Raw genomic sequence first — 229,932 nt, forward strand, 5'->3', positions numbered from 1 at the left:
TCAAATCATTTATTTAAAATATTATTTTTAATAAAATTAAAATAAATAAATAATTATTTATTTTTTTTAAAAATTAAGATTTACGACTTAATTTTAATATATATTATGAAATAGATGGTTATATATATATATATATAATTGTATCGAAACTATAATTTTTTTTAAATTAACTATAAATTTGGTATGGTTGGATTCAATTTTAAATCAAGTTGATAACTAAGTTTAAACGAAATAATTGATTATTTAAAAAATTAGTTGTAAAATACTTTGAACAATTATTTTATTTATAATAATCAGTTGTGAAATTTATTGATCAATCTAATATAATATCAATTATGATCAAGTCAAAAGGAGTGGCGTGGTCTTGTGGTGGGCCCCACGTCGAGGTTTGAAAAGCGACGCCGTTTTAAGCCGGCTAGATAATTTAATGTTGCTTTGCCGCTTTGCTTCGCGTTAATTTTTATTATTAATCAATTAAAGGGGTAATTTTGAGAATTAAATCCCATTCTATATTTTTAAATATTTTATTTTGCCCATCAAACTTAATATATATTATATATATAACTGTCTTAAAATTTTAAAATATCTCTTTTAATATTTAAATTTTAAAAATAAGTATTTGATGGTCTATTTTTTATTTAATCCTATTAAGAACAAATTACATAAATTATAACCATCCCGATCCTACTTAACCAACCTCACTTGTTTTCTTTATTGCATAAGGACATAAACGAAGTTAATGAATTTCCTTCGAATTAGTGGCCGAAAGTAAACAAACCATCTTCATTCACAGATGTGTGGTGGAGTCATTAACATACTTTGGTTCTCAATGAAACCCGTGACCGTACTTCTTGTTTCAAGGAACATTGATTCGAAACTCGAGTATAATTTGTGCACTGAAATGCTGAGTTACGTGTACGCCTTCATTACCAACCTTTTCAAATCTTAACTTATCATATTAGGTATTTAAGAAACTTTTCCTTGCAAAGGCCAAGAACACTAGTTCCTGAGAAAACACGAGCCATCTTTATAAGGGAGAGATTAAGAGGAGTCCACCATTTTTAACCTTAACCATTAGTTGATAACTTCAATTTTGGCATGACCTCGAGGCAAGACATCGAAAAGCCTCAACTTTTAAGTACTCATTTTTGTTTATTATTAAAATTCAATCAGTGTTCTCATTGCGCTAATAATGTCATACTCGTATTACCTTAATCTTTCAAATAAGATATGTTTGTTGGTACAAATATCTTTCGATGTCAATAAAGATCTCGAGAGGTCGATTGAACAGAAAGGTCGAGGTTGGTTTTGATTTTTAGACAAAAAAAAAAGAGGCTTTTAACTTCAAGCCTCAACATGTCCAAAACATTTTAGAGACAGAATTCTGGAGTTCTTGGTCGGGCCACCATCCTCGGAGCACAAGTTCGTTCATGTAGCGTTGTCGGCTGCAGTTTCTGACCACCTACGACAGGCCAACGGCGGCGGAAGATGATCGGAAGGGCTTAGTTATTGGCTTAGGCCACCCGCCGCCATGGTCAAAACAGTGTCCTTGGAGGCTCTACAAACTATAGGTCATTAATAAATTCTTCTAATACTTAATTAAGTGGATAAATTTATTAATTTTGATACTCATTTAACTTTGTTAATTACTTCTAATAATAATTTTTAAGCGCAATTAAGGGTATGTTTGGAGGAATTTAAAGTGATTACGTGGAATTTTAATTTACACACTATTTGTTTGGATAAATAAATTATTAATATAATAATTACTTGGATTTAGTCTTTAAATTTTGTAACAATTTTGTCACGGATTTTTATAAATATAGTTCTTGGATTTTATAATTATTATTTAATGAAATTTTTTAAAAGTTGTTATAAAATTTAAAAAATATATAAACTAAATTGATATATAGGTACTCAATTACCATATATATATATATAATAATAATAATTATTATTATTATTATAAATGTTACATATATATATATATAGACTAAATTGCTACACACTAAAGTAGGAAATGACCGTATATAATACTAAATTATTACAAAAAAAAAAAAAAAAAAAAAAAAAAAAAAATATATATATATATATATATATATATATATATATAAATATAAAACTGCGGGCGAAAGAACTTTGCCTCTCTGTACATACCTTTTGGATTGGGCGTTACAATAGGAAGGCGAAATGGATGCTTTGGCCGTATTTGGAACAGGTGCTCCGCCGCTTCTCCGGCCGCGGACGAGAACCTTCTGCAGCTTAACCTACTCTCGGACGACTGCACTGCGCCGCTGCGACCATCTTTCAGCATTCCCTTCGAATTCTCATCTCTTCTACAAATTTACTAGTCGTTCTCGTGCTGCTTCGGTTGCCAATGAATCCTTTATCTTTTTGCCTCATTTGGTTGCCTCACTGGTGTGTTCAATTTTCTTTCTCTTTTTCGTATTGAACTGGCTTTCAATTATTGGCCTGTTTTGAGATTAATCGATTTTGTCTTTTGAGGTGCAGGAGCGAGTCGACCAGACTTACATTATGGTGAAACCTGACGGCGTTCAACGTGGCCTAGTGAGTTTCCTTTTACGACCTGATAATTTAGCCCTTAATTTGTGCTTTTTCCTGCTTTTTCTCTGTGGTTACTGTCGAACTTTGCAATTCAGTGTACTGGAATGTTCATTGTTCATCTCCTGTGCTATTAAGGTCTTAATTCTTGGATATGAGTTCAATTTCGTTGAATAATGTCTAATTAAACAGGAAAAATCTGAAGTAGAAATGAAGGAATCCACAATTTCCTCCGTAATTATAGTGGAGAACTGCTTAACGTGCATTCTGAAGTTTTCTTGCTTTAACTGAGTTGTTTTAGGTTGGAGAGATAATTTCGCGATTTGAGAAGAAAGGATTTAAGCTTACTGGTTTGAAGCTCACGCAATGCTCAAAGGATTTGGCTGAGGTTTGTCCTTGAACGACGTTCATTCTCCATGATGTTTCTGAAGTTCCTTGGAGAATCTGATTTTTGTTCTAATTGTTCAAGCTCAAAAGATCGAAAGTATTTAGAGTCCTACTTTTTAAATTCATTGAAAGATTACTTCATAAGCTAATTGGTCGTTTGAGACTTTCATTAAGCATTCTTGATTAAGATCTTTCTCAGCCATGTTTTTGTTCTCTCTCTCTCTCTATTAAACTGATCTTATATTATTACAGGAACACTATAAAGAACTTAAGGGGAAGTCCTTTTTTCCTGGTTTAATTGAATACATAACATCAGGCCCTGTTGTGTGTATGGTATGTTTCTCATCTCTATTTCTGCTGTAATTCGAATTCGGCCCATTATAAAAACTAACTATCCCACAACTTTGCGGTCGATGTTGATTGTGTTTATTTAGGCATGGGAGGGTGTTGGCGTTGTGGCCTCAGCACGCAAGTTAATCGGAGTTACGAATCCTCTTGAAGCCGAGCCAGGATCGATAAGAGGGGATCTTGCAATTCAAAAAGGAAGGTCAGACCTTATGAAATTTGATTCATGGTATAATTGTTAAAATGCAATCGTGCGATAAAAAGAACTTATTTGAACATCTTGGCAGGAATGTGATTCATGGGAGTGATAGTCCTGAGAGTGGCAAGCGTGAAGTAGGTAAGAGACACTGTGCTTTTAAAATGGCTTAACTTGTGTACATTCTCGATAATATTGCTATAATCAGTGGATTTGCTATTTTTGTGGTAATTTGTTCTTATTTCTGAGAAAAGAAACTATATGAAACAAATCATTCGTCTTGCACTCATTGAATTGTAGCTGGTAGTCTTTAACTGAACATGGTGGACCTCGGATTTAGGAGCATAAGGGTTATTTCTGCTAATTATCAGTTTCTTTTAGAAGCAGGAAAAAAAAAGAGAAAAAAAAAGAAAGAGGATGGAGTAAGGTTGATGGAAACGAGTCGGAATCAGAAGTTTGTGTAAAATGAAAAGTACTATCTGTGTTTCAGGATTAAGCTCCACTTGAAACTGAAACAGTTTTTCATGTTTTAGCGAAATCTAATTGTCTTCATGTAATAGCTCAAGCTTACCGCTAGTAGATATTGTACATTTTGGCCTGTTACGTATCGTCGTAAGCCTCACGGTTTTAAAATGCGTATGTTAGGGAGAGATTTCCACACCCTTATAAATTGCTTCGTTCCCCTCTCTAGTCAATGTAGGATCTTACAATCCACCCTCTTTGGGTGCCCAGTGTCCTCGCTAACACACCACCCTGTATCTGGCTTTGATACCATTTGTAATAGCCCAAACCTACCGCTAGCAGATATTGTCCGCTTTGTCCCGTTACGTATCGCCGTCAGTCTCATGGTTTTAAAACACGTATGTTAAGGAGAAGTTTCCACACCCTTATAAAGAATGCTTTGTTCCTCTCTCTAACCGATGCGTGATCTCACACTGAACTAGTTTTGTAGCTTAGGGATGCTGCAGTGATTAAGTTTTGAGGTTCATCAGATGACTAACTCTACACCATTAGCTTATTAGCAATTTCTTTAAATGGACTGAGAATTCTTGAGAGTTCATTAGATTTTGCATTATTTTCATGTTGTTCTAAGTCTTCGACTTTCTGTGTATGCAGCCCTCTGGTTCAAAGAAGGTGAATTGGTGGACTGGGAGCCAGCTCTTGCATCATGGCTGATAGAGTGATGTTGCCTATGAAGCCTTCTTGTCCTCGGTGAGAATTGTTGATTATTAATCTTGTTTGTAATCTTGAATTATAGAATAAGATTCCAGTCTAGAGTCCTGTAATAATCTTCCTTACAGACCCGTTTATGCAAAAAGGAGTAAATCCATTTTGAATATCAAGACTCTACAGAAATTTTCATAATGAACAAATAACAGTGGTGGATTAGAAACATCAGTCGTCTCATAATTTAGCTCTATGTTCAGATACACATTGAAAGAGGCAACCGACTCTGGAATGGCTAATGTTTGATCATGCCACCAAGTTAGTTATAGAACTCGATTCCGATGATATAGTCGAAGAACCAATGGATTCTTGCTCTGAATGTAGCTTGATATTATCACTAGACTGAGATGCATTAGAACTTGGTAACATAACCATACAACAAATATCCTCAGTCATCGTCGTCGCCTCCTCCATGATTGTTGAAATTCCTTGAGAATTCTTGTACTTTGAGAATAGGTACTCAACAGAGTTCTTCATCCTACACTGCTGCGTTGAATGTTCTGTTGATTGACAATCCCTGGAAGCTTCATGTGTAGAAGTAGTACTTGTCGAATAATCTGAATCTACAGTTATCAAATCTTTTTTAGTTGGGTTGGCTAACTCATGAGAACCCTTTGGAAAACATGCTGGACTGTTGCATGCTTCTGTTTTCATTGCCTCGGTGCGCGACGAACACGAGCAAGAATTGGTTTCTCCATCCTCTAAGGCATCATCCTTGGCCGTGGGTAGGATTGAGTCGAGTTGCGAACCGAGTTTAAGCTTCCTTAGGGTAGTCTCTGCAAGAAGGAACTAAATGATATGTTCAAAAAATTCTATACGATTGTGGTTGTTAATCTGAAATCCATAACTACAACATTATTTCATCCCCCACATCAGATTTTGGCCTGCAGTCTAATTTCAAGAGAGAGTGAAGAATATCATTCATTTCTAGGATAAATAAAAACTTACCGAAGTAAACAGAGAGACCTTTGTTGGTTCCAAAAAACGCAGAAAAAGTTTACATAACTTAGAACTTAACCTCCTTAACAATTCCAAACTGTTATCGAATATGGGCAATGGTTCCTAATTTTATTAAAGACACTGTTAGACGAACACGACTCTTCACAATGGTATGATATTGTCCACTTTGAGCATAAGCTCTCATGGCTTTGCTTTGGGCTTCCCAAAAGGCCTCATACCAATGGAGTTAGTATTCCTCACTTATAAACCCATGATCATTCCCTAAATTAGTCGATGTGGGACTTCCATCATCCAACACCTCCCCTCGAACAAAGTGCGCCTCCCCTTAATCGAGGCTCGACTCCTTGGAGTACACCTCCCCTCGAACAAAGTGCGCCTCCCCTTAATCGAGGCTCGACTCCTTGGAGTCTTAGTCATTTTTGACTGCCTTCGAGGAGGGGCTTGGCTCCTTATCTTTAGGAGTTCTTTGTTCGATATTTGAGGATTTACCAATCTATTGGCACGACTAAGTTTAGGGCATGACTCTGATACCATGTTAGACGAACACGACTCTTCACAATGGTATGATATTGTCCACTTTGAGCATAAGCTCTCATGGCTTTGCTTTGGGCTTCCCCAAAAGGCCTCATACCAATGGAGTTAGTATTCTTCACTTATAAACCCATGATCATTCCCTAAATTAGTCGATGTGGGACTTCCATCATCCAACAGACACAATATGAAAAATGAGAGGAGCATAATTCAAAAAATGTAAATTATGAAAAATATTCTTTTAACTATGGGTTAGATTCAATTACACCTCTAAACTTGAAATTTGTTTCAAAACAACCTTCAGATTTTTACCGTTGAATTCATAGATAGCAGATTTTATATCTGTTTATGTGAACAAATCTAAACAAAAACATGAAAATAAATAAAAATTATCTATGAGGCACGCATATTATCGCCGTCCTCATTTCAAATGCACAGTCCTAATTTTTTTTTTTTTTTTTTTTTTTTTTTTTTTTTTTTTTTTTGCTAACACTAACCTCAAATCTACATCCCATATATGTTTAGATTTGTTCACCGTATTAACTTCTTTTGGAAGATGTATAGGCAATCTGGTTAGAGTTCGAGGAATCTAAGCTGGCCTAGCCCATAATTGGAAAATCTAATGTATACCTCACATCTTGATGATGATAAAGTTCCAAAAACATAAGTTCCTGATGTAGCTAGTATGTAAATTTACAAATTGAACAAGTTGATCTTCAGTCAGAAAAGATTTCAAAATTTATTATAATTTAATCAATGAACAAGTTGGATTTCAAATCATTTGTCCAAGATAAACCAAACTAAGAATCGAAGCCATACTAAGAATCTATCCTGGAACTCTGACGCTATAACCTGAATGAACGCTCCAGCGCAAATGAGCAATGAACCGGAAAATAGTAGCAAAACCATTCATATTATCACATTTTAATTGAAGTATGAGTTCAAAGGGGGAAAAAAAAAAGAAAGAAAAGAATAAGGGAGACACCGGCAGATTATAAATGTGAATCCATAATTAGATCAAAAAGAAAGATTAAGATAGAGAACGAACCGTAGATGGAGAGACGGTCATCTTTAGGAACCTTGGAAGGCGGCCGCTCCAAGGAATCCACTGAAGAAGACGATCTGACTCTCCCGAACATCGTTTCAATCCGTAAACAACTGACCGCGGAGAGACGAACGCCTCAATGGCTTCCTTCGGAAGAAAAAAAGCAACACGGATTTCAGACTTCACTGGCGCGCTAATGAATCAAGAAAGGGCGGGAAGCTTACTCCACACTCTTTATTTGGTTCATTTGGGCCTACTTGGGCTTATGTAATATGGGCCGTTTCTTTTTTGGGCTTTTAACCACAGATATGTATATATAACAATGATTTTAAATTTCATAATATTAGCATTAGCTAGATAATTGTGGCTTAGGGATCAAATTTTGATTAAGGTTAAAATTCATTTTTGGTTTATGATTAATGAATTTTATATTGTAACGAAGAAGTAATAATTTAGTTAAAATTTAGTCATTTAATATATACCGTGGAAGATATTGATATTATTGAAATTTCGGTATATAGGTAGATCAATAAACTAACTAGAGACCAATTTGCTTATGAACAATCAAAATTAACTCGTTACGTAAACAAAATCAAAATAAATTGTTATCAAAAGAGATGCTTGTTCCTTTCTTTCTTTGATACGAAACATCACCCGATGAAAAAGAATAAGGGAGAGGTGAACGAGCTCTGGCTCTGGGAGCTTATTGGCTTTGATAATTAAAAAAAAAAACTAGTTCAAAGTTTGTTTGTTCAAGCAACATGATCTCAATCGATCTTATGATAGGAATTCTGGTGGTAGCGGAATTTCATTTTCCGAAATGCTAAGAAGCAACCCGCTTTCCCTCATTCCACTTATACAACCCTCGCCTGTTTGAGTCGTTCGTTCCAAGCAGGTTACAAATTTGGAAGTACAAGGATTCACTTGTTTCAGACAAACGTGTAGAGACTAAATTGTTACTTTTAGGGACTAAAAGTGTTTCCGAACATTAGGTGGCCACGAGTGTCTCTGGGTGTAGGAGATCGAGCTCCTCGATTGTAGAAAAAAGGGCACTTTTTAAAAAATTTATTTTCGAAGTTTTCATTATGATAATATCTTCAAGAAAGAAAAATGTCTTAAGAAAGTAATGGAGTCTTAATTATAGATGTATCAGTCTAATCTAGACAAGAGGCAAGATCATGACCATGAGTTGCCATGGAACACTGAATTAAGAGCAACAGCTAACACAATTGAGCCCAACTTGAAGTAATCAGACAAAAGAACAGCTTCATATGATAAATTGAATGTGTACCTCTCAATTTCATAAACAAGGAGTTCAAGCCATTGTCCTACTAACACCAAACAGATGCTGCAGCTCGGAAAAGCCTATTATGGAGGAGCTCGTACCGGTTAAAGAATGACGACCACGACGATGAATTTGAGTATTTATTTCCATAAGCGGATAAAAAACTGTCAGCATCTCTCACCAATTAGACGCATCCAGATTTGTTCATATCGCTCATCTCGTCAAGAACGAATCAGCTAGATCTCGAAAACAATCTCTTTAAGAATCCACGTTTACGGGTCGTATTCATCTTCCTACCTGAAAGCAAATGAATAACAGACCTAATGAAGTGAAGTGAAATGAAGTTCATTCAACAATCCTTCCAGAAAACAAACAGATGAGTCAGTTTTGTTTTAGACTAAAGAGTTCAAAAGGGTCACCTTCTAGCCTACCAGAAAGCAACAATGCTTCTTCTGCAATGGGTCGCCATTGTTCAGCGCACGAGTAATTGATCCCGAGACCGACACTTAATCCTCTAAGGATTTGGATTGTTCGAAGTATGGAAAAGAGTTCCTCGGGAAACGACTACAGTAGCGAAAGGGAAAAGAAGAACAGTCTTTTCAGTTGATACAAATATACAAATACATATGCCTCTACAGACAAGCACTATCAATTTGCTGTAACAGTTTAAATCCACCGCTAGCAGATATTGTCTTCTTTGGGCTTTCCCTTCGGGCTTTCCTTCAAGGTTTTTTAAATGCGTATGGTAGGAGAGGTTTCCACACCCTTATAAAGAATGTTTCGTTCTCCTCCCCAACCGATGTGGGATCTCATATTTGTAAAGCCTGAACTATACCTTTACACCGACTTTCTTTATTGAAGAGTCCTCTGCAAATGGTTGCATCAACACCTTTCCGGGGGGTAGCCTAGTATCGAACATTACCAGAGCCAACTTAAACAGTTCTTCTTGTACATTTTCACAATTGCTTACGGTATCTATCCCAAGCTCCCTGAAGAACCATTAAGAAATAAAAGGAATTAGTATAAAGATGTTATAGAAGGGGCGAAAACCAGAATTAGCCAAGCGACAAGCTGTTCGTGTGCCGTGGGTAGTTGTTTTGTAAGCCTGTGTCGTAGCAGGGGCTATATTAGTATGTTGTCTGAAATGTTGATGTGAGATCTCACATCGGTTGGGGAGGAGAACGAAGAATTCTTTATAAGGGTATGAAAATCTCTTCCTAGCAGACACATTTTAAAAACTTTGAGGGGAAGCCCGGAAAGAAAAGCCCAAAGAAAACATCTGCGAGCGGAGGGCTTGTAGGCTGTTACAATTAATTTCATGCTTTGGTATTTTGGAATATAACAGGAGTTCTTAGGAGGCGAGGTTTCGAGGACGCTCGAAATAGCTAGTTGGGTTGTTCTTGATCGCGAGATGGGTTGTTCTTGTTATCTTTGTGATCGTTGAGTCAATATTATCACGAGTAAGACATAGTTCTTACACAAGACAGGCCAAGCAGACTATAATAATTACCTGAAGGTTTCAGCTGTTCCTGTGGCATCACCGTCAGCAATATCGAGAACAAGTTTAGCATAACCGAGCCTCAACTGGTCAGGAAGATCTTTCACTTGCCCGTAATCAAGCAACGCTACCTGATAAAACGGAGAAACAAACTACGGTTACAGCTCGATTCATGATCGAAACAGGGAAATTGAAAGTCAAGACATTAAGCTAGCCGATCTAAACGTCACCGAGGTATCAACTCCTGAAATCTCGATCATCTTCCACATACCACATTTATAGTAGTGCGAGAAAGATGCGAGCACGACATGCCACGAAAACGAAAAATTACTATGAGTTTAGAACATGTATAGAAAATTCGAGTAGCGGACTTGCCTCTGAGCCTTTACAGATCAATATATTTCCTGGATGAGGATCTGCATGGAAGAAACCACTCTTCAGAATCATTTGTCCATATGCCAGTGTCAAACTACTAAGAATTTTCCTGCAATATTAAAATTTTCCCTACGTGTTTCAGTAATCTCAGGAGAGATAGAAAATATACTGCTCGATAACTGAAGTGCGTCCCTCAAGGCACGTCTATAAGCTTAATTTCAAAAACCAAAAACGAAACAGTTATCGAACGAGGCCAAAAATTATGTAAAACCTGGAAAATATTAATTTGAGTTCATGAAGAAGTGCACGTTTCTCGAGGTTATAAGACAGAACATAGAGAAGTAGTCTCAAACACTAACGTCGGATATTAAGTCGACGGGTTTTCATTTCAAAACTAAATTTGTAATCCATACAATTGTTCTCAGTTTGCACGTCAGACCCGAAATTAGGCAATAACTGCAAGGGAAACGTTCGACCGAAAAGAAACTTCGTGGACAAGACGTACAGCCATGTCAATAAAGAAAAAATTCCATTAAAATAAAGAGAAGTTCTCAGTATAAATGCTTACTGCTTTGAAGCTAAAGCTATCCTGCCATTAGCATCTATGCCTCTCTTTGCTATTTCATCGCCGAGATTGAGGATCGGGATTCCATCAATATATTCCATTACCAACACCCTCCTAACCAAACAAAAAAGAGACTCAATCACTAAGATCTCGACCAAGATTGAGCAAAGATAGTTCCCGAACCACCTAAGAAGTACGTTACGCTAGTTTGCTTGAATGGCAACGAAGTTCGACATCAAACTATGATATAGTTGGAAAGTAGCATTTCAACGTTCTACAAATTCATACAATTCTAAGATGAATTTGTAATTCTATTTTGTTGGAAAACTTGAATAAATTCCTATCCAGACGAAACTTTCCAAGACAAATTATCTGTCCCCAGGATGTATGAAAAGCAACAGAAAAAGTGATGGTCTATGTCTGCTGACCATATTTATGATAGGTCCCGGAGTACAAAGGTGCATGAATGGAAGAATGAGCGGGGTACGGGGGCGGGCGTGTGAAAGGTAGCTTTGTTGTTGTGTCTGGGGCCCAATACGATTCGTTAGAGGGAACCGTGGTATGAGAGGAGTTATAGGCCAGTGTTATTGCTTTCTAGACATTCTCTACTGAGAATTTGGGAGAGGTGGGGAGCTCTTAAACTTCCCTTGTTGCTCTTGTTCATAAACAAAATTGTGGCTATTCTTACATAATCATTAATTGCACGTACCTGGTAACAATGTTCTTAATCACTCGTGGCACCAATACCGGACTCTTTTTGTTGTTGCTACACAGGAAATGATGGATTCTTTCGATAGCATTGGCCTCCCTCTCGAAGTCAAATTCATAACCAATCTTGAAAAGATAAGAAGGAAGAGATTCCAAGATGAGAATCAACATCATGAGAAAGAGGACATGAAAAAGTATGATATTATGAAATGAAGCAATCAAGAGCCTGAAACAAATGCATTGAAGTTTCAAGAATGAAAACTGCAAGATAGATGCTGCAGCTCTATAGAAGTATATTCACATGAAAGAACCAAAAGAACAACCTAAAAGCTGGGATTAGAGAGAACCCTCACCCAAAAGTCGACCAAAGAAAAGCCTTCCAAGAGAGGTGAAAACTACAAACGTTGTGATTCGAGTACCACTATACTTAACACGAAAAGAATCAAAAGAAAAAAGCTATGTTCAGAACTCCGAAGATTTCGATCTCCAAGAGTTCCACAAAAGGGCACGCATAGTGTCACAACCTAACACTGGTTGTGCCCCCAAGTAAGTCATCAGGACAATGACTAGTTTAAGTGGGAGAGAATGTCACAACCTAACTATAAAGAGAGTAGGTTGTTAGGTTGTGACCCTCACGTTGCAATAAGAGAAGCGGCGACCCTCAAGTGACGCCCATTTGGCCATGCGAGGACCTAGACGATCATTATAACCATGGTGGGTTGATTAAGTGGTCAACAAGGGCAACATAATGAAACAACTTAGAGATCAACGGTCAGTTACCGGTTTAAGATACTAAATATTCTATGAACTTTCGTCGGCATGCTTAAAAAGAGAATAGTCTAAAAGCATCATACAAGTGGCAAAAGGAATAACACCATTTTCTGTAATCACAATAAAAAGAGAAGGAATTGCACCTGTTTCTCTATTTCCTTAGTTACAGAATATAGATCAAACTTGATATCTGTCTTTTGCATGTACAAGGCAAAGGCTTGCAAATTACGAATATCGGTCATCATTAGATCTTCGGTTCCCGGATGTTGCACCTACGACGTATGAATAAGGACGGAGTACGAGATTAAGAGACCATAAATTATGAGAATATGATAGGTCTTAAAATTTCCTTACCTTGACCACAACATCATTCTTGTCACCCCTTAGCCTAGCTCTATGAACCTAAATTGAGCACAAAAGATATGTCAGGGATGAACTTTACTAGTTCTTTACAAACACCAAGTACACCTTATCAAATAACCTTTCAAGTACATGGAAGCTATTAACCTCTATGAGGTTTTTGAACAAGTGATTGTCTGATAATGAGCAAGAAATATCCATCTTTATGCCAAACAGTGTACTGAACTCATGATTCATTAGATGTCAACTAAGTATAGTAAGTAAATTACTCCTAGTTCTTCGATCATTTAATAACCCGAGTCATTCTTTGATAAATAGTTACTATCTGTCAAGATACCTGAGCAATTGAAGCCGAACCAAGAGGTTCAGGGTCGAATGTTTCGAAGACTTCACCGAGACTTCTATGCAATTCTTTCTCCACAACATGTTGAACAACATCAAAAGGTGTTGCTGGAGCATGATCACAAAGTGTAACAAGCCTCTTCACCCAAGCAGCTGGGGCCAAATCCGGCTTCCCAATAACTTGAGCAACCTCATTCATAAAATTCAGCTCCAATAAGTCAATTGTTCTAATACTAAAACCGTATGATCTGATAAAGGGTCTGTAAACAGCATACCTTAAGGAAGAAACCACCCATATCAGAGCACATAGCATAAATCTTCTCGGCTGCATGTTCATGTTGATTCTCCCACATTGCCTCCTGTTTCTGCACATCCTTCTCGAATTTCACTCGTAGCTGAAGCACCTACAATACCCACAAAGCAAATTAAACAGCCAATTAACTAAAACAATTGAACATTACACGCATAAACACAGACCTTGTAGCCAGTGTAGATGTCTGCAACACGGACCCAGAATTGGAAAGAACGCTCCCAAGGTCTGAACTGCGTGGAGAGCTTCTGTTGAACATCGCTGAAATCAAAGCGAGGGAACATGGTGGATTCCTAGCTCCTATCTGAAAATGGACCTCTCATTTTAGTGCTTACCAACCCTTTGATGATACTCTACACACGCGTGACTATGGACGACGGCTTGGAAGGAAACAAAAGAGTGCCCCTGTTCGAAAACCAAGTGGGTCGATGGCCCATTAATGGGTTGTATAGAACTTCAGAAATTGTGGCGGAGAAAGCGTGGCAAATCCTCGCATAGGGCGCGATGTTGCTTCAGTTGCGTTTTGGAGTTCATTCAAGGAGAAATTCCCAATTCGTGATCCAAACCCAATCCTCCTCCCGTCACTTCAACCTTTTACGTCACTAGTTTCGTCACCAGCTGAAATAATTTGTTAGGTTCTGTCACGCCCAAAATGTTAACATAAAATTTATAACCCACACCAAACCTTTAGAATTCTACACCCTTTTCAAACCTTTTTTAATACACACGTTTCTTCCTCTCATTACCTTTCTCTAGGTTCACTGATAACTTAGCACATATTTTCGCTTATTCCATTTAAAATCTGTCACAAATCACATAAAAAAAATTATTGTTGTTCAAAAACTAGTTTATTAGGTTTTAAAAACGCATCTATTGTAGGTTCCACTCTTCAACCAATGTGAGATCTCACAATCCACCTTCTTTGGAGTCCAGTATCATTGTTAGCACACCACCCAACACCACCCAATGTCTGTTTGTAATAATCCACCGCTAGCAAAATGTTGTCTGCTTTGACCCGAGGTAGAAATGTTATTTATCCCAAACTAATAAAGAGTAGCAGTAAATAATTCCCCATTTAAGAGTTCAATAAATATCCAAAGTACATTTGCATTTGCAAGCACTTTTAAGTTCAATGAATATCCAAAGCACATATGCATAACATTACAAGCTATTTGCCACAATTTCTGGCTCTTGGAGATTGAACCTACAGCTGAAAGGTATGGGCATTGCATTTACAGCATCATCGTCAAGCAAGGAGCTTGGTAATCCTGGATCAAAAATAGCATTCCTACCACTAGTTTGAAATAAGCAAAGAGTTTAATCACCGTGGATTCATTTACTCCACTCAGTACACGAGGAAATATAAATAGAAACAAAAACAAGCAAGCACCTGGAACAAGAAGAGAGCATGAAAAGAGTAGGTGTAGAGCATTCATAGAATTTCTAGTAAGGTACTTTGTTAATAAAACAAAATCAAGCAACAGTGATAACAGCAAGCCAGAGGTGTCGATATGTTCGAAACAATATTACAACGCCATTTTCACGAAGTTCTAATGCTCAAACTTCATTCGTGCATTGAGGCTTTTTGGCTCGAACAAATTTCAAATGAACTAAAGGCCTAGTTACAGATCAATTACACGAGACAACTTCTGGATACGGTTCAGTAAGACATCTCCTTGCTTGATGGTAGCTTGGTACAGAGCATTCTTTGAATCAGGACGATTAGTTTCAAGAACACCTGCTACTTTATCGATCTTGCAATGAAGTTTTCCCGCGGCAATAAAGCGAGATAACTCCCTGAAACCATAAAGAGAATTTATGAGAGGGAAAACGGTCCTTTATACATCATGCAGATAACAAAAGCTTCTTCTATTCACAAATATTTAAAAAAGTACGACAATGCATGACCACTTACAGATCAATAAATTCCACAGATACTCCAAATGCCTTGGCCATGGCTTCAATAGTGACACTCTTATAGGACTCCAAAAACTGGGAATAAACAACAGTTCTGACCTCTCTCATGTAATACCTGAAGTGCGGATGCAAATAACGGTCTAATTTTATTTGCTCGGTCAGACCAGCTGCATTTGTTGAAGGAACTATATGAGACACGAAACTAGCAGACCATCAATCATAGTTTTAGACATTGAGTAACATTTCCACTTACCAAAGGCGGAAAAAAATGATTTATATTGACAGTCATACAAAGAGTTCAAAAAGTCGGAAAGATATGGGACTTTTCCGATCACTGTCAATATCTCGGGAGCATCAACTACCTACAGGAAATAAATTAAAATTGATAATGGAATTGCAAAACATTCAAATTATCCACGTAACAAAAATAAAAATTTAAAGACAAGCTGAATGCAAATCCGTGGATATACCTTTTGCTTTAGAGACACTCTATCCAATGATATAATGCTTGTGAGAACAGTATAAAATATGAATGTGTCGTAAGGAAAAAGCTCATATGTGGTGAAAGTTGAGATGGAATCCAAAAACAAGTTGGCTGCCTTCTTAAAGTTTCGAGTGGACAGGCAGTACAAGCCTTCGTACACCTTCAGACGATTTTTTCTTTCCCAATCACCACCTTCTTCAAACAAGCTGGCATAGGGAGCAAGTAATTACAAACAAGAACACACAAATATTTGTTTTAAAAAGATAAGATACCACATGTGATAAATAAATTCATATTGTGGTGTACCTTTTCGCTTTGTCAATACTTTTGGAGATGAGATCGAAATCCATATAGAAAAATCCAAGCTGCAGTGTATGGAAAACCAAATCCATCTTAAGTCCAACTGCAACTGTTTTGCTCTCAGTTACCTTGAGTTGCTCCAGAGCTCTGTCCTGAGTTCAAAATGTAGAAAGTTATGTGGAAGTCATGGACCAGTGCTATAAGAAATTGGGAAGTAAATGGATAACCAACCTTATCACCAATACGAATGAAGAAAAGTGATTTGGCCAAATGAGCTTCTCGAACTTCACTTTCACCTAAGTTTTCTTCTGCATCAGCAATCCTAAGTAAAAGAATGACTAAATCTATAAGCATCGCTGTTAAGTAAATAAAGAACAATCAAAATAACACACAACAACTAAGAAGCGCATACACCTAAATTAGGCTAGCATGTACGAGTCTTACACGTGTCGGACTCTGGCACTTTGACACTTGTTAGACATGTATCAAACAGTTGTTAACACAATAGTCATGTATAAGACACCAAATGCACAAAGCCAATTTTGGAAGAGCTTCTTTTACGTTCATTGGACCAGGACAATACATTGCTCCCATCTTCCAAGAAACTAATTGGATACCCAAATCCAACGTGGGTAAATAATGGTCGTAAATAAAGGAAGAGGACAAAAAGGGTTTCAAACGGAGCCTGGCTTGAAGGGAGGCTTCTAGGTTCCTCAAATTACCTAGAACGCTATTTTTATTCTTGTATTGTTGGTTATTTAATACATTTTAGTGAATTAGAAATATAGTTCCCATCAGTACGCATCCAAAAGGCATTGTGCACGCTGCAAGGACTCTTTAACACATATACTGAAAAGGGGAGGGGGAGCACGCACATACCCAAGTGTCCAGCTCATTGCATTCAACTGCTATGAATCAAAAAATACCAAAGAAGGACACCATTCAAAATCAAAATATTCACAGCAGCATAAGCTTCCATCGATTAGGAATTCGGCAATGTAAGGTCACGTGGTAGAATAAGATCCAAAAGGGATATAGAACTACGCCTCTAGTATAAGAGATTTACACCTCCATATGAATTCACTGAACTTTAAAGTGTATATGTTCAAATGGATTGAACAATAACTCCTCCCATTAAAGAGGCTAAGTGGGTGTGAAACTGTTAATCGATACCCAATTCAACGATGATAAAATATAATTAACATTTACGTATACTCAAAGAACTTCATTTCTATTCTCCCACATAATCCTCATACTAAGACACACTAAAGAAAACAGATCCATGACGATATAGAAACTCACTTCTCGTCCAGCTTCTTCAACTCCTCCTCGTTCTTCGCGCGCATCGAGTCCAACACACTCCGATCCAAATCCAACAGCGAACTTCCAGTTAGGGTTTCGTATAACGGAGCCATATCTACACGGTATAAATTACAAAAAATGAGGAGAAAAAAACAACCCATTTCATGAGACAGAAATTGCAGTACTAGTTCAATGAAACTCATTAAGAATATGAAGCAATCGGCAAATTACCATCAGCTTTAACGGAAGCCAATACTTCCTCCGTGAGACGGACCTTCTCGATATCTTGAACATCAGGATGAGTTAGAAGGAAAAGCTTGTGAGCAAGCACGAGATGAGGCTGCTGAGTTCCCTCTTGGCCTTCCATTGCGACTGAGAAATGAGATGACTCGCTGAGTGAGGAAATTGAGCTTCGTTTCTATGATGCCTTTCTTGCAGGAGGAGGCACCAAGATTGCAGACCAACCAGTTAACGAAGGAACTGGAGTTCTTTATATATTCACAGTGCGTATATTTATATTATATATCGTTTTTTTTTTCTTTTTTAGTAATTTTTTATTTACGGGCTGGCCCAAATATTTTAGAGATCGGGCCGGCCCAATACTTTTTGAGAGAGAGAGAGCTGGCCCAATATAAAAGCCCGTGGATTGTCAAAGTTTACGTTGGTTTGCCTTTTAATGTTTTTTAAAGTAAAATACCATTTATACCCCTACATTTGTAAATTAAATAATTAATTTAATTGCTGTAATTAATGCCTCATCTATGCTATTCATAATAAAACTAAAAGCAAAGTCAAAACTACGTAATAACATAACTACATAATAACATACACGTGAGTGAAGACAAAACATGCTATAAAGAATTGTATTGGTCTACCAAAGTAGTTCACATGAGAGCCTGGTGGCTGTTAGACAAATAAGACTCTCTACAATGGTATGATATTGTTCACTTTGAGCATAAGCTCTCATGGCTGAAAGTATTCCTTGATTATAAATCCACGATCATTCCCTTTCATCATCCAATACCTCCCTTCGAACAAAGTGCGGCGTGCCTCCCCTTAATCGAGGCTCGATTCCTTTAGTGTCTTAGTCATTTTTTACTGCCTTCGAGGAGGCTTGACTCATTTTTTTTTGGAGTTCTTTGTTCGATATTTGAGGATTTACCAATCTATTGGCACGACTAAGTTTAGGGCATGGCTCTGATATCATGTTAGACGAACACGACTCTCCACAATAGTATGATATTGTCCACTTTGAGCATAAGCTCTTAGGCCTCAGGCCTTTGCTTTGATATCATGTTAGACAAACACGAATCTCCACAATGGTATGATATTGTCCACCTTGAGCATAAGTTCTCAGGCCTTTCTTTGGAGAGAGTATTATAAACCATGATCATTCCCTAAATTAGCTAACTTTCATCATCCAACCGTGGCAACCAACTGAGCCAATTTAGATTTAGGAAGAGACTGAAAGTTTATAGAGACGGAGTTATGGTGTATTTGTGATGATTTCGAGATGGAAAGGAAGGAGAAGACCTTCGTCAGAGCGGTGGCCATGGCGACTCACCGGTGGCCGGGTCTGAGACGCGCAGGTGAAAATGAAACTAGGTTCTGAGTTTTGGACCTTGTGCTAATGGGCTGGATTGGGTCAGATATGGGCCGATCGAATGAAGCCCATCAATTGGGATAATTGCAAAGTTCTCTTATTTTCCTCCGAGAAACAGTGTTTCGCACAAAGATTGCAGGGCGATGAAGCTTTAACCATGGCGGACAGTGGAAACAAGAGGGAGCTTGAGGCCAAGGTCCTGCAGAAGGTGGCGGAGGTTATCTCGGCGATAAAGAATGCGAAGCATGTCGACCAAGTCATATCTGCCCTTCATTCCCTAGCTGTTCTTCTCTTCCCTGTAGATGCGTCTATAATCGCCGGTCAGTCTCGACTCTCTAGCCTGCACTTTTTTTTTTCTCATTTTCAAAGTTTTCGAATGAGTTGATTATGATAGTTAGGAAACGAGTAAAGAGAAATTTAGTGATCATTCATATCTGTGAACTATGAGCTATAAATAAGCCTTCTTGTACACCTTTTTTCCCCATAGACTCGAGTAGTTTGGTTTTGTAAACTTTTTGGACTTGAATTTAGCAGTGTTTATAAGCTTAATTGAACAAAATAGCAAATGGTTATCAAATAAAGTTGTTTTTTCTAAATTACTCTTAATATCCTCGAGTGGTCTGGTGAGCTTGTGCAACTTCACTATTCTCATAGGACAAGGACAACGGACTCCAGTGCTACTACGTTTGATAAGAAAACCTTGATAGATGATTGCCCTGTTCATTGCTACGGTGGTTTATGGGCACCTTCCACTCGGTACATTTGGTTATGAAAAATTTGTAGTATGAATAACATTTATGTTAGAATATGTAACAGCCCAGCCAAGCCCACTCCCACTGCTAGCAGATATTGTCCTCTTTGGACTTTCTCTCAAGGTTTTTGAAACGCGTCTGCTAGGGAGAGGTTTCCACATCTTTATAAATGGTGTTTCGTTCTCCTCTCCAACCGATGTGGGATCTCACAATCCATCCCTTTCGGGGTCTAGCGTCCTCGCTGACATTCGTTCTCTTCTCCAATCGATGTGGGACCCCCCAATCCTTCCCCTTTGGGGCTCAGCCTCCTCGCTGGCACATATGGTGCCTGACTCTGATACCATTTGTAACAGCCTAAGCCCACCGCTAGCAGATATTGTCCTCTTTGGGCTTTTCCTTTCGAGTTTTTTCTTAAGGTTTTTAAAATGTGTCTGCTAGAGAAAGGTTTCCACACCCTTATAAAGAATGTTTCGTTCTCCTCCACAACCAATGTGGGATCTTACAGGATAATTCTTTGGTAGTTGTCCATATGGTGGTTAGCTTTTACTCTTGTTTATTTTTTTGGCAAATTGTTAAGATTTCCTTCCTTTTTAACATAAATGGACGTTTTAACCTCAACTATTTGGTGGCAAAGACCTTGTATGAACAATATAATGTTCTTATTTCCCCCTAAAATCGAAGTTAGATGAATTCTTTGAACTGATCATCTTGTAATTCTGCTTAATTCTCTTTCCATTTTGAGTCTGCCACATTCTAACGTACTTTTTATTTCACTGCAAAATTTCAAAATTTTGTGTAAAATCTCATTAGAAATCCATTTATGAGTTATTTGTTTGTTTTATGCGTTAAAAAATTGCAGAGTGTGTTGGTCAGAGCTACAGGGGCCAGGTTAATATAGTTTATGAAATCAAACCTTCACAATCAAGCCAGCATTTCTTTTGGGAATCCCTATCTTCCATATATCAGGTAGTAAGGTTTCTGCTTGTGGTGCATACAGATCCTCAGTTTGGGGCTTCCTTCCAAAAGTGAGAGGCTGGAATGTTGGAATGCATTTTATAATGGAGCTGCTTTCTCAGCATTGTCCAAGGCTTTATTACTTGGTAATGTTACATCTTTCTTCTCCGTACTATAGTATTAGATTCATGCTTTCATATATTGCAAGAATCGAAATTAAAAAATAATGACGCGTTTAGCAAAGGACGTTTGCAAATTGATCAACAAAATAATTTCATGCATAGCTTATGAATGGTGTAGAAGTGTTGCTTGCCATAATTGTAAGTAAGTGTTGATTAGTTCATTTGTACTAAGATACTCAGAACTCATTTGATAGTTAAACCTTCTGAGTCAAATTATTTAGTTTAGCTTCTGTAATGGCTTGTTAGACATAGCATTTTGATCTATAATCCAAATGGTCTTGTAATATTATAAAGAGCTGTATTTGTGTTATGCATTGCCAATCTGTACAGAGCTTGCATCAAGTTGGTTGGCGTGTTTCCCTTTTTTGGCAAAGAAGCACTTATATGACATTTTCTTTGTTGACGGACCTGCCATCGAGGTTGCTCAGAACCTCGTTCCTTGTCTACAGCCAAATGCAAGTGATGGAGTTGATGTTCGAGCTGTACGCTCGAATACTGAAAGGTGCGGGATGGTCATTGATTTTATGCAGTGTTTGTGAATGTTTTAGTCCTTTGCTCTTTGCCCCAAGGAATTGACCATTCACATCATCTAATCTTGAAAAGCATTAGCGCCTCGATGATTTTGTTCTTCCGAATGTTCAGGTCGTTGTTATCAATAGTTATGAGAGTTTCGTTCGATTTACAGATTGATTGTACTTTGCTTGCTTGATAAGGATGGGGTGCTTCAAATGGCAAAGGAATTTGGGGAATCCTGCAAATATGAGAATTTTGTAACCATACCAGCCATTTCCAAGGTTGCACAAATTGTTACATCAATTCCTGACAAAGCACAATCTAAGGCATCCAACTCATTGTCATCACAGTATCCTTATGTCTCTATACTTTAACAAGTTTCATATGGGGATAAGTACTTTCATATTTTAATATTTTAATATTTTAAGTACTCACCGGACATGAAATTGTATTATGCATTTTGCACTGAGAAGAGTTGTGAAAATTTTCCATCAAACTACTGTTTTTCTTCACAAGAGATCTTTAGCTCGTTCTTCAAGCAGATTACCAATCAACTCCTTTCTCTAGCAGAAGCAGAAGATTTTAAGTATATTGACCTTGATGGCACCATGATGTTTGTGGGGGAGACATTTTCTCGCATTTGTCGACGTGGATCTGCAGGTCAGCAAGATTTATATGTAGTAGAATTGATTTTTTTTATATGCCTCTTATTATATATAAAATTAAAATTTAGGAAGAGTCGATCTCGGTTAGAAAGCAGTTCAACCATTTTTTTTTCCATGATAATTGGCACAACCAAGTTTTGGTTCTCTTTTCCAGTTGTCATGTTCTTCACAAATGAAATAGGAATTTTATACATGTGATAATGTGGCATGGCATTTTCAGTCTTGTTTCACTAAGGTTGTATGAAGCTACTAATCTTGTCTGAGCTGATATCCAAGCAATAGGATAACGTTCATTTATGACTATTAACGTGCGTGTTTATGGTAGACAATCGAGGACCCTCATGTGTCATGACATAATTAAAAAGCTGCTAAAATCCATTGTTTTTAGGATTATCTCTGTTAAATGTAGCTAAGAATCATTGAGTTTGTTTCATCACACAGGAGACGTATAATAATAAAATTATTTGGCTTTTCTGTTTTGGCAGACTTGTTACTAAATGAATTAATTCCACGTGTTATGAAGCATGTCCACGACGTTCTAATGTCAAATGCTCATTCAGCTGTCTCTGACGTATTTGAATCAAGCCCCAATTCTCAGTTCTGGTTGAAGACAATGGAAACAATTAAAGATAATTATGCTGTTGAAAAAATTTCTGAGCAGCTTTTACATCAGCTAGCTGCTAAATGTGAGAGTGATGTTGATGCTTACTGGGTGCTTTGGCTACTTTTTCATCGTAGTCTAAGATCACGAATGTCGGTCAGGTCAGTGATCAAGAACTGCAGGTCTAATACATGTGTTTCCCACCCTCCTTCACCTAGAGAAAGGGAGAAAAGAATCAAATTAGATACAAATCATGCATTTGACGATACGTTTTACAAGTTAACAGTATGTACCGTATCAGGCATCAATTCATATCATTTTAGATGTGTATAAGTAGTAGAGTGTAACTATAACAGCCCAAATTCACTGCTAGCAGATATTGTCCTTTTTGGGGTTTTCTTTCAGTTGGGGAGGAGAACGAAGCATCCTTTATAAGGGTGTGGAGACCTCTCCCTAGCAGACGTGTTTTAAAAACCTTGAGGAGAAACCCAGAAGGGAAAGCCCAAAAAGCACAATATCTGCTAGTAGTGGGCTTGGGCTGTTACAATAATGCTTCCTATTTCCTGCAACGTGGGAGGTCGAATTTATAAGCGTTGGTTTTTTAACTTTTTTGCCTAGAACTCTTTTTTCACCTCTGGGTGTTTTGTTGATTTTGGTCTAACTGGACACTGAGATTATATTTTATGTGCTTTTGTAGGTCCATTTTAGTTGACAAATTTTTGTTCTGGAAGGTATTCCCCATTCATTGCCTGCGCTGGCTTCTACAGTTTGCAATTCTTGAATGCCCACCTGATGCCAATTGTCTCAAGAAAGGTCATAGTAATAGCAGCCTCTTAATGACAGTGCAGCGCCTGGTTGAAGTATGGTCTAAAAAGGAGTTTGTCCAATCAGCCACGCTTGAGCAGCAAGCTTGTATCCTCATTGTTTAGGCCTTGTTTGATAATCACTTGGTTTTCGGTTTTCGAAAATTAAACTTGTTTTTTTCATCATTTCTTAAACCTGGTTTTCATTTGAATTCTTAGCCAAATTCAAAAAATAAAAACAAGTTTTAAAAAACTACGTTTTAGGCTTGGTTTTCAAAAACTAAAAAACTGAATAATTATCAAACGGGATCTTAGTTACTAGTATTTTGTTGCACTTGTTTGAATTTATTTGCGTTAACCAACTATCAGATATATCTGCAGCTGTTGGTCTTTCTCTTGAATTAATGTCTAAAGAAGAACTCGATGAAACTAAGACCGTTATGCCCTCGATTCTTCAAGGGGTTAGCTGTAAGTCCAGTTTTAGTTGTATTGATAGAGTTTCCTTTTTGGAAGTGTAATTTTTCCAGTAATGTTTTTGTTCGATTTTAGGTAGGCTGGAGAATCCGAATCAATGGATTCGGAAAATGGCTAGCAATGTTGCTCTAGTGTTCTCTAAAGTCATTGACCCTAAGAATCCTCTGTATCTTGATGATAGTTGCGTGGGAGACATCATCGATTGGGAGTTCGGGTCGACTACTAGTAAAAAAGAGAATATAGATTGCATGATCGGAGCACAAACTACTAGTTTGGTTCAGAAAAAAGAAGCTACTGATGCTGCCAAAGTGGGGACTGGGCATAATATAAGAAGTAAAAATAAGAACATTTGGGAGTTTAAGCTGGCTGATCCAGATGAGATTGTGGATCCAGCTAGCTTAAATTGTGGATCTATTTCTGAGGACGATAATGAAAGTGATATATCTGATTCGAGCAGTGACTCATCGTTACAGCCATATGATTTGTCAGATGATGACACGGATCTTAAGAAAAAATTATCACATTTGGTCGATGTAGTCGGGTCACTCCGTAAATCTGATGATGTTGAAGGGGTGAGTTGTTCAATTTCTTGTTGGTTAATGTCCTGGAGTTGGATCATAATTAGCTTAAGGTGTTTGTGAGCTCGTAATATTCTGCATTTTGTGCAGGTAGAGAGAGCTCTTGATGTTTCTGAGAAGCTCATCCGAGCATCACCCGATGAACTTAGACACGTAGCGTCAGATCTCGTGAGAACGCTTATTCAAATCCGATGCTCCGACATAGCTGTTGAAGGAGAGGAAGATTCAACTGAAGACAAGAGACAAAGAGCGATAGTTGCCTTGGTTGTTATGTGCCCGGTTGAATCTCTTAATATTCTCAATAAGCTACTGTATTCGCCTAATGTGGATACCAGTCAGCGGATAATGATACTCGATATCATGACGGATGCAGCTCAGGAGCTTTCCAATACGAAAACTATGAAACCGAAACATCGGTCAAGGACTCTCATAGCTACAACCGCCGAGACTCAACCATGGTTCTTGCCAAGTAGTAAAGGGCCTCCTGGAGCTGGTTCTTGGAAAGAGATATCAGGAACAGGAACTTTACCAAACTGGTCGAATAGTTACGAGCGAGAACTACCCTTAAAACCAAGTCATGTCAAAAGAGGTAAGACGAGACGCTGGAGCCTGAGATCAGCTAACATGCAAGATAATGAAATGGAGTTATCTCATAATAAGTTCCCCGGGCATGCAGCTGCCTTTATGCTTCCTGCTATGCAAGGCTTTGATAAGAAACGACATGGGGTCGACTTGTTGAATCGGGATTTCGTTGTCTTGGGAAAACTCATATATATGCTTGGTGTGTGCATGAAATGTGCAGCCATGCATCCTGAAGCGTCTGTGCTGGCTCCTCCTCTTTTAGATATGTTAAGATCCAGGTATAACATAACGTTATGTTGAAGTATTGATATCGTTAAGCTAAAGCTTTTGGGTTAACCAATGTTCGATGTGATACAGTGAGGTATCCCATCACAAGGAAGCATATGTCAGGCGAGCTGTTCTATTTGCAGCTTCATGCATTCTGATAGCAATACATCCATCTTACGTAGTATCCAGCTTGCTCGAAGGAAATGTTGAAATATCCGAAGGACTTGAATGGGTTCGCACGTGGTCTCTTCATGTGGTCGACTCGGACCCAGATAGAGAATGCTATATGGTAAGGACTTTTAAAGGTTAAAGTAGTGAAATCATGCTTTAGGTTTTCATGTTGTACTTTCATGTGCTTTATGGTTGATAGGAGTATCATCTGTGGATTTAGAGTTCGAATAGTCAAACATCTAGGCGTCTAAATTACCAAAAAAAAAAAAAAAACATTTGTTTAAAAAATGTTCGAGTTCTTTCAAAAGTTGCAGTATTACCCTCGACCTTTTATAAATGTTTCAAAACTACCACTAGAGTAGAAATACATTATAAGGTTATATGAACCATTTGTGGATTTAGAGTTGCATAGTCGAACAACAAGGCAAATTACCAAGAAAATTGCATTTGTTTAAAAAAATTTCGAGTTCTTTCAAAAGTTGCAATATTACCATTGACCTTTTAGGAAGTTTCAAAACTACTATAAAATTAGAAATTCATTAAAAGATTATATGAAAATTGGGACTCCGAATACTGTCATACAAGTGTTTTGGAGCTTAATCACTCATTTTATTACCTTCATCGATGAAATTTGAGACGAAAAACGTATCAAATTGCTTCCACTCTTTCATAAAAAACTCCTACATTTTCTTCATCCTACATAATTCATTTGAGACAAATTTACTGATTCACTATGCCCACTTTCACTAATTTTGCTTATTTGGTTCGTAGATGGCTATGACCTGCCTGCAACTTCATTCTGAGATGGCTCTCCAAACCACTCGAGCACTAGAATCTGCAAACAGCCCATTCAAGGCCAAAAACATTGCTCTCTCTTCAGATTTGTCAAAGGGTACGATCAAAATCCCCTTCTCCGACGTGAAATATTAGAGAAAACAAGCAGAAAATGAAACAAAAGTATCCTCATATCCACTCTTCTGAGCTCTGGTATAGTTTATTTTCCGATGTGAAATGCTCACTGGAGTTTAAACTTGAGCTATTTTCCCTCTCAGTTTGGGGTTTTGTTTTGTAAATCCGGGTTTAAATTGATCTCTTTCGTAGTAAAAATGTTTGGAATAACTTTCTAAGTGATTTATAAAAAAACGACCGCACAAGTAACGAGCCATTATGTAAAAGAAAATAAGACTTCAATGCCTACAAAGCCTTCATTCTGGGAAAACATTGCTTTGCATATGCTGTGCCGTTTGTACTAACAAAAAACGCTCAAGGAGAAAGAAAATGTGTAGCAAATATGGTAATCAATATGATTTTCACCAAACTTTTTGAGACCTGTGCTCTTTTTTTCCAAGAGATTTGAGCAGGAAACCTAAAAGTAAGAGTTCTAGAATTATGTAATCAGCTAGTTTTTACATTTCCTAATGCTAACGTTGTATTCACGTTCGAGCTCGTCCTTGACATGAAACAAACACTCATCCCCAGATTCGATTCTATTTGCACAGCAAAAAGCTTCCCACCCACTTGTTAGAACTTGAACATTAGGCATCTCATGGTAAAGAATTGGCCACAATCTCTTACTGGGATCCCGCAGAAACACTACCTTCTTATTCTCTGGATTTTTTCGACCTCTCGAACATGGTAGGTGAAAAGTCATCGGCAGCTCCTTTATGGGTAGCAGGAACAAAGTGAGAAATGGTGAAGATTCAACAAGTAATTAGCTCATATCATGTAGGAAACGCCCGAGTAGTCAGAAATGAATCAAGATCATCTGTGAATCTCTGAGCTTCTTTGAGTACATACATGAAGAATGGAATGTGAAGATGCATCCATGCATCGTTTGTATGCAACTAGTTTTTCTCAGTCATACAATATCACACATAAATATGTCCATATATGAGTGTATGTAAGCATCTATGTCTTGGGACTAACACGAGATTTGCTAAAGGACCTCTACCAATCGGTTTAGGTAAATATCTAATGTGCTCGCTCATGAGCGGTTTTTGAGTAGAGGTCCAACATCAAGACCAATTTTGTCAAATCTAAACTAGAGCATATTATATAACCATTAAACTTACATGAATAAATTTTACACGCTTAACGAAATAAGAGTTGGCATTAGCGTACCAGAAAGGATAGAGTATCTTTAGCCACTACACAGGAGATACGGGCTGGAGTTCCAATCGGGTCTGCATTATCAGTTGTATCATTAATTTCTCTACCACTTTGGTTAGACGTTTCAAGGAACTCCTCCTTAATGACTTTTGGCTCCACTGTAAGCAAAAGAAATCTCAATTTAGACTTGCCAAAACCACAAATTGCAAGGGAATGATGTGATAAATTGAGTTGGATTACATATTTGTTCAATGAAGTCTCCGCAGTTGTTCACTTCTGTTTTGATTTCCAATGGTTCCATTTTAATGATCTTTTTCTCGTCCCCTGTTTGAATACAGCATTCACAATGAGCTAACGTTACAACAATGTCAGATTCTGGAGGGCAACAAATGAAGCCTTATTTTTCTACAGAGAAGAACGAATCGACAATTATAAAGCATAAGGAGCAACCCGAATAGAGAGCAAACCGTGCAGACATTTTTTAACCTTCAAGGAATTTGGAGGGTACTCCTGTTTCACACTAGACCCCTGATCATGTCTTGTAATTGCTGAAATATATATTAACAGATAATTAGTTGTGAAAGTCGTCCCGAATATTAGAAATGTATTGTATCACTTCAGTACTCACTCGATACTGTGTTGCACATTGCTGGTACATTCTGGTAGTCTCTTATGATTTTTAATGGCATGTCACAAAAAGGCTCCCCGTTTCGATCGGAATTTGTTGCAGATGAAATAAAAGGAACCTCTATAGTCCTGTCGTGGCAAGGATCTTTATCAGAGACACTCATCTTTATGTCAGCCTCCTCAAAACACTGTCTTTTATCATTTATCTTGTTAGCAGATACATTTGAAGGCAATACTTCCATGTCTCCTCTTATATCTACTGGAACACTGTTAACTGGGCCGACACTGATTATAGTATTCTGCGATGAGGAAGCACAGTTCGGGTTTATCTCATCCTGAGCAGCTTTATTTGTGGAATTCTCATTGATGCAGGAATTGACCATCTGCATTTCCATGGAAAACAAGTTAAATAAGGGGCTTCTGTTTTCCTCCGGTCCTACATCCTTGTTCCTGTCGATTAAACAATACAAATCATCAACAATGTCTAAAGGTCCATGCCATTCATCGTTGCTCTGGTACTTTTGCCTTTTACCCTGGTATACATTCATGTTTCGATAACCAGCCACGTGAAATTTATCTTGAGATAGTGTCACATTGGATCCAGAACCCACAGAGGGGCTTGAAGCTTGTGGATTTGACAAACCTTCATTAGTTATCTCAAGTACAGGACAGGTACTTCTAATTCTTTTCCTCGTATAGCTTTTTTCAGCAAACCATACTTTTTCACAACCAGTTTTAGTGTAGATACTAACATTGAAGTGCAAGTCCATGATGTGATTGAAGATCACAAAATCTCCAATTTCTAGGCTATGCTCTGATGAAAAAGCACTCCACCCTTCTTGAAAAGCAAGAGATCCTTCGCAATTGGATACTGTTACCTTCCATTGTTGTCCAAGAGAATCCTCAAGAACAACCTTTTTATTAACCAACTTTGACACGGTAGATGCAAAAATAGGTGGGAAGAACTGCAAAAGATAATGTAATTATAAAACAATAAAATTACAGAATGCAGCATCAATGGCAAAAAATGTTAGCTCGGAAAAAATATTTCGCTTGTAGCACATAACTACTCAAGGGAACTGGATGAACTCATAGACACTGTCAAAATAGAATAAGTTGCAGGGGCAGAGATAGGGAGATTTTTCAAAAGGAAAGATCTCAGGGGTTGCCATTCATTATCTAATAGTTATAAGAATTTCAACACCTTAAACGAGGCACTGTCCTCGAACACCACAAGCAATTAGCAATTTACCATTTTGTATAAAACAGACATGAGGATTGTAAAGAGCTAACATGAACAAATATAAAAAATTAGAAAGTTGGAGACAATTTTGGAAATAATATCATACCACAACTTCAGAAAAGCGATCCCCAAACATAACTTTGAAGAACGACGTAACAGATGATGAATTCCCTGTCTTTCTATGAAAACGTAAGCATCTTTGGGTGCATTCTGGACAGGCTTCTACCTTGCTGCTCATCTCTTGCTTCCCTATACTGAAATGCAACAGAGAATGATTGTTAGCACAGAGATAAAGAAGAGTAAAGAAAACCCATGTGGATGTTATCCAAAACAAAGAGGTTCAAAATTAAATTTCAGAGAAGCAAACAATTATGATAAAAATGATGCTCTCATCGGTGAATACTTCCTGGATTCAAAGAGGCATTCATAATTAGATCAATTTTTAAAAGCACATCATCTAAATCAATCCCTTTCCAGAGCAATTTATACGACTTCAAATCCACCATGTAAGCACAAGGGAAGTCAAAACCACTGCAGTTCAAGTTCAAGGATGAGTAAACAGGACAGTTTCGAGATAAAGCTGATCATTCCAACAAAAGGCACAGAATAGAAAAACTAGAACCCGATCATGCTAGTTGACAAAAATAAATAGAGAGATTAGTAAGTTCTAATAGGAAAATCGAAGCGGCTGCAACTCCCAAGGGTTAACCAAGTTCAGCCTCGTAAACCAACTATAATGCACTTCTCATTCAGATGCCGACGAGACAGAAAGCTTCCTACAGCTTTCATGTGAAGCCTCCATCGGCATTTTGAAGGATCCTTCAACGCATTAATAAAGCTAAGAATGTTCTTGAACAAACAATGAACTTGAAGCAACAGTCGAAATAAAGGGAAAAGAAGAAGGAAAAAGATCAAGGGGGACTTTTAAGAAAGGCGATAACTCTTTATGAAGAATGATCAAGTCCTAGAATCACGAGCCACTGTTCTTGCTCTAGACCAGTCTGGCAATGCCTTTGTCGAAGCCGCAGAGCCACCGTGGGAGCTCCGGTTTAACTCGCCGAGTTCAGTGACGAGCTGCTTTGCAAAATGCATGCCTGCAAGCGCCAAGTCTTACTCGAGGAAGAAGAAAAACTTGGGCCTTTTGTCGAGCCCAAGGCCCAATAAACCTTTTGGGCCTCGACAATTGGGGCTGATAGTCCTCTTATTTATTTATTTATTTATTTTTATTTTTTTTATCTCCAACATGAAAAATGTCCCAAAATTGAAAAAAAAATATGACTAAATTGACCTTATGTCTTTAAAGTGGTTAATAGATTCACTAATTTTGTATTTTGTATTTAATCACACGAAATTATTATTCCATTAAAAATAAAATTTAATTCTATAATAATTAATCATTTATTTTACTTAATAATTTAAACTATGTTTTTGACCTATTAAACACAAAATTAAATTTTATAGGTCTTATTTCATAATTTTTTAATTTTAGAAATTTCTTGACCATAAAAATAAAAATTTAGATATTTATTAGACAACTCCTAAATTTTAGAGATTAAATAAATATAAATTTGAAAATTAAAGGCAAAAAAAAAAAAAAAAAAAAAAGTTATTTACGTTATTTACCCTTCCCATGACAATTTACCGTTACATTTATGTATAACATGTTTTGACATGATAGTCGCATGATGTCTGATGAAGCAGTTATTTTGATCCTTTCAAAATACTAAAATGTGAACAAAAATTTAGCCTTACCTACTCATTAAATAAATGACAATTATGGGTGGTTATCTGTTCAGTAGTTGGTCCTCAAACCATCTGCTTTCCTCTAATTAATTTCAAACAATTTGATCCTTATCTTATACTGTCGGCTGAAATAATATCAGTAATATCGACAATTAAGCCCAATAATATCGACAATTAAGCTCTTCATATCGACTATTTTCCTTGTTGGTCTAAACACACCGCTGACAGATATTGTCCTATTTGAACTTTTCTTTCAATAGCTTCCTCTTAAAGTTTTAAAACAGGTAATTAGAGAGAGGTTTCGACACCCTTTTAAAATATGTTTTGTTTCCCTCTCCAACCAATATGGGATCTTACAATCCACTTTCCTTGCTAGCACACTGCTCGGTGTTTGGTTATGATACTATTTATTAAGCTCAAGTTCACCGCTAGCAGAGTTTGAAAGAAGCCATGAGATGGACGTTCTGGATAGACAGGTCTGATTTCTCAAGGTTTTTTCAGTTAACATCTTTCGTGGATGGTCCGAAATAATGGTTCATTTCATAAGTTTCAACTAGTACTTCTCACATTAGTTTCATAGCTAAATCTTAGAGATCTCAAAGATAAACGCTAACAAAACCAGCTGAATCACTGTCAGCACCTTATCCCTAGTGATGTTTCATGTCCAACAGGTTACTCAAAGCTGGATGGGTAAGTCCACCTTTAATGAACATGTCATGAACTGCTTTATACATGGCTTCCGTGAGATGAACTCCATCCCAGTTGATGTATTCAGGTGGGCTTTTGCAGGAACTGACAGAAGGCATTCCACAGACAGTAAACATGTCGAAGTTGTAGGGCTCACCGACACCGCAGCAGGCTTTGAAACGCTCCCTGAAACCGTACTTGCTGGGATTCTTCATAACCATACGATAGGCGTTCCAGTAATCGGCATATATGATGACAGCTTGAGGAAACTGCTCTCTTAAAGATTGCAATGAAGCTTGGAGAGCAATATTGTGAACGTAGGTTTGGTTGTTTAGGCTCTTCACGCAGCCGATATCGTCTCTGTCGGTGACGGGAGCTAGAGACATTGCTAATGCCAGACATCCACTTGGTGGTAAACCTTGAACAACCACGTACTTTGCACCCTTCTTCAGCAGAGACTGGAAAAACAAACCAAAAGCAAAGAATGGCATTGTCAAACAAAAGTTCTCAGTTCATTCAACATAAGTAAGTTTCTAACATTTTACAGCCTAAAAAACTCCATAGAGGTCAAGTCATTTACCTGTAAAACTCCGGTGACGCTGGCGACACCGAGCTTCCGAATGGTATCATCAGTGATAGAAGATCCAACGGCATAAGCATAATCATTGACTCCAATTTCACCAACCCAGAACAAAGCATCATCAAATGCAGCTTTGCACTGTGTCTTTGTCTCTGCCCCTCTACATCCTTGAGTTTCCAAGAACTTGTTGAACCAAAGGAGCTGAGTTTGGATAGACTGAGGAGTAATGTCAAGGCTAAGGTTGTTTCTGACAAAGAAACCATGGTTTATAGCTGTGGAGCCAGCAACAGCAAAGTTCACCCCATGAAACGAGTCATTTCCCTTCAAATATTTGTAAGGCGGCAAGAAAGGTAAGGACAGTGACTGAGCTACAAAGTCGATCACCAGTCGTCCATCCGAATATCGGTTGGTCGAGTGGTGAAAAAAGGTACTACCATAAGGAGAATTAGAGACATGGCCAAATCCGGCTGGCCCTGATACCGACCTTGTATTGCCAGTGTCTGTGAAAGAGTCGCCAAAGGCGTAGATCTTATTGAAGAGACGTGGATGCGTCTCGGTTGCAGTCGGAGAAGCCAAAACAAAACCACACAATAGAATGAAGATGGCAGTGCAGGATGTTAAAGCCACCATCATTTCAAGTTTCTTTTGCTTGATGAGAAGCTCTTACTTTGTGGATGTTCTCTGTGGTTTATATAGTAAATTGTTTGGCCAATGCTTTTAAGGTTTTCATCTCACTCCTTTCCAGTTCCCTTTTGTCATTAATGTAAAGATACTGTTAAAACTATAAAGGCCACAGAGAAAGAGTTTTACCACTCAGGTAAGAGCTTTAACCTTTGAGTCTAGATAGGAAGTAGGAGAAAAATTTAGTTGAGCATTCAATAAGGACGATTATCACCAACTTTTTGCCTTTATGTTCCTACTTAAAAGAACTTTCTCGCAACTTTAGAGAAAGGCAATGCACAAAAAGCCTATTGACAATGAAATTATGGGCTACGCCGTTTGGTACACATCCTTTAAATGTTTTAACTACCAGCATCACATTCTGGGTGGCGATTTTAATGCACGCCGCTCTCTCTCTTCATGGATCGTTTTCTTTTGTGAATTCATTTCAAACAAAAAAGCATGAGGTTCTACAAAGAAATTAACAACACTCACCTGATTTATCTACACCCATTTATTGATCCACCTCAATACAGAACAACACTAAGCTCAACCAGTATCCACCAACAATATTGGAGGAATCACAAATGACAGAAAGCTGGAGTAATTATTGAGAAATAAATACGTACAAGTTTTCGACAGTCGGTGAGATTACGGGTATCTGACCGTCCTGTTGCCAAGTTCGACTACAAGAAAGATTGTAGGTACCAATTTGGTTCATGTCAAACACTGCATAGCTAGAAGGTAGGTTTTGTTGTTCAGAAGGATAGAGACCAAATATGAAGCTGATCAATTCATAAGCTAAGAAATGTCATAAACATAAGGTTCCAAGGCTTCACAGCACAAAGGGGTAAACAAGAAGGAATTTTATACAATATTTTAGAGCAACAGCTACAACTTTTAATAGTGAACAAAGCGGAAATGTATTACCCTTTCCATCTCCTCCTCATGGCAAAGTCTTCATGTTCTAACTACTCACCATTTTTGGCACTTTGTTGCATTCGTGACTCGTAGAAGAGTCTCACAGTTGAGAAGATTAAGGACGGTTCAGCCATTGCACCATTGCCGTAGTCCCCACAGGCTAGCCTCTTGGTAACAGGTGGGATGAGAGTTATTCCAAGCTCATCAATTGCAATGAGATGTCGCTCGGTGAAAGGGTTGGTCCACATAAAGGTATTCATGGCAGGCGCAACAAAGAGTGGCTTGTTATAGTCCCATGCTCGCACGACACAAGTCAATAGATTGTCACATAATCCGCCTGCAATCTGGGAAAAAAAAGAGAGCAAGTGATAGCATCAAGTTCAAGAAGAATTTTTTAAGGTAGCATGCCATAAGTCATAATATTTACAAATACAGACAGAGGCTACAGTGAAAAGATGCAGGGTACGACAAGGAAAAAATATTCCTCTGACTCATCAAGTATAATGTATAAAATGCAGACAAGGGAAAGAACTTAAAACATTGGGCAAGCTACAAATGATGGGAGTACACTGCATTAAACAAAATATCTAAAAGGACACTATGTAACAATCCAAGCCCACCGCTAGCAGATATTGTCCTCTTTAGATTTTCCCTTTCGGGCTTCCCCTCAAAGTTTTTAAAACGCGTAGGGGAGGTTTCCACAATGTTATAAGAAATGTTTCGTTCTCCTCTCCAATCAATGCGAGATCTCACGACCCATCCCCTTGGGGCGTAGCGTCCTTGCTGGCACACCGTCCGGTGTCTGGCTCTTATACCATTTGTAACAGCCCAAGCCCACCACTAGCAGATATTGTCCTCTTTGGGCTGTTACACTATTTTCTTCGGTGATTTTAGGGCTTGAGCTAATGAAGCTTTAGGAAAAGCAGCAAAATAATTCTGAGACACACGGTACCAGTCACAATGGATCATGTGAGCCAAATCCAATATAGATGGATCCGTAACTATACACATAATAACAGTTTAAACTAAGCAGCATTCAAAAGTGTACACAAACAGGCTGGACATCAAGACACCTCTTTAACCAAAATGGAACCAATAAAACAAATAAACCAACTAGAAACCAAATCAGATATTCACAGAGATGATAGATTTCCGGACCAACCCAATTTTGAGGAGGAGCCAGAATCCATATATTGGGTGCCAAGTGTGAGTAACATTCAGCCCCGTACTCGGCATATTTTGAAGAATGAGGTCAGAAATAAGCATTTAAATCGTGGTTAAACTACTGTACCTTGCCGAGCGTGTTTGCAGACAGAGGGGCAATAACCATGATATCAGCCCAGCGGCGAAGCTCAATATGAAGAACACTATCTCCAATTTTGTTCCAACCATTCCACTCATCCTCATCGGTGTAAAGTACGTAATCCTTAGGAAGAGATGCTCGATCGATGAAGTGTAAAGAGGCCTTAGTAGCCACTGCTCTTACGTCTGCCCATTCGGAGAAAGAATGGTAAAGATTCCCAAACTTAATCGAAGCTACACTTCCACTGGCAGCAAGTAAAATCCTGGGTTTCCTCTGAGCATTGTTAACTTGAATCACCTCCCGTTCAGCATTAGCAGGTTCCGAATATGCCATGCCCTATGGATCACTAAACAAACGATCAAATTCAAGCTCTTACAACCGCGAAAATGTGTATTCAAATTCAAATTGAAACGATAACAATGGACTGGACAAGAGAAAATAGAAGAAGCCCCCAAAAATCATCACCAAAATGATGTACTGAACATACAAATCGCGAAAAAGAACAGTATAAATTAGGAATTTCACTACCTTCAAACTTGCCCCTCCGAGGTTCCAATGCAACTCCTGCCAAGGGCTAAAAGACCTGGAACAAGAGAGACAAAGACACAGATGCTTGCGATTTGTGAGAGCGGGAACCGATGGGCGAAGGACAGGACCCGAAAGAAATGCGAGAATGGAGATCCCGGTTCACTGAAATTGGACTTTGGGCGCCATTTTAATGGATTGTATTAATTTTAACCAAAAATCTCCAATTTTATCAATTTCAACCTCAAATTTATTCACATGAATATATACCAAGTTAATTTTCGGGGTTCTCACACGTATCGAAAGCGACTTCTTCCGTTACGATAGACAATTATTTAATTAAAATACCAAAAAAGTAATTAAATCATTAGAGATAAAATCGAGTGACCATCGTCATGAAAACAAAGAACTCAGACTCTCAAAGTAGAACCAGAACGAAACAAAGCAGTTTTTTGTTCTTCGTATTTAGTGTTGTTTACCAATGATGACAAGTGTGAGAAAGATCCAGACAATGACGTAACTGAAAATGACGAAAACTATTGCAATTTTCACCATTTCAATGGTGAGGAGTTTGAGCTCGGCTAAAATGCACATGAAAATAGGAAAAGACGTTAATAGGCATAGTAACGCCCATGGTACAATGAACTAGTCATAACAAACTTTGTTGGCTCTATCGAGAGTCTTACGAACGGACGAAGGCAAATGCTGGAGAGAAAGGGGCAAAGATTTTAAAGATTTTGACAAGGGTCCTGATACAATGGATGGAGGAAGAATCAAAGTCAAGGCAAATGACAGTGAGCTAAAGCTTCACCAACCGACGTGAGATCTCACAATCCACCGTTTCCTACTAAACGCGTTTTAAAGCCTTGAGGGGAAACCGAAAGAAAAAGTCAACAAATAATAATATCTACTGGCGGTGGACTTGGACCGTTAAAAATCCACTCTTATAAAGAATGTTTCGTTCTCCTCCCCAATCGAGGTGGAAGCTTGGGCCGTTACATCATCAAAGACATTTGAAAGGACGAAAAGCGAGCACAGTCTTGTAAACCTATACAACCAATGAAACAGTTCCTGTTCAAGTAAAGTCATCAATGAAAAGGGAGGCTTTGAGGAAGTAATCAGTAATTCTTCTTATCAAACAACTTGAAGCAAAAGGCCATTGTTCCTTCTGTGCTCTGTTTAGCCAGGCGATATGACTGTCACAATCTCCAAATCTCACCAGTTAAGATTACAAGATTATAGCCAGTGTGTATATAATTTACATTTTTCCTTTGTTCAACGTAAATTATAGAAGAAAAAAAACCTCATGGTAGCTCAACCGACGAGACCGAGTCGGATATATCCTTGTCCGAAACAAATGCTCCATGAAAAATCCTATATCTAGCAGACCTCACCACAAACTACTTATGCAGACTGCTCAACTGTGGGGCTGTTTCTGCTCCCTCCCCCAGCCATTTCAGCCCCTTCTGCAGCACTGAAGTTACCGTAGCGAGGTTGCTGCTCAAGCTCGCCCACGCCCACGCCCACGGTTGAAGAAGCTGGAAGCATAGGATGGTCGAACTTGCAAGATGGCCCGAACTTGCAGATGCCGTAACGACTATAATATGTGCATATGTTCTGATCCTGAAACCATATAAAGATTCGAAAAGTCCAGTAAATGAATAAAGTCAATAAATAATAAGAACTACCCTTCAGTTTGAGGGCTTACAGGTCTCAAAGGCAGGCCTTTATCATTGAGAGTGCAAGCCGGTAACTTCGGGTTCCGATTCTTTGGATGGTGATATTTGCAAAGAGTTTTAAATTTACAGTCCCCCGTCTTTAGAAAGTAGCTGCATTCGGGTTGACCAGGTCGTTCGGGATACTCTTCCGCCTGCTGATGAGAAGGATAGATATCCGTCTCAGATGCTATATTGTTCACGACGTATGTCGGAGGTGGAAGCACGCTGATTTCTGATGGATATACGGGAGCCTTAACATTGTACATACCATGGAGGAAGTCAGTCAAGGAGTTCTAGAAACTAAACCAAATTACTCTAAGAAACACATCTACGCACGAGTCCAACAAGAAAGATATCGAAACACTTTCAACTCGGCAATCTGAGATAAAGGCGATAGTACCTGGTAACCGTTCCATTCTGAATCTGGAGATGGTGAAATCACAGCAGGTACAAATGCTGTAGCTTCATTCAGTACTCTTGGTGAATTCCAGGATGGGATATGTGATTGTGATCCACCTTGTAGGGGCACTCCATTGTTATATCCTGATGGAGATTCGGGTACAGCAACAGTTGTGGGATCAGGATGGTTAAACTTGCAGTTAGCTCCGTATTTGCAGGACCCGGTGCGCATGTAAAAGGGACATTCTTTTTCATCCTGTCAAAAAAAAAAAACATTAATTTCTTCAAGACATGTGAGATAAGAGATCAAGTCTACGAAGCTGTTGATGAAAGATTTGGAAAAGGTTCACCATCAAACGATGATAAAGAACAAACTTAACTGGTCGGATTGGCAGACCAAGGAAGTTAAGCTCTAGAATTGAGCTTGCCAACGCTTTTGGTCTCGTGTGGTTATATCTACAAGCGTCCCCGAATTTACAACCCCCCGTCCTCAAGTAAAACTGCAAATGGCTCATGAGGTGTAACGGTTAACTGATATCAGTAAATCAGTAAATCGTGCATGTCACAAAGGAAAATGAATATTTCACTATCTTGTACAGTAAAAGAGTATTCAAGAATAAGCAAACTGGGTAATGCATCAAACCATATAATTGTAGTAAAAGACTTGAAACAACTTTCATGAAATCATAACCACAATGGAAACCTTGCATTCCGTCTTGCCCGCCAGCCTAGCCGAATCGTCTTCGTACTTTAATTTCTCAGAAACAACCTTTCAAATTAAACAAAACAAAACCCATCACGAAGAATGTCGTCCAACGATAAATAGCTAGATTAACAATGGAAAAACAGAATCCAGATGTCTAAAACAAGAAATAAAACTGAGAAATCACTGAATGAAGTGAGAAATAGTACAAAAGAAGAAGTCGAGAAGAATAAAATTAAAAACTATTCGACTATACACAAAAATCCAAAGCACTCGAGATATTTCTTCAGCCTTTCAGACTGGATTGACAATTTTGGCCTTCTTCATTGAATCTTTCATTGAAAACAGAAAAAAGTTAAAAGATACCTAGACATAGCTAAGAATCTCAGTCGTCTGCAAATTCAAATTTTGTTCTTATCTAGTACAGTACTCCAAAAAGTTCCCTCAAACCCCAAATATCAATTCTTCACTTCACACAAGTGAGTACACCACAAATATCATAAGATACAAGATCCAATCCATCCTTTTATTAATAAAACAAGCGATGAACGGACACCAGTCCTGCGATCCCACATTAGTTGGGGAGGAGAATGAAGCATTCTTTATAAGTGTGTGGAAACCTCCCCTAGTAGAAACGTTTTAAAAACCTCGAGGGGAAGCCCAAAGAGGACAATATTTGCTAGCGGTGGACTTGGGCTGTTAGAGGCTGAGCCCCAAAGGGGGGTGGACACGAAAAACAGAAAGGTCTCAGCTCGAACAAAACTAAGCAAGCTGATATACGTTACTAGCAGTTACAATGATGACTGAGTGAAGACTACTTCCTCAAATTGAAGAGAAAAAGACAAATATTATGATCTTTCCAGCTAATTTTATCAGTTGAATGCGGCATAAGTCTTTAAAACAAGGCCAATTGGAGCAGTCTTTGTGGCCCTCCTCATTTGCAGTTCTAATTCTATTGATGATTTTTATTTGTTTCTAATCAAAACAAATACACGAAAGTTCATACAGAAATGTACTGTAAACTATGCATGCAAATTATCAGCTGAAGATCATACTGGAAAAAGAGATTTAAAGAAACAAACAAATATAAACAGAGATCGCCAAGAACAAACCTGGTTTTTCTTTCGCAGAGGGTGATTGAATTTGCAAAATGATCCGAACTTGCAGGTCCCAGTTTTGAGGTAAAAGGCACAATCCTCCGCCTCCGGTCGTACTGGATACTGGTTGTTTTTGCCTCTCCAATCCCCTATATTCTCCACCTCACCGCCGTCGCCGTCGGCTGCATCAACTTCCTCATCGTCATCGTCATCGCCGTCGTCATTCCTAACGCTTCTATCTCGATCACTCTCACCGATCTTCTTCGCATCATTTCCTTCACCTTCATCGGGATTCTTCTCAACTTCCCATTCTCCACCGTCATCAAAATCCTTCACGGTCTCCTCTTTCTCATCCTTCAAATCCAATTCCTGAAGCTCTGCATGGATGCGATCATCAGTAGCCACAGGATCAAGAACAGAACTACGAAACTGCGAAGAAGATTGAAACTCAGAAGCCGATTCTTCACAGTGATTAGGGACTGAAACGGCTTCAGAAGGTTCCATTATGCTCACATTTGAACACCCAGAAACCCTAGCTACAGAGAATAATAATATACATGGAGAGCTATGAACTTTTTGTAGCAAAAAGCAATTGGGTTTGACACTAATCGATAGTGAGAACTAAAAACAAGAAAAGTTCGCACAAAAAAAAAAAGGGTTTTACTCAAATTCCTTCTCTTTCTTCTCTTCTAGACGATTCGTGGGGTGCTTTCAGGATTGGATTTCATTTATTGACCTAAAATTGTGTAGAAAATTTGCAAAAACCATTTCAAGATTCCATGAATCTCAGTAAAATGGCATAAATATGTGTAAAGGGAAGGCTTTTGGAAAAGGTCCCTTTAAGAAGAGAACAAAGAATATTAAACTTTAAGCTTTTTTTTTTATCATACTTCTCCACTTGTGGTTTTTATTTATTATGGATTGACTTGGTAGAACAAAAAGGGTTTCCAGTTCTATAAGAAATGGTGTGTGAATCACAGTGCATTTAAGCTGACATTGGTAACATAATTAAAGCTATGTGTTTAATTGCTAAAAACAACCTCAAAATAAGGCATGGAAGGGTAGAGAGAACGTCTAGATTCATACGCACAAGTTGTGTCCAAATGGCAGATTCTAGCATTCAATTTTCCTGCTACCTCGACTTTGAGATTAGAAGTTTTGGTGTTGAAAAGGCGGTCAAGATTTACAACTTCACTTTTGTGTGTCATTTATGGAAGTTAGGAGTTCAAATCTATGTACTTTACCTTTGTGTTCATTTATGGAAGTTACAAGTTTAAATCTATGTAATTGTGAGATTCCACCGGTTGTATAGGAGAACTGGTTGTTCTTTATAAAGGTGCTTTATTAGGGTGTGAAAATCTCTCTTAAATAGACGCGTTTTAAAACTTTCGAAGCCTAGAAGGAGAAACTATGAAAGTCTCTCTCACCAATGATGCATTTTTAAATCTTAGAAACTCGGAAGGGGGAACTGTGAAAATCTCTCCCTAAAAGACGCGTTTTAAAACCTTGGAAACATGAAAGGGGATCTGTGAAAATCTCTCACCAACGCGTTTTAAAACCCTGGAAGCCTAGATGGAGAACTGTGAAAATCTCTCAACAAATACGGTTTAAAACTCTAAAATGGGGAACGGTGAAAATCTCTCTCCCACACACTCGTTTTAAAACTCTAGGAGGAGAAACTGTGAAAATCTCACCCCAACAGATACGTTAAAACTTTGGAAAGAAGAACGGTGAAAATCTCACCCCAACAGACAACGTTGTAAAACCCAGAAGGAAAAATTCAAAAAAAATAATATCCAGTATCCAGTAGCTGCAGGCTTGACCAAAACCGTCAAAGAAATAAAATAGATAGCACCAAGATGAGGATTAGCATCTGACTTCATTGGCCAAGAATGTTTGAAGAACCAAGCAATTGCTCAGTTTACATAAAATATATAGCACCAACGAAAACAGACAGCACAATAGAGTTAATTGTTACACTGAATCATAATATATAATTACAGGGATGTTCTAAATCTATCCCTATATCTAATCATATCCTAAATCTGTCAATTAAACACATTCATCTACCTTTCTTTGTTGAATGTCCAGTCTTCCGCTTGTGACGACTGAAATCCGAAACGAATCTGAATGTCTGACCACATCCTGGTTCAGCGCAAACGTAAGGTCGGGCACCTGTATGAACACGAATATGTTCTGTTCGTGCCCATGCCCATTTGAATGTCATCTTGCAGCCCTTCCATGGACATTTAAGGGGACGGTCGTCCATGTGGACTCGACGATGCTGCACGAGGTACTTGTGTGAGAAGAACTTCTTCCCACACCCTTTGACAGGACAAACATTTCGTTTGTGCACGACGAGTTCTTGTTTTGAACCGAAACTCATATTGCAACCCTCGATGTCGCAAAGATATTCTGATTCCTCATCCCCTGCTGCTTTTGAATCTCTACGGCCTGCTGGAGTCTTCAAAGATGAACTATTCTTCACCTTTTTCTTGCTAATTGGTTTTTTATCTTTCAGTTTCGCTTCTGAAAGTTTAGTAGGCTTTAGAGTTCTTTTTCGAAGACGTGTGCTAGGTCCACCTGGTTGCTCGTTTTCTGATTCCAAATCGGTCGATTTACAAGTCCTCTTAGCTTGCTTACCGTGCCGATTAGTGGCATGTTGTATTCTTGGCTGAGGGGTCTCTAAGTTTGAGGTATGGCGGCCTCCACATTTTAAGGATTGAGCAAATTCTTCTTTCAAAGTCTGCGAGGCTCCTCGCTTCGCAGATCGCAGGATCTCTTGTTTCATTTGAGAAATTGTCTCGGCCTTGACTGGCTTACTTCGGAGTACTCTCCTCCGGTATTGATTAATACTATCATCAAGTTGGTTATCTGATGTATTGAATTGCATGTTTCTTCTATGCTGCAGAAGAGGATTATCATCTTCGTCAGGATCGTCTGAGAATACGTCTTCCCTCGCCGTGGGTTTGGCTGGTTTCCGTTGAGGTCTACTTCTATTCTGATGAGAATCATTTTCAACGGAGTCCTCTGAAACGACATCTTCACTCTCGATTGATTTCGCCTTCTTGCTTCTGGAAGTCCTTTGATGATGCCAAAGAAAACTATCGTCCCGTATATCATGTGAAACGACGTTCTTCTTAAGAACATTGGTTTGCTTGCTTCTTGGAATCCTTATATGTTGCTCACGATGCCGAGAAGAATCGTGCTCTAAGGAATCATCAGAAACTGCAGGTTCTATCTCACCCCATTTCGGCAGCTTGAATCCAGAGAACCCTCTGTGCTGCTGATTACGACGATCTCTGAGAGAGTCCTCTGAACCGGTGTCATACGTTCGACAATATGTCACTCCCTTGCTAATGGAAACTCCTCCATGTTTTCCACAAGAATCATCCTCAACAGAATCATCCGACATAGCATCATTGATCTCAACAAATTTGTATCGCTTGTTCCGATGAATCTTATGATGCTGATCGACACAATCTTCGACTGAATCATCTGAAACCATGTCCTCTGACTCTCGAGGTTTCACTTTTTTAGCTGTTCCGCTCCCACGAGTCATTTTTCTCTTGCCAGCGGATTTTCTATTCACCATAACAGTCTCAGTTTTACGGACATTTTCCGATTTCCAGTCAAACTTCTCATCCGGCATTGTCCAAGAATGGAAGACGTCTACATCTTCTTGTTGAGGATCTCGCTTTGCTAGCAAAGAATGAACTTGATTCGACATCCAGACTTTCCCACACCATTTCCCTGCAACTATTCGTTTCAACTTGCCAGCAGTCCTTCTTTGATAGACTTTCGGCTTACCAGAAGCGTTGGGAGTAGCACTACGGCCAAATGCATTATAAATAACAGAATTGTATGGCATCTGCTTACTATAAAGAGGAGAGTGACTAAGGTTGGCACTGTAAAACAGATTTATTCCCAACTTTACAGCCCAATCTCCATTACCTGGAATGGCTTCCTCACTATCTAAAGCTAACTGAATTCTCCTTTCTTCATCTTCGGTGGCACCTCTGAACGTCGTATCGGTCCACACATGGTCCATACTTAATTCTTGTGCCACCAATTTTGCTTCTGCCTCCATCTTCGGGTAGTCTGTAACAATTTTTCTTTGAAGTTCAGCATAATAGTAAAAAAAACTGACAAAATGCAATGACCATTATAAAAGAAATCCAAAACAGATTACTTTACGAATAGTAATCACGAGTAGTTACTAAGGCATGTGTATTTAAATAAGAACGAAATAATATTATATCGAAAGTAGAGGCATAAATGAAAATAATGAGGGTGCATGGTTCAAAGTTGTAGCATTAGCAAATGTGACTAATACCCCTAGATGGCCCTGCGACAAGTACAACTTGGAGACTCATCAACGTCCAGAAACATTAAACGAAAGGTAGAAGGCTTGAAGAATTCTAAAAGAAAAACGAAGAACTTAACATAGAGCTCCATATAACAAGAAAAACTAACATCGAAGTTACCAAGATCTTTACATAGAAGCCTCCACATACACCAGTCATACTATAACCGCTCAAGCCCAAGCCCACCGCTAGCATATATTGTCCTCTTTGGGCTTTCCCTTCTGGGCTTTCCCTTCTGGGCTTCCCCTCAAAGTTTTTAAAACACATCTGCTAGGGAGAGGTTTCCGAATCCTTATAAAGAATGCTTCGTTCTCCTCCCTAACCGATGTGGGATCTCACACAAACTGACACTAATCAGTGGTTCGACATTGTTCTCCATGTAAGTACAAAACTTAACACCAGTCCAAACTAACCCAAGATTTTTGAATCTGCTTAAAAAAATTCCCTCAACTTTCCCTAAATCTTGAAATTAGTCCCCACACGAAAATTATTACTAAATTTAAGATTTATTTGAAGTCCAACGGCTACGGGGACTAAAATTGGACAATTGAAAGTACATAAACTAAATAAAATGAAACCAAAGTCGAGGGCCAAAATGATATTTTAACCTAATAACTATAATTACTATTATTTTGTGGAGAAGGTGGAACAGTTCCAGGGTTCAATCCGTCTATCCTATATCACAACAAGAACAAGTAGATGAGTAAGTATTGCACCTGGATGACAGAGTAAAAGAATGTGCGCTCCTCCAATTGGTCGAAGTTGTTGTTCCACTTCTTTTGCGTGCTCTAGGCAGAATACATGCAACCTAGAGGAGTCTTCATCAATATCTGGAGCAAATGGCATATTCTCAATCTCCACCGGTTCCGTGGATTCGCCAAATGTTGGTTTTTCAGTATCAGCGTCTAAGGAAGATCTGTCGTTCACATGCAAATCTTGATATCTAGGCGACAAGCCATTTTTCTTAGTTGAACCTATGCCATCCATTTCAGACTCTGAAGAACATCTAGCTTGTCCAAATTCTTCATAGTCATTAATTTGGAAGTGCATTTGATCTGTAGCATTAACGCCAAATGACGAGGCATTGTGATCCAAAGTTGCAGTATTTTTGCAATTTTCACTAGAAGTAAGACCAGAATTGTCATACTGATATTGGTTTCCTGAAGAACAAACCGTTAGTTTAGCATCGCCGGGATTTAAAGCAGCATCTGCTTCAGCATTGTCCTCCTCAGAATCGGAAGAAAGTCCATATGCCAATGCGAGCATGCCAAGGGCAGAAGTCTCATTCCGTTTTTCAGTACTTAGATTAGCTTTGTAACTTTCATCTGCAATTGGAAGCTGGCGATTGACAGCCTGGACTGGGACGTCGTACAAACCATCAGAAACACACGTATCTCTTTTTCCTGCATTGGTAAACAAGCGTTCTAAGAGAGAATGATTTAAGAATGCCAGCAGCTATAATTTAATTAGTTATAAAACCTACCACTATTACTAATCTGCTGAGAGCTAACTGCATGCCCATCTCTAATAGCAATCCCAGAACCAACAGCCCAATCATTAAAGAAGCTACAGTCAGCTGACATAAGGTACCTAGCAGCTTGTTCTCTCGGTTGGACGATGGCTACACAGGCAAAGCTTAAAATGCCACATGTGACACAAGAAAACAGCCTTTGATCTGATAATCCATCACTAAGAACATTACCACCTCGTTCGTTGCTGCCATTCGAAGTCTTCGACCTTGAATCACATAAATTCTCCGTGTTTCTTTCAGAGAGAGTAGAATACAGCCTGTTAGCTGAATAGAAACCTTTAACTTGATTCATTCCCTGGCTATTTTCTAGTGTGAGATTATCATAATCAAAACTTTGATAAGATTTGGTTTCTTCCTTAGAACTGCAAAAACCAACAGGAAATCTAGATTTTGCTCTCAGGTGGGATCCAATGCGCAGTCTCGAATAAATAGAATCTGAAGAACCTGGGGGAAGAAGTACAACCGACGCTCCTCTTCCAAGAATGTCCAGCAGGCTGTTATTCTCTATAATATTCTGTACAAATAACTCTTTTATAACTGCTTCCCCTTCACTCTTTCTTTTATTTTTTAGTCGTGAACTTCTTGGTTCAGCACCCGTGCACAGAGGTGATCTGAATGTTAAAACACAAGATGTGTTAAATCGAGTGAAAAAACGATATTGATAATGATATAAGAATTTCCAACAATCTCTGTCACTCTAGTAAATGGAAATTATTTTCTTACAATAGATTTCCAAATGACCTGAGTTTGAACCTTTGAAATAGCATATGGGCATAGATTTGATACAGGAATCATAATTTCTTTAAGAACAGAACGTATTTAGATATCATCGGATTTGAAATTAATTCCAAGAAGATAAAGAACAAAGAAAGCTATTGAAAAAGAGAGGAACCATCAGGCTCAAATGGATGTTACAAATAGAAGGAAAGACAAACCTGGAACTTAAAGCAAGATCGTATAGCAACTGAAAATGAGAGACCATCGGAGGATAATTGATCGAAGCTCTACGAATTGCAGCATCTTTAGCAAGCCTTACCCATTCTGGAGTTGCAATATTGGCTGCCTCCCCACAGTTAAACCCTAGAGGAAAGTAGCAAAATACACACAATACATGAAAACGGATACAATTGCAGTTTAGAGTAAAAACAACGATAAACATACGCTATTTTTATTCAACAAAAAATAAAATAAAATGAACGAAGAAGATCAATCACATGTGCACCATGAAACTATGGTGTCAAAAGCTTCTAGAGACCTCACCATGACTGAAACCTGTATGATAAGCCCGAGGAAAAGTGACAACAAATTCACCAGCATTTTGCACTAACCTGGTGCAAATCAATGAAAGCGGTGAGTATACAAATTCGACTACTCGTGGGATCAAATGATGATGCAAGAAACTTCTGGAGGGAACAGTAGAAATGGTAATATTTGAGCCAATATCATCATCAACGAGTAAGAGTATGACGATTTGCAATGACTGACGTTTTAAGTCTCAGGTACCTACCCTAGAGAAACAGTACCTAAATCAAGGAAGTAGGAAGTTTAATATAATGCAGGTTTACCTGCAACATGGAACTCCAGCGCTAACTAGAACTTCAGGTGACATCACAGTGATCTTCTCACCAAGAACAGCAAAAGTGACTGGATGAGGAAAAGAAAAAGAATTGATTATGAATGAAATCCAAAACTGACATGATAAGCAAATATTGATTGTGGAAAGAGAAAAGGGGAGGACAGGGGACGATTGTACTACTTATATATAACACACATACGAAAGAAGTGGAAAAAGCTAAGAAAGATCCACTTCCTGAAGCACTCTTATTATCAAAACTTAACTACAGGTTGCACATGGAGCAACCATCGCTATCACAAATTATAGATAAGAACAGAATTTTGAACAACGAAAAAACACCCATGTAAACGAAAAACAAAATGCACGGTAAGCATCAATGGACAGGGACAAGGAATTGAGCAGGCAGTCAATTTGTAACAGAGCTAACCTAAAGAACTCAAGTGAACTATAGAACCTATCACAATTTTCCCTTGAACAGTCAAATGGCAATAGCATATACAGATATACACCTTGTTGTGCAATGGATTATGATCAGAGGAATATCCCGTTCAATGGATATACAGTTATACACCTTATTATGCGCAACGGATAATGATCAGAGAAGAGTATCACATTCAATAGCATGTTTATAAAAATGCTATCCGCTTAAAAACACATATTAAGTTACACCAATCCAACCTAACAAATGCAGCTATAATATTTCTGCCAAGAACATAACTGAATTGTGTAGTAACCATAGAAACTATAAGATAAGGTAATTGCGAGTAGTGGCTTGCCACTTCAATGAAGCCATCAACTCACCAAGGGGATTGATTTCTCCTCCGTATCCCTGAACCCTTACAACCTCCTCAAACGCCACAGCAGCATCTCTAGGTACGCCATACCATGTCTTTCCCGCCCCCATATGCAGATAATTTAAGCTATGCAAGTCATGGTCTTCTACATGCCAAGCGAACCAGCTAAACATCATAGCTACGTACACCATTGGCGAAGTAACTCCTGGAATCTCTTCCTTCATAAACTTCAATAGAGACCCCTTCGCCCTAGACACCCCCCTCATGTTCCATGCCGTCTCCCCAAGCGTTGTTCCTTCCCCTGCCTCCCGAAGCATTTTTGCATTTACCGGCACAAAAGCTGAACCAGGCATGTCGTTCGCATATTCCACTGAAAACGGCTTGTCCAAAGTGGCTCTCCAATAGAGCGTCTCGATTTCTAAAGGCGAAAGCCCCCCTTTCTTCGCACATTTCTTCAAATAGCTCTTCTCAAAGCTCTTCGCCTTAGCTTCAAATTGCTGAAATGTGTAGTACTCGCCGCTCTGCCACACTGATTTCTGAACCGGCCGAGTTTTACGCGGGCAAAACCCGATCTGTTGTTGTCGAGTAGTGAATGTAGGCGGAGACTTGGAATCGCTCGTGTCAGAACAGGGGGCACGAGCTGCAAGCGACCTATTGAAATTGACAATTACAGTTTTCTTCGGTGATGGAGATACAGGGGGCACAATTTTGCAGATACCAAACTTGGAAGCCTCTTTTTCGATCTTGAAAATGTATGAAATTGGATCTTGAAACTCTGCCAAAGTCGGGTGGTATTCAGGAGCCAGAGGTAGGGTTTTGAGCCAGGAAAATACCTCTTGCGGCGGCTCCGCCGCCAGAGCCGTGGCTGCCATTAATACGAAGTTGAAGGTGAACTGCAGCAAGGTTTCTCATGCAAGACCCATTTTCAACCAAGCCACAGAATCACAACAGAACAACCTCCTCACATCCCCTGCTGCTTCAAATTCTCTGCCTCTTCCTTCTAGAAATCTTCACAAATCCAATTTCCCCTGTTTCTCCAATCATACAGAGGAAAGGAAAGAGAAGAACAAAAACCCAGAGGTGAAAAGAAAAAGAAAAAAAAAAAAAAAAAAAAAAAAAACTTAATATTTTGGGGGCAGAGGAGAGTGAGAGGTTGGAGTGGAGTAGAAACCCATGTGAGTGGGGGGATTTATTCTGGGTTTGCAAACGGCTCTCAAAATCGCGCTTATTTCCCCATTAATTTACGCTTTTGCCATCCATACTTTCTATTTCGCAAAAATGACTCTACAAATTCATAATTGCAATTTTGTCTCATTTTCCTAATCCTAGTTGTCATTTTATTTGTTTGTTTTTTCTCATGTTATGATAAGAAACCGAAAAATATAATTAATTTAACCCAATTAATTTATTTGGTTTTTATATTTGTATTAATTTTAATAATTTTTATTTTTCTTCCCGACTATGCTATATTATCAAATTATTTTAATTATATAAAAGAAATAACAATATTCTTTAGTGAAGCTTTGAAACCAAACTTCTCCTCATGAGAATAGATGGGTTGATTCAGGTGAGATCCAATGTAGATCCAACTTTCTATTCACTCGTGGGATCCGAACGGTCTAGGGGGACCACTTCGGCTCCTCTCTTCTCGAGAATCCATACACCCCTTATCAGTATATAGACAGTTATCTCTCAAGCACAGGTTTAGGTTGGCCTCAATGGAAAAATAAAACGGAGCACCTAACAACGTATCTTCACAGACTAAGAACTACGAGATCGCCCCTTCCATTCTGGGTGACGAAGGGATCGTACCATTGGAGCCTAAGAGTAAATAGTTTGACTAAAGAAGTAATTTTAAAATTAACTAAAGAGACTAAATAGTCATTAGTGAGTAAGTTAATAACATAAGTGGGATAGTAGCATACCACTTTACAACTTTTTTTTAATATAAAAAAGTAATTATTAATTTAATGTATAGTGCTAAAGGAAGTTCCTCTAATAATAATTATAATATAATTTGTAAATAGTGGCAAAAGAAATTGAGTTGGTGTGCTAGATAATATTCTTTTCTTCAAAATATTATTTAAATACCATTTGAGTTTTATTTAAAAAAATATATATAATGAGTATATTAATAATATTTATTATCATCTCAAATATCATAATTTAACTTTATAATAAATTCTAAAAATATGATAAAAATAATGTTAAAAAATTAGTTCAGTCATACCAAAACACTCTCAAATTATAAATAAATAAAATTTGTAACGTCTTTTTTTTTAAAAAAATATTTTTAATAATATATTTTCAGAATTGACATGAAGGGCTACAAGTCTGCATTAATTAAATTGCTATAAATATTCTCATTTTGTTTCATTCAACCCTAATTAATATATATTTAAACTTTCAAGAAAGCTTTTTGAGTGAATTCTTAATTTATTTGGTTGTGTTAATATATATTATATATATTATATATATTATATATATTATTATTTTTACATGGTGTCTAATAAGCTACCGACTTTACTAGACATAATAATAAAAGTTCAAAAATCCATTAGACAGTCATGGGAGCAACAACGCCCATGAAAAACGACTCCAAATCGCCTTCGTAGAAATGTGATTATCCCAAGAAATCCCATCCGAGAACAAAACTCGAGAGAGCGCCATTTTGTGGCCTAAAAACAGAAGCGAACTTCAAGAGCTAGAGAAATTTGGGGAAGAAAGAGTCCAATGGAACAACATTCCCAGCAGCATTACAGTATCAGATCTGAAGTATTCATACACATACTGCAGGTAGGGTTGCTATCCAAAAAGAGAGTCAACTATGCCAACCATACAATAAAAGGAAGCTCCTAATAACTTACTTAATGAAGTAATTAACTTTTTTGAGACTCAGGGCAAGAACTGGCTTCCGACAGCTCAAGCGAAACCGGGCAATGATCACTTCCGTAGAAACCTACATGAAATCAAGACTACTGTCAAAGGTGGTCGTATTGAGAGATATAAGAGTAGGCATATTGTTCGTCTTCCCGGACGACGACGTTGGTTGGTTCATGAGTTTGGAGCTTCAGAATGAGTAGTATAACTTACCAAATTATACAATGAACTATATGAAGGAATGAGTTTCAAAAAAACCTTAATTTTTATTGTTTGGTTTGCATATTTGGAAGTAAAATTGTATTAAATCAAGGCCAGGCTTGCTTAACTTGAATAGACAAGTCTTGAGCCTGAAAACCCCACCCCAGAAGTGAATGAAAGTATAACTAAAGTTACATGAGTCAGATTTCTAAGAATAATGGACAGCATGTAAAGCTAGCTTTAGATAAATATAGACTTTGTCAAAACATCTAACCATCAGTATTGTTTTGAAAATTGTAGGTCCGGTCATGAGATTTCGAATTTGGCGCTAATTCTATTAAGCTCAAGAATTATATGAAGAAACATTATAATGGAGAAGAAAGAGAGGGCACCTTGTAATTCAATCCCTTGCCCATGCATCTCACACGAAACAATCCTATCTGCCAGACTCTCGGAAGCTAAGAAATAGTCGATTCTCATCCTTTTGCCTCGATACCTGAAAAGATATGTAATCATGTCGTTAGCAAGCAACAGAAGTTTCATATAAGTGAAAACAAAACAGCTTGGAAGCACGATTTCAAATTTTGGCGTAGATCTCAAAAGACTGGGAATTTACTGCATTTTTTTGATAAAAATAGGAAACAATGGGAGTGCGATTTTCATTTCCTCGTTTTTACAAGATGTTATTCAATCTAATACGTGCAAAAGTCTTTTAGCAGGGGAAGACTGTTTACTATGTTGCAGATCAGAATGTTAGACGAACACGACTCTCCACAATTGTATGATATTGTCCACTTTGAGCATAAGCTCTCATGGCTTTGCTTTAGGCTTCCCCAAAAGGCCTCATACCAATGGAGTTAGTATTCCTCACTTATAAATCCATGATCATTCCCTAAATTAGCCAATGTGGGACTTTCATCATCCAACACAGAATACTAATCAAGAAGCAACAGCAATGCCTAAGAAGGTTAAATGCCCTCCCGGATAATACGTGCAAAAGTCTATTAGCCGCGGTTTATTAAAATTCTAATCAAACACTAGCGAGCAAGGCGGGCACGAACACCCTCTAGCTCATATGGAAATCCATTGCTCACCAGTGAGCGAGGAGGTTAGTTGCTAACCCACGAACTAATTTCTAAGCCTCAAGAGCTAACTAAAGTGTTAGTTGTAGAAACTAAAACCCAAATCTCTAGAACCAAACACAAGTCATTTAGAAAATATGTACTTCAGTCACTTTAAAAGGTATGTCAAACACCCTCTAACAGCTCTTAACAGTAGAGCAACCGCTACATGGTAACTGGTAAGCCAAAGAATACGGAGTACAAAAATAGCAGATAGGTATTTATAGTTAAATTAGTAGTAATCCATGCAGTATCTTTCTTACTTTCCAATAGGGTTCCCAGACCAAGAGAAGCCACGCTCCATGTCTTTCTCCTTGTGCAGGAATCTATATGCATCTATCAGCTTTCCCCTGGAACATAATACACGCATGAGGCAAAAGATACAAACAATTCACCAACATACACATGAATGACATATTTTTCTTCCTTGGATCAAATAAAAAATTTATAAAACTTGTTGGGTTTATTAGAAATCAAAAGGTCAAGAGAAGAGATAGAAATAGGTGAAGTGAGAGTTGCAAAGGATAACTAAAGACGCAAGTTATAACAACTTGACATAGCTCACTTTTGAAATGGACTTCCCCTACCAGCAGCAACAAAATAATAAAAGGAGCAGAATAAAGTGATGCTACGAGAATGCTAGCAAGAATAAATAATAATAATAAAAAGAACTTTTATTATGAAATTGCATACTCTTTCAATATGGCACTGAAACGCTTCCTTTCAGCCAAGGTAAAACCAGGCTGTCCACAATCCTGCACCATGAAGAAGATACTTGTCAGTTTTTTTTTTTTTTTTCTTTTTTTAAAAAAAAAAAATTCTGGGAATACAGCACCGCGGGGATAGATGATATTCAGATCTTGTTCTAATTACAATTTTTTAAAATATATATTAGGAAACAATACTAATATACCAAAAAAATTGAAATGAATCTTTAATATAAATCAACACAATTTAGGACTCTTAGACTTATTCTCGGTCATGTTCTGATTCTCTATCTCATCATGAAATATAGCATCCCTTAGTCAACGACTTCAACAATAGAGGGAGCATCATACAACTTTTATCGTCTCATAGGTGCCTATCATTTCAATACTCTATATTACAGCCAAACAAATGATTAGCAAAATAACATTAAATACTTTTAAATGAATGCAAGTCCAAATAGAAATAGATAAGTGTATCCGGCTCTTTTGAAAAAAAAGTTCGCTGGTATTAATAGAGAAACAGAGAACCATTTATGGAAATTCTACGGGAAAAGAATATGGCAGAGCTCTACATGACAAGCTTGTACCTCCTTATTTGGGGGTATGTACCCATTAAGTTTTGCTGCGCTGAAAAACTCTGGATGGCTCACATCAATATCTTCATGACTGCACAATAAATTTAATGCAACAAAATCAGCGAATCTAAATACCATCCATTGGGAATATTCCACTATTTTATATTAACAACAGTTGGAGTGGTATACTCTAGTAGATAAGTATTAATTTTAACAGGGTAAGCAATTTCCTTCAGATGCTTGATCCTTTTGGCTACTTTGTTAGCACGTAACTCTTTGAACTTTTATTTCTTCGTGAAATTTATTAAAGAATTTTGCATAATATAAGTTTTTAAACGGTTTTCTTTCTTTTCGAGACAAATTTGGATCTACAGGCATTGCTCATTGTTACTGATGAATTACTAAGCAAGATTATAAGCCAACTTAAGAAGTGAGTTAAGCTTGATTCATGAAGGTAGAACAATATCCTGTGACTGAAAACTGGTAGCAATAACCAAGATAGAAGCACATAAATAGCTTGGCCTTGAATGATGGATAGAACATAGTCTACATAGATGTCAATATATATGAAAGAAATTGAAAGTTCATGACATGGACCATCCTTCAACTTAACCAAGAACTCTTACCTAACATTTAAGTCGCCGCACCATATAAGAGGCTTATCAGAAGATTGGATAACAAATTCCAACATTCTCTTATCCCATTTTCTTCTCCTCTTAAAAGAGTTCTCCTCTTCCTTCCATCCATTATTTGGTGAATATGTATTCAATAAACGAAATTCCTCGAATTCAGCTAAAATTACACGACCGTCCACTTCATGCTTTGAAGCTACAAAAAGGAACACCTGTATGATTTAATTGCTATTCCTTGTACAGATGTGAAATAACAGATTAAATATCCCACAAACTAGTTCTTTGTCATACACATTGTATGAGTCAATAAATCATTAAGAGAACAGGACATTGAATACATCGATCCATCAATAAGAGAACAGGACATTGAATGCATCAATGCAACTCCTCAAATAAAAAATGAATGCATTAATGCATCAATAGAAAAACACTACATAAAATGTTACAATACATCACGGAGAGAAGATACCTATTCTGTCCAGATTGAAGAAAACCTTTTTTGGTTGAAAACACTTCTTTATAAACAATGCAGTTCCAGCATACTTGGAATCTGAAAGAGACCACCAAACACGATAATTTGCAAATGGTGGACTGGAAAGAGCACGCATCAGCATCTGCATGATTTTAGGGTTGCTTTATAAGTAATAATCATAATTTTCCACCAAGAACACTGATTTATCAGCCAAATTGAAAACAACTATAACTCACCTACAAATCCCCCAAGATATGAAATAAAATTTCAGTTAGATCAGAATTTCAAGGCACCCAATAGGCTTCCAGCTCATCTAGATAATTAAAGAATTACTGTAACTCTATGCCTTAAAATTACAAAAGTAATAAAAATAAATCATTTTTTCTCTTCTTTTCATCAATTGGATTATTATTAGTTCATAAACTTGATCAATTAAGTTTTGTAACCAATCTTCACATGCTTTACTTGACAAGCTTATTCATGTAAGAACTTGATAAATGCACAAAACAAGACTAAATTCAATGTGTTCGACACTCATTCGTCTTTCTTTTCTGCTTGATATATCAAACTTTCTCACTCATTCAGAAGCCTCAATTAATAAAAAGTAACATGAGCAAAATGTTACCTGCTTCTCTTCCCGTGATGTACTTGTGTCATCTTTCAATTCTCCTTGGTTTTTAGATGCACCTTTTGAACCTGCTGCAGGAATCCTTACTTCCTAGCGTGTAAACATAGTCGATGATAAGGTTACAGCCCATGTAAGTGGATAATTTGAGTCTTATGTAGTTCTACAAGATAATACGTCAGATGGAGCACTAGAATAAAGAACTCAGTATCAGATGGATTCATCAAATAAATAACTGATCTGCTTAACTGCAGTCCATACAGGTCCATATGGTTGTTAAATCCTAGACGGTGGGAAATGAAATTAAGACAGTCCCCTATAAACTTATCTAATGATTCAATTGATGCCACCTACTTAAAAACTAAAATCTCTACGACCCTCCCTACGCTTCAATCCTCAAAGATATTTCTTGCATAATCATTCACTTTTCTTTCACCTATGAAGTGGGGATGACCTATATAGGTCATGAGGACTATTTTGGCTATTTAAAGGAGATTTTGGGGGAGAAAAATAGGATAATTATCCTATACCATTCAGAAAGATAATCTAGAACACAAATTTGGAATTGAATGATGGTTTCACATTTTGAATCGGTTGCAAATTACCAGGGAGTTCTATAGCTATTCCTCCTAATTTCAGCTCAAAGGAAAGCATTTTTCAGTCTTCATTTTATCTTATGCTTAAGGTCTCCCGAAATTTCTGTTCTCTTTCTTCTACATTTCTTTTAGAGTCAATGTAGTTCATCTTCTGTGTGCATGTGGTACAGGGTCCTGAAACTAGAACTACAGCTGACCTTCAAACGTACCTTGTGAAAAAACTCAAGTAACAATCCTACTGTAATAAAACATCAAAATGTCATCACCAAGTGCAGATGACCCACACCCATCTTATAAGAAAATCATTAACAGGATTTTCAATGTCATAACTTTTTTGAGAGCTAATGCATGAACTTCCTTAAAGAAGAGAGAGGGACAGAGAGAGAAGATATAAAACATGCCAAGCTAAGCAACTACACCAACACATTCAGTAACTTGAATTACTAATTTCTTGCAGTCAAAAGAATAAAAGAAATGTAAATCATGCGAGACCTAAGCAAGTGAACCAGCACATTCCAGGAATTATCATTTTCTCACAGCCCATTAAGAATTATAAGAACTCGCATTTACTATTCAAATATCTTGCATGATCCCAACTAGTGTACAGCCTAACATCCTGAAACACACATTCATGAAAATTCACAGAACAGCCAAAGCCAAGAGAAAAGAGATCAAACATCAGCGTCTACAAACTTCGCACAAGGTAAAGCAGAGAGGGCATTGACGCAAAACTCACTTGTATGGCAATAACATCCGGATCAAAATTGGTAACAAACTTGGTGAATTCCGGCCAGTCGTTTTTAACTCTGAGAAGTAAACTATTTGCATTCCAAGTTATAAACTTAAGAGGCTCTTTCTTGTCCGACACTGATGCTTCCGAATCATCACCATCTTTCAGTGAAGGTGTGAGAGCCGCCTTCTTCGAAGACCCTTCCTTCTCTATTGGTTTAAAGAAGCGCTTCATCCTTCGCTGACCTCCAATGGCGGTATATACTTCGCGGGAGCTTCTGGTCTTTCTAAAGCCTTTCACTCACAGTCACAGCCCACCACTGGTAACATTGACGTCGTTCAACTCCAGGGCCTTGATGACAAATTATTTATATATTGTTTTTCTTTTTGCAAAATCTACAAATTTGTTTTTGATTTCTAAAATTTTCGATTTGGTTCTTAATTTTTGTTAGGTTAATATTAAAATTATTTATTTATGTTTAGTCTAAATTTTAATCTCTTAGGGTTTTTTTTTTATTTTTTATTATTGGGTTAAATCTTTAATGGATTATTATAATTGGGCAGAAATTATTTCGAATTACATCCCACAATTCAAATATTTTATTTTTTATGAAACAATATTTTTATTGAAAATAATGAATATCCATATATTTGAATTGAATTTAAAATAATCTAGTCGGTTGCCACAAACTTCAATCTAAAACAACCGGACCAAACTAATAGTTAAAAACATATTATAAACAATAGCTTACGACAAGGTATGAAATATAGTGATATCGTACATTGTTCAAATATTTTAACACGACAATAACTTGATCGCACGTTATATTCTTGTTGATAAATATGAAAAAAAAATTAATGAAATGATCTAATTAAAAGAATTTAATTTCGAGAAGGTATAAAAATTAAAATTACCTCATAGCTATTAGGTAACTCCAAAAAAATTTACTTATTTCTTATTTTGGTGTTTGAATTTTTAAATTCAAAATTTATGATAAAATTTTGAACCAGTAATTTTGAAATTTAAACATTAGATATACGCAAACTTCAAAATTCAGGAATTCATCCTAACCACAATCAGGTACAGAAGAGATCCTAACCACAATCAGGTACAGAAGAGAACCTAAGTTTTATGAACTATAGAACCGAAGAGACGAGAACCTAAGTTTTATGAACTATAGAACCGAAGAGTTTGCGAGTGAGAATCAAATATATTAGAAACTAACCTAACTGAACCAATGGTCCTGATTAACACATTGGTTCCCATCAAGGAAGTACAGCCTGGGGAGATATATCCAGGAAGCATCTTCATTCAGTAAATGCTGCTTTTAAGGTTCCCATCAAGGAAGTACAGCCTGGGGAGATATATCCAGGAAGCATCTTCATTCAGTAAATGCTGCTTTTACATTTCCTTGTAAGAAATATCATGTATATTCTACATCCTAATCTAATGAGGATGAAGCCAATGGCAAAGGTTTCAATCTTTAACACGACACGATGATAAGCTATTACATAATCGAGATACCGCTACTGTTTTAATCAAATTCGACTTCGCTGAATCGAGCAATGGATCAGCCTCAAGAGCTTTCTCAAAACAATACTTAGCCTCCTCCCATCGACCCTCTGCAATAAACACTAATCCTAGATTGTTAAATGCAGGAGCATAACCAGGTTGCAGTTCCAGAGACTTTGAGAACATAGCTTTGGCACGTTCATACTGTTTTTGCTGTCGATACAGATTTCCGAGGTTGCAAAATACGGAATGTGCTTGTTCTGTGGCCACCAATGACAAAGCTTTCTTGTATACTTCTTCGGCCTGTGTCGGGTTGTCTGAGAGTTGCAACGAGATACCTAACGATACAAAAATACGGAACACGATTGACTAATGAGAGACGGAGATCCAAGAGATTTACTAAAATCGACGTTAAATTGTATTGACATACCTAGGTTTGACCATGCATAGCTACAGTTCTTAAAGCGAGCAATTGCAGCTTTGAGGTATCTTTGTGATGTTTTAAATTCTCGTGTACAGAGACTGTGGAGGCCGAATTGATGCCACTGAACAGCATCATCTGGGTCCTCAGCTATTCCCTATAGGTTAAGAGTAACGCAATACCCACCATCAATCTAACAAGAACATCAATAATAGAAGATGGAAATATATTATTGTAGACTTTCAAAATTAAAACAATGTATAAAGATTTGCCACAAAAATGTAATTTTCCTATCAGTAGGCTGCTTTGCTCCTTGTATTATTCCAAAAAACTAGATTCATAGAGCTGGAAATAACAAAAGTTGTGATCCAAGTACTCGGCAGTTGATGTAACAGCCTAAGCCCACCGCTAGTAAATATTGTCTACTTTGGCCCATTACGTACTGCCGTCAGCCTCACAGTTTTAAAACGCATCTGCTATGGAGAGGTTTCCACACCCTTATAAAAAATGTTTCGTTCCTCTCTCCAACCGATGTGAGATCTCACAATCCACCCCCCTTAGAGGCCCGGCGTCGTCGCTGGCACACCGCCTGGTGTCTGGCTTTAAAATCATTTGTAACGGCTCAAGCTCACCGCTAGTTGATATTATTCGCTTTGGTTTGTTACGTATCGCTGTCAGCCTCACAGTTTTAAAACACGTCTGATAATGAGAGGTTTCCACACCTTTATAAGAAATGTTTCGTTCCCCTCTCCAATCGATGTGGGATCTCATAGTTGAACAACATGAAACCACATTGAAATGAATGGATACGAAGTCCTTGGTTTTCATTCCTTCAAAAGCCTTTTGCTAAGACGAAAAGCTATACGTTATAAAAAGAATAAAAATTCGATAGCCGACTAAGAGCTTATAAAAAAAATTGTGTTTCTAAAACACTTGTATGGGTCAAGGTGGACGATTGGGGACCAACAACAAAGCTAAGGCTGTATCTTTCATTAAAGAATAGTCAAGGCTATCAAAATGGGGATTTCCAAATGATAATTAGCATACAAGAGATCTTCAAAAGTCCAATCACCATCAATATCGTACCGAATAAATATTGTCAGCTTCCGTTCCAACATAGACCAAATGATAATTTAGGGCCAAGCATGATTATAAGCATACTTTCTAGTAGCTTGGTTAGACAAAAGATACGTTCAGAACCAGAGATTGATACCTGATATAAACTGTAGACGGCGTGTTCTTCCACTTCTCTCAGTTCACTTTGATCTGTACGAAATCCAGAAGCAATCTCATGCTGAGCCTTGTGAACCATGGAAAGCCCAGCCCATGCTACAGGATGATCGATTGTCAAGCCATCTCCATCTCTAATAATTGAGGCCATTTCATTTCCAGCCCAGGAGAGCTGCTCACTACGATCTTGAGACCTTTCTGCATCCTTAAGCCGGTGCATAGCAACAGAATATCTCATAGCCATGCAATTTGGCTCCAGTTTTGCTACCTGTTGGGTATTTACAAGAGGAGAGAGAATTAGCTAATTTGAGGCCAAAACATCAAGACCCTTCTATTAATGAATTCATACAGCCATGCATACACAAGGTAAAGTTCTACAAAGGTTTCCGATAAAGACTGAATATCCCATCTTTTCCACAAAACTAGACGACATGAGAAGAAAACCTTATCCCAAAGAATAGAGATCCATGAGCACCTTCTCCAAGCACTTGGCAGAACTTCTGTGGTCCCCAGTCGCAAAATACACATTAGCAAGATTTGCCCAGGCATGTGCTGCTTTTGGATCTACCTTTAGAGTCGCTAGCAAACATTCCTTTGCAACATTCATACCTACAACCTTCTCATCAACACCACCTTCACCAGCATTTGCTCCAGCACCTTAAAATTTAGAAGAATGAGTACTTTTTGTGTATGGGGAAACACAAACTAATTAAGGTTCTAATAAGTAGGCCAAAAAAGGGGAAAGAAAAAGGTGATGACCGAACCCATTCAAAATATTTACAAAATAAGAGGGAAAACGACAACAATGTCCTTTTCATAAGTAAATTCTCTAACAAACAAACAAACCACCTCAAGCACATACCTACAACAGTAGAACCATACTTGCACAAGAGAAAAGCAGCATAGTTGATGAGAGCAGCAGGATGATTTTGATCTTTCAGGATCAATTCTTGAAAACATTTTTCTGATAGTTCCATGTTTCCACTACAACATATATCCAACAGTAGCATGTACTTAGTATGATAGCATTAATCCAATTGGCACATTCTCAAGGCCTGAACTTCTTGTACTAACTATCGACAATGACAGGACATGCAAAAAGGCATACAAGTGATTATACATGCACAGCATCGAAAGTACTCAAAATTATCCAATTAACAAATAGCCATAGGATAATTGTTATGTGCAAAGCCAGTAAGGATACTGTATTTCTTAGGGAAAAAATTGGAAGTAAGAAGCATGCCTGACTATAAAGAAAGCTTAGGACCTTCTGCGTAATTCGAGAATTGTCAATTGAACATGCATATATTAACTTTAACGAAGCAATGGGTTTTAGCATTAATTCCATGATTATCTCATTTGCATCATCACTAATGTTTATTGGTGTACAAATCAATTTTGTCGAGTATACTGCCTTCAGTTGCTTATTTTTTCAAGTTCTAGTATTGGTTCCCTAACTCCTCAACATTTACTGGAACTGAAGTTAGAAAAACCTGAAGAGACGCATGAAAGTTAGATTTCAGACAAGCATGGACGATTGTTGATATACCTTTGAAGATAAGCAATTCCAAGGTTTCCAAGGCAATCATAGTTGTTAGGGACAATGGCCAACAGGGATGATAACACTGAAAGGGCACTCTGGACATATTAACATGAGTCCACATTAGTTTCTAAAAGGAGAGCAACCACGGAAGTGAATAGTAATAAACATGCACCTTCACTCGACCAGTAGAAAGAAGTATCAAGCCTAGGGTATTCCACATAGCTGCCTGTCTAACATCAGATTGAATTGAATGCTTAAGTTTAGAAAGAATCTCGTCAAGCTCCTCTTGATCAAGTTCTTTGTCTGAACTATTATCCCCTGCTGCACTTTCTAGAAGGAGACACTAGACAGTTCATAGAACAGGTGAGCATAATCAGGTTGGTAATATCTATTATTTACAAATAGAGACGAAGTATACCGTAAGAGGAGAGAGGTAAGGTTGAACATGGATATAAAATGTAACCTGTGCATGATGAGTTTGGACCAATGAGAGCAACTCTGGCCTGTGAATCTCAACATCACTTTGGAGTAAGATTTCCTCTGCCTTCTCATATGCTGAAACAGCCTGAAAGAGTACCACAGTTTTAATTAATAATAGAACAAGAAAATTAACCAAAACAAGTATGGTGTGCAAGCCAAGCTACCTTTTGTGGCTGGCCCAACCTCTGATACATTAGGCCAAGAATGAAATGAGCGTGAGCATTTTTTGGCATCTTTCTTGCTACATGAACTAACCCCTACAGGCAGGCATTCCAATAATCAAGGTAAATAAGAAGTCACATCCTGAGTACTTGGTTGTGGGGTGAGGGGAGTGAGATGTGGCCGTGGATGTATGTATTGAATACAGAATAAGCTTCAACATTTAAGCGAAGCTTTGAAAACAAATGGATAACATAGAAGACTATAAATACACAATTTGATTGAATTTCTGCAAGAGAAAAGGATACCCAAGTGCAACAATACATTTTTATTTGGAACAATTTCATCAACAAAATCAGACAGAGAAAGATTTACCTAAAAGAAGCTACAAGGGCATACTTAAACAAAATCTATTATGAAGTTAAGAATAAATATTCCCCATGTTCACTGAGAAAGGAAAAAACAAGATTTGTAAGAACCTACCTGAATGACCAGCCAGAGAAAGAGTCAAGGATTCAAATAATACATGTATCCAAATTGCAGGGCAAAGAAGAGAGACCAAGAGTTTTCCATCATTTAAGTTAATCAAAAAAAGTTAACACTCCGTACACTGATCCTTCAGGAGATCAAACTGCATAAGCAATCGTCTTTTAAAAATAAAATAAAATAAAAAAAGATACTAAAATTCAAAAGATACAAACTCCACGTAGAAGAAAGAAAAAACATTCCAAAATAAACAAATATCCTGCAGAAGAAACTTGCAAGATTCGCAAACAAAGCTCCAAAAAAAACTCCCAAAGATGCAAAAATCCACCAGCTTAAGACAATAAGCCCCTAAAATAGCTTCTACCAAAAATGCTTGCCAAAAAAAATCAGACTGCAAACTTAACAGTTTCAAGGCGATCCAACCAAAGGAGAAAATTTCTTGCAAAGATGCTTTAAATCCAAACAAAAACGAACTCCAGAATTTGCAACAAGCTAAAACCACCAATATGAGACAGAAAAGTCCCATAACATGCTGCGCCCACCACACCAAACACGCCAACCAAAAAGGAAAAAGGAAGATCCATGAAAAGCCAGAGAAAACCCAGTAACCAGACCAACAAGACCAAAACCAAACCTTGAAACGATAAGGCATCTTCTTGAGAAATAAAAAGATATGAAGGAAATATAACAAAACCTGCCACAAAAAAACCCTGGACAAAACCCAGATCAAACAAACTGCTGAAAGAACAAAGGGATCAAACTACATGGTGACTGTTATTATTGGTATTTCAATCTCTTTGACCTTTGGCAGCAGTGGCCTGTGTCTTTACCTTTATCCTGTGATACGTCTTAAAGAAAACTACTTACCATCCAAAAGGACAAGTCTGAAATATGGGAAAGAAAAAGGGCGCCCCCATTAACCATCCAAAAATCTGATTTTCCCCAGCTCACAAACCAAAACATAATTTTAGTCGTACAATTCGAAAGAAGCAGCCCATGAGCCAAAAAAATTATATACATGCAAAAATTAGACGTAAACTTGTCTGATAGAGGTCTTAAGTTAAGAAATAGTTGGCCGTTCTTACAAGGTTTACATGCACACAAGATTTTTGAAACCACCTTTTCACATGGCAAGCAATAGAATGCATCATATCGAAGATGCAGGAAATACAACAGCAAAGGAAGCAGGTGATATACAGAAAACAAAGGTTAAAATGAGAAGAAAACCAAATGTTGACAAAACTCACAGTTTTGAGGCTGCTGACTTTTTCTTCGCGTGAAGTTGAAACACCTTGACCATGTTGATCACCATCTGCATCAGCTGCAGAATCAAGAGAGTACTCTACCTTATTGTTTCTTGAACGGCACTTCCCTATTTTGCTTACATGTCTACCTTCAACTTCCATTGTATTAGTATCCTTGCAAATTGCCACAGTTTTGTCTTGATTGCTCTCATCCACAGATAACCTAAAATCACACGCTTATTTTTAACAAGAAGCCACAAAAATTTATTACAATAATTTTGAGTAGGTACTAACCTATAGGAAAACCTCAAACCCTAAAATGGACCTTTTTCTGGGACAAAGAAAGTAAAAAACCTTGATTATATTTCAGTTCCCAAATTTGGTATTTTGCCTTACCTTGGAGGGCCCCTAATGATACAGCTGAACCTCACGAAGAGGCTTAAGATCATATGCCGTCACACTGTCTTTAACCTTTTTGTTTGGGGTTTAATGGAGGGGAAGATTTTAGGACGTTTCACTGAAAGGAATTTTGATGAGGTTTGCAAGAAAATTTTAAACAATGAGAGCCTTTTGAGCTTCTTGATTACAGTGACTTCTGCAATTATCTTAATCTTTTGTCATGTCTAGTAAGATAACTCGTTATCCAGCTGATCTCATGTTTGGGTTTGAACTCCTAGTAACTAGTGCTCCCTCCAATTTTACATGTTTTTGGGTGGAATGCATGTTCCATCCAAAATAACAGTACTAATGAGTTCATGCGGTACCTTGCTGATCAAAACAAAGACAGTCGATGAAGCATTATTTTGACACATTTTCTTCGTTTCATAAGCCTTGATTCACAATTCACAGCATCCATTACAGAAATCCAACTTTAAAAGATAATTTGATTAGCAGGTAAGGACGAATACACTTTCTCAAAGTACCTCCGAATCATTAGCAAGAAGGTCAGCAACTTATTTTGTACTATGTTTTTCTAGTTTTAATTAGACTGTTAACAGAACCTTAACTACTCTCGATCGAAAAACAAGAAACAAACCGCTCAACAGTTTGCCGGTACAATTTTGGTTCTTCAAGAGTAAATAGACCACAATTAAAACCAGGACTCCCTAGCAAGGAAATTTTATGTACCAAAAGGGGTAAACGCTACCAAAAATTTCCAAATTCGATTAAAAAAGTAGACAGAGTATAAAAAAAGAAAGTAACCTAGAGATAGTCGAAGCTGAAACGTGAACGGAACTGTCGTCGTCCATTTCTGGAGGATCAACATTGAGGTCAGCAAGAACAACGACTTTAGAAGAATGGGCCGCCTTCGAGTGCTCGTCGAGGGAGCTGTCCGATGCTCCATGTTCTGTCTTGAGAGGCATTTTGGGAGCAGCTGGAGCTTTTCGGCGCTTAAAGACTTTGTGGCGCGACCGTCGACGCGAAAGAAGTAAAGAATGAAAGAAGAAGACCCTTGTTTGGTTGCGCGGATTGCTTAGCCGCTGTTTGGATGCGGAAACAACCTGCACCGACTTACGCTTGCTGACATTTTTGGTGTAATTTTAACCCAGGATTAAAGAAAAAATTAAGGTGACGTGGTTAAGAATTTCTTTATTATTATTTTTTCCCCTTTTGTCGAGTAACCGGAGTGTTCATACAATTCAAACATATGATCATTCAACCCAAACTATAAAAATTGTTCGTAGCTAGAGTTGGTTGTTTAGACACATGTTCATAGAACACGAACCATCTGATCATTCAATCCAAACAAGGGTTGTTTGGTTGTTTGTAGCTAGGATCGAGTTAATTTTTTTGAAATCGAAAAATGTCGATCAAGTTGTCCAAATAAACATTGTTAGGTCAACCTGATGACTGAAATAAGGTTCACAGCTCAATTTATTTATATTTTCTCATACCATCTAAGTATTAAATACCAAAAACTTAAATAAATTACATCACAAATCATGACCTTAAGACATATGACTCTCCACAATAGTATGATATTATCCATTTTGAGCATGAGCTCTCATGACTTTGCTTTGAGCTTTCCCAAAAAATCTCGTACCAATAGAGAGTTTTCCTTCACCTCCCTTCGAACAAAATGCGTCAACATCTCATGATTTTGCTTTGGGCTTCCCCCAAAAGGTCTCGTACCAATGGAGAGAGTATTCCTTGATTATAAACTCATGATCATTCCCTATATTAGCCGAGGTAGGACTTTCATCATCTAACACCTCCCCTCGAACAAAATGCGCCTCCCCTTAATCGAATCTCGACTCCTAATTTACAATTTTAGAATGTAGAAGTTCATTAAAAATGTAACTTAGTCGATGATCTAATGAATTGATCTAATGAATTAAGAATAAAGATGAAACCCGAAGAAAAGTAGATTAAATCTCCATAACTCTGTGAACTCAATCTCGAGGACCAAACAAAAAAGGGCATTTACATGGAAGAAAAAGCATGCCCGTAATTGAAAGGCCTAATACAAAAATAAACAAAAGAGAAGAAAAAAAGCACGAGAAGAAAATTAGTAATGATTTAGTGAAAAGTACTGTCCACCACCATCAACCCTTTGTTTCCATGTTGTGCGAAGCAGCAGCAGCAGCAGCAGAAGAGCATATTATGGATATAAAAGATCCTGTCTAAACAACATCATATCACAACACTTACCCCTAAAGTTCTGAAGAACGGTGAAGAAAAAAGGAGAAAAAAAAGAAGCAGAAGCCGAGATTTTTATACAATGGCAAAGGATCATCATATTTATTATCTCCTTATCAGGCCTCTGCTAAAGTAAGACCATCATCACGAGGAGGAAGAAGTAAGGAAGGAAAAGATCCCATCATCATTATCTGATCTACTATTCTACCTTAAGATGAGTCAAAGCAGGCAGCAGAGGAGAGCTCGTGGCGCTTCGAAACAGTGTAGAAGAGATTTAACAATCTAAAACTCTGTTCTTTTCCCTCAGGAAGCTGCAGCCAAGAGCACTGAAGAATCTGCTGCATCACCAGATGATCCGAAGGAGGAGGATGGTAAAAGCCATCCTTTCTTTTGGGCGTGCTCCACATAGGAAGTGAATTTCTTGCTTGCATTTGGAATGTCGAGTGCGAGATCGTCGAGGCTGTCTTTGATCCTAGAGAAGCCTTTGGTCATCTGGTTGATGGTGATCAGACCAACATTGAAGCATTCCTGTAGAAGATCTAGAATCCTGTCGTTCTTCTTCTCCATGGCCATAACCAATGCCTTCTTCACAACCTCATGGTTGAAGAAAGGCATCCCTAGATCACGGATGCACTGAAGAGCTTCACTCACAACTCCTCCACTTTCGTACTCCTCTAAGAGCTTCTGAATCTTGTCCTTTGCATCCTCTACTGCCCAGCCAGTTCCACCACCCCAGCATCGTAAAAGCCGCTCACCAGCGTGCCGAGCTGCAATTAATGACCGGGCCATTCGAACAGTTTCACTACCTGTACAATTTGGGATCAACCTACAAGCGATATCCTCGAGATTTAGAGGAGCCAAGACGTCGTCAATCACAGCTCTGGCTAGAAAGAGAGCAAGCTCATTTGATGCATCCAAAATGTCCAGGGCTGTATCTTCTGCAGACTCAAGTAGCATTACAAAACCATTGACTATATCCTCTGTAGAAAATATCTCAATGTGAAGAACTGAAAGGAGCACTGAAGCCATTTCTTTTTCTCTGTTTTTCCTATCCATTGCAAGTGTAATCAGCCTCTTCAAAAAGATTGGATTATACTCGGGTGCACCAAGATCTTCTAGGCTTCTTATTAATTCAGGAATGTCATCTGAAAGAAAATATTCATGAATTATAGTTACAACCTCTTCCTTATAGCGCCTCAACTTTTCATCTGTAGATCCAACATCTATATCTTCATCCGAAGATTTCATGAAGGAAGCATCGAGCCACCCTTCAGATATGGCCCTCGGGACCAACGATTCAAACAACGATTTTGCCAATGGTATATCAAGAGCAAGGTCGTCAAGGCTCTCCGCCAGCCTAGAAAACCCCTTAATCATTTGACTTGAGCTTATCAGACCTTCTTCAGCAGCTTCATTCAGAAGCTTCAGAATCAGGGGTTCTGCTTTTCGGATCTCCATGGCAAGAATCAAAGCCCTCTTCACAACCTCATGATGAAAGAATGAAACGCTTAACTGCCTTATGCATCTGCAAGCCTCGATGGTATCTCCATTCTCAACATATTCCCTTAAGAGATATGCTATCTTTTTCTTCACTTCCTCAACTGTAAAATGTGTGCTGCCTCCCCATTTTTTCTCCACAAGTTCGGCATGATGTGGAGCAGAGAGATAGCTCTTCTCGGCAGTTTGGATAGCCTGAGTTCCTTTGGATGGTTCCAACAATGCCTTCCTTGCCCTGGCTAGAAATGCTAAGGGAAGTATGTCATCAACTACAGCACGAGCTAAGAACAAAGCAAGGATATCAGCTGCATCTGGTATATCGACAGCAAGATCATCAGCAGATTCAAGTAACATAAAAAATCCATCTCTTATATGGGCAGGACAGATAACATCGGCATACAAAGCTGATAGCAGAACTGAAGCCATTTCCTTCTCCTTATCATGTCTGTCCATTGCCATAGATACTAGCCGTTTAATAAAGTAAGGATGATAGTTACTTGAGCCTAGATCTCCAAGATCAAATGCAGCCAATTCCACGTCACCAGTGCTAAAGTATTCCTCTATAATAGATACAACAGATTTCTTATAATTATCTAAGGGATCTGATGCAGTCGACCCAACAAGTTGATATCGTTCCTATTAAAGAGGAAATGTCAATACAAACATTTAGGTTTGGAAAGAATAATAAATTAAAATCTTCTCCATCAATCTCAATCCACCAAATACAATTCCACTAGCGTGTGTACTATTACCAGTCCATATGTTAGGCAGTACATGGGCAATCGTGCAAGTACCATTAGCATCACAAGTTGCGACCATCGTACCTCAAACCTTAATAATTGGGTATGCTATTTTCTCTGGGACTTAGGTTCATCATAGGACAGACGTGCATATGCGTTATATTGGGCAATCATACACAATATCAGAAAATGAAGTCCAACTCAATATTGTTATTACCTCGCCACTGTCATAGTTAGGATCATTTCTGTCAGTATGAGAATCATCATCAGTGTCAAGCAATTTACCCCAGGTGCCCTTTCCACCAGCCCCATCTGCTAACAACAGTATATACACTAGTGGTTAAAACAGTAAGAACAGGTTAAGCTGCTTAAATTACATCTCAAAATATAAATAGTCTCGTGTATATAATTTAACAAGGTAAGATTTCAAAACCATTGGATTGTTCACTACAGAACCAGAAATGAAAATGAAGATGGCTAAGGAGAAAGGCGAAGGGAAATGTTTCACAGGCAAGGCTGAAAAAAGATTTAAATTCTATGGGTGGGAAAGCAGACTTGGAAGCAATCTGCATTATATTTCTTTTATGTTTTCTTTTTTGTATTAATGAAATCATGCACACAAAAGCATTAATCGTCAAGTTCTAATAATCATGATTTTAACTGTAAACTGCAGAAATATACTAACAATGTGTAAGGATAAAAAGAAACTGATACAGTTAAAAATCATATCAAATAATTATATAAAACATTCAGAACAGCAAAAATATGTACTTCGACATTCAGTATCAATTCAAATACATAAATCAAGACTACAATAATGTCAGATGAACTCACCCTTTTTCACCCTAATATACTTCCCAGAGTTAGATCTACACACGTGCTTCACATTAGCTCCAGGTGCCGGGACGTTCCCACCAGAAGGGGCTTTTATACGATATTCAGGAAGTGAGCTTTTGGGAGAATTTGGAGAGGATGATAAAATATCCACATTCTGAGTTGCTATTTTCAGCACTTCCCGCTGCTCTTCAGTCAGAAATCCTTCATTCGAGGCCATTTATGCTGGAGATGCGGGTACCTACATGTTAATTAAAATTCAGAGGGGAAAAAATGCACATACATACAGCAAAAATTGAAAAATAAAGTCGATGATTAAAATATGCATTTATATAAACGGCTTCACCTCTACATCCGTCTCATGCTAAAAAATAAAAATGCATCCTACCCAGATGGTACGATATAGTAACCAAAAGCACACCACAAACTGAGTAGAAATCTATTAAATAAAAATTCGATTAGAAAAAAGGGAAAAAAAAAAAAAAAAGGAAGATTCCAGAATATGCGCCCCCAAGACCGCGTCCACACACACAAATATGGATTCACACACAACAGATTGAAATTAAACCTTGGACAACTGAGAAACGGAGGATGAACGAAGTTCAAAATAAAATACATAAACTAAACCTATGAAGCAACGGCCACTTCACTTCCACAAGATTCATAATTACAAAGTTCCAACTAAGGGAAAAAGAAAAAAACAATCACTCCATCCTCCATTCTTCCAGTTCCTCCCAAACAAATAAACAAAAGAAACAGTCAACATCAAACACACAAAAGCGCACACGCGTAAGAGAGAGAGAGAGAGAGAGAGAGAGAGAGAGAACCTATCGGCGAGCACTGGGAGACGCAATGAACCGAAAGAAAACACTTGTAGGAGTGGTATTCTTCTGTGCTTGGCCCGGATCTCGAGCCAAGACAGGAGACACGAATCGGAACTCCAAATCACAGCAACGGAGAGTGAATATCAAGAACAAATTGGAATGTGAAAGGAAAGGGAAAACCCTAGATCAGAAAGACGCCGGATTATCGGACCCCGATCCGAATTTGTCTGCTTGTTCTTGCCGGTTGAGAGTCTGAGAAAGAGAGCGAAAAAGAAAACCGGAAAAAGGAAAAAAAAAAAAAAAAACAAATGAGGGCAAATACTGCAGTGGGGCGAAAGGGGTATTTATACGAAGTTTTCAGTTAAAAGTACACGTCATCAAGGAAGGAATTTTGGGTTTATCCTTGGGTGAGGGTGTCCACGTGGCAGCTTTGCTTTACCCAATTACCGGTTGTACAGTTATGTGCGCTAACCGGTCCAGACTCCTTTTTTATAATTCTTTTTTTCTTTTTTCATCCAATTTCTCTATATATGGCTAAGCTTTTTTCAACTCCCATAAAAAATCTCTTTTAATTTCTTTTTTTTTTTTTTTTTTAATTACCGAATATTAAATCTTATTTTAGTTGGGATGAAAATATATATATTTTTAGGGTAAATTTAGTTAGTGATAAAACAAAATACATATAAAGCATTTTATTGGTTAGCCAATTTTTAATACAAAATATAAAATCAAGAGATTATTAAAAACGTCTAAAATTTTATTAATATAATCAATTAATCTACCTAGTCAGAAATTAATCAAAATTATAATTTAAATACATAATATTAAACTATATATGTCCATGATGTTTTAAAAATTTTAATTTTTGAGTAACATAATTCAAATAAAATACGAATAAATCAACTAAATATGTGAGGTCCCACGTTAGTGGGAGAGGAGAACAAATCAATGTGTGGAAACCTTCCCTCTAGAGGACGCGTTTTAAAGTCTTGAGGGGAAGCCCAAAGAAAAAGCCCAAAGAGGATAATATCTACTACTACAAATGGTATTAGAGCCAGACACTGACGACGTGCTAGCCTTCTCACTATTCCCCGAATGGGGGTAGACACAAGGCGGTGTGCCAGACGATGTGGGGTAGCCACAAGGTGGTGTGTCAATAAGGACGCTGGGCCCCAAAGGGGGTGGATTTGGGGGCGACCCCACATCGATTAGAGAAAGGAAAGACGATTAGAGAAAGGAAAGAATGTCAGCGAAGACGCTGGGCCCTGAAGGGGGATGGATTGTGATGTTCCACATTGGTTGAGGAGGAGAACAAACCACCATTTACAAGGGTGTGAAAACCTTCCCCGTTTTAAAGCCTTGAGAGGAAGCCCAAAAGGAAAAGCCCAAAGAACAATATCTACTCCCAGTGAATCTCGGTATTTACAAAATAAAATTTTAATTCTCAAAGAAAATAAGATATTTGGAAGAAAGAAATATGGCCATAATTTAGAGATCATTTTTCAGTTGAAATTTACACCCTTTTTCCTAATGTACAATATTCGACTTTATCCTCTTTTTCTCTATTGGGCCTGTGTTTTGCTCTAGGCCCATACGAAGCATATCAAAATCTGGGCCTCCTAAGCCCATATCATGATGGAACATAAATGGGCCATCCAAGCAAGAAAAGCCCAAATGGGTGAGTCGATTCATCAACTCCCAGTCTCCACTTTCGTTTGTTCATTAGGAGAAACTCTCAAGAGTTTTCACATACTTTCTCTTGTTCTTCCAAAACTCATCTTTCTTGCCCTTCTTCTTAGCTTTCACCATACCCAATTTGCTGTTCATTATACCCAAAATGGCACTCTTATCCTTCCTGTTCTTCGTATCGAGTTTCGCATCCAAAATTGATCGAAGTTTCTGATACGACTTCACATCAGGCACTTGCCCACTTTTTACCATCTTCTTGTGATAGAAGAACGCTCGTTTGAAATCCCGAACACGTACGAACGCGTAAATCATGGTCGAGTAAGTAACAGAGTCAGGTTTTAGCTCCCGAGAAGCCATCTCTTGCAGAAGCTGCGGCATCTTTAGATGTTGACCGCCCCTTGCATATGCGTTCATCAGCATGTTGTATGTCATAACGGTTGGCTGCAGCCCAATCTTGCTAAACTCAGATATCACATCTCTTGCTTCAATATAATGACCTTGTTTTGCAAACCCATCTAGCAGTATGTTGAATGTTACTCTCGTTCCTGCTACTTTTTCTCTAATCATTAACTTCCAGATTTTCATCAATGCCTCGGTATCACCTGCACGCCTAAACGCGTCGAGTAGCGTCGTGTAAGTTTCAATGGAAGGCTTTAAACCTTCTTGCAGCATGTTCTCGAACGTCGAGTAAGCTTTCTCGTGCCAACCACTAACTGAATAAGCATGAATCAGAGCTGTATATGAATGAGAATTTGGCCTTATACCATTCTTTTTCATCCTCAAGAATGCATCTGCAGCCATGTCGCTCATTGTCTTCTTCCTCCCGTAAGCACTAATCAAGCAAGTGTATGACTTCACATTCGGCTCGAATCCCGTGTCCTTCATTTCGATCAGAAGCTTCTCGACAATCTCGGGTTGCATCCTCCTGCTGTATGCATCCATTAAGATGTTAAAAGTTGCACTCGTTGGTTTCACTCCTTTGGCTTTCATTTCGGCAAAGAGACCTTCAGCTTCCTCGATTTGGTTTGATTTACTAAATGCATCCATGATCGTGTTATACATGATTGCGTTCGAAGTAACCCCTTTCTTCTCCATCTCCAATTGGATGATGAGGGCTTGACTCTTCAGCCCCTCGTCACAGAACGCTTTAATCAGAGCACCCAAAACTTCTGGACTCCATTTTACTCCTTTTTCGTTCATTTTCTCGAAGTAATCCCAAGAATCCTTCGCACTGCGACCGATCTTTCTCATGACTGTAATCATTATAGAACATGTCACATGATCGGGATTAACATTGTTTGTTTCCATGGCCTCGTACACCTCGCAAGCGTCATTATACCTGAAAATCATAATATGATCATCAAAGGATAATCTAAGTGAAGCTTCTACAACCACTTTGAAAGACATAAAGAAACAGTGCTAATTTTCCCTCAAAACACTACGACTCTAACCAGTTTGAAGTTTACTGTTCCCATATACTCAATTCCAGTAAGAATAGCAAAGAAGTAGCCATTAAAACATGCTATGACATGCTAAAACTTCATATTGCCTCTAGAAGCTGTCAATGGGTGGGTGAAGCCACCAAAGGTTTGAGGGGGCGGGCCATGGGTATTATACGAGCACTGTTTTAACAGCCCCAAGTTCACCGCTAGTAGATATTGCATGCTTTGGCCTATTACGTATCATCGTCAACCTCACGGTTTTATGATGCATCTGTTAGGGAGAGGTTTCCACACCCTTATAAGGAATGTTTCGTTCTCCTCTCCAACCAATGTGGGATCTCACAATCCACCCCGCTTGGGGGCCCAGCATCCTCACTGGCACATTGCTCGGTGTCTGACTCTAATACCATTTGTAACCATCCAAGTCCACCACTAGTAGATATTGTCTGTTTTGACCTGTTACGTATCGTCGTCAGTCTCACGATTTTAAAACGTGTTTGTTAGGTAGAGGTTTCCACACCCTTATAAGAAATGTTTCGTTCTCCTCTCCAATTGATGCGATATCTCACAAGTATAGCCTTGACACCATTACAGAAAAACATAACACAATGTTGTGATCCCTAACAAGCAAACCATCAGAAACTTACAAACTTACGCCCCTTCTCATAACCATTTGATTTTTTTACTTTTGGTTCCAAAAATTAAACTTATAAACATTACTTCCACCTATGAGTTTCATTGTTTCCCATCTTTTAGGAATGTTTTCAAAATTCAAGGCATTTTTTGAAAACTGTATCACTCAAAAATGGTGAGAACATAAGTCATTCAACAGCTCTCAATTCAATAATGTTTTCTTCAATAAAGGAAGATAAATGACAAAGAACTAAACTAAACAGCAAGAAAATTAATAACCATAAAAGAAAGAGGACAATGTCCATACCTCTTACAGACCATAAGCCCAGACATTGCAGAATTATACACATGAACATCCTGAAGCTCCTTCTTGAGTGGAATGTTCTTGAACAACACCATAATTTTATCTCCCATTCCAGCTCTTCCCAACAATGGAAAGAGAATAGAATAAGCACGAGGTGTAACAAGCGAAGGCTCCTGCAACCCCATCCATTCAAAGAAATACAAGCAACATACCACAAGATTCTCCTCACCCAACAAGCGCAGCACCTCCAGACATTCTTTCTCATCAATTTTTCCTTCAAAATCACCCAAAGCCTCTCCTAGAGTGGTATTTAGCGGCAAATTCCTCGCAGTTCGCACAATGTCTCCGACGACACCATCCGGTAATGCCCTAGAATTCCTACTCACCAAACCGGATTGTTTCTTGTCTTCATCGGGTGCAATTTCAGCTTCAACGGAACATTCAACGTCGGAGGCAAGATGCCAAGACGAACGGCGGTTCTTCTGAAGGGATAATTTGCTTTCGGGTAATGGATCTTGCGTTGTTGAAGTCCGGGATTTGAAAAATCTGACTAATGGATCGTTCCAATCTTCCGTCGTGTTTCCTCCAATAACTTCTTTAGGTTCTTCTTCTTCTTCCTCCTCCTCTTCTTCTCCTTCTTCTTCTTCTTCGAGAAATTGGAGGAAAATCGGAGAAGGAGACTGACTGATGGGATTTGGAGATGTCGCACATAAGCAGCCGGAAAGCTTCCGAGTACTGAATTGAAAAAATAAACAAGAATTAGAAGTGGATTGTTTGAGATTGGCCTTGCGAATGGACTGAAATGACTGTGGGAGGTGGTGTTGGTGTACAAGAGCCATGGGAGCTTGTTCTTCGGATAGCTTGCTGCTCGGTGATGAGCTTATAGGGCGGGAACGCTATCTATTCCGTATGTAGCCAAGCCCAAGCCATGAAAGCTTCTAAATTTCACACAATTTTACATTTTAATTTTCATTTAATTTTTAATACTAATTTTGAATTATTTGTAACAATTCAAATGTAATATTGTAATTTTTATCTCACAATATTGTACTCATTCTCGGTGGATCTCACAATATTGTACTCGGGATCTCACAATATTGTACTCATTCCCCGTGGATCTCACAATACACGATCCTTTAGGATACACGATCCTTTAGGGCCTAATGTCCGCATTGACACTATGTTGATAGTGGGATCTCACAATACACGATCCTTTAGGGCCTAATGTCCGCACTGACACTATGTTGATAGTGGGATCTCACAATACACGATACTTTAGGGCCTAATGTCTGCACTGACACTATGTTGACAATGAGATCTCGTAATACGCAATCATTTAGGGCCTAATGTCTGCACTGACACTATGTCGACACTATGTTCCTCTCTCCAATTGATGTATCAAAATCCCTACACTTTATTAAAATAAAATAAAAGTTAAAATCCTTGCAAAAAAATTTAAATTACTAACTTTTTTTTTTTCTCTCTTGGTGCCATGTAGTTTGATATCAATATATCCTGAGATTCTTAGGAAATGGAAAGCATAATGTACTGTGAATACAACAGATGAACTAAACCATGTTTGGCCTCTGAGGCAGCAGAAGATTATAGAACTTATCGTGTAAGAAGAAGTTCTTCCCTTTGCTATCAACGGCTTTCTTCCATCCACACCAACCCCCACTCACAATTTTCTTGATGTCATCACTCCCCGTGTAATGAGGATCAAGGATTAAGAACCCACAATCTCCACTTGCTTCGTTGTAATCAACTCCCAAGAGCGTGTATGCAAGAACACCGCCTCCTGTATTCATATAGTACCCAATAGAAAAGATCATCAAGAGAATTTTAAGGTAAGATTCCAGTTTTACCTAATCAATTACAAAGATAATTACTCACCAATCATAATTGGAGTTCCTTGATTCTCGAAGTGTGCAGCTAATTCTCTACATTTTTCGGGAAGTTCAGCCCCGGATCTGACATTTATGATTTTGCAACTCACCTATAAACACCACAGATTTTTTTTTTTTTTTTACTTTAAACAGTTGTTGTGCAAGATGATCTATTATCTTTTTGCTATACTTGGATGGCACGGCGGGGGGGGGGGGGGGTATATGACTACGACTACTACTACTACTACTAAAATTCCTGCTTTCACAAAAGTCATTATATAGAAGTTATGCAGGACAATGTTTCATAAAATAAGAACTTACACCGAGCAATTTGTCTAAAACAAAGCTCAATTCGATAGCGCCGATCCATTCGCGTGACCCAATAAATGAATCATCCTTGTCACCAATCTCCACTAGTGCTTCTTGTATTTCCCTAAAAGAGGTAGAACTGGTCATGCATGAATCTCAAATATTCTTATACTCAAACTGCAGATAATAGCTATACAAAGTACTTGCCATTTCAACCACTATCATTGATTATGCTGATTTTGTTCTTTATTTGGTAAATATCATTGATATCTTTTCTTATTTACTTGGTAATCAGCATAATCAACTTCGCTAAGTGTCTCGTACTTGGTAATCAAATAATGCTACACGAAGTAATAGCTATACAAAGATACGTTACTCAAATATTTTTTTTCTCGTACTTGATCGTAATCTTTTTCCCTTGGTATTGTCTCTCAATTTTGTCTTGTAAACTCACTCCTTTGTAATAAACACTGATTTTAGTGGTTTTTTGTACGCTCTGAAGTGAGTTACACATTTTTCCTATTTTACATTAATTTCGCTATATCAATGAAAAAGTCTATTTTCAAAATATCAAAGAAAGAAAAACATAGCACAATCAGACCTACAAAGCACAAATAATAAACACATGGTGGTGGTGGTTTTTTTTTTTTTTTTTTTTTGGGGGGGGGGGGGGGGGGGTGAGCATTAATGAGGATCAAATTCAAGCTATAATTCATACCTATGAGAAGGAACATCTATGGATGTATAATGTTGGAGTCTGAACCACGAAATGATGGTCTGCAAAGAGCGGTAAGCACAACCCCAGCCCTACAACACAAGTAGTTGTCATAATAATCGGAGTATTAGTAATTTTTTATCTTATCCCACCTGAGAAGGGGGTATATTTTCCAGCACATCATAGATCATCACTGAAGCATATCAGTAGAGAGTAAAAAATTCCTTCAAAAACAAACAAATTTTCCACAGCTTACTATCTATCCTAAGCAGAGGAATGATTTTATATTGACTTCAACGTTCCTTTTCAGAAGAGAGCAAGTCAATTGGCTATTGAATTGTCTATTCTACAAAATACATATATTTACGTGAACAAATTTACATGGTTCTTGTGCTCACGAGGAACTCCAACGCTTCCAAATTAAAAATATCATTGACCATCTATAGAAAGGATGACAAATTTAACGGATAAGTTTTCAAATTTGGAGAAACCCTAAAGGATAATATTATCAGTATAGGACATTCACAACACAGATAAAAACATTTTAAGTTTATTATTTCTTTTCCCTAAAGGATTTAAAGTAGTCTATTATTATAACTTTGTAATATTCAGGTGAAAGTCCGTCTCTAATAAGTTCATTGTGTCTTTGATAATTTAATAAATTACAACTTCTAGGTAAATGGAAAGTTCGAATACCGAGTCATTGAAACCTTCTTGAAGATAATGATGGTACTCATACGACCCTTGAACAATAGACGTTTGGCCACCAGAAACTGCATTATTTAAATTTGATTACTAAGAGAAGAATAACAGAAAAGACAATATTTGAGATCCATTATTAGCAACCTACCACCGCTACTAGGAATTCCAATATGAACATCTTTGAGCAAAAAGGAACCTGTTAAGATCATTAAACAAAATGACATTTAGCGTAGAAAATCCACCAAAAGAGAAAGGGAGAACAAAGTTTGGCATTGTTATGTACTGCATCTGAATAATTCTTACCCTTTCGTGGCAAATTGTCCTTCCTACTAGAGAAATCCAAGGCACTGGCAATTCTTAGTACAGGACGATCAAAAGGTAACCCCAGTCTTAGGTGTAGGGCTTTCCTTAATTCAACTGATTGGGAAAATGGTTAGAAGTACATAATGACAAGTTAAGCACATGACAACAATAATACAATAGTAATAATCACAGTTCCTCAATAATTATGCAAAGATTCACAAACCTGAAAAGAGAGTGGATACTTACAAATTAAAGGTGCCTGTACAATTAGTTGAAACACAATTTGACAATTTACCATAACTCTAACGACCCTTATATTTTCAAGTTCAACCATATGGTGTCAATAAGCAAGAGTTGGCATATCAGAGGTCATACACTTTGAATTATACCTTGCTTCATTTCAGTCTCCCCATAAGTGAGTTCATAGGTAGCAGTTATTGGATGCAAAAATCCGGGAGGACAAAAATGATATGGCACTAGCTGCAGAAGCAAACATCGATGGATAAGATTTTGTATTTTCGGGGGGGGGGGGAGAAACATCAGATGTAGGAAAACAGAACAATAGACCGTTTAAATAAAATATCAAAAGGATGAAAGTAGAACTTGCTGTGTACCTGAGGAAGTTGCTTTAAAAGGTTGGGTAATATTGCATTCTTCATCGAGTTTAAGTGATCAACTACACCCGGAATGACCAACATTGAAACAGCATAAGTCAATGGAAGATACTTGGCAGCATAACAGAGAACTTCTACCTTCAAGTCGACAACCAAAAGCCTGGCCTTGTCCATAGCTGAAAGTACATAAATTTAACTTCCATTAGGAGTGGTAAGAACACCTATACCATGACAAACATCTGCTCGTTACCACTTTAAGGCTGGAGAGGTGAAGTTATGAAGTAAATACTGACATCAATAACTACCTGGCAAGTATTCTACAACTGGTGCATTAGATTTTTGAGACTTTTCCGAGCTATTTAGAAGAACACTTACTTGGACTATATCTGCATTCTAAGAAAAAAAGCTCTTGAAATACTAGGGCTAAGATCGCATTCTAGTTTCTTAAGGTGAAACTAAGCAAAACACTCATAGAATCACCAAAAAAATCTTATAAGTCACAGAAAGCCGCACATGCCAAAAAAACATCTGGAAAAAAAATCAATACCTGTGAACAAAACGTTGTGGACTCAGTTTTACTTTTTAAACAGAAGTGTTCACATGGAAAAGACATCCCATCAGCATTTTGGCTGCCTTCATTCAAATGCCTAATCTTTGAGAGATTAATTTGGAAATCCATTTGTGAACCACGTAGAATGACTGGACAAGGATCTTCTGTGGAGTTTTTATATAACGATTCCACTGCATATACCACCTGTGGGTCACTCAACTTGGAAACAACTGATTCTATGGCATTTGTGTACGTCTTTTCAACATCTGAAAGATATGGGAGATCAAATGATATTAACACACATCTCACTTATTTAATAAAAGCAACAAAAGTGATGGAAAGAAACAATTTCAAGACAGCAAAGCAGGTATCTGGTAGAAATATATGCCGCATAGTATGCACACAAAACACTGCACGCTGAGTACTTTTTAGTTTTCATCAAGGAAAGTTAATTGACAAACCATTTGATCAATTGGTCCCCCTGGTAGAGATACAAACAATCTTAAATAAACTCCCACTGTCATAATATCTTTTTGTATATGTAATGTTCCTGAATCCTAGATTATCAGCTAGACTACTAGAACTCCAGAGTGTAAAGTGCTAAAATTCAGCAAGACCACAGTCCTGTGTATGCTCCAGTGCCTTAGTTGAAGCAAACGTTATGTAGCCAAATCAACACGTACAAACTGGCATCTCTAACGTGAAAGTGTAAAGCATTGTATCCCTCGAACATGCAAAAAGTTATGATAACTAAACAAAAAGCCACCCGTTTTAACTTCACCTGATGGACTATCGAGAGGAATATAGAGCGGTACACTAATCGGTAGTTCACACCGGAGCAGACAACCTCTCTCCCAAATATATTTTTCGGGATTATTTTCGTACATAACAGAAGAAACAGAATCCAAGCTCGTGCCATTTCCAGACTCGGAGATAAAAAAATGAATATCTGTGGAATTGAAATCAGCAACCGCTCCAATCAACAACTGTTTCTCCGACTTTTCTCCATGAGATAAAAACTGATTCAGTCTCCTCGCCGCATCAATTGCCTTTCTCGCATGTTCTTCGACGTTGAAATTTCCAACAACCAATGCTCCAATAATATAAAAACCCTTCAATAATAACGTCCGCAGGTCTTCTGCTCAAAAAATCAGATTAAGTTCCTTAATTCTAATACAAGAGGCTAGAAATCCAGTTCACTCGAGACTAAATAGTTCAATGCAGTCTATCATAAATTGATCGACTATAGAATTCTTCTAATTCAGGATGTCTTTGAATGAAACTCGCATAAAGGTACTAACCTGCTTCCTTGGTGAAATCAGGCGAGACAGATTCCTGTGGAGACAAATGATGGATGCATCTGAGAGTGGAGACGATAGTCAAAGGCGACAGAAACGGCGATCCGATGAGCCATTGAAGAGCCGGCTCTTTTTTCTGGAGAACGAGTTTTGGCGGCAGAATTTGGATACATCGTTTCTCATCGACTTCCTCCATGGATGCTTGAAGCTAGCTCGCAGCTCCGAATCGCAAGTCGTTCGCCGGAACTTGCAAAACCATACGCATTAAGCCGCACAATTTGGGCTAGGCCGGAAAGGCACAAATACCACCATAGAGCCCAATTAGTTATGGGCTAACTTTGAGTATTTGAAAACTGAATTTACACAAATACCCTTGAATTTATTTTATTCTTAATTTAATTAATTTAAATTCAGAAATTAAGAAAACGATAATAATAATAATAATAATGGAGACTTGTCATGATCCTTTGTTGAATTTATTGTGTTATTTTGTAATTAATGTAAAATAAAAGATACATAAATAAATTGAGATCTTCAATAATTATAGTATTGTTTATGTTATTTTGTAATTAATGTAGATTTAAAATTTAAAAAATAAAAATAAAAACAATGAGAGATTTTCCATAAAGTGGGTTTATATATCCTAACGTGTTCTTCGAACCATTTGCTTAGACGTAGATTTGAATAAAAAAATTCATTTTATTCAGTTCGAATGTAAAGAAATTCCTCATTTAGATAGAGAAGGGAGAGGAAGCGTGTAAAGAAATTCCTCATTTAGATAGAGAAGGGAGAGGAAGCGTGTCATATCCCATGTTGCTCGGGGAGGAGAACCAAACACATTTATAAAGTTTTGCTATTTGTAATGAACTGGGCCTCGTTCATTGAGCTACAAGCGGCCCACTGCAGAACACAGGCCGCACAAATTGCAGTAATGGGCTACGTTGAAAAGGCCCAAATATCAGTCAAGCCCAATTACTTACATCCGGCCCAATATTTAAATCTCGTGGTCGATAGTTGAACTGGGCCTTTATTGAGCTACAAGCGGCCCACTGTAGAACAATGGCCGCACAAATTGCAGTAATGGGCTACGTTGAAAAGGCCCAGATCTCAAGTTTGTTGATTGGTAATATAAATCATTTAAAATTCTAACTTCCATGATCAAACAAATCAAAAATCCAATAAAATTTTATTTTTAAATATTAATATATAATTTTTAAATCAATAGATACTTTTCTAATAATTATATAATAAAAAATGTTATAATAGTCACATAAAAATATGTTTTCTTGTATAATTTAACAAAGGATCGGGTTTTTAATGTAAAACCAAGATCTAAGGAGGTCTAAGATTATCTCGTAACCCGACACAATCAATTAAAGTAAATTTAGCAATGTCGCACCTCCCGGTACTAGGTACCTTTAAGAATTTTAATTTTCAATTAAGCAAATCATTAAGTCTAACTAAAATTAACATGGTGATATAATTACCCCGCCAACTAAAACCCATCACCACGTGGCTCTAAATCATTGCACCATTTTGTATAATTTCTAAACCCAAATAATTAAAAGGACCTTCTTATAATATTTCTAAAAATCAACCTTTTAGTATTTATGTTGGTGACTTATATATTTAATTTCAAAAAATAAATATATCATTTTTTAAATTTTAAAGAACTCTCAGTTGGATATCGTTTCCCTTTTTTTTTTTTTTTTAAATATATTTTTTATTTTTTTAACAAAAAGTAAATAAATAAATAAATAAATAAATAAAGATAAGAGGAGAGGGACCATTTTAACCCCACTATGCACCATGTGGTCGAGATTTTGAGACAGTGGGAGCCCTTTTTTGTAATCAACCTTTTTATTTATTTATTTATTTTGGTTTTAAATCACAAAAATCCCACCTTTTATTTATTTTATTATTTTTTATTTTAACCGAGTAAAAAATAAAAATATATACTGTCGGTGGAAAATAGTTGTACAAATTTAGCGTTGAATTTTGTAATTAAAAAAATAATCATAATTAGAAGAAAATTTAGTTTTAAGGGTTTAGGTTGACAAAATTATGATTAAAAATAGGAACAATAATATACAAAAATCCACCGACAAAACATTTTCCACTTAATTATTTTTATTTATTACTATTTTTGATGTGGAAATTTGGGGTTCTCCATGTGCTTGCTTGTTGAAGTGGATTGTCCACCCAATAAATAAAAATTGGTGAAAAAAATAACGATTGGCTGAGTGGGATTGCCATGTGGAGTGCTGACGACATAACACGTGTGTAATGTAACTGAACGTGCATGAGAATTGATGGAGGTGAGGGCTATTCGATCCTATCCTATCTTCAACACTTCATGCCTGCCTTTGAATCTCTTAAATCATTTCATTTTTATTTTTTTGAATTATTCAATTTCCATAAAATAAATAAATAAATAAAACTAAATAATTACCAAATAAATGGTAAATATATATTTTTTTAAATCGAAATAAATTTATTATTGTGTTTTCAATGGTAAAATTGATGAACTGTTTAATGATAAATAGTACGTAATATAAATTATTATTTTAAATAAAATACATTTTGACGTTATATTTTTAAAACTTGCAAAAAAAAAAAAATTAATTTATGAACCTTACAAGGCAGTTTTTAATTTTTAATTTGTTTTATAAATAATTTCATTGTTAATTAAAAAGAAAAAAGAAAAAAGAAAAAGTGGAGACATTCTCAAATCCCCCGGTTGTACGTTTGAGTTCATGACGGACGACGGCGATTCGTCCGGAAAAAGGGTTAAGAGACAGATCCCCACCACGTGACGGACCGAAAATGATTTTCTTGGCCTCCACACCGTGCCACGTGTAATGGAAACTCACACGACGATGCCATGTCAGCAACGCATGCGGAATTTCGGCGAGGTTTGCGGAACTCTAGTAATTTTAAAAAAAAAAAAAAAAAAAAAAAAAAGGGCCCTACTTTAGCTTTATTAGAAGTTTGATTTTGGAGTGCAAAGCATGTGCGGTTGTCACGAGGATTTGTGGCGCAATTAATTGTCCATAAATTTCAATATTTTGTCTTTAAATTAAGCCAAATTTAGATAAACTTCTTTTAATAAATTTTATTTAATGTTTTTTTTCAACAACATGGTCGTGTTACCTATTTTTATGATTAAATCACCGAACATAAATGTGCACCTTGTCAATATAAGTAATGACGTCTAATTATTTTTAACATTTTTTAATTATCATATTTTCGTAACCGCTCTTATTAGATGTGGTCTTAATTTATTTATATACCTCTCATTTACACGAGTATCATAGTTTTGTTTTAAAAAATTAACCCCAAATTAATATCTTTTCTTTTTTCTTACCTAAGATTTTCCTCTCAACCAGGTTACCTATATTTCATTAAATTTGGCTAAATAATAAATTTATTCTTCATTTATTTAATTTATATAAATGTTAAATACTTTCATTAGAGTGAGGAAGCATCTCGATGAAATATGTTTTTAGTAGACCAATTAGTGACTTGGTTTTTTACACGAAAAAAACAAAATGTCAAAAAAATTTAGAGGAAGAATTAACAAATTGTTCACCGCTATGTTCGATCTAATATGTTATAAACTTTTAAATTTTTCTCTGTTTAGTTACTAGACTTTAAAAACTGTCTAATATATCATTAAAATTTTAATTTTACGTCTTATTTTATATTATTGAAAATATTATAAAACTACACGACACTTAATTTAAAGATTTATTAGATATAAAATTAAATAATAAAATATTTATTTAAAATTTTACCCAATTTTTTTTAAATATTATTAGACTTTTTTTATTATTATTATAAATTTATAAATATTTTTGGTTGGGTTACTAAATTTCGTTTGAAAATTTCAAAAGAAATCGGTGGAAAAAGGGGCCAAAATTTATGGGTATTTATTGGTTGGGTTGGAAACAGTGGGGTCCACTGGATGCTGGTGGACGTGTACAAATTGTTTATTGTAAAGCAATTATATGCCCTATTATTTTGGGATTTATGGGGAATCAATATGAATATTTAATGCTTTTTTAAATTATATTGCACTATAAAAAAAATTGAATAAAAATATAAAATCAACTCCTAAAAACAATAATCAAATATGTACGAAATTCTTGATTTATTAAGATGTATAACTTGTTTTTTTGCATCACTAATATTTTAAACATTATATATTTATATTATTTAGTCAAATCAAAACACGAGTTTCAACAAAATACCAAATTAATAAAATCGAAGCTTCATTTAATAAATTATTAATTAAAAATTTAATGTAATACGTTAAAAACGCCCTCCAACATTAGAAAAAATGGGCGTTCACGAGATCATTACTATTTTGTTTAAAAAAATATCATATATATATATATATATATATATTTTTGAAGATTTTATTAAAAATCTAATAGTATTTTGAAAGTAAACTAATAATGTTTGCTTTAAAAATTAATGGATATTATTGAAAATTTTGAACAAATTATAAATATATTATTATGATTATTATTAATATTATTATTATTATTGTAGCGTCAGGGTCGACTTAGAGCGCCTACCATTATTTAGGGCTTATTTAACGGCCGAAACTACCCGGTTGGAATCCCGTAAAACCAGAAATCAACCTCCAGCAGCACTTGTGGGCCCAACATGTTTAGTTTAGTTTAGTTTAATCACACAATTAATCACCTCCTCAACCCTCTTAATCTCTTTATATACTTCTCCTTCTTCCTCTGTTTTTTCTCACCTCTCACTCCTTCCATTTCCACTTTCAAATGGCACTGCCAACAGTCGTTCTCTCTCTCCTCTCCCTCTTTTTCCTCTCCGTCTCTCTCTCCGCCGCTCTCTCCGCCTCCCCTGCCGCCGTACCTAACCCGGAAATTGTTGTAGAAGAAGTACACAGGTAAAACGACATTCCCATCTTAACCTCTGTTTTTGTTTGTTTTTTTTTTTTGTTCTCTGTTTTGAAATGTGCGTTCCACTCTGTGTTACAGATCCATAATCAATGCGACGAAGAGGAGAAATTTGGGGTATCTCTCATGTGGGACCGGAAATCCCATCGACGATTGCTGGCGGTGCGACCCGAATTGGGAGAAAAATCGTCAGAGACTAGCTGACTGTGGAATCGGCTTCGGCAAAAACGCCATCGGCGGTCGTGACGGCCAAATCTACGTCGTCACCGACGCCGGCGACGATGACCCTGTTAACCCCAAACCAGGAACTCTCCGTTACGCCGTCATCCAAGACGAACCTCTCTGGATCATCTTCGCTCGCGACATGGTCATTCGATTAAAAGAGGAACTAATCATGAACTCCTTCAAAACCATCGACGGCCGTGGTGCGAGCGTCCACATCGCCGGCGGCCCCTGCATTACGATTCAATACGTAACAAACATCATAATCCACGGTCTCAACATTCACGACTGTAAACCAGGAGGAAACACCGACGTTCGAGATTCCCCTCGGCATTTCGGATTCAGAACCATATCGGACGGCGACGGCGTTTCAATTTTCGGTGGTAGCCATGTTTGGGTCGATCATTGCTCTTTATCAAACTGTAACGATGGTTTAATCGACGCGATTCATGGGTCCACAGCCATCACGATTTCAAACAATTACATGACGCATCACGATAAAGTGATGCTATTAGGCCACAGCGATTCGTACACACAAGACAAGAATATGCAAGTCACCATAGCTTTCAATCACTTCGGCGAAGGGCTTGTTCAAAGAATGCCCAGATGCCGACATGGGTACTTCCATGTAGTGAACAATGACTACACGCATTGGGAAATGTACGCCATCGGAGGTAGCGCCGCGCCGACCATCAACAGTCAGGGGAACAGATTCGTTGCACCAAATGACAGATTCAGCAAAGAAGTGACGAAATACGAGGATGCACCGGAGAGTGAATGGAAGAATTGGAACTGGCGGTCGGTTGGGGATCTGATGGTAAACGGTGCGTTTTTCACAGCCTCCGGCGCCGAATCGTCGTCCAGCTACGCCAGAGCGTCGAGCTTAGGGGCGCGGCCGTCGTCTCTGGTCGGAACAATCACGACGAATGCGGGTGCACTGAGCTGCAGAAAGGGCTCCCGCTGCTGATTATTGCACTGAGCGAATTGTTGTATCTTTTTTTCTTTTTTTTTTTTAAATTTTATTTTGGGGTGTTTTTATAATTATTACAATTTACAACCTCTGTATGTAATTCTTGGAACTATTGGGGGCTTCCTTTTAAGAACCTGAATGGTCTCCGGTCAAATCAAATGCAGAAGAGTTGATATTTGATATAGTAATTTCTCTCTCTTTAATTTTTATTATTATTTTTAATATTAAAACTTTACTAAAGAAGATTTATCTTTTCGTTTTTATAAATCTTTTATTAATTTTTAAGAACCACAATTACTTGAATATCTTCATTTAATTTTATTATTAATTAATACAATATTGGCGCCATAAATATTATTAATTTTTCATTGTCCTTTAAAGTCTATTAAATTTTTAAGTTTTAAATTTCATCAAACTATTTATTTATTTTTTTTAATTTAAATTTATCATACACAAAATTAAATTATTTTTATATTTAATAAACTTGTTAATTCTTTTAAAAAATTATTATTAAAATAAATTGAAAAGAAACCCGAGATTGGTAAAGTAAAAATTTTCCACTACAACCTACTTTCGAATCGTTCGATTTGACTTCAAATCTTTGGACTCAGAAATTTACGCCACTAATTTCAATATACATATACATATATATTTTAATTTACAAAATTTCATGGGCAAAAGATTACAACCAAGTTCGATAAAAAAAAAGTCAATATATATATATATATAAAATCTTTACAAATATATGGTCGATAATTCAAACCTAGGAATGATACAATTAGACGATGAATGGTGATGGTTAGGTATGTTCAAATGTAACGATATTTTGACTACTAGACGGTTGTTCGAGATAGGTGAATTCTAACCCATATTGAAATTTTTTAAGAAAGGTTAAAAGATGTTTTAACCAACGAACAATTATCGTTAGATACGTTCAAACGCGTCGACGTTTTTAATAGAGATAACAAATGTCGTAAACTACCAAACGGTTGTTCGAAACAATGGTTGTCGGTAGGTTGAAGTTCGTAAGTCGAATAAGTTGTTAAGTTTTGTATTTATGGTACCGACCAACTAAAAAGTTAAGAGTAGAAATTAAAAAAAGAGGAGGAAGAAGAGAGCACATGGGTAAGTATAAGTACATGGTTGAATGATGGGTTTGTTTGTTAACATTAATTGAGAGTTTCAAAAAACAGGTCATGTTTATTGCCATACCACATGCCACCATTTAAGTCTTCTTCTTCAACTCCCTTTCACATATGCATTTCCCCTTTATTATTCTTTTCCCCCTTTACTGCCCTTTTGACTATGCCTATCTCCACCCGTTTTAATACTATGCGTTTGTCGTATCGTGACAACGTAATTGTAACACCTCAAACTCACTGTTGTTAGATATTATTCATTTAGGATTCAGGATTTAGGGTTTAGTTGTATCGTGACAACGTCATTGTAACAGCCCGAACTCACTCGGTTAGATATTATTCGTTCAGGGTTTAGGGTTTAGGGTTTAGTTGTATCGTGACAACGTCATTGTAACAACCCGAACTCACTCTGTTAGATATTATTCGTTTAGGGTTCAGGGTTTAGGGTTTAGTTGTATCGTGACAACGTAATTATAATAGTCCGAACTCACTGTTGTTAGATATTATTCATTTAGGGTTTAGGGTTTAGGGTTTAGTCGTACCGTGACAGCGTAATTGTAACAGCCCGAACTCACTCTATTAGATATTATTCGTTTAGGGTTCAGGGTTTAGGGTTTAGGGTTTAGTTGTATTGTGACAACGTAATTATAATAGCCCGAACTCACTGCTGTTATATATTATTCATTTAGGGTTCAGGGTTTAGGGTTTAGTTGTACCGTGACAATGTAATTGTAACAGCCCGAACTTACTGCTGTTAGATATTATTCGTTTAGGGTTCAAGGTTTAGGGTTTAGTCGTATCGTGACAACGTAATTGTAACAGCCCCAACACACTGATGTTAGATATTATTCGTTTTGACCTATTACATATTTTTTCTTTAACTTCTTCCATCATCTAAGAAGTTCATTCTCTTTGTAACATGTCATTTTCATTTTTACGCTTCAGCTCAAAGTTTATAGTATCACATTTGAATTGAGAAAAAACTAAGCTTATAGGAACTGTTCGTTGAGTGGAATAAGTGGTAATGTCACACCCTACTCGATTATTTATACTGTTTCTAATTTATAATAAAGTTATTTTTCTTTCAATGTTGGATAAAAGAACGCTAGAAACTAAAGCAAATTTGTTGAGAGAGTACGACACTCGTAGGGAATGGAGATTGAATTGCTGGTTGAGTCATTACAACGGTTGTTTGGATTAGTGCTTTAGTGATTGAGAATTATCTCAATCCGAGTCCGTAAAATATGAGTCATAAAAGCTAATTGAGTATTGATAAAAGTCAAATTATACTTTTAACGATAATTTCCGAGTCAGAAAACGAAATGGAATTGAATTTGTGGGTTGCAAAATGGAAACACACATGTGCTATGCATTGAGTGGAGAAAGAGGATTAAGACAATTTAGATTAGACCTTCACTTAACTTCACTTCATGTGCATTTTTGCTTCTTCCCCACTCTTGACATTAACCCTTCATCTAATCCTATAATTCCTTCCCTTTTCCATTCCTCTCTTGTTCTTTTCTCGAGACCTCTCGAGTAAAAATTACATTAAACAGATAAACAATATGTTTCTAAAATATCATTAATTGGGTGCTGAAGTCTAACATTTTAGTCGTTTACGTACAATTTTCAGCTACTTCCGCTATCAGTTACGAGGTTGATTTTTTTTTTGTTGCTAAACTTAAACCCGATTCGTATTCGAGTCGTTCGAGGTAATAAATGTTCAAAATTTTGAAACATGAACTAATATCAAAGTAGCTAGAGCCCTCCTCCACATGGAGTCCCATAAATTTTGGGTAACTTTTGTAATTTCCAGAAGTTGTGGGGCCAACTTGTAAGCGGTGATTCTAATTGAAGAAATATCGCAGTAAATGATGGCTTTTTTTTGGTCATCGCTATTTATCCAAATTATTATTTTAATGATTTCTCACGTTTCTAACTATAAAACCAATCTTAATGATGTTTATAAGTAGTAATTATGATTAGAAACATACTTAATCTATAATTAAATTAATTAAATACTTCCCCGAAGCATAAAGTTTAATTAACATAATTTGGTTTAAATATTTGTTTTTTTCTATTTTTTAAATATAAAAAATGTAAGATATAAATATTTAAGCCTTTGATTTTAATATAACTTTATTAAAATAAATTGAATGAAGCCCAATAAAGCGAAGTTGTCAATCCCAATGATATGGGCCTGGATGAAAATGCGGTTTTATGGGCCTAAATGGATCTTTCATTTAGGCCCATTGGGCTTGTGTAAAAGGATGCCCAATAATTGAATATCTAAAGCCCTTAGGTAGAGGTGTACATTCAACCCGACAACCTGGACCAGGGTTGGTTTGGATTAGCATTTTGGATGGGGTTGAGTTCATTTTTTTTTAACATTGTAACGGCCCATGCCTACCGCTAGCAGATATTGTCTTCTTTGAGCTTTTCCATTCGGGCTTCCCCTTTAAATGGTGGTTTGTTCTCCTCCCCAACCAATGTGGGACATTACAATCCATCCCCTTCGGGGCTCAGCGACCTCGCTGGCACTCTTTCCTAACTCCTATCGATGTGGGACCGCCCCCAAATCTACCCCCATTTGGGGCTCAGCGTCCTTCCTGACACACCGCCTCGTGTCTACCCCCCTTCGAGGAACAGCGAGAAGGCTGACACATCGTTCGGTGTCTAGCTCTGATACCATTTGTAACGGCCCGAGCCCACCGCTAGCAGATATTGTTCTCTTTGGGCTTTCTCATTCGGGCTTCCCCTCAAGGCGCGTCTAATGGAGAAAGGTTTTCACACCCTTATAAATGGTGGTTTGGTCTCCTCCCCAACCAGTGTGACATCTCAATCCAGAAATTATACAATAATAATAATAATAAATAAATAAATAATTGCTATAAATAAATCCATATTAAAATAAATTAAAAATCATAGGCAAATATATTTCATTATCCAATACACCGCTCCACTTAATTAATTGTTTGAATTAAAAAATAAATAAATCAAATCAACAAAAATAATTAAAAGATTTGCCGGATTAAATCCCTAATTATTTTTTTATAAATAATATATTTTTCTCCCGCCCTTCGCCGATTTTTCACATTTCTCGTCATTCCTTGACCGTGGATAACCGTCACTTAATAATAAATTAATAATCGTGGAGCACGCATTTAAAAATTAAATTTTATTTATTTATGTACGAATAAAATAATATTAAATTTAACTGTTACTCTGTGACTGGGTGTTCGTACTTTTCCCATTATTTTTAATAAATATCCGTGCATGTCACGTGCCTCAAATGCATTTCTGGCCTCACATATTCAAATGTTTTTTTAATTAATAATTTAAACTATTTATCGGTGATTATATTAATTATTAAACCTAAAATTTTTAATTTTATACCTAATAAATTTGATGGGTTGGTTTGTTCGTTCACTCTAGAGTTGAAATAGGTTAGGAATCCAAAATGACGATATAGTACAAGCCACTAAACGGCACCGCTTTGCCACAGATCCACTTTGGTTTCGTCTCGAACATTGCTTTGCCGCATATCAATATACTTGATGTAGACTAGAAAGAAGAGACTTGCTCGTGGGTTGGGCTAGAAGGGTTGTGGTCTCGTCACTCTCCTTCTGATACGGAATTGCATCTTTTGAAGAGAGGTTCTTAACGGACACGAACTTCAAGCTTTTATGAAATTCAAGTTGTTGATGATCTTATTTGAAATAGACAACGACACATGTATAGTTGTGGGTGATTTTGAAATGAGATGTGAAACAAGATGATATGCTTTATGTGACCAAATTATTAATGTACATATTTGTGTGGTTATTATTTGCATCCTATTTTCTTTCCACTTGAATTATGTCTCTATGTACGGTTTTCAATAATTACGTTAGTATCTTTCGCTATCTTGCTCCAGTGTTGTTATAAAAAAAAGTTAGGTTCACTTGGACACATGTGAAAAATGTGAATGATTTTATGTTTTAATATAATTAATGAGGACGACTTTTTTGTTTTGATATAATTAATGTATTAGTGTTCATAGTATTATGAACTGATTTATACATAATAATATTAATGGTTAATTGACGAATTTTCAACCGTCGTTAATAAGACGCCAATTATCATTTTAAATGTAATGGGTTGATCCCGACCCATTATTTTTAATAAGTACGGGTGAGAAACTTAGCTGGCATTTATTATTAGATTAGGAATGTTATGTTCTCTTTGACCTGTTACATATCACTCACTCAAAATGTCTCACAATCCACCTCTTTAGGAGCCTAGTGTCTTGATCCACTGCTCAGTATCTGACTCTGATATCATTTGTAACCGCAGATATGACTCGTTGTGTATGGTAATCAGTATAATAATTTTAAAAATAATGTTGGGTGGACGGTGCATATCACGGCAGATGAGGACAGGAACAGCAAATGCGGTGGAAAGGAAGGTGGGCAGATTTACAACTGTAAAAGCTCCATATAATTCCGCAATTTTCTTGTGGAGCGCTGTATATATATAATGGATTTGATCGTTTCTGTTAGGGGCCGAGAAACGTGCACATCGCTCCCCATTACGAAATGGAATCTACTCTTGCCGCCTCCGTCCCTCCCACCGCCCTTACCGACGACCTCTACTGCAATTTCCCGGCCACCGTTGTCTCCCAGATCGTTACGTCTTCCATATTCAGGGAGCTTCCTGAACCTGACGTCCAAATCCTTGCCTCCGGTGGACTTCGAATCCCGGCCCATTCCGGCATCCTGGTAACTCATCGAGTCTCTCTGGTCATGATTTTGATAACAATGAGATTTCTGATATTTGATTTTATTGAAGGCTTCGATTTCGCCGGTCCTCGAACAATTGATAGATCGGCCGAGGAAGAAGCGGAGCGCTATGAAAGTGATTTCGATCGTTGGAGTTCCCTCAGACGCCGTCGTTTCGTTCGTTCGGTTCCTCTACAGTTCTAGGTTTAGATCTGCATCTCTTACAAATTCCGGTTTCGATTTGATTTCAATTTCTGACGGAAAGGATGGAAAATTTCCTTGCAGATGCACGGTGGAGCATCTTGAGAAGCACGGAATTCATCTACTGGCTCTGTCGCACGTTTACATGGTGCCGCAATTGAAAGCGATGTGTACTAAAGATTTGGCTCAGCGGCTTACGATCGAAAGCGTTGTGGACGTTCTGCAACTCGCCAGGCTCTGCAACGCATCGGATCTTTACCTCAAATGCATGAAATTCGTGGCTGATCATTTTAAATTCGTTGAGAAAACTGAGGGATGGCAGTTTATTCAAGATCATGATCCTTGGCTTGAGCTTGATATTCTTAAGTTCATCGACGATACCGAATCGGTAAACGCCATTTCCCTTTCCATTACTTATTTTATTTTCTCTGTTTAGTTCTTGAGAAATTTCTTCTTCAACACATCGATGAAATAATGGCAAATTTTTTGCAGTTTTGAGTTCAAATTTTAGAATATACAATGATTAGAGGAAAAATTTATTCTATGAACCTAAACCAAAAGGCTAATCTGTTTTCATCGCTAAGATTTATTTATTTCTTATTCAGTTTTGATTCTTATAGTTCTTACCTTCTGTGTTGGTTTCCTTACATTTTGCTTGATTTTGAATCAAATTATTTCTTGATTTGCTTGACTTCAGAAATTATTTCTGGATTTGCTTGAGTTCAACGCATCGATGATTTTGCTCGACTTTGATATTCTTAATTCACAAAAAATGTTAACGCTACAATCATTGGATTTTGCAGCATTTTTATAAAATGATTAATGTAACGTGGTCGTACTGATAAACGTAACGTGATCATACTAACTTTTCTTTGTTAATTAATAAATAAAATTAAAACAAGTAAAGTTCCTGATAAATTTGTGTATGCAGAGGAAACAGAGGAACAGGAGGATAAGAAAAGAGAGGAAGTTATACCTAGAGCTACACGAAGCGATGGAGTGTTTAGAACACATATGTTCAGAAGGGTGCACCATAGTGGGGCCCTACAACGTGGAGCCAAAGAAGGAGAGAGAACCCTGCAGCCATTACTCCACGTGTCACGGCCTCCAACTTCTGATCAAACACTTCGCCACGTGTAAGAAGCGGACCAACGGCGTAGGATGTGGGCGGTGCAAGCGCATGTGGCAGCTCCTGAAGCTCCACTCCTCCATCTGCGACCATTCCGAGTGCTGCAAAGTCCCTCTCTGCCGGAAATTCAAACAGCAGTCGTCGCCAGACGACGGCAACAAGCGCAAGGACGACGCGCAGTGGAAGATGCTTGTCAGGAAAGTGGTTTCCGCAAAAGCCATGTCTTCCCTGTCTTTGAGCAATGTGAAGATGCCGGATGTGGAGGAGGAGAGGGCCATCAGACAGCGTAGGATCGGGAGCTTTAGGTTGCAGTCGGGTCGACGGCAGAGATGACGACGCAGGTACTCAACGGGGGAGGGGCTGGGATTGGGGTGGTCAAAACTGGAAACAGGGGAATGTGATTTGTAAATTATTTTTTGTTTGGGAGTAGATGAAAGCCATTGGAATAATGCATGAAAGCATTATTAAAATTAAAAAACAAAAAAACAGAAAAAGAAAAAGAAAAAAAAAAAGTAAGTACTGTTAGAAAAAAGGATGTGAAATCCGTGTACCTCCCTCCTCCTCCCATATATGCAAATGGATATTTATGTTTGTTATCGTGTGGGATTTTTTTTCTTTAAATTTTTTTTTATTATTTTGCCTTTTAATTTCCTTCGTAAATAAATAAATTATTCTACCCAAATTACCTGTTTAAAATAAAATAAAATATATAGATAAGAAATTAGTTATATTTTTCTTTTTCTTTTTTTTTTTTGTAAACTCTATTTAAATTGTATACTAGGTAGTTCAATTTATTTTTATTTAAAATTTAAAAGGAAATTGTCGGTTTATTTTACTTTTTTAGTTATCTTCCAATATTTAAAAAAATATATCACAAATTGGTATCATTTTTCTTGAAAATTTTATATTTTAATAATGTAAAAATATATTTATGCTTAGGATGAATCATAAAAGTATAATTTAATTAACGTATAAATTAATGTTAATGAACGCAAATTATTTTTATTTAATTATTAAATATCAATATTATTAATACATTTCGATATTTTTGCTGTCTTCCAATGATCAATGTTGGCAAATAAGAATGGGAAGGAAAGACAGCCGTAGAAATGGCACTCTCCCAAATTATTTTAAGGTAAAATATCTTTGTTCCCAAATTATTTTAAGGTAAAATATCTTTGTCCCCTCCAAACTTGAGCCTACTATCATTTAAGAGCGTTCATAAATTAGAGTTATATTTTTTTTCAATTAAATAATGACTAAATTAGAGTTATATTTTTTTTCAATTAAATAATGACTGAATCAGATGGTTCAAATCATTTATTTATTTGTAAAATATTTATTTATTTTTAAATATTTAATTTAAATTTGTAATTCAATTTCTTGAAAAATTACCTATCATATGATTAAAAATTATTTTTTAGATGGTTATGAAATTAAATAAAAAATATATAAATAATTATTAAGAATAATTTTTAAATTAGTAATAAATTTGAATGAGATGTTACCCAATTTAGTGGCAAATCTACTAAATTAAATTTACATTTATTCAAGTTTAACCAACTAAAACCGTATGAATTAAATTAAGTTGATCGAGTTTTTCATGTAATTAGGTTTTTATTTATTTATTTATTTATTTATTATTATTATTATTTAACAATTTGAAAAAGACAGGCGTAGGAGAGGTGGAGGCTTAGGTTTTCTCAGAATTTGGGTTCGTTCAACAACCATTTTCTTCCATCTAATCATTAATACAGTGCCAAGAACAATTAAAATATCTACCATAGTCAACAACCAAACGGCGTCGTCTTACGTTGATAACATCTTTGGCTTGTTTTAGCTATAATCAAAATCAAACTTCGAATAAAATGTTAATATAAATTAAAGTATTATAATATTGATTAAAAAAATTTAATTTAGCTCAATTGTTATAACCTAAACTAAGAAAAATACAACACATTCACAATATTGAATAAATAAAAATACAAAAATAATTAAAAAAAATATTAGTTGATTTAGTCCATTTGAACATTTTCACGCTTTCAACAGTTCATGAGCACAAGCCCAGACCATAAACTGACGGCTAAAGTTGGTAAGAATTAGATTCGGTCAGTCAATTTAATTTGTCTAATTAAATTCAATCCTAATGTTTAGTATTAAAAGAATCAACGATGCATATAAACTTCAAAATATCTTTGGATACATAAAATAAGTCGAACCTAATTCATTAATTAAGTTCTACCAATTTAGCGGTGGAATTATTAATTGAGAGAGATTTAAATCTTTATTTAGATAAGAAAATCAGCATATTAATTAAAAGAATCACAAAAAAGAGGTTAAATGAAGAAAGTTTAGATACTTAGTGGAAAAATGGAAATTATGTGTGACATTAGGTTATTAGCATTTGGCTATAAATGAGTAACATATCTTTCCTTATTTGCCAGCTGTCATTTATTATGCTGATTTTCTTCTTTATTCGGTAAATATCATTAATATTTTTTTAAAATTTTTTATTTATAGATAATATCATATCCTCAGAGCATTATTTATATTAACTATTATAAATACTGCTTCCATTGCCTTACAACCTTTATATCCCTTCTTTTATCTTTACACTTTCTACCATTTTTTTCTCTGTTCTTGTTGTTGAAGATGTTACGTAAGGCACGGATGAGCGTTCTTGTTGTCAAATGATTTTGAGATGACGGATTAGCGTTTTTATCTAATATTCGTCTTTGCATGGTTTTTAATGTTATTGGGACGGAAGTGGAGATTTCATAAGTATATAACAACTGCATCAATTAACGATTTTGCATTTATGTGAAACTTGATGTATGTAAAGAGCATGTTGAAGTTCGACACGTTGCTAAAGGCTTTCAATTGCATTAATAGACGATGATGCAACTACTACCGTCATTGTTGACAATAGGAGCTGTAGCACTGGTTTTGGGCCTGTGAATTTGACGACTTTTGGTAAGCTACAACTTCATCCTTGTTTTTTTCTAGTACGTGTTTAACGTTTGTATTGATGCTATATTCTTTCTGTGGGAGGTAAGAAACATAAACGAATGATGCTGGTAAGATTTTCGAATTTTAAATTTTTTAATATTTAAAAATTTATTAAAAAAATGATTTAATATATTATTTAATTTTTTATTTTTACTAATTTTCTTATTTTTAATTGGTGTAGAGGTAAGAGATCTGAAGTAAGAGGTCATAGATGACAATTTTATGGCCCTAGAGAATTTTGCCAAGGTCAAAGGTGACAATTTTATGGCCCGACATTTGAGCTTGGAGAATCTGCTTGATCTCAAAAGTGGACAATATCATACCATTGTGAAGAGTCGTGATTCTTGAGAAGAACAACCATTGTCCCAAAGCGGCTTCTCCTTTCAGAACTATGTTGCTACTCTAAGTTGGCCATGGAGACAATATTCAACCGTTGTGTTTACGGAGTCATTTCTAAATGACTAACCTAGACCCAACAATTTTTATGCTGAGTTCAATAATCGAGGTCCGGGTGTAGATGTGACATGCAAAGTAATAGGCATCAAAAGAGAGGCTTTTCATTTCAGAATTGCAGCATAATGGCCGATCAAGAAATAAACATAATTTCAAAGTTTTATCTTGACCATCATTGGAGAGACATTTCAACGCCCACCATTTTCAAATTTTTAGTCGCTCGTGCAAAATAGTCAACCTAGTGAACTGAGTCAGCTCTAAACTTAATATCGCATGATTACCGGAAACTGGTATACCCTTTAGACCTGTGAATTGGTCTTATAAGAGGGATTAAGAGACAATGTAAGTATCGTTTATTGAAAATTCAAACGGATAAGTTTATTGATATTGTATTAATCAATGGGTACATGGGAATGAACTATTACATTTAATGAGATTAGTCATTGCTAAAATAAGATTCAATAAATCCCATGAAGTGTAGTAACGAGACCGCCATTCACGAGGGATAGGGATATCTTCGTAATTTTCCACACACTGACTTACGTATTTTTCCATATTGGTTGTCGGCAATTGATACACGTCAATCCCCGTTTGTGTTAGCAGTATCTGCATCGACTTTTGCAAATCATTAGTTCCTCTTTCAAAGTTATCCAAACATGTTTCAAACATGTCTCTTTTTTCACCAACAAACCCTCCGGAATTGATCTCTCTTTTAAGAAACACGATATTGTCGTTGAAATTACGAATACTGTGATTCACGAAGATGGTTAGAAGACCTATCATACTTGACTTCAAATCTTCACGATGATCCGAATCAACCTCGAAAATGCACAGCTTTGAGACTCCGTTAAATTGAAGCTTGTTGCAAATATTATGGGCAAAGCTCTCGTTTGCTCTGACTAACATTGAGAGGCTGAAAAGAGACAACAAACCAAGAGTAAAAGTCATCAGAATTGGAGTGGAAGAAGACATGTTCTTCATGTTTGACAAAAATCATAGGTACATAGCGGGAATTTATAGGGTAAAACTAATGAATTCCCTAACCTTTGTTTGGAAATGTCATTAAACTCAGAAATCGATCGTTATTATTCCCATTATTAGGTTAGCAACATTTGGAAAGAATCGAGTAACATATCTTCCTCATATGACAAAGTTCATTCATATAATTAATATCATTATTTTGTTACCGTATTGTGTATCAGCTGTGGTGGATATGTTCATTTAACCTACTGGACAAGAGCCCGATAAGAATCTGCCCCGAATTTTCGGTGGAATTGTATTTAAATGTTCCTAAATGAAGAAATATTTATTTTATATATATATATTTTAAGTATTATTAAAATTTAACTTTTTAGAAATTTTATTTCATATTATTTTTTTACTTATTAAATATTATTAGATTTAGGAGAGTGAAAAGTCTTTTACGTCCTCACCCGTGGACAGCCAGCTGGCTAGCAAGAATCCTACTTTTTCTGAAAAAGGCCCATGCTTGGAACCAAACAAAGCCCATTATAGAGAAATTAGGCCCAATAATATTCCCAGTCAAAGGCCCAGAACTAGGCCCACGTAAGTAATTGAAGATTTTATTTTTTAAAATTTAATTTGTATATTTTTTTCTAGAAAATTGGTATCTTATCCTATTCCGTGAAGCATATACTTTTGAACACAAAAAAGAAAAGCTAACTGAACCATGGTTAGGATTAACCCTGGATTGGTTATTAAAATCATTGACCGAGTTTGGGAAAAGAGATTCTCTCAAAATCTACGGTTTCTTCTCCGCAACGTGGACGGTTGGATTTCCTCTCATCCTCCATATGCTTCGTTGTTAGGTTAAAATTAGGGTTGCGTTTCGATTCCATTCCACAAATTTCTTTCTGCGGAAGAATATTTCTTCTCATCTCCCTCTTCAAAGCCCCCGGAAATCTGGTTCTTCAATTCTCTTCTTCTTTTCAAGGCTCTGCTTCGTTGTGCGAGATCATGGAGATGGAGCGCATGATCGAGTTTCCTCACACACATCTCGATCGCAGGCCCCGAAAGAGGGCTCGCTTGGGCTGGGACGTTGTCCCCGAGGCCGCTAAGGTATAATCTCCGATCCTCTCTTTCAGATCTGATTTTTATGTTGATTTTGGTTTTGTAGAGCTACATCTGCTGGGTTTTTCTTTGATTAGGTATGTTTTAGTGTCGCGCACCGAGGTATAATCTTTTTGTTATTAGATTTACCTTGGTTGATTTACGTTTTTTTTAAAATTTTTTTTTCATTCAGTATTCTTGATAGGTTCTATGAGTCGAGGTTATTTTCTTGAAGTTTATTTACTGATCTGTTGTGTTAACGTATTTTTATTTTATTTGTAAGCTCAAAAGAAGATCAGGTAAGTATTGTTCTTTATTCAGATGGATGGTTAATTCCGAATTGCCTCTTCTTATTGATTATCTGTTGTTGATCCATTCCACGATTTGTTTTACTTAGGTGTCTCCCTTTATTTTCTACCTCATCCGTGTCTGTCTACCATGCATCTGGCTTATATGTATTTCTTTTTTCATTGTTCCAACAAAATCTTATAATTTCTTTTGTGTTGTACAAAATGAAGACTTTGGGTGAGGATATTAGGTTTAGGAAGGGCAAACTTTTACATGAATGGGTGACTGTGTGTAGGCTCAGGTAGGAATTTGTTGTGGACAAGAGATTGCGAATATGCCAAGCTTTGCATCTTCAAGAGCACCTTCAGATCATTCTTCTAATCCACTATTTGTTAAGGGAGTGGCACGAAATGGTTCTCCCCCCTGGCGAGAAGATGACAAAGATGGACATTACATGTTTGCGCTTGGAGAAAATTTAACTTCTCGCTGTAATTACACTTGACTATGATTAAACAAATTTTTATGCGCTATCAAAATTGATCACTGTAGAAATTTTCTCTTATAATTTAGTTCCTCATCTCATTTTTAATGTTGGATATTTCCTCAATTTTTTCTTACTCCCATAAATTGTATTTAAAATAATATCCATCATGATCACCCATGTTTATTTATTTTTGAACTGAACATTCAGACATAAGTTATGTTTTTATTTTCATAATCATTACTTGTTTAGGATGGTTAAAGGTTGGTTAGATTTTGGGAAATATCTATTTTCTTACTCTGTCAATTCTTTTTCTTCTGTGGCAGATAAAATACACAGTAAAATGGGAGAAGGTACTTTTGGACAGGTGTTGGAATGCTGGGACAGAGAAAGAAAGGAAATGGTTGCAATAAAAATTGTGCGCGGAATCAGGAAATATCGTGATGCAGCTATGATAGAAATTGAAGTGTTGCAACAGCTTGGAAAGCATGATAAAGGTGGCAACCGGTGAGTCTGTCTCTCCTTTATGCCATTGTTGTCACTCTGTGGCTTTTGTCATCTTTGTGGCTATGGTTAAATTGCTCTATTCCTTGCAGTTGTGTTCAAATACGGAACTGGTTTGACTATCGTAACCATATTTGTATTGTAAGTATAAGGCTGTTTTATCATGGATTAATTTCCCCGATTCACCAAATATGGGGAGTTAAAATTTGTGGGTGAACTTAAATGGTGTCAACAGGTGTTTGAGAAGCTTGGGCCAAGCTTATACGATTTTCTACGGAAAAACAATTATCGCTCCTTTCCCATTGACCTAGTTCGTGACATTGGCAGACAACTGTTGGAATGTGTAGCATGTGTGTAGTATTTTATTGAACCAAGTCCTTTCTTTTCCCATTCTTATTGTCCTTTTGTGTGTCACAAAACATTAACTCCACAGATTTCTTTAAGCTAAAATGATTATTTGCATCCGCTTCATGTTCCATTTTTGTAATTTCATTTAAATGGTATGATGAGTCGGTCTCCTTTTATTTTGTGTCTTGTATCCTAATAATTTCTTTGACCCTTGAACTGCAGTCATGCATGATCTACGAATGATACATACTGACTTGAAGCCAGAGAACATACTGTTGGTCTCTGCAGATTATATGAAAGTACATGACTACAAGGTACTTATAGCTTGTTCTGGATCTTGTTTGTAATCTGTATTTCTGGTGGTTCTTATTGTGAAAGACCAATTACTAGCTAAATGATGTTCTTGTTACTCATTATTTATACTTGTGTCAGAATTTTTCTCGATCACCAAGGGATAGTTCCAACTTCAAAAGAGTGCCCAAGTCAAGTTCTATTAAGGTGATTGATTTTGGCAGCACCACTTATGATCGTCAAGATCAGAATTACATTGTATCAACCCGGCATTATAGAGCTCCAGAGGTTATTCTTGGTAAGGAATTTTGATCATGTTTCATAGTTCACTTTTCGATTGTTCTGATTTGTGTTGCGTGGCATGACTTAACCACGTTTATCGTTTAGGTATTGGATGGAGTTTTCCTTGTGATATATGGAGTGTTGGTTGTATCCTTGTCGAACTGTGCTCGGTATGTGCTTCTTTTGTCTTGTAATTTGTCTATTTCAATATATTCTTCTTTTGTTTATTCATCCAAGTGTTGTATTGTGTAATTGAATTTTCAATACGAAATAATTTTTAGGGTGAAGCACTGTTTCAAACTCATGAGAACTTGGAGCACTTGGCTATGATGGAGCGGGTGCTTGGTCCATTGCCGCAAGAGATGCTGAAACGAGTAGAGTGAGTTATTTCTTATCTTTTATTTTCTTGGTTTTAAGTAGTGAAGAAGCAAAATTCTGATTATTTTGTTTGTTTGAATGTGTCCATAGTCGGCATGCTGAAAAATACGTAAGAAGAGGTAGATTAGATTGGCCGGAAGGTGCTACTTCGAGGGATAGTATCAAGGCCGTTCAAAAGCTGCTTCGTTTACCGGTTTGTATTTTTAGTAGTGGCTTATCGGTTTGATTGGACTGAGCCTTCTTGTCGCAACTTTAGACTAATTATCTTGTGAAATCGAATGCAGAACTTGATAATGCAGCATGTGGACCATTCTGCTGGGGAATTGATTCATCTCGTGCAAGGGTTGCTTCGATATGATCCCACGCATAGACTAACGGCTCGTGAAGCCCTAAGGCACCCCTTCTTTACAAGGGATCCCTTGAGGAGATAGTAGCTGTGCTGTGTTTAATTAACCAACTGGTATTTGGGTTTCTTTTTAAACACTCACAACGTCTTCATGCAACTGTACAGCTGCGTATCTGTTGATCGATGATCGTGATGTGCCTTTGTATGGCTCTAAGAGACCGAGTATTTTGCCGTGATGTTGTAAATAGATACGCTTACTCCTATCAGAGGCTTGCAATGCAAGCACTATTTGTGCTTAATTGCAGTTCAGTTGATTACTAATGTTTTAACTTGTTTAGAAGAATATACACTAACATTTTATGACATTTGCTGTCCATTTCTTCAAGATTATCATAAAAAACTATTGGAATTGTGATACATAATATTATAGGGTGATGATGTTATTAATTTTTATGAGTTACTATCGTGAAAATGTATCCTAGAAACGTTAATAGAAACTTATACGCATGAAATTGTTAATTTTGTATAGAAAGTACTGTTCATAAAGGCTTGCTCATATTTGCAATTTTGTCTATTTAGAGGTTTTTATGTTCTTAACCATGCGACTTGGTAACCAATTAGCTCCCTTGGTGAGAAGATATTAAATATTTCACTTCAAAGCAACATTCTTGTTTTTATTTGACCTACTTGGATCTCCACTGATATACAACATTACCATCAATTCTACTATCTTTTATAAGTTCTACTAACATGGGTCTCTAACTGAATATAATTTCTACTGAATTTCTATACTGATTTAGTGAAAGGGCGTGAATGCAAATATCTAAAGGGCAAACACAAATAATTTAGCGATTCTTTCCAAAGGGCTGCAAATGCAAATAAAAGACATCTCTCGGAAGCGATTCTTTCCAAAGGGCGTGAATGCAAATATCTAAAGGGCGAATGCAAATAATTTAGCGATTCTTTCCAAAGGGCGGCGAATGCAAATAAAAGACATCTCTCGGATTCCAAAGGGCGGCGAATGCAAATAAAAGACATCTCTCGGATTCCAAAGGGCGGCGAATGCAAATAAAAGACATCTCTCGGATTCCAAAACTTGATTTAGCGATTCTTTCCAAAGGGTGTGAATGCAAATATCCAAAGGGCGAATGCAAATAAAAGACATCTCCAAGGGTGTGAATGCAAATATCCAAAGGGCGAATGCAAATAAAAGACATCTCCCGGATAAGCTTTGTGAGTAAAAGAAGAGACATTTGTCGATAAGGATCGGTATAAATTGAATACAAATTAACTTTAGCTTGTTTGACTCACTTAGTGTTTGGAAGTAAATGTGGATCCAACTATAGAGCTAGCTTGTTTGACTCACTTAGTGTTTGGAAGTAAATGTGGATCCAACTATAGAGCGGTTTGGAAGTAAATGTGGATCCAACTATAGAGCTTTATAGCACCGACAAAATCTTTTTAAAAAAATTTAAAGAATTCTTATTTTATTGTTAGAATATCAGAGTAATTGAGAAATTTGAGTGTTAATGATAGTGTTTTCCTGGTAAGGTGTGAATTATTTGGTGTCTTTTAGCATTTAAAGAACATTACATGAAATTGAAATTGTGGAAAGATTATCCATTTTTTGAATGAAGTATACGCCTCGAAAGCATCAGTTGGGTTCTCTAATAAGTTACCTTCCAAAACAATGAATTTGATCGCTTTCATTCAACAAATTAAAACCCATTCTCTTTGTCTTATCTTCCATAACCAGCAAATCATTCCCTCGTAAATCTATATATTTATGGCCATTCTTAACAAATAAAGTATAGGTTTGGTGAAATAATTAAGACGTTATAATCTCCATCTAAACATGAGAGGTGAGGATTACATGAGAGGTTTCAATCGAGTCGTGAATAAAAACAAAATGCTTTAAAATTTTAGCACCAAACTCTACTATCTTAAAACAAATGTCATATATTTGCAACAAAAAAAGTTAGATGTTCGAATTTCTACCGTTTAAAATGTTTATTTAGTTGGAATATAGTTTCACATTGAAAAGCTTAACCTAAACATAAGATATGTGATACTCGAGTAAAGAAGAGGTACATGAATGAACTAGGACCATATTCCAATGAGAGGAATTATGAAGATAGGACAGTTAAGAAAAACTTAAAAGAATCGAAAGTCACAACCTATATCAATAAGATGCATCTTCTTTTCGATAACCCAATCACATGAACTCCATGATTAAACGTGCTTTACTTTAAACAATTCTATGTTGGGTGACACCATATAAATTTTTCTTGAATACATGTGAGCGACGAGAAAACATACAAAAAAAAAAAAAAAAAAAAAAAGCTTGTATTAGTGAGTAGAGATAGTCTTCACCCTTAGAAGCTAAGAGAAAGTAATGCGATCATGTCACAAGAAAAATAGGAGAATGTCGGGACAATCAAGTTCCAAATTTAAAATTTGAATCTTGAACCTGAGACGTTATAGTTTTGCTCATAAATATTTACTTCACGTTATTAACTAAAATGAAAAAAAAAAAAAAAAAAAAAAATTTACCCATCAATCCATTTTTACCCCAAACTTAGTAGATTTATTGGTTCCAAAGTTACCATATAAATTAGAAAATGACACACTTATCGCGATGTATGGGTAAAAATTTGGATTATTTAGCATGCGGTGGCGCCGCCGGAGTTGGGAAATGAATCGGCCTAATCTCTCTGCTGTCCTCGCCGCCTCATCTCCACCGATGCCCCCATTATCATATATAAATACAATTCATTTTTCCCCCTTTTGAACAATCATGCAATGAACTAAGATCATGATTTATCTTTCTCATTTAGATAACTTACAACATCCATATCTTTTTTTTTCTCAAAATAAAATTTATAAAGTGAGGCCGATGATGATACGTAACGAGTCAAAACGAACAATATCTACTCGTGGTTTGCTTGGACCATTACAAATTGTATCAAAAGCCAAACACCAAGCGGGGTGCTAACGAGGACATTTACCCTTCAAGGAGTGGACTGTGAGATCCCACCTAAGCTAGAGTGGAAAACAAAGCACTCCTTCTAATAGACACGTTTTAAAACTGTGAGGCTGATGATGATATGTAACAAGCCAAAAAGATCGTTTACCAACAAGATGTGATGGTATCAAAAGCCAAACACTAGACGATGTGCCAACAAGAACGCTGGCTCCCAATAGGTGAATTGTGAGATCTCCCATTGGTTGGAGGAGGAAATGAAACATTCCTTATAAGGGTGTGGAACCTAGTAGACACATTTTAAAACCGTGAGGCTGATAACGATATGCAACAGGTCAGGTTTTGAATCTAATAGATCCTAAAGGTTTATGTTTAATAGGTCAATGAACTTTAAAGGTACCGGAATGTCCTTAAACATACGCATCAGATAGAGTTGAAAGTTGAGAGATCAAACAGATATAAAACTACACGATCGAGATAACGTTTTTGTCTCCCTCCCGCCATTATAAATATAGCATAGGGGTAGTACCATACCCTATAGAGAATCAATGGATCCAATATCCCACAAAAATGTTCATCAACTTCTGCAACAAATCACTCAAGCTCCTCTTCCTCTCTTCCTCTTCCTCTTCCTCTTCCTCTTCCTACTTTCACTCAAACTCTTCTCCACCAAAAGCACCAAAGCCTTACCACCATCACCACCACAGCTTCCAATAATTGGCAACCTCCACCAGCTAGGCAGCCTCCCACACCGCTCAGTGGCATCTCTGTCAGACAAATATGGCCCTCTCATGCTCCTCAAGCTCGGCCAAACCCCAACCCTCGTCGTCTCATCCGCAAAGCTAGCTAGAGAAGTCATGAAGTCCCATGACACCATCTTCTCAAACAGATACCAAAACAGAGCTGCACAATCCTTAATCTATGGATGCCGTGATGTGGCCTTTGCTTCCTATGGAGAGCAATGGAGACAAGCTAGAAAGCTCTGTGTTTTGGAGCTTTTGAGTGCCAAAAGAGTCGAGTCTTTTCAATATGTGAGAGATGAGGAAGTTGGTGAGCTTGTGAAGAAGATTCGTAAAGGTTGTGGCTTTGGAGATTCAGGGGTGAATCTTAATCAGCTTTTGATGTCAACTTCGAATAATATTGTGTCGAGATGCGTTTTGGGAGAGAAATTTGAGAATGGGAGTGGGTTTGGAGATGTGACGAGGAAGGTTATGGTGTTGTTGTCGGCGTTTTGTGTTGGTGATGCGTTGCCTTGGCTTGGATGGGTTGATGCGGTGAGGGGGTTCAATCGGGAACTCAAGAACACTTTTGAAGCGTTGGATGGGCTGTTTGATAGAGTTATTGATGAACATAGAGAGAAGATGAAGAACAGTGATCGATCTGGGGAGATGGATTTTGTTGATATCATTCTGCAATTGCAACAACGGGATACTCTTGATTATCGTTTCTCTATGAACGATTACAAAGCAATTTTACTGGTTTTGTTCCTCTCCTCTCCCTCTCTTACATCTCCTATCCCTCTCCCTCTCTTGCATAGCCATTGTCGTAACAATTCAAGCTCACGATTAAGGTTTTTCCTCAAAATTTTAAAACGTGTCTCCAAAGAAAGGATTCCACATCATTATAAGAATGTTTCGTCCATCTCTCCCATTAATATGAGATCTCATGATAAGGGATGTGAACGAAACATTTCTTATAAGGGTGTGGTAACTATTCTCTAGTATGACGCGTTTTAAAACATCGAGGGGAGTCAAAAGAGGACAATACTGGTTCCTCTCTCTTTCTCTCTATTACATAGCCACACACTCTTAGAGACACCGAATTCTAGAGGTGTTGAGGTGTTCTGTAATAACTCAAGCCCACAATTAGCTGATATTGTTTTTTTTGGGCTTTTTCTTTTGAGCTTCCCCTCAAAGTTTTAAAACGTGTCCGCTAGGAAAGGGTTTCCACACTCTTATAAGAAATGTTTCGTTTCTCTCTCCAACTGATGTGGGATCTCATAGTAGTGGAACGAAACATTTCTTATAAGGATGTGAAATTTTTTTCTTAGTAGACGCGTTTTAAAATCTTAAGGGGAAGTTTGAAAGGAAAAGTTTAAAGAGGACAATATTTGCTAGCGGTGAGTTTGAGGGGTTGTAGTTTATGATTTTCGTAATAATTTGTCAAGTGGTGTCAAATTGCAGGATATGTTTGTTGGAGGAACCGACACGACAGCAACAGGTTTGGAATGGGCAATGGCTGAGCTGATGAGAAACCCAACAGCCATGAAAAAGGTTCAAGAAGAGGTCAGGACAGTAACGGGAAAAAAACCAAAGATTGAAGCGGAAGACATTCAAAAGATGAAGTACATGCAGTGTGTTATAAAAGAGTCTCTAAGACTCCACCCACCAGTTCCTCTGTTGGTGCCCCGACAGACAATGGGAACTGTGAACCTTGAAGGCTACGAAATTCCACCAAAAACTAGCGTTTGGGTCAATGCTTGGGCAATTCAAAGAGACCCCAAAAGCTGGGAAAACCCAAATGAGTTCATCCCAGAGAGATTCATGGAACCAAACTCTGTTGATTTCAAAGGCCAAGACTTTGAGTTCGTTCCATTTGGGAGTGGAAGAAGGAAGTGCATTGGAATGTCGTTTGGGTTGGCTGCTTTTGAATCTGTGTTGGCTAATCTTCTTTATTGGTTTGATTGGAAGCTGCCGGCCGGGGAGCCATTGGATATGACTGAAGAACATGGGCTCTCAGTGTTCATGAAACATCCTCTCAGTCTTGTCCCAATTCCACGCACTGTGTAATATTTGACTATTTCGTTAATGGTTATGAGTGAGTGAGTGAGTGAGTATCATTAATAATGTGTATATGAAGTTCTGTAAGAACTACCATATGGTTTGCTTATGAAGTTGCGGTGTAAAATAGTTTTAGGAAAGATGATGTCTTCCATATTTTTACTTGATGTTTAAAATATCATTTACACATCGTCGTCACGCTCACGATTTTAAAATGCATCTATTAGGGAGAAGTTTTCACTCCTTTCCCTTTCTAATAAATGTGGGATCTCATCATCCACCTCCTTAAGGGCCAGTGTCCTCGCTGAAACACCGTCCAAAGTTTCCACACCCTTATAAGGAGTGTTTCGTTCTCCTCTCCAACCGATGTGAGACCTCATAATCTACCCAAGCCAGCGTCCTCGCTGGCATACTACCCAGTATCTGGCTCTGATACCACTTGTAACAGCCTAAGGCCATTGCGAGTAGATATTGTTCTCTTTGAGCTTTCCGTTTTGGACTTCTTTCAAGATTTTTAAAACGTGTCTACTGTGGGAGGATCTAAATTCTTACAAATGATGTAAATTCTTACAAATGATGCTTTGTATTCCCCCCGAATCGGGGTGGGATCTCACAAGTGCATGTAGCAATAATTCATAGAACAACACATGCATACAAACATTAAGAACGGTAGTTATCCAATATGAAAGTGCCTTACCTTAAATCAAGAAGAAACAATATGCTACACTGTTCCAAACCTTATCACACCAGCAATTAGTTGAAAATTCCTAGCAAAATACCATAAATTAGCCACATCGAATGTAATTTACGCTTAAAACAAGAAAAATCAGGTAAACTGACCTTAAAAATCAAGCTAGGAGAAAAATCTAGAAGGGACATCAAATGGAAGCACAACCGACAAACTAGAAGGAGACAACAAACTTATCACTGGTCGGTTCTTGATGCTGAAGTCAAGTCGAAGCTGGATTAAAGGATCTTAAACTTAGGATAAACATTAGTTGCAGGAAGACGAAGCTGGAAGATTACCATAATAAAGAACAAAAGAATGGATCGAACCTCAAATTTTCAACATTGGAAGAGGCAACAATTTCAATATGGAGAAGCCATTCACTTCAATCCCATCTCTATTTCTTTTTGCCTTTTCTTCTTCTTCCTCCTCCTTTTGCTTAAGCTGTTCAGAGGCAAAAAACAAAGCATCAATTTCCCTCCTTCACCACCCAAACTGCCAATCATCGGAAACCTTCACCAATTAGGAACCTTGCCGCACCAATCTTTGGCGTCTCTTTCGAAGAAATATGGGCCTCTCATGCTCCTAAAGTTAGGCCAGACCCCAACTCTGGTGGTTTCATCAGCAAAAATGGCTAGAGAAGTAATGAAGACCCATGACCTCAAATTCTCCAACAGACCCAAAACTACAGCCACTAATCTCTTGTTCTACGGATGCCAAGACATGGGTTTTGCCCCATATGGAGCGTACTGGAGACAAGCCAGAAAAATGTGCGTTCTTGAGCTTTTTAGCTTCAAAAGAGTGGAGTCCTTTCAGTATATCAGAGGTGAAGAAGTCGGTGTTCTTATCAGTAGGATTCATAAGGCTTGTGCTGGCGGTGAGGTTGTGAATCTCAGCAAGTTATTCCTTCAAATCTCAAACAATATAGTGTCCAGATGCGTTATGGGAAAGAAGTTTGAGGATGAAAATGGGAACAATAGATTTCGAGACGTATCAAGAAGGGTAATCGAGCTACTCTCAGCGTTTTGTGTGGCAGATTTCTTCCCTGCTTTCGGATGGGTTGATGTAGTTAGAGGGTTCATTGGGGAACTGAAAACAATTTCTAGAACAATGGATGAATTCTTGGATAGGGTAATTGAAGAGCACAAGACAGAGTTAAGAACCGGTAAACCTGATGATAAAAGGGATTTCTTGGATATTATGCTGCAGCTCAACCAAGATATCATGCTCGACTATCATTTCACTCCGGACAACCTCAAAGCCATATTACAGGTTTCTCTGTCTCTGTTTCTCTCTTAGTTACTTTTACTCCTTCGACTAGCAATTGAAAATAGGATGAACATACCGAAATTCAATATGGCTGTCGGAATTGTAGGACATGTTCGCCGGTGGGAGTGACACATCTGCAACAGCATTGGAATGGGCAATGGCAGAGCTGATTAGAAACCCGAACACCTTGAAGAAAGTTCAAGAAGAGATCAGAACAATAGTTGGAAAGAAGCCAAAAATTGAAATGAATGACATTAGCAAAATGGAGTACATGAAATGTGTGATAAAAGAATCTCTAAGACTACACCCACCAATTCCTCTGCTTGTGCCACGAGAAACATCAGACGTCGTCGACATCGAAGGCTACCATGTGGCATCAGGAACCAGTGTCTTCGTGAATGCTTGGGCAATCCAAAGAGACCCCACAATCTGGGAAAGGCCAAACGAGTTCATCCCAGAGAGATTCATGGAGAAAAATTGTGCTGACTTCAAAGGCTTAGATTTTGAGTTCATACCATTTGGAAGTGGAAGAAGGAAGTGCCCTGGATTGTCGTTTGCGCTTGCTTCTTTTGAATGTGTGTTGGCCAACCTTCTCTATTGGTTTGATTGGAAGTTGCCTGAGGACATGGCGGGAGAATTGTTGGACATGAGTGAACTCCATGGAATCACTGTTCGCAAGAAGATTCCTCTCCATCTCACCCCATTACCATTGTAGTCTAATGGAATATCATTTGCAATTGCTTCCTTTCAACAAATCTTCTCTACTGGTTCGCTTGGAAGCTTCCTGTGTTGGACGTTGAAGAAGAAAATGGATTCCCTGTTTGCAAGAAAATCCCCCTGCATCTCAAGTCAGTACCATGTAACTAGTAAAATAAAGTAAATTCTAACGAGGGATCGAAATATCAAGTCGAATACATTATATATATATTCTATAATTCTTTTAATGTTGGTAGAATAAATTTAGATATTTTAGGAATAGATTGACTCTTGTTGACTCTGACAATTCCGAAGATAGTGTCGACGAAAAAATTGGACCGAAAAATTAACGGAAGTAAAAGGAGAGAGAGTGAGAGATTGGCTGATATGGGTGAAGACTAGATGTTTTTATTTTACTTTAGTTGAACGGTTTAAATAACAAATCTAATTACAAAAATACAAAAACCAATTATACAAAACAGAGGAAGTGGACGAAGACTTCGCCCAGCCAAAACAATGGCTCCTAGAATCACGCTTCTCCATTCACGTGAATTCAGATGTAACTAAATAAGGAATGACTTTTATTTAACAATCTCTCCCTAAAAGCTGTACCTTATTATTTGAACTCCGATCTTTGAGCGTAGTTCTTCGAATTTTACCCGCGCCAGGGACTTGGTGAAAATGTCTCCAAGTTGTTCCTCTGTTCGGATGAAATCAATCTTGATGAGCCCTCGATCTGCACATTCTCGAATGTAGTGGAATCTGATTTCTATGTGCTTGCTCCGGTCGTGCAAAACTGGATTTTTGATCAGGGAGATCGTAGCTTTGTTGTCTACGTATAATATTGGTGGATCGCTTTCTCTCCCGATGAGTTCTTCCATGAGTCGTGCAAGCCAGATCCCTTGTGTTGCTGCCATCGAAGCGGCGATGTATTCTGCTTCGCAGGAAGACAAAGCAACCACCTTCTGTTTTGTTGATTGCCAGCAGATCGCGCCGCCTGAGAGAAAGTAGATCATTCCGCTGGTGCTCTTACGATCATCAACGTCACCGGCCATGTCACTATCACTGTAGCCGACCAGCTTGAGTTTCTCCTTTCCGCTCCCTGCATAATATCTCACACCCCAGCCTCTGGTTCCGGCTACATAGCGCAGGATGCGCTTGACAGCCACTAGATGCTCCTCCCTAGGTGCTTCCATAAACCTGCTCACATAGCTAACAGAATAAGCAAGATCAGGACGAGAGTTTACCAGATAGCGCAGACTCCCGACAATGCTGCGGTAATTGGTGGAGTCGACTGTCGTCTTAGTGCCGGCCTTCCTTAGTCGAAGTCGGGCCTCCATTGGCGTCCTGGTAGGATTACTGTCCACAAGCCCAGTTGTGTCCAGCAGCTTCCTCGCGTATGCACTTTGGCAGATGGAGATACCGGAAGAGTTCTGTTGCACTTCAATGCCGAGGTAGTAGCTGAGCACACCGAGATCGCTCATCTCAAAGTTTTTCGACATCTCCTTCTTGAACCTTCCGAGGACTCCCACGTCGCCTCCAGTGATTATGAGGTCGTCGACGTACACTCCCACGATCAGTCGCTTTTTGCCATGGCCGTACGTGTACATGCCATGCTCAGAGGCACAACGTTTGAAATTCAGTGACAGTAGGGTACTGTCGAGCTTCGCGTTCCAGGCTCGTGGGGCTTGTCGAAGCCCGTAGAGTGCTTTGTGCAGACGCAGTACCTTATTGGGGTTGTCGTTATCCAGGAAGCCAGGTGGTTGTCGAACATAGACGGTCTCCTTCAACTCTCCGTTAAGGAAAGCAGACTTTACGTCCATATGGTGAACCTCCCAAGAGTGATGTGCTGCAATTGCCAGCAAGAAACGAACGGATTCTAACCTTGCTACTGGCGCAAATACCTCTTCGAAGTCCACTCCTTGCTTCTGGACGTAGCCCTTCGCCACCAGACGAGCCTTGTGCTTCACAACTTCTCCTTTTTCGTTGCGCTTCAGTTTGAAGACCCATTTGAGCCCTATGGCTCGGTGTCCCGGTGGCATATCCTCTAGACTCCACGTCTGGTTCTGAGTGATGGATGTCATCTCATCCTGCATTGCCTTCCGCCAGCACGGGTTCTTTTCTGCTTCGGCGAAGGTGTTTGGTTCATCTGCACTGACGGCATGTAGTTCGGCCACTTCTTCGAGCTCGCGCGCTGCTAGTCCAGGTGGTTCACCTCCTCCCACTAGGTCATCCATCCTCCGGTACCTAGCCTCCAGATCAGTATCGTGATCTGCATCCAGCGTCGAATCTGCAGTCCGTGGTGTTGCGAATTCCACTGGTTCAGATGGTGCACATGCTGGCGGCGGTGACGTCTCCTGATGCTGGGCTCCTCCTTCTTCAGGCTCGGTGACGAGGTACTCCACCGTGAATTGATTTGGATTACGGTCTGCCTCGATCACGTCATTACACTGCCAGAAGGTGTTTTCGTCGAAGACGACGTCACGAGACACGTTAGCTCGCCCCCCTACAGGATCATAGAGTCTGTACGCCTTGCTCCCGGGTTCGTAGCCGATGAAGACGACCTTCAGCCCCCTGGGATCGAGCTTGGCGAGATGGGGACGTGTTACCTTCATGTATGCGACGCAGCCGAACACGCGAAAATGATGTACTGTTGGTTTTTTGTTGTACCAGGCCTCATATGGCGTCTTCCCGTCGAGGCTTCGGGTTGGTGACCGATTGAAGAGATAGACAGCCGTCATTACTGTCTCTCCCCAGAATCTCCCAGGCATCCCGGCCGTCACCAACAATGACCTCGCTGTCCCGACAATGGTCTGATTTCGGCGCTCTACCACTCTGTTCTGTTGGGGGGAGTAGGGCGCCGTTAGGTGCCGTTGTATGCCGATCTCGTCGCAGTACTTACTGAAACTTGCCGAGGTGAATTCTCCGCCTCGGTCTGTGCGCAGCACTCGCATCTTCTTCTCACATTCGGCCTCCGCTCGCACTTTAATGTGCTTAACCGCCTCACTTTTCGCTTGCAGCAGAGTCAGCCACATGAAGCGGCTTTTGTCATCGACTAACAGGAGGAAGAGACTCTTACCGCCTGGGGTCGCCGGCTTGATGGGCCCGCAGATATCGCCGTGTACAAGCTCCAACGGCTCATCGGCTCGGTAGGCTGTTCGAGACGGAAAGGGTGTGCGCCTCTGTTTGCCGATGAGGCACCCGTCGCACAGCTTGTTCACGCCTTTGATTTCTGGCAAGCCGGGCACCAACTCCTTCTGTAGCTTTTCTAGGGCAGGAAAGTTTAAGTGTCCGTACCTTGCGTGCCACCTCCAAGATACCTCTTCGGTCTTGGCCGAGAGGCTAACGGGTTGGTCTATCTCTAACTCCAGGATGTAAAGGCGGTTTGTCCTGCGCCTTGCCTGCGTGAGCAGCCGTCGTTGATTATCGCAGATTTTGAGTAGTCCGCGCTCGATGGAAATGAAGCACAACCTGTCTCATCGAGTTGACCCAGGCTCACAAGGTTAGCCTTGAGCCTCGGGATGAAGTAGACGTCGGTCAGCTTGCGATGCTTGCCTCCCTTACTGACGAACAGAATGGTGCCGAGCCCTTCGATTTCGACGACGGAGCCGTCGCCGAATTTCACCGTCCCACGAATCCCCGAGTCGAGCTTGGAGAATGCAGATCTAGCCCCGGTCATATGGTTTGTTGCCCCTGTGTCAAGGATCCATTGCCGGTGCTCGTGTTGCTCGTCCCTCGCGCCGATCTGAGCGAACACTCGCTCCTCCTCCAGTTGAATTGGCTCCCCAGCTGGTGCCATCTTTGCTACGCCCAACTGGAGCTCTTTCTTGGGTTCAACATCGTCGTCGGATTTGGAATCGAAGGGGACGCATGCAGTTACCATGAAGAGAGCTGGCAATTTCTGCTCAGGTGTCCTCTCTTCCCACAGTTCGAGCATTGGATCGGCCTGCCATTGGTCGACTCCTTTTTTTGATTCCCATCTTTCCCGCGCGTGCGCCCGTGGGACATCCATGGCTTCTTACCGCCTTTGCGGCTAGAGGAGGACCCGTTGCTCTCACCGGTGTTGTCGCGGAGCTTTAGGCGTGCAAGCCATTCCTCCTCCGTGAGGAGTAGACGGCCCTCCTTGTCAACAGCTGAAGTGGTATTCTTCTTCCGCTGCTCGACGTTACGTAGTCTTCCGGTCACCTCTTCCACTGTTAGGTCGTTCACGTCAAGCAATGTCTCGATTGAAATCGCAACTTGCTCGAGGTGATCGGGGACGACCTGCAACATCTTCTTCATTCTTCCGCTGCTCGACGTTACGTAGTCTTCCGGTCACCTCTTCCACTGTTAGGTCGTTCACGTCAAGCAATGTCTCGATTGAAATCGCAACTTGCTCGAGGTGATCGGGGACGACCTGCAACATCTTCTTCATTCTTCCGCTGCTCGACGTTACGTAGTCTTCCGGTCACCTCTTCCACTGTTAGGTCGTTCACGTCAAGCAATGTCTCGATTGAAATCGCAACTTGCTCGAGGTGATCGGGGACGACCTGCAACATCTTCTTCATTCTTCCGCTGCTCGACGTTACGTAGTCTTCCGGTCACCTCTTCCACTGTTAGGTCGTTCACGTCAAGCAATGTCTCGATTGAAATCGCAACTTGCTCGAGGTGATCGGGGACGACCTGCAACATCTTCTTCACGATTTCTGTCTCGCTGATGCCACCACCCGATCGGGGACGACCTGCAACATCTTCTTCACGATTTCTGTCTCGCTGATGCCACCACCGAGGGTGGTGATGCTGTTGGCGAGCCCCGTGATCCGCATTGAAAAATAATCGACGGATTCGCCGTCCTTAAAGCGCCGATTCTGCGGTGCGCTTGGTGGAAAGAGAAGCCAGCATCTCTGGGGGCACAGATCATAATATGGCGGCAAACGCCAGCCGATCCTCCCGGTACTCGATTGTTTCTCCTTCCTCTGGCTCGACAGCGTGCCCATAACCCGTCAACATCGGGTACTGAACGACTCCTCTGGCTCGACAGCGTGCCATAACCCGTCAACATCGGGTACTGAACGACGGCAGTCGTTGTCTCCTTGATCACTCGCTCAACGACAACTCGACGCCGGCACTTGACGGCGGCGTGGAGGAGTGAGCGAGTCTGCTCGAGATGGACCCCACGATGTGCTTATTTTCGACCTTTGCATTTTCTTCTACTCGAACCTGAGACCTGTGTGTTGTTAGGTCGACACTTGGCTCTTCTGTGATGGTATACTACCGATCGCTTCAACGAGGCTCTGATACCACTTGTTGACTGGAAGACAGTGTCGACGAAAAAATTGGCCGAAGGTTTCTAACGAAAAATTAACGGAAGTAAAAGGAGAGAGAGTGAGAGATTCGCTGATATTGCCGAAGACTCGATGTTTTTATTTTACTTCAGTAACGGTTTAAATAACAAATCTAATTAAAAAAATAGAAAAACCAATTATAGGAAGTGGATGAAGACTTCGCCCAAATTGACAAAACAATGGCTCCTAGAATCCCGTGAATTCAGATGTAACTAAATAAGGAATGACTTTTATTTAACAACTCTCACTTACTCTACATATCTATCTACCTTACTAAGTTTCATCATAAGAAATATCAATCAGTCTCGCAAGTGTTTCTCATAAAAAGTTGTGTTCAACAATCTCGTACCATAGCGAAACATTAAGCTGTGTGTCAGCGAGGATACTGGACCCTCAAGGGGGTGGATTGTGAGATTCCACATTGGTTGGAAAGGAGAATGAAACATTCCTTACAAGAGTGCAAAGACCTCTTCTTAATCGACGCGTTTTAAAAACTTAAGGCTAACAGGGCTAACAACAACACGTAACGAACTAAAATGGACAATATCTACTAGCGGTGGACTTGCTTACCTAACACAAATATAAGATTTTGTGTTTCCACCGCCTTGCTTAGTTGTTATTCTCAATAGATTACACTACAAGGAACAGCTAGCACTCGGCAAGTCCAAACCGACACTGACTGATTATTTAAATCGAGGGGTGTGACACATTTTGTAATATTTAAATCGTAGAATGAAGATTTAATAATATAAATGACCCACAACGCAGATTCCAATAATGGGTAATTATTTTATTCTTCTGGGTTTGTAGGGTTGAACTTGCTAAATGTTTCTGGAAACATGGGCAGGATAATATATGCTTAACTAATCCATAAAAGAAGATGGATCTAAGATCACAATTAGAGCAGCAGAGGCAGAGTCAACAACTTGACAATCATATGGATCAGTTCAATCTTTTGAATTGCTCTCTATTTTTCCTACTGTTCTTCATTTTTCTCAAGTTGTTTAGAGTAAAAAAAGTGAACTTACCTCCATCACCACCGAAGCTACCAATACTTGGAAACCTTCATCAGCTGGGCAGGTATCCCCATCGATCGCTGCAAGAACTCTCCAAAAAGTATGGTTCTCTCATGTTTCTGCGACTGGGATTGATTCCAACTCTTGTGGTTTCCTCAGCTGATATTGTCAGAGAGATCTTTAAGAATCATGATATCAGTTTTTCTAACAGGCCCAAATCAACCGCTGCCAATTTGTTCTTCTATGGATACAAAGATGTGGGGTTTTCTCCATATGGGGAATACTGGAGAGGATTAAAAAAGATTTGCACTCTTGAACTTCTAAGTCAGAGAAGAGTGCATGAATTTCAGTATGTGAGGGAAGAAGAAGTTGAAATCTTGGTGAATAAGGTACATAAAGCAAGTTCTTCAGGTTTATCTGTAAATCTTAGTGAGTTGATTACCTCAACCTCAAACAACATAGTTTCAAGATGCATATTTGGAGAGAAATTTGAAGATGAAAATGGAAAGAGCAGATTTGGTGAACTAACAAGAAGGATGGCTAAGTTAGTTGTGGCTTTTAGTGTGGGAGATTTTTACCCTGCTTTTGGATGGATTGACAATATCACAGGCTTAATTGGGCAATTGAAAGAAACATCTCAAGCTCTAGATACTTTTCTTGAACAGTTGATTGAAGAACACAAGACAAAGAAGAATGGCGATTTTCAAGGCGACAGTGAAGAAGATTTTGTGGATATTCTTCTTCAAGTTCAGCAGAAGGATGATCTCGGTTTCGAATTCACTCAAGAAAGTTTAAAATCAGTGTTAGAGGTCTTTTTCTTTCCTACACGCACACAAACAACTCACACAGACATTTTATCAAACAGTTAGTGTTCATTCTAGCTCTATTATTGTTTCAGGATATGTTCATAGCTGGAACGGATACGACGGCATCAGTATTGGAATGGGCGATTGCAGAGCTAGCAAGAAATCCAACAATAATGAAGAAAGCACAACAAGAAATCAGAGAAGTGGTGGGCAAAAAATCAAAGATAGATAGCGATGATATCGTTAAAATGGAATACCTTAAAAGTGTTATCAAAGAATCACTTAGGGTTCATCCACCTGCTCCTCTGTTATTACCTCGAGAAACATCTGAAATGGTGAAGCTGGGAGGATACTGTATTCCATCAAAGACCAGAGTGTTCTTCAATGTTTGGGCGATTCAAAGGGACCCAAAAATCTGGGAGAATCCAGAGGAGTTCATCCCGGAGAGATTTATGAACAACCCAGTTGATTTCAAAGGACAAGAGTGCCATTTCCTCCCATTTGGTGGCGGGAGAAGAATCTGTCCAGGGATGAATTTCGCTTTTGCATCGATCGAATATGTGTTGGCTAACCTTCTACACTCCTTTGATTGGAAGCTGCCTGATGACAGTATGATGGCTCAAGACGTGGACATGAGTGAAGATATGGGGCTCGCTCTCATCAAGAAGCATCCCCTTGTTCTTAAGCCAGTAACATGTTCAACTTAATCTACAATTTGTGACTGTGATGTTGCACGCTAATCACTGTAATCTGGTCTCTGATTGTGTTTTATTTTGTTAATCCTGTTCCTTTGTAGGCTACCAGCTCAAGATCATCGAACAAACTGTTCCTGTTTGTATCCAATCTCCTTCCTTTGTCACAAAAATTAATAACAAATCATCATAGTATGATGATACATTTGATTCTCATAGAGCATATGAACTCGTGATCCAAGCAACGAGTTTACCAATTCAATCAAATTTTTATGATTAAAAAAGATTTTAATTAATTTTTTAGAAAGGACTTTCCTTCCCGAGGCCTACCAGACATGGGAAGGCCACGACAGAATCGTGACAGAAGGCGACGGAAAGCCAGAGGGCGGCTGATGCCAATGGCGGTGGGCCAATGTTCCATTTATGATAGCAATTCGTTTCGCATTTTTCAGCCATCGCTTTCATTCTCCATTTTCATGGCGGCTGTTTCTCTTCTCTATTGAGCCGTTTTTCTAGATTCCGTCCTCTCCTCAACTTCGCAGCCGTTCCCTGTTAATCCATACACTTTCTCGTTCTCTATATCTCTGTTCATCATTCGCACGATTAGCTTCAAATAACAAGTTCAATTCTGAATATTACAGATTAAATCGGCTAAGAAAACCAGTGGAGCAGCCATTATCATCATCTACGTATCGCGATTTCTACCTTGCATTTAATTGATTGGCTCTGCTCGCTTCGCCTCTCCCTCTCTTTCCTTGTCAGATTTTGCCTGCGCTGCGCTCGAGGATCACGCTTTAATGCCCACTACTAATTGACCGCTTGCTCTTTGTTCCTCTCTCATTCTACCTTCTTTGCATTTCGCGACCGTCTTGTTAGTTCCCTTCTTGCAATGGAGTTCTCTGCGATTATGGCAAGTGGAGCTACCTCTTCTTCTGTTGTCTCTCTTTGCTGGAAACCTAATTCTAAGTGTACCGATTTCAAGTTTCTAGCTCAGAAGGCTCCCATATCGTTATTCGAGACCTTTAAATCTGTTCAATCGCCTCAACTTGATACCAATCCACTGAAATCCAGTACCCGAAGCATCAACTCTGGATTCTCATGCTCTGCTGCGACCCTATCTCCCTCGTCTACCACCGAGCTCGTCCCTTTTAAGCTACAGCGCCTGATTGAGGAATTCGAGTCCATATCCGAGCCGATTGATAGAGTGAAGCGGTTGTTACGGTATGCGACTCTTCTCCCTCCTTTAGATGCCGCAGCGAAACATGACTCGCATCGGGTCATGGGGTGTACGGCGCAGGTGTGGTTGGAGGTGCGGATTGATCAAGAGGGCAAGATGAGGTTCGCTGCAGATAGTGATTCAGAGATCTCTAAAGGGTTTTGCTCATGTTTAGTTTCGGTGCTTGATGGTGCGATGCCTGAGGATGTTCTGAGATTGAAGACGGACGATTTGGCTGCTCTGAATGTGGGATTGCCGGGTGGAGAGCGTTCGAGAGTAAATACTTGGTACAATGTTTTGATTAGTATGCAAAAGAGGACTAAGGCTTTGCTTGCAGAGCTTGAAGGGAAGTCGCCATTTGAGCCGTTTCCATCTCTGGTTGTGACTGCTGATAGAGTTCATGCAAAAGGAAGCTATGCCGAAGCTCAGGTAACTGATGACACATTTAATTATTGATTATGTATTAAGGATTAACTATTGAAGATATACACTGTTCATGTACAAAAGCTTGAAATTGGTTTCTGGTAGCAGTACATTTATTCAGTTCCTTTTACAGGCTAGATATCTGTTCCCAAATGATTCTACAGTGAAAGAACTTGTCAAAGTGCTAAGGGAGAAAAAGATTGGCGTTGTTGCACACTTTTACATGGATCCTGAAGTCCAAGGGGTGTTAACTGCTGCCCAGAAGGAATGGCCTCACATTTATATATCTGATTCATTGGTAATGGCAGATATGGCTGTCAAGATGGCTAAAGATGGATGCCAATTTGTAACAGTACTTGGTGTAGATTTCATGTCGGAAAATGTTCGTGCGATTCTTGATCAAGCTGGCTTTGGAGAGGTGCGTCTTCCTTCTCTCAAATTTCGTATTAACTTTTCATTGTTATCTATAGATACAAGATGAACTGATAGTGAAAGTAGGTTAGAATGTAACAGCTCAAGCGCTTTTCAAAATGCGTATGCTAAGGAGAGTTTCACACTCTTTTACAGAATGTTTAGTTCTCCTCCCCAATCGATAGTCCACCCTTCTTCGGGCTATAACAGCCCAAGCCCACCGCTAGCAGATATTGTCCTCTTCGGGCTTCCCCTTTTGGGTTTCCCCTCAAGGTTTTCAAAACGTGTTTGCTAGAGAGAGTTTTCCACACCCTTATAAAGAATGCTTCGTTCTCCTCCCCAACCGATGTAAGGTCTCACAATCCACTCCCCATAGCCAAAGCCTAACACTAGCAAATATTGTCCTATTTGGGCCTTCCCTTTCGGGCTTCCCCTCAAGGTTTTCAAAATGCGTCTGCTAGGGAGAGGTTTCCACACCCTTATAAAGAATGCTTTGTTCTCCTCCCTAATCGATGTAGGATCTCACAATCTACTCCCTTCGAGCTATAACAGCCCAAGTCCACCGCTAGCAGATATTGTCCTCTTTGGGCTTTCTTTTTCGGGATTTCCTTCAAGGTCTTTAAAACGCGTCTGTTAGGGAGAAGTTTCCATACCCTTAGAAAGAATACTTCGACTCTCCTCCCCAACCGACGTGGGATCTCACCGTAACTCTTTCAAAAGCCGACATCCTTCCCATGCTCTATGATTTGTTTTTATGAACTATTAAAGCCTTTGTAATAGTCTAGTGTCATCTCTAATTCAAGAATTTTCTCTGTAAGAAGTTGGGTTCTAACCTTCCAGCGTATGGATGAAACTTGTTCACTCTACATCATGATACATTTTTTGGTCTTCTCTAGATTAATTTAGATGTTGCTGCCCAGCATTTAATGGTGGTGGAACAATTGAGGTATCGATAATGGTTCCATATATGCAGGTAGGTGTGTACAGGATGTCTGATGAACGAATCGGTTGTTCTTTGGCCGAAGCTGCAGCTACTCCTTCTTATATGAATTATCTTGAAATGGCTTCAAAGGACTCTCCCTCCCTGCATGTTATCTACATAAATACATCATTAGAAACGAAAGCCTATGCTCATGAGCTTGTGCCAACAATTACCTGTACATCTTCTAATGTTGTGCAAACAATTTTGCAGGTAGAACATATTCTCTCATTTGCATCCGTTCTGATACTTATTAATCTTTTCGGTGCTAGTAGGAATCAACTTCAAAATACACTCGGAGTCTGCCTTACTGCTTAATGTTCATCCTTTCTTTGCTTTGTTCAGGCTTTTGCTCAAGTACCTGAGTTAAATGTTTGGTATGGGCCTGATTCCTACATGGGTGCAAATATTGTAGAACTGTTGCAGCAGATGACCCAGATGACAGATGAAGAAATTGCAATGGTTCATCCAAAACATAATAGGAACTCAATTAGATCATTGCTCCCTCGTCTGCACTATTACCAGGTTTTTTGGAACTCTGTTTTTTTTTCTCTTTTCGCCCTCTCTTAATTATAGGCTATGGTTGAGCATGTATTGATAAAGCTTGTGCCTCTGAGTGTTATGTTAGTTTTGATATGTTCGCAAATTTTGGCACCTTCTTTTGATTTTGATATGCTCAAGTCCACCACTAATTGATATTGTTCTCTTTCGGCTTTCTCTCAAGGTTTTTAAAATGCGTATGCTAGAGAGAGGTTTCCACACTTGAATAAGGAATAGTTTGTTCCCTTCTCCAACTGATGTGGGATCTCACAATTCACCCCCCTTCGAGGTCCAACGTCCTCGTTGTCACACCACTCAGTGTTCACCCCCCTTCGGGGCTTAGCGTCCTCGCTGACACACTACCTGGTGTCTGGCTCTGATACCATTTGTAACAGCCCAAGTCCACCACTAGTACATATTGTCTCTTTGGGCTTTCCCTCTCGAGGTTCTCCTCAAGGTTTTTAGAACGCGTCTGCTAGGGAGAGATTTCCACACCTTTATAAGAAATGTTTCGTCTTCCTCTCAAATCGATGTGGGATTTCACAATCCACTCCTCTTCGTGGCCCAACGTCTTCGTTGGCACATCACCAGGTGTGGTGGATTGTGAGATCCCACATCAATTGGAGAGAGGAACAAAACATTCCTTATAAGAGTGTGGAAATCTCTCCTTAGTAGATGCATTTTAAAAACTTTGATGGGAAACCCGAGAGGTAAAGCCCAAAGAGGACAATATCGGTTAACGGTTGGCTTGAGTTGTTACATTTTGTATCGTAGATTGTGTTGATTGCCGCATCTTCGTTGACCTATTTGACCTCTAGATTATTGTTCTTATTTGATATAATAGATGTCTTCTAATTTCAGGAAGGTACGTGCATTGTACACCATCTTTTCGGGCATGAAGTTGTGGAAAAGATAAACGAAATGTACTGTGATGCATTCCTTACTGCTCACTTCGAAGTCCCTGGAGAAATGTTTTCTTTAGCGATGGAAGCAAAAAGAAGAGGAATGGGAGTTGTTGGTTCCACCCAGAATATATTGGATTTCATAAAACAAAGGGTGCAAGAAGCTTTGGACAGAAATGTCAATGAACATCTACAATTCGTGTTGGGAACAGAATCCGGAATGATAACATCAATTGTTGCAGCCATTCGTAATTTATTCAATTCTGCAAAATCCACTTCTGGAGGAGCAAAGATCAACGTGGAGATTGTCTTTCCCGTGTCATCAGATTCAATGACAAGAACATCATCAAGTTCATCCCCAGGCCAAAACCCGGTTGTACTTGGTGACATCAATTTACCTGTAGTGCCCGGAGTTTCCAGTGGGGAGGGATGTTCTATTCACGGTGGCTGTGCATCTTGTCCATACATGAAGGTTAGTATTTATAGATACTTTAGCACCCAAGTAAATTTTGTTCCCATGCAATCATAGTCTGTGATGTCCCACGTTGGTTGGGGAGGAGAACAAATCACCCTTTAGAAGGGTGTGGAAACCTTCCCCTAGCAGACGCGTTTTAAAGCCTTGAGGGGAAGCCCGAAAGGGAAAGCCCAAAGAGGACAATATCTGCTAGCGGTGGATCTGGGTCGTTACAAATGGTATCAGAGCCAGTCACCGGAAGATGTGCCGGCTTTCTCGCTGTTCCCCGAAGGGGGTAGACACGAGGCGGTGCGCCAGTAAGGATGCTGGGCCCCAAAGGGGGGTGGATTTGGGGGCGGTCCCACATCGATTGGATAAAGGAACGAGTGCCAGCGAGGACGCTGGGCCCCGAAGGGGGGTGGATTGTGATGTCCCACATTGGTTGGGGAGGAGAACAAATCACCCTTTAGAAGGGTGTGGAAACCTTCCACCATGCAGACGCGTTTTAAAGCCTTGAGGGGAAGCCCGAAAGAGAAAGCCCAAAGAGGACAATATTTGCTAGCGGTGGATCTAGGTCGTTACATAGTCTCATTCGATATGGATAATGTTGTGAGGGGTTTGTATGTAGCATGTTCCAATTTGAATAAGCAATTTGTGAGATCCCATACCGGTTGGAGAGGGGAACCAAACATTCTTTATAAGGGTGTGAAAACCTCTCCCTAATAGACGTGTTTTAAAACCGTGAGACTGACGACACGTAATGGGCCAAAGTGAACAATATCTGTTAGCGGTGGGCTTTGACGGTTACAAATGGTATCAGAGCCAGACACCCGAGCAGTGTGCCAGCGAGGACGCTGGGCCCTCAATGAGGGTGGATTGTAAGATCTCACATCGGTTGGAGAGAGGAACAAAACATTCTTTATAAGAGTATGGAAACTTCTCCCTAACAGACGCGTTTTAAAATCGTGAGATTGACGGTGATATGTAACGGGTCAAAACTGACAATATCTGTTAGCGGTGGGCTTGGACTATTACAAATGGTATCATGCTAGACACTGGGCGGTGTGCTAACGAGGATGCTGGCCGCCAAGGAGGGTGGATTGTGAGATCTCAGATCGGTTGGAGAGGGGAACAAAACATTCTTTATAAGAGTGTGGAAACCTTTTCCTAATAAATGCGTTTTTAAACTGTGAGGCTGACGGCGATACGTAACGAGTCAAAGCGGACAATATCTGTTAGCGGTGGGCTTGAGCTGTTACACAATTAGTTCTTTTCCTCCCTTAATCAATTGATTGGAGGGGGGAAACTTGGCAAGCCTAAATAGTGTCATTAGTTTTTTCTCTTAGCATAATCTTTCTGAAACGAGACGACATTGTCTAGAATTCTCACATCATCTTGTATGGTATGATCCAGATGAATTCTCTCAGCTCTCTTATGAAAGTTTGTCAAAATCTCCCCAACAACAGAAGTGCAATTTCAGCACATGAAGCCAAGAGATTCAAACTGCACACAGTAACAGGAAAATCAGTAGCAGATATCGGGTGCGAACCAATCCTGCACATGAGAGATTTCCAGGTTTGTTTCATTGAATCCATGACCTCTTAGATTCCTCCTCTATTCACTTGTATGACCCTTCACTGGTTCATTTTTTCAGGCTTCAAAACAGCTGCCGGAGAAACTTGTTCATCAGATACTCAATCGGCATTAGCAATGGGGACAGTTTTAGCAAGTCAATCCATGCTAGTTTCTTCTCATCCGCTGCTGTTGAGCCAAGAACATGTGGAATCATTCTCTCTTCTGAGCTAAGTTTTTCCCTGAATAACACAACCATTTATGTATCACCTCGCATAAATCTTTAATCACTACTAAATCCAGTAGCTTTAGATGATCAAGTATGATTTACTTAATCTTTTATATAGATTTGTAACCGTTCTCGACTGTGCGACACAGAACTAAGTTATATTTATAATAGATTCATCGAGTTCTTGATAGACTCAAAAAATGGTTGTACCCTTAGGTTAAGATTCTCGTTTTCACAAGAACGTCCCTCCCAATACACTTCTTATCAATCTTCCAACTCCTCCCGACTTTTCGAGATTGAATCTTGACTTTTCTTGAGCCAAGATAATGGAGGCACACTGAACAATCCAAGCTCACTGCTAGTAGTTATTGTCCTCTTTAGGTTTTTTTATTTGGACTCCCCTTACAGCTTTTAAAACATATCTGCTAGGGAGAAGTTTTCCCATCCTTTAAAGAATGCTTCGTTTTCTTCTGATGTGGGATGTCACACGCACTCCATTCTATCTTTCGTAGAATATCACATCACTCGTTCTTCCTAGGATGTTGGATATTTTTATTTATTTATTTTTATATAGAATTAAGGGTTGTAACCTAAATTTGAGGTGAAGTGATTGATTGACCGATGGTCGACAAGTTGATTTATTATGGCGTGTTGTAAGAATGATTCTTATTACTCCATGAATACCTCATATACCAATTATAAAAGATGTTAGTATAAAATTATAAAAATAAAATTTAAATTTTTAAGTAAAATTATCTTAATTATTTGTTATTTTATATTTTGTACCAAAAAAATCATTTTAATTATTAACAATTGTCATTATTTCTTTAAAAAAATATATTTAACTCGACCTACAATTTGTCAAATATTTCAAAATAAGATCGAATTTAAGTAATTAATGATTAAAATTAAAATATTTAAAAATTTTAGATTAATTAAAAAGAAAAATATATCCATTTTTACCTTTGTGGGACCCACGATTTAAAAGAAATTGAATAAAAATATTCGAGCCGCTGACTATTTCGTTAATTTCATTGGACCACGTAAGCACATGTTCAACCGACACGGGTTAGGCAGTCAAAGGGTAATGTAGTCATTACGGTATGTATTTGAGGCTATTTCAGTCAGTTTGATTTTAACAACTACCCTCACAAGAACTTCTCCATTCTGTTTCTTCTATAGTTTTATTTCTCGGAATTTGGGTGAAGGACCCATTGTTGATTTTCTTCTCTCTTTTTCAATTCTCTAAGGAATCAGGTAATTTGAGTTACGAATTTTCCCTCCGATTTTTCACTCTTTCTTGTCATCTCATCGAAGTGATTGATTTTTTTTCTCTCTAATTTATCTCGTCTTATGTGCAATTGACGTTCTACGTTATTCACAGAGATTTTCGGCTTAATCTGGAGTTTTTTAAGCATAATGCCTAGAGATTTCATCGCTTTCTTCATGATTAGCTTTCAATTTGTTGTTTAAGAACTTTTTTCTGCTTTCGAGTTTCGAGTTGAATGGTTTATTGATCGATATATTGCTGCATTGGGAACTTTCTCGAGTTCAAACACCTTGGCTATTGTCCTACTATCTGATTTCTGTTCTTTTAGGTTTTAGGGTTTTCACGATAGGGGTTTACCTGTTCTGTTTAGTTATTAGCAGAAGATTTTAGAATGCCTTAGCTATTTTTGTCTGAGCTCTCTGATTGATGATTGAGGTATAATTTTGAACAAGTATACAACATTCTTGTGAATTGACGGTAGTAGTTAGGATGGTAAGATTGTTTTCATTGAGGTGTTGATTTATTTTATCAAGTTAAAAGAAATGCTCTGTGTCTACTTTTCCTTGAAAATTATGCCATGTAAGAGTGCATCGAAGGCTTGTTGGCTTTATACTTGGATGTCACGGATGAAGATGAAGCTTCTAGTTCATAACTTTTTCTTCTTCCACATGTTTTACGTCTGACAACTCCTTGCATCAGAAAACTTTTGAATTCACCATAGTACTGATCCAGACTTTTTTGATCTCTAACCTTTCGTTTGCCCCGTCTTCTTTTTCTACGTGAGAGAAGAGTGCTGATGTAATAGCCCAAACCCATCGCTATCAAATATTGTCCTCTTTGGACATTCCCTTATGGGCTTCTCCTCAAAGTTTTAAGACGCATCCTCTAGATAGAGGTTTTCACACCCTTATAAAAAATGCTTTGTTACCCTCTCCAACCGATGTGGGATCTCACAATCCACCCTCTTCGACATTTCCCTCTCCAATCGATGTAGAATCTCACACATAACAAGTTCCTTGGGGAGATTTTCTATAACATGTATCCTTCATTCCTTTTCATTTTGGTGTCTTGTGCCTTGAAATTTCATTCGAAATTATTTTTTGATAAAAGAATTGGTTGTCCAATAGTTTATTTCTGTCATTCCAAGTCTGGAGAATTGAGAATAAGGCCCCTTCGCAAAGTCTCTATTCTTCTTTCTTTTATCTCTAAAACAGATGGCAGCACATTAAGGAAAAGGAAAGGACTTCTTTTTCTCCTATAGTTATCTTTTATTCATAACCTTTACCCTCAAAAGAAAAACAAAATCCCACATAAAGAGGTGAAAGAAAGAAAGAAAGAAAGAAAGACCCTGATAGTGTAGCATGCTTTAGGCTTTGCTGCTTTGGTACCACATGAGACAGGCCTACTAGAACAACCATGCCATAGAAAAGCACATGGTGCCTGATGTTAGATGCTAGATACATATGCAAGGCATTATCAGGGGGTAACATTTTTGTTCAATGGAAGACGACCATGATAATAAATGAAAAGGTTTACCGTACCATGGCTTGTCAATGATTTTCATCCTATTCCTCCTATACTTGCCATGTTAGGATTTTGATTACATTTGTTAATGAGACCTATCTATATCTATTGTGAGATCCCATATTGGTTGGGGAGGAGAACCAAGCATTCTTTATAAGGGTGTGAAAACTTCTTCCTTGTAGACACGTTTTAAAACCTTGAGGGGAAGTTTAGAAGGAAAAGCTCAAAGAGGACAATATCTACTAGCGGTGGGCTTGAGCTGTTACATCTATCTTCCTAGACCTAAACATAGCCATAGGAAACTCTCTGGACTCTCGTTGTTAGTGTCTGGTTCTTTTGATTGCATGGTGACCATTTCTCAAACTTGTGGCCAAATAACTGTTATTTGCTTCTTCAAGAACTTCTTTTATGGGATCTTATTCTTATAATTCATGCTGTTCTGATAGGATTCACGTGTTTACTACAATATGGCATCTGCGAATGGAGTAGAAAGTTTTCAAGGAAAGCAGCCTTTATTTTCTTTCGGTGTTATCTCCGATGTTCAGTATGCTGATATTCCTGATGGTCGCTCATTCCTTGGCACTCCCCGTTATTATCGACATAGTATTCATGTACTGAACAGAGCAGTGCAAAACTGGAACAACCATCAAAAGCTTAAATTCGTCCTAAATTTTGGAGACATTGTTGATGGATTTTGCCCCAAGGACCAATCTCTCAGCTCTGTAAAGAAAGTAGTTGGTGAATTTGATAAGTTTAATGGTCTGGTATATCATATGATTGGAAACCACTGCCTCTACAATCTTCCACGCAAGGAATTACTTCCACTATTGAAGATTTCAAAACTTGATGGAGGTCATGCTTATTACGGCTTCTCACCTACTCCGAATTTCAGATTCGTCGTACTTGATGGTTATGATATAAGTGTTATTGGTTGGCCTCAGGATCATCCAAACTCAATGGAGGCCCTCCAAATTCTATCCCAGAGAAACCCAAATGCAGACAAGAATAGCCCATCAGGACTGATTGGCTTAGAAAGAAGATACCTTATGTTCAATGGAGGAGTTGGTAAAGAACAATTGAAATGGTTAGATGGTGTACTTCAGGAAGCAACACATTTAAAGCAAAAGGTGATTGTTTGCAGTCATCTGCCCCTAGATCCTGGGGCGACATCTTTTGAAGCACTTCTATGGAACTACGACGAAGTAATGAACCTGATACACAATTACAATTGTGTCAAAGTTTGCCTGGCTGGGCACGATCATAAAGGTGGATATACAATTGATTCCCATGGAATACATCATAGAGTTCTTGAAGCAGCCCTTGAGTGTCCCCCTGGCAGCGACGCGTTCGGACACATCGACGTCTACAATGATGGACTGTATCTTATTGCTACAGACCGAATGAGCAGCTCAAGAATGCCTTTCGATTCCGATCGAACTTGTGACAGTGAGAATGGCTGCATTACAGACCCTTTAACATCTACATTATAAATCATCTTATGACGTATATATTTCATGGTCATAAGTATATAGCCATTCGAAAAGGGAAAACTACGAAATTTTAAGTTAGATTCCCTCGTAGAAAGGGCTGAGGATCCCTCAAAATTTTCCTTGTCAAATATGTGGTGGAGAAAGAAAACGAAAAATGGTTTCGAATTTTTTGTTTATTGCTAACTACTATACACCGTTTTATTATTATTTTCTTTACTTCAAGCTATTACGAGTAGGAATGGTACTTGATGTCTTCCCAAATACTAAATGGGTAAAACATTATATGTGTTTATATATACATCATTTTCTACGTAGGATTGTATGGAAAGAAATTAAGTGATGGTAGATGCATTATTAATAAATGCATGAATTTCCCGTTTGTTTTGAAGAGATTTTTTAGTATTACAAATATAGGTACGAAGATTTGAACTTCTGACCTCTAACATATTAAGCATAGATATCTTTCTTCTAACATATTAAGCATCTGACCTCTAACATATTAAGCATAGATATCTTTCTTTTTGGTTTCAAAAGTCATATTGATGGGGCTCGAGAGAACTTTCACCAACAAAATATCCTGCGGTAGAACAATGAAAACATATCGAAATAGTAAACTTGTACTCCACCATGTTCTAAGGTTGGGAGTGTTGCAACCATTTGTGTTCCATTCAAGCTATGTATCTACCCTAATGAATGAAACCCCAAAGTCCAATATATTCAAATATTGTCGTTAATCGACACATTCATAATTTAATACACTTTATTTTCCATCTTTTCACCTAGAAAATTACAGTACAAGAGAAACCCAAAATGCAGAAAGACTTAAAAAAAAGAACTCAGAAGCAGAGCAAGTTTCCATCTTTGTTAACTTACTGTCCCGGCGCCTCCGCCTTCTTGGCCTTTCTCTTGCCGGCTAAGAAGAATCCGGACAAAGACAGCACAGAGAAAGCACTGAAGCAAACAGAGGCAATATCAAGTGAGATATGGCGACCTGTGATCGCTTCGATCTGAAACAAGTTTGTGCCTTTTTTGTTGTCAGTCGTTTGCCCGTAGCCCACTTCCTCGCCGGCGGAATTGAAAGCGTAGGCCCGGACGAAGAAAGTTCCCGTTGGAATGTCACGCGCCACCGTCCACTCAAACTTTTGTACCGTCTTGTTCGCCGGATTGTACGGCTTTCCCACAATGAGGAACTGGCAGGTCTTGTCCTTTGAGAGATCATCCTCTGTTTTTCTCCAGGCCCGGTCCACTTGACTCACCGGCGCGTAGCAGAGCTTCGCCTCGACGGTCTTGTAGCTCGAATCCGACCCAGATTTGACAGTCCCGTTTAGAACCCAGGTCACACTGATTTTATCAACACCCGCTTTGAGAACTGCAGAAAAAAAAGACAACCCAGTTGTTAGAAATGGGTAAAGTTCCAATTTTGGATTCAAATCAAGCACACAGCTAGTGGATATGTTTTCCCTTTCAAGTTTTTACAACATCCCCATTCGATCTTGTGTCCACCCTTCTTCGGGACTCAGCCTTATAATTGACACATCGCCTGGTGTTTGACTCATACTATTTGTAACGGTCCAAGCTCATCAATGTAGATATTCTCTTTTTTTTTTTTTTTTTGGCTTTCTCAAGGGTTACCCAATGCGTGTATTAGGGAAATGTTACAAGATATTTAACAGTGGAGCTGAAAAATCGTACCTTGTCCAGGTTTAGGTGAAGCAGTGACCTCCAAACTTCTTGAAAGAGACGAGAAATGGATATGTCCATGAGAGAATCCCAAGAAACAGAACAGAAACAGAGCAGCCAAGAGAAACCCATTAGCAGACATATTGATTGAACCCTCCATATTTCAGCAGACTTGAGGACGACGACGATGACACTCATAGCAGAAGTAGGGAGCTGGGTTGGTTTTATATACAAGTGGTGACAGAACAAGTCAAAGTAGCCCAAGTTGGGCTCACGAAAGAGGGAATTTCAGGGACTACACTTCATTAAAACGATGATTACTTCGGCTCTAAACTCCTCTGAAAAGACGAACGGGGAAAAGGGTTTGGGTTTATTTTAGTGGGTTTGACTTTCATAGCAGAGATTGGGCAGCATGAGAAGACATTGGATTCAAATTTTAGGGGTTGAGCTAGACTAGGGATGCAATGTTAAATTTTAGGGGTTGAGCTAGACTAGGGATGCAATGTTAATCTTTAAGTTTTAACTCTCTAATAAGTTATCGTTCCAAATATCAATAACCAGTTACACTTTATTTTATTGAAAACTAACGAGTTAATTAAGACTTTCACCTTAGAAGAATTAGTGAAGAATGAATTGAGGGTAAAAATTGTCACACCTATTTAAGTTTAAGATCCGTATAAATTTAAGAAAAAAATGGATTTCTTTCATAAATTTTAATATTAATAGACCCACGTTGTGAGGTAGACAATGTATAGAACGAGTATCTACGACGACCGAAAATTTTTGTGGTAGGGCTTAGGTGAGCTTTAGAGACAGGGAAAAGGCAAAGGGCAATGGTATTTGGTTTGTCCATTTTCTCAGCGTCACACTTCTATTTTATAATTTCATACAACTAGCAAATGGTCAACTTACTCCCTCACCACCACAAATATCCAAAAAATTATCAATGCTATACCACCTATTTTTCTACAAATCCAAATTCATTTGCTTCACATGGGTGTTGAATCCCCAATTTTATGCGATACATAAATGAACCGATACCACATCTAAACGAGAGCTGTCCTTAAATGTTTAAAAGAAGTGAAAGTCATTACTTATACCAATAAGATGCATCTTCTTTTTTCAGTGGCCCAATCATGAAAATTTCACGGCTATGGTGATGGACAGAATGCTGGGTCATAAGTGCATAATATGAATTCCAAATCTTGAGCTTGAGTCATTACAAATTAAACCGTAATATTAAAATTTAAATTTATAGAAAAAAAAAAATCTTTGAAAAATAATAGGTAAGTATAAATATATGTGTGGAAAAAACTGAATCAGGTCAATATAGTCTTAAAAGTGTAGTCATAATAACTCAAGTTTTGAACCTTTGTTTGAGGGCTGCAAATAAGGAGTCGAGCCTCAATCAAAGGTATGTGGTGTTAGCCTCAATCAAGGACTCCAATAAAGCATTTGAGTGCCATGAGAGCTTGTTCTAAAAGTCTAAACTTTAATTACCCGATACAATGATAAACAACTCAAGAACTCAAGATGATTTAAACAGCAAGGGACCGGTAAACTAATTCTTAAAAGAAAACATGTTATCACCAAATGTGTACGAGTCATATGTTATAGAATAATCTCAACTATCTCTAATCACATTTTATGCCTCAAATAATCTCAAAATACATAACAGAATAGATAAATATCAAGACTTGTAGTAGAACATTCTCTAACATTAGGAACACCTCAAGTCCAAAATTTTGACCAGAATTTTAAATTTAAAATCGACATATAATGATCAAACATTTTTTTACGTTCCATGCAACCTAGCACGTTGCCATGGACACGAGTCTTAGTGGTAGGAAACCATTCTAACATAAAAGTCCAAATTCTCAACCATTCTTCTCATAATTCATAAATGCTAGAACTTTACAAGGCAAGGTTTGACCCTCCATGTGAAGATTAGGTGCTGGTCATCCCAATTACAATCAAAATGCATGGAGATTCAAAAAAGTGGGTATGAAAACTCAAATCAAATACAAATCAAAGGTCAAAAAAGGGAAGAAAATATGAACAAATTAAAGTGTAAGAAATTTCAAATAATATTAAAACAATGAGAAAAGGTCAAACACAAAATCTATAATTAATAAACAAAAAATAAAACTTAGTGCTTGTTTAGCGTCTTTTAATTTGTTCATATCACAAAAAGCTTCATGAACAACTCGTCTTTGCTTGCCTAATTATAGCCTAACACGTTTTAATTCAACTCTTAATCGTTGCTGTTTTAGACTCATCCACTATAATTCGCCTATATATATATACCCATCTTCTCTAAAATCTCCAATCCATTACAAATCCATTACAAATCCATTAGAAATGAGGAGTTTTGTAAGGCTTTTGTTCGTGGTGGCCTTGGCCTTGGCCTTGGCCTTGTTAGCGCCTCTTGCCATGGCTCATGCAGCCAAAGAAGATTTGAAGGTTGCATCGCTGTGGGGGAGGGGCGGGTTCTTCTCTTATCGGTATAGGCCTTACCAAGCGGCGGTGACATGCGATAGGAGTATCAAGGTGTGCCGTGCCAAGGGCAGCCGTGGGCGCAATTGCTGCAAGAAAAGGTGCGTGGATTTGAAGACGGATAGGTACAATTGCGGGAAGTGTGGGAAGAAATGTAAGTACTCGGAGATATGTTGTAAAGGGAAGTGTGTGAATCCAATGTTTAATAGGAACAATTGTGGCGGCTGCAATAATAAGTGTAGTAGAGGAAGCTCGTGCGTTTATGGGATGTGCGGCTACGCGTAAATAACGACTACGGATTGTTTTGATTATTCGTTATTGGTATTGATTAATGTCATATATCAATGAATTAATGGATTTGTTTTAAGTTGATGTTGTTTTGTTTATGATCTTGTTTTGATTAATAGATTCCTCTTTTTCTGAATCATATGATCAATGGGACTATGGAAGCTACATATCATTGGAGATATTGTTCATATGAAACAACTCGTTTGATATAACATATCAAGTCATAGGTATAACGTCGATCCAATCCAATCGATAAATTTCGGGTTGAATTATGAACTTATTTGAATTGGGTTTGGTTTAAATAAATGAAATTTTTATAGATTGAATTCTTTAATGGTTCCTCTAAACTAAGTAGTTAACTTTTTTTTAAAAAAAAATTGCTTACCACCTGTCGTTTTCAACGAAGATCATCATGGTGGTCCTTCGGAAATGTAGTACTGTTGGATTTCGGGATGCTAGAATAAAAAAGACCTGATTGTGAGTCACTCTCAACCCGAGTCAAAAAACCCTTTTGACAGGAAAAAAAAAAAAAAAAGAAGAAAGCACAAGGCCTACGACCGGTTAACGAATAGTGATGCATGTCGCTCTAATGCATATATACATGTATTTATTTTATTTTTATTTAGTATCATAATTATTTTATTTTTATTTAGTATCATAATTATTTTATTATTATTATTATTATGGTTCTACAACTGCATCCACCTGTAAATGACCCAAACACAAACTAACCTACTAAAAAATTTATGGCTTAAAAATGTTCTAATTCGACTTCCCTCTTACTTTTCTCTCTCACTTCACTAGTTTAGAACTCAGCGTCTCTATATAGAGACGCTTTCACATCTTCTTAACTCAAAATGGTAAATGGCTGGGGTGAGGAAAGATTTTTTTTTTTTTTTTTGTAGTGTAACCGAGAACATATCCAGTGGAGATGGGGTGGGGCCTATAGCTCAGAGGATTAGAACATGTGGTTACGAACCATAGTGTCGAGGGTTTAAATCTCTCCTTGCCCACAACGGGCCAAAAAAGGAATGACTTTTTCTTGTGGGAATAGGAAAATCATGATGAAATAGCGAACCCAAAGCTATGAAACAACAAACTAAGAAGCGTTTTATAATTGACTAAAGTTGAAATTTTTTGCACCAAATTTGTGTGTTCTTGGCAATTGAGCAGCCTGAAAGATTCAAGGATCAAAAGGTGAAATTAGAACATGAACAGCAAAGAAATGCATGGGAAACCAACAAAGTTAGAGAAAATTGAAAGGGGAAAGAAAGAATAATAAATAGACGCTATTTTAATCCAATTCTTAATGGACGCTATTTTAGAGTCATCCACTATCATTCCATATAAATACTTGACCCACATCTTCGCTTACAGGTTTAGGCCGAGGACATGCGATAGGAACGTGGAGGTGTGTCGGGGCAAAGGCAGCTGCTGCGGCAACAAGTGTGTGGTTTTGAAGAGGGACAGAGTTAATTGTGGGAGGTGCGGGAAGAGATGCAAGTACTCCGAGATGTGCTGCAATGGAAGGTGTGTGAGGCCCTCGTTCGATAGGAACCATTGTGGAGGCTGCAATAATAAGTGTGGCAGAGGTAGCTTGTGCGTCAATGGGATGTGTGGCTATGCATGAGTGATGATAGGGGAACAAAATTGTTACTCTTAAACAAATTATTTTGATTATTCATCATACGACAATGTAATTCATTTGTTAAATTAATAAAAATATACTTAATTTTTAGTTATACTTAATTTTTAGTTGTGTGAGGTCTTCTTCGAATTAATTCTATAGAAGTTTCAGTCGATTGTATGCACCATTATTTTATTTCATTCCATTTATGGACTCGAGTTGAGGAGCTATGAACAAAGCATAGATAAAGTATGTAATCTATCATACTTAATCTAAATCGAGCCACGGTATGCGGCACCTCCCTCTTTAATTTTGTAGCTCGACATTAGTTTGGTCTAAACACTAATCTAAGCACTGAAGTATATATTAGGCATCACGACCCTCCAACCACCGACCATGACTCGGAGCTGACAGTTTACATTCTTGAATATGTCTTTTTGGATAGGTTCGAAGAATGTCGGGCAGCCACCCATGACTTTTTGCTTTAGAACTTCAAAAAATTAAAAAATTAAGCTAAGACAAAAGACGTGCTGTTAATTTAAATAAATTCCGACAAATATATATATATATATTATATGACAATTAAGTAAACGAGTATTATCTAAAAAAGGAAAAAAAAGTAAACGAGTAATTATTTAATTTAGTCAACGATGCAGAATAAAATATTGAATTGTAGACGTCAGAAGTTAGTCAGTTCATTCACATGCGTACGGAAAGTACCCAAATTCATTATTTAAATAATAATAATAATAATTTATGTGTTGTACCAAAAATTTTATAACCCATATAACATAAATTTATTCTTTTTAATTTTTTTTTAAAATTCCTTTCCTATCTAGAAATACACAAGTTCTTAAAAAAAAAACGCTAAGTAGAATGAGAAATACATGAATAAACTGAGAATACATGGAAATAAGAGTGTTCTAAGAATACAATAGTTAAGAAATATTTTTAAGAATTGAAAATTACTATAAATAACAACGGCTGCACGTGACTCAATCATAAAAACTCCATAGTTAAGCATACTAACAAAGTAGGTATAAATTTTAGTTGGAACTATAAATCTTACGGAGCTCAAGAAATTTTTTTTATTGGAACTCCAATACCCGTTAAAAAAAAAAACCCACATCGATTTGTGTTCACTTTAGCTCGTTACGTATCACTGTCAGTCTCACGGTTTTAAACCGCGTCATTTATAAGGAATGTTTTGTTACCCTTTCTAACCGATATGAGATCTCACAATTTACGGGGCCAGCGTCCTCATTGGCACACGGTTGATGTCTGGCCCTGATATCATTTGTAACAATCCAAACTCACTACTAATATATATTGTCCGATTTGACTAATTACGATGTAGGATCACACCCATTAAATATAATATATCAAAATTGTATGAACACTCTCTCAGACATGAATCTTGCCCATGTATTTGGTGCAGCCTCAATATTATATGATATCTAACTTCTTGGAACAAGTAAGCCCAAAATGAAAGCCGTGCGATCACGTTTAACAATCTGACTTAACAAAAGGTGACTAAATTGTGTTCTTAGATCGTGACCTCCACTTCTCCCTATACTCAAGTCCACATATTTAAGCCCCTCAAAGTCACCTCATTTATCAAACCATTCCTTGTAGCCATGGCTTCCTCATCTTCCCACCTTCTTCTAACTCTTCTCATCATTATCTCACTCATCCAATCCTCCCATCAAGATTACTACACCCCAACCAAGAACAACATGAACATAATCGACTCTTGTTGGCGTTCATCCTCCAATTGGGCCAAAAACCGCCAAGCCTTAGCCAACTGCGCGGTGGGCTACGGCAAGGACGCAATTGGAGGCAAATTTGGCACCATTTACGTAGTCACCGACCCATCTGACAACCCTTCAAACCCCAAATATGGAACGTTGCGTTATGGTGTGATTCAAAACAAGCCACTTTGGGTTGTGTTTGCTAAGAGCATGGTTATTGTGTTGAAGAATGAGCTGATGATAAATAGTTTCAAGACCATTGATGGACGTGGTGCTAATGTGGAGATTGCTTATGGGCCTTGCATTACGGTGCAAGGGGTTAGCCATGTTATTATACATGGAATTAGTATCCATGATTGTAAGCCTGCCAAAGCTGGGCTTGTTAGAGACACTGTCACACATGTTGGCAAACGTAGAGGCTCTGATGGTGATGCCATTTCTATATTTGCTTCTTCCCATGTTTGGATTGATCATTGTTACTTAGCTCGATCCACTGATGGTCTTATTGATATCATTCATGCTTCCACCGCTGTTACTGTCTCAAATAACTACTTCTCCCAACATGACAAGGTAAGAATGTTTTTTTAAGATTCTTTCTATCAGATCCCATGTCAGTGTAAAAATTCTTTATAAGAGTGTAAAAATCTCTCCTTACAAACGCATTCTAAAATTTGGGTTTCATTTTTGATAGGTGATGCTGCTTGGACATAACGATGGGTTCACCGATGATAAAATTATGAGGGTCACCATTGTCTTCAACCGCTTCGGAGCTGGCCTTATTGAGAGGATGCCGAGGTAAAAAAAAAAAAAAAAAAAAAAAAAAAAAAAAAAAAAAAAAAAAAAAAAAAAAAAACGCTATAAAATGTTTTCATACCAACATATGCAAGTCATACATTCATACTCAGAATTTACGAAAAAGTACTATAAAGATCTACAATAACATTTTTTTTTTGTTAGCTATCATATCCATTATTTCTTGTAGCCTAAATTAAAGACTAACCCTTTACTTATTATCGAAATTTCTTTTAGTTTAAGACGAAATTTGTGATTTAACGAGTGTTATATGAATATCTCTAATGTTTTGTTATCTGGGTATTAATAATGATATAGGGTTAGGTTCGGTTACGCCCACGTAGCCAACAATCGATACGACGAGTGGAAAATGTACGCGATAGGTGGAAGTGCAAACCCCACAATCTTCAGTGAAGGAAACTACTTCGTAGCTCCCAAGAACTCAAATGCCAAACAGGTACTACATAGCAACAACCACTTCACTTCAAGAATCAAAATTTTAAATTTGGATGTAAAATAAAGCATTTGAACAACGAACAGGTAACAAAGAGAGAGGTCAACAATGGGTGGAATAACTGGAAATGGAGATCCTCAAGAGACGTGTTCTTGAACGGCGCTTACTTTGTGCAATCTGGGTGGGGAAGTTGCAGCCCATTCTACACAAGAGCTCAGTCCTTTCCAGTGGCTCCAGGCTCCAAGGTTCCAGCTTTGACTGCAAATTCTGGGCCACTTCGTTGCTCCATTGGCAAACGTTGCTGATTAAATTACCCATGTTTTGTTAATCAAAGTGCTATACCCTGCTTCGTTCGAAGCTTGTGAGTATGTAATTTTTGGCACTCACGAGAATATTTGCTGAAATCACACCATTTAAATGACGATAACAGTTCTCTATTTATATAAAAATAATAAATGGATATAAGATATTTGACTATAATAAACGGTACCCTGATATTTCTACAAAATTGTATAATTAATCTAAAGTATTTTGATTAAATTACAACATTATAAAATGGACGATTAAAAAAGCCTATTGTCGTTGGTTTGAACCCCGCAGGTTACCGGAGCTTTGGCTCTTACTCTTCTTAAGAACCATATAGCAGCCGCTGCGACTACGAACAACCCGACACCCGACACGGCCGCTGCTGTCCCTGCAATTTCAGTATGCAAAAATATTATTAGTACAAAGAAAAAATATTCTAAAGTAAATGAAAATCTTTACGTGTCGGATGGACATCTCTAATTGGAAGTTCGTAGAATAAAATTTGTTTTTAAACTAGCTCACCTGAAATTACTACAACCTTCCTCTTTTGTTGAGACTGGTTGTGATCTGCAGGAATGGTAATTACACAATTTAGTCACGAGTTGATATAAGATTAATTGATGATAAAAATATTTTCGAATCCTTATAAATTTTTAATGGTTAAAGACTATAGTGTAATACTAAATTTTAATTTTTTAGAAATTAGATTAAGAATAAGAAACGGGTAAGAATTCCCGTAGAAAGTTGATGCTTGCAAGAATCATTGCTCCATTCTCGTAAAAATAAATGAGAAATTTCACAGATATAAAAAAAGGAAATAGGTGTGTTAGACGAACACAACTCTCCACACTATAATATTGTCCACCTTGAATATAAGCTCTGATGGGTCCAGGGGATTTATAATAAATTGAAATTTATTTTTTATGACAAAATAAAAATAAAAATAAAAATTCACTAACCTCCACAAAAAGTAGTAACATTCCGTTCCCCACAGAGGCACATAAACTCTTGACTCAGAGTATCGAATCCACAAGTTCCTCCTCCTTTCACCATATCCTGACAATGCAAACACTTGGTCGACACCGGAATATCAAAATCAACCCGAATCCCATATTCCGGCACCTGATCGTACGGCTGATCCGGCGCCCCAATGCTCTTCCAATACACACTCGTGTAGCTCGAACAGTACCTAAGCATCAGCCGCAATGATTCCGTCGCTTTCGGATAATACGAGCAGCACGACATCGCCCCCAACCCTCCACCGCACTTCGGCAAGTGCCTGCACAGATAGCTCGCACTATCGCACGACGAATCGCACCGCTCCGGAAACCGCTCACAGAACATCGGCTTCGGAGCCACAATTACGTTATCTTCGCTACAATTGAAGAACAGGTAGTCGTTTTGGGAGGAGAGCGAGAGGTGGGTGCTTGTGTCGAGGCTGAAGGGTCTTGTGGGGCGGAAATTGTCGGCATCGTCGCAATTCCACATAAAGGGGTCGGTGATCTTGATGTGGCGTTCTATGTAGCTTATGGTTTCAATTGGGTATCTGCCTGAGGGGGTTCTTAATTCGAGCTTGCCGGAGTCGGTGCAGTCAAGAATGTGGCGGTAGTATGGGCTGCCGCAGCCGTCGTCGATGCCAAATGGGTAATTGATTTGAATTTGGCCGCAGGAAGTTCGGCATTTGGTGGATTGAATTGGGGTTGAGAAGAGAAACAGAGTGAGGATGAGAACAGAGTAGTGGGAGAGTGGCATTGTTTTGGGAGATGGGTTTGGTGTGATGAGGGAATGGAAGCATAAGGGAATTTGTTGGATGAGTAAAGAGGCTATTTTGTTGCTTTTGGTGCGTTGGATGGGTGCTTTTGGCTGTGCGTTATGAGACCTTTGCTGGGGTTTCAAGCGATTCTTTTGACCATCTTATATACTTTCGTTCTTTACTGCATTGGGAACTTGAAACAAATCTGTTGCTTTTTCCTTCTATGATTCTTGCCTTCAAACTTGGGTAAGTAGCGTAAGTGTGTTTTAAGATCTTGAGGGGAAACTCGAGAGAGAGCTCAAGAAGACAATATTTTCTAGCGGTGGACTTGGATTGTTACCGTTTCTATTTTAGTTCCGTGGTGATGTTGGGTTGGTTTCATATAGCTAAGTCTAATTTTTTGGGTTTCCTCTCTCACATTGGATTCACAAGGTTTTTTTTAAGTCATTTCTTGTTGAAAATTTTGAAACATTTCCTACCCAAGATTCAAATAAGGATTTGGAATCTGGATACGACACCTGATGAGCTAGACATTTCACTATATCAGCTACGACATAATCACATTATCTACTTGTCTTGTATTGCTTTTAAAACACGAAAGTTTTTAAACAAATTTTGTCTTTACTCGCTTCTTCATATGAGATCACTAGATGTAAAATATTTATCTGACATATATAATTACATAATTTATACATTCTAATCCAATTTAATTCTTGAATTTTAATTTGTAATAATTTAATAATACATTCCAATCCAGTTTAATTAACAGAGAGAAATCTCTCTTTCCAGTTTCCAGTTTCCTCTGTTATTAGTTTAACAAGTAGTATTAGTTTAACAAGTAGTATAAAAATGAAGAAGAAAAAAGGTACGAACATGTGTTCATTTCTTAGGAAAAAAAAAAAAAAAACAAGTCTAGAAGACCCCGAGATAGGATCTTATTAAACCTTACATGAGAAGAAGAAGAAGAAAAAAAAAAAAAAAAAAAAAAAAAAAAAAAAAAAAAAAAAAACTGGATGACACTCGCTGCCCATGATTGAAGTAGGATTCAGACTATTTCATGTTCTTCGTTACAGCTCTGTTAGTAGAAGTGGGACAACCCTTGCGCTGCTGGCCTGGTGGTGGTGGTGTCCTGGAGATAAGGTGGGCAAGGCAGAGCATCATGCTAGTTTGTGAAGACACAAGGCAGCCCAACAAAGGATCAATCATCAAACCCTCTTGGCCGCCCACCCTTTTCAGGCTCTTAACCACTTCCTCCATGTTCTCTATCAACCTAGCCAATGGGATGGAACTCGAATCAGCATCCTCAGCATACTCCAACTTGTTTCCATCGCCCGAGTAGCGTCGCCTTTGGGTCGGTGGCTCATGTTCGGGGTTGGACATGGGGCTCGGCGCTGACCTCTTCCTAGAACCTCGCAGATTTGGAGTAACCGGATTTGGAGGCGAAATGGGCTCGGGTTTTTTGGAAACGGTAGAGGGGCGGGGGGATCGTGGTGCACTAAAGATTGTCTCGGATATAACTGAGCTGTCTCCGCCCATAGCTACGCCTTACAAAACCCTAATAAAATCTAAACACTCTCCCAACATCCAATATAAATAAATAGAGTCAATCCCTCCCACTTTTCCACGCCGGAGCATTAAGTAATGTACTACCGGTAGGTGAAACTCTCGAACAGTACACCCCAGAGACTCACAATGTACCTCATTTGTTCGATACTTAAGTCACTTACTTTGGATTATACATTCCAGACTCACAACTTCCTTATTCGAGACTCTCGTGACTTTACTTTTGGTTTCCGTAAAATGTCTCGTATGATATGATCATCCCATAAATTAGTTAATATGGGACTCCCACCCAATAATCCTCCACTACAATCAATTTTAAAAACAACTCAAATCCATAATTTGGATGGAATCAATTTTTGTCTATATACTAATTATATTTTTGAATTTTTTTTTAAAGGTTAAATTTATTAATGCAACTTTTAAAAGTTCCACCGTGTTTTGAACTGGGCCAAGTTGAGTTGAACGTTTTTCAAAAAATATATATCCAACAATCCAACTCAACGCAACACAACCCAACCCAACCCAACCCGACCTAACTCTGCTAAGAAAATAAAGATTTGGGTTGGAAACAATTTCAAGTTGGGTTAGGCTACCGACCCAACAAAACTTTAAATTTGAGTTGGTCCAGACCTAACTGGTGTACCTTCCTAATTTTTATCTATAATATATATTTTTAAATAAAATATAAAATTGAGGGATGTTTTTTATAATTTATTTGGTGATATTAAGAAATTAATTATAAAATTTTGCAATTAAGTAGAACATAGATTTTACCATATTTCCAAATTTATTGAGTGGGAAGGTGAAAGTAGAAATAAATGATAATAAGTAAGGAACCATGATTTTTACCATATATCCCAAATTGATTGAGGCGCAGGGAGAAGGTAGAGGTAATAACTGATGAGCCAATTGGTTAGGTTAAATCTTTAATGGTAAAAATATTTATATATTTTTATTTTTAAAAAACATTATTCGTTCTTATCTTTATGTATTATTCCGAGCAATAAACGTGCTAAAAAAAACGAGGCAAGAACAGTCACCATTGATGAAGTTTCAACTACTTCACATTATGTAATAAATCCAACGCCTTTTGGTTTGGTTCCGACAATAAACCCATCAATTATTTTTTATCCATTTGACCAATTTTTACCTTGAGATAGACTCGAAAAGATTAAATAAAATAATGAAACAAATCCGACCTTAGCTCAGTTGGTAGAGTGGAGGACTGTAGTGGGTGAAAGTATCCAAAGCCATCCTTAGGTCGCTGGTTCGAATCCAGCAGGTCGGAATTCTTTTGAAAAGTTGAAACGTGTTCTTCTTTCAATTTTAGTTGTTGCGATTAGACTCTCTCTGGAGTGTTGTTTATCTCATGTCACATCGTATCTCAGGTCATCTTGATCGTTTCTCAAGAGTCGTCTTTCAAATGCACCAAGAGATTGTATGGTTTAAGGTACGAAAATAACAAAAAATGGAAAGATATGATATATATGGTAATATATAATTTATTACTAAATATCTCTTCCACTCGGCATCGTCGGATCACTAAGGCCAACTTTCGTCCCTGATCGACGGATGGATCTTGCAGTCAAGCTCCCTTCTGCCTTTGCACTCAAGGGCCAATCTCCATCGTTGGATCACTAAGGCCAACTTTCGTCCCTGCTCGACGGATGGATCTTGCAGTCAAGCTCCCGCTCGACGGATGGATCTTGCAGTCAAGCTCCCGCTCGACGGATGGATCTTGCAGTCAAGCTCCCTTCTGCCTTTGCACTCAAGGGCCAATCTCCGTCTGGCCGAAGGAAACCTTTGCACGCCTCCGTTACCTTTTGGAGGGCCAATCTCCGTCTGGCCGAAGGAAACCTTTGCACGCCTCCGTTACCTTTTGGGAGACCTACGCCCCATAGAAACTGTCTACTTGAGACTGTCCCTTGGCCCATAGGTCCTGACACAAGGTTAGAATTCTAGCTCTTCCAGAGTAGTATCTCACTAATGGCTCGAACCCCCCCGAAAGGAAGAAGCCTTCTTCGCTCTCCACCTAAGCTGCGCAGGAAAGGCCCAAAACCAATCCCAGGAAACAACAGACCCAAACAAGGCCTAAAAATCTCAACAGGTGATCAAAGAAGTGGTTTATGAATGAACAGAGGTCATATCATCCTATTAGATAATAATTAGATATTAAGTATTTAAATTGAATTTTTAATTTTTTTTTTTTTTTTGTATTATATATTTTTATCGAAATGATGACAAAATTTACGTATATTTTGAAGGAAGTAGAGAATATAGTAGAGCGTACGATGAAAATAAGGAAAAGGACGCAAACACCAAGAGAATTATTCACTCAACAACACAAAGAACTTGTGAAAGAAGCAGAAAAGTGGGTGAAGAGTACAGCCAATTCATGCATGCTAGTAGCAACCTTGATAGCCACCGTAGTTTTTGCTGCAGCCTTCACCGTACCCGGCGGCAACGACGAAAACAATGGCTCGCCCATGTTTCTCAACCACAAATGGTTCACCGTGTTCGTCGTCTCAGATGCAATAGCCTTGATCTCATCTTCGACTTCGATTCTACTGTTTTTGTCGATCTTGACGTCGCGGTATGCCGAATCAGATTTTTTGTTTTGGTTGCCATTGGAGTTGGTTCTTGGTCTTGGCTCCCTCTTCCTTTCTGTGCTGGGAATGGTGCTAGCTTTCAGTGCCTGCTTCTTCCTGCATTATGGAAGACATATTTCATGGATTCCATTGCTGATTACTGGGATGGCTATTGTTCCTATTTATTGGTTTTGTGTGTTGCAATGGAAGCTTTGGGCTGATGGCTTAGCAGCATTGCATGCTAGTGGGATGTCATATTTATTGAAAGATAGGCAGAACAAATGGTTTTGATTCTTATCATTATTGTATTGAAAAATGTTCATGATATGTAACATTTATTGACGTTCTTAATTGTTTTAGCCACGAAATAAATTAATTTTAATTAGTACATCCAAAAAAAAAAAAAAAAAAAAAGCTACACAAGAAATGAAATGAAATGAAAAAGTGGACGGGTATTGTTTTGTTCTTAACTTGGCACGCTTGCTTCCCTTTAAAGAAGCTCAACCGTAACGCTTTTCAGTCTTAGGCGAATCATTAAATTCTTTCTGTACCGCCCTCTCTCGAAGCAGTATTTCCCTCAACTGCATATCCAGGCACTTTTGTTTTCTCCAATCTATACAAGGGGGTGGTAATGAATAGACATCTCCCGCCAGCTGTCTTCTCTTCATATCACTGAACTTCGTTCGAGAGATCTGATCTCATCGGATCTCACCAGGGCGGGCGAAAGGGAAGGTTTCTTGGATTCGCATCTACGTGTATTCTCTTGTAGGTATGATGGTTTTGACCCCCTTATTTCCGCTAGTCTTGAGTGTGGGGACGGGGCAGGGGCTTCCTCTGCCATCACCATCCGACCTATCTAGTGAGTTCTCGTGGAGTGGATCGTGGATTGATAATTATTATGGCAACCTAGATCAGGCATCATCTTCCCTACCTAACCTGGCTGCACCACATGCAGCTCAGCAAAATGTAGAGGGTGAGGGGAGTTCCTCTTCGTGATCTCCTCAAAGGTCTCTTTATGTCAAAGATCTATGGCAAAACTTCAATATTGCTAAAATATGCTTTCAGTTTTGGAAAACTTTCGAACTTATAATCAACCAGTTATTTACGGAAGGAAGAGAATTTCTACTTAGATGATAGTGTTAAAATATTAATGAAAAGTTTTAAAGTGATAGTGCAAAAAATTTGAAAGAATAAGAGTGTTTCACGTGGAAAGTTCATTTTTTATGTTTTTGTTTTTTATATAATTTTGTGTTCTTAGTTCAACGATATGCGATGCTGGAAGATTGAATCATCCATCTTAAGAAGATAATTAATGTTTTATCTACAAAAGTATGGTTAGAAGAGCCATACATATATATACACAACAAGAAATAATGGTTACAATAGCTTATGAAAAACGCTATCATAGACTTTTTATAGCGTTTTTTTATACGTCGTAATAGTCCATATCATTAAAAATCCAGAACATTTTATGGCATGAAGTTAGAGAATGCTATAAATTTTTTTTATCTTATGTATTATTCCTTCCAACTTTTATTTTGATCAATGTTTTTATCCTTTTGGAATGAAAATTGAAATAAATCCGACCATTGATTAGTTGGCAGAGCAGATGACGGTAGTGGTTGAAAATATCCAATGTCGTCCTTAAGTCATCAGTTTAAATTCGGTAGGTCAAATTTTTTTAAATCACTCATTTGAATGTGGTCTCCTGTCATTCATATAGTTCTTCGCAACTTCCTTACTAGTTAGATTTAAACATTCAACTTGCTTAAATTCGGCGGTTCGAAATTCTTCGCAACTTCCTTCTTAGTTGTTATGTTTAAACATTCAACTTAATTGGTAGAAACACGAACGTTAACTTTAATAAACACACCAGTTGAGTAACTATATATTATAAAATTATATTTGTTTTGTGTTACCAATAAAATGAGGCAGCAATATTTGGACTATGACTCTTTCACAACTTTATATTTCATAATTGTTTGCATATTTATTGGAGTTTGTGCTCATTCACATGGAGACTTGGCCCTTATTATTATTATTATTATTATTTTAATTTCTTCTTAATATATCTTACTCCAAATATTTAATTAATTAATTTATTTATTTATTTATCTTTGGATAATTATTCTAATATAATATACACTCACTTGTCGTCGACTAGTCAACTCGACTACAACTAGCAATTCATGGTATGACTCAAAAATATATAGTCAACCTTTTTTCTTTTCTTTTTATACAAAAATAAATAAATAAATAAATAGTTGACTCCTTCAACCAATGGAAAGTTGCATTTAAATATCCTAAGTAATTATTGTGTGTTGGTGTGAATAAAATATTATTTAATAAAATAAAATACTTTCAATTAAAATAATCTCAATATTTAATTGATAATAATTAAATAATAATATCTCAAAAAGACAAAAAAGAAGAGTGTTTATATAAATGAGTTGTTCATGGGAGCTCACAACCATTGCTTTCTCAGCTGCAAGTTCTTTGTCAAGTTTAAGTGAGTTGTAGAAGTGTTTCCGATTCCAATTCCAACTAAAAATATGGTGCCGGTTCACGAGCTGTCTTCAAATTCGTCGAAAATGACGGTTTCCAACGACCACCATAAAATTGATATCGACGGTAAGCTCTACGAAGTTAAATGGTCGACACAAGAGAACGTGAAGGAGGATCAGCACCAACCGATGATCGTTAATGACAAAGCTTCACGTCTCATGATATTTATTCAATGGGCTAGAACTAAACTACACAACTTCGAGATTCATGGTTGTAGTAAGTTCTACCTTCCTTTAATTATTTCTTATAGTTATGAATTTGGTTGGTAAACTTTGAATTTTACTTCCACTCGTCCATTCGTCCATGTTTGAATGTCTAAAGTTTTGAAGAAGTTCATCCGCTAATATGTATTTAAATTAAGCGAATTTCAAAAAGAGTTTTTATTTAAATTTAGTGAGGTGAACTGTTTATTTATTTATTTATTGTAAACACCTTTGTTAAACTTGTGAATGTGAACATTTTTTGAGGGAACGAAAGAAGGGACCAGCAGGACCAGCAGGACCAGCAGCTATGCGAAGCTGCAACCAAGGGTGACTGGAAGGCTGCAGAGGACATGGAAAAGGAACATAAGGGGATCCTATCGAAGGTAATAAGCAAGGATAGGGAAGAAACAGCTCTCCACATTGCGACCAGGTTCAACCAGGCTGCATTCGTGGAGAAGCTGGTTCAAAAACTGACCAAAGATGAGTTGGAAGCCACAAATATATACGGAAACACAGCCCTTTGCATAGCTGCGACATCAGGCGCTGTGGACATTGCCAAGTTCATGGTGCAAAAGCATAATGATTTAGTCCTAATTCCTGGGTCTGGAAATGCCACTCCTGTTTTAATTGCTGCTAGATATAAACACAACCATATGGTTTCTTATTTCCTCCAGATGGAATGGATCATCAAACACATGGAAATTAACCAGCAAATGGAGCTTCTTTTTAGTGCCATTGCCACCGATCATTACGGTTTGTTTTTACCCGCAAAATTTAATTTTTATCAATTGGGTCGGTTCGAAATACCTTCTAGTTTAGTCAAAATTCATAATCATCACGTTTTTTTTTTTATTCTACAGATATAGCTTTGCTTATTCTAAAGTGGAACGAGAAATTGGCATTGGATCGAGACATCAATGACGATACACCCTTGCATATCATGGCTCGAAAGTCTAATACAATTGGCACAAAAAATAACCTAACTGAGTGGCAATCATGTAAGTGTGTTTTTTTTTAGTTTAAGAGTATTAATTTTTATTAATTTAGCTTTTTAAATATTTATAATTTTAATTTGATTTTTAGGTTTCAAGCCTATATACAAGAAGAAAATGATGCAAATACAAGCCTATCAAACACTAGAAAAGATGTGGGGTATAGTTCAAAATAAGATTGATGAAGATAAGATTTCGGATTTCATTTTACATCCCTCGAGCATGCTACACGATGCTGCAAGGGTCGGAAATGTTGAATTTGTGAGAGTGTTACTTCATAAAAATCCTAAGCTTCTACTGATGGTCGATGGCAGTGGGAAGAACATATTTCACATAGCAGTCGAAAATCGACAACGTAGCGTCTTCAACTTAATTTATGATATGAAACTTTTCAATCCAGATGACCTATTATACCATTTCAACGAGGAAAACATCAGCTTGCTTGAATTAGCTGCCAAAAGAGCTGATCCTGGTCATCTTGATCGTGTCTCCGGAGCCGTCTTTCAAATGCACCAAGAACTTCTATGGTTTAAGGTACCAATTCTCGGTTTAAATGAAAAATGGAAGAGGAAATAATAGAGATTTCTCCCGGCAAACAAACAGAATAATGTTAGAAAATAATTGGTTTATTATTAAATTGATTTTTTTAGTTTTTCTTTTTTTAAATTTTGTGTGATGTCCCACTTGAGTTTGGAGTAGAACAAATCACCATTTACACGCGTGTGTAAACCTTCCCCCACCAGACGCCTTTTAAAGTCTTGAGGTGAAGCCCAAAAGGGAAAGCCCAAATAAGACAATATTTGCTAGCGGTGGATCTGGGTCGTTACAAATGATATTAGAGTCAAACACCGGATGGTGTGCCAGCCCTTCTCGCTGTTCCCCGAAGGGGGTAGACACGAGGCGGTGTGCCAGTAAGGATGCTGGCCCCAAAGGGGGTGGATTTTGGGGCAGTCCCACATCGATTGGAGGAAGGAAAGAGTGCCAGCGAGGACGCTGGGCCCCGAAGGAGGGTGAATCGTGATGTCCCACATTAGTCTGGGAGGAGAACAAATACCCTTTACAAGGGTGTGAAAACCTTCCGGACAATATCTTGTGGCTATGGATTTGGGTAGTTTTGTATTATATATTTTATTCAAATGATGACAAAATTTATGTATGTTTTGAAGGATGTAGAAAATATATTAGAGCGTACAATGAGAATAAAGAAAGGGAAGCGAACAACAAGAGAATTATTCATCCAAGAACACAAAGAACTTGTGAAAGAAGCAGAAAAGTGGGTGAAGAGTACAGCCAATTCATGCATGCTAGTAGCAACCTTGATAGCCACCGTAGTTTTTGCTGCAGCCTTCACCGTACCCGGTGGCAACGACGAAAACAATGGCTCGCCCATGTTCCTTAGCCACAAATGGTTCACGGTGTTCGTCGTCTCAGATGCAATAGCCTTGATCTCATCTTCGACTTCGATTCTACTGTTTTTGTCGATCTTGACGTCGCGGTGTGCAGAAACAGATTTTCTGTTTTGGTTGCCATTGGAGTTGGTTCTTGGCCTTGGTTTCCTGTTCGTTTCTGTGCTGGGAATGGTGCTGGCTTTCAGTGCCTGCTTCTTCCTGCACTATGGAAACCATATTTCATGCATTCCATTGCTGATTACTGGGATGGCTATTGTTCCTGTTTACTGGTTCTGTGTGCTGCAATGGAAGCTTTGGGCTGATGCTTTAGCAGCATTGCATGCTAGTGGGATGTCATGTTTATTAAAATGTAGGCAGAACAAATGGTTCTGATGTTTTTAACGTTAGCTATACAACTGTTTTTGTATTAAAAAATGTTCATGATATATTAGAACGTACGATGATATATTAATGTGTATTTGTATTATTAATTCTTTTATAAATTTTAAATTATTTTCCTTGATTTTAGTGGGCTCTCTCCCCGTGGGCTTAAGTTAATGAACTCTTGTTTGGTGGGCTCTCATCCCGTGGGCTTGTGTTCATGGACTCTTGTTTGGTGGGCTCTCTCCCCGTGGGCTTGAGGTCCATGGACTCTTGTTTGGTGGGCTCATTCCCCGTGGGCTTGAGTTCATGGACTCTTGTTTGGTGGGCTCTCTCCCCGTGGGCTTGAGTTCATGGACTTATTTTGTGGGCTCTCGCCTCATGGGCTTGAGTCATAGACTCTTGTTTGGTGGGCTCTCGCTTCATGGGCTTGAGGTCATGGACTCTTGTTTTGTGGGCTCACTCCCCGTGGGCTTGAGTTCATGGACTCTTGTTTAGTGGGCTCTCTCCCCGTGGGCTTGAGCTCATGGACTCTTCTTTTGTGGGCTCTCGCCTCATGGGCTTAAGTTCATGGACTCTTGTTTGGTGGGCTCTGGCCTCATGGGCTTCTGTTCATGGACTCTTGTTTGGTGGGCTTTCGTTTCATGGGCTTGAGTTCATGGACTCTCGCCTCGTAATGATGAAGACCCAATTAAAAAATTAGTACTATTATTTAAATAAAATATTCTTACTCTATTTACAAATATACTAAAATTGTGATGTTATTGTGAACTATTCATTAGGTAGGTTAGATAGAGATAACCGTAACTAAAATTGTGATATTGTTGTCCATGAAAACAAGAGTTTGACACTAATAGTGTGGGAGCGAGAACGCTAGGTTCCTGAGAGGTGGAGTGTGAGATTCAACATTTTTTTAAAAAATTGTAAGGTTGACGACCATATGTAACGGGCTACATATTTGTTAGCTATAAGTTTGGGCTGTTACGTATATATTTTTTTTCTTTTCTTTTTATCTTTAATTACTACATTGTATACTTGTATTTATTACCATATCGTCGTCTCAATACATATCAATATCCACAGTTTCAATGTCCACAACGAGGTAGTAGTCATTGTCTATCTCATTCGAAAATTTTGTGAGAACCCACATAACGTTCCTATATTTAAAAAGACTTATGATCAACAAGTTTAGATTTGAGTCAAATACGACCAAATTACTGATTTTTTTTATAAGAAATATAATGGTAGGCATATGCATCTTGTTGGTTTTTCATTTCAAAACTACTTGATGATATTAAAGAAGTTTCATTTCAAAACTTTGTGAGGTTATTAAAAATAGTTTTTGATTTTGTGAGCTCTAATGATTAATTAATCGATATTTTCACAATGCCGTTGAAGGAAGAAAAATAGGCTTGAACGAGTATTATTCATTAGGTTGTATCTTGAATGTTATATATTGTTTTATAATTTTTTATTATTCCAACGACGCAGAATTTATATTGTTTATTGATTTTTTAATTATTTTATTATTGTGTTGTTTCCCAATGTATTTAGAGAAAGATTAAGGGACTTTCATTAGATTGTTCTTGAAGAGTCTTATTGGTCTTACACTCAAATGAATTAAACTTTATGATGATAAATTAGTGTGTATTTGTATTACTACTTGGAACATGTATTACTTTTTTATTTATTTATAAATTATAAATTATTATTTTTATCGGGGCGAATACCTTTAATTTCAAATTAATTAATTAGTTGATCAATGATAATTAATTCGATTTTTTGGATGGTCATATCCGGTCCAAATTAATTCTTAAATTCGAAAATTTAATAATTAAATCCTTGGTCATTATAAAATCTTCGATTTTATTCTTTTATTAATTCATTATTCATGGGAGACGTGACAATATTTAATTGAAATAATACTCGTGATAATAATAATAATAATATCTCAAAAAGACAACAAAAAGGGTTTTTAAGTATTATATATTTGGATAAATGGCCAATGTGTTTATATATATTAGTTGTTCATCGCTCATAGATCTCATTGCCTTCTCTACCTCAACCTCTTCAGTTGTATTAGGTTTCCAATTCCAAGTAATAATATGATGCAGCAAACTCATGGGTCGTCTTCAAATTGCCTGAAAAGAATGGTTCTCAGTTCGGACGACCTCCATGGAATTGATGTGGGGTGGTGACTTTTGCAAAGCTTCATCGTCGACGCTAAGTGAACGTGAAGGAGGATTAGCCTTTGCCGATAATCGCTGACGACAAAACTTCACATCACAAGATGGGTCTTCGATTGGCTAGAACTAAACGTCACAACTTCAACATTTATGATTGTAAGTTCCATTTTTTTTAATTATTTGGTTTTTATTATCATCAATTTGTTGATAAACTTTCAACTTTAGGTTTATTCATCTATCTTCAACATCTAAGAGTAGTATTAACACTTTAATATTTATAAAAAAATTTACCATCAATATAGGAACGAAAATGTCTTATTTACTTTCAATTTTATCCATATATTAATGGTAACTATTAATAAAACTTTTGTGGGAGATGAACCCTTTTAGAAGTTAGAATGTATTTTTAGAACTTTAAAAAAAATTCAATGATATTTTTAATTAATTTGTTTTTTGAAATATTTGTAAACAGTTGAGCTAACGTGGAGTGTATTTCGGGATCCCTCAAGCATGCTACATAGTTGGAAATGTTGAATTTATGAGAGTGTTACAGATCGTGGATAACAGTGTGAAGAACATATTTCACATAGTAGTCAAGAACCTACAACCCAAAAGACTTATTATATTATTTCAACGAGAAAATCATCCGCTTACTTGAATTAGCTACAAAAAAAAAAAAAAAAAAAAAAAAAAAAAAAAAAAAAAAAAAAAAGAGGAAGTTTTAAGGTACTTTTAATTAAAGATATCTATTTATTTGTGGTTAGAGATGTTAATTTAGGTTGTTGGAAAATTCCAACTTAAATGATGAATAAGGGGTGTGGAGATACTTCTCTCTGTCTAGTCTTTACCCAATTTCCCATCGTTTTTTTTTTTTTTTTTTTTTTTTTTTTTTTTTTGTCATATAAAAATAAATATATATCTTTTATTAAATGATAATAAAATTTTTAAAAATGTTTGTCTGCCTTATAATTACATTTTCATGATTTAATGGGCCATTATTATTTTATTTTATTTTCTTTTTCATTTTAGCTGTTAGGGCCAAGAGTCGGTGAAACTGGAGTCAAAATTCAAAACAATCAAATTTTGAGCTTTTTATAATAATGTACGTAGATGGTTGAAATATTTAGATTAAAATATCTCCCCCTCACTTATGTAAGTCTCAATATTATATAGATTTTTAAAATTTAAATACACGACTAAGGTACAACGTTGAGACGTTGTCCCTAGAATCTCAACACTGCCACGATTTTTTATCTTAGAAGGTTTTGAAAAGAAACGATACTCATTCAAACTAATCACTAAGTTTTGCATGGTTTAAAAATCTGGCAACATCAAACTAGGTTCGACACCGAGACCTATTAGCCATTGATGCAAGAACATCCTTGGGTTAAATGGCTACTTACTCCAATGTTTGGCTTGCTCTATTAGCTAGCCCGTTACAACCATGATCAATCAAGGCCGTTGGTGCACAATATGCGCAAACTATTATGGATTTGGTTTTGTTAACAGGATAATCCGAATAAGAATTGTTTTCAAATTAAGTTAAATTGTGTAATTAAATGATAATAATATCTCAAACAGGCCAACAAAAAAAAAAAAAAAAAAAACATTAACACATGATGTTGACGTGACAGTGTTTTATTATCATAACTAATGACAATAATACCTCAAACATGCGAAAAAAATCATTAACACCTGATGTTGACGTGACAGTGTTTTATTGTCATAATTAATGACAATAATACCTCAAACATGCCAAAAAAATTGTGTAATTTAGTATATATATGGGTAAATGGCCAATCAGTTGTTCACCCCAAAATCTCATTCCCTTCTGCCTCAATTCCTTCGGCCTCAAGCTCTTCGTCAAGTTAAAAAGCAGAAAGGTTTCTAATTCCAATTCAAAATGATGCAGCCAACTCACCGGTCATCTTCAAATTGGTCGGAAATGACGGTTCTCAGTTCTAACGATCACCATGTGATTGACATTGACAATCACTTTTATGGAGCTTCATCGTCAACGCAAGTGAACATGAAGGAAGATCAGTATCAGTCAATAATCGTTCACAATCTATCAAGTATTTTTTATCTTTTAATCTTTTAGATTTATAATTTTTTTAGACAATAAATCTTTAAATGTTTGAATTTGAGAGATTAACGTATAATAAAATCTATGTATATAAATTTAAAAATCAAACACTAAATTTGCAATTAATTATTATTATTTTTTTTTTATATAAGAAAAAATATCATAGTGACCCTCCAACTTTTAGAAAATATTAATGTTATTGTATAAAATATACCTACTTGATCCTTTGGATAGAACTGTATATATACTTCTGAGTTTAATTTGATAATAACATTTTTTTTCGTATATCTCATTCATTTGAATCCAACTCAATCCAAATAAGTTCTAAGTACCTTTAACTTATATTTATCGACATTTTTTAGAGAACCCAACAATGGACGATGATCTACATGTTCGGCTATGCGAAGCAGCAAGTAGGGGCGACTGGAAGAGTGCAGAGAAAATCGAGAAGACGCATAAGGGAGTATTATCAGAGGTAATAAGGAAGGATAGAAAAGAAACGGCCCTCCACATAGCCACCAAATTCAACCACACTGCTTTCGTTGAGAAGCTGATTGAAAAAATAACCGAAAAGGACTTAGAAGCCACAAATATATATGGAAACACAGCCCTCTCCATGGCTGCTACATTAGGCGCTGTGGATATTGCCAACTCCATGCTGCAAAAGAATAAGGATTTAGTCCTAATTCGTGGGTCTGAAAATGCGACCCCCATTTTAGTGGCTGCGAGATATAAACAGAACCACATGGTTTCTTATCTCCTCAAACACATGGACTTGAGCATCCAAAGCATGGCAACCAGCGAGCAAATGGAGCTTCTTCTTAGTGCAATTGCCACCGACCATTACGGTTTGTTTTTACTCACAAAATATAATTTTTATCAATTGGGTCTATTTGATATACTTACTAATTTAGTCTGATCTCTTAATCATTTATTTATTTATGTTTTTGGTTCTTTTACAGATATAGCTCTACTTATTCTAAACGGGAACAAATCATTGGCACTGGAACGAGACGCCCATGACGATACACCCTTACATATAATGGCCCGAAAATCTAATACTATAGGCTCCAAAAATAACCTAACCAAGTGGCAATCATCCATTAATAGCTGTAAGTATTTTGTTTTTTTCTTAAGCACAATTTTCAACTTTATTAAATTTAAAAATGGTATTACACTTTAACATTTATAAAATTCGTAAATTTCTAAAATTGTTTATTTACCTCTCATAAATATTTTCTCTTTAATGAGAAGGATATTCCATTCAAAACTTTTTTTTTTTTACTAACTTTACTTTTAAAAAATGATGAGAATTTTAAAAGTTAGTACTGATTATTCTATTCATTAGTATAGTATTTGAGACTGAAGAGTATTTTGTGAAGGGCATTTTTTTTTTTTTTTTTTTTTTTTTTTTTTTTTTTTTTAAGTTTAAAGAATTTATTTTTATTAATTTAGGCTTTCAAAAATTTGGTTTAGGTTTGAAGCATATCTACAAGAAGGAGATAATGCAGACACAAGCCCATCAAACTGTTGAACTGATGTGGAGTGTTGTTCTGGATAAGATTGAAGCAGATAAGAGCTTGAATATCATCTTACATCCCTCAAGCATGCTACACGATGCTGCGAGCATTGGAAACGTTGAATTTGTGAGGATGATACTTTTTAAGAATCCCGAGTTTCTACCGATAGTCGATAAAAATAAGAAGACTATATTTCATATAGCAGTTGAGAATCGACAACGTTGTATCTTCAATTTAATTTTTGACAGGAAGCTCTTCGACCTGTATGAGTTATTATATTATTTCAATAAAACAAACATCAGCTTGTTAGAATTAGCTGCCAAAAAAGCAGATGGATGTCATCTTGATCGTATCACTGGAGCAGCTTTTCAAATGCATGATGAGCTTCTATGGTTTAAGGTACTTTTGATCAAAGATGTCCATTTACCTAAAGATTGTTTTTCTCGTCCTCGCTCAACCCCATCTCGCTTTTTTATACAAAAATAAAAATATTTCTTATTATAAATTATAATGAATTAGGTTTTTTATTTGCTTTATTTTATTATTACATTTTCGTAATTTTCTCCAAATGAGTCATCATGCTTAGTATACTCTATTTTTGGGTAATAAACTCAAAATAAATAAAATTAGTAAAAAAAACAAAGGCTTCTTATAAATATTATTAGTCATCTATAATTATTTTATAGGTTATTTTGTTGCATTATATATATATATATATATATATATATATATATATATATATATATATATATATATTATTCAAATGATGGCAAAATTTACATATGTTTTGAAGGAAGTAGAAGATGTTGTAGAGTGTGTGATGAAAAGAAAGGAAGAGAAGCCAAGACAATTATTCACCGAAGAACACAAAGAGCTTGCGAAAGAAGGAGAAAAGTGGGTGAAGAGTGCAGCAAATTCATGCATGCTGCTAGCACCTTTGATAATCACTGTAGCTTTGAGTGCAGCATTCACATTACCAGGCGGCAACAACGAGAACACAGGCTCGCCCATGTTTCTTTACCACAAATTGTTCACTGTGTTCACCATCTCAGATGCCACAGCTTTGATCTCATCTTCAGTTGCATTTCTACGGTTTTCGTCGATCTCGATGTCGCGACGTTCCGAAACCGATTTTCTGTACAGGCTGCCACTCAAGTTGGTTCTTGGTCTTGGTTTGCTCTTCCTTTCTTTTCTGGGAATGGTGCTGGCTTTCGATATCTCCTTCTTCCTGCACTATGGAAAAGATAGCTCTTGGGTTCCAATGCTCATTGCTGGGATGTCTACCCTTCCAATTTACTGGTTTTGTGCGCTGCATGGGAAACTTTGGGCTGATTGTTTAGCAGCATTACATGCCTGTGGGGTATCATATTTACGACAGATTAGGCTGGAAAAAGAGCTGATTATCGTTGTTAATAAATAACTTATTTTAGATCCTTCCTTGTATTTGTAACTGTATCGTTACTCTTCATTGTATATTGAACCCATACAACGTCTTTATCCAATTAATCATATCAGTAGTTTACTCTTCATTGTTATAGACATTTTTTTCATCTTAAATATACAATAATATATACTTGAAGGTCGTTTCTTGAAAAATTAGTAAATAGTTTGATTTAGTTTTTCACTGTTGTTCCTTTTCCCCTTAATTTCAAATTAATTAATTAATAAACATTATTAATAATAATTTTAGGATGATGATAACCTGTTTTTAATTACTAATAATTTTAGGATTTTGAAAAAAATATGGTCCAAATAAAATAGAGTACAAAATACTCAAAATTTTGATGATCTGTCAATTAATTTGACACTATAAATAAATTAAATTTTGACACGTAGAGACTTAAACAATAATACTTGAGTTTTGGTTAATTTTAGAATAAAAGAATCTAAATTAATTGGGTCATTATTACTATTGTTATCCTTATATTTTATTTTAATAATTTTAAAAAATCTTTCGTCATTTTTTCTTTGTTTCGTTTATTATTTTGTTATAATATTATTACTACTTTTGATTTCCACCTTAATTAATTTTTTCAAAAAATATATTATTCACCATTTTCGATTGCCATATCAATCCAAATTAATTCTCAAGTTTGAAAATTTAACTATTAAATTCCTAACCGTTATAAAATCTTCGATTTTATTCTTTTTCATTAACTCATTATTAATGAGGTTGACATGACAATCTTTAATTGAAATAATACTCATGATAATAAAAATAATTAAATACTAATAATAATAATATCTCTAAAACACAACAAAAAAGGGTTATTAAGTATTATATATTTGGATAAATGGCCAATGTGTTTATATATATAAGTTGTTCATCGCTCATAGATCTCATTGCTTTCTCTGCTTCAACCTCTTCGTTAAGTTAGAGTGAGTTGCATTAGGGTTTCCAATTCCAAGTAATAATACGACGCAACAAACTCACGGGTCGTCTTCAAATTGCTCGAAATGACGATTCTCAGTTCCGACGACAACCATGAATTTGATGTTCATGGTGACTTTTACGAAGCTTCATCATCGACGCAAGTGAACGTGAAGGAGAATCAACCTCAACCGATAATCGTTGACGAAAAAACTTCACATCACAAGATGGGTGTTCAATTGGCTAGAACTAAACGTCACAACTTCAACGTTTACAATTGTAAGTTCCATTTTTTTATAATTATTTTACTTTATAATAAATAAAATTTTTATTTATTTGAATCTAACTCGACTCCAATCGACGTGTAGTTGACTTTAGTTGATTGAATTTTAATTTTTTACAGGGAGCGTGAGAACGGAAGATCATCCGCTGCATATTCAACTATGCGAAGCCGCAACTAGAGGTGATTGGAAGACTGCGAACAACGTCGAAAAGACACATAAGGGAATCCTGTCGGAGGTAATAAGAAAGGACAGAAAAGAAACAGCTCTTCACATTGCCACCAAATTCAACAACACTGCCTTCGTTGAGAGGCTCATTGAAAAGCTAACAGAAAAGGAGTTGGAAGCCACAGATGTATATGGAAACACAGCGCTCTGCATCGCTGCTACATTAGGCGCTGTGGGCATTGCCAACTCCATGCTGCAAAAAAATAAGGATTTAGTGCTAATTCGTGGGTCTCAAAATGCAACCCCCATTGTAGTTGCTGCCAGATATAAACAGAACCATATGGTTGCTTATCTACTCAAAGAGATGGACTTGAGCATCCAAAGCATGGCAACTAGCGACCAAATGGAGCTTCTTCTTAGTGCCATTGCCACCGACCATTACGGTTCGTTTTTACTCACAAAATTTAATTTTTATCAATCTGGTCCGTTTAAAATACTTGAATTTAGTCCGAACTCTTAATTATTATGTGTCTTTTGTTTTTGTTCTTTTACAGATATAGCTTTACTTATTCTGAACCAGAACAAGTCATTGGCACTGGAACGAGACACCAATGACGATACACCCTTACATATAATGGCCCGAAAATCTAATACATTAGGCACAAAAAATAACCCAACCAAGTGGCAATCATCTATCCATAGGTGTAAGTGGTTTTTTTTTTTTTTTTTAATATTTCAAAAATACCTTAAAACTTTATTAAGTCATTAATATTCTTCATTTTTTTTAATATTTTCTATTAATACTATATTTAAAAAATATTCATGATTTTTTTAAAAGTAATATTAACCTCTAACGTCTTATTTACCTTCCATTTTATCCATTTACTAATGGTAAGTATATCTTTTAAATTTTCTTTATAAAATTTAAAAATATTTTTGAAGTAAGTTTAAACTATTAGGAAATTTTAATTAATTGAAATATTTGTAATTTTGATTCCATCTTAGGTTTCAAATATATATACAAGAAGAAAATGATGCAAATACAAGCATGTCAAACGGTTGAGCTAATGTGGAGTGTAGTTCAGGGTAAGATTGAAGAAGATAAGAGTTTGGATTTCATTTTATATCCCTCAAGCATGCTACACGATGCTGCAAGCGTCGGAAACGTTGAGTTTATGAGAGTGTTACTTCATACAAATCCTGAGTTTCTACGGATTGTTGATAGTAGTGGGAAGAACATATTTCACATAGCAGTTGAAAATCGACAACGGCGTGTCTTCAACTTAATTTATGATATGAAGCTCTTCGACCCAATGGACTTTTTATACTATTTCAATGAAGAAAACATCAGTTTGCTTGAATTAGCTGCCAAAAGAGCAGATTCAAGTCATCTTGAACGTGTCTTGGGATCGTTCTTTCAAATGCATGAGGAGCTTCTATGGTTTAAGGTACTTTTAATTAGAGATATAAATGTTGAAGATTATTATTGGAAGTGAGTCTCAGGTTGGCTAAATTAGGGGAAGATCATGTGTTTATAAGTGAGGATCTGAATGTCCCACATTAGTTGGGGAGGAGAACAAAACACCTTTTATAAGGGAGTGGAAACCTTCTCTAGCAGACGACTTTTAAAGGCAGAAGCCTAAAAGGACAATATTTGTTATGAGGTCTTTTCGAGAAACCCAAAGCAAAGCCTCTGGGTTCTTACATAGGAATATTATCTTCATTGGTACGAGGCTTTTTCGGGAAACCAAAGCAAAATCCACGAGAGCTTATGCTCAAAGTGGAAGCCCGCCACGAGAGAGAGCTTATGCTCAAAGTGGATGCCCGAAAGGGAAAGCCCATGGAAGCCCGCCACGAGAGGCCTTTTGGGGAAACCCAAAGCAAAGCCACGAGAGAGAGCTTATGCTCAAAGTGGATGCCCGAAAGGGAAAGCCCATGGAAGCCCGCCACGAGAGGCCTTTTGGGGAAACCCAAAGCAAAGCCACGAGAGAGAGCTTATGCTCAAAGTGGATGCCCGAAAGGGAAAGCCCATGGAAGCCCGCCACGAGAGGCCTTTTGGGGAAACCCAAAGCAAAGCCACAAGAGCTATTGGTCAAAGTAGAAACCCGAAATGGAAAGTCTAAAGAGGACAATATTTGCTAGCGGTGGATCTGGGTCGTTACATAGGAATATTATCCTTGTACGAGGCCTTTTGGGGAAACACATAGCAAAACCACGAGAGCTTATGCTCAAAGTGGACAACATCGTACCATTATAGAGAATCATTTACCTTCTGGGTCGGGCTCGTAAAAACACAAAATTATTTTATAAGTGATATTGTAGAAATATATAGTGTACCGTAATGATGACAAAATTGACCTAATATTTTGAAGGAAGTAGAGGATATAGTAGAACGTAGAATAAGAATAAAGAAAGGGAATCAAACAGCAAGAGAATTATTCAACCAAGAACACACAGAGCTTGCAAAAGAAGGAGAAAAGTGGGTGAAGAGTGCAGCCAATTCATCCATGCGAGCTGCAATATCAATAGCCATTATAGTTTTGTTTGCAGGCGGCATGAACTATGGGTCAGGCTCACCCACGTTTGTTGACAACAAATGGGTGACTGTGTTCGTGATCTCAGATGCAATAGCCTTGATCTCATCTTCATTTGCAACGCTATTGTTTTGGATGATGCAGAGGTCGCGGTGTGAGGAATCAGACTTTCTGCTGTGGTTGCCATTGGAATTGGTTGTTGGCCTTGGATCCCTCTTCCTTTCATTGCTGGCAATGGTGCTGGCCTTCGATGCCTACCTCTTCCTGCTCCTTGGAACATATATTTGTTCGATTACATTGCTAATTGGTGGGACGTTTAGTGGTCTAATTTTCTTGTTTTGTGTGCTCCAATGGGAACTTTTGACTGATTGTTTCGCAGCCATATATGCCGGTGGAATGTCGTATTTATCCAACAATAGGCTCGTAAAGGGTTCTAATGTTTATCGTTAGCTACACATTACTATAAACCATTGAACTAATAATGATATTTTTTTTTCAATATATATACACACAAACACTTTATGTCATTTTTTCTCGAGATTTTTTTTTATGACACAAAGTGAATAGTTGACATGAATCTAGTGAATTCTCTCTGATGTGATGACAGTTTGTTAAAATATCATCGTTACCTCACTCGGTTAAGCACAAACATTTATTATATGAGACATTTATTTATGTTAAGAAAATGATTTAAGATTTTAAGAATAAATTTAGGTAAATGATAATAGATACTTTAGTAAGAACATTATCATCCGATGAATACCCCTCCACCTACTTAGTTTATCATCCCAAGAAATCCCAAAAAATACCCCTCCGCCTACTTAGTTTATCATCCCAAGAAATCCCAAAAAATACCCCTCCGCCTACTTAGTTTATCATCCCAAGAAATCCCAAAAAATACCCCTCCATCCTACTTAAGTTTATCATCCAGAAATTCCAAAAATACCCCTCCACCCTACTTCGTTTATTCTCCCAAGAAATCCCCAAAATACCCCTCCATCCTACTCATTTATCATCCCAAGAAATCTCAAGTAATAGAAAGTAGTAGCATTCTAGAGTGTCTTGTTTTCTCTTCTCGATTGGTGTTAATAAAGAGTGCGAGTGTTTTCCATAGAGAGTGAGTTGTGTTCAACACAGTTGACATGGATCCTCCTTTTTTTTTTTTTTTTGTGAATCGAACATAAAAGGGGATTCAACTAGAAGGTAATGACGTTGGGGATAGATTAAACTGATGACAAGAGTTTTTGAAATTAGCACATCTCATAAGATTAAGTTCCTTTGTCCCAGTCATTATAGCACGTGTTAACAATATTCTTCCGAAATCCTTTTCGTCCTAAACCATCCACTTGCCCTCAAATGGACTACCAAAGTTGACTCTTCTTGTTAGTTTGATTGATTCAGAAAAAAAAAAGAGAGAGTTATTTTTTCTCTTTGTAATTGACATACAGAAAAGGGAGGAAGCTACAGTTTGTATTTTGGTATAGAGCAAACATGAAATGGATGGATGAATGTTTGAAGGTCGCATACTTTTCTCTGTGGAAAAAAAAAGACACAAAATCCAAACAAATTGGAAGTCTTCGGAGACTCCGATGTTTCAAAATTGGTTTGACTTTGAAAAGTCAATTCATTTGGAGTCAATATACTCACAGGTCTTCTCATTTCTTTAAAGGGTCTGCAAATCTCATTGCTTTTCAAAGCATTGATCAACTTCTACAGAAGAGTTCATTAGCCAAAAATGAGGAGTTTCAGTTCTTCCGTTCACAATGTGTTGGGGGTCGAGCAGCCGCAAGTGAATGGGAATGACTATCTCAAAAGGCTCAAATCAAAAATTCACACATTCACAGATCGTCTGATTCGCAGTGTCAAATATATTTTCGACGATGGTATGATATAGAGATGTATGTGGTTTAAAGTAAATATACAATGTACTCGTACAATTATTGATTTGGTTTGGTGTTTCAGAGAGGAGCCTTTCAGAGGGCAATGGTTCGGGCAACGACGACGCTCGATGTCGCCTGCACAAAGCGGCAATGAACGGCGACTGGGAAACCGCCGAGCAACTCGAAAGGGAAAATCTGGGAATTCTTTCGGTGGTTATAAGCGAGGATAGAAACGAGACTGCTCTGCATATTGCTACAAGATGCAATCAGGTTGGTTTTGTGCAGAAATTAGTGGCGAGACTGAGCGATGAAGACTTGGGCATTGAAAATAGCTATGGAAACACAGCCCTTTGCATCGCTGCTACGTTAGGCGGCCTTGATATCGCCAAGTCCATGGTGGAAAAGCGTAAAGATTTGATTGGTGGGTCTAGAAATGTGACCCCTGTTTTAATTGCTGCAAGATATAAACACAACGACATGGTTTCTTATCTCCTCAGTCAGAAGGATCATATTGCCCCAGAAATGGAATTGGAGCTTCTTGTTGGTGCCATCTCTGCAAATCATTATGGTTTGTTTCCTACTCTTTCTTAGCCCGTGTCAATATTTTTACGAGTAATATATAAATAGTTATTGATATTTGAGTAAACGAGAGAGGTACATGAATGAACCGAGATTACATCTGAAAGTCACTGTCATACCAATAAGGTGCACCTTTTGGTGGCATTATTTGCTTGGAGCAATTCTATATTGGGTCAGCTCGTGGAATTTTCCTTGGATGTATGTGAGGGAAGACAAAACATGTTGAATGTGACCATGTTCGAGGGTAATGTCGGAGCCATCAAATGTTGAGTCTGGATTTTGAATCCTGATCCAAATTCTAGACATGGGTCGTTACAACATTTTTGGAATTCTACATTGCCTAAGGGAAAAGATTGAGTTGGTCCCTTCATTCAAGAGATAAGTAAGTGTGTGATGTCCTACATTAGTTGGGAGGAGAACAAACCACCATTTATAAGGGTGTGGAAACCTTCCCGTAGTAGACGCGTTTTAAAGCCTTGAGGGGAAGCCCGAAAGGGAAAGCCCAAAGAGGACAATATCTGCTGGCAGTGGATCTGGGTCGTTACAAATGGTATCAGAGCCAGACACCGAATGATGTGCCAGCCTTCTCGCTATTCCCCAAAGGGGGTAGACACGAGGCGGTGTGCCAGTAAGGACGCTGGGCCCCCAAGGGGGTGGATTTGGGGGCGGTCTCACATCGATTGGAGGAAGAAAAGAGTGCCAGCGAGGACGCTGGGCCCCGAAGGGGGGTGGATTATGATGTCCCACATTGGTTGGGGAGGAGAACAAACCACCATTTATAAGGGTGTGGAAATCTTCCCCTAGTAGACGCGTTTTAAAGCCTTGAGGGGAAGCCCGAAAGGAAAAACCGAAAGAGGACAATATCTGCTAGCGGTGGATCTAGGTAACAATGACACCTTTTGAATGGTTCAGTCCCTTCATTGGTATCCTAACCTTTCCTAACGAGTGAGGGCTAGGCCGGCTCTCAAGTGGTTCGATAGTCCTTTTCTTAATTCACGAGCTCATTGTGTTTCGTTTTCGTTACAGATATAGCTTTGATTATTCTAAAGGGGAATGATTGGTTAGCGACCAAACGAGACATAAATCAAGATACACTCTTGCATATAATGGCCCGGAAGCCTAATACCATTGCAAGCTACAAGATGACAGCCAAGTGGCAACCATGCATCGAAAAGAGCGGTAAGTTTCTTTAATTCATTATTTTTTTACCATAAAAAACCTCATCATATCATGTTCAAACACTTACAGTAAGATTTTTTTTTAACAGTGTTCAAATGTTTATGCAAAAAAACAACCATGGAAATAAAAGCCCATCAAATGGTTGCAAACATGTGGAGTTTTGTCAAAACAAATGCAACTTCAAAAGAAAATCTAATGAATTTCGTAAAACATCCATCAAGCATGCTACATGATGCAGCAAGAGTTGGAAACGTTGAATTTCTAGAAATATTGCTGCATGAAAATCCTGATCTTCTACGGATATTCGACAACGATGGGAAGAGTATATTTCACGTAGCGGTCGAGAATCGACAAGAGGGTGTGTTCAATTTAATTTATGATATGAAACTGTTCAACCCAGATGACTTATTATACTATTTTGACGCGAAAAAAATCAGCTTGCTTGAATTAGCAGCCAAAAGCGCTAATCCGAAGCATCTCGATCGAGTGTCGGGAGCAGTGTTTCAAATGCATAGCGAGCTTCTATGGTTTAAGGTAGTCGAGAATATAGTGGAGCTTACGACGAGGGTAAAAAGAAGCGGAGGGGAAACCGCGCGGGAAATATTCACTAGAGAGCATAAAGAGCTGAAGGAAGAAGGAGAGAAATGGGTGAAGAGGACAGCGAATTCATGCATGCTTGTAGCAACTTTGATAGCGACCGTCGTGTTTACAGCAGCGTTCACAGTGCCAGGAGGCAAGAACGAGAGCTCGGGGCTTCCCATATTTGTGGAGAAGAAATGGTTCACTGTGTTTGTGATATCAGATGGGATAGCATTGGTGTCTTCGTCGACTGCAATACTGTTGTTTTTGTCGATCTTGACGTCGCGGTGTGCCGAGAATGATTTTCTGTTTTGGTTGCCATTGGAGTTGGTATGCGGGCTTGGATCCCTGTTTGTTTCTGTTCTGTGTATGGTGCTGGCTTTTGGTGCGGCCTTCTTCCTTTACTATGGTAAAGATACGGCTTTGCTTCCATTGATGATTACTGGGATGGCTGCTGTTCCAATTTTCTGGTTTTGTGTGCTGCAATGGAAGCTTTGGGCTCATGCTTTAGTGTCATTGCATGCTTCTACTGTGTTTTGTTTGTTGAGGAATAGGAAGACTAGTATCCTCAAGGCTATCACTAATGGTGTCTTTGTGCGTTAGTAACTGTATCTTTCCCTTCAATAAAGTGTCCTAGCACGTGAGTGTAACTCTCTAAACCCACTGTTAATAGATATTGTCCTCTTTTAGTTTTCTCTGTTCAACTTCCTCTCAACGTTTTTAAAACGCATATGCTAGGGACTAACTTCCACACCCTTACTAATAGTGTCTTTGTGCGTTAGAAGTGTATGTTTCCCTTGAGTTGTGTAATTTTGTGTTCATAATCATCTGAATAAAGCGTCTTAACACGTGAGTGTAACTGTCCAAGCCCACTGTTAACACATATTGTTCTCTTTTAGCTTCTTCTTTTGAACTTCCTCTCAAGGTTTTTAAAAAGAGTGATTTCCACATTCTTATAAAGAATGGTTCGTTTCTCTATTCGATCGATGTGAAATCTTATAATGAGGTTCTGTAAAGAATGTGATGAAGTTGGTGTCTTAGCGTGTAGACAAAAAAAAAAAATTATAAGATATGCGTCATAATGCTACAACTTGGGTGAATCATGCCTCACTCGATGCCAAGAATCCCAGCTCAACCCTGGTCACTAAATACGATGAATTTGAAGTTTCGTCTGTAGCGTTGAGATGCTACTATGTGATTCAATGTTATCAAGATTTTTCAAACTTAAATACAAGAATAAGGTACAATTTAGATCGATTACTCTCTTGTTTGTGCTAGTTATTTTACATTTAGACTTTGAGCCTCGTGAATTTCAAACATGGCTCGATCGATAAGGAGTATCTGTACCGAATGTTTCGTTACTCTCTCAAACGGATGTATGCATTGAAATTGATGAAATTGATGGTATGAAATGATAAATTTACCATTTAAAGAAGTTTGTTAGCATGAAGGCCACACCATAGCTTCCGATACACAGAAGCACACAATAACATCTTCCTCTCCCATTGCCTTTCATATCACCTTACGACACGTCGTCTCTCAATTAACCACCACATTGCCTTCTTTGCGGACACGTAAGGTTTCCTATTTATTTTAATTCACTTTCTCGCTGATCCCTCCATCACACGATCAACGGTTAATATTAAACGGGAACACCGTATTCTCTCTAGTACTGGTTGCACAAGATTCTCAACCCGCCGAAATGCTTTTCTTCGGGATCCGAGTAAATCCTCGGGTCCGATGCGTGGACGACTCTACAAGATTCGTCCGATTAAAAGACAACTCTGTCCCTCCAAAACGGACGGCACAGATCAAATCCTCTCTGCCATTTTCCAACGCTTGAGCTTGAATTGTAACCGGTTGATGAGTTGGGTCCGTTTGATTTTTTTTTTTTTTGGAGTGGACAGGTCGGTTAACAGTCGCTTCTTCCTTCAATGTATTCTTGTTTTGTTTATAAAGAGGCAGATTCGCGTATCATTTCCCCAATTCTCTTGTTCGTCTGAAATCTTTTTCTGGTGGGTTTTCTTCTGATTTTTATGCCTCGATCGCCTTTTTTTTAATTGTTTTTGGTTTTGTTATTTGGACTTCATTGTTTACTTGATCCTCAAGTTGGTAACTGGGTTTTGTTTACTTTTTGAATTGTTGTTTGTTTATGTGATTATAGTTTTTTGTTTCTGTCTATCCGGATTCAGTTCATTGTTATCTGATTACTTTTTCGATGATCGTGGGGTTGTCGGGTTGCTGATCATGATTTTGGGTTTTGAATTTTAAGCTTTTTGCATGTGTATGGGTTTGTTACGCCATTTGATCGCATCATTTTAAGGGTTCTTTTTATTCTTCTGTTCTGCAATTTGGTGAAGTTCATAGTTTATATTTTATTGTTTAACCTCAATCTGGAACAATTCAAGAGGTTCACGCCTGAAATTTGATTTTGAATCATAGTTTTTCCATGTAAGAATTGAACAATTTGGGGCTTGTTTGATGAGTAGGTTAGGTTTTTATTGATACTTTAGGGCTCATCTAGCTTGACTTATCAGGTTATAATTCATGATTTCTCAACTTCACTTCGGACTTGTAGGTTACCAATGGCTTCGTACCACTCCAAAGCAGCTTTCTTGTGTTTGTTCTTGTTGGTTTCATTGAATATTGTGTGGTCTGCATCCAATGATGGGTTGCTTAGAGTTGGGCTAAAGAAGATTAAGTTAGACCCAGAGAACCGTTTAGCTGCCCGCCTTGAGTCCAAGGATGCAGAGATTTTGAAAGCTGCTTTCAGGAAGTATAATCCTAAGGGTAATCTTGGAGAATCTTCTGATACTGATATTGTTGCGTTAAAGAACTACCTGGACGCTCAGTACTATGGTGAGATCGCCATTGGTACACCCCCACAAAAGTTCACTGTGATTTTTGACACCGGCAGCTCCAATCTGTGGGTGCCTTCTGCCAAGTGCTTGTTTTCTGTAAGGATCTGTCGCCTTGATTATATTCAGAAACGTAAACCATTAAGTAGAAATGATACCTTTGGAGTGTATTCAACTTTTTGGTTTTGTTGTAGGTGGCTTGTCATTTCCATGCCAGGTACAAGTCAAGCCGCTCAAGTTCATACAAGAAAAACGGTACTTTCTGAAGTCTATGTTCAAGATTGAATTGTAATTATTGGTACTTATTTTGATGTGGGGATGTTTGTAGTTTGTTCTTGCACGACGTCACGGAGCTGTTACTACAATTGCACTCGAAAATAATTCGGTTTATTGACATTGTGCAGGGACATCTGCTTCAATTCGGTATGGCACTGGAGCAGTCTCTGGTTTCTTTAGTTATGACAATGTCAAAGTTGGAGACCTAGTCGTAAAGGAACAGGTAACTTCCGGCATAGAATTGAACAGTTGGAATATCAATGGTTAGTTACTTATTGCAATTGTCCCTTTCAGGTGTTCATAGAGGCAACCAGAGAACCGAGTCTTACGTTTCTGGTGGCCAAGTTTGATGGGTTGTTGGGACTTGGTTTTCAAGAGATCGCTGTCGGTAATGCTGTCCCAGTATGGTAGGATATGTTCTTCCAACAATCCTGATTCTTGTTTAAGATTCCTCTTGGTTCATGGAGAGGCTTGAATGAGGCGTTTGTAATGTTCTTCTCAGGTATAACATGGTTGAACAAGGTCTTGTTAAGGAACCCGTCTTTTCGTTTTGGCTCAACCGCAACGTTGAGGAGGAAGAAGGAGGTGAAATTGTGTTTGGTGGGGTTGACCCTAAGCATTATAGGGGCAAGCACACTTATGTTCCTGTCACACAGAAAGGTTACTGGCAGGTTGGTTACCAAGTCTACATCTCATCCATTCTACTTCTAATTGTTATTACACACCATGCTTATTTTTTCTTTCTGATTTGTAGTTCGACATGGGCGATGTTCTCATCGATGGCGAACCAACTGGTATGCTTCCATGTTTCACTTATTAATTATAATTCATCTAAAAGAAGTAGAATCTAAAGGAAAAGGAGAGTTTTTCTTCTTTTTTATTCTTTTGTTTCTGTAATAGGTGGTTTGAGTTCTGTGTTTATGTGCTTCTGACTACAGAAATTTGTTAATTCAGGATTTTGTGATGGTGGTTGTTCAGCAATAGCTGATTCTGGAACTTCACTGTTGGCTGGCCCAACTGTGCGTACATAGACTTGACCTTGTTCTTCCCTGTCATCTGTAACTTGGCTTCACATGTGCTATATACCATATTGCATGACACTTTTTTATAAATAAGTTGAGACTTCTCCGTTTTAAGATGGCTAATCAAACGTTTGTGAGATCCCACATCGGTTGGGGAGGAGAACGAAACATTCTTTAGAAGGGTGTGGAAACCTCTCCCTAGCAGACGTGTCTGCCAGCGGTGGGCTTGAGCTTGAGCTTGTTATAATCAGTGTCTTTATAATCCTTGGACATAAAGACCGGTTACCTTTGATGCAAGAACATACTTGATTGAATAGAAATACAGTGATTGTCTTTGCAGTTGGGTTAAATGGCTATTCACTCCAATGTTTGTCTTTCTCTTTTAGCCTGTTATAACTATGATCAATCACGCCATTGGAGCTAAAGGAGTTGTTAGCCAGCAATGCAAGGCCGTTGTCGCACAATATGGGCAAACTATTATGGACTTGCTTTTATCTGAGGCAAGATAACGTTTTCGTTTCTAACTTCTTGATTCTTAACGTAGCATTTTGGTCTTATACTGCTTAAGATACCCAATCTTTATACCTTTTATAGAGCTCTTTTGATTTTTTCAACAGGCAGATCCGAAGAAGATATGCTCTCAAATTAATTTGTGTACTTTTGATGGAACTCGAGGAGTCAGGTGAGTGAGGCATACATGCTTTTTATCGGACCACACACGTTTACTCGGTGAATTTACTGACCCTCAAATTATGTTGGTCATGTAGTATGGGAATTGAGAGTGTGGTGGACGAGAATGCCGGGAAATCATCCGACAGTCTACGCGACGGTATGTGCTCTGTATGTGAGATGACTGTTGTCTGGATGCAAAATCAACTTCGTCAGAATCAAACCAAAGAACGCATAATAAACTATATCAATGAGGTAAAAAAGATCGGTTTTCTTCAGAATATCGATTCTTGTTGACTCGACTAATTAACTCCCCTGCAGCTATGTGATCGTATGCCGAGTCCAATGGGACAATCAGCTGTGGACTGTGGACAACTTTCTTCCATGCCTACTGTTTCCTTCACCATTGGTGACAAAATATTCGACCTTGCACCAGAAGAGGTAAATACAGAAAAGAAAATCGCTTGAACGGAGAATTTTATCCCCTTTCGGTTTTTATCCCCTTTCGGTATCGTTCTCTAAAATAGTGAGCAATGTGAACAGTATATACTCAAGGTTGGTGAGGGTGCTGCAGCTCAGTGCATAAGTGGATTTACTGCATTTGATATCCCTCCTCCTCGTGGACCCCTCTGGTATATATGTTTTTACCATTTACTTTGCTTTCAGAATCACTCAAAGTATCCTTCCCTTTCATTAAGAACCTGTTTTCGTTGGCCACAGGATCTTGGGAGATGTCTTCATGGGTCGCTACCACACCGTCTTTGATTTTGGCAAGCTGAGAGTCGGTTTTGCAGAGGCAGCTTGAAGAAACCTCCTCGTTTGGTATCTTTTAATGTTTATACATATGAGCCATCTTTAGTTTTCAGTCGAACCTTACTTTAAGTTGATGGATTTATGAAGTAAAGCCCAAGATTGTAAATGCGTGTTACTGTTCTAATCTTCTATATAGATACACAGCTTGTACAGTTGCTTTATATCTCTGCTGATTTATACATGAACTTTTAGAAAAGCTTGCTTGCAAACTCTCCCATTTCCTCTGTTCTTCTGCTTGAATTTGATGCAGCCAATTCCCTGAGTTCTGATAAACTCCTCCCTAGTTGTAAAGCAACCTTCATTTCCAACACTTCTCCGTTCTCCCTTCTTCGAACGTCTCTCAAATTTACGTTCGATTCGATTGTTTCTTCCATGAGCTTAAAGAAACCTGCATTGCTTCTGTACATCTCAAACACCATCCCAACTTGACCACCGTGTTCCATTGCGTTCGCAATGCTCGCCATAGATCCTGCTACAACTCCAAGTATAACAGGCCATGTCCCTGAGCAAGAACCTACAAGAACTGACCCAAATGCTCCAAGCAAGGTTAATAATGGGCCAGAAACTGCTAAAATCTTGTTGATTTGTAAGGCCTTTTGGCTCAATCTCAAGTATTCTTGCTGATCTCTCTTTAGCACCCCAGCAATCTCTCTCATTTCATCTTCTAGCGCCCTACTCCATCCATTTCCACCGAGCTTCGTGCTTGCTTGCTTATGCTTAGGCTTCTGCATTGTCTTTTGTTGAGGCCACCAAGTTGCAGGCTCCACATTGGTGGGGAATTTTTCAATCATGGATCCTAATAAAGGAAGTGGGTATGCTCTATCCAAAGCCAACACTTTCTCCATTGCTTCGTCTACTTGGTTGTTGTTGAGATCTCCCAGGGAGAGTTTGGACTGAAGCTGACAATGAAGCTGCTTGAACAACCTAGCAGCATTTCTCTGTTCTTCTGCTAGTTGGGATGGTTGTAACTTGTTCATCACCACCGACATTCCAGTTGCTGCTAAATATAGCAACGTCGATGATATCTTTAGCGCCATGATCGGTGCACCGGTCGTGGCTGCAGCTGCCAACCCAACCATGGTAGCAGCTCCAAGAGTAATTGCATTCAAGGAAGTCAGCAAGAGTCGGTTCCAATTGTCACGTTGCACCCCGACATTCCAATGCATTTCCACTCTATCCGCTATGGCTTCTATAACTGCATAAAACTTCGCAGCCACGACAGGATCCAGCTGACTCGTAACACTGTTGAAAGTTGGAATTTTAAACCCACTTCCCATCTCCAATTTCTCAACCAAATCTCTGCTTTGCAACTTAGGTAGAGACACAGGATTGGGTTTAAACATAGGTGAACTCATTGTAGCTTTACAAACTCCTGTACTGCAATTGTCTGATCGAGAGGATGACGACGACGACGACAAAGACGAAGAACTCTTGAAATACATTAAGGTTGCAGTTCTAAATGCAGCCATTTAATCACTGATGTGGAAAACTCAGGTTTGAATCAAAGAGAGGAACACCTGATTTGAATAAAATGGCTTCAAATTTGTATGTATATATAGAAAGGCAGAGATGTACACGAATTGGTTGATTCTCAAGTTCAAGACTCGAGCAGTGGGAAAAGGCTGATCTGTTACAGAACACAAATCTACGACGGTTCCTTCACCCAACTCCAAACAGCTAGAAATTACGTAATAATGGAGAAGATAACATGTTTTTGTTCAAAAATTGCCTTTAAACCGACAAACATGGTTCTGTTCTGACAACCCATAGGCTCCATGCTTCTGTGTTTCAAGTTTGTTCGTTCATTTCAAGAATGAATCCGATAAAGTTATGTTCTTTGACGCGTTTCACTAAGCCGGTTCGTGTGTAAGTTTTTGAGACGTTGACAAATGAATTTCCCATTCGGTAAGTCAAAGGTGGCCAGTCAAAATTTAACCACTCATTCATATTTAGATTTATATTCAACCATTTGTTTATTTATTCATTTTCCCTCCATAAAACATGTAATATACAAAAGAGACGTGTAAACCAATGGAACGAAAATATGATATTACTTTTGTAATTATTGTTTGATTCTCTCATTTTTGCTATTAATTAATTTCCATCGAGTATCACACGTGAACACACAACAACAAAACTAGGACTTTAAATTGTCAAAACTAAGCTTCCCTCTTAATAGTATTCAACAATCTTCCCCTTGGAAAAGTACACCATAGAGTCTCCCGTAAGGCCTATGGAGCTCTCGAACATCCTCCCCTTAATTGAAGCTCGAGTCCTTTCTCTAGAACCCTCGAACAAAGAAAACTATTTATTCAACACTTAAGTCCCTTTTGACTATATTTTTTGAAGGTCCCAACTTCTTTATTCGACGACGTTTGAAGATTCCATTGACATTACTAAATTGAAGGTTGCGAGTTTTTTTCTACCAACTGGGGCCCTCCCTTCACCACTCCCATGGGGATGGTCTACAGGGTTCATAACTACTCCTCTTACTACAGGACGCTTACTTAGCCAACATTCAGATCTGGCTAGGTTTACCCCACCCTTGAAATGTAAATGGCTCAAATGCAAGATTACATTTTTATGATCAAGATTACATTTTTATGATCAACAAGTTCTGATTAGCGCAGTTTGAAAATAAATACCCCAATACTTCTTCTGACATCCAGGAAATACAGAATTTGGTCAGGAGAAAAGGGTCGGATCAGAAAAATCTTACAGGACAGGACAGGACAGCATGGCAGACATGAACTATGTTGGCTTGTAGTATTTTGTAGGAACGAATGGCATTTTAGTGACAGCACCATCGTAGGCCTTTCCTCTGATAATGATCTTAACTTTGGTGCCAGCCTTGTGAGATCCAGATTTCACATAACCCATAGCGATGTTCTTCTTCAGGCATGGGCTAAATCCTCCACTGGTGACTTCTCCAATGCTTTTTCCTTCCTCATTCTGAATCTCACTGTGGCTCCTTGCAGGAGGGCCTGAAGAGAAGAACCCAACACGCCTTATTGCTGGGCCCTCTTCAAGTTGTTTCAGAATCACCTCAGCACCAAGAAAACCCCCTTCTGCTCTCCTCCTTTTCCCTATGGCCCATGTTAATCCTGCTTCCACTGGTGTTATATGTTGTTCCATGTCATTGCCGTATAAACACAAGCCAGCCTCGAGCCGAAGACTGTCTCGAGCGCCCAGTCCTGTCAATCTTACCTTCCCCTCTGATTTCTCCAAGATTGCTTTGGCGAGATCCACAGCGTGCTCTGAAGGCACTGATATTTCAAATCCATCTTCACCTGTGTACCTGATTATTTCACAAGTATATATAAGAAACTGTAACGGGTTCGAACCAACACGATACTAGAACACGACGTTCAGAGCCAAGCCATTGATAAATGGACTTCAAACAGTTTTTCCAAGGTTTCCCAAGGACAGCGGTAGCTGGGGCAATAGTGTGTAAATACCGGATGCATATGTTGAGTCATTCGCTAAACAACTATTCAACATTTCACGAGGTATCAAAAGACTTGGCTCGTTCAGATTGGAAAGAGAAATGTAAGCCAAATTGAAGCTTACCCTGTCCTGGTGAGATAGCAATGGGCTCCATTGATATCCAATATGCGGAACTCACCAAAGTAAAGCTTGCTCAAGTCGTCCTTAGTCAATTGTTGAAGAGATGGTGCAGCAAGAGGGCCCTATGAAAGGAAGTCAATGAACTTTTTCACATTGGTATTACAATAAGAATTTATCCAAATTTCGGATGGGGAAACGAAATGAACGGAATATGTAAACCTGGAGAGCTAGAAGAGATCTCTCATCATGAATATGCCAAGAAACGTCGCCTCCTTTGGCCTTGAAGGCCTTCATGTGCTCCTCAATGTGAGCTAAATCCTTGTCCCTGCAGCCCGCATTGACAACCAAATATAGGTGGTCATCTGTGACCTTGGTGATCACTGAGTCATCAATGGCGCCACCCTTTTCATTGGTAAAGACAGTAAGTGTTCCAGTTCCAGGAGCAAGACCAGCAACATCAGCAATAACAAGTGATTCAAGGAAAGGGATAGAATCCTTCCCCTTAAGGCTCAGTCCACACATATGGGAGACATCAAACAGTCCACCATTCTGCCTACAGTTCACAGTGGAATCCATTATTGAGTCCTTGTATTGAATAGGCATGCTCCATCCAGCAAATGGAACCATCTTTCCACCATGAGCAACATGAAAATCATATAGAACAGTTTTTTTGAGCTCAGACTCCCCAGAAAAGAATCGACGTCCCACAGCCTTCTTATCAGACTGGGCAAGACGGCGAGTAATTGATTGCCCCAGTTGCCATAGACCTCCCCTCATCTTGCTACTCTAGAATATCTGGACATAGAATTGAAACAAATTTAGGCAATAAAGCTCTACTTCAAAATTAAAAATTAAACCAGTCAAGCCTACAACTAGCAAATATTGTCATCTTTGGATTTTTTCTTTCGGGCTTCCCCTCAAGGTTTTAAAACGCGTCTACTAGGGAAAGGTTTCCAAACCCTTATCAAGGGTGTTTTGTTTTCCTCTTCAACCAATGTGGGATCTCACAATCCACCTCCTTTGGGGCCAAGCGTCCTCGTTGGAACTCGTTCCCTTCTCCAATCGATGTGGGACTTCCACCAAATCCATCCCTTTTGGGGCCCAATGTCCCTGCTGGACATCACCTCATCACCCCTCTTTGGGGCTCAGCCTCCTCGCTGGCACATCGCTTGGTGTCTGGCTCTAATACTATTTAAGCCCACCGCTAGCAAATATTGTCCTTTTTTAGTATTCCCTTTTGGGTTTCCACTTAAGATTTTAAAACGCATTTACTAGGAAGAGGCTTCCACACCCTTATAAAGGGTGTTTCGTTTTCCTCCCCATGAGATCTCACACACACCATGTACCCTTGATACGAAAGAACAAGATGGAATGCAAAACATCGAGTGCATGTGATTTTGAGACACCGCCTGGAACAATTATAGACTGACCATCTAAGAAATATCCAAAGCAGTCAAGTTTATAGCACTACTTCAAGAAATCCAGAGAAAATCAAATTCCAAGTTCTAATCATGAATATCAAATCTACAAAACAGGGTGTTTGTGTGTTATCTTTCAACATAAATTTCCAATATCCCATCAAGCTATCCGAGAAACTTACAAGGCCAATCGACCAACCGCAAGAGGAAGAGAAAAATCATCAGAAAAGGTAAGAACACACATTGAAAAACGCAATATCAGCAGCTAATAAACTCCAGAAATGAAGAGAAGAGAAAGAACGAAGACCTTACAGAGATGGGTTTTCTTGTTGGCCCTTCAAATTTAGTTCTTCAAGGAAACAAATCTGACAGCCAAAAGGAGCAGTTGTGGATCAGTCTCAAGATATCAGGAGGAGAGAAAAAGGCATGAACCTTTATATATGTGTAGGTCATTTAACATCACATAGCAACAAAATAACAACAATCAAAGAAAAAAAAAAACTGAGCGGTTCGGTGAAATATGAAGTGGGTGGCGTAGGGTGCCCTCTCCTAATCGAGCAGCCAAAAATACCCCATCTTCAATGGGTGGTGGTGGCACAATTTCACACACACCCTAATCTCTTAAAACTCTCTGCCCATTCTTCGATCAAACTTATACCCACAATGTACAGCGCCTGATACTAAAATCAAATACAAAAAGCAGGAAATCTCCACCGTTAAACTCGTAGCACTATTGACACAATGGTGCGGTGAGCGATCGCTTCAGAACTAGGAAATAGAAACGAAAAAGGAGAATAAAAGCAGCTTTTCTATTCCATACTTCCATAAATTACTTCTTTATCAGATAATTCATTGATTTTTCGAAGAGATACGGCTAGAGTTTGATAAACAAATAAAATTAACCATAATCACCTAATGCGACTTTGATTTGGTTAAAACGGCCATATCTTATACTATTTGAGTTTAGGAAGATCCTCAATCATGCGCCGCCGCGACGGCAGTACCTTGGTGATTGGAACGACGCTATCACCGCCTTTCATCCGACGTCGGATTTGAGCCAACCTCACTGCTTTGCTTAAAGCGGAATGGAATTGAAAGTACTGTACAGTGTAGTAGCTCCTTTCGGAGGGTGGGACGACGAGTCCATGAGGATGGGCTTCAGAATATTGGGCTGGGCCTAGTCTAGCGAATACCGCCGATGGATAAAAATGGGCTAGGCCTGCTTAGGTGAGTTTAGTAACATCGGGCCTAGTTTTATAGAGAATATTGAGTGACTTTAATATTAAATTAATAGGTTATTTATTTAATATTTGATTGAGCTTAAAATGATTTGACTTTATAATATTTATATTAAATATTTGCTAAATTTTTTTAAGAATGTTTTTTTTAAAAGTAATTGTTCATGAATAAAAGGAAAAATATTGTTTTAGTTCAAAAAAAAATGTTTGGTCTAAAATTTCAATAAAAAAAAATTAATTGGTTTGTCAGTGTATGTTTTTTTTTAAATGTTGTTTTGACGTTTAAATTTAAAATGTATTTTTTCTTGAACTAGACAGAATAATCTAAATGTTCATGTAAGAGCTTAGGCTGACTCTAGTCCATATTATTTGTTTTGATCGGTTATGTATTGTCATTGATCTCACAATTCACCTTCTTTTTGGGGGCCTAGTGTTCTCGCGGTAATGATCCAAGTTCATTATTAGCCGATATTGTCTACTTTTGCCTGTTACATATCCACACCCTTAGAATGTTTCGTTGTATTCTATGATTGATGTGAGATCTCACGTTCTTTGTCAGGAAAATCTTGAATTATTACTCAATACTAAAATAGATAGACTGAGTTTAAAAATTGAAATAGTATTTTATGATAAAGATTTTAAACATGGAGCTTAGAACTTAATGTGGAAACAATATATAATATGGTAAATGCATGAAAAATAATGGCTTGTCAAGATTACAAATTTTGTATATCTTAGGCTGCATGGCAATGGCAATGGTAATGGTAAAAGGTGTCTAAGGTTTGGCATTGGTGGGTTTAGCTTGAGGTTGACCGTTGGACTCATCGGCTCCATTGTTGGTGTTTCCCATTCCAAACCCAACGCCCATCCCGAACCCCATCCCGAATCCCATCCCCATGCCTTGTCCGCCCTTCCCACCGCCGCCGCCAACGCTATTTGTAAACCCTTCTCCGCCTCCAAAACCACCGCCCTCCCCTTTCCCATATCCTCCATTTTGGCCACTTTCTCCTCCTCCTCCTCCTCCTCCTCCTCCGCCGCCGCCACTGCCGTTTCCTCCAATACCTACGCCACCGCCAAATCCACTACCGTAGCCATTTCCTCCATTTGTACCTCCACTACCGCCGCCGCCTCCCCCTCCAGCTCCACCGCCACCAATACCACCACCTCCGCCAAACCCACTTCCATGTCCATACGCCTCCCCTCCCCGAACAGAATTCCCACCACCACCTCCTCCGCCACCCCCTCCGCCACCAAACCCAAATCCTGCACCGTATCCCATTCCTTGCCCGTAACCATTACTACCACCACCACCGCCGCCGCCGCCGCCACCTCCTCCTCCACCTCCTCCAACCCCACCACCACCGCCAGCTCCATATCCACTACCATGACCAGACCCTTCTTCAGACCCACCTCCTCCATACCCTCCCCCACCGCCACCACCACTACCACCATGACTACCTACACCAAACCCAGCTCCATAACCCTCACCATGGCCAGACCCAACCCCACCTCCGGCTGAACCCTTGTGAACCGGCCACCCAAAGAAGCTTCCGCACCCCCGCCAATACCGGCAGGATTCCTCATTGTTAAATCCCCACCCGGTGTCACCTCCATACCCAAAACTAAATCGACCCAAAACAAGAAGAACAAGACAGAGAAATCTGAAACAAAAATTGGCCATAATTACTGCTCCCCAGATACAACACTAGGAGAGAAGTTGCATGGATTGAGCTGGTTGTCTGTGCCTTATAAACAGGAAGCCGCACCCTCTTTCCCCTTTACTGTCCTGTCTCACTCACTCCTAACTTCAATTTACTATAGTGCTGCGCTACCTACCACCATCTTCCTTTACCTCACCTTCTCTTTCAAAAACATCTCAAATCTATGGGAATAATTTCATTCTTACCTCTATTCAAAAATATTAACAAAATTCTTGCTTTCTTTCTTCCTATAATATTCAATAAAAAAATTCACAATTATGAACTCTTTAATTAAGTAAATCTTTTGTTATATTAAAAAAGAATTGAATCAATCAAATCAAAAATTGAAGGATAAAATTCAAACATATTGTTAGATAAGTCGAAGTTTTTATCGAAATTGCTCGGGAGGAGTACACCTTTTCCCGAGGGAGGGTTTCCTTCTGTTCCTAAATGGGAAAGGTAAAATGAAGGGTCTCGGCTTGGAGGAAACATCTCCGAAAAGGGTTGTTAGGTCCCGCTTTCTCGGGGATCGAAACTCCAAGAAACCAGCCTAAACATTGATGCAAGTTGTCAATCATTAGAATGATTGTTATTTTGGTTTGATTAAGGTTTAAGCCCTTGATTAGCAAGTCCAATTAAAGTAATTAAAGTAATTCAAGTTACCCAAGTGATCGCTTTCTAGACTTAGTCGAGGTCAAGATGGTTTGAGGGTTCAGACACATCGAGCTAAAACTCTTTCTCTCGATGAGACATGAATCTGAAACGGACCTAATCAATTTCTACCAAGTATTTGTCCCTTCATTACATAAATTGGAAGTATGAACTGGTTTCCCATGTTTCTTCATCTAAATATGGTCAAAATCACAAATTTGGTAGCTGTTTTGATTCTTGTACTTACCCCTTTTAGAATATAAAGCAACAATAGTTTTTAAAATAATTTTTCAAATAACAAAATGTATAATATATTATCAAAAAAGCATGTATTTAATGAAATACTTTATCAAATACATACTTTCTTTATGCTAAAGTAACACAAATATAAATAAATGAAACAGATCAAGCACAAGCTCCCTACTACTATAGTCTCATATTAAATTATCATTAAATTAAAAAAAAAATCAAACTAATAATAAATATATATATTTAATTTATAAATATATGATAATAACATTAATTTATAAAGTTTATACTTTGCTTAAAAAATATCTTTAAAAATATTTTTATATTTTTTTAAAATTTAAGGATATTATTAAGTACACAAAATTAGTATCCCTAAGTGTAGAATATTAAAAATTTCAGTGGTTTCATAAGACAGGTGTCATTTAACTCAATGTGTTTAATTAAAAAATGGAAATAATAATTAAATAATTAAATTTGGAAGATGGTGGAGTAGGTGACAGAATCGATAGAAAAAAGGGGTAATGAAATATATATTGGCATTGTCACCCATAATCGGAGCTTCAAGCAAGAAACCCATGTGATTTATTTTATAATAAAGTTTTATAATAAAGTCCAGTCTGTCATTCTACTTTATTATTCTTTTTAATATGAATTATATTTATATATTTATGCTAAGTGAATTTTTATTATGTCGCATCCAAATATTTCCACCGCGACACACAATCTCTTAGGCCACGTGAAATAACCAACTTCCCATACTTTAATGTAACATATCCCATGCATTTTTATTATTTCAATCAAAATTAATACGTAAAAATAATAAATATTTTATTTATTGAGTTATATTTAAACTTCGTTTAATTTTTTTTTTTTTTTTAATTTAATGAGACGTTGGACTCGAAATAATTTAAAATGAATTTTATTTATTATTTTAAAAGCAAAAACTTCAATGTCAATGCATGAATGAAGAGACTTTGAAAAATATGTATCTTTTTCATCAAATCTTGGCTGCATTGATAAATTATAGTGCTCTCCAACACACACCTAAAAATGTAATCTATTAATGTATTATTGCATGACTTTTCATAAATAATAATAATAATAATAATAATAATAATAATAATTAAATTGAAAATGTTTTTGAATTTAAATTTTAAAATGGATATTTATGTCAGAAATCACGATTCTCCACAATGGTATGATATTGTCCACTTTGAACATAAGCTCTCCTTACTTTGCTTTAGGCTTCCCCAAAAGTTCTCATACCAATGGAGAGAGTATTCCTTGATTATAAACCTGTGATGTTAGATGAACACGACTCTCCACAATGATATGATATTGTCCACTTTGAGCATAAGCTCTCGTGACTTTGTTTTGGGCTTCCCCAAAATGTCTCGTACCAATGTGGGACTTGCACCCAATAATCCTCACCCATTTATATTAGTCCAGACAAATATAAATATTTATGATATGATATATTATAAAAATATTTTAAACATAAATTATAATTATGTTTTTTATTTTTATCCCTATTTTTAAATGAGTACTTATCTTCTAACAAAAAAAAAAAAAAAAAAAAAACATTTTTATGGAATTAGCGTACAAAATTGAAATATGTGTTTGAAAATTGATTATTAGCCAATGGGATGTTTAGCTTAACCTGCTTCCATTGCTTTTCATGAATGGAGCATGAACTACTCCCACTTAGGCAACTCTCTCTCAGAATATTATCTTCTAGATATGCCTTTTATATATATATATATCAAGACCAAGGAAGTGTATGGTATTGGATAACCTCAAAGCCAATGTAGTTTGAATATATCATTTATTAGGTGTTCAAACGACGGTCGATACGCTAATAAATGAGAGGTATATGAATGAATCGAAATTATATCTGATTGATCTTGAAGATAAGATGACTATGAAATGTTTAAAAGAATTGAAAGTCAATACTTATACCAACAATGTGCACCTTCGTTTTCAATAGCTCAATCATAGGAACTTTGAATTAAGTGTGCTTTTTTTAGAGCAATTATATGTTCTGTGACCTCTAGACAAAGCATACTAGGATGACTCATGTCAGTTTATAGGGATAGTCTTCATTCTTAGAAGTGAGTAGTAGTTAATGTGACCATGTGGGAATGTCAGGGTACGTGTCTATTGATATCTAACTCGATTCGATTAGCTTAAATTTGATACAAATGTAGCTGTGTTTGATAGTTTAGATCTAATTTGACAACAAATTGTTGATGGTATCAAATTGCTTTTGACTAAAACAAATGTTAATTGATATTTGCCTTTTTAATTTGTATTTATATTCATATAGTAAGATTAATGCAATTAGGTGTTGAAAAATAATATGGAATGTGGAACGTTGAAATTCAACCAATTTAGTCAACATAACCAAACATGCCTACCAACTCTTATAACTAATTTTGTTTAGGTTAAATTATAGTTCCATTGTTCAAAATTAATTAATGTAACGGCCCAGATCCACCACTAGCAGATATGGTCCTCCTCATAAATGGTGGTTTGTTCTCCTCCCCAACCAATGTGGGACATCACAATCCACCCCCCTCCAGGGTCTAACGTCCTTGCTGGCACTCTTTCCTTCCTCTAATCGATGTGGGACCGCCCCCAATCCATCCCGCTTTGGGACTGACACACTGCCTCATGTCTACCCCCTTCAGGAAACAATGAGAAGGCTGACATATCGTTCGGTGTCTGGCTCTGATACAATTTGTAACGGGTCCCAGATCCATCGCTAGCAAATATTGTCCTCTTTGAGCTTTCCCATTCGGGCTTCCCCTCAAAGCTTTAAAATGCGTCTACTAGTGGAAACTTTTCACACCTTTATAAATGGGGGTTTGTTCTCCTCTCCAACCAATGTGGAACCTCACAATTAATTTTAACCAAATTACGCTAAAATGTTTGAGCAATAAGCAAAGATTGCAACCGATGGAGGGAAAGGTAATGGGATAAATTTGACTCATGAGCTCAAGTTGAGCATTTTGAACAAGTTATATCCAACAGGAACACTAATCTAAGATCTGCTAAAACAATCATCAATTCGAATCATGTCACCCATTCATGACAAAAATTATACGATTTCGAAACTTAGAGCGGCCTCGTGTGACGACCACGAGCCCTCCCGCAAAGAAGAGCGTTTCGGGGGATTGGGAGTTCATCTCTGAAAGAGGTTGATGAGGTATAAACCCTGAGATAGAACTGCTGTCCCAAGTACTGCCTTGCCCAACTCTCGGATCTCACATTCCACATTCCTACATTATCAAGTGCCATATAGATAGCAGTCCATGCCTTTGGATACACCTGAAGTTTATCATCTTAAGTTTAGAGACGCATATAGTAATTAGATCTCTCGTGTTTGTACGTGGGAATTACCTGAGTCGTGCAGCGGGCGACGGTATCTCTTAGATTGTACCGAGCTCTGCTGGCAGGAGTCCATTGGCCTCCATCCATCCTGTGATCAAATCCAGCTTTTATGAGACTCAAACTGTAACAGCCCAAGCCCAAGCCCAAGCCCAAGCCCACTACTTGCAGATATTGTTCGTTCTGGTCCGTTACGTATCACCATCAGCCCCACAGTTTTAAAACATGTCTACTTGGGAGAGGTCTCCACACTCTAATAAGGAATGTTTCATTCTCCTCTCCAATCGATGTGGGATCTCACAATCCACCCCCCTTAGGGGCTAGCTTCCTCGCTGACACACCGCCCGGTATCGGGCTCTGATACCATTTGTAACAACCCAAGTCCAAGCCCACCGCTAGCGTATATTGTCCGCTTTGACCCATTACGTATTGTCATTAGCCTCACGGTTTTAAAACGCATCTACCAGAGAGAGGTCTCCACACTCTTATAAAGAATGTTTCGTTCTTCTCTCCAACTAATGTGGGATCTCACAATTCACCCCTCTTGGGGACCAACATCCGCGCTGGCACACCGCTCGGTGTCTGACTCTGATACCATTTGTAACAGCCCAAGCCCACCGCTATTGTCCGTTACGTATCGTTGTTAGCCTCACGGTTTTAAAACGCGTCTATTAGGGAGAGGTCTCCACACTCTTATAAAAAATGCTTCATTCTCCTCTCCAACCAACGTGGGATCTCATAGAAACTGATCATTTGTTTCATTGGAAAGATGAATAAACGAGATGAAATAAGCTTTACCCGACAACAAAAAAGGAGTAGCCATCGATATGCCAAGACTGCACGGTGTCTTCCCAATTTTGAAACACGATCTCGACGTATTCTCGAAAATTAGAACCCATGACAGATGTCTGGAGGTATGCATTTCCCCAAGTGGGAGTGGTGGGAATGCTGTTGAGATTGAAAACTCCAGGGATCTTGAAATAGTCAGCTAGTTTCAATGGAGTGTCTGCTTGAACAAATGAGACACTGTTGACAGCAAACCTCTGCTTGCCATTAATAATGGGGGCCGAGTTCGCTAGTATTATCGTACGACTCGTCTTGATCAGTCCATAATGGTAGGAGCCTTGCGGATTCGGTCTCGGTCCACTTGCAGTCAGATTCCAGCTGATTGCACAAGAGAATGAAACCATAAGCAATGCAGCCACACAAAATCAAACAATACTATACTAACAAGCAACAGACATGCTAATAAGGAGCTGACAAGTTACCGGATAGATCTGGCCTGCTGGAGAGACCAAGCGATCTCGGTGGTCGGGCCACCGGGAACTGGACCAGAAACTTTCTGCCATGAATTGCTGTAGTGAAGAACGGCTGTCGTCGTGAGGATCGGAGACGTAAACCGAGAGGAAACAACGACATAGTAATCCTTAGGAGGCTGATCAGCAGTGACCAAGACAGAGTAGGATTGCCCCAAATGGATGTCAAGAGAGGAATATGTGTTCTGGAGAGTGTGAGATCCTTCTACCTCCACCAGTTTCATCACATGGCCTTGAATTCTGAAGTTAATGGAAGCTGAAAGACCGACATTTGATATTCTGAACCTGTATGTCTTGCCTGAAAACAAATATTAAGGTAACAGACAGCAACAAATGAGTGTTCTTGTGGACTGAGTTAGCTGCAAATATTGATGCTCAGCTCACCTGGATTAACATTGAATGTATATCCATTCCATCCTCGACCGTTGATTAGAAGCCCGTCTGGAGATGGAAGATTACGACTGCTTTCCAGAACCCGTCTCAAAATCTAAGAGAGAATGAGAAACCAGCTTCAACAGAAATTTACATTGTAAGAGAAATTGTAACTGTTAGGAATCACGACCCTCCACAATGGTATGATATTGTTTACTTTGAGCATAAGCTCTCGTAGCATTACTTTTGGTTTCTCCAAAAGGCCTCATACCAATGGAGATGTATTCCGTACTTATAAACCCATGATCAATCACTTAATTAGCTGATGTGAGACTTCTCTCTCAACAATTCTCCCATCGAACAAAGTACACCATAGAGCCTCCTCTGAGGCCTATGGAGCCCTCGAACAGTCTCCCCTTAATTGAGACTCGACTCCTTCTCTGGAGCCCTTGAACAAAGTACACCCCTTGTTTGACACTTTAGTCATTTTTTACTAAACCTTCGAGGCTCACAACTTCTTTGTTCGACATTTGAGGATCCTATTGACATGACTAACTTAAGGGCACGACTCTGATACCATGTTAGAAACTACGACATCCACAATGGTATGATATTGTCCACTTTAAGAATAAGCTCTCATGGCACCAAATGTTCAAGGCAGAATTTGTTTAGAGCATAGAATGCTTACGTAATGATTGGTCTTGAACCAGTCACCAGCTAGCACGGTGAAGTCGCCTGCAGGAGGAGCAAAAGGAACGGGAATTCCGGGTCGGCTCCAAATTCTGATGCCTCCAAATGCTCCAGCTGCTTTGTGGAATGCTGTTGATGGGAAGTAGAAGTAACTGCCAATTTGGTCCTTTGCTTGTAGAACATAAGTGAAGTTCCTCAGTGGAGGGATAGCACAAGTAGTCCCATAAACTCCATCTTGCCATGAGTTCCTTCTCTGCTGTAACCCATTCCTGCACAGTTAATCCACAACAAATGCTCATATTTCCTCTCAGAATCGTCGAATCTTATCCCAAAACATCTTATTTTGTTCTAATGTAACGGGACAAAACAGATAATATCTAATTTGGAACAAACGTAATGATTTCTTCACCTTACAAAGGACCCATCAGATTTAATGCAGTTCAGATCAACAAAACCCGTACACCATGTAGACCAAGATTCAAAGATCATAATTATGCCTTATTTTAGCCATTAATGTGGCTGCATATGGAGCAGCTTCTTAAATAAATGAATAAAGATGTAAAAATCTAGCATATGAACACTAAGATCTACCAAAAGATACCTGCTAGTGGAGAAAAATATTTTAATCACATAGAAAAATAATTACAACAGACCAGATTGTCATTGACTAATATGAACATCATTTAAGGTTGCTTTAATGCACACACTTGAAAGAAGCTGCAACCAAACAAGAACAAGAGACAGACAAAAGTGATTAAATAGGATGTTTTCTTTACAAGATTTACCAAAAAAAAACATCTCTCATTTCAAAAACTCAAGACTTTACTGCGCTATAACTTAGATCTAGAACATTGGATGCAGTGATTTGACCTTTGCCACTCTCAAATGAGAGTAAATGAACATCATCAGCAGAGTAACAGACAGGAAATTAATGACTGTTGGCCATGGTTTCAGACAAGGGAAGTATCATCCCAGGTCGAGAACTCCCATGATTTGGGTTCAAACTTTCATGCAGTTTCCCGGGAACCAAACAGAAAGCTTCATAGCATTATGTTGATAGAAAGTATAAATATGATTAGTAATGTTACCAAGAAATGAGAAACGGCTCCTTGAGATAGTTGTACACATTGATAATCAAGTTATCATTTGTAACAGCATCGATCTGAGGCCCTGGGAACTGCCCATTAATCAAGATTGCCTGCAAAATGTTCCCCACAACAACCAATAAGCTCCAAACTCATTCTTTTCAAGATGCCATATTAAGAAAGAACAGTGGTTTTTGAGAAATGAAGACAAAAAATGTGAACTTTTAGCTTGAAGAAGCAAGGTGAAAGAAACAGAGCACCTGTTGCTTAACTCCAAGCGGATAGATAACACCATAAGTGACTTTCCACGTGAAAAACCTATATGGGTTGTCAGCAGTAACCTCATTAACAGCAAAAAGAACCAAGATTATGAGAGAACAGAGTACTCTGTTTTCCCTCATTGCAAAATGGAGCTTGAAATCAGCTGAAATGAACAATGTGACAGATCTAGGAGAAAAAGGGATTGAGAAAAGAAAGGAACCAAAAGGGTTGCTTTCTCTATCTCTCTCTCTCTCTCTCTCTCTCTCTACAATTTTGTTTTGTGGTGCTTTGCCTTTGAATAAGCAGAAGTCCGCCTTGGATGTTACCTAGAATGCTGTGTGGAAGGCTTGTGAGTTGTCAGTGTTTATAGTTCAGAACCGTAGGTGATGTAGTGAAATGCGGAGGATGGTTCTTCCAATCATCCACCGTCAATCTCAGCTTGAAAGGCGCAAATGGGTTAGGCAATGTTGAAATGAATGGCCGAGATTGCGTTGAAAAATACAAGTCATGATTATGAAGACCAGCTGCATTTACGAAGGTTGCCCCTCTCCACGTGCAGGTTGGATAATACAAGATTCCTCTAATACTGCCATTTAACAGTGAACTCACCGTCACGGCCTCAGGGGGACTACTACACACCGCCACCGACGCCGCACCTTCTCAGATATTGAAATGCTCGGCCGGTTGTTCTTTCATACGGTCAAAATCTGTGTGGGGATGATGAAAGTCTCAGTGATGATTATAGATTTATAATAAAAAATATTATTTTAATTGGAATGAGATCTTTTGGGAAAGCTAAAGTAAAACATGATAGCAAAGTGGACAATATCATACTGCTGTGGAGAGTCGTGTTCATCTAACATATGGTATCAGAGTCATGCCCTAAACTTAGCCATGCCAATAGATTGACAAATCCTCAAATGTCGAACACTCCAAAAGAAAAGGAGTCGGCCTCCTCCATAGTAAAAAATGACTAAGACTCCAAAAGAAAAAGGAGTTGAGCCTCGATCAAGGGGAGGCGTACTTTCTTCGTACTTTCTTCGAAGGGAGGTGTTGGGTGATGAAAGTTTCACATCCCGCTAATTTAGGGAATGATCATAGTTTTATAATCAAGAAATAGTATCTCCATTTTAGGGAATGATCATAGTTTTATAATCAAGAAATAGTATCTCCATTGGTGTGAGGCCTTTTGGGAAGCTCAAAGTCAATTCATTGTGGAGAATCGTGTTCATTTAACGATAAGTATGTTGATTGACTTTCTAAAATAATATGATATTGCCTACGATAAACTTTCCGATTTGAATGACAACGTTAATCTCTCCGAAGACAGAGGAAGGATGTGGGGAGATTCTTGTGAGAAAGAGAAGAAAATACTCAGAAACTAATGATATTTCGTTCAGTGGCTTGTATAGTTAAATTAACAATACGAAATCACATGCAAAGGGAGTAGAGACCCATGTGATTGTGTCGGGTCAAAGTTCATTCATTGGTTGGGTAAGAGAATCTCAAATAAAATTTCAATTTTCCATTTCAAAGTGAGGAAACTCCCTTTTAATCTAACATAGAAAGAGAGGACATGAGATCTGGAATATGATATTGGATATACCCTGATGCCTGTATGCATACAAAAGCATGCATTTTGAAGCAATGCAAATGAAGAAAAACAATTCAAGCTACAAAACTAACTACGAAAAGCTCACGTTACAGGCTGCTAATTGTCAATAGCAGGGCCATAATGATCACTGGGAAAACAGGGTTACATAATAAATAACAAGGCATCAAACTCAATGCCAGTGACCAGAAACCAGCAGGCATTGTGTTGGTGGGTTTAGAGTTACATACATAAGAACATGTTCCTGCCATTGTTTGTGACAGCAGAGGTATAGAACATGGTCGAGCTTCGAGATCAGGACCCAATGCCCTCTCTCGGCTCCAGAAAGATGCCCAAGCTTTGATTTTTGATCTCGTCTTCCATCGCACTGGTTATTTTCCTTCCTCAGGCCAGTACAGAATCCAACACAAGATTGGAGCCCGTATGTATTTTCCCTTTGTTAATGGACCGTATTAGGATCTTAGGACTTGACTTTTGCTTATGTGAATCTATACATGTCATCGTAGAGCATTCACAAAAGCCATCAACGAGTCAACATCCCTCTTCTCTGATGGGTACTTGATTGCTTTAGATGAGTGTTTGGGGAAGAAGAGTATTGTGGGGAACGATCCTAGCTGCAGCTCTGCTTTCGCGAACTCCTTCTGCTCACCGTCGGCTCTGAACTTCCCAACTTTCACCCCACTCCCTGCCAACTTCTCACCCAATTCAACATATGACCCTTCCATAGCCTGTACAAACTCGCCCAAAAATGTCAATTAGTGATGAACCGCCCAAAAATGTCAATTAGTGATGAACAAATGTATATTCTACTTTTTATTGATACCATTACGATTATCAACTGAAAATTTCTCGTGCAAAATGATTTTTACCTGGCAGAATTGGCACCATGGCGCATAAAGAACAACAAGCCAAGGTTCTTTCCGGTTCCCCAGCCTGGCCAGGTTTTCTATTCCTGTTCTGTTCAGGTTCACCAAATTTTGGGAGATGAAGATGTCATTAACCAGGGGAGTTCCATTTCCATTGCCATTCAGCTGGGGTATATCTCCTTGTTTGAGATTTCCTTTGTGAAGACCGCATTCCTTGGCCTTGGAATCCTCCCACCACCATCTTCCCTCTCTTTCATGCTGCCATGGAAGGACAGGCCTCGTGCATGGCTCACACCCAATTGAGACATATCCTTGAGAATGCAAAGAGTTCACAGGCACATTCATGGTCCGCAAAAAGTTCCATATGTCTTTACCATCAACGTTGGCCACTGGGTTCCACTTGATCAGGCTCCCAATGCCTCCATCCAACCCCTCGAAAACAGGATCAACTTGGACAACAGGAATTTCAGACCTAGTTCCAGGAGATTGATCTTTCCTTTGTCCGGTGATCCATGCTCGGAGTCCCTTTAAAGCCCTCCTCAAAGGCCTCACCTTCCTCACTCGACAGCACTCCTGATGGCCATCCTCGTAGAATGAAAACAACCCTTTGTTCCGAACTAAACCCTGAACTTCAACAGCATCTGGGAACATATACTCTATATGGATGCCATAATGTTTCTCCACTGCATCAAAGAATTGGTATGTCTCTGAATTCAACCTCCCTGTGTCTAGGCTAAACACCCTAAATGGTCGGCCAGTCAAACGAGCATATTCAATCAATGCAACATCTTCCGCGCCACTGCAGTGGATAATTTTTGTTAGACGCTTTGTTAGTAAGAGGAGCACAAGGAGATTCTTGACAACTTTACTGGCCAAGAATCAGAAACCAGATTCTTTGCTAGTAAATTCATGTGGAGGATGAAGATTATTAATACCATTGAAACTATAATTCAGTATCCAGAAAGAACATCAAACAATCAAAAATCTAATATTATTAGTTCCATTATGCTCTACGACCATATACAGCTGATCGTAGATAAAAGATTATGAAAAATGGAAGAAATGGTCGCAGGTGGCGTAAGAGATGATATAAATACACTAGCAGAATCCGAAGCAATTAAGATTAGGTCAACGATAAATAAATTCCAGAAACACGAATCTTGTGGTACTTACAGACCACAGATTGAATAGCACAGCAATTTCAAATTTCATACATTTGGGATGTGACGTTCGATAATAAAAGCTATAGACACACTTTAATCAAATGACAGAATAAGAACACACCTAAATGCAATTGCAATATCGTTGCCAAATTCCTCGAGGGCTTGGTCCATTATTTCCAGAGGGGAAGCATTTTCAAGGTGTTTAGCCAATCCATCGTACTCTACCGTCTCAGCTTTCTCTACCACCTCTGCAGATCCAAGCCCAAAACATCCTCATTATCCACACCAGAACATTTTTTTTACACAAATACCAGAAATGAACTCTAATTGGTGAAAAGAGAAACAATTAGATAGAATTACCAGAAGCAAGGGTATTGACCGCAAGAGGCACAAACAAATTATTCCGTTGAGATTGCGAATTAATAGGCTTCATCCAGCATCCTCTTCGTAAATAATTGACTCCAGAAGACAAAACGTGGGGCCAATTCAACAGCTGAACAGAACCAATTCGTGGAGCTGCGAATCGAAACAATATGTACAATTAAGAATTAACATTGTACTCAACATGCAACTGTTCAAAGCATCATTCGAACACATAAAGAAAATCTTAACAAAAATCTCCAGCTTCGCTACATAATGTAAACGTGGGACTGCATTTGTGAACAATACCTTTAGCATCAGAGGAAACAGCAAAATGCAGCAAATTAGAAACAGAAGAAGCAGCAAGCGCCATGAAGGATCAAAGAATCTTGCTCTCTCTTTCGGTTGCTTTTCGAATTAATGTAGTTCTTCGTCTGTGATTTCTTGCTCTGTAAAACTTTAGAACGGAAGTTTAAATCAAATTTGATACATTGAACCTGGACGGAATTTAGGGATCAGAGGATCCTGAACTTCTTGTCCAGGTGGCGCGTTTTGATTGGTGCAAAGTCCATTCACGTCGCTGCGTCGTACGGTAACGTAGCAATCTTTAACTGACGCAGAACGACGTCTCACGTGCGTAGTCGATTTCCATTTTTCCGCCGGAGGTTTTTTAAATTAAAAAATTTAAGTTTAAGTTTAAACTATAAATAATTTTAAAAAAAACTTTTAAAATATATTTGGTCTCATATTTAATTTTTCAGTAAAAATGGAATATCAATTTTAACCTTAAAATTTTAATTTCTTCAAACTCCACCAGATAAATATTATAATTTAGATGAGTTATTGTTTCATATATGATTAAAAAAAAATTGTGATTCACAAATTAGGAAAAATATGATAAAAAAGACTTTACATGTCAAAAGAACATAATTCAATTGACTTAAAATATGTTTTATGGATTGCCAGATGTTCGAATCACCCAATGTTGCACCTGAAGAGAAACTCGACTTTTAAGCCATCGGTATGAGAAGCAAAGCGATGAAAATGATAGAGAATCACCGTGCAATAAGTTTAATCGATTAGTCGTTGAATACTACAATTCAGTTCCAATAAAACACTAGATTATCGTGAATGGTTAAATGTCGCTAACATTTTGATGAAGCAAACGTGAAAATAAAATTTCCAGAAACATCTGATAATTCCACGGAATAGACACCGGTGAATCTGGACGTATGGAGTCTCACCAAGCAGACACCCACGTTTGTTTCTAGTTGGGGCGGGGGAGAACACCAACAAATCCAGAATCCAACACTTAAATTAAGTCTTAAATGGCACTAACATTACTGGCAAAGGGAAAGAAAGAAGGCAGGGAGAATTTACAGCTTTTTAAGCTCTATTTACAGGGAGATGAACTTTGATTTGAAGCAATCAGAATCCAAAGGTGTTCTCCCCACTGTAAGTCATGTAAAGAAAACCATCTTCATCCTTGTTTTCATCATAGATTGCTGACATCAAACCAGCTGTGGCAATAGAACAGATAAGATAATATCAAACAAATGCAAATTCTTCAGGCTACGCTGTGAAATATATATGAAAAGAAACACAAATCCAGCTAACCAGTTGGAGGTAGTGTGTTTTTTATAAAGATGAAAATCGCCTTCTCAGAGCTAAGCTTAATCCTTTTCCGGATAACATAAACAAACTGCCCAACAGTCAGATCAGCAGGGACGAGGTACCTGAGAGAATTAGATAATACAATTAGAGTGTTATATTTTGCCCCCACCCAACACCCAATTATGTTCGATCGAACTAGAACAGCCAAAAGCCAAAAGTAATAGGTAATTCGTAACGGCCCGAGTCCACTATTAGCAAATATTGTCCTCTTTGGGCTTTCCCTCGAGGTTCTTAAAATGCGTCTGCTAGTTATAAAGAATGTTTCGTTCTCCTCCCCAACCTGTGGGATCTCACAGTTGCCCACCGTGTATGTTCTTCCTATCAACACTAGAACAAAAATAAACCATCACCACGACACTTAATATTTGTCGACAATCAAGACCATACCATGTACCATCTCGATACGCAATTTTTATGGAAATGAAAGAACAAGCCAGCACCAAATCATGTAAACCAAGTTCTGGAGTTATAACTCAATTAGAGGCCTCCCATTCCAGATTCATACCAGCTCATTTCAGTAAAGAAGTCCAATTTGAACTGGTTTATGTATAATCAAGTCATTATGGAACTTACTTCTTCTTATCAATGTCAGGAATGTCACTCCTTTCTGCTTTCTCCACAATCACCTGCAGTTATTAAATCATATTAACAGAGAAAAATTGGTGTGCACGCCGTGTTTAACACTGTATCATGAATGTTCAACATTCTTACGGGAATCCTATCCGGGTATTTCTCCCTGATGCGAACAGCTTCAGCTTGTCTCCTTTCTAGAATATAGGAGAATAGTTTTAGAACAAAATAAAGAAGATGCAAAAAATGGGGTGGAAGTGACTTTGATCAATTGTCGCACTGAAACAATATCAAAAGGAGACTGTGAGAGCTCAAAAATCAAAAGACTGGTCTTTCGATCAACCCCGGAGAACCAAACGTACGGCGGAAACATGATTTCACCATAAGAATCCTCAATTACAGAGTTCAAAGAAACCCTTTCGCAATCATAAGAATAGTCCTAATTTAATACCGACGTGGGAGGGGTCTTCAGTCATGAGCGCAAGGGGAAAAAATCCCAGAAATGGATAAAGCATCAAACATCAACAACCCAAAAACTTAAACTAAAACGCAAGTAATCAATTAAGCATCAAAAGTACACGAAAACTGACATGACACATCACAAGGGGGAAAACGAAAGTTCAGGAAATGGTCAAAAGAGTCAAAATTGTCAAAAGAAAAACCTAGAGGGTGTTCGAGCTTGAACGAGCTTTTAGCCATGGCGAATCTCAAATTTTTTCTGCGAATTCAAACATCAGATCATTACAACTCAAAAGTGGATACTCAGAAATTCAACGAAAACAAAATAAAAAAACGACTGAACAAAACTTAATACGAATAACCATGAAGAACAGTTCTGTAAACGACATACCGAGGCAGAATCGACGCAATCAGTGCCTGAGATAACGATTGGCAAAGCCAATTAAATGAAAATGGCGAAAGAGACGGGAAAATCAAGTTGGCGAGAGATCGATCATAAAATAACGGCCGAAGACTTGAAGACGAAGAAGCGTACCTGGCTTTCTTCTCAATCCCCCCACGTCAACCCAATAATCCCTTTTATATCAGATCGGATTGCTTACACAGCATGCTATTCCAGTAAGCCAGGCCCACCTAAATCGATTTAGGCCCACTTTTTTCAAGCCCAAAAACGTGGCCCGAAGTCTTTACTTAGGCCCAACAAGAAATGAAGCCCGGCCCAACTTCACTACCCAACAGCGAGCTACGTTGACTGATTATCTTGTTTATCAAACAAATATTTAGTGGAAAAAAAAGTCAACTTTTACATATGAGAATGTTTTTATTGACTTTTTTTTTTTTTTTAATTTTTATATTAATAAAAGTCGGTTGAAAAAAAATTAAAAATAATATAGTCATACCCAGTAGTTCCAGGCATATCCCGTGTAACAGCCCAAGCCTACTACTAACACATATTGTCCATTTTACCCGGTTACCTAGCACATATTGTCCATTGTGTATTGGTACTCATCGAGTATAGAATAGATCATTCGCACCTTTATAAGAAATGTTTTGTTCTCCTCTCCAACAGATGTGAGATCTGATAATCCACCCTCATTGGAGGCCAGCGTCCTTGCTAGCACACCACTCGATGTCTGGCTCTAATACCATTTGTAACAGCTCAAGCTCACCACTAGCAAATATTGTCCGCTTTAGCCCGTTACGTATTATCGTCAGCCTCACGATTCTAAAACGCGTCTATTAGGGAGATGTTTCCACACCCTTATAAGTAATGTTTCGTTCCTCTCTCCAATCGATGTGGGATCTCACATCCCATGTCGAGTTTCAGGTAAGAACGATGTTTTTCCTACCATTTTAAGATTAAACGAGTACTTTTTTATGCTTTACTATAAGAATATTCACAATTGAGCTATGCTCGTTTTGACGTTAAAGCGATATTCATTCAATCGAACGCTGTTAACACATGAATCAAAAGATATATCAGAACAAATTCAACTTAGATTCAAAGGCAAACAAAAAAATGAGGACAGTATTTCTGTATTAGTTCTTCAAGTGCATAAAATCCTTGTTTGTTGAGTCTTCAAAAGCTTGCATTCCATAAAAAAGTCTCATTTTCAGCACACTTCTGATGAACTTCACTCATCCTTTCAACTGAGTTGCAGATCCCACTGCATCTCCAATCAAATGAAGCTACACAAGCTTCACCTCCCAAAGCTTTTGTCTCACAATCTACACAAACAAATGCACGAACCGATAAAAAAGAACGTTAGGAGCCTATTTGAAATGACGTTCTAAATGCTTAAGAACGTGTTCGTAAGTACTTAAAACGTCCCGGCTACAAACTCACCGAGCGGGGTGCTACAACACAGTTTCTTATCATCCACCTGCTCCACATCTAAACCAATCAACCAAGATCCTAATGAAACATCTTCATTGGCATACTTGTGCAGCACATCCCTGCAGGTTGAACAATGAAATCGTTTAATCACGAGCGAAACTGCTTCGAAACGTTTTCGTGCTTTGTAAGAACTTCTAAACTTAACTGGTTGCGCGAGATGTAAGTAGCCAAGTCTTTCGAGATTGCATATAACTGTCCTGTAGCATGACGGAAATACAAATTTCCCTCGTCCCCGAATCGTAAATACTCCGGTTCGTGGTACTTTACTCCTCTATACCAATCAAAAGGCATTGTGAAGAACAAAACAATTGGTAATAAGTTGTGTTTTCTAAGCTAGAACATACAAGTTATGCTTACTTATTCGAGAGTACCGGTCCGGACTTCATACAACCGATGTAAACCCGAGGCTTATTACGATGTCCTACCAGAGTTGTTCCGAGCGCACCTGTTGTAGATAAAAGGATAGAAGCTTAAACATTATATATGATATCACTTGACAGTTCAAACAGGAAGATTGTCTGAATGTCGGTCGACTCACCTATGTTCACATGGATGTCGTCGTCGACTTTGACGTAAAACTCGGCATCCCACAAAGAAACAGCTGTAGCAAAGTAAGTTTTCGTCTTGGCCGATAATTCGAGGTAGCCCTCGACATGATTCTGCTTGCAACATTTGAACAAACATGAACAAAAATTTCATCAAATATCACATTCTGATCTTTGATTATACTCTTCAACTTAGAACATTGATTGAAACAGGTATTACCAGTCTCAGGAAGTCTCCATGTTGACGCTCCTCCGCGTCGAGCGACATATCGAGTATACTGCCAGGAGTTGCGCTATCAACCAAATATAAAGCATTTGCTGTGATCTATTTGTCAAAGTTGTATAGAACTTAACAAGAAAATCGTGTGTTCTTCGTTTACCTTCGACCGATAACGAAACGGATGACTATGCCTTTCTCTTCCTCCAACTTCTTTCTCTTATCACCTAGCAAGATCAAATTATAAACATTACTATCAGTTTATGCAGATGATGGAAAAGTCACCATAGGATTTGTGACATTAGCAGACCTTGTGGCATCCATGTTGCACGAACCGAATCTCTTCGTTTTCGGCTAGTAAAAGCTGTATTGATTCCTACAACTACTAGATACTTTCTTTTGGAAGTCGGTTCGTGATCGGTCGTTACAGCTGCAAGTTTCGTCTCCAGATCTGAAATGCTCCTAGCAAGTGTCCTGCATATCATACATTTGCTCTTAGGACACTCATTAAACCAATTTGAATCAAGCATCAGTATGTTACTTACTGAATACTCAGCTGGGATCTCGAAAACTCCTCTGGCCTCGCACCAGATGTTTCGGTTTTCGCCTTGTTGAACAAAAAAACATTTAGTTTCGTTCGGTTCGTAGATTAAAGAGAACGATTTAGCCTTGAGAATATAATTAATCACTCACAAGTTCTTGATCATAAGATTTCAGTGCAACACCATTAGCCATAGGCACTATCCACAACCTGAAAAGATTATACTCATTAACATGAACAGCTTCCAGGTAAAACTAAACCAAATTTTACGGTCCTAAAAACACGATCGAACGCAATCTTTGCGGTAAAAACCAGTTGAACAAACAGATTTTCAAGTTCTTAAAATGTTCTTCCAGCAAAAGCAACAAAAAATGTTGCTTAAAATGTTGAAGATAGGCTGTATTGACAATATTGTACCTGTTTGTAAAGAGCATGCCAGCACAAAAGCATACAAAACATAGAAAAAAGGCCCACTTCCTAAATAATACATATCTTGAAGCATAGTCCAATCCAATTCCTTCAGCTTTATTCTTCATATACATTTTTGTCTGCCCTTCTTTCACCTAAACTTGCAGATTATGCAGCTAAGGGGAGAGGTTTGTGCTAAGAACGTGAAGAAATATGTGAAATTCTTGCAGATTATGCAGCTATGGCTATGGCTATGGGCTTGGCTAGAGCTGAAAGTGAAGATCTGAACTCACTTTCAGCTCAAATGAGTATGGCTATGGCTCAGAATAGAACATGGGGGCCTTTTTAATAAGCTTGTTTCACAACATTAATCATGTAATAAATGAGATTAGAAGAACTGAACACTCTTTAAGTTTTGGAATTTAACTCATAGATTGACCAATTAATTTGGAAGAAATCTTGAACCGTTTTGAAATTAATGCAAATAAACACTGACCGTTCAAGATCTCTCTCTCTTCATCTTCCTCAATCCATAAATGTTGCAAATTTTCAACCTCAGTTCTTGCAGAACTTTTCCCGACCAAACACAGAGTTAACTCCAAATTCTAACCTTAATCCCCTCGGAAGAAATGTTGTCCTGTTCGTGCTAGCAGACAATATCGCTGTCAGCCTCACGATTTTAAAACATGTCTATTAGGAAGATGTTTTCATCACGATCCACCCCTTGAGGGTCAGCATCCTCGCTGGCACATCGCCCAATGTCTGAGTTTGATACCATTTGTAACAGCCTAAACTCAACGTTAGCATATATTGTCCATTTTGGCCCATCACATATCACCGTCAGTCTCACGATTTAGAACACGTTTACAAGGGAGATGATTTCATCACAATCCACCCCCTTGGGTCAGCGTCCTCATTAGTATATTGCCCAAATACCATTTGTAACAGCCTAAACCCAACGTTAGCAATGTATTGTCCGTTTTGGCCCATTACGTATCACCGTCAGCCTCACGATTTAAAACACGTCTACTAGGGAGAGGATTTCATTACAATCCACTCCCTTGGATCAACGTCCTATGTCTGGGTCTAATACCATTTATAACAACTTAAGTCTAGTAGTCTACCGCTAGCAAATATTGTATGTTTTGACCTGTTACGTATCGCCTCACGGTTTTAAAACGTGTCTGTTCGGGAGAGACGTTCACACCCTATAAAGAATGCTTTGTTCCCCTCCCCAACGAACAACGGGTGGCCATTTCCAAACCCATGAAGGAAAGCTAACAATTTTTCACATGAAAAGTAAGAATCTGCAGCAAATATATCCATGGATTTGAGTTCCCTCTTTGACAATGACAAGAACACTCAGCACAACATTTACCTCACCCTTTGATCTTTCCAATCCACACTGAGTTTTCAGCATAAGATCTGAATCCATGAGGGACTAAAAATCTAAATCTGGGGAAGATGAACCTTCCTTTTTAAGGCTTTGCATCAAAAGACAGAATAAAAAGGAACATAGTTAGAATTTAGAAAACAAGAACAGAATCTAATTAGTGCTCTTTCAACATGAGATGAGATGAGCTGAGCTGAGCTGAGCTGAGCTGATACCCATTTCCCACTACACCCAGCTTTTCAAAGCTAAAAACAGAGCAATGCGAGGGTCCCTCATAGAAAGTGGAAACTATTCCACTTTTTTAACCCTTTTTTTGTTTCAACATTCACAAAACTTTATGATCCAAAGTGATTAAGACGAACTGGAAAGGATATGAATGAATAAGACTGAGATGATTAGTGTTTTGAACACTGAAACTGATGAAGGGAATTCTGAGCAATATGATGGATGGATGGATGGTTGGTTGGTTGGTTGTTGGTGCCGGGAAAAGGGGGAAAGGGGAAGGCTTTTGGTGAAGTTCAAAGAATCTGAGACTGTGAGTCAGGTCTGAGAGATCAAAACGACATGGTTTTGGTATTGATACCAAGGAAACAGGAATCTGTCCACTGGAAGAGGAGCAGGATGATTGTTCCTTTTTCTTTTTTTTTTTTGTTGAATTTTTCGTCTTTATTATGGAATTATTCGTGGACCCTTATTCGGATCAGAAAGCCTGTGGAAGTGATTTGATGTATTTGATGCCACTGCCATATCCCACAGATATCCATAGCTCAATGCCAAAGGGAAAAACAGCTTTTATGAGCTAACCAAAACATTAATGCTGCTATCCAAACCAGGTGGTTGTAGACTAAAGTGGATACCCGTTCTCAAATGGCTCGTTTGATAACGATTTCGTTTATATGGAAGTATGATTTTCAAAACCCAGATGATTATCGATCGAGAACTTGCTAAGATTATAACGTTGAGTCGAGTCGAAACTAGGTGGACCTATATGCTATCAATTATGTTCATACAGGGGAAAGAATGGATATCTACATAGATGGGGATGCTATCAATTATGTGAGTGCTCCATGAATATGATATTAGTTCTTAAGAAAAGTTCATATGGGAATGAGTGAGGAGATCTTAATGTACTAAAAGAATTGCATTGACAACATAAAGTTGAAGCATTTGAAGCATTTATCCTCAAGCAAGCACTCAGCCATGGAAGAAAGGCTGCAAACAACAAATTCTCCCATTTTCAAAATTCCAAATCACAAAACATGAAGCAGAGAGAGAGAGAGAGAGGGAAAATTAAGAACAGAAAACAAAAAACCCATCTGGGTACCAGATAGAATTCTCAACAGACTACAAATTCTTCATCTTTTTTGCATCTTCTTTTGTTTTTTCTTCCAGTTCTTGCTGAAAACTCTGTTCTAAGCTCTAAAGACCTTAACAATGGCGGAAAGAAAAGAACAAAACGGTGATGATGAACATCTCGGCCGTTAAGTATCACTCTAAGAAACCAGTTTTTGTTAAAATGGCGTTTCGCACTTTGCTTAAATCCCTTCCTTTGAGAGTTCTACCAACCCCTTCACAAACAGAGAAAGACGAAATTCGGCTTCTCGCCAGTTTCTGAGCAATCCATTCATGAGGAGGCACCATGTCGTCTTCTTCACCGGCGAAGTCTTCTTGATCTCTGTCGTCAGGTTTCTGGCCTGAAAGCTCGCCGTCCGACGAGCCCATCTTGCCGTAAATTTTAGCCCAATCGGGAATGTCCACCGGAGCAGAGGATCGACTAGTCCTCATCTGGGTTTCGTGTGTTCTTGTTGCAATGGATTTCGGGATCATTTTGGGTGCAGTTGGAAGACGATAATCAGTAGACTTTCTCGTTACAAAACTCGAAGAATCTTCTTTACCTTCAACAGATTTCCACACATCTTCTTCTTCCAAATCTTCACTGAAGCCATAGCTTTTTCTCAGAGCGCCGTTCCAATTCGCCATCGGAATCTATTTTATGACAAAATAGAAATAAAAAAGGTGGAATAATTCAAACCCAATATGTAAACAGTTCTAGTGATTAGTCATCTCGGGAATCGAAAAAGAAATAAATGAATAAAGATTCTAGAATTCTACCCAGGCTTTTGCCGCAGTGGTCAGCTGGAAAAAGCAGCTTTTTCAAGAGTTCCTGAAATGGGTTTTGCTCATAATCCCAAAAGACATGAGGCAAATGGGAGAGAAGCTGTAAAGAAAGTAGATGGTAAAATTGGTTGGTCTGAAAATCTCCAACGAAGAACACAAAAACAGAGAGAAACAGAGTGAAACAGAGAGAAACAGAGAGAAACAGAGATGGGTTTTCCTTAAAACTCAATGGCTGATTAAGAACGGGGAAGAGATTTAAGGAAGAGAGAAAGGAAAAGAAAGCGATGGGGGATGATAAAGAATCTCAGTTTCGGAATATCACACATTCTTAGCTTACCTGTTGATCGGTGTTTTGTTGATAATTTGGGATTGAAGTTTATAAATATGAAAGGACAGAGGAAAGTGGTGGCAATGGCATAAGAAAGAGGTAAACGACAAGAAGCCCTTGTGTTTGTGTGTGTGTTTTTAACTCAAAAAAAACTCGAAAATTTTACTCAAAAGAAAAGCCATTATAACCCCATCTGAGGAAACAGAGTTTATGATGACAGAACAAATCATGAAAACAGAGCATTTCATGCTCGCTCTCTTTCTCTCTCTAGTTCATCAAATTCAGCTTAAAAACTCTTAGTTTTTGTCATAATCTTTAACTTTTGCATCTAAATGTTGTTAGTAGACGCAGAATTAGCGTTTTAAACTGAATCAAACAGATAATAAAAGCCACAGGAGGAGAGAGAGAGAAACAGAGAAACAGAGAGCGATGGGTGTGATTTGGACAGAAAGCTCAGTGATTTATGATATCTGCTGTAACCTTATCCTCTAACATACAGCAACAGAAACTGCTCGATTTTCTCTTCAATGGGTTTTTTTTTTACAGAGAGAAAGAAGATTAGTTTACAGAGAGAGAGAGAGAGAGGTGGGTGGCTGTCTGTGAAGCTACTTTCTTTGTTTCTTCTTGGGAGGGGCAGGGGCAGGGGCAGGGGCAGGGGCAGGGGCAGGGGCAGGGGCAGGGGGCAGCTACTTGAAGACAACATAGTACTTTTGTCTGCAGAGATTTCATTGAAATGTGGTGTAAATTTTTATGGGATCAATTATTCTGCAATTACTCTTCTTCCTCCATCCAACTTTGTTCCTGAAATCTACAACATCGTCCTTCCATGTTCGCTATGTTGTATGCAAATTTTGTGTTTTCACTTTTAACGTTAAATTACTTATTCACTCACTCGACATTTAAATTTTTATCTAAAAATTATTGGATTTATACATGATTAATTATACGTCTATTTGGTCCTAAACTTTAGAAAATGACTAATAAATTCATAGTTTTTTAATTTTGTATCTAACCGATCTATTTGTGTTTTTTCATAAGAAAAAAATAATGGGTCTTTTAAAACTTTTTATTTTGTGCACAATAAGTTCAGGAATTTTGAAAAATATAGAATTTAAAATCTGGGTACTACGTACATTTGTTATAGGGTCAAATAATTCGGGAGATTTACCCTTTGGGATCAATCGTCCACGCACCGTTTGGTGTTTGGCTCTAATGTCATTTATAATAGTCTAAGCTCACTGCTACAGATATTATATTTATTGAGCTTTTTATTTCGGACTTCTCCTCGAGTTTTTAAAGCAAAATTTCTACTAATAAACATTTAGTTTTTCTCTCCAATAAAAATATGTTAGTTAATAGGTAAAGTAGGTCAAAAGAAATAAAACATATATTATCAAAAAAAAATTCCTTAAAAAAAAAAAAGACGAGGACTTTTTTTCACGTCAATCATTAACTTGTTAAATGTAAAATTTGAATAATATGTCAATTTCATTACTCATGCATGTTACTTTTTCAAAAGTTTTCAAAGTAAAAACATAAAACTTTTTAAATCCTTATACTTAATTTTTTTTTATTAAAAGAAATCATCTAATTAGAATTGTGAGAAGATTAAAACTTCAAATTATAGTTAATAAACAAGGCATGAACGCTAAAGATTCATTTAAATTATTTAAAAATAGAAAGTTGAGGATCAACTTGTAATTTAATACATTAATTAAAAAAGATTATAGTTATGATTATATTCCATCTAATCTCTCCACTACTTACCAAACAATAAAAATTTAGTGCTTTTTTTTTTTTTTTTTTTTCCTTTCAAAAGTTTATCAAAGCATCCAAATTGATTGGCTGATGAAGTAAAAAGAGGGCAAATGCATTGGCTTTTTGTTCTTTGTATGAGTGAGGATAAGATAAGAGGTTGAAAAGGAAATCTCCCAAACGGGAAACCCACCGCTGGGGTTATGGCAAATTGCAAGTTGAAGCCACAATGTGCTAACCTTTTTGCCCACCAATCAAACCTTTCGTGGTTTTTCGGTCCCTGATTTCACGCAAAATAGAGACTAAATCATTATAAACGGTAAAATATAAGGATTAAATTGTTACTCATATGTCTGTATTGGTATGAAGTTTGTTGGGAGACCAAAAATAAAGTTACGAGAGTTTAAGTTCAAAGTAGACAATATCATACCATTGTGGTGAATTATGATTCCAAACAAGATATAGGTTAATTAATGGAACTTGAGATAAGATTTAGCTTGACATTAAATTTGCATATTATACAAAATATGGCCTTATCTAAAGTCAATAATTGGATTTTGGAGGTACGATAAGCATTGGTAATTAGAGCTAGTGAGCTAGGACGGCACAAAAGAGCAACTATAATCAATGTCTCTCCTTCGACAAAAGGAAAAATGAAGACTCGTTTCCACCACCCACCAGTCCATAGAGATCTAGATGTAATTTACGTCCTGTTTAATAATCATTTAGTTTCTTGTCTTAAAAAATGAAGCTTATAATCTAATTTATCACTTTTTTTTGCTAATGATCTTGATGGATAATTTTGTTTTCATACAAGGATTAAGGATTAAGACAGCCACATCAAGACCCAATGGTATTAATTTACTAATCTTTATCCGATCTCCTATTCAAACTATAAAAGGATTTCAACCCAAAAAATGGCCTTGCTTAAAATTTTAGATGATCTAAGATCACCAAATCCCACTTCCCTTGTTACCTTTTTCACCCAAAATCTTTTGAACTATTCTCATCTTTGAGATAAAGAGCATTAAATGGGGCATAGATATCAAAACCAATTGCTATCTTCCAAAAAGCTTTGGTTTATGACAGTTGACAACCCCACAGGCAGTATTAAAACTATCATTTCTACCACCATCTACCACCTGAATGGCTGTCCTAGCAGAAGCAACTTCAACCATCAAAACTATAATAATAAATACCAAAAAAATAATGAACAATTTCAGTGGTGAATAAGTGACTCTGCATAAACCACTTAATCCTATTATTAGATTCCTTTTTCTTTTTTCTTTTTTTTTTTCTTTTTTTGAGGACATCAGAACATATTGCTGCTCACTAAAGCGATGGCATTTATGTCAAAGCTGAAATATGTTCTCAATGTACAGAAAAAATGAGTCCTTGGTCTAATAATAAAGGCAGTCAAGTCACTACGTGATAATGAGGTATCTTTTAAATACGAGGGATGAAAGCCAGAATTATAACTAAACCTGTACATTACGTTGAGTTTGAGGCAGATTGGCCCTGACATTGCTCCCTTCTTCAATTGTTCATCTGGTTTTTCATTTTCGTGCTGCATGATAAAGCTCCAAGTAGTCGAGAGCAGGCCGATTCCAAGACCAGTCTTGCTCCATCACTCTCTTGCACAATGAATGGAACCAACTTCGATCGTTATACCATGCAGAGATTGCTCTGAAATGAAAAACGAACTTTCTTGAATAGAAATTACTGTAACATGTATATGATCATTTAAATGGGAATGATGGTGGTGGTACCCATCGCTCTCAACCTTTGTCCCATGTTCGTCTAACCAGATAAACAAAACGAAGAGAACTTATAGTAATCAATCATCAGCGAGTAAAGTAGTAGAGTTTGTCACTTTTGTTCACTTTGTCTTGGGATACCCGGACAGCCGGTATGAAGAAAACATATGAACGGAAGAAAACTTGTAATGAATTATAAAACTTGCTCATCATATTATGCGTGTAACTTACCTATTAAGAGCATAATCAACACCAGATGGATCTGCTCCTTCAAAATTGAATCCATTTGGTTCAAGCCCTGCTGCTTGTGCTCTTTCTTTATCATGATCGACATCAAACACTGTGTCATGAAGTCCTACAAATAATAATAGAGACTTTAGCGTATAATTAGTTGAGTTGTTGAAACGAAAAATGCCTTTTCTTTGACTAAGTTTAAAAAATGGTAATGGTTTTACATTTTTCAGCTTTTAGATTTTTTACCAAGTCCACCGTTAGCAGATACTATCTTCTTTGGATTTTTCCTTTCGAGCTATGTTCGTAAATTTTCCACTATAATATATTAAAAAAGTACACCACCCCCGAGGCCCAAACTCTAACACATCAAGACTTTTTTTTTTTTTCTCTCCTGCATTAAGCTTCAACTAAAGATTCGAACATGCTACCTCTAGAAAGGTGTTAATGAAAGATCACAGATATGAGCTAATCAGGCCACCCCTTGGGGTTTCATTATAATATAAATGGTTTTCTTTCCATTATTGCATAACAACTTTAAATGCAGATGTTGCAAATTTAAGTTAAAGAGAAACTATTAGTCCTAGAAACCCTATCAGCAAGAAATAGGTAGCTAAAATGGGAATATGTCACTCTTTACGAGAGAAAAATGTTGCCCAAACCTCCAGTTTTTCGAACAACAGGAACGGAACCATATCTCATTGCAGTGAGCTGAGTTAGACCACATGGCTCAAAAATTGAAGGGACCAGTATCATATCTGCACCAGCATAAATCTGCAATTATTGAATAGATGGGTTAATAACTAAATCGGAACAACTACTGAATTGAGTTCTGCATCAACATACCAAGTGCGAAAGAGGCTCATCATAAGTCAAATAAAGGCGAGCTCGGTCTGCATAAGATGAGTGCAACTGATTCGCTAAATTCACAAAATCATTTTGAATGCGTGGATCAGGAGCTGAACCAAGCAACACGACCTGCAATACCACAACTCATTAGCAACAACATCTAGGACCTAATCCCAATTTAATTACATTTCTTAGTAAAGCAGGCTTGACATAGAACAAAAATCAAATGTTAGCTGTAAGACTAAAAAGGAACCATACTGTAGTTTCAAGAAAAAACAAGGAAGCAACATGAGAAGATAAACCTGTCCACCCCGATCTAGAGCTCGCCAGATAGCATGCTTGATCAGATGGATACCCTTTTGATGAGTTAGGCGAGTGATAATTCCTACTAAAGGAAGATCAGACCTACTTAGGCCAAGTCTCTGTTGTAATGCTTCCTTAGCAGCCCTTTTTCCCTCAACAACATTCTCGGAAGTGTAAGATACCTGGAAAGTTCATATAAATCGACATCAGAATAAACTTCATTAATAATACAGTTCCAAAGTAAAAGGCAGTTAAATCAGGTTAATAACAGATATAATTCCAGTACTAAATTTCTCTTTGAGAAAAAACAGCAAAATAAGAGGTAAACATATAAACTTCTATCAATGGGTAAAAAGTGAAAATCTATCCATATAAGAGATTCTTTGGAGTAAATTTGTGGAGAAGCAATACTTTACTCTGGCATTTTTGCACTTGAATACATTGACTTTTAGGAAATTTGATTAGTTGCCTTAACTTAATAACTTTTATTGAGAAGGGTACTAAAAATAGTTGCAAAAGAAGAAAAGCAAGGGACAAAGAGAATCTATACACACTTACAGGAATAAACTTGTCATTATATGGGTCCCATATGTCAGGGTCAATTCCATTCACTATGCCATGAAACTTGTAGAGATGGGGAGCAATGACAGGATTTCCCGCGACCTCCTTTGAGTATGTAGGAGACACCTGCATATACACACAAAAAAAAAAAAAAAAAAAAAAAAAAAAAAAAAAAAAAAAAAAAAAAAAAAATGAATGATAATGAAGGAAAAACTACAAATCAATCACAGAGAAGGCCACAATCAAATATGACCACAACTTGGGCTTTCTATCTCATCTCCTTTTATTAACATTCCGATCAATTAAGTAAACATAATGGGGATATTATATTATATTAGTTCAAGGTATCAAAAATACTATTAACATCTAGATTGACTGAGAGCCAATCAAGAAACATTTGACTCTTGGCACATGAAATGATCGAGAAATATTCAATCTCTTGTTAAGAATTGAAGATATTGAACCAGGATAAAAGATTTTCAAAGATATCATGCGTGCATAACTTCTTGAAGGAGGAATAATCTTGAAAGAAAGAATTCAGTTAAATTTTAAAACATCAGAGAACAATGAATTCTACACTAAAAGGACTGATAGGCCAGCACACCTAGTAAGAATCAGAAAGTAATCAATATCCAGAAATAATGCATCGAAAATTATGCATGGTCAAGCTATTTATTGCTTAATAACGAGAAATTACTAACAGTTGTAGCCTTGTCCGAGAACAACATTGCTTTCCCAATAAGCTGCGCTCCGAACTCTAAATTGTGAATAGTGAAGACAACCCGCGCTTTAGTAAGGCCATAGTGCATGTATTGTTCCTTGAATAACCAAGCAACTGGTGCACTAGACCAATCATGGCAATGGATAATATCCTGCCGAAGACAAAATATAATTAAGAATGTAACCATTTGTCATCATGATACACATGTATAGAGGGAGAATTAAAATAACCATCTAAGATCTAATTGCCTAAGTAGTCTCTCATAAGGCTCTTTTTCAAATAAAATAAAGAAAAGTTTCTTTTTCAACTTATCTTCTTTTTCAACTTATCTTCTTTTTCATACAAACACAGACTAACATGTAAATGGTATATTACGTCAGCAAAGGAATGCCTCTAAAATTGCAGGGTTCAAGGAAGAAAAAGTACTGCGAAGTGACTGATTTGATTTCAATACAAAGAAGATTAATAAAAGTAAACTATAATAATATCCCACTTTGAATAAATAGGCAGTACCCAGACATCTACATCCAAATGTATAGGTATGCTTTTAAACATTCAGACCATGTTGGGAGGAAGCACATCTTTCCAGACTTGGATTGAAAACACCACAATAGCCTTGTTGTATCCACTCCTGTATAGAGTCTCTCAGCAAAACGGCCACGATCAAAGAAACATGGAATGATGTCAACAATTTCTAAAAGGGACCTAAGGCTTGGTAGGAACCTAAAGGATAACGAAACTACTAAATGGGTCGAATTAAAACTCGACCTCACCCCAGTTAAATTGTCTAAAGAACCAGACTCATTGACATGGATTCCAAGCGTTGACGACGTCTTCTCTACAAATTTTTTTATGATGGATATTGGGAAAAAAGTAGAGGTAATAGACCTCACGCTAGTAGAGACAGTATGGAAAGGAAATCACCTAAAAAGGTGAAATTCTTCCTTTGGAAAATAGCGCATAAAGCCACTAATTTATACCATACATATAAGCTCAAAATTTCTTAACAAGGATTCTCAAGCTCAAAATTTCTTAACAAGGATTCTCAATATATTCAGATGACATCTCACTTTTTCTAGGGGTGAGAGATTTATTGGACATGGCCTTGTACCAACCCTTCAAGAATGTAAAAGTCTTGCTATGAAAAAATATCATTATGGAATATAAGGAAAGAGAGTATTCACGGAGAAGACACAAACTTATATAAATATCTTCGACAATGTTGTTTACCACGCTATATCTTGGCGTAAATTGCCTAATACTTTTGCTTCCTATAGTCATACCTCCCTCATTGTTCATTAGGAAGTTTTTTTTTTTTTTTTTTTTTTTTTTTTTTTTGTAAACATCATGGATACACACCCCTTTTTTGTAAATTTCAAACATCAATGAAATGTCTCACAAAAATAAAATAAACAATCAACATGTTATTTTTTGCTCCATTCACGAATAATACAGAACAGTTTAGAGAACTTACATAATAAAACCACTACCAATTAGTATTAGTTAAGTAATACTTACAGGATGAAATCCTCCTTGGAGTAAGAATTCAAGAGCAGCATTACAAAAGAAAGCAAACCTCTCCCCATCATTTGCACAACCATATATACAACCTGACCAAAACAATCTAAGAAGTGGATATAAATATATTAGATATTTATTTGAAGTGATCCTGTAAAGATGAAGCTCAAGTGCAAGCCTAAAGGTGCCAACAAAGGAAACAGATATACGTTCTCATACTTCATAAGAAAATAGAAGGATTTTGTTAGGGGAAAAATCAAACGAAACAAGAGAGAAATAGAAGCCGAAGGGGGTTGTCAAACAAGTAAGCCTTGAGGGTGTCGTCAGAATATCCTTCCAACGAATAGTTTCTGAGGCACGATACCACAAGGAGTTGCATACGCGACGGAACTGGACCTTATCAATCAATCTTTCTGACGAGATAAGAAATGAGAATCAATATATAGAAAGAAAAAAAAATGCACCAGTCACAAGTGGATATTCCTCTCCTTTAGCAACCAAAAGCCAAGGCAGAAATAAAATCCAATAATACACCTATTCTAGATCACATCATGTCATGAAAACCTAAATATTTAAAAGACATAGTTATAAGATTTACCCATTTTGAGGCTCCAAAAAGTATACAGAGAGCCCTTCCACTTTTCCGAACCAGACTTTTATTTCTGTTCCGCCCCAGAAATAATTTTGTCGATGGTGAAAATTTTCCACCTACATCATGATTTTTTTTTTTTTCCTCTTTTTGTCAAACTGTCAACGTGTAAATACTGAGAGCAAGGAAAACAAGAAGAAAGATCCATTGTGAAAAAGCATTTACAATGTTTCAAGACAATCAACATTCATAATGTGCATCTTTTGGAGACCCTGAACCTGAGGATATAGTAAAAAGGAGGAACTACGAAAAGCTCTGTTTAGGCAAAAACTTGATCAATCTGGCACACTAACACATGAGGATCGTCTCGCAATACATCACTAAATATTCTTAGCAAACATCTTTTTGCTGAAATCATTACAATGAAACCAAGCAGGTCGCAAATATTTCAAGGTTTTCATCAAATGTGTATTCTATGAACGGTAAAAAAGTGAGAAAATGGGACAAGCTCGTGATATATATATATATATATATTCAGTAATAAAAAGATTAAAATGTAGGAAGATTTACGAACTAATTGGAAATAAAACTTACATTGCTGAGGTTCAGACAGTCATATTTAGGAAGAACAATGTCCACATTGTGGTTCAAATCTTGAATGGCACGGGATAAACTAGTCACAACATCACCAAGACCTCCAACCTGGATAGCAAAGTAAATAAAGAGATACAAATGTATGAGTACTACTATCTTATAATATCTACATTAACAAAAGTGGGAAAACATATTTATCACCACAATATCCTGGAAGTAAGACAGATTCAAGTAGGATTGACCATCTTATCTTGTCTAGTGTTCAAATCTAAATTAAGGAACTTGTTTTTATTGTCTCAAAAGCTTCGATCTTAAGACAACTTCTATCTAACCTAAGACAACTTCTATCTAACCTAATCCTTTAAATTGATGTGAATTGATTTGAAGGTGTTAGTGTTTGAGTCAGAAAGTGATACGAAATAAAGTGTCTTAATCATGCCACAAAGATTTCATCGTGGATGACAAGATCCATACATGATATTTGGATTAAAGAGGTTTTATTGTATTTTTTAAGTTCTAGAGAATTATCTTTAAGATTATAAGTTACAATTAGCTAGTGCCTATTATGGTATTGATGACCATGAAAGTTACAACCTTTCAATTGACCCTTTATGGTTTATTTTCAATGCTATAGGTTGTTGATTTAGTAAAAAGATTTTGGATATTAAAATGAAGTTTGCATATTATGCTTCTTAAGCCATGAGCTTGTTCCTTTGCATTTCTTGTGTTTAGATTTGGATACTAGAGTCATTTAAGTAGTCTTGATCAAGCTATCTTGTGGAGTGATTCAAATCACGAGTTTAGAAACAAGGTTTCTTTACTCTTGATCTTGATCAACAAGGTAATCCGTTCCTAAACTTTCCCTTGGGTTGATTTCTTATCGTTTTTTGGGTTCTTGGATAATTTAGATCGAAAGGTCTGGTTATTCAACAAAGTTGTTAGATCAAATTCCAAGAATTTCATATGAGAAGGGTTAATAAAACTAAAGGATCACCCTAACCAGATCACCAGTATTGTCGTATCTTTTGGTATCAAGGCTTCTTTGGTACCACATTATTCGATTCAGTTCTAGGATCTAGAGATTAACAGGCGAATCTTTGGAGTTCCTCATCAAAAGGCTAGTAAAGAAAATAGTTCACAAAATAGCTTTTTTCTTTCTTTCTTTTTTATTTTTTAAACACAAAATCCCTTTTTTAAACCAACTATTTTAGCAGTGTTCCAACACTCAATAGTTCGTGAATTGCAAAAATAGTCCTACTTAGTTAATCTTGGAAGAACAAAGAGTACAATGAATTGTAGTTATTATCTAGAGCTTCTTATTTTGGATTGGAACACCCTGCCTTCTTTAAGCTCCTTTTGTTGGGCTAGCTTTTTATACGTCCTGATATATTCTTTCATGTTCTCTAATAAAAAGATCTTATTTTTCATCGAAAAATAGTAATAATAAATCAACTCGGAATGAAATACCTTTGCAATAGGGGCCATTTCTACAGCTATATGCACAATGTGCAATGGTGGCTCCTTAATTATTCCACCCGTCACAGGTATATGGTAATCCATGCCATTCTTATTGTCAAATATCCCACCATCTTCCAATTCAGAAAATACAAAATCCATCATATATGCGTCCAACGGAACCTTAACTGCAGAAACAAATAAAAACAACATAAACAAGCATATCCTAAAGGACAAATAGAGAGAGTAAAGAGAGAATTTTGCATCAAAATTGCAGCAGAAATGGCAGGTTAAAAAACATTAAGGACGCCATTAATCTACCAAATGATTAAAAGGTTTTAGATGGAGTCTCACCAGTGGCTTTCACATGGCTGCCACCATCTGCAGGCAACATTTTTTGTGGTGGCAATGGACCCTTACGGTGGGACCAACGATTAAATGAACCTCTGAACCATACTTCGGGTTTTCCATTCAGAGGGGTATTGGTAGGATTGTAAAAGACTGTCACTGTGCTTCCTGCTTGAACCTCAAGAGGATCAGTAAACACTATGTGCTTCTGTGACAACAAAAAGTTTTTCATGGTTCTTTCCTTAGTCTCAGATTTCATACGGGCAGTTTTTTCAGCCTATAACAAAGAGACGTACAAATTAGTAGAGACAATAAAATTTGATTTCTTTTTACAAGAGACAGTTTCATTGATAGATGAACTAAAGGGAGGTCAAGGACTCCCAGAACACCAAAATGTGTATTACAGTAAAGCTTTGAAATTGAAAATTAAAGTAGAAAGACTAGTCTATAAAGAGTTGTTTACATTTAAACCAACATAAAGCATGAAAAAAATTGATTCAGAAAAACTGGAGTCCTAAAAATCCTCCCATTCTGCACGAACCAAAGATTCCATAAGAAAACCTTATTGATAGCAAGCCACCACCACATTTGGTGTACTCAAAAGAAGGGAACGATAAAAAAAAGGTTGGATAGTTAAGCCCTCAGGCAAAACACGAATATCCCAAGTACCTTTTCAGACAAACAATTAGACTAGGTTACAGAATAACTGAATAAAGAAAGAAAACAAATAAAGCAATTAGGCAGCAATTCAGGATACTTGATATCATCTGCATTGAGCCAAGATATATGAAAACCAAAAAATTTCGGCATTCTGTAAAGATATCTGTGTAGAATTGTTACTTTCAATTAAAAGGAAATTAATTATTGAGTCAACTGTAAATTTTTGGTGAATCGACCTTGGCACGAGAAGCCTCCTCCCTTAATCTTCTCTCTTCCTGAAGTTTCCTATAAATCTGATGTTCTTCCTCAGCCCAGTAAAGCTCCTCAGAAATGACTTTTGGAACAATGGCATGGAAATCAAGATGTTTGTTGTTATCATAAATATTTGCCTTTTTTGGTGGTCCATCAGCAAGAACCCAATCCAGAACAATGGCTCGGTCAGGTACTATTACTGCAAAAATGTAGAGTGGTGCATATGCGATGAAACTCAATGCTAACTATAAAAATGACATTTAACATCAGCCTTCAAATAAAGAGGTCAGAGTACTCGATTAAAATTTTCCCACTTAAACCAAGGGCACCTATAAATTTAAGCCTCATTTAATCCCCCACATACATTTTTCTAGAGCCATTGGAGAAGATGTTGGTCTGAAAACCAAAAATGGTAACATTCTCCCGCCATCCAATAATGATTAACAACCTTGACCACAAGCAGACAAATCATATTGATTGCTAAATATCACATTATGTATAATTTGGGGATAACTACCGTCAAAATCTTTCAAAAATTCATATTACGAAGGATCTTTATTTTGTGGAGGGAAAGAACTTGTGAAATATTATGGCGGTGCCACACAGAACCCCTGATGTTTTTCTCTACATTTTTTCTATTGGACAGGGTTTTTCTTATTCTTGAAAGTTCGATCAGCCAAACATCAGTTATTTGCTGTTGAAAGGCCTTGCATGTAAAACAATCCAAGCAACAAGATGGATGGAAATAAGAGCTCTACATTTTTCAGGCCTAGCATTTTTGCTCAGTCATCAGAAGCGATTGTCTTTAAAGGGTTATTTCAGAGAAAAAGTCCTCTGGGCTCTCATATGTAGAATTTTCTGGAAAATTTTCACTACTTTGTAAATACACATGAGTTACTAAGATCTACATGCTGCCACAATATAAAAGGAATATAAGACACATTTACACGTACCATCAGCATACCACCAATCACAACCGTCTTTTATCTCAGCAAAGACAAGCCTTTCAATAATGGATAATCCATCTGTCCAATTATTACGCCCACCATGAATCCAAAGCTCTTTTGCATGAGCCAGAGGACCTGATTTTTTATTATAGTATAACCTGACTGAGTCTCCACCTTTAAACTCAGCAGGTTTAATGAACCAAACATTATCAACAGATTTCACTGCCATTTTTGAAAGCTGTTTTACCATCTCTCTTCTTTTTTCAGTCTCTGCCTTCGCCTGGGCTCTGTCAGCTTCACTAGCAACCTTCTCAGCTTCTATTCGCCTCGTCTCTTCTTCTTGTCTTTCCCTTTCAGCCCTCTCTTTTGCAACTCTTTCCAGTTCTTTACGTTTCTCCTCCAATAATAAATCTTCAAACGTAGAGGCATCCATTCCGCCTTCCACAAATATGCAGAAATCCTTTCCATTATTATTTTCATAGACATCTTTACCATTAAAGAAGACGAAGTCTATCTTGTAAGCCTCTTTGGGAACATGAATCTGACAAGACCACCAATCCCCATCTAGATTTGCTTTGTTTAGCCTCATTGTGAAAGATTTCCAATTCCAGTCATTGAATGCTCCCATGACCAAAACATCTGGCTCTCCATTCAGAATGGAAAGACTCCTATTAAAGAACAATTCTATATTTTGATCAGGTTTAACAACTGGAGGAAAAACGAACACTTGATTTCCACCGAAAAAGTTTTCCTTAGCCAGTCTCTCAATTTCCTGTCTCTTTGCTTTTGCTTCCATCTCCAATTTTAGCTTTAAAGATTCTTCCTCAGCTAAATTTTCTTCTGTCTCCAGGGGTTCATCTTCCGCAGAGTTGTCTAGGACATCTGAAAATGTTTCACCTGGTTCATTCTCCTCTCCTTTCTCCAGTGATCTTTTTTCTATCCCACTTAACCTACCTGCCATTCCATTGTCTATTGCTGCAGTATTTTCACCAACAGAAGTAGATTTACTTGTCAAAGATCCTTTAACTTCTGCATCGTTCTTTTTAGCTGCTAAGTCCTCCTCATCCCCAACCTTCAATTTAAGTGCTTTCTGATTGGGCTCTGTGGGTGTACTAGATTTTAGCGTTGTAGAGCCTTGTTTCTCTTCATCTCGACTCTGATCTCTTTTAGGGCTGCTTGCTCCAACAGGAACTTTGGGTTTGAATCCCTTTGGTGCAGAGCTTTCAAGTCTCGCTGTTGACATTTTCCTAGATCTCCTCCTTGAAGAATCTACAAGGGTTCAGATTCAGTTTAACTTTCAACAATTACGCATAGGAAACTAAACTACGAAATATAAACGCGAAAACCAACTGAAAAAACCTGAATGACGGGCACAGGCAACAATTCTGAACGACCTCCCGGCTACAAGATGCCCTCTGAACCATAAGGGAGACTGAACCCATAAAGGTAAAGCAATAAACGCAGGTTCAGGTACATCAATCTCAACTCCAAATCTCAGAAATATAAAAAGTAATACATCTTTCAGAACTCTTCCCATGAGATATTGAAATTCATCGGTTCTACAGTACATTTCGACGTATATTTCAACAAAGATTACATAAAGACGACACATATCCTCCAAATTGATAGATAAAGGATAGATGAATGAAAAGGAGTTCACTCAAGAAATAAACAAACCAGCGACAAATAAGAACTCCAATGAATATCATTCGAACCAAAGATCATAAGAACCAAAGAAATAGAAAATCAAAACACGCAGAACAGTGGCGCCAACAACGAAAATCGAAAATACCAGTGAAGTAGAAATAGTAGACGATGCTCTATTTCCATGAATGAGTCTGAACTTCAAACTCCCCGCTTGTGCCTCACTCAAATTCGTGCTCCTCCAACTCCCCGACACTTGTGCTTGAAGTGCCACCTCCATAAGGAACTAAACGACGACAGTACGAAAACTCCGGTTTCTACTCTTCTTCTTCTTCTTCTCCGTTCAACTCAAAACCAGAATTATTCCTCCAAACAAGCTTCAGATCGCACTCCCAAACAATCTCCCTCTAGGATTGCGCTATTGAACAATAATTAAAGAGAGATTAAAACAAACAAACTAGATCCCAATACGTAGAAAAGGACGAAAGCTTCAATTAGCACACACCATGCAATGCTCCGCCGATAAACAGCCAAAAGAAGAAATGGCTACGCTCACAGCCATCCGAAGCAGCTAGCAAGCACGAGATTATGGTCCAGTAAAAGCCTGTGATTTTCCGTTGAAAGGGAGGGAATTAATCAACGGTGCGAAATGGTTCTTGAGTTAATTGGTTGTGTGATGGGTCGCCAATGGAAAGGCGCAATCAGAAATTGCCACGTCAACGTACCTCTCAAAACATACTTAATCATTAATCACTGATTAAGACTGACACGCATGCATAATCCCTCATGTGATGATCATACCTAATCAGTTAAGATTTAATTTCCACCCTACGTTCCTTTTTCTTCACCATTTATCCTTATTTCAATGCTAGTGGTAAATAATATATAGGTTAAATAATGAGTTTATTCTCTTAATTATGTCTATTACATCCACTTTCTAAGGCTTTCGAAGGCTTTCGAAGGTGTTCGGTTCTCCTTCCAACCAACGTGGGACTATCACAATCCACCTCTTTGGGGCCAGCTTTCTGTTGACACTTGTTCCTTTTCTCCAATCGATGTGGGACCACCCCCTAAATCTACCTTCTTCAGGGCCCAGTGTTTTACTGGCACACCGCCTCATGTCTCCCCCCTTCGGAGAACAGCGAGAAGGCTGGCACATCGGACTATCACAATCCCCCTCTTTGGGCCCAGCTTTCTGTTGACACTTGTTCCTTTTCTCCAATCGATGTGGGACCACCCCTAAATCTACCTTCCTTCAGGGCCCAGTGTTTTACTGGCACATCGCCTCATGTCTCCCCCCTTCGGAGAACAGCGAGAAGGCTGGCACATCTGCTGTCTAGCTCTAATACCACAGTATCTGGCTCTGATACCATTGTAACGACCCAAATTCACCACTAGTCGATATTGTCCTCTTTAGGCTTTCCCTTTCGGGCTTCCCCTCAAGGCTTTAAAACGCGTCGGCTAGGAGAAGGTTTCCACACCTTTACAAAGGGTTTTATGTTCTCCTCTCCAACGAATGTTGAACTATCACAATTACTCGGTTGAAAGACTTATTAGACATATTTTAAAATTTAAGGATCTAATATACACTTTAGACACTTTGACATAGAACTAAGAGCTCATGAATTAAGCTTGAAATTTAATTATTTTTTTTATACTTGTTCATCACATTATGAATAGAAAAAAAAAACACCAACCTGTAAATATAGTTTCTTCCACTGAAAAATATCTAGACCCCATAGGTCTAGATGTTTATTATTGTACATCAACTATCTTGATTAGCCTTAAACGTCTATTAACCCATCAATGTCTATTAATAAAGGCGTATATCAATGAACAGTGTTATACAAAAGTGAAAAAGAAACATATGAAAATGCTCTAACATAATTCAACTAGTTAAAATATATGATCAAGACAAGCAATTACGATGGAACATAGGCAGCAGAGACTGGAATTGCTTTAAAAAGTTGACAGTTCCAAGGGAAGATAAAGTTTGCACGAATATGAAAGGCTTACAGTTCGCATATATTTGATAAAATTGCAGAATTGAATGATATGAGTGGATATAGAAACATGGGTTGAAGTATATAAGGGAAGGGAAGGAAGAGATCATGTCAAGGCATTAGCACCAGCAACAATCTCCAATATTTCTCCAGTGATCTTAGCTTGGCGCTGTCTGTTGTACACCATCGACAGAGATCTCTTCAGCTCAGAAGCATTGTCACTTGCACTGCTCATGGCGCTCATTCTAGCTGCGAGCTCACTGGCCAGTGACTCCTGCAGTGACCTCAAAATCTGGCTGTTCAAATACAGAGGCAATAAAGCATCCAAGATCTGAACTGGGTCTTGCTCAAACTCCAAAATTGGGGAGAAATCTGAGGTGCTTGTCCTCACCGTATCCCTCTCCACTGTCAGCTTCCCTTCCTTTGTTGTCAACCTGAAAAATTCATCTTCGGCGGCGTCGACACAGACACCGTTTATGTCACAGATCTCGCCCTTGGGCGACAGCGGAAGAAGGGTGTGAATAACAGGGTCGGATTTGACCAATGACACGAATTTGGTGTACAAAAGCTCTACTTTGTCAACCTCCTCACTGATGAACAGGGAGAAGACATCATCAGCAATGGCTTGAGCTTCTTTGGCTGTCGGAAGCGTGCCGCCTTCGAGGAACTTATCGACCGGAATGTAAGGCCGACGGAGGAAGTAGGAGTTACCCTTTTTGCCAACGCTGATGACAGTGTAGTCAAGACCCAATTCCTTCAATTCCGAGATTCTGGCTTCAGCTTTCTTGATGATGGAGTTGTTGAAACCGCCGCAAAGACCTCTGTCGCCGGTGACAACAACTAATGCAACTTTCTTGACTGGTCTTACTTTGGTTAAAGGAACATCTACGTCTTCTGTTTGAAGTTGCTCATTGATGTTGTAAAGGACCTCAACCAAGGCTTCTGAGAAGGGTCTTCCATTAACGACAGCTTCTTGAGCTCTGCGGACTTTGGCAGCAGCAACAAGCTTCATAGCTTCAGTGATCTTCTGGGTGTTCTTCACTGAATCGATACGGTCTCGGAGATCCCGAAGACCGCAATGAATTGGGGTAACTGACCATGATCGGGTAGGGTAGGATGAGGTTGGGTTGTGGGAAGGGAGCTTAAAAGGGCTTAGAACTGATCGGAATGAAAGGGAGGAGGCATCAGAGACGGTGGATTTTGAGGACACCAACATGGTGAGATTTGAACAAGACATGGTGTAGCAGCGGAGGAGGAAGGTGTAGATTGGCGGAGAAGAGGAGGTGCAGAGAAGGGGTCGGGTTATTGTTTGAGTGAAGTCTTATCTTCATTCATTGGCGATGGTGGTTCTGGTCCGCAAGAAAGGAGTGGAAATCTGAGAGAGGATGAGGCTTAAGGATAACGATTTCGACAGTTGAGATGGGCAAGGGGCTAGTCCTTGATTCAATTAGTAATGGTGGGTCCGTGGTTTCTACCTGTCATAGTGGCCTAATTGTGGATACTAGTTTTTGAGTTTTCAACTATTTTTTCACATTCTTGCGAATATTCTCTACCAAATCTTGCCCGTCTTTTTCAAGTTGATTCCGGGATGAAACTTGAAAGAAGGTATGACAAATAGAAAAACTCTCCGAATAGATGTAACAAATAGTTACACCCTTATAAAAAATGTTTCATTCTCCTCTCCAATCCGATGTAGGATCTCACAATCCACCTCTTTTGGGGTCCGGCATTCTCGCTGGCACACTGCCCAGTGTCTGGCTTCTATGTCATTTGTAACAGCTCAAGCTATCGCTATCATATATTATCCATTTTAGCTTGTTACGTATCATCGTCAGTCTCACAGTTATAAAACGCGTCTGTTAGGGAAAAGTTCACACACTCTTATAAGAAAATGTTTCGTTGAACACTCTTATAAGAAAATGTTTCGTTCTTCTCTCCAACCAATGTGAGATCTCACAATCCACCCCCCTTGAGGGTCCAATGTCTTCACTGGCTCTCCAACCAATGTGATATCTCACAATCCACCCCCCCTTTGAGGGTCCAATGTCTTCACTGGCACACCGCCCCGTGTCTGGCTTTGATACCATTTGTAATAGCCAAGCCCAGCAGATATTGTCTATTTTAGCCTGTTACGTATCGCTGTCAGTCTCACAGTTTTAAAACGTGTCTACAAGGGAGAGATTTCCACACCCTTATAAAGAATGCTTTGTAACCCTCTCCAACCGATGTGGGATCTCACAATCCACCCTGTTTGAGAACCCAAAGTCCTCGCTTGCACACCGCCTGGTGTCTAGCTCTGATACCATTTGTAACAACCCAAGCCACCGCTAGCAGATATTGTCCGTTTTAGCCAGTTACGTATCGTCGTTAACCTCATAGTTTTAAAACGCATCTGATAAGGAAAGGTTTCCACACCTTTATAAGAAATGTTTTGTTTCCTTCTCCAACCGATGTGGGATCTCACAATCCATCACCTTTGGGGTCCCGACGTCCTCGCTGGCACACCATCCGGTGTCTGGCTCAGATACCATGTATAACCGTCCAAGCCACCGCTAGTAGATATTGTCCGCTTTAGCCCGTTACATATCGCCGTCAACCTCACAGTTTTAAAACACATCTGCTAGAAAGAGATTTCAACACCCTTAAAAGGAATGCCTCGTTCCCTTCTCCAAACGATATGAGATCTCACAATAAAATGCCTCGTTCCCTTCTCCAAACGATATGAGATCTCACAATAAAACTATAAGTTATAACGCATTGGTAAGTCAGCATGAGAGGGGAGATTTATGAACAACAGACTCACAGAGGAAGTTAGATCATGTTGGGGAAATTGGATACCATAATCCAAGAAGGCAAAAATTGTGGAATCAGTAGAACCAAAAATATAATTTTACTACCTGAAAAAGTAATGAATTTACAAGTAATAATCTGCATTTGATCTATTCAACGACTGGGTGACTACCTATTCCAACAACAAATTATAAGCACAAGATGTACAACAGCCGGAAAAGACCTGCATTTGTTATTTGAAACAATTTTGGAGCAACAAATGTGAAATTTCCTGTTCGTTTGAGAATGTTCTTCGTTGGAATCATTCATCCCAATCGCGCTATGCTTACTGGCTACCCTTCAGCCTTGTTCTTGAAGGCGAGGGCTCACAAGAGACTGGTATGTTTGCCTATCAGGAACTGCTCCTTTAAGCACCATATAATCATGTAACTCAATGACATCCTCGGAGCCACAATTCTTAACAAAATTGGTGATGAGAGTCGTGTATGTTACAAGGTCAGGAACTATCCCCTGTGTACTCATTGCTCTCATCAGTTCCTTGGCTTGATGGATCAATCCCATCTCGCACAGAAAGTTGATCATTATATTGAAAGTAACTATGTTAGCCAAACTCCCCACGTTAATCATTTCTAAAAACAATGCAAAAGCCTTCTCAATCCTCCCATTAACGCAATATCCATGTAGCAATGTGTTATACGTTACTGAATCGAGGAAACCATTCTTCTGTAATTTGTCTACCAAGAGTTTGGCGGCATCAATTGAGCCTTGCTTGCACAAGCCATCTAAAATAGAATTATAAACCACCAAGTCGGATTTTCCACTTGCCTTTACTGTTTTATCATAAATCTGAATTGCAGCTTCCATTTTTCCTTCCTTGCAACATCCATCAATCAGAGTGGCGTAAGTAACTATGTCGGGTTCGATACCACGAACAATCATACTGCTCAGCAATTGCTTGGCACCTGCTGTCTTTTGGCTCTGGAACATATAGTTGATGAGAATGTTATGAGTAAAAGCATCTTTTACAAGGTTCCTTTCGAGAATGTGGTCATGAATTCTTAGCGCTTTATCGAGATGTCCATTTATACAGAGCCCCTTTGTAAGGATTGAGAAGGTAACCTCATCTGGAAAGATATGCCTATTGATCATGTCAGATATTAAAAATGAAGCTTCTTCTAATTCCCCTTCCTTGTAAAGCCAGTAGACGATGGAGTTATATACAACAGTGTCTGGAATCAAGCCCATTTTAACCATTTCTTCACACAGCCTAAATGCCACATCCAAACTCCCTTTTCTAGCATATCCATCAATCAAAGTGGCATATGTTGTCACGTTGAAATCTACTCCCAGCTTAATCATTTCACTAAGAACATTTTCTGCAGACTCTAATCTCCCTATCTTGCAGAACCCATTGATCATACAATTATATGAAACTATATTAAGCAATACACTGCCTCCTGAAATTACCCCCATGTTCCTTGCCAGCTTTAGAGCAAGATCCATGTGGCCCATTTTACTTGCTTTATCAATGATCATATTAAAAGCAACGACATTAGGCCAAATTTCGATCTTCAGCATCAAATAAACTACAGAGATTGCTTCTAGTAATTTACATTCCTTGCAAAAGGCATATATAATCAAATTGAAAGTGTTCACATTTTCAATGTAACCACTGGCAACCATTTCCTTATACATATTCCAAAACTTATCAGTCTCGTCCAACTTTAAGAGCTGATTTAAGAAGTTATTCCAAGCATGAATTGTAACCCAGAAACCTTCATCTCTCAACTTTTTGATAACGTTGTATGCACCTTCTGCAGTCCCTAACTGAGTGCAAGTCCTCACCAGTGCATCAAAGACCGCCGGATTTGAACTACAAATTTCATAGCTATCAATCAACCCTCCCAGAACCTCCAATGGCGACTTACCATCTTTAAGCATTAAACTCTTCATAATAGACAGCGCATCATCAAAATTTCTAGAATTGACTAACACGTGAACTAAGGTACAACATGATTCCAATGAGTGTGAAATGTTGTCTCTTGCCTCAACCCAATTGTAGAATTCTAAAGCAAACTGTGGAGAGGTGCGAAACTCGCGAACAACACGACAAACCAACGAATTCGTGAGACTTGGTGATACTTGCTCTAAGAATTTCCATCTTCTATGTTTTAAATTAACACAAATTGCTTTACAAATAATATCCTCTGTGCTTGGACTGAAAAGCTTCTTACCCGTATGGAAACCTCGGCTAAAAACACAACTTCTCCTCAGAAAAATGAAGCTAAAAATCATGGAATGCTGAAAACCCAGTTCATGAAATATCCTAATATCTGCAAGTAAAACAAAACGAGTAGAAATTCAACTAAGTAAAGCTCTAAATACTCCCATATACATGTTGCTAAGAGACTTAAATTGTGTGAAGCAAAATAAAACCCTAATTTCGCTCAAATATAACAAACAGGAAATATAAATCAGAGAATAACCCAACCTAGCTATCAACAACAGTATCTTACCTCCCAAGCTTCGCCAAGAGTGCAGAGGATACAGGAACCAATGAACTCGATGCACTATGCTATACAACGTCTTTGAACCTTCGCAGTTTGTATTCAGCTCCCAACACTGGAACTCCGGTCTCGTGCAATCGGAACTTGACGTGACTGAAAGCCGAAGACGGTAACAAATAGAAGCTGCGAACTGCGAACTGCGAACAGCAACGCAGCTATTCCACCATCGTCAAAATGACGTTGAACTCGCCACTGAAGAATTCGCAGCCATTAATTTTCCCGCGCGACCCGGTTCTGTCTGAAACTTCTGTACCATCTCGAACGCCGTCGTTTCGTTGCGGCAGAAATAATGGAGGGCCGGAACTGTCGTAAATACAACCCGTCTATTACTTAGGCTAAGATATGCCCTACAGGCTTTGAGGCTACAACATGCCTTTCGGCCCATTATTTTATAGCCCATTATTTTACGGCCCATTATTTTACGGCCCATTAAATTACCCAAACTAAAAGAGTTAAGAACCGTAGTTATTTAATGTGCACGTGTTATTCATCTTTCTATAATATTCTAAATATTCAACCTTCATCTTTTGCCTTCAATTTCATTATTTTTCATTAAAAAAAAATAGTAATGTAATTATAAAATGCATTATCAAATATTTGTAACACTAAACATATTAAATTGTAACTTATTAAGTTAATTAAGAATTTAAATTACCAAATATATATAGATATTATATATTTGAAATATAAGAAGTGTATTTATGACGTAATATTAGAGGGAAATGAGGAGTACGTTGAGTTAGAGTAACGCTACAATCACCGAGCTTTGACTTAGGAGGCACCGTGAACACAACGTCGAATCAAGGATTAATGGTGGGATCCGCCTCGTGCACAGCATCTGTCGGTGGCCATCCAACGGTCATGAATATTTGCTATTTTGCCAAATATTTTTTTTTTTTTTTTTTTTTGCATTTAAATCAAACCATTATTAAAAGTAATACTCTTTCTTTCACTATATATATAATTTATACTCCGTGTCGGCATCCGTAACAGTTGATTGAAAAGCCGTGAGCTCCGTCGTTTGCGGCGATTCCAGAATAAACCGGTTCCACCGGTTTGTTTTCATCCAAGAAAATGGTCCAAAGAAAGTCACGAGATCCAAAAAAAAAAAAAAAAAATTATTAAAACGGTTAAAAGGTATTTTAGAGGTAAAAACATAATTTCTTTTTTTAATTTTAAAATTTGGAGGGAAGACCAAGAAAAATAAAATTAGGATAAAATGTGTGTATTCACGAGGTTTACAACCTACCTACTAATACCTAAAAAAAATATAAACTAATTAAATATTAAAAATAAAATAAAATATACTACTAATCAAATTATATAGAAAATAATATTAAAATATATATTATATAACTAATATATTATACAAATGTTATACCTTAACCAACACCCATAATATATATTTAAAGGTTTTATTGCAATATTAAATTTTGAGAATAAAATATTTATGGGAATTAAAGATAATTTGTTGGGTTAATATATATATATATAATTAGATTGAATTTTTTAAAATATTTAAAATCGGGTCATGATTTTTTATTTTTTTAGGTTTAATTTAAAATAGAGTTACAATTTAACCCAATTTAATCCAATTCTATCTTATTTTTTAAAAATTCTTATAAAAAAATAAGAATATTTGTTGGGTAATGTATTGTGATAGTTTAATATTTGAATTTTATAATATTTTAATAATTAAAAAACAACCCTACAACTCAACCTAACCCAATTGGAAGAAATGCTCGGATTTCTCTCTCATACACACTAAATTTCTTAGTCCGGCTAATCCCTAACTGTAACAGTCCAAGCTCACCACCGTCAGCCTCACAATTTTAAAATGCGTCTAAATAATGTTTTGTTCTACTCTCCAACATACGTTAAATCTCACGCTAACAAACTTAAATATCTAAATTGACTACCACATTTTATTTGAATTTTACTTGTTGAACTAAAAAACGAGATACAAATATACCTAATCTTTCACAGATAAAAAATGAATGGCACCCAAAAAAAATAGAAAAAAAAAAAAAAGTATTTGGGTGCGTCATCATTCGATGGAGTCCAACCATCATGAATTGTCCATATCCATCCTTTAAAAAATTCAGTCGCTTTCTCCCATTTTTATTTCAAAAACAATTATATTATTATTTGAATCAAATTCCAATTAATTTCCTTTGTTATATAATATGCAAAACTTTGTCAAATATTAATAATTGTAAACAAATTGTTAGTTTAGCCCCCAACACGTGTCACCAATAATGCAATTGAAATAAATATTAAATTCTCTTGCCTTGAAAGTAACGGACCAATTTGAGCTATGTTCTTGTGGGTAAATATTATTTATTTATTTTAATAATAGCTCTAATAATTTAATAAACAATATATAAATTATTATTTTAGAGATTGTTTGACATCTCTATTTTAAAATAATATCAATTTATAGCAAAATTAATTTAGGTAACTATTGCACCCTTTACTTAAAAAAAATTAAATTAATAAAAATACATATAAAATTACTTTGAACTTTTAATTTTTAAAAATTACTTTTTAAAAAGTTTAATTAACACTAACTAAAAAAATTAAACTATTTTTACGGCTAGTACTATAGTTAAAAAAATACTCACGAAAATTTAAAAATAATATTAACACAAATTACGTTTTAAAAAATATTAAAAAAAAATTATTATCTTGAATATATAAACAAAAGCTGTTTATTGACGCCTCATAGATTATATCTAAATCGATTAAGGTTAACTCTCGAAAATTATATCGGTAATATTGAATTTTTGTTTTTTTTTTTTTAAATTTAAAAGTAACCATTATATTTTTTATATTAATTACTTTCATCGAAAATGATAATTATCTAAAAATATTTTAAGTTTAATTTAGCGTTTGGTTATATTAAAATTTATTTTATTGATAAAATGGACACGTGGATAAGAAAAATATCGGATCTCACTGAAAATAAATGGATGCAGACTCCATCTGTCAAAATTTAAGAAGAAAGTCCAAAGGGTTATGAATAAATAAAATCCGAAAACTCTGTCAGAGCAGTAAATGAAGCACAGCGCCATTGAAAGACTCCTCAAATTGCAAGCAAACCCACAAAATTAAACAAACCCATTTCAAATTTCCCCTAAAGATCAAATTTTTGTGCTAACCCAAAAGCGAGGGAGTTGGTAATCCATCGTTGAAGTCCTTTTCTCTCTCTCTTTAGCTCTGTTTCAGCTTCTCCATTATTTAAGAAGCAGACAAGTGAGCTAAGAGCAAGTTCAGTGGACAGTGTCAAAAGAACCAGGGCAGTAATGGGTTCTAGAGCACTGGTTTTCTTCCTCTTCCTTTCCTTTCTGGGTGCGTCTTTCAGGTATGGTTCTGCAGCGCAGGATGAGCAAGACAATGGTCTGGTTATGAACTTTTACAAGGATTCATGTCCCCAAGCTGAGGATATCATCAAGGAACAAGTCAGGCTTCTCTACAAGCGCCACAAGAACACCGCCTTCTCTTGGCTCAGAAACATCTTCCACGACTGTGCTGTTCAAGTAATCTAAACTCTTCCCATCTCTTGTAATGAGCTTTAAAACTCTCTGATGGTTCTGTCTAATATAAAACTGTTGTGCTCAGTCCTGTGATGCATCTCTGCTGCTGGATTCGACCAGAAGGAGCCTGTCTGAGAAGGAGACAGACAGGAGCTTTGGACTTAGGAACTTTAGGTATATTGAGACCATTAAGGAGGCTTTGGAGAGGGAGTGCCCTGGAGTTGTGTCCTGTGCGGACATCCTTGTCTTGTCCGCTAGAGATGGCATTGTTTCTGTAAGTGCATGTCTTTCTTTTCCCATTTAGCTGAAATCACTGAAGGTTGCTTAACTTGCCTTGCTTTTTTGCAGCTTGGAGGGCCTTATATCCCACTTAAGACAGGTAGAAGAGATGGAAGGAGAAGCAGAGCTGATATTTTGGAAGAGTATCTTCCAGATCATAATGAAAGCATGTCTGTTGTTCTTGAGAGATTTGCAGCCATGGGCATTGACACCCCTGGAGTGGTTGCTTTACTAGGTAAACCTTGCTTTACTAAACTTGGAGCTAGAACTCGTAGGAATCACGGATCTACACAATAGGATGATATTGTACACTTTGAGCTACTTTCAGATTTCCCAAGATGAAGATCTATTCCTTATAAACCCGTGGACATTCCCTTAATTAGCCAACGTGGGACTTCCTTCCAACAATCCTCCTCTTGGACTCGAACAAAGTACACCATAGAGTCTCTCTGGAGGCCTATGGAGCATTCGAACAGCCTACCTTTAATCGAGACTTGGCTCTTTCTCTGGAGCCCTCAAACAATGTACACCACATTTGAGTCACTTTTGACCACACTTTCGAGTGGCTTACAACTTTTTTGTTGAGGGCATTGACTCTGATTCTATCTTACTTTGAGCATAAGCTCTCATGACTTTGCTTTTGGTTTTTCGAAAGTCTTCGTACCAATTGAGATGTATTCCTTACTTATAAACTCGTAATCATTGCCTTAATTAGCTAACATGGGACTCGCTCCCATATCCTCGACCAGAACTTACCAGATATGAATCCATTGCATCGTGTAGGAGCTCATAGCGTTGGGAGAACACACTGTGTGAAGCTGGTGCACCGGCTGTACCCGCAGGTAGACCCTGCGCTGAACCCAGGGCATGTGGAGCACATGTTGTACAAGTGTCCTGATGAGATCCCAGACCCCAAGGCTGTGCAGTACGTTAGGAACGACCGTGGCACACCCATGATTCTGGACAACAACTACTACAGAAACATACTGGACAACAAAGGGTTGCTGATAGTGGACCACCAGCTAGCCACAGACAAGAGAACGAAGCCATATGTGAAGAAAATGGCCAAAAAGCAAGACTATTTCTTCAAGGAATTCTCAAGAGCCATTACCATCCTTTCTGAGAACAACCCTCTCACTGGCACAAAGGGTGAGATCAGGAAGCAGTGCAATGTTGCCAACAAGCTGCACTGAATCGAGCTCGCTCTCGATCCATGCCTCTCGCTCGGGGAGCGAGTTTTGGCTATTGTGGTTTATCCATCTGCTGCTTATGTTTGCTGTTTAGGATTATGCTAAGTTGTGCTTGTTGTAAGCTTTGTGTTGGCGAAGGGGAATGTATGAATGTATGGATGGATGTTGTATGTATATATGTATGTATGGATGGATGGTGGAGAGATGGTGTATGGTGTATGATGATGCATTGACCATATTGATGCTGGTTATTCAGGATCCATGGCAATGTGCTTGAATTATCTTCTTGTAGTAATAAAAGCTGCTCAATTGATAATTGTTCATCTTGATTTAACCAAGAACTCGGCCAATATATGAGTGGAGTGGAGGGGTGCTACAAAAACAAAACAAAGTGGTTACTTGGTCAATAGATGACCCCACGTTGAAGGACAAACAATTCAATGTGGTCTAGGTTTGGTAATACTTCTTACTCAAAGACCACCCTGCTCCGATCGTCAATCATATGGTTTGGTTTGAGCGCATTAGCTCTTGTTCTGCTCTTGTTCTTCTATGATACATAGTACCTCCGCATCTCATTCATCCTATCTTCTTTTTGGAGATTGCTATATTGTTTTTTACCAACCTTTTTTGGACTATTCTTGTTACATGTGACCCTTCTTCTTGTAGCAAATACATTCAAATCTCTTGTACATAAGAACTCCTGTTGTCGTTCTTCTAAGCTTTTCAAGGTTGTGCAGATCCTTGGTAACTTCTTTCCTTTATCACTATTTTTATATCCACACTCAATAGACGTCTTATTGTTGCTTCGACTTTCACTTGTGTAGAGTGTTTCTTCTTCATCATTTAATGTTGAGCCTTCCAGCCACTTCTTTGCTGGCTAACAAATTTTCAAACTCTACCAGTAATGGTTGAGTGGGTCATCCTTGTATATAGCAGTAATGGAACTTCTATATTCTGGTCGCAATCCATGGATAATGATCCTTTTCATTTGAGCTCCTCCAATGACAAACGTTGGATCTAATTCAGTAATCTCTCGACAGATTGACTTGACCCTATGAAAGTATTGAACAATCGTCATATCACATTGTGAGATTGACAACAGCTCGTTCTCCAGAAGTTGTAGCCTTCTATTGTTCTTCTTTAAGAATAACATTTTAGAACGTGTCTCATGCTTCTTTTAGTGTCTTGTCATTTCGAATGTGTTATACCATATCTTTTTCGATTGTGGTCTTCAAGGTAAACATTGTTTAGAAGAATAACATCAAGAACGTGTCCCATGCTTCTTTTGATGTCTTGTCATTTCGAATGTGTTCTAACATCTCTTTTTTCGATTGTGGTCTTCAAGGTAAACATTGTTTGTCTACTTTAATTTTCCATTTGCGCAAGGCACCATTAAAATCCTCCTCTCACGGCGTAGTTTCACTCCCGTCAACGACCTCCCAAAAGTCATGTCCATGTAAATAGGACATCATGCATGTTGCCCAAATGTTGTAATTCTGCTTATTGAGTTTATTAATTCCTCCAACGATTTGGAAATCACTTATCGTGTTGGCAATACGTTAGT

General features: G+C 37.9%; 43 protein-coding genes, 2 long non-coding RNA genes, 1 other non-coding gene and 1 pseudogene across 67 annotated transcripts; 21 read left to right on the plus strand and 26 right to left on the minus strand.

Moving 5' to 3' along the window:
- Nucleotides 1-2,128: 2,128 nt before the first annotated feature.
- Nucleotides 2,129-4,827, plus strand: LOC111782527 (uncharacterized). Its single transcript, XM_023663288.2, has 7 exons — nucleotides 2,129-2,418; nucleotides 2,512-2,568; nucleotides 2,864-2,950; nucleotides 3,202-3,282; nucleotides 3,384-3,496; nucleotides 3,582-3,631; nucleotides 4,607-4,827. Exons 1-7 carry the CDS (start codon nucleotides 2,191-2,193, stop codon nucleotides 4,672-4,674), a joined length of 684 nt encoding a protein of 227 aa, XP_023519056.2. The 5' UTR covers nucleotides 2,129-2,190; the 3' UTR covers nucleotides 4,675-4,827.
- A 28-nt stretch (nucleotides 4,828-4,855) lies between these two features.
- Nucleotides 4,856-7,466, minus strand: LOC111782528 (uncharacterized). The gene is made up of 2 exons (XM_023663290.2): nucleotides 7,257-7,466; nucleotides 4,856-5,493 (listed from the first exon to the last, which is right to left on the minus strand). Exons 1-2 carry the CDS (start codon nucleotides 7,345-7,347, stop codon nucleotides 4,964-4,966), a joined length of 621 nt encoding a protein of 206 aa, XP_023519058.2. The 5' UTR covers nucleotides 7,348-7,466; the 3' UTR covers nucleotides 4,856-4,963.
- Nucleotides 7,467-8,368: 902 nt separating this feature from the next.
- Nucleotides 8,369-14,040, minus strand: LOC111783262 (Protein kinase superfamily protein). Of its 3 annotated transcripts, none has more exons than XM_023664178.2 (12): nucleotides 13,635-14,040; nucleotides 13,433-13,561; nucleotides 13,153-13,347; nucleotides 12,810-12,857; nucleotides 12,599-12,727; nucleotides 11,686-11,810; nucleotides 10,980-11,090; nucleotides 10,412-10,520; nucleotides 10,049-10,167; nucleotides 9,374-9,527; nucleotides 8,970-9,102; nucleotides 8,369-8,835 (listed from the first exon to the last, which is right to left on the minus strand). In XM_023664178.2, exons 1-12 carry the CDS (start codon nucleotides 13,749-13,751, stop codon nucleotides 8,771-8,773), a joined length of 1,434 nt encoding a protein of 477 aa, XP_023519946.2. In that variant the 5' UTR covers nucleotides 13,752-14,040; the 3' UTR covers nucleotides 8,369-8,770. The 3 variants fall into 3 exon arrangements, with proteins under 3 accessions (XP_023519946.2, XP_086976953.1, XP_023519945.2); XM_087120827.1 differs by having other exon boundaries at nucleotides 8,958-9,102; nucleotides 10,049-10,163; nucleotides 10,408-10,520; nucleotides 13,635-14,039; XM_023664177.2 differs by having other exon boundaries at nucleotides 8,958-9,102; nucleotides 13,635-14,037.
- An 867-nt stretch (nucleotides 14,041-14,907) lies between these two features.
- On the minus strand, nucleotides 14,908-17,955 carry LOC111783264 (26S proteasome non-ATPase regulatory subunit 6 homolog). Its single transcript, XM_023664179.2, has 8 exons — nucleotides 17,702-17,955; nucleotides 17,471-17,585; nucleotides 16,400-16,490; nucleotides 16,175-16,320; nucleotides 15,855-16,074; nucleotides 15,638-15,746; nucleotides 15,383-15,551; nucleotides 14,908-15,264 (listed from the first exon to the last, which is right to left on the minus strand). Exons 1-8 carry the CDS (start codon nucleotides 17,835-17,837, stop codon nucleotides 15,090-15,092), a joined length of 1,161 nt encoding a protein of 386 aa, XP_023519947.1. The 5' UTR covers nucleotides 17,838-17,955; the 3' UTR covers nucleotides 14,908-15,089.
- A 1,215-nt stretch (nucleotides 17,956-19,170) lies between these two features.
- Nucleotides 19,171-26,742, plus strand: EMB2423 (telomere length regulation TEL2 family protein). Its single transcript, XM_023664174.2, has 13 exons — nucleotides 19,171-19,393; nucleotides 20,685-20,713; nucleotides 20,823-20,925; nucleotides 21,292-21,463; nucleotides 21,647-21,823; nucleotides 22,001-22,134; nucleotides 22,625-22,901; nucleotides 23,438-23,652; nucleotides 23,913-24,011; nucleotides 24,093-24,589; nucleotides 24,686-25,455; nucleotides 25,535-25,733; nucleotides 26,387-26,742. The coding sequence occupies exons 1-13, from the start codon at nucleotides 19,231-19,233 to the stop codon at nucleotides 26,543-26,545; spliced, it is 2,994 nt and encodes a 997-aa protein (XP_023519942.2). The 5' UTR covers nucleotides 19,171-19,230; the 3' UTR covers nucleotides 26,546-26,742.
- Nucleotides 26,743-26,885: 143 nt separating this feature from the next.
- LOC111783261 (B3 domain-containing protein Os01g0905400) lies at nucleotides 26,886-30,694 on the minus strand. Of its 3 annotated transcripts, none has more exons than XM_087120626.1 (7): nucleotides 30,536-30,694; nucleotides 29,701-29,843; nucleotides 28,353-29,316; nucleotides 28,201-28,272; nucleotides 27,965-28,048; nucleotides 27,737-27,882; nucleotides 26,886-27,275 (listed from the first exon to the last, which is right to left on the minus strand). In XM_087120626.1, exons 2-7 carry the CDS (start codon nucleotides 29,830-29,832, stop codon nucleotides 27,015-27,017), a joined length of 1,659 nt encoding a protein of 552 aa, XP_086976752.1. In that variant the 5' UTR covers nucleotides 29,833-29,843; nucleotides 30,536-30,694; the 3' UTR covers nucleotides 26,886-27,014. The 3 variants fall into 3 exon arrangements, with proteins under 3 accessions (XP_086976752.1, XP_023519943.2, XP_086976751.1); XM_023664175.2 differs by having other exon boundaries at nucleotides 28,192-28,272; XM_087120625.1 differs by having other exon boundaries at nucleotides 28,192-28,272; nucleotides 29,701-29,848; nucleotides 30,536-30,693.
- A 1,161-nt stretch (nucleotides 30,695-31,855) lies between these two features.
- Nucleotides 31,856-33,880, minus strand: LOC111783459 (GDSL-like Lipase/Acylhydrolase superfamily protein). Its single transcript, XM_023664387.2, is given in 3 exon segments — nucleotides 31,856-32,095; nucleotides 32,098-32,482; nucleotides 32,605-33,880. Coding segments are annotated over 3 exon segments (1,050 nt in total). The 5' UTR covers nucleotides 33,238-33,880; the 3' UTR covers nucleotides 31,856-32,063.
- A 153-nt stretch (nucleotides 33,881-34,033) lies between these two features.
- Nucleotides 34,034-36,200, minus strand: LOC111783460 (phosphopantothenoylcysteine decarboxylase HAL3a-like). Of its 2 annotated transcripts, none has more exons than XM_023664389.2 (3): nucleotides 36,017-36,200; nucleotides 35,477-35,824; nucleotides 34,034-34,529 (listed from the first exon to the last, which is right to left on the minus strand). In XM_023664389.2, exons 2-3 carry the CDS (start codon nucleotides 35,819-35,821, stop codon nucleotides 34,236-34,238), a joined length of 639 nt encoding a protein of 212 aa, XP_023520157.2. In that variant the 5' UTR covers nucleotides 35,822-35,824; nucleotides 36,017-36,200; the 3' UTR covers nucleotides 34,034-34,235. The 2 variants fall into 2 exon arrangements, with proteins under 2 accessions (XP_023520157.2, XP_023520156.2); XM_023664388.2 differs by having other exon boundaries at nucleotides 35,477-35,834; nucleotides 36,017-36,199.
- A 918-nt stretch (nucleotides 36,201-37,118) lies between these two features.
- Nucleotides 37,119-40,759, minus strand: LOC111783059 (Zinc finger C-x8-C-x5-C-x3-H type family protein). The gene is made up of 6 exons (XM_023663935.2): nucleotides 39,946-40,759; nucleotides 38,834-38,899; nucleotides 38,511-38,630; nucleotides 38,132-38,386; nucleotides 37,722-37,982; nucleotides 37,119-37,636 (listed from the first exon to the last, which is right to left on the minus strand). Exons 1-6 carry the CDS (start codon nucleotides 40,432-40,434, stop codon nucleotides 37,418-37,420), a joined length of 1,410 nt encoding a protein of 469 aa, XP_023519703.2. The 5' UTR covers nucleotides 40,435-40,759; the 3' UTR covers nucleotides 37,119-37,417.
- A 1,031-nt stretch (nucleotides 40,760-41,790) lies between these two features.
- Nucleotides 41,791-49,324, minus strand: REF6 (relative of early flowering 6). Its single transcript, XM_023663734.2, has 7 exons — nucleotides 48,206-49,324; nucleotides 47,394-47,472; nucleotides 47,089-47,156; nucleotides 46,764-46,908; nucleotides 45,781-46,439; nucleotides 45,014-45,700; nucleotides 41,791-44,031 (listed from the first exon to the last, which is right to left on the minus strand). Exons 1-7 carry the CDS (start codon nucleotides 49,068-49,070, stop codon nucleotides 41,993-41,995), a joined length of 4,542 nt encoding a protein of 1,513 aa, XP_023519502.2. The 5' UTR covers nucleotides 49,071-49,324; the 3' UTR covers nucleotides 41,791-41,992.
- A 1,407-nt stretch (nucleotides 49,325-50,731) lies between these two features.
- LOC111782607 (DNAse I-like superfamily protein) lies at nucleotides 50,732-57,093 on the minus strand. The gene is made up of 9 exons (XM_023663390.2): nucleotides 56,744-57,093; nucleotides 55,412-55,504; nucleotides 54,784-54,928; nucleotides 54,309-54,510; nucleotides 53,695-53,773; nucleotides 53,094-53,155; nucleotides 52,664-52,750; nucleotides 51,672-51,775; nucleotides 50,732-51,157 (listed from the first exon to the last, which is right to left on the minus strand). Exons 1-9 carry the CDS (start codon nucleotides 56,969-56,971, stop codon nucleotides 51,078-51,080), a joined length of 1,080 nt encoding a protein of 359 aa, XP_023519158.2. The 5' UTR covers nucleotides 56,972-57,093; the 3' UTR covers nucleotides 50,732-51,077.
- Nucleotides 57,094-58,104: 1,011 nt separating this feature from the next.
- LOC111783384 (tetratricopeptide repeat (TPR)-containing protein) lies at nucleotides 58,105-65,345 on the minus strand. Of its 2 annotated transcripts, XM_087120392.1 has the most exons (12): nucleotides 65,016-65,139; nucleotides 64,209-64,580; nucleotides 63,816-64,035; nucleotides 62,088-62,180; nucleotides 61,907-62,008; nucleotides 61,616-61,786; nucleotides 61,450-61,538; nucleotides 60,763-60,884; nucleotides 60,376-60,557; nucleotides 59,884-60,168; nucleotides 58,680-58,827; nucleotides 58,105-58,587 (listed from the first exon to the last, which is right to left on the minus strand). In XM_087120392.1, exons 2-12 carry the CDS (start codon nucleotides 64,259-64,261, stop codon nucleotides 58,214-58,216), a joined length of 1,839 nt encoding a protein of 612 aa, XP_086976518.1. In that variant the 5' UTR covers nucleotides 64,262-64,580; nucleotides 65,016-65,139; the 3' UTR covers nucleotides 58,105-58,213. The 2 variants fall into 2 exon arrangements, with proteins under 2 accessions (XP_086976518.1, XP_023520080.2); XM_023664312.2 differs by lacking the exon at nucleotides 64,209-64,580 and having other exon boundaries at nucleotides 65,016-65,345.
- Nucleotides 65,346-66,160: 815 nt separating this feature from the next.
- LOC111783385 (MA3 DOMAIN-CONTAINING TRANSLATION REGULATORY FACTOR 1) lies at nucleotides 66,161-70,660 on the minus strand. Of its 3 annotated transcripts, none has more exons than XM_023664316.2 (4): nucleotides 70,351-70,660; nucleotides 69,524-69,748; nucleotides 68,907-69,001; nucleotides 66,161-68,585 (listed from the first exon to the last, which is right to left on the minus strand). In XM_023664316.2, exons 2-4 carry the CDS (start codon nucleotides 69,741-69,743, stop codon nucleotides 66,756-66,758), a joined length of 2,145 nt encoding a protein of 714 aa, XP_023520084.1. In that variant the 5' UTR covers nucleotides 69,744-69,748; nucleotides 70,351-70,660; the 3' UTR covers nucleotides 66,161-66,755. The 3 variants fall into 3 exon arrangements, with proteins under 3 accessions (XP_023520084.1, XP_023520083.1, XP_023520085.1); XM_023664315.2 differs by having other exon boundaries at nucleotides 69,524-69,764; XM_023664317.2 differs by lacking the exons at nucleotides 68,907-69,001; nucleotides 69,524-69,748; nucleotides 70,351-70,660 and adding an exon at nucleotides 68,702-68,845.
- A 1,148-nt stretch (nucleotides 70,661-71,808) lies between these two features.
- On the minus strand, nucleotides 71,809-75,674 carry EMB1006 (Pentatricopeptide repeat (PPR) superfamily protein). Its single transcript, XM_023664318.2, is given in 3 exon segments — nucleotides 71,809-72,086; nucleotides 72,088-73,375; nucleotides 74,419-75,674. Coding segments are annotated over 3 exon segments (2,172 nt in total). The 5' UTR covers nucleotides 75,255-75,674; the 3' UTR covers nucleotides 71,809-72,038.
- A 137-nt stretch (nucleotides 75,675-75,811) lies between these two features.
- LOC111782662 (Peptidase C78, ubiquitin fold modifier-specific peptidase 1/ 2) lies at nucleotides 75,812-81,078 on the minus strand. The gene is made up of 13 exons (XM_023663461.2): nucleotides 80,796-81,078; nucleotides 80,276-80,632; nucleotides 79,492-79,760; nucleotides 79,250-79,337; nucleotides 78,945-79,120; nucleotides 78,720-78,810; nucleotides 78,331-78,444; nucleotides 78,176-78,223; nucleotides 78,022-78,098; nucleotides 77,329-77,417; nucleotides 76,623-76,734; nucleotides 76,309-76,411; nucleotides 75,812-76,213 (listed from the first exon to the last, which is right to left on the minus strand). Exons 1-13 carry the CDS (start codon nucleotides 80,986-80,988, stop codon nucleotides 75,984-75,986), a joined length of 1,947 nt encoding a protein of 648 aa, XP_023519229.1. The 5' UTR covers nucleotides 80,989-81,078; the 3' UTR covers nucleotides 75,812-75,983.
- Nucleotides 81,079-85,544: 4,466 nt separating this feature from the next.
- On the plus strand, nucleotides 85,545-87,109 carry LOC111782664 (putative pectate lyase 22). The gene is made up of 2 exons (XM_023663462.2): nucleotides 85,545-85,719; nucleotides 85,811-87,109. The coding sequence occupies exons 1-2, from the start codon at nucleotides 85,592-85,594 to the stop codon at nucleotides 86,916-86,918; spliced, it is 1,236 nt and encodes a 411-aa protein (XP_023519230.2). The 5' UTR covers nucleotides 85,545-85,591; the 3' UTR covers nucleotides 86,919-87,109.
- Nucleotides 87,110-92,582: 5,473 nt separating this feature from the next.
- Nucleotides 92,583-94,746, plus strand: LOC111782665 (BTB/POZ and TAZ domain-containing protein 1). Its single transcript, XM_023663463.2, has 4 exons — nucleotides 92,583-92,820; nucleotides 92,891-93,024; nucleotides 93,106-93,409; nucleotides 93,953-94,746. Exons 1-4 carry the CDS (start codon nucleotides 92,638-92,640, stop codon nucleotides 94,481-94,483), a joined length of 1,152 nt encoding a protein of 383 aa, XP_023519231.1. The 5' UTR covers nucleotides 92,583-92,637; the 3' UTR covers nucleotides 94,484-94,746.
- A 1,965-nt stretch (nucleotides 94,747-96,711) lies between these two features.
- LOC111783212 (uncharacterized) lies at nucleotides 96,712-98,008 on the plus strand. The gene is made up of 2 exons (XR_002813323.2): nucleotides 96,712-97,123; nucleotides 97,341-98,008. It is a non-coding gene; the product is annotated as an uncharacterized LOC111783212 (long non-coding RNA).
- A 1,442-nt stretch (nucleotides 98,009-99,450) lies between these two features.
- On the plus strand, nucleotides 99,451-102,985 carry LOC111782807 (serine/threonine-protein kinase AFC2). 3 transcript variants are annotated; one of them, XM_023663606.2, is made up of 11 exons: nucleotides 99,451-99,691; nucleotides 100,266-100,458; nucleotides 100,778-100,958; nucleotides 101,048-101,096; nucleotides 101,191-101,305; nucleotides 101,526-101,617; nucleotides 101,736-101,892; nucleotides 101,982-102,046; nucleotides 102,158-102,255; nucleotides 102,345-102,447; nucleotides 102,539-102,985. In XM_023663606.2, exons 1-11 carry the CDS (start codon nucleotides 99,590-99,592, stop codon nucleotides 102,683-102,685), a joined length of 1,302 nt encoding a protein of 433 aa, XP_023519374.1. In that variant the 5' UTR covers nucleotides 99,451-99,589; the 3' UTR covers nucleotides 102,686-102,985. The 3 variants fall into 3 exon arrangements, with proteins under 3 accessions (XP_023519374.1, XP_023519375.1, XP_023519376.1); XM_023663607.2 differs by lacking the exon at nucleotides 100,266-100,458 and having other exon boundaries at nucleotides 99,476-99,691; XM_023663608.2 differs by lacking the exons at nucleotides 99,451-99,691; nucleotides 100,266-100,458; nucleotides 101,048-101,096; nucleotides 101,191-101,305 and having other exon boundaries at nucleotides 100,792-100,958.
- Nucleotides 102,986-106,131: 3,146 nt separating this feature from the next.
- On the plus strand, nucleotides 106,132-108,476 carry LOC111783392 (phenylacetaldehyde oxime monooxygenase CYP71AN24). The gene is made up of 2 exons (XM_023664322.2): nucleotides 106,132-107,061; nucleotides 107,767-108,476. The coding sequence occupies exons 1-2, from the start codon at nucleotides 106,132-106,134 to the stop codon at nucleotides 108,370-108,372; spliced, it is 1,536 nt and encodes a 511-aa protein (XP_023520090.2). The 3' UTR covers nucleotides 108,373-108,476.
- A 560-nt stretch (nucleotides 108,477-109,036) lies between these two features.
- LOC111783393 (uncharacterized) lies at nucleotides 109,037-118,600 on the minus strand. Of its 4 annotated transcripts, XR_002813365.2 has the most exons (8): nucleotides 118,459-118,598; nucleotides 117,408-118,353; nucleotides 110,875-111,196; nucleotides 110,671-110,788; nucleotides 110,436-110,545; nucleotides 109,420-109,534; nucleotides 109,204-109,324; nucleotides 109,037-109,130 (listed from the first exon to the last, which is right to left on the minus strand). It is a non-coding gene; the product is annotated as an uncharacterized LOC111783393 (long non-coding RNA). The 4 variants fall into 4 exon arrangements; XR_015414673.1 differs by having other exon boundaries at nucleotides 109,420-110,545; nucleotides 117,408-117,554; nucleotides 118,459-118,600; XR_015414672.1 differs by having other exon boundaries at nucleotides 109,420-110,545; nucleotides 110,875-111,176.
- On the plus strand, nucleotides 109,331-111,074 carry LOC111783390 (phenylacetaldehyde oxime monooxygenase CYP71AN24-like). Its single transcript, XM_023664320.2, has 2 exons — nucleotides 109,331-110,362; nucleotides 110,466-111,074. The coding sequence occupies exons 1-2, from the start codon at nucleotides 109,409-109,411 to the stop codon at nucleotides 111,072-111,074; spliced, it is 1,563 nt and encodes a 520-aa protein (XP_023520088.2). The 5' UTR covers nucleotides 109,331-109,408.
- On the plus strand, nucleotides 116,959-119,109 carry LOC111783391 (phenylacetaldehyde oxime monooxygenase CYP71AN24-like). Its single transcript, XM_023664321.2, has 2 exons — nucleotides 116,959-118,204; nucleotides 118,294-119,109. The coding sequence occupies exons 1-2, from the start codon at nucleotides 117,260-117,262 to the stop codon at nucleotides 118,906-118,908; spliced, it is 1,560 nt and encodes a 519-aa protein (XP_023520089.2). The 5' UTR covers nucleotides 116,959-117,259; the 3' UTR covers nucleotides 118,909-119,109.
- Nucleotides 119,110-119,251: 142 nt separating this feature from the next.
- Nucleotides 119,252-126,325, plus strand: QS (quinolinate synthase). The gene is made up of 7 exons (XM_023664319.2): nucleotides 119,252-120,538; nucleotides 120,666-120,950; nucleotides 121,917-122,135; nucleotides 122,268-122,447; nucleotides 123,324-123,836; nucleotides 125,232-125,393; nucleotides 125,473-126,325. Exons 1-7 carry the CDS (start codon nucleotides 119,783-119,785, stop codon nucleotides 125,524-125,526), a joined length of 2,169 nt encoding a protein of 722 aa, XP_023520087.1. The 5' UTR covers nucleotides 119,252-119,782; the 3' UTR covers nucleotides 125,527-126,325.
- Nucleotides 126,326-126,568: 243 nt separating this feature from the next.
- Nucleotides 126,569-130,201, plus strand: LOC111782649 (manganese-dependent ADP-ribose/CDP-alcohol diphosphatase). Its single transcript, XM_023663442.2, has 2 exons — nucleotides 126,569-126,876; nucleotides 128,860-130,201. Exon 2 carries the CDS (start codon nucleotides 128,881-128,883, stop codon nucleotides 129,901-129,903), a length of 1,023 nt encoding a protein of 340 aa, XP_023519210.2. The 5' UTR covers nucleotides 126,569-126,876; nucleotides 128,860-128,880; the 3' UTR covers nucleotides 129,904-130,201.
- A 392-nt stretch (nucleotides 130,202-130,593) lies between these two features.
- Nucleotides 130,594-132,055, minus strand: LOC111783421 (high-affinity nitrate transporter 3.1-like). Its single transcript, XM_023664343.2, has 2 exons — nucleotides 131,596-132,055; nucleotides 130,594-131,272 (listed from the first exon to the last, which is right to left on the minus strand). The coding sequence occupies exons 1-2, from the start codon at nucleotides 131,741-131,743 to the stop codon at nucleotides 130,773-130,775; spliced, it is 648 nt and encodes a 215-aa protein (XP_023520111.2). The 5' UTR covers nucleotides 131,744-132,055; the 3' UTR covers nucleotides 130,594-130,772.
- A 1,889-nt stretch (nucleotides 132,056-133,944) lies between these two features.
- On the plus strand, nucleotides 133,945-134,503 carry LOC111783500 (Stigma-specific Stig1 family protein). The gene has a single exon (XM_023664429.2). The coding sequence runs from the start codon at nucleotides 133,945-133,947 to the stop codon at nucleotides 134,362-134,364; it is 420 nt and encodes a 139-aa protein (XP_023520197.2). The 3' UTR covers nucleotides 134,365-134,503.
- Nucleotides 134,504-137,631: 3,128 nt separating this feature from the next.
- Nucleotides 137,632-139,296, plus strand: LOC111783457 (putative pectate lyase 2). Its single transcript, XM_023664386.2, has 4 exons — nucleotides 137,632-138,315; nucleotides 138,437-138,540; nucleotides 138,856-138,994; nucleotides 139,078-139,296. Exons 1-4 carry the CDS (start codon nucleotides 137,632-137,634, stop codon nucleotides 139,294-139,296), a joined length of 1,146 nt encoding a protein of 381 aa, XP_023520154.2.
- A 132-nt stretch (nucleotides 139,297-139,428) lies between these two features.
- LOC111783270 (wall-associated receptor kinase galacturonan-binding protein) lies at nucleotides 139,429-141,191 on the minus strand. The gene is made up of 3 exons (XM_023664187.2): nucleotides 140,257-141,191; nucleotides 139,820-139,864; nucleotides 139,429-139,685 (listed from the first exon to the last, which is right to left on the minus strand). The coding sequence occupies exons 1-3, from the start codon at nucleotides 141,047-141,049 to the stop codon at nucleotides 139,555-139,557; spliced, it is 969 nt and encodes a 322-aa protein (XP_023519955.2). The 5' UTR covers nucleotides 141,050-141,191; the 3' UTR covers nucleotides 139,429-139,554.
- Nucleotides 141,192-143,807: 2,616 nt separating this feature from the next.
- On the plus strand, nucleotides 143,808-143,901 carry TRNAY-GUA (transfer RNA tyrosine (anticodon GUA)). Its single transcript has 2 exons — nucleotides 143,808-143,844; nucleotides 143,866-143,901. It is a non-coding gene; the product is annotated as a tRNA-Tyr (tRNA).
- A 978-nt stretch (nucleotides 143,902-144,879) lies between these two features.
- LOC111783502 (ankyrin repeat-containing protein NPR4-like) lies at nucleotides 144,880-145,492 on the plus strand. The gene has a single exon (XM_023664430.2). The coding sequence runs from the start codon at nucleotides 144,905-144,907 to the stop codon at nucleotides 145,490-145,492; it is 588 nt and encodes a 195-aa protein (XP_023520198.2). The 5' UTR covers nucleotides 144,880-144,904.
- A 2,261-nt stretch (nucleotides 145,493-147,753) lies between these two features.
- On the plus strand, nucleotides 147,754-150,742 carry LOC111783504 (uncharacterized). Its single transcript, XM_087120737.1, has 5 exons — nucleotides 147,754-147,976; nucleotides 148,234-148,722; nucleotides 148,830-148,967; nucleotides 149,053-149,495; nucleotides 150,128-150,742. Exons 1-5 carry the CDS (start codon nucleotides 147,754-147,756, stop codon nucleotides 150,740-150,742), a joined length of 1,908 nt encoding a protein of 635 aa, XP_086976863.1.
- Nucleotides 150,743-152,895: 2,153 nt separating this feature from the next.
- On the plus strand, nucleotides 152,896-157,942 carry LOC111783505 (uncharacterized). The gene is made up of 5 exons (XM_087120738.1): nucleotides 152,896-153,072; nucleotides 155,365-155,850; nucleotides 155,965-156,114; nucleotides 156,479-156,921; nucleotides 157,316-157,942. Exons 2-5 carry the CDS (start codon nucleotides 155,376-155,378, stop codon nucleotides 157,940-157,942), a joined length of 1,695 nt encoding a protein of 564 aa, XP_086976864.1. The 5' UTR covers nucleotides 152,896-153,072; nucleotides 155,365-155,375.
- A 1,037-nt stretch (nucleotides 157,943-158,979) lies between these two features.
- On the plus strand, nucleotides 158,980-162,327 carry LOC111783506 (uncharacterized). Its single transcript, XM_023664434.2, has 5 exons — nucleotides 158,980-159,176; nucleotides 159,301-159,785; nucleotides 159,897-160,046; nucleotides 160,348-160,790; nucleotides 161,715-162,327. Exons 1-5 carry the CDS (start codon nucleotides 158,980-158,982, stop codon nucleotides 162,324-162,326), a joined length of 1,887 nt encoding a protein of 628 aa, XP_023520202.2. The 3' UTR covers nucleotide 162,327.
- A 1,123-nt stretch (nucleotides 162,328-163,450) lies between these two features.
- Nucleotides 163,451-166,713, plus strand: LOC111783507 (uncharacterized). Its single transcript, XM_087120436.1, has 4 exons — nucleotides 163,451-163,759; nucleotides 163,839-164,324; nucleotides 165,362-165,511; nucleotides 165,603-166,713. The coding sequence occupies exons 1-4, from the start codon at nucleotides 163,612-163,614 to the stop codon at nucleotides 166,694-166,696; spliced, it is 1,878 nt and encodes a 625-aa protein (XP_086976562.1). The 5' UTR covers nucleotides 163,451-163,611; the 3' UTR covers nucleotides 166,697-166,713.
- A 1,245-nt stretch (nucleotides 166,714-167,958) lies between these two features.
- LOC111783063 (aspartic proteinase) lies at nucleotides 167,959-171,892 on the plus strand. Its single transcript, XM_023663940.2, has 14 exons — nucleotides 167,959-168,108; nucleotides 168,672-169,050; nucleotides 169,146-169,206; nucleotides 169,356-169,450; nucleotides 169,522-169,634; nucleotides 169,730-169,898; nucleotides 169,982-170,021; nucleotides 170,182-170,246; nucleotides 170,636-170,749; nucleotides 170,867-170,931; nucleotides 171,017-171,173; nucleotides 171,240-171,359; nucleotides 171,462-171,550; nucleotides 171,639-171,892. The coding sequence occupies exons 2-14, from the start codon at nucleotides 168,679-168,681 to the stop codon at nucleotides 171,721-171,723; spliced, it is 1,545 nt and encodes a 514-aa protein (XP_023519708.2). The 5' UTR covers nucleotides 167,959-168,108; nucleotides 168,672-168,678; the 3' UTR covers nucleotides 171,724-171,892.
- A 27-nt stretch (nucleotides 171,893-171,919) lies between these two features.
- Nucleotides 171,920-173,200, minus strand: LOC111783509 (putative F-box protein At4g22030 pseudogene; annotated as a pseudogene).
- A 1,129-nt stretch (nucleotides 173,201-174,329) lies between these two features.
- LOC111783246 (aminomethyltransferase, mitochondrial) lies at nucleotides 174,330-177,799 on the minus strand. 6 transcript variants are annotated; one of them, XM_023664161.2, is made up of 5 exons: nucleotides 177,721-177,799; nucleotides 177,029-177,081; nucleotides 175,518-176,093; nucleotides 175,302-175,420; nucleotides 174,330-175,029 (listed from the first exon to the last, which is right to left on the minus strand). In XM_023664161.2, exons 3-5 carry the CDS (start codon nucleotides 176,073-176,075, stop codon nucleotides 174,483-174,485), a joined length of 1,224 nt encoding a protein of 407 aa, XP_023519929.1. In that variant the 5' UTR covers nucleotides 176,076-176,093; nucleotides 177,029-177,081; nucleotides 177,721-177,799; the 3' UTR covers nucleotides 174,330-174,482. The 6 variants fall into 6 exon arrangements, with proteins under 6 accessions (XP_023519929.1, XP_023519926.1, XP_023519930.1 ...); XM_023664158.2 differs by having other exon boundaries at nucleotides 177,024-177,081; nucleotides 177,721-177,798; XM_023664162.2 differs by having other exon boundaries at nucleotides 177,629-177,753.
- Nucleotides 177,800-183,563: 5,764 nt separating this feature from the next.
- On the minus strand, nucleotides 183,564-187,929 carry LOC111782712 (L-ascorbate oxidase homolog). Its single transcript, XM_023663507.2, has 8 exons — nucleotides 187,668-187,929; nucleotides 187,411-187,520; nucleotides 186,321-186,591; nucleotides 185,645-185,747; nucleotides 185,213-185,558; nucleotides 184,743-185,108; nucleotides 183,957-184,035; nucleotides 183,564-183,884 (listed from the first exon to the last, which is right to left on the minus strand). Exons 1-8 carry the CDS (start codon nucleotides 187,806-187,808, stop codon nucleotides 183,672-183,674), a joined length of 1,629 nt encoding a protein of 542 aa, XP_023519275.2. The 5' UTR covers nucleotides 187,809-187,929; the 3' UTR covers nucleotides 183,564-183,671.
- Nucleotides 187,930-189,173: 1,244 nt separating this feature from the next.
- Nucleotides 189,174-192,138, minus strand: LOC111783406 (5'-adenylylsulfate reductase 3, chloroplastic). The gene is made up of 5 exons (XM_023664330.2): nucleotides 191,979-192,138; nucleotides 191,670-191,825; nucleotides 191,431-191,557; nucleotides 190,150-190,945; nucleotides 189,174-190,008 (listed from the first exon to the last, which is right to left on the minus strand). The coding sequence occupies exons 1-5, from the start codon at nucleotides 192,040-192,042 to the stop codon at nucleotides 189,778-189,780; spliced, it is 1,374 nt and encodes a 457-aa protein (XP_023520098.2). The 5' UTR covers nucleotides 192,043-192,138; the 3' UTR covers nucleotides 189,174-189,777.
- A 699-nt stretch (nucleotides 192,139-192,837) lies between these two features.
- Nucleotides 192,838-194,928, minus strand: LOC111783657 (autophagy-related protein 8C). Its single transcript, XM_023664574.2, has 6 exons — nucleotides 194,764-194,928; nucleotides 194,576-194,631; nucleotides 194,055-194,110; nucleotides 193,917-193,969; nucleotides 193,287-193,405; nucleotides 192,838-193,189 (listed from the first exon to the last, which is right to left on the minus strand). The coding sequence occupies exons 2-6, from the start codon at nucleotides 194,610-194,612 to the stop codon at nucleotides 193,098-193,100; spliced, it is 357 nt and encodes a 118-aa protein (XP_023520342.1). The 5' UTR covers nucleotides 194,613-194,631; nucleotides 194,764-194,928; the 3' UTR covers nucleotides 192,838-193,097.
- An 870-nt stretch (nucleotides 194,929-195,798) lies between these two features.
- On the minus strand, nucleotides 195,799-198,714 carry LOC111783354 (putative beta-1,3-galactosyltransferase 2). 2 transcript variants are annotated; one of them, XM_087120672.1, is made up of 11 exons: nucleotides 198,477-198,714; nucleotides 197,725-197,782; nucleotides 197,577-197,638; nucleotides 197,342-197,505; nucleotides 197,195-197,258; nucleotides 197,035-197,107; nucleotides 196,808-196,928; nucleotides 196,627-196,714; nucleotides 196,415-196,540; nucleotides 196,219-196,328; nucleotides 195,799-196,100 (listed from the first exon to the last, which is right to left on the minus strand). In XM_087120672.1, the coding sequence occupies exons 2-11, from the start codon at nucleotides 197,764-197,766 to the stop codon at nucleotides 195,952-195,954; spliced, it is 999 nt and encodes a 332-aa protein (XP_086976798.1). In that variant the 5' UTR covers nucleotides 197,767-197,782; nucleotides 198,477-198,714; the 3' UTR covers nucleotides 195,799-195,951. The 2 variants fall into 2 exon arrangements, with proteins under 2 accessions (XP_086976798.1, XP_023520047.2); XM_023664279.2 differs by lacking the exon at nucleotides 198,477-198,714 and adding an exon at nucleotides 197,990-198,295.
- Nucleotides 198,715-200,586: 1,872 nt separating this feature from the next.
- LOC111782469 (protein S40-4-like) lies at nucleotides 200,587-202,270 on the minus strand. Of its 2 annotated transcripts, XM_087120586.1 has the most exons (3): nucleotides 201,829-202,270; nucleotides 201,486-201,591; nucleotides 200,587-201,359 (listed from the first exon to the last, which is right to left on the minus strand). In XM_087120586.1, exon 3 carries the CDS (start codon nucleotides 201,351-201,353, stop codon nucleotides 200,862-200,864), a length of 492 nt encoding a protein of 163 aa, XP_086976712.1. In that variant the 5' UTR covers nucleotides 201,354-201,359; nucleotides 201,486-201,591; nucleotides 201,829-202,270; the 3' UTR covers nucleotides 200,587-200,861. The 2 variants fall into 2 exon arrangements, with proteins under 2 accessions (XP_086976712.1, XP_023518990.1); XM_023663222.2 differs by having other exon boundaries at nucleotides 201,486-202,268.
- A 1,193-nt stretch (nucleotides 202,271-203,463) lies between these two features.
- SS3 (starch synthase 3) lies at nucleotides 203,464-216,653 on the minus strand. Of its 2 annotated transcripts, XR_015414689.1 has the most exons (18): nucleotides 216,509-216,653; nucleotides 216,152-216,421; nucleotides 215,719-215,791; nucleotides 214,366-215,628; nucleotides 213,397-213,611; nucleotides 212,507-212,777; nucleotides 212,165-212,340; nucleotides 210,698-210,805; nucleotides 210,113-210,222; nucleotides 209,515-209,620; nucleotides 207,977-208,147; nucleotides 207,273-207,401; nucleotides 206,714-206,896; nucleotides 206,409-206,540; nucleotides 206,225-206,336; nucleotides 205,563-205,686; nucleotides 205,059-205,260; nucleotides 203,464-203,854 (listed from the first exon to the last, which is right to left on the minus strand). XR_015414689.1 is itself a non-coding variant. In XM_087120585.1 (17 exons), the coding sequence occupies exons 2-17, from the start codon at nucleotides 216,281-216,283 to the stop codon at nucleotides 205,131-205,133; spliced, it is 3,435 nt and encodes a 1,144-aa protein (XP_086976711.1). In that variant the 5' UTR covers nucleotides 216,284-216,421; nucleotides 216,509-216,653; the 3' UTR covers nucleotides 204,901-205,130. The 2 variants fall into 2 exon arrangements, 1 of the variants encoding a protein (XP_086976711.1); XM_087120585.1 differs by lacking the exon at nucleotides 203,464-203,854 and having other exon boundaries at nucleotides 204,901-205,260.
- A 1,272-nt stretch (nucleotides 216,654-217,925) lies between these two features.
- On the minus strand, nucleotides 217,926-219,359 carry LOC111783098 (ATP synthase gamma chain, chloroplastic). Its single transcript, XM_023663982.2, has one exon. The coding sequence runs from the start codon at nucleotides 219,241-219,243 to the stop codon at nucleotides 218,113-218,115; it is 1,131 nt and encodes a 376-aa protein (XP_023519750.2). The 5' UTR covers nucleotides 219,244-219,359; the 3' UTR covers nucleotides 217,926-218,112.
- Nucleotides 219,360-220,853: 1,494 nt separating this feature from the next.
- Nucleotides 220,854-223,664, minus strand: LOC111782650 (Pentatricopeptide repeat (PPR) superfamily protein). Its single transcript, XM_023663443.2, has 2 exons — nucleotides 223,313-223,664; nucleotides 220,854-223,129 (listed from the first exon to the last, which is right to left on the minus strand). Exon 2 carries the CDS (start codon nucleotides 223,089-223,091, stop codon nucleotides 221,136-221,138), a length of 1,956 nt encoding a protein of 651 aa, XP_023519211.2. The 5' UTR covers nucleotides 223,092-223,129; nucleotides 223,313-223,664; the 3' UTR covers nucleotides 220,854-221,135.
- A 2,866-nt stretch (nucleotides 223,665-226,530) lies between these two features.
- Nucleotides 226,531-228,684, plus strand: PRXR1 (Peroxidase superfamily protein). The gene is made up of 4 exons (XM_023664173.2): nucleotides 226,531-226,902; nucleotides 226,985-227,173; nucleotides 227,248-227,413; nucleotides 227,962-228,684. Exons 1-4 carry the CDS (start codon nucleotides 226,669-226,671, stop codon nucleotides 228,369-228,371), a joined length of 999 nt encoding a protein of 332 aa, XP_023519941.2. The 5' UTR covers nucleotides 226,531-226,668; the 3' UTR covers nucleotides 228,372-228,684.
- Nucleotides 228,685-229,932: the final 1,248 nt, after the last annotated feature.

Source organism: Cucurbita pepo, chromosome 20 (genome assembly GCF_057944985.1).
Source record: "Cucurbita pepo subsp. pepo isolate OVF chromosome 20, ASM5794498v1, whole genome shotgun sequence".
Classification (NCBI taxonomy): domain Eukaryota; kingdom Viridiplantae; phylum Streptophyta; class Magnoliopsida; order Cucurbitales; family Cucurbitaceae; genus Cucurbita; species Cucurbita pepo.

Excerpts from the sequence above, each read along its gene's own strand:
- LOC111782527 (XM_023663288.2), top strand. The coding sequence starts at position 2,191 with ATGGATGCTTTGGCCGTATTTGGAACAGGTGCTCCGCCGCTTCTCCGG. Across the intron at positions 2,569-2,863 it reads ACGGCGTTCAACGTGGCCTA|GTTGGAGAGATAATTTCGCG; the intron begins GTGAGTTTCCTT and ends GAGTTGTTTTAG. Across the intron at positions 3,632-4,606 it reads GAGTGGCAAGCGTGAAGTAG|CCCTCTGGTTCAAAGAAGGT; the intron begins GTAAGAGACACT and ends CTGTGTATGCAG.
- LOC111782528 (XM_023663290.2), bottom strand. The coding sequence starts at position 7,347 with ATGTTCGGGAGAGTCAGATCGTCTTCTTCAGTGGATTCCTTGGAGCGG. Across the intron at positions 5,494-7,256 it reads TGACCGTCTCTCCATCTACG|AGACTACCCTAAGGAAGCTT; the intron begins GTTCGTTCTCTA and ends TCCTTCTTGCAG.
- LOC111783262 (XM_087120827.1), bottom strand. The coding sequence starts at position 13,751 with ATGTTCCCTCGCTTTGATTTCAGCGATGTTCAACAGAAGCTCTCCACG. Across the intron at positions 12,728-12,809 it reads AGAATGATGTTGTGGTCAAG|GTGCAACATCCGGGAACCGA; the intron begins GTAAGGAAATTT and ends CATACGTCGTAG. Across the intron at positions 11,811-12,598 it reads CTAAGGAAATAGAGAAACAG|ATTGGTTATGAATTTGACTT; the intron begins GTGCAATTCCTT and ends TATCTTTTCAAG.
- LOC111783264 (XM_023664179.2), bottom strand. The coding sequence starts at position 17,837 with ATGGAAGGCCAAGAGGGAACTCAGCAGCCTCATCTCGTGCTTGCTCAC. Across the intron at positions 17,586-17,701 it reads GGCTTCCGTTAAAGCTGATG|ATATGGCTCCGTTATACGAA; the intron begins GTAATTTGCCGA and ends TATACCGTGTAG. Across the intron at positions 16,075-16,174 it reads AGTATTGACAAAGCGAAAAG|CTTGTTTGAAGAAGGTGGTG; the intron begins GTACACCACAAT and ends TCCCTATGCCAG.
- EMB2423 (XM_023664174.2), top strand. The coding sequence starts at position 19,231 with ATGGCGGACAGTGGAAACAAGAGGGAGCTTGAGGCCAAGGTCCTGCAG. Across the intron at positions 20,926-21,291 it reads GTCCAAGGCTTTATTACTTG|AGCTTGCATCAAGTTGGTTG; the intron begins GTAATGTTACAT and ends CAATCTGTACAG. Across the intron at positions 25,456-25,534 it reads TTAGATATGTTAAGATCCAG|TGAGGTATCCCATCACAAGG; the intron begins GTATAACATAAC and ends GATGTGATACAG.
- LOC111783261 (XM_023664175.2), bottom strand. The coding sequence starts at position 29,832 with ATGAGCAGCAAGGTAGAAGCCTGTCCAGAATGCACCCAAAGATGCTTA. Across the intron at positions 29,317-29,700 it reads ATCGCTTTTCTGAAGTTGTG|TTCTTCCCACCTATTTTTGC; the intron begins GTATGATATTAT and ends TATCTTTTGCAG. Across the intron at positions 27,276-27,736 it reads AAGATACTCTATCCTTTCTG|GAGCTGCCGATGACTTTTCA; the intron begins GTACGCTAATGC and ends CTACCCATAAAG.
- LOC111783460 (XM_023664389.2), bottom strand. The coding sequence starts at position 35,821 with ATGGCATATTCGGAACCTGCTAATGCTGAACGGGAGGTGATTCAAGTT. Across the intron at positions 34,530-35,476 it reads CTGCAAACACGCTCGGCAAG|ATTGCAGGCGGATTATGTGA; the intron begins GTACAGTAGTTT and ends TTTTTTTCCCAG.
- LOC111783059 (XM_023663935.2), bottom strand. The coding sequence starts at position 40,434 with ATGGAACCTTCTGAAGCCGTTTCAGTCCCTAATCACTGTGAAGAATCG. Across the intron at positions 38,900-39,945 it reads CTCTGCGAAAGAAAAACCAG|GTTGTTTCTGAGAAATTAAA; the intron begins GTTTGTTCTTGG and ends TTAATTTGAAAG. Across the intron at positions 37,637-37,721 it reads AAGGCCTGCCTTTGAGACCT|GATCAGAACATATGCACATA; the intron begins GTAAGCCCTCAA and ends ATATGGTTTCAG.
- REF6 (XM_023663734.2), bottom strand. The coding sequence starts at position 49,070 with ATGGCAGCCACGGCTCTGGCGGCGGAGCCGCCGCAAGAGGTATTTTCC. Across the intron at positions 47,473-48,205 it reads AGGAGAAATCAATCCCCTTG|TCACTTTTGCTGTTCTTGGT; the intron begins GTGAGTTGATGG and ends TTCCTCATCCAG. Across the intron at positions 47,157-47,393 it reads GCTGGAGTTCCATGTTGCAG|GTTAGTGCAAAATGCTGGTG; the intron begins GTAAACCTGCAT and ends GATTTGCACCAG.
- LOC111782607 (XM_023663390.2), bottom strand. The coding sequence starts at position 56,971 with ATGAAGCGCTTCTTTAAACCAATAGAGAAGGAAGGGTCTTCGAAGAAG. Across the intron at positions 54,511-54,783 it reads CTTCAATCTGGACAGAATAG|CTTCAAAGCATGAAGTGGAC; the intron begins GTATCTTCTCTC and ends TCCTTTTTGTAG. Across the intron at positions 53,156-53,694 it reads ACATACCCCCAAATAAGGAG|GATTGTGGACAGCCTGGTTT; the intron begins GTACAAGCTTGT and ends TTCATGGTGCAG.
- LOC111783384 (XM_023664312.2), bottom strand. The coding sequence starts at position 65,176 with ATGCCTCTCAAGACAGAACATGGAGCATCGGACAGCTCCCTCGACGAG. Across the intron at positions 62,009-62,087 it reads GGTTGGGCCAGCCACAAAAG|GCTGTTTCAGCATATGAGAA; the intron begins GTAGCTTGGCTT and ends GTACTCTTTCAG. Across the intron at positions 60,885-61,449 it reads GGAATTGCTTATCTTCAAAG|TGGAAACATGGAACTATCAG; the intron begins GTATATCAACAA and ends TATATGTTGTAG.
- LOC111783385 (XM_023664316.2), bottom strand. The coding sequence starts at position 69,743 with ATGGCCTCGAATGAAGGATTTCTGACTGAAGAGCAGCGGGAAGTGCTG. Across the intron at positions 69,002-69,523 it reads GTATATTAGGGTGAAAAAGG|ATGGGGCTGGTGGAAAGGGC; the intron begins GTGAGTTCATCT and ends TGTTGTTAGCAG. Across the intron at positions 68,586-68,906 it reads CTAACTATGACAGTGGCGAG|GAACGATATCAACTTGTTGG; the intron begins GTAATAACAATA and ends CCTCTTTAATAG.
- LOC111782662 (XM_023663461.2), bottom strand. The coding sequence starts at position 80,988 with ATGGAGGAAGTCGATGAGAAACGATGTATCCAAATTCTGCCGCCAAAA. Across the intron at positions 76,412-76,622 it reads TTTTAGACAAATTGCTCGGT|GTGAGTTGCAAAATCATAAA; the intron begins GTAAGTTCTTAT and ends TGGTGTTTATAG. Across the intron at positions 76,214-76,308 it reads AGGAACTCCAATTATGATTG|GAGGCGGTGTTCTTGCATAC; the intron begins GTGAGTAATTAT and ends ATATGAATACAG.
- LOC111782664 (XM_023663462.2), top strand. The coding sequence starts at position 85,592 with ATGGCACTGCCAACAGTCGTTCTCTCTCTCCTCTCCCTCTTTTTCCTC. Across the intron at positions 85,720-85,810 it reads GTTGTAGAAGAAGTACACAG|ATCCATAATCAATGCGACGA; the intron begins GTAAAACGACAT and ends TCTGTGTTACAG.
- LOC111782665 (XM_023663463.2), top strand. The coding sequence starts at position 92,638 with ATGGAATCTACTCTTGCCGCCTCCGTCCCTCCCACCGCCCTTACCGAC. Across the intron at positions 92,821-92,890 it reads CGGCCCATTCCGGCATCCTG|GCTTCGATTTCGCCGGTCCT; the intron begins GTAACTCATCGA and ends ATTTTATTGAAG. Across the intron at positions 93,410-93,952 it reads TCATCGACGATACCGAATCG|AGGAAACAGAGGAACAGGAG; the intron begins GTAAACGCCATT and ends TTGTGTATGCAG.
- LOC111782807 (XM_023663606.2), top strand. The coding sequence starts at position 99,590 with ATGGAGATGGAGCGCATGATCGAGTTTCCTCACACACATCTCGATCGC. Across the intron at positions 101,893-101,981 it reads AGCTCCAGAGGTTATTCTTG|GTATTGGATGGAGTTTTCCT; the intron begins GTAAGGAATTTT and ends TTTATCGTTTAG. Across the intron at positions 102,256-102,344 it reads GAGATGCTGAAACGAGTAGA|TCGGCATGCTGAAAAATACG; the intron begins GTGAGTTATTTC and ends ATGTGTCCATAG.
- LOC111783392 (XM_023664322.2), top strand. The coding sequence starts at position 106,132 with ATGGATCCAATATCCCACAAAAATGTTCATCAACTTCTGCAACAAATC. Across the intron at positions 107,062-107,766 it reads ATTACAAAGCAATTTTACTG|GATATGTTTGTTGGAGGAAC; the intron begins GTTTTGTTCCTC and ends GTCAAATTGCAG.
- LOC111783390 (XM_023664320.2), top strand. The coding sequence starts at position 109,409 with ATGGATCGAACCTCAAATTTTCAACATTGGAAGAGGCAACAATTTCAA. Across the intron at positions 110,363-110,465 it reads ACCTCAAAGCCATATTACAG|GACATGTTCGCCGGTGGGAG; the intron begins GTTTCTCTGTCT and ends TCGGAATTGTAG.
- LOC111783391 (XM_023664321.2), top strand. The coding sequence starts at position 117,260 with ATGGATCTAAGATCACAATTAGAGCAGCAGAGGCAGAGTCAACAACTT. Across the intron at positions 118,205-118,293 it reads GTTTAAAATCAGTGTTAGAG|GATATGTTCATAGCTGGAAC; the intron begins GTCTTTTTCTTT and ends TTATTGTTTCAG.
- QS (XM_023664319.2), top strand. The coding sequence starts at position 119,783 with ATGGAGTTCTCTGCGATTATGGCAAGTGGAGCTACCTCTTCTTCTGTT. Across the intron at positions 122,448-123,323 it reads CTCGTCTGCACTATTACCAG|GAAGGTACGTGCATTGTACA; the intron begins GTTTTTTGGAAC and ends TTCTAATTTCAG. Across the intron at positions 125,394-125,472 it reads TGCACATGAGAGATTTCCAG|GCTTCAAAACAGCTGCCGGA; the intron begins GTTTGTTTCATT and ends TCATTTTTTCAG.
- LOC111782649 (XM_023663442.2), top strand. The coding sequence starts at position 128,881 with ATGGCATCTGCGAATGGAGTAGAAAGTTTTCAAGGAAAGCAGCCTTTA.
- LOC111783421 (XM_023664343.2), bottom strand. The coding sequence starts at position 131,743 with ATGGAGGGTTCAATCAATATGTCTGCTAATGGGTTTCTCTTGGCTGCT. Across the intron at positions 131,273-131,595 it reads TTCACCTAAACCTGGACAAG|TTCTCAAAGCGGGTGTTGAT; the intron begins GTACGATTTTTC and ends TTTTTTCTGCAG.
- LOC111783500 (XM_023664429.2), top strand. The coding sequence starts at position 133,945 with ATGAGGAGTTTTGTAAGGCTTTTGTTCGTGGTGGCCTTGGCCTTGGCC.
- LOC111783457 (XM_023664386.2), top strand. The coding sequence starts at position 137,632 with ATGGCTTCCTCATCTTCCCACCTTCTTCTAACTCTTCTCATCATTATC. Across the intron at positions 138,541-138,855 it reads CTTATTGAGAGGATGCCGAG|GGTTAGGTTCGGTTACGCCC; the intron begins GTAAAAAAAAAA and ends ATAATGATATAG. Across the intron at positions 138,995-139,077 it reads AGAACTCAAATGCCAAACAG|GTAACAAAGAGAGAGGTCAA; the intron begins GTACTACATAGC and ends AACAACGAACAG.
- LOC111783270 (XM_023664187.2), bottom strand. The coding sequence starts at position 141,049 with ATGCCACTCTCCCACTACTCTGTTCTCATCCTCACTCTGTTTCTCTTC. Across the intron at positions 139,865-140,256 it reads TGTTACTACTTTTTGTGGAG|ATCACAACCAGTCTCAACAA; the intron begins GTTAGTGAATTT and ends CCATTCCTGCAG. Across the intron at positions 139,686-139,819 it reads GAAGGTTGTAGTAATTTCAG|GGACAGCAGCGGCCGTGTCG; the intron begins GTGAGCTAGTTT and ends CTGAAATTGCAG.
- LOC111783502 (XM_023664430.2), top strand. The coding sequence starts at position 144,905 with ATGAAAATAAGGAAAAGGACGCAAACACCAAGAGAATTATTCACTCAA.
- LOC111783504 (XM_087120737.1), top strand. The coding sequence starts at position 147,754 with ATGGTGCCGGTTCACGAGCTGTCTTCAAATTCGTCGAAAATGACGGTT. Across the intron at positions 147,977-148,233 it reads ACACAACTTCGAGATTCATG|GGAACGAAAGAAGGGACCAG; the intron begins GTTGTAGTAAGT and ends ACATTTTTTGAG. Across the intron at positions 148,723-148,829 it reads CATTGCCACCGATCATTACG|ATATAGCTTTGCTTATTCTA; the intron begins GTTTGTTTTTAC and ends TTTATTCTACAG.
- LOC111783505 (XM_087120738.1), top strand. The coding sequence starts at position 155,376 with ATGGACGATGATCTACATGTTCGGCTATGCGAAGCAGCAAGTAGGGGC. Across the intron at positions 155,851-155,964 it reads AATTGCCACCGACCATTACG|ATATAGCTCTACTTATTCTA; the intron begins GTTTGTTTTTAC and ends GTTCTTTTACAG. Across the intron at positions 156,922-157,315 it reads ATGAGCTTCTATGGTTTAAG|GAAGTAGAAGATGTTGTAGA; the intron begins GTACTTTTGATC and ends TATGTTTTGAAG.
- LOC111783506 (XM_023664434.2), top strand. The coding sequence starts at position 158,980 with ATGACGATTCTCAGTTCCGACGACAACCATGAATTTGATGTTCATGGT. Across the intron at positions 159,786-159,896 it reads CATTGCCACCGACCATTACG|ATATAGCTTTACTTATTCTG; the intron begins GTTCGTTTTTAC and ends GTTCTTTTACAG. Across the intron at positions 160,047-160,347 it reads GCAATCATCTATCCATAGGT|GTTTCAAATATATATACAAG; the intron begins GTAAGTGGTTTT and ends ATTCCATCTTAG.
- LOC111783507 (XM_087120436.1), top strand. The coding sequence starts at position 163,612 with ATGAGGAGTTTCAGTTCTTCCGTTCACAATGTGTTGGGGGTCGAGCAG. Across the intron at positions 163,760-163,838 it reads CAAATATATTTTCGACGATG|AGAGGAGCCTTTCAGAGGGC; the intron begins GTATGATATAGA and ends TTGGTGTTTCAG. Across the intron at positions 165,512-165,602 it reads GCAACCATGCATCGAAAAGA|TGTTCAAATGTTTATGCAAA; the intron begins GCGGTAAGTTTC and ends TTTTTTTAACAG.
- LOC111783063 (XM_023663940.2), top strand. The coding sequence starts at position 168,679 with ATGGCTTCGTACCACTCCAAAGCAGCTTTCTTGTGTTTGTTCTTGTTG. Across the intron at positions 169,899-169,981 it reads CACAGAAAGGTTACTGGCAG|TTCGACATGGGCGATGTTCT; the intron begins GTTGGTTACCAA and ends TCTGATTTGTAG. Across the intron at positions 170,932-171,016 it reads GATGGAACTCGAGGAGTCAG|TATGGGAATTGAGAGTGTGG; the intron begins GTGAGTGAGGCA and ends TTGGTCATGTAG.
- LOC111783246 (XM_023664161.2), bottom strand. The coding sequence starts at position 176,075 with ATGAGGGGAGGTCTATGGCAACTGGGGCAATCAATTACTCGCCGTCTT. Across the intron at positions 175,421-175,517 it reads GATCTCTTCTAGCTCTCCAG|GGCCCTCTTGCTGCACCATC; the intron begins GTTTACATATTC and ends TTCCTTTCATAG. Across the intron at positions 175,030-175,301 it reads TGCTATCTCACCAGGACAGG|GTACACAGGTGAAGATGGAT; the intron begins GTAAGCTTCAAT and ends TGAAATAATCAG.
- LOC111782712 (XM_023663507.2), bottom strand. The coding sequence starts at position 187,808 with ATGAGGGAAAACAGAGTACTCTGTTCTCTCATAATCTTGGTTCTTTTT. Across the intron at positions 187,521-187,667 it reads CGCTTGGAGTTAAGCAACAG|GCAATCTTGATTAATGGGCA; the intron begins GTGCTCTGTTTC and ends AACATTTTGCAG. Across the intron at positions 186,592-187,410 it reads GAGCCGTTTCTCATTTCTTG|GAATGGGTTACAGCAGAGAA; the intron begins GTAACATTACTA and ends TTAACTGTGCAG.
- LOC111783406 (XM_023664330.2), bottom strand. The coding sequence starts at position 192,042 with ATGGCGCTTGCTGCTTCTTCTGTTTCTAATTTGCTGCATTTTGCTGTT. Across the intron at positions 190,946-191,430 it reads GATATTGCAATTGCATTTAG|TGGCGCGGAAGATGTTGCAT; the intron begins GTGTGTTCTTAT and ends TATCCACTGCAG. Across the intron at positions 190,009-190,149 it reads CATGGTGCCAATTCTGCCAG|GCTATGGAAGGGTCATATGT; the intron begins GTAAAAATCATT and ends GAGTTTGTACAG.
- LOC111783657 (XM_023664574.2), bottom strand. The coding sequence starts at position 194,612 with ATGGCTAAAAGCTCGTTCAAGCTCGAACACCCTCTAG. Across the intron at positions 194,111-194,575 it reads CAAGCTCGAACACCCTCTAG|AAAGGAGACAAGCTGAAGCT; the intron begins GTTTTTCTTTTG and ends CCTATATTCTAG. Across the intron at positions 193,970-194,054 it reads AATACCCGGATAGGATTCCC|GTGATTGTGGAGAAAGCAGA; the intron begins GTAAGAATGTTG and ends TAATAACTGCAG.
- LOC111783354 (XM_023664279.2), bottom strand. The coding sequence starts at position 198,114 with ATGTATATGAAGAATAAAGCTGAAGGAATTGGATTGGACTATGCTTCA. Across the intron at positions 196,929-197,034 it reads ATGGAGACTTCCTGAGACTG|AATCATGTCGAGGGCTACCT; the intron begins GTAATACCTGTT and ends TGTTGCAAGCAG. Across the intron at positions 196,541-196,626 it reads GGACCGGTACTCTCGAATAA|AGGAGTAAAGTACCACGAAC; the intron begins GTAAGCATAACT and ends TGATTGGTATAG.
- LOC111782469 (XM_087120586.1), bottom strand. The coding sequence starts at position 201,353 with ATGGCGAATTGGAACGGCGCTCTGAGAAAAAGCTATGGCTTCAGTGAA.
- SS3 (XM_087120585.1), bottom strand. The coding sequence starts at position 216,283 with ATGGAGGTGGCACTTCAAGCACAAGTGTCGGGGAGTTGGAGGAGCACG. Across the intron at positions 209,621-210,112 it reads TTTTTGGAGCCTCAAAATGG|ATTGTTTTGGTCAGGTTGTA; the intron begins GTAAATCTTATA and ends TCCACTTCTTAG. Across the intron at positions 205,261-205,562 it reads GTTGATTATGCTCTTAATAG|AGCAATCTCTGCATGGTATA; the intron begins GTAAGTTACACG and ends TTTTCATTTCAG.
- LOC111783098 (XM_023663982.2), bottom strand. The coding sequence starts at position 219,243 with ATGTCTTGTTCAAATCTCACCATGTTGGTGTCCTCAAAATCCACCGTC.
- LOC111782650 (XM_023663443.2), bottom strand. The coding sequence starts at position 223,091 with ATGATTTTTAGCTTCATTTTTCTGAGGAGAAGTTGTGTTTTTAGCCGA.
- PRXR1 (XM_023664173.2), top strand. The coding sequence starts at position 226,669 with ATGGGTTCTAGAGCACTGGTTTTCTTCCTCTTCCTTTCCTTTCTGGGT. Across the intron at positions 227,174-227,247 it reads CTAGAGATGGCATTGTTTCT|CTTGGAGGGCCTTATATCCC; the intron begins GTAAGTGCATGT and ends GCTTTTTTGCAG. Across the intron at positions 227,414-227,961 it reads TGGAGTGGTTGCTTTACTAG|GAGCTCATAGCGTTGGGAGA; the intron begins GTAAACCTTGCT and ends TGCATCGTGTAG.